Source organism: Odocoileus virginianus, chromosome 28 (genome assembly GCF_023699985.2).
Source record: "Odocoileus virginianus isolate 20LAN1187 ecotype Illinois chromosome 28, Ovbor_1.2, whole genome shotgun sequence".
Lineage (NCBI taxonomy): Eukaryota > Metazoa > Chordata > Mammalia > Artiodactyla > Cervidae > Odocoileus > Odocoileus virginianus.
Window position 1 is genome coordinate 23661567 of NC_069701.1, and position 251576 is coordinate 23913142.

The window sequence follows — 251576 nt, forward strand, 5'->3', positions numbered from 1 at the left end:
AAGGTGAAAGACAAGGACTGGGGCAGAGGCTCACTCACACCCTTCCACTTTCCCCTCCAGGCTCTTCCTACAGAGTCCTAGTGGATAATGAACTCCCCTTGTTCTACTTTCTTTCTAGTCAGAAGCTGTGGGGAAATTCACCTTACCACGATGGGAGACTAGAATTGCTGCCCCTGGCCGCTTTGTCTCACACACAAACACACACACAAACACTCCTACCAAGAGTGCTACCTGGAATGAACACTGGATTAAAAGTTACAAACACCGTACTAGCCCTTCCTCCTCTGTGACTTACTAGTTATATAACTGGGCACATCACTCCACTTTTGTTTTCTTATCGGTAAAATGAAGGAATTGGGCCAGAAGATATGTGCAAATATGTCAGCTTTTGACCTAAACCCTTTAATGTCACCTAAGGGATAATTCTCAGAGAGTGGCCAAGTTAGGGTATTTTTTCATTTCTCTGGATGTTAGTTTCCTATCCATAAAAATGAGAGGACTATTACAGTGGTTCTCAACAAGTAGGGCCTATCAAAATTACTTGGGAAGCTTTTTAAAAACATAGATACCCTTGTCCCACCCCAGACCCACTAATTAGGTGGCACAGATTGTAATAAACTTGAATATATCAACACCTTTGACATCCCTTGATGGCTCAGATGGCAAAGAATCCAGCTGCATGTGCAAGACCTGGGTTCGATCCCTGGGTTGAGAAGATCCCCTGGAAGAGGGCCTGGCAACCCACTCCAGTGTTCTGGCCTGGAGAATCCCCATGGACAGGGGAGCTTGGCAGGCTACAGTCCATGGGGTCGCAAAAAGCCAGACATGACTGAGCAAGTAAGCACAGCAAATAGATAAAACCCTAGACCTAGAATTGCAATCCACAGGGCTGTATCAATGTCTGATTACTGAATAGGCAAGAATCAATCATATAGGTCGTCCACAAAGCAGAGGCATCTCCCCTCCGTGCTAATTATCTTGTTTGTTCCTTCTACCACCCAGATCCTTTCTTGGTCTTTCTCCACCTTGCCCCTGGAGGTTGACCTCTGTGAACTGAATCACCAGGGTTCACTTGTGTTCTGGCTTCTGCGCTCAGCTAATAAGAGGCAGAGGCTGATCTGTGGTTGGAAGAGAACATGGCTGAGGTCCCCCGCCACCCACCACTAGTCTGCTGAGTGAGACTGAATTTCCATTAGTGACTGTGCTCTTCCATGGCCACAACTCCAGGCTTCCACCCTGGACCTCAGGCCTAGGGTTGGCAACAGCTTCCCACTATTGTTAGTCTTCAACCCTGACTGATTTGTGGCTAATTGCTGCTCTTCAGCTCTGACTAGTTTCCTTAACCCTGCCCACATCTCTGCCATCTCATAAGTTATATTCTTGAATGTAAGTTATATTCTTGAATCAGCAACCTGATTGATACAGTCATCAATGAAGCAGAGCACTGCCCCCTTCCCCTAAAGAAAGAGCTTATCTAATTTCATTCCTATGGATCAGATTTCTCAGTTGTTTCAAAAATGCAATTGTATGTACTGTGTAGTGTTTTTATGTTGATTATATAGTATAACAAGCAGAAGATGGGATAGGGCTGCCTGAAATTAGACATCCCTTCCTCTCTGTACCCAAAACTACCTATTTCACACAACTTGGTAGTTTTCTTTTTGCTTACTTGTCTCACCTATCAAAGTTTGAGCATGTTCATCCATTCATTCAACAAATGTTTATTGTGCACCAAGTATGTCCTAGCCACTACGTTAGATGCTGGGGTTTAAAACCTTCTGTAAGATATAGGTTCTAGGAGCTCCCTGGCGGTCCAGTGGTTAGGACTCTGCACGTTCACTGCTGAGGGCCCAGGTTCAATCCCTGTCCCAGGAAATAAGATCCCACATGCCGGGCAACGCAACCAAAAGATAAGTAAATATAGGTTCTGTAATGGAGTTCAGTTCAGGCAGGCAAGTAAACAATAATTACGGAGTGTGGCAGTTGAAATAATTGAGGTATGAAGGTATGTCTCCTATGACATCAAAAAGACATCTAAAAGAATCTTTTAGCATGCCTTGAGGAGTTAAGAAAGCTGAGGCTAAATCTATAGAGATGAGCTGGTCTTCACTGAGTATACACCAGTGTTCTAAGTGCCAACTAAAAATTGTCACTTGCCTTCTACCTCTACAAGGTCACTAGCTACTGCAGTCGCTGACCTTTAGCACACTGTAAAAGGAGATCAGGGAGGAGACCAGGAATGAGGCCCTCTGTGCTCTGGAAAAAACTAGCAGAGCAGGCCTTCAGATAGTTAGATATTTTCAGGAGATTTTATGACCCTAGTTTCTTGCATCTTCTCATATCTAGAAAAGCACTAAACTCATTAACAGAGATATCTGCTCCTCGTGACTAGCAGTAAGTTTCTCATGACTAGCAGCAACCCTCTGCCCAATATATGCATGTATCCCCCTTCACTAAAATCATCTATAATACTGTCCCCTGCCACACATTTTTGGAGCAGTTCCTCAGATCTGTCTCAAACACTGTCTCCCAGGCTATAGTCTTCATTTTCCCTAAATAAGACTTAACTCACAACTCTCATACTGTGCTTTTTTTTTTTTTTTTTTCCGGTCAGCGTAGGACAGAGGGAATTGCATGTGTACCCAGAAGTGCAAGAGACACACGGAATTCAAGGAAATACCTATCATCTTGGGGAGAGCTGGAAAGTGGAAAAGGTGAGCCTGGAGAAGTAAGAAGGAGCCGGGTCAGAAAGGATCTGAATGTTCTGCCAGCCAGTTTGGACTTGACCTAACAGATGACAAGAAGCCAGTTTTCTGTTCCTTAGTTTCTATGGTTGTTTTCTGTTCTCACACACCAGATACATGGAGGATACACAGAAATGGTGACTAATTATTAGTCTGGGCTTGCCTTTCTTCCTCTTGTGGAACTTTTTCTCACCAATAGCCTTCTCTATCTCTGATCACCATAGTTTTGCCCTGGGATATTTTCTGCTCACTTGGTTTGCCCCACTTGGCATTGTAATCCAGCTCTAACCTTTTCAGTTCAGTTCAGTCGCTCAGTCGTGTCTGACTCTTTGCGACCCCGTGAACCACAGCATGCCAGGCCTCCCTCTCCATCACCAACTCCCAGAGTCTACCCAAACCCATGTCCATTGAGTCAGTGATGCCATCCAACCATCTCATCTTCTGTGTCCCTTTCTCCTCCTGCCCTCAATCTTTCCCAGAACCAGAGTCTTTTCAAATGAATCAGCTCTTTGCATCAGGTGGCCAAAGTATTGGAGTTTCAGCTTCAACATCAGTCCTTCCAATGCACACCCAGGACTGATTTCCTTTAGGATGGACTGGTTGGATCTCCTTGCAGTCCAAGGGACTCTGAAGAATCTTCTCCAACACCACAGTTCAAAAGCATCAATTCTTCGACACTCAGCTTTCTTTATAGTCCAACTCTCACATCCATACATGACCATTGGAAAAACCATAGCATTGACTAGATGGACCTTTGTTGACAAAGTGATGTCTCTGCTTTTTAATATGCTGTCTAGGTTGGTCATAATTTCCTTCCAAGGAGGAAGCGTCTTTTAATTTCATGACTGCAATCACCATCTGCCTGTTTACCTGATTCCTCACCTACTGCTGAATCTCAGCTAATTTCTCCATGACTGTTTCAGATCCCCAGAACACTTCTAACCAACTCTCAAAGCCACCCCACCCCATCCCATCCTGGCCCCACTTGGACATCTAGGGAGGAAAATCGGACAATGATGAGTAAGTATTAAGGAGGGTGTAATAAGTTTAGATGTTCCTATAGCAATGCAGGGGGAGTGACTTGGTGCATTGTTAGAAGTGAGCTGAATGTGTGTGCCAAGTGGAGGCGTTTGGGAGGAGTTGGTTACAAATCTGGAGCTCAGAACACAAGGTGAAAAGACAGATAGAGACTTGAAAGCCATCTGAAGACTATATGGAAGCAATTAGCCAGGGAGATCTTGAGGAAGGAGAGAAGGGGGACTAGACCAAGCCCTGAAGGTCATATTTCAGGGTAAAGAAAAAAAAAAAGAGGAGACCTGAGAAGGAGACAAACACGCAGGTCAACAGGCATGTCAAAGATGTTTCTGACACCTCCAGTATACTCACACAGGAAGAGACAGACACACCCAGAGAAGTGTATGTTCACATAGATGATCTATGGTATTTGTGGTTTGGCTCCCTCCTTCCAGAACAGGTGACAGATGGTGGTTCTGCTTCCTTATTGGAGTAGTTCAGAAACTTCGAAGACAGAACACAGTGACACATCTTCATTCCTCACTGTGTGTTCCACTCTCTCAACTCCAGCCCAGGGCATTCCTGAAGGTCTCTCCTGCCCTGTCTGCTTACAGGAGTCAACCTTGGTGGACCAACTCCCAGTGTAAACCATCCTCTGAAGACACTGGTTCCAGAATGCCTCTCTCCTGCTTGACCCCACCTGAGCCATGAGCCCTGGAGTAGCTGATATAGCCCATGATTCATGGTCTGCTCCTGGAGCCTTTAGATTTTTAGCAACACTCACCTTTCCAGACCCTCCATTAGGGCTATTTTTAAAAGATGTCTTGAGATAACTTGTGGGTCAGTATCCCTAAGGACATTCTGGGCTCTTTGTTTGGCTTCTGGGCTTGGGGCCAGACACACCTGGGTTCTTACCCTTCTTTCCTTTCCTTTGTCTATTGACAGGGGCATCACTGACCTTAGACATAAGTGGATTTCTCTAACTGTGAAACTACCAAATCAAGGCTCTCCTGATGGGGTTCAATGCAGGGATGCCTAGGAGGGATACCTAACTTTGGTGAGATATATGGGATTAGATGACCACCAACACCCAAGAGTAGTCTAGCATTCCAAACTTTGTGAAGTCCAAGTGTTTTAGTCACTCCTTGTGTTGAGGTCATCCAAGTTCAGCTGTCTCACCAACAGCCTCAGTCCCTTCCCCGCCCCACCCGACATGCTCCCTCCATCCAGACCCTAAGCTTTCTGGCACGTGCCTTTGGGTGGCTCCTTCCTCAGTGTTGGTAAGTTACTATGAGGAAGCAGAAGCAAGAAAAGAGAAGTGGCTGGGGGTTGAGCAGGAGGATGGTTTTGAGAAACAAACAAAAACCTAGAAGATCCCACTCATCAAGCCTCAGGACACTGAATGAGTAGTTCTGTCCTCAACCTCGGCTCCCTTAGGCTAACCGTCCAGAGCAGACCCTCCAATCTACTCCTTTCAAAGACTGCATCTTCCCAGACAGATGAACTCCTTTCACTGGACTCTTTGTCTAGTTCCTTCGCTGAGATACAGCCATTCATTCATGAATCTGGTATTTATCAACCACTTACAGTGGGCCAGGCTAGATCTGTGTCACAGATATGAACAACAGAACTTTCTGTCCTTGTGGCACTCACGATCCAGCAGGACAAGCCAATGCAATGACCACAGTCTCAGCCTCCCACCTCCACCCCATGCCTCTTCCCTGGGTCTCCAAGACCAGAAAATTGAGCAGGGACAGTAAGGGCTGGTGCGACCTTCCCAAGGTTTCCTCCTAACTGAATGAGAAGTGGAGCAAATTTGTCTATGAGGCCATTAAAAAGAACTTCTTTTGACTGTAATAGTAACATATATTCATTATTAAAAATATGGAAAATATAGAAAAGAATAAATAATAAGAATCACCTATAATGTCACAGTCCAGAGATAATCACAGCTGAATGTTTTGGTATATTTCCTTCCAATTGTTTGACATGCATATTTTAAGTTTTAAACTATAAATTCACTATAATTTAATTTTCCCATATTGCTGAATATGTAGATTTTTCCCTAAGATAAATGGTGCTGTAATGAATCACACAGTACTCCACAGAAATCTTTACCAACATCTTTGATTATTTTCTTAGGAAAATTTCTTTGAAGTAAGATGATTAAGCCAAAGCAAAGTATTATATTTATGATTCATAAACATCTCTCCAGCATTTAGTAATTCCAAAATTACTCCCCAAACAAACCTTTTTCTTTTTTTGATGACTATGAAGCACAGTAGTTCAGCTGGGAAATAAGCATATAAATTCTTCACTTAAGCCTGATATAAAGATCACATTTCTGTTTAATTAATTTCCTAGAAGCTCTACTTCCTGTATTAATAATAAAAAATGAAAAAAAATTTTTTTAATCAATAATAACAAATGTTATCAGTGTCTGCTATATGCCATACACTGTATTGGATACTTTCCCTGTATATATACAGGGGAAAAAAACAATAAATAAATAAACTGAATTATATAATATTTTATATTTATTGTATATATATATAATTGCTTTTGAACTCTGGTGTTGGAGAAGATTCTTGAGAGTCTCTTGGACTGCAAGGAGATCCAACCAGTCCATCCTAAAGGAAATCAGTCCTGAATATTCATTGGAAGGACTGATGCTGAAACTGAAGCTCCAATACTTTGGCCACCTGATGCGAGGACCTGACTCTTTGGAAAAGACCCTGATTCTGGGAAAGACTGAAGGCAGGAGAAGGGGATGACAGGGGATGATATAGTTGGATGGCATCACTGACTCGATGGACTTGAGTTTGAGCAAGCTCCAGGAGTTGGTGAGGGCCAGGGAGGCCTGGCATGTTGCAGTCCATGGGGTCACAAAGAGTTGGACATGACTGAGTGACTGAACTGAACTGAGCTAAGTTATTTATATTTATGTTATATAATAATTCAGTTTATTTGTTTATTTATTGTTGGTTTTCTTTTTTTTTTTGGCTGCCCCATGTAGTTTGTGGGATCTCAGTTCCCTGACCAGGGATTGAACCCATGCCCCTTGCAGTGCAAGTGCAGAGGCCTAACCAGTGAACTGCCAGAAAATTCTCTCCTTATATATTTTTTAATTCTTATAGTATCTTTTTTATATAGACACTATTATTGTCTCCATGAGTAACTTGAGGCTCATAGAGGCTAAGAGACTTGACTTGGGTCACGTACAAGGAAACATAAATTATAAATCTCCCAGAATTCTTTAATTAACGTTGGCCAGAAATTATATCTGAAGCCAGAGGCCACAAACTTTAATTTCCCATTTAATGAGGAATCTTGAAAAGAATAAGATGACTGTTGACACAGCTGCTTGGAGACAAAGTTTTCAGCTGGCCTTACATCTTGGATAGATAATTTAAAGACTACAGAATATTTACTTATCATAAAATTTATGTTAAATCTATGTTGACTTATAGCCTGTCATTATAAAGTTGAGCTTCTAAATTTGCTTGTGTGTGTGTGTGTGTGTGTGTTAGTTGCTCAGTCATGTCCAACTCTTTGCGACCCCATGGACTGCAGCCCACCAGGCTCCTCTGTCCATGAGATTTTCCAGGCAAGGATACTGGAGTGGGCTGCCATTTCCTTCTCCAGCGGATCTTCTCAACCCAGGGATCGAACCCAGGTCTCCTGCACTGCAGGCAGATCCTTTACCAACTGAGCTACAAGGGAAGCCCCTTAAATTTGCTCATACAAAAAACATCTTAATAAAAGTAATTTCTTTAAAAAATATTTATGGGCTAAATGTCATCAGTCAGCAATCCTTGAAACCATGAAAACCAATCTGTCATATTACAAGGAAGTTCTTTGCCTCTTAAATTTGCTTACTAAGAGGCAAAGAAATTTGCTTACTAAGAGGCAAAGAACTTCCTTGTAATATGACAGGCTGGTTTTCGTGTTTCAAGGATTGCTGACTAACGACATTTAGTCTATAAATATTTTTTAAAGAAATTGCTTTTGTTACGATGTTTTTTGTATGAAACTGGGTTGTTTACTCAAGACGATATACTGTGTTTGTCATAAGGTATTGTATTGATCTGTCATAATTAATTCCCTATGACTTCCTTAACTTAATTAAGTAAATTTACTAGTAAAGGAGATTGACCTTATTTGTTGAACAACATGATGACCACTGCCTTTGATATCTGTTCCCATGGTGCCTACATCAATTTGTTCTTTTATAGTTGTCATCTCAATTTATAATTATGGGCACAATTAAATGAGACTATTTGATTAACTTTTCCCCTACCAGATTAGAAGTTTCCTAAGAGATGAGACCATGCCTGTTTCTGGTCATATTGTATCACCAGTGTTTAACATAGAGCCTGGCACATAGTAGCTGCTCAATAAATATTTGGCAAATGAATGAATGAATGTCTGATTAAACATGCCATATAGCCACTGAGGGAGGAGAGCTAAAAATGATGAAGAGGGAGAAATAGAAGGACTGGGTATTGTGGCCACAGTATAAAAGCCTACTGGTAACAAGGCACTTAAGGGGCTGACAAAAATGGAAGCAATTTTACAGTAAAGCAGTCACTCTCAAACTGTTTCTTGATGTTCTGTAAGTTGCCCTAAACATGGTTTTGTACCATTTAAAATAATCCTAGATTTGTTCTCAATTTTAATTTTCTCAACTTAAATTTTTATTTTCATTGTTTTTTTAACTTTTTGATAACTGCTATTCATTATCTATACAAAGACCTAGCATACTGTGGCATGTTATATAACATATAGTCGCTAAAATTTAATGTATCAGTGCTCCATAAAGTTCATGAATACCAATATGATAGCCTGTTTCAAAAAAAATCTGGGAAAGTGGGTTGCAGATGGCAGGATTTGTTTTTAGGTGGCAGGAGCTGGGAGACCCCATACTAAAGCTTCAAAGCACCTTAGAACTGTGTTGTGGGGGATGCCCAGATAGAATGTTGTCCCAGGAATGCCTACATCTGACCAAAGAAGAGTCAGCTTTTTTGACGACAATCTTGTCCCACCAGCTTGAGTTAATCTTCTAGTTAATTACCTAGAAATATTTTTTTCCATCCTTTGACTTTGTAATTTTTTTGTATCTAAATTCAGGACTTGGCATTTTTCCTACTATGTTTAATCCTTGTTGATTCTTGTCCATGGCAGCCTTGTGGATCCAGATTCTGGAGGTAAGTTCCATAGGTTTTATCCATCCTCTTAGCTAGTGACTGAATTGTGCCTCTCCTCAAATTCAAATATTAAAGCCCTGCCCCCCAATATAATGGTATATGGAAATAGGGCGGTAATTGGGGAGGTAATTAGGGTTAAATGAAGTCATGTGGGTGAGACTCTCTTGATGGGATTAGTGCCCCTATAAGAAGAGACATTGCCCTCAGCCTCTCCCTCTCTATCTTTCTGCCCACCACTGATATCACAGCTAGAAGAGGGCAATCAGCAGACCAGGTAGAGAGCCCTTACCAGAACTTGACCATTCTGGCATCCTGATCTCAGACTTTCAACCCCTAGAACTATGAGAAAATAAATGTCTACTCTGTGAGTCACACAGTCTATGGCATTTGGTTACAGTAGTCTAAGCCAATTAAGATACCGTCCTACTCAATTTATCTCATGACTCCATTATCTCCAACTCTGCCCTTCTTTGTTATCTAGTCCCATCATCAGATTACATAGTTACTCAATTCCAGATGCCCTGTTTCTGCTCCACAAGCTACCCTAGGTCCCACCTGGCATCAATCCCTGCCAACTCCAACAAAATTGAATATGCCCGCCTTTGCGGTTCTCACACCTCCATAAATCAAAATATGGATGGCAGAGAGAGCCACCAACATTTAGCAAATCAATTAAAATCATAGGCTCTGAGGCCAGATGTTAGGGTTCAAGTGCCAGTTCTATCATCTGTTAACCTCCTGACCTTGAACAAGTAATTCAACTTACCTGTGCCTGTTTGCACATCTATAAAACAAAGTGATTATATGAGTTAATATATCTATCGTACTTGAAATGGTATCTAGCACATAACAAGGACTCAGTAACTGTTACCATTATTACTACTCCATCCCAGGCACAGTGCTAAGTATTTTGTATACTATATCTTACAGAATTTTTATAACAATCCTGTGAAATAGGGATTACCATCTCCTACATATAAGAAGCATGCCTGGTCACTCTATCCTTTTACTTGTTTTCTTGTCTTTATAGCATCTACTGCCTTTCCCATATGACATTATCTATTAGTTTTCTTGTTTGTTTCTGTCTCCCAAACACCCCTTCATACCTCCTAGAATGAAAGCTCTTGCAGATAAGGGACTTCGTCTTGTTCACCACGAAATTCTAGTGTCTAGTAAGTTCTCAATAAATATTTTTTAACAAATATGCAACTGATTGAATGAATGAATGAATGAAAATAAGCAGCTTAGGCACAGAGAGGTGAAATTACTAGGCCACAGTCACACAACAAGTAAGTGGCAGAGCCTGGCTTAGACATCAGGTCCAGCTGGTTCTAAAAATCTGTTCCGTCTTTGCTGCAGCAGAGATGAGCACTGTTGGAGGAAGAAGTTGTGGGGAGGGAGTTAGCTAACATTCAGCTCGCTAAATCAGAGCTTCCCCTATCGCTTCCCTCAAGTCCAGTCACACTTCATGGCTGGTAAAGTCCATGTTCACATCCAGCGGCCTTCAGGACCTGTGACCCAGTTCTATCTTGCCTCTGTAAGAGGCCTGTGTGGGATTTGGCAGAGAGAAAGCCTCAAGCTATAGGAATGGCGCCAGCTCAGGAATGCAGAGGCCAAGGCTAAATCCCAGCTTACCAACTACCCAGCGTGAGAACATGCTTTTTTTTTTTGGCCCATGTTGAGGCTTGCAGGATCTTTATCACTCATCCCTTCTCTCTTGGCTAAGATGAGTGACTGTTACTTCTCTTGTTTATCAATGACAGGTTTACTATTGTTCTAGTCCACTGTCTCTGAAAATGAGATTTATTGAGATATTCTATCATAGAATTTCTACCATTTAAAAGAAATTATTTATTTATTTATTTGGCCACACCATGCAGCTTTCTGGATCTTAGTTCCCCGACCAGGGATCAAACCAATGCCCTGGGCAATGAATGCTCACTCAGTTAAGTGAGTCTTAATGGCTGGAATCTGGGAATTCCGGAGAACATGCCCCTTAAACTCTCTTAATCTTTCTTTTTCTTTGTTATCATTTCTGCTAATGGCATGATTTTATTGACACAGTTGATAAACTCACCAAAAAGGGAGTACTATTTTACTACCAATTAATTGTCAGAAGGCTGCCTTAGCATTAATTATGCCTTAATTTTAATATGCTGAAACTTGGCAGGAATTCTCCAAAATGTAAGTGAAAAATATTATGTTGAATGGCCAATTAATTTAGCTACCCTGGGTACATTTGGGAGTACATTTTGGGGAAGAAATATAAATGATTTTGTCTGATAATTAAACCAAAGCTCAGTTTTAGTTAAAAAAAATTTTTTATTTGTTGTTAAAGTAACTGAATTGTGTTATCTTCACTTAACATTCTGGTTATTCTATTACAACCTTTGTAAGCAAAATGATGGTATTTTAACACTCTCATTGAACTTTAGTTTTTCCCTTGTAAAAAGGAGACAATAATATCTACCCCACAAAATATGTGGAGAAATTCACATGGAATAATGTGTGTTGAACACTTGGAAGAGAGTGTAATAACATAGTAAGCTTCCCCAAAAAGGTACTTGTATTAGTTTTCTATTGCTGCAGAACACATTACGTCTAAACTTAAACAACAGGCATTTCTTATCTCACGGATTCCGAGGGTCAGGAATGCAGAAGTAGCGCTAGCAGAGATAATTGGAATCAGTCTTGCATGAGGTTGCAGTCAAGCCTGGGGCTGCAGTTATCTCAGGGCTCAAATGGGGCTGAAGAATCCTCTACCAGTGCCATTCACATGGTTGTTCACAAGCTTCAGTTCAGATCAGTCACTCAGTCGTGTCCGACTCTTTGAGACCCCATGGACTACAGCACACCAGGCTTCCCTGTCCTGTCCATCACCAACTCCCAGAGCTTGCTCAAACTCAAGTCCATCGAGTTAGTGATGCCATCCAACTAGCTCATTCTTCGTAGTCCCCTTCTCCTCCTGCCTTCAATCTTTCCCAGCATCAGGGTCTTTTCCAATGAGTCAGTCCTTCTCATCAGGTGGCCAAAGTATTGGAGCTTCAGTTTCAGCATCAGTCCTTCCAATGAATATTTAGGACTGATTTCCTTTAGGATGGACTGGTTTGATCTCCTTGCAGTCCAAGGGACTCTCAGGAGTCTTCTCCAACACCACAGTTCAAAACATCAATTCTTCAGAACTCAGCTTTCTTTATGGTCCAACTCTCACATCCATACATGATGTGGAAAAACCATAGCTTTAACTAGACAGACCTTTGTTGGCAAAGTAATGTCTCTGCTTTGTAATATGCTATCTAGTTTGGTCACAGCTTTTCTTCCAAGGAGCAAGTGTCTCTTAATTTCGTGGCTGCAGTCACCATTTCCAGTGGTTTTTGAGCCCAAGAAAATAAAGGCTGTCACTGTTTCCATTGTTTCCCCAATTATTTGCATGAAGTGATGGGATGGGATGCCACGATCTTAGTTTTTTGAATGTTGAGTTTTAAGCCAGCTTTTTCACTCTCACTCTTACAAGCTTCAGTTCTCAGCTACTCAGAGGCTTCTAGTCCTTGCCTATGTGTGTGTGTGGGCGTGCGTGCATGCTAAGTCGCTTCAGTCATGTCCAACTCTGTGCTACCCTATTACCTATAGTCCACCAGGCTCCTTGCTCCATGGGATTCTCCAGGCAAAAAATACTGGAGTTGGTTGGTATTCCCTCCTCCAGGGGATCTTCCTGACCCAAGTATAGAACCCATGATTCTTATGTCTCCTCCACTGGCAGACAGGTTCTTTACCACTAGCGCCACATGGGAAGCCCCAGTGCTTGCCTTGTAGGCCTCTCCAAAAAATGGTTCACAACGTAGAAGCTTGCTTTTCCAGAGTGACAGATTCCGGAAAGAGATGGAAAGTGGGCACCCAAGGTGGAAGCCAAAAACATTTATAGCCTAATCTTGGAAATGAAATCACTTTGCATCCACCGGATGCTAACCCCAATACCATGTAAGAGGAAACTACACAAGGATGGGACTATCACAGTGCAGGAGTCAGTGAGGCCATCTTAAATGCTGGTTACTATAGTGTTTATTATTATTTCTTCATCTGGTTAAAATTCAATTTCCTGGCCCTTCCTCTAGACCTTCCAATGCAGTAGTGCTGAGGTGGCCATCAAAAAGCCAGGTATTGGTTGTCCAAAAAGTTTGTTGGGGTTTTTCTGTAAGATGGTATGGAAAAGCCCTAACAAACTTTTTGGCCAACCCGATATGTCTGATACTAGTAGTAATTATCCAGTACAGAGATTAAATCACAAGTTCCATGAATTAGCAAATAAGGGAGGCAGAGGATGAGGAAAAGGATTCTGTTTGCTATTTAAAAGATCAAAACAATGGAGAAAATGTCACAATGAGGAAACTCAGAACTTTTTTGGACTTCCATACCTTTTTATTGTTTAACTACAAATGTGATAGGAGGTGGAGTCAGTGTTTTTCAATGTTTAGGGCCATGTCTGTAGTACACACTTTGAGAAACACTGCTCTCGTTCTTAATTCTGGCTCCTGGACTAAACGTCTTCATATTTTCCCATTTAGCACCTTCCGCTACTTCTAGCCTCTCTTTCTCTTCTTGCTATTGTTAATATTCTGTTGTTGTTGTTCAGTCACTAAGCTGTGTCCAACTCTTTGTGACCCTATGAACTGCAGCACACTAGGGTTCTCTGAACTTCACTATCTGCCTGAGTTTGCCCAAATTCATGTCCATTGAATCAGTGATGCCATCCAGCCATCTCATCCTCTGTTGCCCCTTTTTCCTCTTGCCCTCAATCTTTCCCATCATAGGGGTCTTTTCCAATGAGTCAGTTCTTCACATCAGGCGGCCAAAGTATTGGAGCCTCAGCTTCAGCATCAGTCCTTCCAGTGAATGTTTAGGACTGATTTCCTTTAGGATTGACTGGTTTGATCTCCTTGCTGTCCAAAGGACTCTCAAGAGTCTTCTTCAGCACCACAGTTCAAAAGCATCAGCTTTTCGGTGCTCAGTCTTCTTTATGGTCCAACTCTCACATCCATAATATTCTAGGTTCCTCCTGTCAGTAGCATCAAAAACCCCAGTGGCTGGGCTTCCCTGGTGGCTCAATGATAAAGAATCTGCCTGCCAATGCAGGAGACATGGGTTCAATCACTGATCCAGGAAAATTCCACATGCCGCAGATCAACTAAACCAGTGCATAATAAACTATTGAGAACATTCTAGAACCTGGGAGTCGAAATTACCAAGCCCACATGCCACAGGTACTGAAACCTGTTTGCCCAAGAGCCTGTGCTCCAAAACAAGAAAAGCCACGGCAATAAGAAGCTTGTGTACCACAACTGGTGAGTAGCCTGGCTCTCTACAACTAGAGAAAAGCTGGCACAGCAATGAAGACCCAGGACAGCCAAAAACAAATAAATAAACAAAATTGTTTAAAAACAAGAAACAGTCCATTGGCTAACATGATCACAAGCTCTTTATGAAACCAGAAAAGTGATGACTCAGACTGCCTTAATTGACATAAAGTACCCAGGTGAGGAGCGGCTTCAGGCTCTGCCCTGGACTGGCCTCCCTCATCCACAGTTTGTATTAGTCATCTTATCTTCTGGCTGCCCAAGAAGCAACCAAGGGGCAGAGTCCCTCGACAGTAGCCTCTTGAGTACGGGGATTGTGGGCGCTTTTCTAGCTCATCCCAAGGTAGGCCAGGCATCCTAGGAGGCAGAGGTTTTCCATGTGTCCTGGACAGACCTTCCCAGCTTGCTGCTGCCTCGTGACTCACGTGTTCCCCAGGGACTAGACCATTTTTCTTTTCCTATCTTGTTTTTGGACACATTGCCTTCTATCTCTTAGCCTGACTTGGACATTCTATGTTCCTTCAGATTTCTTGTGTTATTGTTTAGCCACTAAGTCCTGTCTGACTCTTTTTGCAACTTCCGTGGACTAGTCCACCAGGCTTCTCTGTTCATGGGATTTCCCAGGCAAGAATAATGGAGTGGTTTGGCATTTCCTCCTCCAGGGTATCTTCCCAAATTTCTACTTTATTTTAAATTGGTAAAGGCTATACCAACATGAGGTTTAAAAAAATGAACAAGTAAAACTGATACAGTGGGTAGTAAATTTCCTTCCCATCCCAGACCTCCTGCTTCCCTTTCCCACAGAACTACTGTGGCTGGTTTCTTGGATATCCTTTCAGAAATATTTTATGAGTTTATAAATACCTCTCATTCCCTCTCTGTTACACACAAATTGGAAAAAATCTGTATAATTATGTGCACATTGCTTTGTTCACTTGGCAAAATACCCTGGATTTTTTTAACTTATCGACATATAGATCTACAGCATTCTTTAAATGATTCCATAGTATTACGTTATCTGAATATGTTATCATTTATTAATCATGTTCCTTTGCATGAATGCTTAGGCAGTTTGTTTGCCTTGGTTTTAGCTAATACAACAATGAACATCTTCATATGTTTCCACCTATATGTGAAAGCAGATCTGTCTGATAGATCGCTCAAAGTTAAATCATTGGTTAAAGGCTACAAGTGCTTGGTCACTCAGTTGGGTCCGACTCTTTGCAATCCCAGGGATTGCAGCCCACCAGCCTCCTCAGTCTATGGATTCTCCAGGCAAGAATACTGGAATGGGTTGCATACCCTCCTCCAGGGGATCTTCCTAACCCAGGGACTGAACCCAGGTTTCCAGCATTACAGGCAGACTTTTTACTGACTGAGCCACCAAGGAAGCCCATGCATTTTTAAAGGCATGTAAAGGCTATATGCCTTTAAAAAATCAGATTATATCAATTATATAATTATCAATAATATAATAATATAATAATCAATTATATAATTATCAATTACATCAAGAAATCAGATTGATTATATTCTTTGCAGCCAAAGATGGAGAAACTCTATACAGTGAGCAAAAACAAGACCGGGAGCTGACTGTGGCTCAGATCATGAACTCCTTATTGCCAAATTCAGACTTAAACTGAAGAAGGTAGGGATAACCACTAGACCATTCAGGTATGACCTAAATCAAATCCCTTATGAATATACAGTGGAAGTGAGAAATAGATTTAAGGGACTAGATCTGATAGACAGAGAGCCTGATGAACTATAGACGGAGGTTCGTGACATTGTACAGGAGACAGGGATCAAGACCATCCCATGGAAAAGAAATGCAAAAAGGCAAAATAGTTGTCTGAGGAGGCCTTACAAATAGCTGTGAAATGAAGAGAAGCGAAAAGCAAAGGAGAAAAGGAAAGATATTCCCATTTGAATGCAGAGTACCAAAGAATAGCCAGGAGAGATAAGAAAGCCTTCCTCAGCGATCAATGCAAAGAAATAGAGGAAAACAACAGAATGGGAAAAACTAGAGATCTCTTCAAGAAAATTAGAGATACCAAGGGAACATTTCATGCAAAAATGGGCTCAATAAAGGACAGAGATGGTATGGACCTAACAGAAGCAAAAGATATTAAGAAGAGGTGGCAAGAATACACAGAAGAACTGATACAAAAAAGATCTTCACAACCCAGATAATCACAATGGTGTGATCACTCACCTAGAGCCAGACATCCTGGAGTGCGAAGTCAAGTGGGCCTTAGAAAGCATCACTACGAACAAAGCTAGCGGAGGTGATGAAATTCCAGTTGAGCTATTTCAAATCCTGAAAGATGATGCTGTCAAAGTGCTGCACTCAATATGCCAGCAAATTTGGAAAACTCAGCAGTGGCCACAGGACTGGAAAAGGTCCGTTTTCATTCCAATCCCTAAGAAAGGCAATCCCAAAGAATGCTCAAACTGTCGCACAATTGCACTCATCTCACACGCTAGTAAAGTAATGCTCAAAATTCTTCAAGCCAGGCTTCAGCAATACGTGAACCGAGAACTTCCACATGTTCAAGCTGGATTTAGAAAAGGCAGAGGAACCAGAGATCAAATTGCCAATATCCTCTGGATCATCGAAAAAGCAAGAGAATTCCAGGAAAACATCTATTTCTGCTTTATTGACTACGCCAAAGCCTTCGACTGTGTGGATCACAATAAACTGTGGAAAATTCTGAAGGAGATGGGAATACCAGACCACCTGACCTGCCTCTTGAGAAACCTGTATGCAGGTCAGGAAGCAACAGTTAGAACTGGACATGGGACAACAGACTGGTTCCAAATAGGAAAAGGAGTACATCAAGGCTGTATATTGTCACCCTGCTTATTTAACTTATATGCAGAGTACATCATGAGAAACGCTGGTCTGGAAGAAGCACAAGCTGGAATCAAGATTGTCGGGAGAAATATCAATAACCTCAGATATGCAGATGACACCACCCTTATGGCAGAAAGTGAAGAGGAACTAAAGAGCCTCTTGATGAAAGTGAAAGAGGAGAGTGAAAAAGTTGGCCTAAAACTTAACATTCAGAAAACTAAGATCATGGCATCTGGTCCTATCACCTCATGGGAAATAGATGGGGAGACAGCAGAAACAGTGTCAGACTTTATTTTGGGGGGCTCCAAAATCACTGCAGATGGTGACTGCAGCCATGAAATTAAAAGACGCTTACTCCTTAGAAGGAAAGTTATGACCAACCTAGACAGCGTATTAAAAAGCGGAGATATTACTTTGCCAATAAAAGTCCGTCTGGTCAAGGCTATGGTTTTTCCAGTGGTCATATATGGATGTGAGAGTTGGACTGTGAAGAAAGCTGATCGACAAAAAATTGATGCTTTTGAACTGTGGTATTGGAGAAGACTCTTGAGAGTCACTTGGACTACAGGGAGATCCAACCAGTCCATCTTGAAGGAGATAGGTCCTGGCTGTTCATTGAAAGGACTGATGCTGAGGCTGAAACTCCAATACTTTGCCCATCTAATGCGAAGAGTTTACTCATTGGAAAAGACCCTGATGCTGGGAGGGATTGGGGGCAGGAGGAGAAGGGGACAACAGAGGATGAGATGGTTGGATGGCATCACTGACTCGATGGGCATGAGTTTTTTTTTTTCCAGAAAACATTTACTTTTGCTTTATTGACTATGTCAAAGCCTTTGACTGTGTGGATCACAATAAACCGTTGAAAATTCTTCAAGAGATGGGAATACAAGACCACCTTGCCTGCCTCCTGAGAAATCTGTATGCAGGTCAGAAAGCAACAGTTAGAGCTGGACATGGAACAACAGACTGGTTACAAATAGGCAAATGAGTATGTCAAGGCTGTATATTGTCACCCCGCTTATTTAACTTATATGCAGAGTACATCATGAGAAATGCTGGGCTGGATGAAGCACAAGCTGGAGTCAAGATTTCCAGGAGAAATATCCATAACATCAGATTCATCTAGGGTGTTTTACAAATTGCAGATCAGCAACCACTCACATGAGTAAATTAAAGCTCTCAGGTAGTGAAAAGGCAGCTATTCCCACTTTGCTGGCTGCCATTTTGGAATCACCCCAGGGATTTTATTTTATTTTATTTTTTTCCATTTATTTTTATTAGTTGGAGGCTAATTACAGTATTGTAGTGGTTTTTGCCATACATTGACATGAATCAGCCATGGATTTACATGTGTTCTCCATGCTGATCGCCCCTCCCACCTCCCGGGCATGAGTTTGAGTGAACTCAAGGAGTTTGTGATGGACAGGGAGGCCTGGTGTGCTGCGATTCATGGGGTCGCAAAGAGTGGGACACGACTGAGTGACTGAACTAACTAAAGGCTACATGCATTTTTAATTTTTATATTAATCCAAAGATGACATGCTAGACTCCACTCACATAGTCTTTCCTCATACTTTCACGAAATTGAGTTTTTAATCCTTTTGATATTTTTATTTTTTCCAATTTGAGAGTTGGAAAATACCTCATTTTATTTCAGGCTTATTCATTTAATTATGAATGGGATTGAGCTTCGTTTCATGTTTATTAGTCATGAATAAGCTGTTCTTTTTCTGTGAGCTGCGTGCTCTTTTGTGATTTGATTTATAATTCTAGTCTTGATGGACAGCAGTCCCAAAGCCTTTTCCCAGGCCTGCTTTGCAGACACCCTCAGCTCCCCCAGCCAGTCCTACTCAGCCCTTTACTGCCGCCTAGTGACAGGGGTTGGATTACCACCAACCCCCACCGCTCTAATTGCCTACTCCTCGCTGGGGTCAGTTCCCTGTGCTGGAATAAGACCTTTGGTTCCTAGGTACCTCTTAAAGTAAATTAAAATGCAAGATCTCCAGTTAATATGAATATCAGATAAATGACAAAGAACTTTTTAGCTGGTTCATACTTGTACTAAAAAATTACTCCTGGTTTATCTGAAATCCAAATTTAACTAGGTGTTGGGTAATTTATCCTGCAATCCTATTTCAGAACTTTGAAAAATTTGAGTTCCCAGCCTCACCACGCCTTACCTCCCTTATTCTGAGACAGTTCTACTGTATCACATTCCACCCCAGGGGCTTTCAAGATGGTTGTTTCAGGTGACACGTGAATCACCATGGCTCTGGATTCAGAATCCTAGCTCCAGCCCCTTACAAGGTGTGAAATCTCGTGAAAGTAACATCCACTCTGGTGCCTCCATTTCCTCATCAGAAGAATGTTTTCCTCATTGTGCTGTTTTGAGGACTAATAACATTAAAGCTACAATTTGTTGAGCACTAAACACTTTACATGTGTTGATTTCTATTTTCCAGGCAAGAACACTGGAGCGGGTAGCCATTCCCTTCTCCAGGGGATCTTCCTGACCCAGGGATTGAACCCAAGGGAACTATATCTCAGGAGTGGAAGCTAAAAGGTCACATGCTGCAACTGAAGTTTCCGTATGCTGCAATGACAGTTAAAGCTCCTGTATGATGAAATTAAGACGTGGTACAGCCAAATAAACAAATAGATTTTGTTTCTGTTCAGTCTCTCAGTCGTGTCCGTGACTCTTTGAGACCCCATGGACTGCAACACACCAGGCTTCCCTCTTCTTCACCATCTCCCAGAGCTAGATCAAACTCATGTCCATCGAGTCAGTGATGACATCCAACCATCTCATTCTCTGTAGTCCCCTCCTCCTCCTACCTTCTATCTTTCCCAGCATCAGGGTCTTTTCCAACAAGTTGACTCTTCGCATCAGGTAGCCAAAGTATTGGAGTTTCAGCTTCACCATCAGTCCTTCCAATGAATATTCAGGACTGATTTCCTTTAGGATGGACTCGTTTGATCTCCTTGCAGTCCAAGGGACTTGAAAGAGTTCTCCACCAACTCAGTGGAAAAGCATCAGTTCTTCAGTGCTCAACCTTCTTTATGGTCCAATTCTTGCATCTATACATGACTACTGAAAAAAACAAAGCTTTGACTATAAAGTAATGTCTCAGCTTTTAAATATGCTGTCTAGGTTTGTCATATTCTTTTTCCAAGCAGCAAGCATCTTTTAATTTCATGGCTGCAATCACCATCTACAGTGATTTTGTAGCCCAAGAAAATAAAGTTTGTCACTGTTTCCTTTGTTTCCCCATCTATTTGCCATGAAGTGATGGGAACAGGTGCCGTGATCTTGGTTTTTTGAATGTTGAGTTTTAAGCCAGCTTTTTTCACTCTCCTTTTTAACCTTCATCAAGAGGCTCTTTAGTTCCTCTTCACTTTCTGCCATAAGGGTGGTATCATCTGTGTATCTGAGGTTTGATATTTTTCCCGGCAATCTTGATTCCAACTTGAGCTTCATCCAGCCTGGATTTTGCATGATGTACTCTGCATATAAGCTAAGTAAGCAGGGTGACAATATACAGCCTTAACGTACCCCTTTCCTAATTTTGAACCAGTCTGTTGTTCCATGTCCAGTTCTAACTATTTATTGCTTCTTGACCTGCTTACCAGTTTCTCAAGAGGCAGGTCAGGTGGTCTGGTATTCCCATCTCTTTAAGAACTTTCCAGTTTGTTATGCTCCACACAGTCAAAGGCTTTAGCATAGTCAAAGAAGCAGATGTTTTTTCTGGAATTCTCTCGCTTTATCAATGATCCAACAGATGTTGGCAATTTGATATCTGGTTTCCCTGCCTTTTCTAAATCCAGCTTGAACATCTGTAAATTCTCGGCTCATGAACTATTGAAGCCTAGCTTGGAGAATTTTGAGCATTACTTTGCTAGCATCTGAAATGAGTGCAATTGTAGGATAATTTGAACATTCTTTGGCATTGCCCTTATTTGGGATTGGAATGAAAACTGACCTTTTCCAGTCCCGTGGCCACTGCTGAGTTTTCCAAATTTGCTGGCATATTGAGTGCAACACTTTAACAGTATCATCTTTTAGGATTTGAAATAGCTCAGCTGGAATCCCATCACCTCTACTAGCTTTGTTCATAGTGATGCTTCCTAAGGCCCACTTGACTTCGCACACCAGGATGTCTGGCTCTAGGTGAGTGATCACACCATCATGGTTATCCTAGTCATTGAGATCTTTTTTTGTATAGTTCTTCTGTGTATTCTTGCCACCTCTTCTTAGTATCTTTTGCTTCTGTTAGGTCCATGCCATTTCTGTCCTTTAATATGCCCATCTTTGCATGAAATCTTCCCTTGGTATCTCTAACTTTCTTGAAGAGATCTCTAGTTGTTCCCATTCTATTGTTTTCTTCTATTTCTTTGCATTGTTCACTTAGAAAGGTTTTCATATCTCTCCTTGCTATTCTTTGGAACTTTGAATTCAGATGGCTATATCTTTCCTTTTCTCAAAAAAATACTTTTAAAAAGACAGAAATTATAAAGATATATTTAGACATTTAAAACTTAAATACTAGGGAGGCATCCAGAAGGATAGAGTATGGTTGCTTAGAGGAGGAGGGTGCACTCTGAAGAGTATGGAGAGGAGTAGAATAAAAACTATTCTTACTAAAAATAATCTTAATATTTAATTTTAATATTAATATTTAATAATTTTATGATAAAATTTAAAACCAAATGCATGCATGCATTGTACTCAGTTGCATCCAATTCTTCGTGACCGCATGGACTATAGCCCACCATGGGATCTTCTGTTTACGGGATTTCCCAGGCATGAATACTGGAGTGGGTCGCCATTTCCTTCTGCAGGGAATCTTCCAACCCAGGGATCGAACTTGCATCCCCTGCATCGCCAAGTAGATTCTTTACCACTGAACTGCCTAGGAAACCCTCTTTCCCTACTATCATTCTAAAGGTCTGCACCAAGAGATGTTAGGGCCTAATTTCAGGGCCATATTATGGCTTTCATGGGCTCTAGGCACCTTGGCCTTCATGGTTCCCTTTCTGCACTAAAAATGTTTTTAAATTATATTTCATGACTTCACTGATAGCAAAGATGAATGCATGCTAAGTGGCTTCAGTCGTGTCTGACTCTTGGCACGCTAAGATGGATACACAAATAATACGTATTTTATTCTTCTGTTCAGTGGCCATGGCAAAATACATGGCCTTTCTTCTAAGTAGGCATGGAGACAGAACTCTGTGGTATCTCAATCTCTACTTTAAGGACACAGTCCTATGGGATTAGGATTGCACTCCCGTGACTTCATTTAACCTTAACTACCTCCTTAAAGGCCCTATCACCAAATACAATCATATTGGAGATTTGGGATGAGTTGCGGGGGGGGGGGGGGGGGGGGGGCACACAATTCAGTCCAGAACATTTATTTTTTAAAATATGGATTTATTTGGCTGTCCCCGGGTTTAGTTGCTGCACTCAGAATCTTTTAGTTGCAGCATGTGGACTCAAGCTCCCTGCATGCATGCTGCTCAGTCATGTCTGACTCTTTGTGTCCCCATGGGCTGTAACCCACCAGGCTCCTCTGTCCATGGAATTTTCCAGGCAAGAATATTGGGGTGGGTTGCCATGCCTTCTCCAGGGGATCTTCCTGACCCAGGGATCAAACCCAGGTCTCCTATGTCTCCTGCGTTGCAGGCAGATTCTTTACCACTGAGCCACCTGGGAAGCCTGCCCAGGAATCACACCTGTGCCCCTGCATTAGTCTTAGCCACTGGACTACCAGGAAGTTCCCACAACATTTATTAAAGTGTCTTCTTCAACCTAAAAGTTCTTTTTTTTTCTTTTGATTTTAGAAGAAATTAAGATGTTTTTATGTGCTCATGAAAAGACTGTGGGCCCTAGGCATTGTACTCAGTCTAAGGAATACAGACTCCTGCTTGATCGTGTTAGGTAGTTAGAATAGGAAACAGGAGTCCAGAATGGCAGTGGCTAAAAGACAAGGAAGGGAAAAGCCCACGAAAATAGAACAAAGGAAGGTCCAGGACCGGAGTGAGGACCTCAGGTAGAACAAACAGCACTCCTGGCTAGCCCAATTTACATAGGGCAGGCCCAGTGGGGAGGAAAAAACACACAAAAAGAGGAGCCAAAGGGCCAGGGCCCCCTTCTCTTCTCTGCGTCTTTGGGTAGGCATGCCCTCACGCGTCGAGGACGTATTTTCCTGCTATTTTCTAAATAAAATTGAGCTGCAACATGAAGCTGTAATACTGATCTGTCTAAGAGCTATAACACGGTCTGTCCGAGACCTGAAAGCTATAACACGGTCTATCCGAGAACTATGACACGCCAAAAGGTTCTAATATTTCAAACTTTTGTCGTTCAAGCTTTTGTTGAGACGAGACAGAACGGAGGAGAATGCACTCGCCTGACAATTGGCTCAGGCCTTCTAATTTAATCATTTGGAAAACAAAGGTGAGATTGTGCCTACTGGGTTGTGGCACTCAGTAAAGCTTATAGTAGGGTCACACCCAGATGGAATCTCTGTTAATACTATAGGAGAGTGAGTGGACTGGATGCCAGCAAAATAATCAAAAATATCCATTGCAGATGTGAACAATTTACAGAAGAAAAAGAAAAATGAATGATTGATTAGCATATGAAAAGACCCCCGCTAGTAATGGAAGATAGGAAAAATAAGACAATAAAATATTTTTAACCCATCAAATTGGCAAAAATTTAAGTTTAATACTATTCAGATCTGATGTATAGAGAAAACAGTGCTTCAATATATTGATGGGAATCTAAATTGGTGCGTGCGTGGTTAAGTCCCTTCAGCCATCCAATTCTTTGTAACCCTTTGGGCTGTAGCCTGCCAGGCTCCTCTTTTCCTGGGATTCTCCAAGAGGGAATACTAGCGTTGCCATGCTCTCCTTCAGGGGATCTTCCCTACCCAAGGATTGAACCTTCATCTCCTGTGTCTCCTGCATTGCACCTGCTCCTGCTGAGCCACCGAGGAAGCCCATCTAAATTGGTAGGTAAAATTAAATAGTGGGGAGAACAATTAAATAGCAGCTATCAAACTTTTTATTGTGCATACACTTCATCCCAGCAATCCAGTTTCTAAGTATCTAAACATCTAACAGAGGAAAACATGAAGAATATTTATTTATACATTAAAGCATGTATGGGGATACTCACTGCAGCACTTTTTGTGATAGTAAAAATTTGTTGAGAGCCTTACAGTTCATTGCTGCTGCTCAGTCGCTTCAGTTGTGTCCAACTCTGGTTGACCTTAAGGACTGCGGTCCGCCAGGCTCCTCTGTCCATGGGATTCTCTAGGCAAGAGCACTAGAATGGGTGGCCATACCCTCCTCCAGGGGATCTTCCCGATGCAGGGATCAAACCTGGGTCTCCTGCATTGCAGCCTGAGCCACCAGGGAAGCCCCTACAGTTCATTAAGTGTGGTTTTTAAATAAACTCTACAAAATACATACTATGAAATATGATTTTTTACTATAAAAAATTAAAAGATCAATATGTACTGTTAAGGAGAAAAGCCCCAAATGGCATCATTTGTGCCCATGACACCAAATCTAAATTTAATACCTAACCTAACTGTAGTTTTGACTTTCACCAGAAATGAAATCTTAACCAGTCTTTGGGATTTTTCTGGTTGGCACACAACGGTGACGGTGACCTGTCACCTTTCCGTTTTCATTCCCATCCTCCTCCCGGAAGAAGAGGTAGTTTGCATGATAAAGACCTTGCCCATTCCCCACCTCCCAAAAGAAGACATCCTGGTCTTAATTTTTTTTTTTTTTGCTAAGCACTGCTGTTAATTAAGCTAGTGGATGCAATGAAATTCCAGCAGAACTATTCAAATCCCTAAAGGAGGATGCCATCAAGGTTTTGCATTCATTCTGTCACAAATCTGGAAGACCCAGCAGTGGTCACAGGACTGGAAAAGGTCAATTCTCATCCCAGTTCCCAAGAAGGATAGTAACAAAGAGTGTGCTAACCATTGGACAGTCACACTCATCTCCCAGGCTAGTAAGGTCATGCTTAACATCTTGCGTGCTAGGCTTCAGCATTATGTGAACCAAGAACTTACAGATGTCCAAGTTGGGTTTAGAAAAGGAAGGGAAGCTAGAGATCAAATCGCCAACCTTCACTGGGTTAAAGAGAAAGCAAGGGAATTTCAGGAAAACATCTGCTTCTGTGTCATCGACTACGCTAAAGCCTTTGTGTGGATCATAACAAACTGTGGAAAGCTCTCAGAGAGAAGGGAATACCAAACCATCTTACCTGTCTATTTTTGGGGGCTCCAAAACCACTGCAGATGGTGACTGCAGCCATGAAATTAAGAGACACTCGCTCCTTGGAAGAAAAGCTATGACCAACTTAGACAGCATGCTAAAAAGCAGAGACATTACTTTGCCAACAAAGGTCCATCTAGTCAAGGCTATGGTTTTTCCAGTAGTCATGCATGGATGTGAGAGTTGGACTATAAAGAAAGCTGAGGGCCGAAGAATTGATGCTTTTCAACTGTGGTGTTGGAGAAGATTCTTGAAATCGATTGGGTGACTGAACGACAACAACATAGCTCCCTTGCCCCACCTTTCTTCCTATAAGAACCTTGCAGTTTGTGACAACCCCCCTTAGAGGGCCCATCTATTCATAAGATAGGATTTTGCCTGATGGATGAATTATTGATTGAAACTAACTAGATCTTCAAACCTACTTGGTTAAATATTTTTAACAGTACTGGCATGAAAAAAGCTCTACAGTGTATTTTAAACTGAAAAAAATTTTATATACATAGATTCACACAAAAGATGATCTTATTTCTATAAATATATCAAATCATATGTTTCCAAATATACCTAGTCTAGATCTGTATTGATGTGAAAATATTATATATTCTATGTAGATATCTATTTTGTACCCTAAATACGTGCATTACCCATATATTTTACCTTCAATATAATTGTGCATATAAAAACATATCAAAAAATCTCCAGCAACATGACTCCTCAGGTAAGGGGGAGGGGAATTGAGTAGGGCAGATGGGGGCTTTTATATTATTTGAAATTTTTTCACATCAAGCATTAGATTAAAATACTATGCAAGCAGGGGGTGAGTGGGGAAAGAATGTTGGAAGGGACAGCTAGGGAGTTTGGAATGGGCCTGTACACACTGCTATATTTGAAATGGATAATCAGTAAGGACCTATTACCTACCGGAACTCTGTTAAATGTTATGTGGAAGGGGAGTTTGGAGTGAATGGATACATGTATATGTATGGCTGAGTCCCTTCTCTGTACATCTGAAACTATCACAACATTGTTAATTGGCTATACCCCAATACAAAATAAAAAGGTAAAAATAAAAATCAATTAAAAAAATTTTTCAAACCCCAATACTGTGCAATACATGCATTAAAAAAAAATAGTAAAACAATAACTGGCCTAAGGACATGTTGCTCTTCCAAGGCAGAGCTAAGATGACAGCCTAGACCTGCAACTAGCAAAGACAGTTCATTCCATTATTCCCTGTTCACACAATCTGACTTTCCCTTCTCCCAAACACCCCCACCCTCCTTCTTGCATGTGTCTCACCTTCACTTCATCACCAAATGTCTTCAAATCCCAAAGTCATCCGTTCTTCCTCCCACCTCATTAACCCCTTGTCACTGTTCTCCTCGGGTCACACTGCTGAAACTGCTTATTAAAGCCCTGCCATCAGGTTGGGTTTCTTTAATTACTAGAGGAACTCTGAGTGCTGAGACAGCTAAACACATAGGCCTTCCCTGCTCAGGCCTCTGCCTCTCATGAATGACAATAAAAAGCACCACTGCAATAGTGCAGTGCTCCAGAGAGGCCATTCCAGACAAAGGCTCCTGAAAGAGTTATCTCCTGTTTGTAACAGGACTCTCTGGAAAGGGGTTGATAAGGCTTTCCTGAAGACCATCTGAGCATCAAAGACATTCTTGTGTTTGAGCGCACATTATGAAGTGAAGAATGCTACAAAACTATTGGCTATTTTAATGTTTTGTAAAAATCTGAAAAAAAGATGGTGTATTTTTTAAAAGTAGTACATGTGTAAGGAAAAAGTCAAATGCTACCAAACAGAATGAGTTGGAAAGAAAACCTTCCTTCCATCCTCCCACCAGTGACTGACTTTTCCAGAGAGGCAATCGTCATCTTTCTTTAAAAAAAAAAAATTTATTTATTTTGACTGTGCCAGTCTTAGTTGCACCATGTGGCAAGTGGGATCTAGTTCCCTGATCAGGGATTGAACCCCGGGCTCCCTGAACTGGGAGCACAGAGTCTTAGCCATTGGACCACCAGGGGAGCTGCAAAGCAAACATTTTCTAACTCATCTTCCTGACCTCCATCCCTTCAGAGATAATCTTTATATATACAAGCATACTGCTGCTGCTGCTAAGTCACTTCAGTCGTGTCCGACTCTGTGTGATCCCATAGAAGGCGGCCCACGAGGTTCCTCTGTCCACAGGATTCTCTAGGCAAGAATACTGGAGTGGGTTGCCATTTTCTTCTCCGTATACAAGCATATGTGTGTATAATACCTATATTCACTATTTTTCTTAACCCCAGCAGGGGCACACATTGTTCTAAGTCTTGCTCTTTTCCCCTAACATTTAGCTCAGAGTTCATTCCCTCTATGTACATATATATCTGTCTTACTCTTTGTAAGGGCTGCATAGTTTTCCACTTGAAGGCTATACCAAAATGTGTTTAATTAGTCTCCTACTGTTGGACGTTCAGATTGCTTTTCAAACCATGATACAATGAGTAATGTCATTCAAGTGTCTTTGCACACACATGTGAATATTCTGGTAGAATATTTTCCTAGAAAAGTAATTTTTTGTGTCAGAGTAGTTGCATTTGAGATTTTTGACTGATGGGACTAGGATATTGTAGTAGAGCACAAACTGGAGCCAAATGCTGACTTATCCTCTTGCTAGCTGGATAAACCTGGACAAAGCCCTTAACCACTCCATCTCTAAAACCACAGTTTCTCCAGCTCTAGTAGGACCTCCCCCGTAGGGTTGCTGTGAAAATTCAATGAGTTAATATACCAAAAAAAAACCAAAAAACCAACTGCTTAGAACAGCACCTGGCACATAAAAAATAGCACTAGCCTTCATTATAATTCTTTGTCATATTGCCTTCAAAGAGGTTAAAGTAACATGTTCCCACCATAGTGTCTTATTTCCCTAGCCTTCAAAGAATCTACCTGCAATGCAGGAGACCCTGGTTCAATTCCTGGGTCGGGAAGATCCATCGGAGAAGGGATAGGCTACCCACTCCAGTATTCTTAGGGTTCCCTTGTGGCTCAGCTGGTAAAGAAACCGCCTGCAATGCGAGAAACCTGGGTTCGATCCCTGAGTTGGGAAGATCCCCTGGAGAAGGGAAAGGCTACCCACTCCAATATTCTGGCCTAGAGGATTTCATGGACTGTAAGTCCAAAGAGTCAGACATGACTGAGTGAATTTCACTCACCAACACTGCTCATCTTTAAACTTCTGATATGGTCAATCTGATGGGTGAAAAGGGGATCTCACTGTGATTTTAATTTTCTTTTCATTTATTTTTTGTCCATGTAAAAAACTGAAGTATAGTATGTTGTATTCATGTGTATAGCAAAATGATTCATATATATATATATTAACATATTTTCCCCATAAAAATAGATTATTACAGGATATTGAAGATAGTTCCTTGTGTTATATAGTTGGTCCTTGATGTTTACCTGTTTTATACATAGTAGTGTGTGCATGTTGATCCCAGACTCCTAATTTATCCCCCACGTCTTCGTTTTCTACGTCTGTGAGTTTACTTCTGTAAGTTCATTAGTATCCATTTCTCTCTTTTTTTAAGATTCCATATTTAAGTGATGGCTTCCCTGGCTCAGCTGTAAAGAATCTGCCTGCAATGCAGGAGACGCAGATTAAATCCCTGGGTTGGGAAGATCCTCTAAAGAAGGAAATGGCAACCTATTCTAGTATTTTTGAAAATACTGTGAAATCCCACGGACTGGGGAACCTGGTGAGCTACAGTCTATGAGGTCACAAAAAGAATCAGACATGACCTAGTGACTAAACAACAATATAAATGATATCACATTGATTTAAACTTACATATAAAAATTCAATTATGAATTCAGTGACCTTCAGAGTCTTATTCATACTGAGCTTCCTCACAGCATTTGACATTTGAAGCCTAGACCGACTAGATTGTCCTCTCTTCCCAGGCAAGTTTCTCTAGGGCCTCCTGGAATACTGCACTCTACTGTGGTCCTCCTCCTGCCTCTCTGATTGGTCTTTTTCTAAATTAATTAATTATTATTTGGCTTCACCTGGTCTTAGTTGCAGCATGCGGGATCTAGTTCCCTGACCAGGATTCTAACCCAGGACCCCTGCATTGGGAGTTTGGAGTCTTAGCCACTGAACCACCAGGGAAGTCTTCTGATTGGCCTTTTACTGGCTCCTCTTCCTCCTTCTCTCCTGCCTTGGCTCTCAAGACCTTCTTAACACGGGTTCACCTATTTATCTGACTGTGTGTGTATTAGTCGATCAGCTGTGTCCAACTCTTTGCCACCCCATGGACTGTAGCCCACCCAGCTCCTCCATTCATGGAATTCTCCAGGCAAGAATACTGGAGTGGGTTGCCATTTCCTACTTCAGGGGGTCTTCTTAGCCTTCAGATCCAACCAGGGTCACCTTATATTCTTCTCAATACATCTCCACTACTTGGTCTCTGAATGCTTTTATATGCCTTCCTGCCTCTCTGCCTTTGCTCATGTTCTAGCTGGAACTACATCACCTCTAGAGTTGCCGGATAAAATACAGAACACCTAGTGAAATTTTAATTTCAGATAAACAACAAATTGCTTTTGGTGTTTCAGATAAACATTTTATTTGTTAAATCTGGCAACCCTGCCCCCAGTACCTTGTGCCCCTAATGCAGTAATATTTTGTCTGACTAGGTCATTGTATCTAGTGTTCACACAAGAACGAGAGCCCCGGCCAGGCAAGCGCCGGACCTTTTGTCTCTGCACTGTACATAGGCTGAGCACACAATAGTTTCTCGGGAGATACTTGCTGGATTCAGTGATATAAATTTTCTTTGGGTACAAGAAAACTTCCTTTCCTCTTATTCCTTACCTCATCCCCACATCCAGTAGTTATTTTTGGTGGTTTTGAGTAACCATATATTAATTATCTAATCCAAGCTCTCTTATGAAATAATCTTTAATTTCACATGTATTGGGTTGGATAAAAAGTTCATTTGGGTTCTTACATAAAATGTTCATGGATTAATTGAAATATAAACAAGTCTAGTGGCTTCCCTGGTGATCCAGTGGCTAAGACTTTGCACTCCCAAAGCAGGGGGCCCAGGTCAGGAAACTGGATTCTGCGTGCTGCAACTAACACCCGGCACAGCCTAATTAATTAATTAAAAAAATAAAGAGGCAGTCTAGCATGGTGGCCAGTCTCTCACAGATTTAAATCTTCTCTCTTCTATTGACCAGTCGTACAATATTAGCCCAGTTATTTCATCTCTTCGAACCTCAGTTTTTGCATCTCTAAAATAGGATCAAGTACCTTACCACAGGCACTTATGGTTAAATCAAATATTACCATATTGAATATTGAGAGTTTTCATTAACTTGCCCAAAATGTGATTTTTTAAATGGTAGACATCTTTTCAAATTGTGGCAAATTGACATAAAACATTATATAAATTTCAGGTGTACAACATAATGATTTAGTACTTGTATATATTGTGAAATGATCAGCAGTTAAGTCTAGTTGGCATCCATTGCCATACAATCTTATAAAAAATTTTTTCTTGTGATGAGAACTTTTAAAATATACTCTCAAAATAAAAAAATAAAATATACTCTCTTAGCAACTTTCAACTATGTATTCCAAAGTGTTTATCGCAGCTTTTATGTGCAAGGAACTGTGCTGATGCCACAAATATAATGGATAAAATAGGCTTGGTCCCGGTTCTCATGGATTTTACAATCTAACATGAGAGGCAGTCAGCAGCCAGAAAGGAAAAACACAAACATGTAATTACAAACTGTGAAAGGTTCTACACAGGAAAATACTGGGAGCTGTAAGAATTTACAAAACTGGTCCTGAACTAGTTCACAGAAAGCTTTCTTGAGAAATAATACCTGACATTTATTGAATACTCACCATATGCCAGTGTACTCGCTAGAGCTACCGTAATGAAGAACCATAGGCTGCATGGCATGAACAGCAGAAATTTATTTCCTCACAGTTTTCGAAGCTAGAAGTCTGAGATCAAGGTATCAGCAGGGCTGATTTCTTCTGAGGCCTTTCCCCTTGGCTTATGGATAATCATCTCTCCTTGTGTCTTCTCTCTGAACTTGTGTCCATATTTCCTCTTATGAGGGCAACCATCATATTGGATCAGGGTCCACTCTAATGACCTCATTTTAACTTAGTTATGTCTTTAAAGACTTATCTGCAGGGATTTCCTTGGTTCAGTGGTTAGGATTCCACACTTCCACTGCAGGGGATACAAGTTGGATCCCTCATTAGAGAACTAAGATCCTACAAGCTGTGTGGAGTGGCTAAAGGAAAAAAAATCATTTTAAGGACCCTATCTAAGGGCTTCCCTGGTGGCTCAGTGGTGAAGAACCTGCTTGCCAAAGCAGGAGACATGGGTTCGATCCCTGATCCAGGAAGATCTCACATGCCCCAGAGCAACTAAGCCCATCAGGCGTGCAGAGAGTCGGTCATGACTGAAATGACTTAGCACACTCAAGTCAACTTAAACTTTATTCCAACTAGAATAGCCTGTTTTGTGGCCTATTAAACCTATACTGTACATCTGCTCTAACCAGTCAAGAAAAGGGTACATTGTCCAGAAGCAAAGAATGTCTGTTTTGAAGATAGAGATAAATGCTCCTTTCCTGGGACATCAGTGCTGGTGCTCCTTTAATGATAAGGCTCCCTTCCCAGGCGCCAGAGCCAGGCCGACTTGCTGTATACGTGCTCATCTGCCTTCTTTGAAACTTTGAAGGAATGTGCCCTGTGATGGTTCATGTTCATTGTCCTGACACGATGTAAAACTATGCTAAAAGCCATGTTTCTTTGGAACAGTTCCTCAGAACTACCACGGAGACTGTCCTTGGCTATCAACCTCAGCTTGACTCAAATAAAATTCTTTTCTATTCCCATTATTCAGTTCAGTTCAGTTGCTCAGTCGTGTCCAACTCTTTGCAACCCCATGGACTGCAGCATGCCAGGTCTCCCTGGCCATCACCAACTCCCAGAGCTTGCACAAACTGATGTCCATCGAGCCGATGATGCCATCCAACCATTTCATCCTCTGTCGTCCCCTTCTCCTTCTGCCTTCAATCTTCCCCAGCATCAGGGTCTTTTCCAGTGAGTCAGTTCTTCGCATTAGGTGGGCAAAGTATTGGAGTTTCAGCCTCAGCATCAGTCCTTCCAATGAATATTCAGGACTGATTTCCTTTAGGATGGACTGGTTGGATCTCTTTGCTGTCCAAGGGACTCTCAAGAGTCTCCTCATTCCCATTATAGATTGTTGTTTATTTCTGTCAACAACAATGACATTTTTGGGGGCAGGGGCACACAACATATCCCGTAACAGCCAGGTATTAATCTACAGTCCTTACGTGAATTATTTTACAGCAATCCTATCATTGCTACTTTACTATCATAGATTAAACTGAGGTACAGAGAGAGGTTAAGCACTTGCCTCATACAATACCTAGGAATCAACAAAACTGGCCCTTGAACCCTGATATGCATTACCATCAGCTTATTGAGTGTTGAACGAGTTGGAGTTGGCCCAGCAAATGTTAGAGGTCACATACCAGGCAGATGGGATTGCAGGGAAGGGGCCTGGAATAGAAGAGAGCTTGGTTCTTCTAACAAAATGAAAGAATCTATCTGATGACGTTAAAGATGAGGGTGCAGGTAAATCATAGCAGTCCTTTCAAGCCATGATAGGACTAAGATTTTGTTCTTTATCATAAGAACAATGGGAAACCATTGAAGGATGACTCTGCCTACTGAATAGAGAACCACTTGGAGAAAATTTTAAAATCTGTGTTTTAATTTTTAATGGATGAGGAATCTGACATGTTAGTTTTTTCAATATATTGATATTACACTCAAGCTTCCCTATAAGCCACAATCCCATGAGGCTGAAATACTTGTAGAGTTAGCCTTCTGCAAGTGAACTACTTAAAACAGATTGATATGTATTTGAAAGGAAATATGACGAAGGTCAATATAGTTAAAGGTATGGTTTTTCCAGTAGTCATGTAGAGATGTGAGAGTTGGACCATAAAGAAGGCTGAGCACTGAAGAATTGATTCGTGGTACTGGAGACGACTCGAGAGTCCCTTGGACTGCAAGATCAAACCAGTCAATCCAAAAGGAAATCAGCCATGAACGGTCATTGGAAGGACTGATGGTGAAGTTGCAATACTTTGGCGACCTGATGCAAACAGCCAACTCACTGGAAAAGACCCTGATGCTGGGAAAGATTGACAGCATGAGGAAAAATGGGCAGGGCAGGGGGGACAGAGGATGAGATGGTTGGATGGCATCAGCAACTCGATGGACATGAGTTTGAGCAAGCTCTGGGAGATGGTGAAGGACAAGGAAGTCTGCTGCGCTGCAGTCCATGGGGGTCACACAGAGTTAGACACGACTTATCGACTGAACAAGATGGCATAGGCTACCGTGGGCTATGCTGGACTCCCAGATGGAGTAAAAACGTTGCGAACTACAGTTCTGCCATTGGACAAAGATTTAATCTCCTTCTGTTGTTTGGGCAAACTTAAACAGGGAAATGTAATCAGGGCCACACCTCAGTCTTAAAACTTAGATTGGAAGAGGAAGATAGAGACTCTTTGCCTAATACTTTCAAGCAGCTTTATTCAGATGATTTTTAAAAAGATTTATTTATGGCTATTCTGAGTCTTCATTGCTGCCCACCGGCTTTCAATAGTTGCAGTGAGCAGGGGCTACTCTTCCTTGCAGGTGCGCAGGTTTCTCATTGCTTGTTGCGGAACACAGTTTATAGAGCACAGGCTCAGTTGCTCAGTGGCATGTGGGATCTTCCTAGACCAGGGATCCAACCCCTGTCCCCTGCATTGGCAGTCATACTTTTAACGAATATACCACCACCAGACAAGCCCCTATTGAGATTATTTACACTGTCAAACTGACTTGTTTTCAGAGTACGATGATTAGTAAAAATACAGCCCAGCCATCGGTATAACCAGTTTTGGAGCAATTTCATCGCACCGGATGATCCCTACGGCTTGGCTGCGGTGGATTCCCGCCTATTCTTAACCACAGCCAGTCTGTCTGATTAGTGTACTTTACACTAATTAGAAATGACCTTACAGACCCCAAATAACCCTTAAGAGGAAGCCAGGACTGGACTCCCAACAAATGTGGAATTGGGTCATATATGTACATTTTGATCAGTGCACCAAATATATCCAGGCTGGGTCTGTGAGAAATTTCTCCATTCAGCCACTACACAAAGCACAGCTGCCTGCCCTACGTGGGGCTTATTATCGAAAATGAAGTAAAAGCAGTAAGCGGATGCCTCTGTACATCACACGCGTGCATCTGTGTAGGAGGTGAGCACACACCCTATGCCGGGATGCGAAGAGTCTAGCCTTCCCAGGACAGGGGACCAGTCGGTGTTGTTCGCATCTGCGCAGCCTGGCGAGCGCCTACAAACGCCTAACTGTAACCCCCTGCTCGAGACCTGTCGGTTCTGCTGTTGAGGTACCGCCTTCTCGGACCTGAGCGTCCAACCGTAACACTCAGAGAACCCGTAGATAACGCCTCACCCCCTAGCTCTCGCACCCGAGAGCGCACACGGAGCACGGAAACAGGCCTTGGGTCAACGCCTCCAGCGAAGCGGCTCTTTCCCTTGGCCACGCCCCCCAGTTTACAGATGGAGTCTCCTTGGTCCGGGAAGGGCTTAATCCCGCCCCTTCGAGCCGACGCCAGCAGCCACGTACCACGTTTCTACGTGTCTCGAGCCTGAAAGCGGAAGTTACGCCAAAGACTCGCGAGGGAAGCGGCGGGCCTGAAAGGATACTGGCCTCTGGAGGAAAGTGGGCGGGCAGACGGCATTGGAAAGCGCCGGAAGTGGTCGTGCAGAGGAGGGGTGGGAGAGAGGCTGGCCAGACAGATCATTAGGCTGTTGCTGGTCGCCTCGGTAAGGCGCGCTTTCCCTCCTCTCCGAGAGGCTGGCCCAGTCCTCCTCCTCGACCAGAATGGACTTTAGGGAAATTCTCCTGATAGCTTCCAAAGCGCAGGGTGTCAACAACGTGCCGGTAAGTACCAGCCGGGGGGTGACTTCAGGAGATCCTGGTCTTCAAGTTCCGAGTGTGTGGTCCTCGAAACTTCCAGGAATCAGCACATCGGCTCCAGGAGAAGAAAGATCTGGACTCCGTTTTTTTTTTTTTTTTCTTTTTCCTTTTGGACATGTACTTCTGGGTACTGGGGGTTGAAGTTACTGGGGGCTTGAGATAAGCAAGCGGGAGCGTGCTGACAAGCTGATTTGGTTTGTTTCGGCTTAGTTACCCCTACAACTTGAACTTTGAGTTTAGGGTATTTTAGAGTTGCGTGAAAGCTGGTGAGTAGAGCCGTGCCTGGCACGTAGTGGAGTCTAATGCTCGTAGTTTCTAGTTTCGGCATAAACTTCAACCCAGAGCTTGGGGAGTTCAGGAATATTAGGGGCTTGGCCTGATAGTTTTTGAGCTGATTTTCCGCTGATCTTTGAGTCAAACGTTTTGTGATTTCCCGAACAAGATTTTTTGACTTGTGTCCCCCACCCACTCAGCCAGCCAGGTGATTGAATTATCACCTCCCTAGGAAGGGAGTGTGAGTGGATTCCACGAAATTTTGGCCAACAGGATGAGAGAAATAGTTTCAGCTTCCGTTTACTTGTGGTCTTCCAGATTTGTTGTTTGATATCTAGGTCCCAGTTACTCTGTGAGGTTTGCTAATTCGCTGAGCGGTGTAAAACTTTACTCTCTAAATGCGGTAGTGGTGGTGAGGGCCTCGTTTGCGAGGGTGTAGCTGTTTTGCATAAACTAATCATTTCGAGATCCTCAGATGGTACCACAGCCCCAGCTGTAAACCGATAAATTGCATTGTGATACCTGCGGTTTGAGCGTTGAGGTGTGGAGCTCAAACGGCGCCCTTTTTAAGTCAGTTCAACTAGATCATTTTGAGCTCTCATGATGTGTTCTGCGTTTCTTAGATTTTTGTATATTTGCAATATTTTTTCCCTCTCCTGTGCTCATTCTTTTACTCTTTTGAAGATATTGATGTAAAAATAACTGATTAATAAAACCGATATTGATCAGTTTATTATATGTATTCACATCCCATCTGAAATACTCTGAACGATCTTGAAGTTATGAAACCTTATTTTCTGTCTCTGTAAATTTCCTAGACAAGTCAATATTGGACCTAGTAGCATTCATCTTTGCATAATTAGGTACATATTTCTTTCTACATCCTCCTCAATTTCAGTGGAGGTCAAAGAAGGATAATACTTGCTCTGATGCCCAGGACTATCCTGTGGAAGAATCAAAACCAAGTTAGTTGTTTCTTATTCTAAAAACCAAAGATTGCTGACAGAGAAGTACATATTTCTAGAGTGGGAGATTTCAAAATATGTCTGTATTTCAGAATATATACATTATTGATCTACGATTGGAATAACAAAGATTGGAAGCAAAAAGGAAAATAGGTAAATTGGTGAGGTCATTTAAAATTTAATAGATGAATATAGGCATATACTTCGTGAAAGTATGTTTTTCCCTCCCACTCACCCCAAAAGCTAGTAAGCCTGAAGGTTTCATTTAGTTATCAGCACTATAATCTTATCTTTTTACTTCAGATGAAAGTAAAACACAAAAATTATTTAGGAATAGAGCAAGATTGTATTAAATTTCATCTATGATCTTTAACTCAAGTCATCTGATTATTTTAAGTTGAAACCTTTTAGCTCACACTATGAGTTCTGAAATCTAACATATTGCACAGTGTGAGAGTACTACAAAGCAAGTATCCTTATAAACCAACATCCAAGTCAAACAGCATTACAGTATACACACAACACACACACACCCCACACACACAGACACACACCCCCACACACCCCACACATGCATACACACCACACCACACACACACACACACACCCCACACACACACACACACACACACACACACACACACACCCCAATGCTTCATAAATATTGAGTTATCCATCCTTCTCTAGGGCTTGGTTTGTATTTCTCTTTTAGCCATCTTTGTCCCCACCTTCCATTTGGATCCTATCATAACTGACTTTCAATTTAAGTCACGTTCCTTTGTCACAGCTTTGTTAACAGAAAGGAAATACACTGGCATTGATTAGACTAAAATCCAAGGGAAGCTAAAATCTGAAACACCTGTACAGCCACTTTGAACTCTTTATTTTAAAAAATGTCTACTATATCTGATTTGAAAAGCAGTGAACTGTTCCCATTTGGGACAGCTTTCTTTCATATTGTTTCTTTTTAAGAGAAATAGTTATCTGTAAAAGATTTTGGTTAAAACAAAAGGAGTATTGCATCATTCCTAGAAATACCAGGCATGCTGTCTTTTCCCAGTGGAAAACTGAATACAAAAAAACCCACAGCTGATCAAGGTGATGTAACCAGTCACTGTTATTAGCTCTGTTTATATATAAAGGAGAAAAGATATTTTTGGTAACTTTACCCTTAATATTTTTCTCACTGAGTTCCTCTAGCAAAAGCGGGTTTCAGGTAACTATAATTGATGTCTTGTGGTGCACAAGGCAAGATACATGGTTTTTCTCACAGTCAGACTAAAAACTGTCCCAGGCAAGATACTGTAACTGTGATGTGACCCTCAAATCAAAAAGTAAAGAGGAAACCTTCATACGTATTAGACATAAGGATTTGGGGGGCTATGGACCCTTGAGGTGAACAGTAAAATGAGTCAGTTTTCCATATACACATGTCCACTCTTTTTTAGATTCTTTTCCCATATAGGTAATTACAGAGTGCTGAGGACCGTTCACTCTGCTATACGTGCATGCTTAGTCACTCAGTCATGTTCCACTTTCTTCAACCCCATGGACTGTAGCCTTCCAGGCTCCTCTTTTCATGAGGTTCTCCAGACAGAAATACTGGAGTGGGTTGCCATTCCCTTCTCCAGGGGATCTTCCTGATCTATAGATTGAAGCTGGGTCTCCTGCATTGCAGGTGAATTCTGTAAAATCTGAGCCTCCAGGAAAGCCTGTGCAATACAGTAGGTCCTTATTATCAATTTTATGTGTAGTAGTGTATGTATTTCAGCCCCAATCATCCAGTTTATCCCTCCTCCCTATTTCCTCTGGTAACCATCAGTCTGTTTTCTACATCTGTGACTATTTCTGTTTTGTAAATAAGTTCATTTGTACCGTTTTTTTAGATTCCACATTTATCATATATTCGTCTTTCTCTGTCTTGACTTCACTCAGTATGATAATCTCTAGGTCCATCCATGTTGCTGCAAGTGGCATTATTTCATTCTTTCTATGGCTAAGTAATATTCCATTGTATCCATTCCTCCTTTATCCACTTCTCTGTCAGTGGATACTTAGGTTGCTTCCATATATCTTGGCTGTTGTAAACAGTGCTGCAGTGAACATTGGGTGCATGTATTTTTTTTTTTTTTTGCGTGTTATCTTTTGAATAATGGTTTTCTCTGGATATATGCCCAGGAGTGGGATTGCTGGATCATATGGTAGGTAGTTCTATATTTAGTTTTTTAAGGAACCTCCATACTGTTCTTTATAATGATTTTACCAATTTACTTTCTTCTCAGCAGTATAGCAGGGTTCCCCTTTTTCCATACCCTCTCCAATATTTATTGTTTATAGATTTTTTGATTATGGCTACTCTGACTGCTATGAGGTGATACCTGACTGTAGTTTTGATTTGCATTTCTCTAATAATTAGTGCTGTTGAGCATCTTTTCATCTGCTTTTTGTCCATCTGTAATATTACCACATGGAGATTCTGTTCTCTTTACCATCACTACCTAGGCAATCTCTTTATGAATAGTAAGGATAATAACAACAGCAATTAGCATATATAGTGCTTACTTTGTGCCAGGCACTGTTCTAAGCACTTTCTGTATATTAATTAATTTAATCATCATAATAACCATATAAGGAAGGTTGTTTTACAGATAAGGGAACTGAAGTTCAGGGAGACGAAGAAATGTTTCCAAAGTCACACAGATGATAAGTGGCAGGGCTAGTAATGGCAGAGCAGAGAATCTAGTCCAGGCAAAGTGGCTCCAGAGTTCGTTCTTAATCATGACCCTGTGTTGAATGAGGAGCTGCTGCTGCTGCTGCTGCTAAGTCGCGTCAGTCGTGTCCGACTCTGCGACCCCATAGACGGCAGCCCGCCAGGCTCCCCCGTCCCTGGGAGTCTCCAGGCAAGAACACTGGAGTGGGTTGCCATTTCCTTCTCCAGTGCAGGAAAGTGAAAAGTGAAAGTGAAGACATGTCCAGTCGTGTCCAGCTCTTAGCAACCCCATGGACTGCAGCCTGCCAGGCTCCTCCGTCCATGGGATTGTCCAGGAAAGAGTACTGGCGTGGGATGCCATTGCCTTCTCTGTGAATGAGGAGAGGCTTTTGGAAATGGGGTGCTGAGGAAGGTTGTCATCTATAAAGCCTGAATCCATCTAGTTCCCTACCCCCAACTCCAACCTAATAGAGCCTTAGGCAGTAACCCTGTTGTTTTTTTGATGACACTTCTCACTGTACAGTAAAGTCTGATGGGGGAGAAATCTAAAGGCTAAACCAACAGCATTTGAAAACTGGTGAATAGAGATTTACAGGCTGTTTGGGAGAGTGCCAGCATGGTTAACAGAAATAGAGTCTGAGGTTGGGGGAAGGTTCGGTGATGGACTTGTTTGGTGCAATGGCATTGTCTAGGAAGCAGGTGGAAGTTAAGAAGGGCATTTAAGAATGAGGTTAGAGCTAGAGATGAAAGTGTTGGGATTAAGTTAGAAGTGAGGCACACTGTAATGGGAAAACTTTAGACCCAGAGTCAAGAGATCTAGATTCTAATTCAGTCTTTGCTACAAATGGTATGAGTGATAGCCAGTAAATATACAGTTGTCCTTTTTGGGCCATTTCTAACATGAGGTTGAACTAGAGACTCTGAGGTATCTATCTGATACTGTACTTTATAATCAGGTATAGTTTTATAAACAGTAAGATTTATATTTGACCTCTTATCAGTCTTGAATAGCATGTTTTTTGGTAGTTTTATTTTCACTCTCAGCCACCCAGCTAAGCAAGCCTAATGCATATCAGTGGTTTTCCAGGCTTGCATTCATTGCTTGACTATGATGTATTGAGAGGATTATAGAAGTTGCATAGTCAGTCATTAAAGTTAAGGATATATCCTTTGAATATTTCTAACTCTGATTTCTAACCAGTGATAAATCTCTAATTTATATAAAATCATCAGAATATTTATTTTCTACAGTTACAACAATATATTATCTCTTGAGTAAAGAACTTTCAAGAAGGAATTGCTGTTGATTCCTATGTATTAATAACATATTTGGTGAATATGTATTTCCACACTGAAAGCTCCTGATTTTCTTAATCTGACTGTGACAGTATGGTTTCAGTGCAAGGAACACATATGTTTAAAGTGACTTAATGTTTTCTAGGTCTCTTGGCTTCAGAATTACAAATCTTGGCAAAATCTCTGATACTGTATTTAGATGGCATAAGCTTCTCTGTTGTGGATCATTCACTGGGGCCCAGCAGAATGACTGAGTTGGCCTGCAGGGTAATAAAATGGATACACTTAGGATAAAAGAAACTCTTGTCCAGCTGCTTTTCATGAAGCTCAAACAATGAAGCAGCCTGGTGCCTTGAATCAGATTCAGAATTGATGGGTACATCTTGATGTGTTGCCGCTAGAGCTAAATGTGACCATCTGATGTGAGAGAAAGTGCCAAATAGTTCTCCTGCCTTATTAAATGGCATACAGTGTAATCCCAGCCTGAAGCTTTCTTTTAAAAACGTGGTTCTCTGCTGGGTGCCCCCTGAGGGGGAAAGGAACTGTCTAATAAAATGTTCTATTACAGCAAATCTTCTAATACCAGGGTCTGACTGCAACCCCTTTTTCAAAAGTCTAGCCAGTTCAATGTTAAGAAGGTCTATAGTGATAGACCCAAGAGAAAGGAAAACATTCATTCACAGAAAACTTTGTATACTTATGTTCACAGAGCATTATTCATAATAGCCAAAAAGTAGAAACAGTCTACATATCCATTAACTGATGGTTAGATAAATGTGGTATAATCCATATAATGAAACATTCATCCAGAAAAGGTGTGAAGTACTGACATGTTACAGCATGAACCTTTAAAACATTAAGTGAAAGTGGTAAGATATTAGTACAGAAGACCACTGCAGCAGTTAGGGTTCCCCAGAAAGACAGAACCAGTAGGATCTGTTTTAGGAAATTGGCTCACATAATTGTGGGGACTGGCCTGTCTGAAATTTGTAGGACAGGCTGGAAACTCAGGCTGGAGTTAATACTGTAGTCTGTCAGGAATGGGATGTGAATAAGGTTTGCCATCTATAAAACCTGAATCCATTTCTCTACTCTAGCCCAATAAAGCCTTGGGCAGTAACTCTATTGGTTTTTTGATGACACTTCTCAGTGTCCAGTAAAGTCTGATGGGATAGAGTTTCTCATAGAAATTCCAGAGCAGATGGAGAAAAAAAAGTTTTTTGAATTGGAAAATCTTAGCTACTTTGAATAATCGCTTATCTATATAGTATCTGTGTCTTCTCGATTTTATTTTATGATGCATTATCAATCACTGTGTGTGTACACTGGGTGCATGGTTTCATTTATATGAAATGTCAGAATTGGCAAATCCACAGAAGCAGAAAGGTTAGTGGCTGCCAGGGCCATAAGTGAGGGGAATGGGGAATGACTGCTGGAGGGTAAGGGATTTCTTTTGGGGAAGATGAAAATGCTCTGGAAATAGTGTGATGGTTGTACAACTCTGGGAATATACTATTACACACTAAATGGGTGGATTTTATGGTTTGTGAATTATATCTCATTAAAAATGTTTTTAAAAAGATCACTATCTCTGGAGGCCTAGCCCCCCTTTTTGTTCCTGCCCCAAATTTCTACGTTTTGATCTAAATTTTGCCTAAGAGAATATTTTAATATTCTTCTGGTATCTGCCTTTGAGTGCATCAAGCTACAGAGGATGTAAGAAACTATTAATTATGACTCAGCTCTAGTCAGTAAATAAGATCAGGCCTCATCAAGTAGGACCTTGTCCTACTTAAATTGTTTCCCAGCAGACCCACAAAATAAGACATTTTATGGATTTGTTGAATTCATTCTCCATCATAGGGATGGGACAAGGACAGCAAAATTGTTGAGTTAAACGTGAGGCCGGCTCAGTAAGTATCCTTAAGGATTGGAGGTCTTTTTTTTAAACAAAGCTGAATTTGAAATCGGCATGTGAATTGATGAAAATAGGTGTATGCTTTGAAAAGTGCTCAGTGTAGCCTTTTCGATTCTTTTCTGAGTGAGTCGAGTTCCCGAGCCCTCCCTTGTTTCTTGTGTTCCGCCCTCCCTGTGCTTATGCCCCTCAGTTGGTGTTTCCCAGAGCGCAGCACACGTAGCTCTGGCTCTCCCCATGACTTTAGATGCTTTATAAATGCTTTTTATTCACATAGATGCATATTTTTAAAATTATATATTTGTATAGAATTTGGGAAAATATAACTAGCCTTTCAGGCCTGTCATTTCATGACTATTATTGCTTGAGCTAAAGGTGCAATAATAAGTCATGGTGTTAAGCTACATATTTTCTTAAATTTAGTAAATAGTATTACAGTTGGCATACTAAAAGGGCAAAAATCGTGACAGTGGTATGGGAGTGACTGAAGCTTACTAAACATGGTATTAAACTATATCCCATTGACACTATTTTTCTCTTTTGGTGTCTGTATTTAGTCAAGAATACATAACCCATTAGCTACCTATTTAAGTGCCAGGTTAGGAGGGAAGATATCGACCCTGAAATCAAATTAGGAAGTGCTCACTTGCTGTTGTAATACCTAGATAACAAACTGATCCTATTTTAAATAATAAAGATTGGTATTTTGGGGCAGGGGAGCCCTGTATTAAGCTTCGATTTGGCAGGTGAATCTGGGCTATATAATTGGCAGGGAGAGAAATATTTGGAGCTTTGGCAGCACAAATGCACCCTTCTCATATATTTACCTGATGGGAGTGTGTGCCTCTGCTTACGAGTTTATGTGTCTTATACAACTTGAATCATCTTCACAGTAGCCATTCTGTTAAGAACATGTGCATTTCCTATGGATAAGACCTATGTTTGAGGTTCTTGTAACCACGACAGATTTTATGTCTATATAATTAGGTAAGCAGTATTCTCTTTCTCCTATCTTCCTTTCCCTCTCTGTTTTCTCCTTTAAACATTGGGCCCCAATCCACTATGGAAAGGGCCTGCAACTACATTTACAAAGATAGGGACTTGTTAAAGTATTTCACTGTGGCAGCCAGGTTGACTGGGAAAGGAATCTGGATGCTCTGTTGGGATTTCTCTGTGTGAGGGACGTGTCAGATCTCAAGCATTGCCATCACACAGGATTTTCAGGTTGGATTAGGGCCAGCTTTCTTGGCCAGCTGCTTCATGGGTAGACTAACTTAGCTGGAACTTCCAGCCTGTTTCAAGATGCCTTCTGTTTGGCAGCTGTATAGTAAGCAGGAGTCCTTTGGCTTTCCTCCAGGAATTTCATACACATTTTGAGAGTCACTTTTTTGGTTCCTTAGTAGCTCAATTTGTTCTCATAGGTTAACGTTTCTTTCTAAACTAGTACAGCAACAAGGTTGAGTGGATAAAAATGTCATCATGTCATCTGCCTAAGATGAAAGAAGGGCATTAAAAAATTCTTATTTCCTAGCCTGTAAGTTTAACGTGAAATGGTCCTAGAGATTAATCATCCTGGTCTGAGTTATTAGCTCTGTTTAATTACACTTCTCTAATCATAGTTATAAAATGAAAATATTTTTCCTTTTATGGTTTAAATTAGCGTTATTCTAGTTTTAGTCATTTCCTAGTGCAATTGCATAAAAATCAAAGACCAGAGAAATACCATCCGTTCCAGGATGATGTTAGTACTTTTTGGGTGATCTGGAAACTTGTCTGAAAGGATTTGTGTGGTGAATTAATATTTAATGAACATAGAGCTACACTTAAAGGTTACAGAGACTAGGACCCTTCTTGCTGCTTCAGTTTCTTTGAAATGCCTTTTAGCTATGGTTTGCTATCTACTTTGCCTGAGACCAAAGTAGGATCTCGGGATTTAACGTTGTAGACAAAATAACCAACGTAGCAGCTATGAAAACCACCTGGAGTTGGGTACTCAGGAGGAAAATAGTTGTGATAGTATTTTCTGCCATGGACTTGGAAAGTTCTGAAGAAGGATACTCTTTTAAATCAGAATTCTAGAACAGTCTGTTTTAGTGGTGATTTTTTTTCAATTCCCCCAGTCCAGGTACCTTTTTGGGAAAATAACTTGAAAATTGTGTTTCTATGAGTTGTTCATTTATGTATTGTTGGAGATGTTTAAAGAAACTCTATACCTGGAAACAGGCATATATAATCATTTTTAGCCTGAAATTTCATAGCTGAGCTTTCATGGGGGTTATGTGGTCTCTTAATTATTCAGAATAGGTTTTTTAATTCAACACTTAGACCTCTCTATTGTTTCAAAATTAATTGTGTGTAACTTTTACTCTGTTTTTGTTTTCAGAAAAGATACAGTTTGGCAGTGGGACCTCCCAAAAAAGACCCAAAAGTTAAGGGTGTCCAGTCAGCAGCTGTCCAGGCTTTTCTCAGAAGGAAAGAAGAGGAGCTCAGACGAAAAGGTATGACTCTATAGCCTTATTCTCAGTTTTAAAGTCTTCTGTCTTCACAACTGGCTTGTAACTAACCAAGGGATGCTTGTAGTATCGTTAAGAGGCTAATGGATTTGTTGTGTATGTGTCTGAGTCAGCTGTATTTGTAGCATTACGTGTTTTCTTCTGTTGGTCATTTGTATAGATATTATCTTTTATTTCCTCTTAAAACCTTTTTGGGAATAGTGACCGTATCTTCTAATTGATGATATGAGCAACTCCAGTAAGAATTCCATTCTTTTACCTTGGTGGTTTTTCTGGTACTTGTAATGGAGGTGTCGTTGATTGACAGTGTTGTATCAATCGCTGCAGGACAGCAAAGTGACTCAGTTATACACATACAGACATTTAAAACATTCTTTCCCATGACGGTTGTTTTTTGTTTGTTTATTTTTGTGAGGTTTTTCCTTTCTTTTTTTTTTTTTTTTTGCCTGTACTGTACAGCCTGTGGGATCTTAGTTTCCCAACCAGGAATTAAACCTGGGACCCCAGCAGTCAAAGTGCTGAGTCCTAACCACCGGACCACAGGAGACACCCTCTTAACCTTAGTTTTGAACCTGTTTCTACCTACTTTGTATTTTAATTTTTAAAAATATACAGAGTACTATCTAAAAGGTTAAAATAGGGATTGAAAACCAGTAAACTCAAGCAGTAGTTTTGCTTCATGCAAATGACAAGGAAACTGATTTGGTAAGTTTGAGTATCCATTGATTCATAATTAATAACAACTACTAAGTGGGTACTAATATTCTCTTAACTTGGTATATTTATTTAGTATGAACTATTTTCTGTATTTAAAGCTAAAAGCGAAGACTCTCCCTTGCTTAGTCATATAGAAAAACCCATATGTGACCCACTCATTGTGTATAGATGACTCACTGATACTTGTTTGAATGACTTCCTCATTTGATTCTTAGAAGTTTTCAAATTTCTACAAACCGTAACTTGAATGTTGCTTGGTTTCGGCCACCTACTGATTTCAGATAAACATAGTTTTATCAAGACCTTGAAATAATGTGTTGTTTTGTCTTTTTCAGCCTTAGAAGAGAAGAGGAGAAAAGAAGAACTAGTGAAAAAGCGAATTGAGCTGAAACATGACAAGAAGGCAAGAGCTATGGCCAAGAGGACAAAGGATAATTTCCACGGTTACAATGGAATTCCTGTTGAGGAAAAGTCAAAGAAGAGGCAGGCAATGCAAAGTCACACTCGCCAGGGAGCAGACCAAGAGTACGAGGTGGAAGAAGAGGATGAGTTCTTAGAATACAATCAAGCAGAGTCAGAGCAGGAGTACGAGGAAGAGCAGGAACCTCCCAAAGTTGAAAGCAAACCAAAGGTCCCCCTCAAAAGTGCCCCACCAGTCATGAACTTCAGTGATCTGCTCAGGCTGGCTGAGAAAAAGCAGTACGAGCCGGTGGAGATAAAGGTAGTGAAGAAGACAGAAGAGCGGCCCTTGACTGCAGAAGAACTCAGGGAGCGGGAATTCCTTGAACGAAAGCGGAAGAAAAGGACACCTGAGACAGATGCAAGGCTACCGCCAACCAGAAGAGTACCCTCTCAGAAAGAAAGTGTGGGCACAAAGCTTAGCAGAGGCTCTGGAGACATGCATCCTGCTTCCAAGGGTACTGTCCTTCCTCATCCTGAGAAGAGACCCAGACCCAGCACAGCTGATGAAAAGCGCTTGCATTTGTCTTCGTCCAAATCCGTGCCGGGGGAGAGGACCAAAGTAGCCCCTGGCAGTTGCTCCCAACCCTCGCTTCATGAGGGCCGTGATAGACCTGTTTTCAATGGGGCTGGAAAGCCCCACCCCAGCACCTATTCACCAAGTGTCCCAAAGACTTCTGCTAAAGGGCCTCAGAAATCTGCCCCCGAGCACAAAGCCAAAAAATCTCCTCCCCATCCTAGCCATTCCAGGCCTGGACCCATGGCCACCCCACACAATAAGGCCAAGAGTCCGGGTGTCCGGCCGCCAGGCAGCAGCTCCAGCCCAGCCCCTGGGCGGCCTAGCACAGGGCCTGCCCGGCCCATGGTTAGTCCTGGCCCCGTGCCCAAGCGGCAGAATGGCAGCTCCAACTCAGGACCCGAGCGATCAGTCAGTGGGAACAGGAAGCCAACCAGTGACTTCAGTCCCCCAAGACGGACAGTCAGTGGTACAAGTGGCCTTGGTCGACCTGCAAGCAGCTCAGGGGCCCCTGGGCGGCCTGTCAGTGGCTCCGGTGGTTCTGGGCGACCCGTGGGCAGCTCTGGGGCCCCTGGGCGGCCTGTAAGCAGTCCACATGAACTTCGACGACCAGTGAGTGGCTCAGGCCCCCCTGGGCGATTGGTCAGTGGCCCTGGCCGGTCGGTCAGTGGCCCAGCTCCAGCTGGACGACCTGTCAGCAGTTCAGGCCCTGGTAGACCAGGGAGCAGCTTGGGACCTGGGCGAACAGTTAATACCTCAGGTCCCCCTCTGAAGCCCAAATGCACTGTTGTCTCAGAAACAATTTCTTCCAAGAATATAATCAGCCGGCCCAGCAATGGACAGATGAATGGAATGAAGCCATCCTTAGCTGGCTACAGATCTGCCCATGGTAAGATTTCCCCTTATCCTGAAAGTATTTATTTGTCACTAGGAAATTGGAAAGAATGCATTGTTTTATAGAACCAGATGCTGGGAACTCTTCTATGTGCTTTTAAGTGTATTCTTGTGTTGATGGAATCCTGATGTTTTGTCTGTCCTGTGCCAGAGAGTTCCTTTAGTAACTATGGCTTGGAAAAGTCTTTAGGAAGAGATTTATCCGGGGCCCTGTTTGTCCACCTCTGTAATGTCTCCAAGTGCAATAAGCTTAGCTATGGAATTTATACGATAGGAGACGTATATATATATTGTATATGCCTTTTGTGGTTCAGTGAATGAATTCATCTTTACCTCTTCATGAAGACTATAAGTGCCTATCTTCAGGGACTAGAGTGTATTTATAAGCTTGAAGCCTCTTGGTACATAACTGATTCCATCAAATATTGTTGGGCACCCATGATATGCCAGAAATGATTTCAGACTGTCCTTGTGTTTCTGCTCCTCATAGTGGCCCTAGCTACCAGTCCTTTAGGAATCTACTATTCCAAGGTACGGGATCATTGTTGGCACCTATTAACTCTTCATCGTTAATGACGAGTTATCATTTCTCATCATTTCTACATGGTAGTCATCGTTTCTACATGGTAGTAAGGATTTGTTGAAGCACCTGTTAGACACCATGGAGAATATAAAAAGAAACAAAAGATGATATTCCATGTGTTAAACTTTCTGCTTTCGTCAAAACATTGGTTCTCAACCAAGGACAGTTTTGATCCCCGGTGAACATTTGGCAACATCTGGAGACATTTTTGATTGACATAAGTGGGGATGGGATGCTATTGCCATCTAGTAGATGAAGGCTGTGGATGCTGTTACCTTTCATTGTACGGGACAGCTTCACAACCAACAAACAGCTGGCCCAAAATGTCAGAGTGCTGAAGTTAAGGAACTCTGAGCTAAGGAGACAAGCCATGCATATAAAAAACAACTGTGGAACAACGAGTGTCTATAATCAAGGACTAGAAAGCATTTGTTCCCAGATACTAGTCTATTGATCAGTGCTTGTCTTTTGCAAAATTTTTAATCAGTCTTTTGGCAAAATGACAAAAATATGTTGGTATGGTGAGTTTTTCCTATTAGTCAGACTTGCTCAGTTCGAACAATGATCCATTTCTGAGAATCTTTCATACTTCACTGGACTTTTAAAAATCCTAATGGAATTATGATAATAAATAGTAGACTGTTACCTTTGGTGTCTTTTTTTGGCAAGATTAAAATTTGTGTTCCTTCATTGATTTGTAACTTTTTTTTTCTTTTTAAGAAATTTTACTAGTCTTTTAAATCCAAAAGAATAGAAACTATTAAGCTAGAAAAAATGTAACAGTTCTGGTAAGCCTTGGGACAGACAGAAATTCTATTCCTTGTTGAGTACCATGAAGCAGCAGAGAGGATTGTAGTAGTGAGCTCACACTGGGGGCCAGCTTGCTGGCTCTGGGTTTTGAGGCTGCCATCCTAGTGAGTTCTTAGTATCTCAGCTTGCATAGGATTTTGTTGGGACTATTAAATTTTAATACTCTTTAAAATAATGGCCTTTCTATTCTTAGGTCCTCAAAGGCTTCCCTTTCCTAGTGGTTACAAAAGGCAGCGAGAATATGAAGAGGAGGAAGATGATGATGAAGAATATGACTCTGAAATGGAAGACTTTATTGAAGATGAAGGAGAACCTCAGGAAGAAATATCCAAGCACATTCGAGAAATCTTTGGCTATGACCGAAAAAAGTAAGCATAAAGAAGATTTATACACACACACACACACACTTTTATTTTGAATAATCCATTCTAAGGGGGGAAAAATAAACATTAATAGTAGAGGCATTGAATGCAGTTCTTAATTAGGAATTCTTCAATTGTTTAGATTTACTTTTTTGGCACTTAGTATTTAAGAATTAATGCAAAATTATGTAGTTACTTGTATAAGGGCCAATAAGTATCCCTATTTAACTGTTGTCCTTATAAGATGTATATTTGATAAGAGTGTAGCTTGGTGTAGTAGAAATGGATTGGCTTTGAAATCAGAAAACCATCCACAGAACCGTGTTGAAAGCCTGATCTGACACCTGGTTTTCTTTGGTGTAAAAGCTACACAGAAGTGTGCCTGAACAGCACCATGGAACCAACAGCATTGATATCACTTGGGAACTTGTTAGAAATGCAGGCTTGCAGACCCTAGCTTAGATCTAAATCCAGTCTAGCTTTATAACATTCCCCAGTGGTTCACGGCAACCTTGAAGATTGAGAAGCACTGATGGAGCAGAAAAATCGGGGTTTAGATCAAAGTTCCACAGCTTACTAGCTGGGTAAACTTGAGTTAGTTATTTTTTAAATGACTTATGGGAGGACTCAATGAGGTAACATACAGTTGACCCGCACCAGTGTGAGGGCTGGGGGAAATCCACGTGTAACTTGGAGTCAGCCCTCAGTATAAATGATTCCTCTATATACAGGTTCCTCCCTCTTTGCGGTTCCATGGGAACAGAGGCAGCCAGTTATGGACTGTGTCCTATTGTAGCACGAAAAAGAAATCTTTGTGTAAGAGGACCCGTGTAGTTCACACCCATGTTGTTCGAGGGCTCTTGCTTTCTCCTTTGATATCACAGATATACAATGCAGCAGACTGAGTTTGGTCCCTGGGTTGGGAAGATCCCCTGGAGTAGGAAATAGCCACCCACTCCAGTATTCTTGCCTGGGAAGTCCCATGGACAGAGGAGCCTGGTGGACTATAGTCCACGGGGTCTCAGAGTTGGACATGACTGAGTCACTGAGCACAACAGTAAAAAAAGGTCTTTAAAAAAATTCAGTAGAAGAACTAGATTAAAAATCAGATTTAAAAACCTGATCTTAGTTACGGCATAAGATAGCAATATGTTTTTGGTCAAGCCGTTATCCTGTCTGTTTCAGTCTCTGTTCTGAATCCATGAAGCTCAAATGATATTAATTGTGCTTTTGTGATTTTAATATATAAACTTTCATGTAAATAGAGGTGAGTGGGTTGAGCAAACATTATTGGATTGGTACTTTCATTTGATTCAGGAATAGTTGCCTTCTGGAAGTATTAAAGGGCTCATATAATTTACTTCAGAAACTCCCTTTTACCCAACCTCTGCCCACCCCACTCCCTGCAAACAAGGAGGAATAATCCTAAATGTATGTTTGATTTAGTTACAAAAATGCTGGTTTTAAAAACAAGAAGATGCAAGTTCTTTTAGAAAATTGGTTTTTTTAATTTTTTCCTAACAACTTCAATTTTTTCTTACCAGATACAAAGATGAAAGCGATTATGCCTTACGTTACATGGAGAGTAGTTGGAAGGAGCAGCAGAAAGAAGAAGCAAAGAGGTACGTAAGCACAAGCTATACCCGTGTGGAAATTCCTGAAAAAGTTTCTGTTCTCTGCTTCAGGTGCATCCTTGGGAGCCGGGGCTTTGGGCCACTCAGCTTAAATTCCAATCCTGCTTACTTGCTGTGGGCTTCAGACAAATTAGCCTTCTAAATCTGTTTTCCCATTTGTAAACTGGGAATGTACATGATTCAGATCATGTGTGCATGTTGCGCATGGAACACCTCACCCGTGTAGGCACACAGTAAATGCTAGAGAGCTCCCCAGATCCCGCTATTGCATGTTTTTATTTTTCTTTTCCCATTCTTAATTCCCTGTCCACATGAGATACATCTCAGTCTTGCTGACCTGTACTGCCACTGAACTCAAGGACCTGATGAGGGACATTATATTCCTGATGTTGGATTCCTGTTTGGCTATCAAACAAATAATCATTTCTTGTGTAGGGGTAACAAGTGATTACTTAGTTTATAGTGTTAACTTGGTGAAATAATTCACCTCATTCTCAACCCAAATATTAAACCTCTCTTTCCCTCTTGCCTTCTGTCCTCTAACTAGATAAAATAGCAAACTAGAGTATTGGGAAGAGACAAGAATAGAATCTTATTTATTGCATAAATGTTTCTTGTTCTTTATTTTTTAAAGCTGATGAGATCATTTATATTTATTAGTGTAATGGGAATATTCAGATGTTTTCTGTTGAGTTGTATGTAAGATCTTTTTTCTTTATTTTTGTTTGAGTCTTTTTAAATTTAAAAAAATTTTTTTTTCATTTATTTATATTAGTTGGAGGCTAGTTACTTTACAATATTGTAGTGGTTTTTGCCATACATTAGTATGAATCAGCCATGGATTTACATGTGTTCCCCATCCTGAACCCCCCTCCCACCTCCCTCCCCATCCCATCCCTTTGGGTCATCCTAGTGCACCAGCCCTGAACACTTGTCTCATGCATCAAACCTGGACTGGCAATCTATTTCACAATTGATAATATACATGTTTCAATGCTATTCTCTGAGATCATCCCACCCTCGCCTTCTCCCACAGAGTCCTCAAGTCTGTTCTTTACATTTCTCTTTTGCTGTCTCGCATATAGGGTCATTGTTATCATCTTTCTAAATTCCATATATATGCATTAGTATACTGTATTGATGTTTTTCTTTCTGGTTTACTTCACTCTCTATAATGGGCTCCAGTTTCATCCACCTCATTAGAACTGATTCAAATGTATTCTTTATAATGGCTGAGTAATAGGTCTTTTTTCCACTATAACTTGAGGCAGTGGCTCCTAGTAAAAAAATATTCCTGCTTAGTCTTGTTTTCACTGGTAAAGCCTTGAGGCCTTTTTAGTGCATCAGTGCATTCCATGTAAGCTCCCAGTTGAAATTTCAGTCTTGCTTTTTAAAGAATGTGATAATTTCATGTATATTGACAAATACCTGCTTTTTTTCCTGACAGCTTAAGATTAGGTATGCAAGAAGATTTAGAGGAAATGAGACGTGAAGAAGAAGAAATGAGACGTCGAAAGGCCAAGAAGCTGAAGAAGCGTTAGCTGCTGCTTTTATTTTTGTGAACTTCTGAAGACTGCTGCAAGGAAGTCCTGCCTTCAGACTGAAGAAGCCCCTTATCATTTTAGAATTCTAGTTGGGTACTCAAGGAGAAGGAATGCATACTATCATCTATCTGCAGGCTGTCGTTAGAGCATAAAGTATTTTCACATACTTTGCAGGGTGAAATCGTAATGCAGATGACGTAACGCCCAGTGAGTGCTCTTACGAAGCTAACTATTCACAGGAGCCAGCCTTGATCCTCATGAGCTATGCACTCTCATGTGGGGCCGCTCACAATTCAGCCAATCTTGTATTCCTTTGCTACTCTAAAAAGGAAAAGAAAGGATTGCTCCTTTACTTCCATAATTCTGATGCGTGAGTATAGCGCTGCCTGGCTCCCAATCAAATGTGTCTTTTGATGAGGAACCTAGCCCTTCCAGGAATGCTGCCAGCAATAAAGTGACCAGTCCTAATCTCTATGTTTGGATTGAGAACTTGAAAATGTAGAGTAGGTGTTACAATTATATGGATGTCATTTCTGTGACTTTGAAGTAAAAAGTAGAATAAATTGTATTCTGCATTATTCATGGATTGGATGCTGAGCATTCTTATTCACTAAGTTAGGTGATTAGGCAATTAACAGAATTTTCCAAGTTAAAATACAAGTTATGCCATTTTTGTTTAAGAATATTCTCTTCCAGATTTTACTTTCAGATTTACTTTTTTGTTGGTGTAAAATAGACAAGGTCACTGTGCTGTTTGATTTTTATCTAAAAGTTTCATTTTTATATTGAAGAAAAAACACTTATTTTATTCAAACATTAGATTTGGAAGAGTAATAGTTTCAAACGTAAGGAAGTGACATGTGAGGCTCCCCTCCGCCTCATTCCACTCCGCATTGTAAGGATATTTGGAATTCAAGGTGCCCTTTACCTTTTTGTGTCGATAACTATATTTTTATCTTAAATTCTTTAGCAATTAATGGTAAAAAACCAAAAACTAAATTCATGTGTATCAAGGCCACCACTTTCTCTTTTTGCCCATATTGCACTTTTATTTCAAACTATGCACTGTGAAGAGATTTTTTCCCAGGTAGGAGAGGATGTTCCCTGTTACCGTGCTTACTAGGCTGTGGAATGTCTTCATTCTTACCTTTCTTCAAGTCATATCAGTAGACTTGTTATCTCTCTTAAGCTCAAGTCCAAGCAATTCCAATCAGGCTGACCTAGGTTCCAGCTGGAGAGAAGCCAAGTCTCAAGGAAGGTCAGCAATAGAAAATGAGGTGTGATGATGCCAGAGAGCATGTGTCCCTGACTCTGAGTGGAGGACTGGGGACAATGAGACATAAGCTTGCAGAAAATTCTACAATAAACCTTGTGGCTGTCCTAAGCCATCCGTCAGTGGGGATCAGGAAGTAGGAGAGGTTATCCTACAAGAAGATTTACTCTTCAAAAGATCTGCAATTGTTTTTGTGTATTTTTTTTATCTATAGAGCTTGCTTTTTCTCTACAATGGAGTGTTATAGATAACCACTATTAATGATCACATATAACTGTTAAAACACTGGTGGCAGAATAGCCTGTAGACTGCCTCTCACCTATCTTAAATACTTTTACTGACTCAAGAGTAGTGTGATATTCCATGTAATAAAACAGGTTTGGAACATTATTTCCTTTGCTGTCCCTTATGTGATTTATTTTTTTCCCCTTCCCAAGTTTGCTTGAATATATATATATATATTTTAATATTCAGACTCTGAAATATGTAATTACAATCAAGTGCTTGTCATAGCTGAAAGATTTCTGGTGGCTTAAAGCTTACTAGCACTTTACTCAATGATATTGTGCAGTTACTTGTACAGAAAGGCACCATTGTGCTAGAGAAAATTACAGAACTTGGTAGAAGAAGTCCTTACATGTAATCACTCTGGTTGCATTCTGCTATGATACAGATGTTGATTTCAGTTTTCTTTAGCATCAACATTATAAAACAGCACTTCTGTATGTAGCTCATGAAAAAAAAAAAAAGGTCCTGAATCTTTTAATCTTAGCCTTGTTCCAAATCCTGTCTTCCACTTTGTTCTGCAACTCCTGACCACTCTTAAACAGCTCACAAATCTTTAAAGGAACTGGAATAGGCTGTTATTTTATCAAGGTTTACAAATTAAGTGCTTGATTTTTAATGTATCCTCTGTTTTGATTTTCAGATTTTATTAATATTTGAAGATGTGCCTTTTATTGGGTAATGTTAAGTCATGAATGTAGTAATGTTATTTCACTATTGTAATAATGTTACATGATCATGGATGCAGCATTCTCAAACACGATGTGAAGGGAAAGTAGTTTTCATAAAACTCAATAGAGCTCTGATTGCACAGTCCTACTTGCTTTAGATGTTGCTATATTAAAGCAGGGGGCACTTTTTCTTTAAAAGCTACTTTCAGAACTTGTCTTTGTATTTTCTCTGAACTACAAATGCAGTTATGTCCATTTGGAGGCCAGGGTACCACATGTCACAGGCAGCCTTACATGTGTGCCGTGAGAAGGTTCAAACACTGTTATCAAGAAAGTCTATGGGAACTCCAAATTTCATTTTTTAAATGTAATCCCCAAGATCTTCTCCAAGAAATAAATTACTGTTTTGTATTTTATAATTTAAAAGCAGCTATTAGTACATTTCTGAGGTATAACAGGAGACCAAAACATGTTTGGAAAGAGAATAAATATATAGAGAGAGACTGGTTGTTTTATTTTCAATGTGCTGAATATATTAGACTACTATTTATTTTGTGAGTGGATGTGATGACATAAATATTCAGGTGTTAGTGTATGATTAAGAGTGGGATATAGATTTCTTTGAAGTTATTAAATCCATGTCTTTTACATAATGGACAAATCAAGTTTAAAGAAACGTTTACCCAGCATAGCTTGTTTTCTGGTGCTGTTGACCTGCAAGAGAATCTACTTTTGCATTTACAGATAAAAGTTTTGCAATTATGTATAAAAGAAATTGTAGGCATTAAAAATATTTTATTGATATTTTCACTGGTTTGCATTTATTTAACAAAACTCATATTCCTTATTTCATCACCCCGAATATTATTCCAGCTAGAAACCCCAGCAGACTCATCAGACTTAGAGAAGGGTTTACCTCCTTACACACACACCCCCCACACACACCTCTGTTCCTTCTCCCTTACACATTCTTGTCTGCTCAGCCCCTGCCACTGACACCTCTTCCCTCTCGCCCCACCAGCTTAGAGAACTATTCTGGTATCACACATACAAGTTTGGAGATACAGTCAGGGAACAAGGGAAGAAGAACCGGGTATATAGCACTTCTTTTCAAGAAATTGAGCAGTTCCGATCCCCTATAATAAAAAGAGCCTGAGATAGCTGGGAGGATGAGTCCTTAGGAATATATGAGGCAAGTGGGTGCAGCCATGCAGCCAAAGAATGTATGCACTCAGTGTAATGTATTGACTAGGTCATACAAGTATAAAATATACTAGTATCCTATTTCTGCATATAAATTTTGAATTCACTTGTTCTGTTAAAAAGGGTAAGCCGTGCAGTGTGTAGAGGCACTTAAAAATACTTTAGCAAGCATATACTATAGTCATTAACAAAATGCTGTCTGTATAAGCAAAAGGTACTTTGTTGGAAACGGTGCACTTTTGAACAACGAAACTGTTAGTCATACCCAAACAACCATAGAATGGGAGCAGTTCCATGTAATTTAAAAGTATTTGCTCCTTTTAGATTTTCTTTCTCTTTAAGGGTCAGAAAGCTCAAACCACTTTTAGAGGGCTTATTACGAATATCCTAGGGCTCAGACACCCAGATTAATAGCATGCGTCTTATATACAAGAATGGGAACCTCTTCTGGGTCGCATGAACTCAAAACTGCATCCAGTCGAGGGCTGGGCAGTTAGCTTTTGTTTCTACCCATGCTGCCGGGCTCAGTAGCGGTCACTGCTAAAAGCAAAGGCAACTGCTGGGCTATTCAGGTGAGGAAGACATTTGAACCAAGGTGGTCAAGATTTTGGAAAACCCAGTCTGTCTTGCTCAGCTCTTTTCCTTGGCATGTAAGAGCATGCCAAGGAGAGGGCCTGGATCTTAATCTCTGCTACACAGAACTGTGTGGGTTGGTAAAGTACTTAAGCCTCCCAACTTCATTTTTGCCACTTTGTAAAAAGTGGCTAAGAAGGTTACTATAAGGATTAAAATACCAACTAGTATCTAGTACCCAATGTTAAAATCCCCTTTCCCCATATGGTGTAAACTTTGGGTTCTTAATGATAGCTGTGCCAAGGCCACAGACAAATAGCCCCACCCAGAGTACAGGCTTAAAGTTGCTGCAGTCTCTTAACTTTTTTTCACCTCTGCCTGGACCCTAGTCCTTGGACCCAGGAGAAAGGTACTATGTGGGAAACAGATCTAAAGAGCTCTACAGAATTTCCTCAAGGGTACTGAATTACTAAGGATCTCAGTCTTAATGCCAGTCTTATGGATTATTAAACAGGGGACCCAATCCCTCCCATTCCCCCCAACTACCTCCCCACCCTCCATCTCCCTGTTTTGAGCTAACAATACCAAGTCTTCATTCATCTGTAAAAGTGTGGTAACTTGTTACATAAAATGTGACAAAATAATGTGCAATTACTTTATATGGGACACCATCAGGAACTGTACAGCTGGGTGGGAAAGCTTCAGAGCTGCATCACTTCACCAGGATCATCTTTGCTTATTTCCACTGGGGTCTAGGGGGAGAAAAGGAGGTCAGGTGGGTCTTGACTAGTGTTGGCTAGGGTGTGGGGCTGAGGGAACTGCCCTCCTTCCCAAGGGCAGGCAGGACTAGCTGTGTCCCATTCTGTCTCACCTAATGCCTCCAAGCCCAGCTGCCACTGGGACTTAGCAGTGTGGGAGCAGACAAGTGGTAGAGAAAACACAAATATCCAAGGTCTAAGAAGAGAGGAAAGACATCTGCCAACAGGACAGTTTTACAACCCAGTGTTTATGTGATGAGGGACAGTTAAGCCTGGGTTGCTGATGTGGGCTAATTTAAGAAGGGAAATTGAAGGCACAGCATATGAAGTGTCCCATAAGTATGAAAAGAGGTCATGCCTGTCAGACAGCTTTGATGCTGGGCCTGAAATATCTTTACCTCTGTATCTCCAGTTTTTTGTTTTTGGAAAGACACTAAAGAACTTAAGAGTAAAGACTCAGGAAAAGATGTATAAAAGATCATATGAAAGACACAGGGAACTCTCTCAACTCTAAACAGATAACTGAATAACAATAGAAGTAGGTATGCTACAGTAACTTTTTAAAATAAAGAGAGTGTCTCTAAAGCTGGATTTTTGTGCTTGGTTCATGTATCCCAGGGAACACATTTTCAAAGTAGGAATAGAGAACAAAACTCAAGGCACACTTACCCCTCCTGGGGGATATCTGTAGCCCTTCCACATTGTTCCTGCAATGAGAAGCATCCATAAGACAACAATCATTGCAGGGCTTCTTAGCTGGTGGTGTGTGCAGAGCGCAACAGGTGGTTCTGAAAGGTGTGGTGTTCTATTCCGAGCCCTGGAAACTGGGCTGTCTTCATGCAAGACCAGATAGTGGATGGTCCAGCATGGTAGCTCCTGGCTGGGGAGCTTCGTGGTCTAGTTTGACCTGAAGTGGCTCACCATGGCTATCTGGTAGGCAGAGCTCGGACACCAATTGTGACATCAACTCTTGTGACCTTGAGGACCAGTCAGAGTGAGAAGGTGTGGGACAGCTGGCCAGGGTGTCAGGTGTGTAGGGGCTAAAGAACTCTGAGTAGGAGGGCCCTGTTCTTTGGTGACTGTGTGGTTAGGATCTAGCTGGCATCTTATCAACTCATCACCTGCCAAAAGTTTGGCTACCTGTTTTATGCAATCAGATGCACAAGGCATTGCTGTGAACAAAACACACACTATGGATTAATGGGGAGAAGTGACTAGCTATGTACACTATAAGCAAATACTTAAATAATTTGAATAGACTTCCCTGGTGGCTCAAGTGGTAAAGCGTCTGCCTACAATGCGGGAGACCTGGGTTCAATTCCTGGGTTGGGAAGATCTCCTGGAGAAGGGAATGGCAACTCACTCCTGTATTCTTGCCCCCCCCAATAAAAAATAAATAACTTGAATAACTGTTAGGCTACTCAAAGAAGAAAAGTCTTGCATTTCGAGAAATGGTACAGTTAAACCCTCATCATGCAGGGAAAGCCTCCTCTTGACTTTCCTGAGAAGGGAAGAGGAGGAAGATGGGCCATTCTTCTCATTTCATAGCTGGAGAAACTGAGGCACCCACAATGTCAGTGGTTTGGTCAGGATCGCACTGTGGCAGCGGTTCAAGCTAAATAGGTGCCCAGTGATTCCACCTGCAACCCCACCCCGCACAGGTCTGACTGTTGGGCTGATACTTTCATAAAAATTCTGGAGCATAGGCGAAAAACAAGAACCCCATCATGGCCTGCTCCTAGGATACCTAGGGCTGGGACTTGCCTGACACCCTTCTGGAGCCCTGGATACCCTTCTTGAAGCCTTCTGGAGAAGCTTCTCAGAAAACCTGCTCCTGTAATTGCATATTATAATATTAAGACTCTTAAGTTTCTTTAACAATAGGAACATCTTTGAAAAAACCAGTCTGAATGAAATGGGGGTGGGATTCAAGAAACCCAGGAGATGGTTTGCTAAAAGGACACTGTTACTAATGTTTCCTATAGACAGGCTGGTCAAGTGGAATGTATGAGAGAGGTATTAAGTCCAGAGATCTATGTTTCAGCTTCACAAATGGGTTGGTTTTTGTGGCCCTAGGTAAGTAGGTAAGGTCATAGTCACCAGTAAGTCTGTTGACCAGTTCATTATTTGGCCTAGTTGTTAAGTTAGCATTTACTACTTAAAGTTAGCATTTACTAACTTGTCAAGTTTTGCATTAAATGCTTCACATGAATTTCCAAGTGTAATTCTCACAAAAACAGAAAGAGACTGGAATATCTCCATCCTATGGATGAAGAAACTGAGGTTCAGAGAGATTAAACTTTCCTAAGGTCATACAGCCAGGAAGTTGCAAAGTTAGAACCTGAACTCAAATTTACATTAACTCAAGTTTCAGAATCTGCCAAAAGGGGCATTTAAAAATGCTGGTCTACAATCAAAAGATGGGCCAAAGAACTAAACAGACATTTCTCCAAAGAAGATATATAGATGGCTAACAAACATATGAAAAGATGCTCAACATCACTCATTATCAGAGAAATGCAAATCAAAACCACAATGAGGTACCATTACACGCCAGTCAGGATGGCTGCTATCCAAAAGTCTACAAGCAATAAATGCTGGAGAGGGTGTGGAGAAAAGGGAACCCTCTTACACTGTTGGTGGGAATGCAAACTAGTACAGCCGCTATGAAAAACAGTGTGGAGATTTCTTAAAAAACTGGAAATAGAACTGCCATATGACCCAGCAATCCCACTTCTGGGCATACACACTGAGGAAACCAGATCTGAAAGAGACATGTGCACCCCAAAGTTCATCGCAGCACTGTTTATAATAGCCAGGACATGGAAGCAACCTAGATGCCCGTCAGCAGACGAATGGATAAGGAAGCTGTGGTACATAGACACCATGGAATATTACTCAGCCATTAAAAAGAATTCATTTGAATCAGTTCTAATGAGATGGATGAAACTGGAACCCATTATACAGAGTGAAGTAAGCCAGAAAGATAAAGAACATTACAGCATACTAACACATATATATGGAATTTAGAAAGATGGTAACGATAACCCTATATGCAAAACAGAAAAAGAGACACAGATGTACAGAACAGACTTTTGGACTCTGTGGGAGAAGGCGAGGGTGGGATGTTTCGAGAGAACAGCATCGAAACATGTATATTATCTAGGGTGAAACAGATCACCAGTCCAGGTTGGGTGCATGAGACAAGTGCTCAGGCCTGGTGCACTGGGAAGACCCAGAGGGATCAGGTGGAGAGGGAGGTGGGAGGGGGGATCGGGATGGGGAATACATGTGAAGCCATGGCTAATTCATGTCAATGTATGACAAAATCCACTACAATGCTGTAAAGTAATTAGCCTCCAACTAATAAAAATAAATGAAAAAAAATGCTGGTCTAATTTATTATAGAGTCTGCATGGAAAAAATAATAGGTGGAACAGTCATTGAAAAGAATACCCAGGAGGTATAGTTATTAACAAATCTTTGAACAAGGGCTTGCTGTCCTCAGCAGTGCTCCTCAAATTCTTTCCCATTTCACAGTTCATTTTATTTTCCAGAGGAAAGTAAACTTTCCATTGACATTTCCGAGTGCCATCAAGTTGTCTTGAAAGGGAGGAATCCAGCTCAAGAGACCGTCACAGTCACTCACAGTTGCAGATCTTCATTCAAAGTCTGGCTCCTCAGGCGTGTCTTGCTCTCCTGAACAACCCATCTCTCTTTCCACTTCAGAGTTGGAGGCTGAGGCAAAAAGAAACTTAAAGGCAGAGTTGGCCCTATTCATTGTCCCAGTAGGTAACTGCCCCTGTATGTGACTGGAAGGGCTGCTGAAACGTCCACCAATACCCACATTCCCTTTCCTCCCAGCAATCACTGATTCACTTGGCCTGAAATCCAGAAGTCAGGCAATGCCTCTAGCAGAGCCCTTACAGACTCCATCATGCTTTGAAATAAGTGGTATTAAGTAACCAAGGGGAGGGGTAAAGGCTTAAAGATGTCCCAGTGGGATGGGAAGTAGCCTGGGAAACTAACTTTGTTCCCACCACATCCTGACCTCTTATTAGTGGTGAGACCTCAACCATCTTTCCTGTTTTGTCAGAAATCCCAGCTGACAAATCTGGGAGGGTGAGCCAGAGCCAAGACTGACTATGAAGAATTAACAGGCAAGGTCATTACTTACCATGAACTCTGGAAATGTGCCCAAGTAACATGCAAATCCAACAAAAAGCATCCAGCCAAGCACGATCATGATAACAAGTAAAACAATTTCTAAGACACGATTGCACAGTCAAAGACTATTCACCAAGATCTTGACAAAGGAGTGTGCTCATGAAACCCTCAGTTGGTAGAGGTCTCTCATGTCAGTTCCAGTCCTTAGCTCCAAAGCATCCACAACTCTCTAGTGGAGAAGTTGGAGTCTAGTAGGGCATTGTGACATCATGATGACATGGGCCGGACCATAGAAGGTCAGAGAGACTGCCCCCAGATAAGCAGTGAGTGGCAATGTAAGCTCTCTGAATGCATTATCTCACAGCAACAATATGAGGTAGGTACTATTACTTACCCCACTTTACCAATGAGAAAATGGAGGCTTACAAAGCCTAGTCAGTTCAGTCAGTCATGTCCGACTCTTTGCGACCCCATGGATTGCAGCACTCCAGGCTTCCCTGTCCATCAGCAACTCCTGAAGCCTGCTCAAATTCATGTCCATCAAGTCGGTGATGCCATCCAACCATCTCATCCTCTGTCGTCCCCTTCTCCTCCTGCCTTCAATCTTTCCCAGCATCAGGGTCTTTTCCAATGAGTTGGCTCTTCGCATCAGGTGGCCAAAGTATTGGAGCTTCAGCTTCAGAATCAGTATTTCCAATAAATATTCAGGACTGATTTCCTTTAGGATGGACTGGTTTGATCTCCTTGCAGTCCAAGGGACTCTCACGAGTCTTTTCCAACATCACAGTTCAGAAGCATCAATTCTTCAGCGCTCAGCTTTCTGTATGGTCCCAAGTGATCTGCATTAGGTCACATAGGTGATGCTCCAGATCAGGGCCCAGTTTCCTGTTAGGAAGTTGAGCTCTTTAGACTAAGACAGGGGTTGGGAAAGGTGCGTTCCTAGGTCTATGACAACTGTGAATGAAACATAACTGAATTCTAGGGAAATGAGAAGTATTTATTCTGTCCCTGCAACCCTTTCCCTCCCACCTCCCCTCATCATCATTTTATAGCATTCTTTAACACTTTTGGTCAGTTCCTGTCCACTGGTTCTCTTTTCTTGGCCTTCAAGAAGCTACAAGCATTCTTTTCCTCTTCTCACAAAAAACTCCAGTTAATGCTGTGGCTCCCTTAACTGTCTTGTTAAATTGCCTTGTATGACCAAACTTACTTAACAAGTGGTTCATAAAGCCTTTCTTTCCGGTCCATGCTTTGCTTCCACACTTCACACCCTGACTTCTGCCCCAACCCCACTAATCAGATGCTCTCTCAGAGGTTACCAAAGATCTCCTTTTCTGTCAACTTTAATGACCACCCCTGCACTGACATGGTGGGTTCCTCCCCCACCAGAGTTCTTCCTACATGCACATCCCCCTATTAGTTTGATATCCTCTCCCTTATTTTCATCATGAAAATAACGGTGTTCATTGTAAAACATGAAATCATCCAAAGATGTGTAAAGAAAACTGTAATATTCTTCCTCTTCTTAGCCCCATGATGTAACAAGTGTTACAGTTCAGTGTGTATTCTTCTGCCAAAGACTATCCAGGAGCTTGTGAACATCACTAGACACAAAGAGGGATATACATATAGAGCTACACAGGGATAAATAGCGATACATATAGAGGGGTTTTTAGTGTTGTTTCATTAAAGGTGATCATACCACATATGCTACTATATATTGGGTTGTCCAAAAAGTTTGTTCAGATTTTTTTCTCTAAATTGTTACTGGAAAACCTGAACGAACTTTTTGCTAACTCATAACTGGCTTTTCTCCTATAACAATACATCTTGGGTCAATTGAGAAAAAAAAAATCTAAACACATTCCTTTATCCATTTCTAACAAGAAGCTTTATTGATGTATAAATTACATAGGATAAAACACATTCATTTTCAGTGTATAACTGATACAATTTTAAAACTGTATTAATCTTGTAACTACCACCACAATTAGGACAGAGAAAATTGTGATCATCTCAAAAAACTCCCCATTCCCCTCTGAAGTCAATCCCGTCTTCCTAAATCCCTTGATCCCTGACAACCACTGAACTTCATGTAAATGGAATCATAACCTTCTTCCACTGGCTTCTCCACTAGCTTCTCTCACTTAGCATTAATGCTTTTGAGATTCATTCATATTATACAATAGTCAGTTCTTTCTCACTGAATATTATTTCATTGTATGTTTGTATCAGTTTGTCAATTTCCCTGTCAAATAGCACTGGGGTTGTTTTCAGTTTTGCGCTGTTTTGAATAGAGATGTTATAAATACTTGCATATAATTTTTAAAGAGAACATGTTTTAATTTTTCTAGGGTAAATCCCAGGAGGAGGATTGCAGGATCATAGGGAAAGTGCCTATTTAAAAATTTCTCTATCACTAATTTTCAGCAATTTGACTTTGCTTTGTGTAAATTTCTGCATGTTTTTTCTATCTGGGGTTTGGCGAACTTCTTGGATTCAGTAGGTTTATGGTTTTCATAAAATTGGAGACATGTTTGGCTACTGTTTCCTCAAACATTTCTTCTGTCTCCCCAGTTCCTCTTCTGTGACCCCCATTACACGTGGATTTTGTCCCACCACTTGCTGGCACCCTGTTCATTTTTCTTCTCTTTGTGTTCTTTGGATATTTTCTTTTTCACGTTCAATCATCTTTCCTGCTAATCTTTTAGGCTTCCATTAATCCCATACAGTACATTTTAAATTTGATGCTGTACTTTTCATCTCTTAGAAGTTCAGTTTCTTTTTTTTTTTTAATGCTATCTTTCAGTTTTCTCCATATCATGTTCATGTTTTCCTTTACATCATGGAGCATATTTATGAGATTGATAATAAACATTTTAAGGGCCCATTTCTGTTACTTCTGGGGCTGTTTCGGTGGTTGTTTTTTCTCTTTGCTGTGAATGATATTTTCCTGCTTCTTTGAATGACTGGCAACTTTGGTTAGATGTTCAACATCGGGAATTTTACACTTGAGTGCAGGAATTTTTTGTATTCTGTTCAGTAGTGTTGGGTTTTCTTCTGGGATTCAGTTATGCTCTCTGAGTCAGCCTGGTTCTCTGAGGTGTGTTTTAAGCTCTGTGATGGTGGATCAAGAGCAGTCTTTACTCTAAGAATAATCACCACTATTACTGAACTATAGCCCTTCTGAACACTCTCCCTGATGCCTATGGTGTTAGGTCTCCCATTCTGGGGAATTTTCCACATCCCCAGCCCCTTTGGGAGCTCCCAGAAGTGTTCAGCCTACTGTTTCTGGGTGGTTCTTGTTCCCAGCCTCATGGAATCTTTACCCTACATATACACAGATAGAACTCAGCCAAAGACTCACAGAGGTCCCTGTGGAGATCTCCAGAGTGCTTCCTCTGTGGAATCGCCTCTTTGCAGGACTCCATCCTGCAAGTTCCTGGCACGCTGGTTTCCTTGGCACACCACTATCTTTCTTTTTGACTGGGCTTGGTTCAGGTAACCCATGTCTGTGCTGCAGGCTGAAAGCTGCCTCGAGGCAGTAGGCTGGGGCAACTGGAAGGCTCAACTCTCTTGTTTCCTGTCTTTCAAAATTCACGGACTGGTTGCTGGCCCTTGTGCAAGACCTGAAAATAATTATTTCATATATTTTGTGCAATTTTCTATTTGTTTATGGAGAGAAGGCAACTCCTGTAGAGGTTGATCATTCATAGACAGAAGCAGAAGCCTAACTTATTTTTCATTCCTATATAGTATTCCACATGTTTGTCCACCTCCTCCCTCTCTTGCTCTTTCTTTTTTCTTGTCTGTGCTGTGCAGCTTCCCCAACCAGGGATGAAACATGGGCCCCAACAGTGAAGATGCCACTCCTAACCACTGCGCTGCCACAGAGTTCCCGCATCTTTATCCCAATAATAGATATATCAGGCAAGATTGAGTCAGGAGATAGAAACCACAATAATTTGGACAGAGGAAGTTCAACAAAAAGAATTAGTAACTAGGAACAGGAAATTGATGGAAGAGGTTGAAAGCTGTACATATCATAGGACTAGCATATACAGACAGCAGTCACCACCACTAGAACTGAGGCAAAGTATCCAAGGTAGGAATCAACTAGAAAGAGTGCCTTCCCCTCCAGGGCGGAGATCTAAAGCTTGTTGGAGAAGTGATGGTCAGGACCAGCTGGACGGTAGGGGAAATCCAATGAGCTGCTGTAGGCTGGAGCTGGTACGTAAGGGAACCACGGACTGAGATGCTGGTGGAGTCTGCTGGAAGTCTCTGGTGGCGGGAGGTTGTGGGGGAATGGTTTGTCAGGTTTACTGATCTTCACTGAGAATCCACCTTCCTGGGATATGCCAGTAGAATGGACTAGAAAGCCATCTCATTGCAGGGGGAGGGGGGCGGGTAGAACTGGTTGACTACCAGGGATGCCACCGAAATTCAATGAGGAGGAGTTTACAGGGGGCCACTGAAGCTGCATAGAGTGAGCACCACCACCCACTTGTACCACTGGCAGTCACACAGTAGGGCCAAAAAAGCGCCCTGGAGGGAGGAAGTCTCTTCCTCCTTAATATCACCCTAGGCCCTCTATTGACAGAACTTGATATCAAGCCCACTAGCAAAGGAAAAGTGCTTTTTTAAGTTCCACTATAGCAGGGCAAGCAATGAATGGTGGACTTGGAACTGAAAGGTAATAAGCAAGCAACAGGCAAAATGTGCATTTAGTCTTCTTTTCTCCCCCAACTTTTTACCACCATAAACATTGCTGTGATTGTGAAACACAAACTTTCTTGGACAAATTTCTCCTGAGTATTGTGTTTCTTACTTCACCGGAGAAGGCAAAGTGACTCTCAGAAAGTTATGCTGGTTCAGACAGAGCATGAGAGGTTATATACAATCCGTACAAAAAAAGAACCTGTTTAAAAAAGAGAGATTACAGTTTCATTTCACAAGGTCAAAGGACATTTGTGGCAGGACTCCCTGAGATGCAGCATATGCTGTCAGTGAACAACAATACAATCTTCACACATCTAAGAAGTAAATGATACTGTCCTCTGGTGAACAAAATTTCTAAATTTTTATGAGGTCCAATTTGTCTATTTTTTTCTTTTGTTGCCTATGTCTTTCATGTCATATCCAAGAAATCACTGCCAAATCTAACTTTAGGAAGTTTTTTTTCTATATTTTCTCCTAAGAGTTTTATTGTTTTAGGTCTTAAGATTTAGGTCTTTGATCCATTTTGAGTTAATATTTGTATATGGTATTGCATAAGGATCTAACTTCATTTTTGCATATGGATACTCAGTTTTCCCAACGCCATTTGCTGAAAAGGCTATTCTTTTCCCATTGAATGGTCTTGACACTTTTGTCAAAAATAATTGACTATAAATGTAAGGGTCTGTTTCTGGACTCTACTACATTGGTGGCATACTTAGTAAAAATTATAGAGGCGGAAAGCAGAATGGTGGTTTCCAGGGGTTGGAGGAGGGGAAGAATGGGAAGTTATTGTTTAATGGGTATGGCCTTTGTTTCGTAAGATAAAATGACTTATGGGGACATATGGTAGTGATGGCTATAAAACATTATGGATGTATTTATTACCACCGAACTGTATACTTAAAATGGTTAAGATAGTAAATTGTACATTATGTGTATTTTACAATTAAAAACAGTTTTTTAAGAAGTAAATGATAAGGATACATTTGTCTGATAGACAGAATACCAAGGTTTTATCCCTAAACAATGTGTCTGGTAGGACCCATAACTATGAAAGCAGAATATAAACAGAGATCAGAAGCACAGCACCAATAAAAAAATATTATAACTTTAAACAACCCATTCTTGTGATTTTTCTCAAGCTATAAACAAAGGAGCAGAATATACACTTTACCCATTTCTTAGCCTGGGGATTTTTTTCCCCTTTTAATATAACAAACATCTTTGCACAAACATCCTGGGTACTTTTATTTCTGTAAGACAAGTTCCCCAAAGTGGGGTTAAAACTAGTACATATTTAATTTTGTAATCTTTTCTCCCTCCAAACACTGTCAGTGATATGTCTCTTATTCAACAGGATCTCAGAAACAAGTAAATAGATAATAAATAGTTCACTAAACCTCAGTTTGCTCATCAGTAAAAGAGATAATAATTAATAATTATTGGAATAATATCAATAATTGATAAAAATCATTGGAATAATAATAATATCAATAATTGATAAAAATCCTATCTAGGTGAACTCATGCAATAGAGTGCATAAAACTCTGAGCAATGTATCTTCCAAGTGGGAAATGCCAGCACGCGTGCACACACAAACAAGCACAGTGTTCCTAGTGCCTGTGATCCATCCACAGTGATCAAACCAGAAGAGAATTTCTGGTTTGAATGGAAGGCCTCTTTCATAAAAGGTTTTCACAAAAGACTGAAGAACCTTGCTCAGGCCTTCTAACTAGATAGATTTTCCTTGATCAATGGCTTTGTGACGGGATCTATAAGACCTCAGAATCCCTGGAAGTTCCATAGTTCCTGAGGTGTGTTAGATCTGGTTGATGTGCTCTTAAGAGGCCTCATCCTTCAACCTTCTTACCTCCTACCTGTCTCCTGGCTTCCACTCCCCACCTCCTCTCTTCACAGTGAAGCAGTCAGACTTCTTTTACAACTCAGGTCATGTTGATCCTCTGTTCAAAACCCTGCCGTGCCGTCCTCTTTCTCTCAGGGCAAAAGTTTAAGGAAGAAAAAAGCAGCCCCTGACATCTGAGAACTGGCCCAACCCAGACAGGCCTCAGTGTTGCTAGAAGATGACCTGGACTTACAGCCAGGCTTCTGTTATCTCTTGTTGGATATAAACAATCTCTCCGAACACTGACATCAGGGAGCACAGACCACGATAAGATGAGACAAAACGAGTCCTCATCATAATTTCATCTAAGCAGAGACACAAACAAGGTTACTGTGCAGCCCAGGAAACATCAAACATCCTCTTCTCTCTGCTGATGTGACTACTGCTGCTTTACCAAATACAGCCTCAGCCCCGCTCCAGTCTGGCCATCTGCGAGATAATATTTATTGAGATACCCAATCTCAGAATTGTCCCTGGCTTCTGAAAACACCCAATCCAAAGTAAAGCTTTGATTCCTTAAGTCCTCTCCCAAATTACCCAGAGTCCCAATCCTGAAATAGGTTCTTTCCACGCTCTTACTCAGCCGATCTGACGGTTCTCCTGACGGTTCTCCTGCTCCCTCACCACAAGGAGGGATCGACCCTACTTGAGTATGGGTATGCTCCTGACGGTCTCTAGCGGGAGGGCACTAACAAGCCACAGTCACAGTTGTCCACAAAATCCCTTTAGTGGTTCTGACTTTATCATGACTTAGAATCACCCGGGCTTGTAAAGACCGCTTTACAGCAGAAACTAACAACACTGTAAAGCAGTTACAAAAAGTGAAAGTGAAGTCGCTCAGTCGTGTCCGACTCTGCGACCCCGTGGACTGTAGCCTACCATGCTCCTCCATCCATGGGATTTTCCAGGCAAGAGTACTGGAGTGGGTTGCCATTTCCTTCTCCAAAAGCAGTTCTACTCCAATTAAAAACAAAACAAAAAGACCACAAAGAAACAAAAGACTGCTTGATCCAATCCCCAGAGTTTCAAGTTAAGTCTGGGGTGGGGCCTTAGAATGCATACTTCTGTCAAGATCCAAGTGATGCTGAGGAAGTCTGGGGACCACACTGGAAGAATCATTGCCCTAAACCATCTGTGGCTCCCCCTTGTTTCTGTGAATTGCCTACTGCTTCCTCACCTCTTCATTTGGCTCCCTGCGGTTTTCAGTTTCCCCAGGCATACACCTGTCTAAAGGCCCTGGATGTTCTCTAACACAGAATGCTCAGGGAGACCTACCCTTATCTTCTTACCCTGCCTTTTAAAAATTTATTCCTCACAACATGTAATCACTTCTAACATATGGTCTCATTTACTTAGTATATTTATTGTTTTGCTCTTACTAATAAAAGAATGACATCCTGAGGACTGCCAACACTTTTGTCTATTTTGTTTACTTCTCCACTGTCAGACCTAGAAAAACACGGTAGGGGAGCAAAATTTACCACCCTAAAATGTGCCCCTTTGGGAGGAGGATTAATTTACAATGATTACTTTTTTTTTTTCGATGATTACTTTTAAAGCCCAAAAGACTCAGGAAGAATCTTTGACCTTCCCCTAGTTGCCTCAAAGGTTTCAGATAGAGGGTCTGTTCCCCAGTTAAGCTATCACCTACAAGGAATATGAGCTAGGCGTGGTGGGGGTAACTGGGCAGAGCCTAGAACTCACAGTCTCCTAGGCTCTGCAAGGCTCAGCAAATATTTGTTTACCAAACATTTACTTTTGATCTCCATGTAAACTGACTTTCTCCCCTTTGAGGTTTCAAACCACAACCCCCAACATCCTCTTTTGCCTTTAGCTGAAGATGGTATTTAAGGCGGGGGCTTCAGCCATTATGGTTACTCACAGTTCTCCTGGGTCTCTCCCAGGTATAAGGGTTATTAATTTTAGTCTGATTTTCTCCTGTTTTTCTGTCTGGTGTCAGTTTACTCTTTAGACCAGCCAGAAGAAGCTACAAGAATAGAGGAAGATTTCTTCCTCCCCCAAAATATCTAGCAAACAGCCAATGCTCAACAAAAGTTTGTTGAATAAACAAATAAGTGCTCCTTCCAGCCTTTCATCTTCTTGTACTAATAGAGTCACAGTATTCCTACCTTTGGCTCTTCCTAGAAATACAATCACCCTCCTGCCCACACAACCTCTTGAGAGTTACAATAGCAAGCTCTGGAGACTGGCTCAAACCAGGGATGCAAAGTAGGTAAGTAACTTATTCAAGCAGACCAAACAAGGCCAGCAAATTGCATCTCTTCGTCTTACTGCTCCAGATGACCTTATCCACGAATCTTCTATTTTTGTCTTCAAAATCTTTTTGTCACCTGACTTTTTCCTCTTTCTACCACCAGCGTGATTATGTTCTGCCCCGCCCCGCCTCGCAAAGCCAACCCTTTCCCCCGCGTTGCACAACCCTCACTTAGCTGTCTTATCTCCCAGTTTCAACAAGGTTCCAGACCTGCTCCGTTTTTCTGTCTAGCCCCCCGAGGATTTGAAGTTCCATTATCTCTTCCTCTCTAAATGCAACTACAACTCGGGGGTCTTGATCTTGATACTCGGCCGAATTTAACACATCCTTCTCGAAACTCTCTCCCCAGAACAGTGCCAATATCTTCTACCTCCTTTACTGCCTCTCCTCGGGTCCTTCCTATTCCTTTCTTCACAGATGTCCCCGAGTTTCCCTCCAGCAAGCCGGGTCACGGTTCCCTGGGCGCTCACACGGTTCTCAGCGGAACGATGATCAGACAACGGGCGGAGCCTGGGGAGCTCCGGGCTTTGGACGCGGGTGGACTTTTCGAGCTTGGGAAGGGGCGGAGTCTAGGACGGCTCGGGAAGTTTGGTCCTCGGCAGCCTCCGTCCAGGGAAAGTGCGGAAGGAGATCCCGGGGCTGGGGTCGTGGAACCGGCCTCGCGGTCCTGGCTGGAGATGGAGTTCGATAGCGAGGCTCTCAGGCGACTCCTTGGCAAGGTGCGGGCAGCCGGCCGGGCAGGGTCTGGGGCGTCGGGGTCTCGGGGCGTCCGCCCGTGGCCGGCCTACCGCCTCGGGGCCTCCACCGGCTTTTCTCGGGCCTCGGAGCCAGGGTGGGCTGGCCTGAAGCCGGCTGCGGGGAATGGGTGCGGTGCGGCCCCGGCTCTGGCTCCGCCCGTAGTTCGGAGATCCCCGCAACCTCCACCCGCTCTTAGACCTTCACACGCCACCAGCTTCTGTCTCAGCTTCCAGCACTCGCCTATCCCTTTAACCACGCCTTTCTCTCAGCAGAAATGGCCTACCCCCACCCCCACCCCTGTGTTTTTGACTTGCAGTGTTCATCCTTTGTAAGACTCAGATGTTACTCCCTAGGAGATAGAATCACTCCCTCCTCTCTCCTTGCTTTCGGGTATATAGATTATCACATCGTGGAGTAATTATTTCTATACAGACCTTATTCTTTGAAGGTGAACTTCATGGCGGCACATTCCCTCATCTAGCCCTGTGCCTGACAACGACGGGGTTAAGTAATTGCGGTAAATGAAAGACTCGTGTGTATTTGGGAATGAAAATAGGGTTGGAAGGCCCAGAAGAGATCCTCATAACGTTGAAAGGTTGACTGGGAGGGCTGACCCAGAAGCCTGACCTGCAGTTCTAGGGCGTGACTAAGGTCAGTTTCCATGTTACACCAGGCTCTTAGACCAGGCTGTCTGATTCCCCGCCAGTGTACAGTCTGAGGCAAACTTTTCCACCAGTTTCTTAGTTCAGTGATTAATAACACATTTTAAGATTTCCCTATGCGGAAAGCGTACATTTGTGACGTTTTTGTTGGGTTCGTGTCTTTTTGATTGAAATTGTTTATATGCCTGATTTGAATGATTTTATCTATTGTGACAGATGTGTAGGTCTTGTAGGGAAAGAAGTATCATACCTAGGGTTACAGGTTTTCTGGCTCCTTTTCAGAGAATATTAAATTAAAAGAACCACGCTATCAAGTTTTTCAATGAGGGGAGCATGATGTATTGTCCAGGGGGAAGAATTGCTTAAGTTGAGACGAGAAAAAAAAAAAACTTCATAATTTTGGTGGGACTGGAATGCAGGAAAAAGATAAAAGAAAGACGGTGATTTTCTCAAGGGTTGGAGCAGAATAGTTGAGGAAGGTTTTTATCAGTGCATAGGATAGAGTCTGGCACATTGGTGCTTAATAAATGTCTGTTGGATAGGTAAATTAAGGAAACCAGTTAGAAACAAGTCAGTCTAGCAGATATTTCCAAAGTTCCTTAGTCCTTGAAGGAGCAAATAATATAACAACTTAATATTTAGAAGTAATTTTAGTGTTGCAAGTTTTGTGAACAGTATATTAAAATCAAGCAACTGTATGGAGAACGTGAAAAATCTTCTTGAAAACAAAAGAAACCTTATAAATATTCCTGCCTAGATAAATATTCCAACTTCATGGATATGAAGATATCTGCTTTCTCCAGATCTATAGAGTCAATGCAATTCCAATCAAAATTCTAACAGGGTATCTTGGGAATTTTTCAAACTGATTCTGTAATTCATTTGGAAGGACAAAAGGCCAAGAATAATCTTGACCTTCCTACAAAGAATAGGTGTGAGGCTTTCTCTACTGGATATCAAGACTAGTAATTGAGACAGTGTGGTATTGGTATAGGATAGACTGATTAACCAAAGGAACAGACTAGAGGGCTTAGAATCATGTTCACATATGTTTTGAAAATGCTATATAAAGCAGAAGAGGCATTGCAGAAAACTACAGAAAGGAGAATACAGGGACAAATGATTATCCATGTTGGAGAAAATGAAATTGGACCTTACTAACTAACTAAAAATTCCCCATGGATTAAAGATTTAAAGGTAAGAGATGAGGTTTAAAACATAGAGATAGAATGGAGGGAAGAATCTTCATGATCTCAAGAGTATACAAGCATTTTTTAAACAAGATGTAAAATACTCAAGAGACTGATAAATTTGACTGCATTCAAAGTGAGAACTTTTATTTATAAAAAGACACATGAAGAGAGTGAAGAGGCAAAGTACAAACTTGGCGAATAATATTGTAATGCATAATTGAGAATGTATTGGTTTCAAGGCTATATAAATTAGCCTACATATCAATATTAAAACCAAGACAAAATTGTACAAAAGACATGAATAATCATTTTTTGAAAAATAGAAGAAGACAGCAGGGAAATGAGTGTTTTCCCAGTCCATTAGTAACCATGGAAAAGCAAATTGAGACCATGGTAAAACACCATTTTCTCTCACTGTGTGGGTGACTTAGTTGCTCAGTCTTATCTGACTCTTTGCGACCCCATGGACTGTAGCCCACCAGACTCCTCTGTCAATGGAATTTTCCCAGCGAGAATACTAGAGTGGGTTGCCATTTTCTGCTGAAGGGGATATTCCTGACCCAGGGGTCTCTTGCATTGTCAGGTTGATTCTTTACCACTGTGTCACCTGGGATGCCCCCCTGTTGGTGGTTAAATGGTTATTTAACCATTTGGAGAAACAGCTTGGGCTTTTTAAATTAATTTGATTATGTGTATTTTATGTCCTTCTACATCTAAGTAGATACCATAGATGATTCATAATATATGAAGCAAGAGACATTTGCAGAATTATTCATAATTCAAAATTAGAAACAACCCAGATGTTCATTGATGAAAAGATAATGTGTTCTATACTCATTCACACAATGGAAAACACTACTCTGCAGCAGTAAAAATGAATGAAATATTACAACATGCAGCAATAGGAGTGAATCTTAGAAACAGTATGTTCAGGGAAAAAATTGGAGATTACATACAAAATTATATTTTAATTAAACCAAGAAGCAGCTAAGCAGTAGAGAGTGGAATTTAGGATGCACACAAATATGATAAAAACTATGGAGGGGGAAAGGCAAAGGAATATGACTATACAATTTAAGGTAGGCATTTGAATGGTTGAGAGAAGAAAAACCCGGACAGATGTAATGGGATTGGAAAGCTCTGTGCTGTCCAGCAGTATGGTAGCCACTCACCACATGTGAATTTTTACATTCATCAAAATTAGATAAAATTAAAAATTGATTTTCTCAGTCACACCAACCACAAGTGTCGGTAGCCACATGTGGCTGCTGTGTTCAACAGCACACACATGATCTTTTCCATTATGGCAGAAAGTTTTGCTGGACGGCGCTAGAGGGTAGGTTGGTTTATAAGTTTATTTTTCAAAATGTGTATATATGTACATATATGTTTACGTGTGTGTGTGTGTGTGTGTGTATTCTTTAGTATATATTAAATACTAGGTTTAGAAAGATTTTCTGGTTCCCCAATTTCTATTTATACCATCTCTGGCTGAGTTACTTTGAACAGGTAACTTAACCTAGATTTGCTCACTCATAAAATAATAGGATTGGACTTAATTTGTAAGATTCCTTACTGCTTAATTTGTTTAAAAAAATGGAATGATGCCATAAAATACTCCTCAGTGTCCAACATTTGAGCAGTGTCGCACAGGAGTATTGTGATGTTCATAAATATCAGTCTACCACATAAACATACTGCAGTGGAGCAGATTCAGATTGAATTTTAGTAGCTTCTCAATTTTTCAGCCTTTGTCATTTTTTTAATATATAATTTTATTTATTTATTTGTTTTTGGCTGTGCTGGGTCTTCATTGCTGCACAGGCTTTTCTCTAGTTGCGGTGAGCAGGGGCTGCTCTCTTGTTTCGGTGCATGGGCTTCTCGTTGAGGTGGCTTCTCTTGCTGTGGAGCACAGCTCTAGGGCGCATGGGCTTCAGTAGTTGCAGCACGTGGGTTCAATAGTTGTGGCTCGCACGCTCCAGAGCATAGGCTCAATAGTGTGGCACGTGGGCTTAGTTGCTCATGGCATGTGGAAACCTCCCGGATCAGGGATCAGACCCTTGTCTCCTGCATTGGCAGGCAGATTTTTACCACTGAGCCACCAGGGAAACCCCAGTCATAATGATTTTTATGATAGTTTAATTGTTTTAGTTTTAGGATTTCATGGGCCAGTTTTCCTCTTTAGTTTGCTGCTTGCACCCTTTAAGCAAATGGCATTGTCTGAGGTATATCTTTAGAGAATGTTACACAGACTTTTCTTAGGTGGTGTAGGAATAGTAATGGATTATATGTTAATAGTCATGGATTATATTAAATATTACACTAAGAAGATACTCTTTCATATAGATTAAAAGTGACATGACTTTTTTTTTTCTTTTTTGGCTGTGTTGCAAGGCATGCAGGATCTTAGTTCTCTAACAGGGGATTGAACCTGGGCTGATGGCAGTGAGAGCATGGAGTCCTAACCAGTGGACCTCTAGGGATTTTTCCATAATATATATATATTTTTAACAGATAAAATAGATCTTTTTCATCAAGAATGAAAATCACCTACTTGACTAGTAGTGATATTTGGGTTTTCAAGCCCTAACAAAGATTGCTTTTGCCCTTTTTCAACAGACTTTCATATTACTTTGCAATTAGATCAATTCTAGTATATATCCCTATATGGCCATTAATTATTATATTTTCATAGGATGTTAAGAATGTAGAATACAGCATATAATATCAAATAGAAAACAAGAAAACTGATATGATTCATAATAAATGTGTAATCCAAGTGACATCAGCTCAGCTTTTTGTACATTTGTTTAGTGTTTAGAGTTGGGATGATTTCATTCACTTTTGATTTCACTGAATCAGGAACACTGAATCTGGGATTCATGTTTACCCTGCTGTAGTTAATACTGGTCAGCCCTTTATTTTAGTGATCTTAGTGATTAATGCTCCTGTGGATCATAATTGCATTCTATATCCACTCTACTTGTATGACTCTGTCTCTTTGCTGGGTGCCATCCAGTTAGCCTACATTTATTGAAGGCATGCCCTGTGCAGATTGCTGTGGGGAAATACAAAGATGAGTAAGAGTTTTCTGTTTTCAAGTTGTTAATAAATTATATGCTTTTTCTTTTGCCAAAGTTTTTCCCCATAACAAAATGACCTTCTGCTAAAATGACCTTCCTCCTTCCCTCTATTTTTCTATACCATTCTAGGCTCTAATGTGAATTGTAGACAGCTCTGTTCAGACACCTTTCTGTAACTTAGATATGCTGTCAATTCATCATTTCCTGTCTGCACTTACTGTTGTACACACGTTTCATTTAATACCTCACTTTTACAAATGTTAATCATGAGATTTTCATACTTTCATGCTGAAGTTGCCAGGTGGTAGAGCTATATCTCTTGCACATGAAAAATTGATCTTGTACATGGAAAAAAAAAAAAAGATTCACAGAGAGGAAACAGGATCTGTTAGAAGTTATTCTTGATTTTCTCCTAGTCACCTCCAGCCCTCAGTTCAGTCGCTCAGTCGTTTCTGACTCTTTGCAACTACATGAACCGCAGCACGCCAGGCCTCCCTGTCCATCACCAACTCCTGGAGTCTACTCAGACTCATGTCCATCTAGTCGGTGATGCCATCCAGCCATCTCATCCTCTGTCGTCCCCTTCTCCTCCTTCCCCCAATCCCTCCCAGCATCAGGGTCTTTTCCAGTGAGTCAACTCTTTGCATGAGGTGACCAAAGTATTGGAGTTTCAGCTTCAGCATCAGTCCTTCCAATGAACACCTAGGACTGATCTCCTTTAGGATGGACTGGTTGGATCTCCTTGCAGTCCAAGGGACTCTCAAGAGTCTTCTCCAACACCACAGTTTAAAAGCATCAATTCTTCGGTGCTCAGCTTTCTTCACAGTCCAGCTCTCACATCCATACATGAAAATGTTTTTCCATACCACTGGAAAAACCATAGCCTTGACTAGACGGACCTTTGTTGGCAAAGTAACGCCTCTGCTTTTTAATATGCTATCTAGGTTGGTCATAACTTTGTTCCAAGGAGTAAGCGTCTTTTAATTTCATGGCTGCAGTCACCATCTGCAGTGATTTTGGGCCTCCAGCCCTAGGCACTCACTAATCTACTTTTTGTTTCTATGGATTTGCCTTTTTTTGTACTTTATATGCAAGTCATTTAATATGTGGCTTTTTGTCTGTTTTCTTTCACTTAGTATAATGTTTTCGTATTTTATCCATGTATATATCAGTTCTTTATTCATTTTTATGGGTGAATTCCATTTTATGGATATATCATACTGGACATACGGATTGCTTTCCTAATTGACTGTTATAGATTATGCTGCTATGAGCAGTTGTGCACAAGTTTTTGTGTGGACATGTCTTCATTTTTCTCGGGTGTACGCCTCAGAGTGGAATTGCTGGGTCATATGGTAACTCTAACAGGCTTCCCAGGTGGCTCAGTTGTAGTGAATCCGCCTGCCAGTGCAGGAGCTGTGGATTTGGTCCCTGTGTTGGGAGGATCCCCCGGAGAAGGAAATGGCAACCCACTCCAGTATGCTGGCCTGGGACATCCCACGGACAAAGGAGCCTGGTGGGCTACAGCCCATAGGGGTCCAAAGAGTCAGACACAACATAGCCACTAAGCAACAACAATGTAACTCTTTAATCTTCTGAAGAACTGCCAGACTCTTCCACAGCAGCTGCACCATTTTACCACCAGCAGTGGTGTGTGTGTAGAGGGTTCTGATTTCTCCTCATCCTCCCCCACATTTGTTATTGTCTATCTTTCTTATTGTAGCCTGTCTTTTGATTATAGTATGACTCTTCTGATTTTTTTGTTCTTTTTTAGGATTGTTTTGGCTGTGTTCTTTGAATTTCCATATGAATTTTAAGACCGCTTTGTGAATTTTTGCAAATGAGCAAAAAAAAGTCAGCTGGATTTTAATGTGGATTGTTGATCATTGAATCTGTTGGGGACTATTGCCATCTTAACAATATGAAGTTTTCTGATCTGTCAACAAGGGATGTCTTTCTGTTTACTTAGACCCACTTTAATTTCTTTCAACAATGTTTTCTAGTTTTAAGAGTCTGTTTTGCATCTTGTTAAATGTATTCCTGAGTTTTTATTCTTTTTGATTGTTTTCTCAGTTTCATTTTCAGAATGGTAATAGACTCTTAACGTACTTTAAAAAAAAATTTTATTTAATTCCCAGCACAAATTTAAGAGGTAGAGTCTAGGAGTCTCCTTCTCTTTGCCAATGAGAAAAGATCAAAGAAATTAAATGATTTTGCCCACAGGGCAACCAAGGTAGTGTTTCTGAGACTACAGCTGGATGAATGAGGAGGCAATTCTCTCAGCCTGACTGCAAACCCTTGCATGCTTTCTGTTCTTTCTTTGAAACCCAGTTGTAGTACCAGGAAGGGAAATTCTAGGTATCTCAAGTGAATGAGGTATTCAGGCATGAGAGGCGGATCTTTAACCATGATGTCAAGTGTGTAATTTCATGTAGATATGAAACGCCCAGGCGTTGGGTTTGAGCTCTGGTTTCATTTACTATCTAACTCAGCAAATTATTTTGATTCTCTAAGTTTCATTTTCTATAAAGTCGAGCAGTTATAAGCCCTACCTACTTCACAGGGTTGTTATTAATGGGATTAAATCAAATACCATTCATGGTTGTAAAACTCAGAGCCCAGGGCCTAGTCCATAGTAAGTGTTCAGTTAAATGTTAATTTGTAATTGTTCCGTTGCCTATAGTTTTATTATTCTGTGTTCATTTTTCTCTTTTCAGTACAAGTTCAGGGATCTAACTGTGGAAGAACTGAAGAATGTAAACATGTTTTTCCCACATTTCAGATATTCCATGGATACCTATGGTAAGAATCATTTCTCTAGTTTTTAAACTATTAATTATTTGTTCTTAGAGAGCTATAACTGTATTATAATTTCTCATTTCTCTCTTTTATCCCCTGATTCTGAACTGTACTTTATGACCTGTGGTTTTTAAGGAAACTTGAAGTTAATAAAATTTGTATTATATTAGTTTCCTATTGCTGCTGTAACAAATTAGCACACAGTTAGTGTCTTGAAACAAATTTACTATCTTATGGTTCCGTATGCTAGAAGCCCAGCATAAGTCTCTGTAGGTTGGAAGTGTTGGTAGGTCTTAGTTCCTTTCTGGAGGCTCTGGGAGATTTAAAAAAAAAAAAAAGGCAAAAAAGACTCTACCTTTTTTAGTTTCTAAAGGTCACCCATATTCTTTGGCTCAGAGTCACCTTCCTCCATCTTTAAAGCTCGCAATTTGCATCTCTCTGACCATCCTTCACAAATCTCCACAGAAAGGTTTTCTGCTCTAAAAAAATTTTTTTAAATCTACTTTATTCGGCTGTGTTGGGTCTTCCTGCTGCGTGGGCCTTCTCTACTGGCGCCAAGCAGGGGCTCCTTCCTAGCTCCGGTGGTTGGGCTTTTCTGTGTGGCGGTGCTCTTGTTGTGGCGCACGGGCTCCGGAGTTTTCAGGCTTCAGTAGTTGGGGCATGTGGGCTTAGCTGCCCCGCGTCATGTGGGGTCTTCCCAGACCAGGGATTGAACTGGTATCCCCTGTTGCAAGGCAGATTCGTGACCTCTGGACTACTGGGGAAACCCGGGTGCTCTGCTTTTAAGAACCAAATGTGGGGCTTCCCTGGTGGCTCACTAGTAAAGAATCTGCCTGCCAATGCAGGGGGCATGGGTTCACGCACCAAATTATTGAGACTGTACTCTGGAGCCCTGGAGCCACAATTACTGAGCCCGTGTGCTACAACTAGTGAGGTCCATATGCCTTAGAGCCTGTGCTCCGGAGGAAGAGAAACCACTGCAGTGAGGAGCCCACGCACTGCTGCTAGAGAGCAGCCCCCACTGGCCACAACTGGAGAAGATGCTGTGCAGCACTGAAGATCCAGCACAGTGAAAAATAAATAAGTAATAAACAGGAAGAACGAAATGTGATTAGCTTAGGCCCACTCTAATCATACAGGATAACTTCCTCAGGGAAATTGTCAGGGTCCTTAACTTAATTGCATCTAAAAAAGTTTCTTTGCCAAGCAAGGTAATATATATATATATTGTTCCAAGGATTAGAGTTTTGGACATCTTCAGAGGCCATTATTTTGCCTATCACATATATGATTGACAATAAATTAATAATGTTTTAGTTATCTTTTAGCTTAATATAGAGAGTCTGGTTACCTGAGAAAGATTTTACTTCTTCATCTTTTCAAAATTTCTTACCCCAGGCCACACTTGGAAATACATTTTATATCATGACCCCATGTATACATAACTAAAATATTATGTACACTCTGGCATTTTCTATTCCATCCCATTTAAAAACAGATGGCGATTAAGACTGACTAAGTTGATTTCAGGACTTATGAATTAGTCAAAGAATACAGTTTTGAAAACTTTATATGAGAATGTTTTGTATTTGAATTAACTTGAGTTAATATATCTAATTCAGCTTCATATATTAACTGAAGTATTTCTTAGGAATGGCTAATTTTTGTTTTGTTTTTAATTTATTTATTTTTAATTGAAGGACAATTGCTTCACAGTATGGTGCTGGTTTCTACCAGACATCAGCGTGAAGCAGCCACAGGTTTACCCAGGCCCCCTCCCACCTCCCCCATCACACCCTCTAGGTTGTTGCCGAGCCCAGCTTGAGTTCCCAGAGCCATTCAGCAGATTCCCTTTGGCTGTCTATTTTACGTATCAGTTCAGTTCAGTCGCTTAGTCTTGTCTGACTCTTTGTGACCCCATGGACTGCAGCACACCCGGCCTCCCTGTCCATCACCAACTCCCAGAGTTAACTCAAATTCATGTCCATTGTGTCAGTGATGCCATCTAACCACCTCATTCTCTGTCGTGCCCTTCTCATCCCGCCTTCAATCGTTCCCAGCATCAAGGTCTTTTCCAGTGAGTCAGCGCTTCACATCAGGTGGCCAAAGTATTGGAATTTCAGCTTCAGCATCAGTCCTTCCAATAAACACCCAGGACTGATCTCCTTTAGGATGGACTGGTTGGATCTCCTTGCAGTCCAAGGGACTCTCAAGAGTCTTCTTTAACACCACAGTTCAAAAGCATCAATTCTTTGGCACTCAGCTTTTTTTACAGCCCAACTTTCACATCCATGCATGATCACTGGAAAAACCATAGCCTTGACTAGATGAACCTTTGTTGGCAGAGTAATATCTCTGCTTTTTAATATGCTATCTAGGTTGGTCATAACTTTCCTTCCAAGGAGTAAGCGTCTTTTAATTTTATGGCTGCAGTCACCATCTGCAGTGATTTTGGAGCCCCCAAAAATAAAGTCTGACAGTGTTTCCACTGTTTCCCCATCTGTTTCCCATGAAGTGATGGGACCAGATGCCATGATCTTAGTTTTCTGAATGTTGAGCTTTAAGCCAACTTTTTCACTCTCCTCTTTCACTTTCATCAAGAGGCTCTTTAGTTCTTCACTTTCTGCCATAAGGGTGGTGTCTTCTGCATATTTGAGGTTATTGATATTTCTCCCGGTAATCTTGATTCCAGCTTGTGCTTCTTCCAGCCCAGCATTTCTCATGATGTATTCTGCATTTAAGTTAAATAAGCAGGGTGACAATATACAGCCTTGATGTACTCCTTTTCCTATTTGGAACCAGTCTGTTGTTCCATGTCCAGTTCTAACTATTGCTTCCTGACCTGCATACAGGTTTCTCAAGAGGCAGGTCGGGTGGTCTGGTATTCCCATCTCTTTCAGAATTTTCCACAGTTTATTGTGATCCACACAGTCAAAGGCTTTGGCATAGTCAATAAAGCAGAAATAGATGTTTTGTGGAACTTTCTTGCTTTTTCGATGATCCAGCGGATGTTGGCAATTTGATCTCTGGTTCCTCTGCCTTTTCTAAAACCAGCTTGACCATTTGGAAGTTCACGGTTCATGTATTGCTGAAGCCTGGCTTGAAGAATTTTGAGCATCACTTTACTAGCATGTGAGATGAGTGCAATTGTGGGGTAGTTTGAGCATTCTTTGGGATTGCCTTTCTTAGGGATTGGAATGAAAACTGACCTTTTCCAGTCCTGTGGCCACTGCTGAGTTTTCCAAATTTGCTGACATTTGCTGAAAGTGCAGCACTTTCACAGCATCGTCTTTTAGGATTTGAAATAGCTCAACTGGAATTCCATCACTTCCACTAGCTTTCCATTACTGCTCTGCAAATAGGTTCATCAGTACCGTCTTTCTAGTTTCCATATATATGTGTGAATATACGATAATTGTTTTTCTGACTTACTTTACCTGTATAATAGACTCTAGGTTCATCCACCTCATTAGAATTGACTCAAATGTGTTCCTTTCTATGGCTGAGTAAATATTCCTTTGTATATATATGTACCATAGCTTCTTTATCCATTCATCTGTCGATGGCATCTAGGTTGCTCCCATATCCTAGCTATTGTAAATAGAGCTACAGTGAACATTGGGGTGCATGTGTCTTTTTCAATTTTGATTTCCTCAGGGTATATGCCTAGTAGTGGGATTGCTGGGTCATATGGTAGTTTTATTCCTAGCTTTTAAAGAATCTCCATACCATCTTCCATAGTGGCTGTTTCAATTTGCATTCCCATGAACAGTGCAAGAGGGTTCACTTTTATCCACACCCTCTCCAACATTTATTGTTTGTACATTTTTTCATGATAGCCAAAGAATAGCTAATTTTATGTGTGGAGGAAATGATTAGATTCTGGTCCATCTGTTTTTTGCCTTTCTTGAATAACGCCTGGCATCTGGTACGTAAATGCTTGGGATGGGGGATTTAACAGCTACTATTTGTTGAACACCAAATATGTTTCCAAATGTTTTATCTATATTATTTTACATACTCTTTTTACAACCAGAACTGTGAGATGAGTATTATCATCTTCAGTTTTCAGAGATTTTAAAATAACTTGCTGAAGATTACACGGCTAGTTAGGCATGGGGTTAGAGCTTGTACTCATGTTTATCTTCTCCTCTGCTTAAATAATGCATGTTCTTTTATGATGTCTTCCTTCATCTTATGGATTTAAAGCTTTGTTGTACCAGTTAATTCTTTATCTCTTTTCTCTCATCTAGAGAAGTGAGCTATGGTGCCATTAAACCCTCAAGCTATAGGATTATTATTGCCAATGTACATTTTGTTATTGAAGACAGTGTTGGTCATGTGTTATAATCATTTCTCTTTTGGCTTTTTAAATAATTTGCTTGGACAATGACTGTAGTTTCTGTACCACATTTCCAGATTGTTCCGTGTCCCTGAGAAACAATCTCTGTTCTACTCCTCTGTCCATTTTAGTTTTTACCTGAGAGTGACCCCTTCACCCATTGTTATCTTTCACTCATATCAGTTCAGTTCAGTCATTCAGTCGTGTCTGACTCTTTGCAACTACATGAACCGCAGCACGCCAGGCCTCCCTGTCCATCACGAACTCCTGGAGTCCACCCAGACCCATGTCCATTGTGTCGGTGATGCCATCCAGCATCTCATCCTCTGTCATAGCTTCTCCTTCTGTCCTCAATCCTTCCCAGCATCAGGGTCTTTCCAAATGAGTCAGCTCTCCACATCAGGTGGCTAAAGTATTGGAGTTTCAGCTTCAACTTCAGTCCCTCCAGTGAATACCGAGGACTGATCTCCTTTAGAATGGACTGGTTGGATCTCCTTGCAGTGCAAGGGACTCTCAAGAGTCTTCTCCAACACCACAGTTCAAAAGCATCAATTTTTCTGTGCTCAGCTTTCTTTATAGTCCAACTCTCACATTCATACATGACTACTGGAAAAACCATATAGTTCAAGGTAAATATATGTACTTATGTACACTCTTGGCCTTGAGTTTTCTGTTATCCTAGCTTTTTCTCTTCTCCCTTTCTGATAAGTCATCAAATCTATTTAGACTTTTTTCTTGCACTGCCCAAGTAGTATAGTTAGCTACTGAGGTCTTAAAAGGACCATGTTCTAAGGCAGTTTGACAGTTTGAAACCACATATAGTGTTTGCTGTATCCAGTTCAGAAATTAGGGCATTAGCTCTCCATCAGTGTGTTCCAATTATTGATGGACAAGTTGAAATTTCAGGAAAGTGAAGACTGAAAAAAGGTTGAGAATAATGGAGTTTGAGAAGTCAAAGATTATTAGTAATCTTTCTGGAAGGTCACTTTCAAAAATAAAACATTTTTTCTGATTATAAAATTTATAATCTGATATCTGAAAGTGATTATTAACATCAGTTACTTAGATGTGACGATTATTTGATAGTGTGTACACATTTTATAATCCTTAACTTCTTATAATGGGTTTTCACATGATCTCTTTGATCCTTGTGACAGCTTTGTGATGTAGTCTTTATTTTACAGATGATGAGACTGAAGGTCAAAGTGATTAAAGTAACCAAAAGTCAGATGCCTCTGTTGATGGAAGTAATCAATAAACAATCTGTAATAGGAATAGAAAAGAGGTTTTTTAAAAAATTTTTATTTGTTTATGGCTGTGCTGGGTCTTCATTGCTTTGTGTGGGCTTTCTCTGGTTGCGGTGAGTGGAGGCTATTCATTGTGATGCACGGGCTTCTCACTGTGGTCGCTTCTCTTGTTGCAGAGCACGGACTCTAGGCACGCAGGCTTCAGTAGCTGCAGCACTCAGGCTTGGTGGTTGTGGCTCGAGGGTTCTGGCGCACACGCTCCGCAGTTGTGGTGTGGTGCACAAGCTTAGTTGCAGTGCGCCACGTGGTATCTTCTTGGACCAGGGATCGAACCCATGTCCTCTGCATTGGCAGATGGATTCTTAGCTACTGAGCCACTAGGGAAGTTCAGAAAGGAGTTTTATTCAAGCCAAGCTGAGGCTCATAGCTTAGGAGACAGCCTCTCATAAAGTTCTGAAGGGCTAGTCTGAAGAAGCATGGTTGTTAGCACAGTTTTATATGTCAGAACAAAGAGCATCAAACGTGACAGGGGTTCCTTCCTTTAAGGTTTCAAAAAAAAAGACACATGAGCATGTGCACCATGAGTCAACATGGCCTTGACACCTGTGAAGGGAACTTGATCATTGAAGGAGTACTAACATTGATGTTTTAGGAAAGAGAAGCATTTATCTGTCTTCAAAACATTCTTTGCTTCTGGAGAGTGTATCCTTTTCTTTCACTGTTAAAACAAATTTAGCACAATGTATGTTTAAGGGGCCACAAAACTGGCTATTCTAGTTAGCATAAAGCTTAAGTTAAATAATGTATGAGCCAGGATGACTTCCCCATATCTCAATATGTAAAAGTTTCTTCCATCACCTCTAAGTAGGAAAGCAGGCCAAGAATTGGGATTTAATACCAAAGTCCTGAGTTCTTTCAGCTACCTGCTCTGCATTCTATGATAACATCATTTAGTACTTTGCCCTTGTCAGTATATTTACTGATTCCTAGATTATGGTATTTACAAATTGTGTGTTTTTGTATGTGTGTGTGTGTACATGCATGCATATTAATAATACAGTTCTTCCTACTTCTGATTGCACTTTTTGGGACTTTTTTCTTCTTCTAGTTTTCAAAGATAGTTCCCAGAAAGACCTACTGAATTTTACTGGTACTATTCCTGTGATATATCAGGGTAAGTATGGAAGTTGAGAAAATGTGGGAATTTTCTAAAAGAGCAATTTAATTAGAACTTGTATTTGTTTCTTTCCATAACATTCTCAAAGTGCTTTTTAAAGAACGTTTTAAAAAGCTGGTTGATTTTTAATTAAGTAATTATTTATGTTTTAATTAACTTATTTTTTTGGCCACACCACGTGGCTTGTGGAATCTTCATTCCCCAGACCAGGAATCAAATCCTGGCCCCCAGCAATGGAAGCTTGGAGTCCTAACCACTGGACTGTCAGGGAATTCCCTCACTTAAAATGTATATGACCTATACTGAACCTTACTGAATATAGCAGAATGCTGTCCCAGAGAAGGAAGGCCTTGGTGTTAATATCAGCAAATTCATTTCAGTTCAGTGGATATTTATTTATTGAATGTCAGCTGTCTGCCCACTGCCCTGCTGGGTTTTGAGGCACACAAGTGATCCAGACAGACACGAGCATGTGCTGTGGAGACTTTACTCTGCTTTCCATAGCGAACTTCAGAGGCTCCACCTTTTTTTCCCATAGCATGTTTTGTTCCCCTTCCTTCCCCTCTGTATGATGTAGCATTATCCCCACTCTATAGGTGAAACTGAATCCCGATCACGTGGTTTACCTGAGCCCACACAGCTGGTTATCAGACTGGAACTTAGAACTCCAATAGGAAATTTTTAAAACACAGAGCCCACAACATCACTCATTATCAGAGAAATGCAAATCAAAACCACAATGAGGTACCATTATACGCCAGTCAGGATGGCTGCTATCCAAAAGTCTACAAGCAATAAATGCTGGAGAGGGTGTGGAGAAAAGGGAACCCTCTTACACTGTTGGTGGGAATGCAAATTAGTACAGCCACTATGGAAAACAGTGTGGAGATTTCTTAAAAAGCTGGAAATAGAACTGCCATATGACCCAGCAATCCCACTTCTGGGCATACACACCAAGGAAACCAGATCTGAAAGAGACACGTGCACCCCAATGTTCATTGCAGCACTGTTTATAATAGCCAGGACATGGAAGCAACCTAGATGCCCATCAGCAGACCAATGGATGAGGAAGCTGTGGTACATAGACACCATGGAATATTACTCAGCCATTAAAAAGAATTCATTTGAATCAATTCTAATGAGATGGATGAAACTGGAGCCCATTATACAGAGCGAAGTAAGCCAGAAAGATAAAGACCATTACAGTATACTAACACATATATATGGAATTTAGAAAGATGGTAACGATAACCCTATATGCAAAACAGAAAAAGAGACTCAGATGTATAGAACAGACTTGTGGACTCTGGGAGGAGGCGAGGGTGGGATGTTTCAAGAGAACAGCATCGAAACATGTATATTATCTAGGGTGAAACAGATCACCAGCCCAGGTTGGGTGCATGAGACAAGTGCTCGGGCCTGGTGCACTGGGAAGACCCAGAGGAATCGGGTGGAGAGGGAGGTGGGAGGGGGGACCGGGATGGGGAATACATGTAAATCCATGACTAATTCATTTCAATGTATGACAAAACCCACTGCAGTGATGTAAAGTAATTAGCCTCCAACTAATAAAAATAAATGAAAAAAAAAAAAAAACCACAGAGCCCATTAAAACTCAAAAAGAGCAACATATTTTCAGATGTCCAGAGAGGTTAAAATAGTGAAGTATTGGCCCAAAAAGAAAAAAAAAATCACGAACTTTCCTGTAATTAATTCTTAATTATGATGGATTGATTGACTGATTTCATAGTTCTTAGCATCCCCTGTGATTTCAAGGGTAGTTGCATATCGACAGAGGAACTTACGGATTTAAATGAATCATTGCTTGTTAAATCATGTAGGGAGGTAACAAGAGGGCATAAAAGTTATCTTAAGATGTCACTCATTGACCCTCTGCATCTTCCTGGAGCTGTGGAGTCATTGATTGTTATGCTGGTAGTAGTTCCAAGGTAGTAATGCAATACATTTTCATTTTGTAGTACACCCTTTTTTTCCCTTTTGCTTTTGACTAGAATTATATCAACTCCTTGTGATGCACACCAGTTATTTCTAAGCTGATAGGAGGAGGTCAGAGTGTATTATCTTTCTCGTCTGTAAAGTGGGCCAAGGGAAGAGCCTAACTAGAATTTTGAGGATTAAATGCACTACTCTTAAGTAAAGCTCTTGGCTTTTACAGTTCCTGGCACGTAGTAAGTGCCCAGTTAAATGTTGCCCATTATTATTTCTTTGCCTTTGTTGCTGTCTTCTGGTTACTAGTTTTGTTAGTGTTATAATACATACTGGGCTTCCCTGGCAGCTCAGTGGTCAAGAATCCACCTGCCAATGCAGGAGACACAGGTTTGATGCCTCATCAGGGAAGATCCCACATGTTGAGGACAGCTAAGCCCATGCCCTGCAACTGTTGAGCCTGTGTTCTAGGGTCTGGGAACTAGTGAGCCCGTGTGCCACAGCTATTGAAGACCACGCGCCCTAGAGCCCGTGCTCTAGGAGAAGCCTCCTCAATGAGAAGCCTGTGCACTGCAGCCGCTCACAGCAATTAGAGGAAAGCTGTGCAGCAAGAGAGACCCAGCACAGCCAAAAATAAATAAAAACGTTAAAAATAGAGGCCAAGTCTCGTCAAAATAATATATAATTAAAAAAATACAAATGTTCATGCTAAAAAAATTCAAACAGTTGAGAAAAGATGAGGTTAAGATTATATCTAACCTCCCATTACCCAGTCCTATTCCCCAGGTGAATCTTCTGTTGATATTTCCTAATACATACCTGTAGAATTTTTTTTGATTATTTCTTATCCCTCCAGATTGTGTCAAGGTTGTGATACAGTTTTTCTTCATGCACCCATTCTTTAGAGATGTGTATCATACCCATCTGAACTTTATTTACAGCTAACTCAAATTATTTTCTTATGATATAATTACTTTAAATCTGAGGACTTTACCAGGAGTTCTGAATCTTGGGTAATGAATTACTGAAAGTAAATGGGCAGGCTAGGAGGCAGGGCATTTGCTGACACAAAGGAATGAGAAAGAAGGAAGAAGGGCACAGAGAATACCAGTAGTGAAATCTTACAAGTTCAGTTCAGTTCAGTCGTTAAGTCCTGTCCGACTCTGCAACCCCATGGACTGCAGCACGCCAGGCCTCCCTGTCCATCACCAACTCCCAGAGTTTACTCAAACTCATGTCCATTGAGTCAGTGATGCCCTCCAGCCATCATCCCCTGTTGTCCCCTTCTCCTCCCGCCTTCAATCTTTCTCAGCATCAGGATCTTGTCAAATGAGTCAGCTCTTCGCATCAGGTGGCCAAAGTATTGGAGTTTCAGCTTCAGCATCAGTCCTTCCAATGAATATTCAGGACTGATTTCCTTTAGGATGGACTGGTTGGATCTCCTTGCAGACCAAGGGACTCTCCAGAGTCTTCTCCAACACCACAGTTCAAAAGCATCAATTCTTTGGTGCTCAGCTTTCTTTATAGTACAGCTCTCACATCCACGCATGACTACTGGAAAATCCAAAACTGACTAGACCGACCTTTGTTGGCAGAGTAATGTCTCTGCTTTTTCATATGCTTTCTAGGTTGGTCATAACTTTTCTTCCAAGGAGCAAGTATCTTTTAATTTTGTGGCTGCAGTCACCATCTGCAGGGATTTTGGAGCCCCAAAATAATAAAGTCAGCCACTGTTTCCCCATCTATTTGCCATGAAGTGATGGGACCAGATGCCATGGAAATCAGGCTCACACATGCTTTGTCATGCATGTGATATTAAAATGCATAAATGCGGCTGGGGAGGGGCATTGATGGAGGCAGCAGAACCTTGATCAACTAGGAAGATAACTTCAGTAGATATTAGTTTCCTTTTCTTTAAAGGGTAGTGATTAACATTAGAAAACAGCTCCATTGAGATTGGGATTACCACTCCAAAACAAAAAAGTTGCATGGCCTAAAGAGTGGCTTTTAAATGTTTGATTGTGACCCACAGTGAGAAATACTTGCATATGTTAACTTCAGTTAAACACTTGCATATAACTGAAATTCCATACTACCTGCCATTGTATTTTTCTGTTTGATTCCATTTAAAAATTTTATTGTTTGTAGTCCACTAAATGAATTTCACAAGCTATTGATTGTGACCAGCATTTGAAAAACACTGGTCTGGAGTATATAATGTTAGAGTGAATTCTGGAGGAATGTGACGATGTGTCTCAGTACTTGTCAGTCATTTTATGGTGCTGTGATCACATGACTTTATAATCATAAAGTTAACTTTGGACCAACAGCTATGTCTGTTCCCATACTCTAAGTACTTAGATACTGTGTATGCTGACTGGTGTAACTAGACTTATTGTGGTGATTATTTTGCAGTATATACAAATGTTGAGTCATTATGTTGTATACCTGAAACAAATATGTTATATTCAGTTATACCCAAATAAAAACAAAATTTTAAAATACTTTGATAAAGTTAGAAGAGGAATATAGTTCTGAGAACTGCTGATATAAAATAGTAAAAATCATACCATGACATTTCTATTATATACTGACTTTCAGTCCTTTAGAATTACATGGGAAGCTTTTGAAAAATGTTGTCCAGACCTGATCCCATTGAATCATAAACTTGGGGGGGCAAGGATTGGGTATTGGTATATTTCAGAGTTCCTAAAGAGTTTCTAATACACAGGCAGAGCTGAGTATCATTGTGCTTAGGGGAGAAGGAAGCAAGATGAAAAAAATAGAGGATTTCCTTAGTGAGAAAAGATTTCTTCAGTAGAGGAGAAAACTTTTTATTTATACCTTGCTTATTTCCAAAATGGGTTTGAAGAAAATTTTAAAAATTGCCAAACCATCATGGTACTTACTGTGCTTCCAGGTGGCTTAGTGGTAAAGAATCCTGCCAATGCAGGAATGGCAGGTTCAGTCTCTGGGTTGGGAGGATCTCCTGGAGAAGGAAATGGTAACCCACTTCAGTATTCTTACCTGGCATCCCATGGACAGAAAAGCCTGGCGGACTGTAGTCCATGTGGTCGCAGAGTCAGACATAACTTAGCAACTGAGCACAGCACGGTACTTACCATGTCATGTACTATTCTAAGCATTTTATGTACCTTAACTGATTTTATCCTTACAACAATCCTATGAAGTAGGAGCTTTTATTACTCTTTTTTGTAGAGGAAGGAATTGAGGCACAGAGAAGTAACTTGCCTAAAATCCTATAGCTAGTAATGTGTGGAACTAGGATTTGAACCTAGGCATTCTTGCTCCTGAGCAGCCATGTTTGAAATACATAGAAAAAACATATGCAGTAAGACTGTAAAAGCAGGAACAAATATTGGGAGATCCAATAGAAGGGTTAAGGTAATTGATCAGGTTTCTAGTTTAAGGTTAGTTTTTGCACTTGGGTTTAGCTTTGGGCTTCCTCTGAACCAAAGCAATCAGAGATTTTGGCTCTCTCACCTGATGCGAAGAACTGACTCACTAGAAAAGATGCTGATGCTGGCAAAGGCAGGAGGAGAAGGGGACGACAGAGGATGAGATGGTTGGATGGCGTCACTGACTCAATGGACATGAGTTTGAGTAAGCTCTGGGAGTTGGGGATGGACAGGGAGACCTGGTGTCCTGGAGTCCATGGGGTCGCAAAGAGTAGGACATGACTGAGCAACTGAACTGAACTGAAATGAGGCATGAGGTACATGGTTATGTAGCACATTACATGGTACATGTACATGGAAGATCTTTCACTTGGGTTCCTATCTCAGTGCACTAAAGTTTAAGAGCCACTGAACACGGTGGCTGTTAAGGTTATTTTCAGCTCTTGAGTTCTGTGTATCTAACCCAGCTTGTATGTTACAGTATCTTTAATTAATGAGCAACTTGAGGGCTAGTCTCAAATTCATCTTTCATTTGTTCATTCATTCATTCATTATTTATATAAGAAACTTTTATTGAGCATCCAATATGTTAGACACTGTAGTAGGGAACATGGAAATGAATAATATATAATCGCCTCTAGACGTTTATAGTGTTAAAGGGGAAATAGACTTGTAGACAAATAACTTGGGTGGAGCAAAGAATGTTACATAGAGAAAAGTTGTATCCCATACTCCTAGTACGGTAGGTCCTATAGATATTTACTGAATTGAATTGAATAAGCTGGCCATTGTCTTGATTAATTTTCCTCAAATATTATACTGATGCTTTAATGGAAACATATTTCCAATGTGAATGTGGATGAATATAGGGAAATAGGCCTCAGTTTACATAAATCCTTTACCTGTAAGTTTGACTAGACTTGTGTCTTGAAATGTCACGTAGCTATACCATAAATATGTGTGCTTTTCATTATTGTTTGAAGATGTGTTTGTTTTGTCTCAAATAGGTAATACATATAACATACCTATTCGTTTGTGGATTTTGGATTCTCACCCTTTTGCTCCCCCCATTTGCTTCTTAAAGCCAACTGCAAATATGGGAATCTTAGTTGGAAAGCATGTGGATGCTCAAGGCAGAATATACTTGCCCTATCTCCAGAACTGGAGCCATGTAAGATCAATCTGGATTTTCTTTTGAAAATTTCTATTTTTCTGAATGTTTTTCTTTGATACTAATGGTACAAATAAGTTACTGAATTTTCTTTCAATGATACTCTTCTTATGGTCTTTAAACATAATTTGAAATTGAACTCCCTGGGGGTCACCCACGTTCCAGAACCCTGCTGACAGCAGCCTGCTTGGATCTGCTCTCTCCAGGTCTGGGAGCCAACCATTGTTTACTCCCTGTCTTTTTACAGTCGTTTGCTCTTTGATAAAGCAAATGACGAGCTACTAGCAACATATTGAGGCATTATTTCCTAGTCATCCCCAGTAAAGATTCTTGTGTAATAGGTGTATTTATATGTAGCTTTGCCTGTTTTTAACCTTTATGTAAATTTAATCATATTGTATATAATCTTCTATTACATGCTTTGTTTTAACTGAGTGTTGTTTTAAAAATTCACCCCAATGATGCATGAAACTAGTTTATATATTTTATAAGCCCTCACAAGGACTTCCCTGGTGGTCCAGTGGATAAGACACCAAGCTTCCACTGCAGGGAGCACAGTTTCAGGGCACTAATCCTGCGTGCCATGAGACATGGCCAAATAAATAGATAAATAAAAGTAGAAAAATAAAAAGAATATGTCCCAGATTTAAAACACAAAACAAAAAGAGACCCTCAGATTATGCATTCTACATATTTCATCTATCACTATAATGAGCGTTTTTCCATATTAGACAGTATTTTCAAAACACATGGTTTTTAAATGGTTGCCTGATGATCCAGCATTAGGATATTGCATGATATATTTGTAAATTGCTTTGTTAGAAATTTAATGATGAGCATCCTTAAATATAAATATTTGTAAATAATGTTTGTGCATCTTATAAATCTTTAATAATTTTCTAATGATAAATCTCTAGGAATGGAATTATTGGATCAAAGTTTTAAAATGTTTTGAAGGCTATTCTTATATTTTCCCAAATTGGCTTCCAAGAAGTAGACACAATCTTATGATTCTGCCATTAATAGAAATCAGTGGAGGAGGGTATCTGGTTTATAGAACCCTTGCTCTAAAGGGTGCTATAAAAGAAGATATTATCTTTAAAACAAGCTTTGGCTTATCCCTATGGTTCATTTATTATTATTATTGTTACTTATTATGAATATAGAATATGCTCTCATTTTTGTAAGTAAAACTTTTATGACAAGATAATTTATAATATATTTGTATATACTGAGAAAGTTGTAGGACAGGGATGATAGAGAGGAGTGAGGTTGAAGTATAGGGTGGTATTAGAATTATCACTTCTTATTTTATATATGTACTGTAAAAGGCTGTGCAACTGTGGATGCATTTCACTTTGTTTTACAGTTTTCTATATTTTTCATATAAAGAAAACTTGTAAAAAGAAGAAAAAGAATAAGAAAAGGAAAAGATGCGCACCAAATTGTCAGTAGTGGAGTTTAGGTGGGGAGTTTACCTGATGAACTTATAGATTTTTTGCATTGCTTGTTGATTTAAATAATAAAATTACCAGTTAAATGTGATGAATTCAGTTCGGTTCAGTTGCTCAGTTGTGTCTGCCTCTTTGCGACCCCATGGACTGCAACATGCCAGGCTTCCCTGTCTATCACCAGCTCCTGGAGCTTGCTCAAACTCATATCCATCAAGTCAGTGATGCCATCCAAACCATCTTATCCTCTATCGGCCCCTTCTCCTCTTGCCTTCAGTCTTTCCCAGCATCAGGGTCTTTTCCAGTGAGTCAGTTCTTCGCATCAGGTGGCCAAAGTATTGGAGTTTCAGCTTCAACATCAGTCCTTCCAATGAATATTCAGGACTGATTTCCTATAGGATGGACTGGTTGGATCTCCTTGCAGTCCAAAGGACTCTCAAGAGTCCTCTAACACCATAGTTCAAAAGCGTCAATTGTTCAGCACTCAAGCTTTCTTTATGGTCCAACTCTCATATCCATACATGACTACTGGAAAAACCTTAGCTAAGCTTGACTAGACGTACCTTTGTTGGCAAAGTAATGTCTCTGCTTTATAATATGCTGTCTAGGTTGGTCATAGCTTTTCTTCCAAGCAGCAAGCGTCTTTTAATTTCTTGGCTTCATTCACCATCTGGAGTGATTTTGGAGCCCCCCAAAGTAAAGTCTCTCACTGTTTCCATTGTTTCCCCATCTATTTGCCATGAAGTGATGGGACCGGATGCCATTATCTTAGTTTTCTGTATGTTGAGTTTTAGGCCAGCTTTTTCACTCTCCTTTTTTACATTCATCAAGAGGCTCTTTAGTTCTTCTTCACTTACTGCCATAAGGGTGGTGTCATCTGCGTATCTGAAGTTACTGATATTTCTTCCAGTAATCTTGGTTCCAGATTGTGCTTCATCCAGCCTGGCATTTCTCATGATGTACTCTGTATATAAGTTAAATAAGCAATGTGACAATATATAGCCTTGACATACTCCTTTCCTGATTTGGAACCAGTCTGTTTTTCCATGTCCAGTTCTAACTTGCTTCTTGACTGGCATACAAATTTCTTTGGAGGTAGGTAAGGTGGTCTGGTAGTCCCATCTCTTTAAGAATTTTTCAGTTTGTTTTGATCCACACAATCAAAGGCTTTAGTCAATAAAAATAAAGGCATAGTCAATAAAGCAAAAATAGATGTTTTCCCGGAACGCTCTTGCTTTTTCGATGATCCAGTGGATGTTGGTAATCTGATCCCTGGTTCCTCTGCCTTTTCTAAATCCAGCTTGAATGTCTGGAAGTTCTCGTTTCATGTACTGTTGAAGCCTGGCTTGGAGGATTTTGGACATTACTTTGCTAGTGTGTGAGATGAGTACAGTTGTGCGGTAGTTTGAGCATTCTTTGGCATTGCCTTTCTTTGGGATTGGAATGAAAACTGACCTTTTCCAGTCCTGTGGCTACTACTGAGTTTTCCAAATTTGCTGGCATATTAAGTGCAGTACCTTAACAGCATCATCTTTTTGGATTTGAAATAGCTCAACTGGAATTGCATGACTTCCACTAGCTTTGTTCATAGTGATGCTTCCTAAGGCTCACTTGACTTTGCGTTCCGGGTTGTCTGGCTGGCTCTAGGTGAGGGATCACACCATCGTGGCATTGTGGGTCATGGAGATCTTTTTTGTACAGTTCTTCTGTGTATTCTTGCCACCTCTTCTTAATATCTTCTGCTTCTGTTAGGTCCATATCATTTCTGTCCTTTATTGTGCCCATCTTTGCATGAAATATTCTCTTGTTATCTCTCATTTTCTTGAAGAGATAGTCTTTCTTTAGTCTTTCCCGTTCTATTGTTTTGCTTTTTTTCTTTGCATTGATCATTGAGGAAGGCTTTCTTTTCTCCCCTTGCTATTCTGCATTCAGATGCTTGTATCTTTCCTTTTCTTCTTTGCCTTTCGCTTCTCTTCTTTTCCCAGCTATTTGTAAGGCCTCCTCAGAGAACCATTTTGCCTTTTTGGGTTTCTTTTTCTTGGGGATGATCTTGATCACTGCCTCCTGTGCAGTGTCACCGACCTCTATCCATAGTTCTTCAGGCACTCTATCAGATCTAATCCCTTGAATCTGTTTGTCACTTCCACTGTATAATCGTAAGGGATTTGACTTAGGTCATACCTGAATGGTCTAGTGGTTTTCTCTAGGGCATGATAAAAATTTGTTAGTTGGAAGGACAAAATTGATGTCTTAACCTTAATACTTAGTTTTTTGGTTACTTGAAAAATTGAAATCTTATCATGTATTTATTTATCATGTATATTTCTTCATTTTTGAATTGTCTATCTCCTTCATCCATTTTTACTCTCTTTTAAACGAAAAACTTATTTTTTTTTACATCTGTGCCCTGTTGTGTGAACTTACCTTCCTTATTTCTTCTTTCTGGTTTACTCTGGCATCTCTTTTCATAGTTAGTTTAATAAATACTCAGAGGTAGTCCTATAATCTAGTCGAGGTTGTGCTTGGTTTCAGTTCAGAGAGTGTTGATTTCACTTTACTATTCTGAACCTCTGTTATAAGCCAAAACTAGTCTTAAAGAAGATACATTATTTAAATGGCCCTGTTTAGAAGAATCACATTTAGGGGGAGTGGAGGGATAAATTAGGGGTTTGGGATGAACAGATTCACGCTACTAGATATAAAATACGTAGAGGCTTCCCTGGTGGTCCAATGGTTAAGACTCTGTGCTTCCAATGCACGGTATGTGGTTCAGGGAATTGAGATCCCACATGTAGCGCCATGTGGCCAAAAAATAAAAATACATAAATAAAATAGATTAAAAAGGTCTACGGGATAGCACAGAGAACTATATTCAGTATCCTTTTTTTAATGTTTATTTGTTCATCTTTGGCTGTGCTGGGTCTGCATTAATACAGTGGCTACTCTCTAGCTGCAGGGCACGAGCTTCTCATTGTGGTGTCTTCTCTTGTTGTGCGCACAGGCTCGAGAGCGTATGGACTTCAATAGTTGTGTCATGTGGTCAGTAGTTGCAGCTCCCGAGCTCTAGAGCACAGCTCAGTAGTTGTGACATGTGCTCAGTTGCTCCCCGGCATGTGGGCCTTACCGGATCAGGGATCGAACCCGTGTCTCCTGCATTGGCAGGCAGATTGTTTACCACTGAGCCACCAGGAAAGCCCTGTATTTCAGTATGTTGTAATAGGCTATAATGAAAGGCATCTGGAAGAGACTAGATAGATAGCTATACTTATGTCTATAATCTGTGTATCTATATCTGATTCACTCTGCTGTATTCCTGAAATTAACACCACATTGTAAATCAGCTTATTTCACTTCAAAAAAGTATGAGTTATGATTTAAAAAGTACTGCATTAAGACCCACATGCAGCTGAAATTGTATAGTATTATGATTATACAGTGTTTTGGAGCTAGAAGGAATCTGGAGGTCACCTAGGCTGCAGGTGTTTTCCCCAAGAGAGTCAGTGTGCAGCATTAGGCCTACCGAATTTTGTTTGGACAGCAAAGTGGTTTTGTTTTGCTTTGTTTTGTTATGTTCTTATATAAGTTTGAGTGACCGTACATGTACTCTTTCCAATTTGCTACAATGACCATCTCCCCAAATTTTCTTACACTTGACAACTTCACATATTATATTATCTGCTTTGTCTTTAAAAGTATTTGAGTATTTTTATTCTAATGGCATCTTTGTCTTTATAAAGAGTAAAACTCAAATTGAAGAAGTAAGCAATTTTTAAAATGAGCAAGCCACTTTAAGTATTCCTTATAATAATAATAAACATATATTTTACACTCACAACATAATTTGCATACATTAGCTCATTTGTTTCTCATATTTATTGGAATTTATTATTAATATTATATTGCTAATAATACTGAAGCTCAGAGAGTTCTTATTAAGGTTGTTTTACCAATTCAAATAAGCAATAATGGATTAGATAAATATTTTATGAGCATTAATTTTCTAATTTGATTGTGGCTGTATAGGACAGTGTTTTGTTTTTTCTTTTAGGAAATATATGCTCAAGTATTTGGGGTGAAGGGGTATCTTAGCTTCAGTTTATTCTCCGTTGGTTCAGAAAATAGAGGAAAAGGCACTGAGGAAGCACATGTGATAAAACGTTAAAATTTGAGCAATCTAAGTGAAGAACATATGAAAATTCTTTGTACTATTTTTTTGCCAGCTTTTCTGTAAATCTGCAGTTATTTAAAAATAAAAAAATTTTTAAAAGGCAGATAGACAAGACTTCCCACATATAGGTACTCTACTAGTAAACACATTTATGCTGTTGTTGCCCTTTTTGGAGATGTAGTTTTAGCATTTCTCCCTGTATTTTTTAATTAAAAGAATTAAGTTTTTCAGTTAAAAGTACTATCTAATTTTTGTATAGGTTTTTATGGGTTTTCAAAAAATGAGAGCATTATTCGGTATTCTTTGGGCTACCTCTAACAATGTATAGATTAATAAGGTAGTATTCCTTAGCAAAAATTTTGTATAACTTTTCCCTTTGTGCATTCTGTAGCCTAAATCTGTCATTGTTGGATTAATTAAAGAAATGATTGCCAAATTTCAAGAGGAACTTCCCCTGTATTCTCTGTCATCATCTGACGAGGCACGGCAGGTAGACTTGCTAGCCTATATTGCAAAAATTACTGAAGGTTTGTATTTTTGTTAATAGCGTTATGAGTTTACAGTTTCTCACTAATATCCTTTATTCTCTGCTACTTGATTTCTGTAAATAAATACATGCTTATATATATATACATAATTGTGTTGGATTAAAAAATTCCTATGTATTTATCATAGGGTATTACCATATAGTTCCAATGAATATGTTTTCTTAAAATGTAAAGATTAATTTTATCCTGACAGATAAAATAATTTGTTTTGTTCAAAACCACTTGATAAATATTAATGATCCCAAACCTTTTTCATTATATGTGTATGTAGCTTTTTGCCTCGTTCAGTATATTGGACCAGAGAATCTGTGATTCTCATTGTTTTTCATTGAGGACAAAGGAAAATAACCATGCTTGCAACAATTTAGTAATTTTTAAATATTTTTTTCCTTTTTAGACTAGAGCAGTAAGAGTCACAATTTTTTTCAAAATTATGGAAATCCTATTTTCTTAAAGCTTAAAAAGACATTTTCTTTTAAAAGTGGTAGCTTCTAGCAAAGTATTTAATATGAGATTCCTGTCTTCCTTGCATTTCATTTGTTCAAAAATATTTTTGAATGCTTGTATGGAGTGCCTAGTACCATCTTTTCTGTCCAAGTTATTAAAGTTTGGTATTTTTTTTAATGCTAAAAAGACTTTTGATATTATTTTTAAATTATGATAATCTGCTTTTCTTTTTAGGTGTCTCAGATATAAATTCAAAGAACTGGGCAAATCGTGAGAATAAAACAGTTAATAAAATTACCGTGGTTGGAGGTGGAGAATTGGGAATTGCCTGCACGTTAGCAATTTCAGCCAAAGTACGTAAGCATAGTGGTTATAAATACACGTCATATTGCTACACTTTTAGGCAGTTTCTGTTTTAACACACAGGAAATAATGGCTTCATTTTGTCATGTGGGAAAACCTCATTTTGCCTTAAAATATATTTAGTAAGTTGACAAAAAAATAGCTGAAATCTCTTATTAGTAATGTTGTTTCATAATTAGTAGTTAGACATGGACTAGGCTTTGAAAACCTGGTTTGAACAATGGGCTCATCATCCTCATCCAAGGGAACCTCAGGTTGACACTCATCTGACTTAGTCACAAATGCTTTTGTGTTTTCTGAGTCATGCTGCTTTAATTAAACTCTTATTTAATATAATACTTAATTTAGCTGTTTCTAAAATTAACATTTTTTTAAATTGCTTTTTCTTATGTAATTACTCCACTTTCTGTTAGGATCATAGTTCCTGATTTGATATTTTACAGTGGTCTGAGATATGTCTATTTTTTCATCAATCCTTTTTTACTGGATCTTTTCTATATAAATTATTTTTAGGAAGGCTTAAATCTCCCTCCAGGGAAGAAGGCAATGGCAACCCTGTCCAGTACTCTTGCCTGGAAAATCCCATGGACGGAAGAGCCTGGTAGGCTGCAGTCCATGGGGTCGCTATGAGTCGGACACGACTGAGCGACTTCACTCCCCTTTTCACTTTCATGCATTGGAGGAGGAAATGGCAACCCACTCCAGTATTCTTGCCTGGAGAATCCCAGGGACGGCCGAGCCTGGTGGGCTGCTGTCTATGGGGTTGCACAGAGCCGGACACGACTGAAGCGACTTGGCAGTGGCAGCAGCAGGGAAGTTGAGAAGACCCTCCTGGGCCCAGTGTCGTGGTAATAGCATGTCTGTGTCATTTGAGCAATGTAGCCCAAAATAGACTGGCTCTCCCTTGATATATTTGTTTGGTAGCTGGTATTTGAGTTTCTGTTCTATTAAAATTTGATTGATTGACGTGTAAATTTGTCTCTTTCTATTTAAGATTTACTTATGTCTTGGAGGTAGGTTCTACTTTAGCAAAGAGTGAAATTGTATCCAGGGAACTACAAGATTTTAAAAGCTGACTATTCAGGACAATATATGCTAACTTGTAGCACATTATAGTTTCATTTCCTCCATCCTCCATCTGAATGCACTCTTCCTTCTTAATTGGAATTTGAAATGTTTGCAGATCTTTTGTTACTAAATAGAGTATTTCTATAAACATTGCCTTAGAAGTTGCTTATTTTCTTGTCTGAATTTTTTTTTAGGTGTACAGAATCTCAGAAATAGTACTGTGAGAGAGGGCATGAATAGTTTTTATGGTACTTATTATGTATTGCTAGATTGCTCTTCAGACAGGCAGAAGTAATTTATGCTGCTAATAACAATGTACACATCAACCTCGTTTTGGAATCCCTAACAGAACTGAGTTTTATCGATTTTACTTGCTTTTGGTAAGTGTAGTAAGTGGGCTTCTCTGGTAGCTCAGTTGATAAAGAATCCTCCTGCAATGCAGGAGACCCTGGTTCTATTCCTGGGTCAGGAAGATCCCCTGGAGAAGGGATAGGCTACCTTGTTCTTGAGCTTACCTGGTGGCTCAGATGGTAAAGAATCCACCTGCAATGCGAGAGACCTGGGTCTGAGCCCTGGGTTGGGAAGATCCCCTGGAGGAGGGCATGGCAACCCACTCCAGTATTCTTGCCTGGAGAATCCCCATGGACAGAGGAGCCTGGTGGGCTGCAATCCATGGGATCACAAAGAATTGGACACGACTGAGCGACCCAGCACAGCACAGCACAGCACAGGAAGGCCCCTTAAAGTCATATTTAATGGTTAGAAGTCTCAGTATCAGTATTTGTCTGTGAACTGTCTAGATGGAAAGTTTTTTTCTGTTTTTCCTTTTAAACATTAGTATTCTGAGGAATTCCCTTGCATTCCAGTAGTTAAGACTCTGCACTTCCAATGTAGAGGTACGAGTTTGATCCTTGGCTGGGGAACAAAGATCCCACATGCCCATGCGGCCCAAAAAAAAGCAAAACAAAAGGAAAAAAGTTAATATTTTGATACGAGGTAGAGTATTAAAATAGTGCAACAGTATGCAACTAGTGCAGTAGTAGTCATAATAATGGCAATAACTAACGTTTACTAAATGTCTGCTAGGTACCAGGCACTCATCTAAACACTTGATTCATTTTTATAACAACCTTATGGCTTAGGTACTGTCATTACTGTCGTTTGACAAGTGGAGAAACCAGAGCATAGGGAGGTTACCCAATTTGCCCCAAATCATATTATTAATAAAAGGAGCCAGGGTTTGAGGCTGGGCAGTCTGTTTATGGATCCCGTATTCTAGATCCTTACTCCCCAGTGTGTGGCATTGGCATCATCTGAGATCTTATTAGAAATGCCTAATCTCAGGCCCTCTTCCAGATCTGTGGTTTAAAAATATCCCTCGTGATCAGTGTGCCTCACTGATCTTTTAAATGGTGACCTCTTAAAGGCTGAGAAGCTCTAAGTTAGGAGAGATGCTCAGGTCCTTTACTTTTTGGAAAAAGGACTCTCACAAAGGTAAATTGACTCTCAGGAATTTCTATGCCATCATGTACAGTCAACCCACCATGGCACCCAGGGAGCTGTCTACCGGCATGTGGAGTATTTTCCATGAGATCTCTGGGAGAGAGAACTGCATGATAATTGGTTTTGTTTTAGCTCTATGTCTGTTACCTTTTTTGTTTTCTTTAGAGAATCTTGGCATTAATATTGACTTTCATGCTAGGAATGACCAAATGGTGCTAAAATAACCAAATGCTAAATGACCAATGGTGCTAAAATAGACCAAAAAATCACTCTAGATTCTTTAGAATGGAAGTTATGACAAAACAAACTCAAAAACAACAGCAAACGTATTGAGTGCACCATGTCATCTTTATTACTCATTATCCCATCAAAAGAAACCTGCAATTTGTGACTTTCTGTTTAAACCCTGGTCAGTTTAGTTCAGTCGCTCAGTCGTGTCTGACTCTTCGCAACCCCATGAACCACAGCGCGCCAGGCCTCCCTGTCCATCACCAATTCCCAGAGTCCACCCAAACCCATGTTCATTGAATCGGTGATGCCGTCCAACCACCTCATCCTCTGTCATCCCCTTCTCCTCCTGCCCTCAATCTTTCCCAGGATTAGGGTCTTTTCAAATGAGTCAGCTCTTCGCATCAGGTGGCTAAAGTATTGGAGCTTCAGCTTCAGCATCAGTACACCCAGGAACTGTTCTCCTTTAGGATGGACTGGTTGGATCTCCTTGCAGACCAAGGGACTCTCAAGAGTCTTCTCCAACACCACAGTTCAAAAGCATCAATTCTTCTGTGCTCAGCTTTCTTTATAGCCCAGCTCTCGCATCCATACATGACCACTGGAAAAACCATAGCCTTGAGTAGATGGACCTTTGTTGACAAGTAATGTCTCTGCTTTTTATTTATTTATTTTTTTGTCTCTGCTTTTTAATATGCTGTTTAGGTTGGTCATGATTTTCCTTCCAAGGAGTAAGCGTCTTTTAATTTCATGGCTGCAGTTACCATCTGCAGTGACTTTGGAGCCCAGAAAAATAAAGTCAGCTACTGTTTCCCCATCTATTTGCCATGAAGTGATGGGACCAGATGCCATGATCTTAGTTTTCTGAATGTTGAGCTTTAAGTGGGCTTTTTCACTCTCTTCTTTCACTTTCATCAAAAGGGTTAGACACAGTTTTTAATTAAACCAAAGGATCACATCATTCAAGTGCATGATATTGTTTTCTCGCTTGCATATACCTTTTATCGCTGTTGTGTTACTTCCTTCATAAGAGTACATAAGGCCTATGTATGTTCTTCTTTGGGCTTCTCAGGTGGTGCAGTGGTAAAGAATCCGCCTGCCAATGCAGGAGATGTAACCGATGTAGGTTGGGAAGATCCCCTAGAGTAGGAAATGACAACTTGCTCCAGTATCCTTACCTGAAAAATTCCATGGACAGAGAAGCCTGATGGGCTACAGTCTATGGTGTCACAAAGAGTTGGAGGCCCTGAGCAGACACACACACACACACACACAAACACATTCTTTAGCTCTCATCTCTGAATAAGTTTCAACTGAATAACTGGTCATGTTCAGTGTAATACTGTTCTCTTTCTTTTTGCACTGTCCAGGGCATTGCAGACAAACTGGTCCTTTTAGACTTCTCAGAAGGGACCAAAGGAGGGATGATGGACCTTGACATCTTCAACCTGCCTAATGTGGAGATCAGCAAAGGTCTGGCTGTTCTGCTTCAAAGATTTGTGCCTTGTTTGCCTCTGTATTTGAGTCAGTTTTTTTGTAGACTATATTTTTTAGGGCAGTTTCAGGTTCAGGGTACTGTTGGGCAGAAGGTACAGAGGTTTTCTGTACACCTCCTGCCCTATACATGCACAGGCTCTACGTGGTCAACATCCCCTACCTGAGTCGTACAATTGACAAACGTCCCTGGACACATCATTATCATCCAAAGTCCATAGTTTACGTTAGGATTCACTCTTGTCTGTGTATTCTATGAATGTGGACAAATCAAAGATGTATTACCATTATAGTATCAAACAGTATTTCACTGCCCTAAAAATTCTCTTTGTTTTGCCTGGAGTCCTAGAATTTTAATGCTGAAAGCATCTTAAAGATCACCTAGTCCAAGTCCCTCAGTTTACATATTGGGAAACTAAGATTCATATAAATTAAGGGACTTACCTTAAGTCATAGAGTGATTACAACTAATGATGTTAATAAGAGATAAGCAGATAACATTCATATTGTTTGGAAGGATTTATTCTTGGTATCTGACTCACACCTTAATATAAATTATTTTCTCTAAATGCTTCCTTTTTCATAATATATTGGTTAATAACACTGTTTTTATTTTATTTATTTTTTAGCACTGTTTTTAGGGTTAGACAGATTGGGGTTTGCATACTAGTTTTGCCATTTGCCAGATTATATAATCTCTTGAAGTTCAATCTTATTATCTGTAAAATGGGAATTAATATATACCTCTTGGTATATAGCAAAGTGCTAACCCAAGACTTTTAAAAAAAAAAAATTGAATTCAATAAAAATATATTGTTAAAGTGAATTTAAACAGGAACAAAATGAGAGCTTATATCATTAATAAATGAAATTTAAAATGTTAAAAAGTAGCATTTATTTCCTCTTTTTAATTCAGAAGATTTGCATCTATTTAACTATGTAGTATAGACACATATATATGTAGGTGAATATAAATATGATTGGGGATTAAAATTACTTTATTACTAGGGATGCATGATCAAAAAAATTGGAAGACCATTGAACTAGAGAATTAGTCTCAGAAAACAGATTATAGGTAGAGTCAGGTTATAATATGTTATAATTGCTTAGCTTTCCTTTGCCTTTCCTTAGGCAGGTCTCCAGTCTTCTTAACCATATTTTCCAAGTGAAATATCAAGGCATGTGATTTCACAAGCCTGAATGTACTAAGAACCACAGTGGATCAGAAAAGTTAAAATTGAACCTATAGGTTATAAACATTGGATATAGTAGTTGTGGCAAGTCTCTTGATCCCTGTAAGATACAGTGGATTTATTTTCCTTCTCTGGGAAGAGTACAATAGTTGCCTTAATGATCCTTTTGTAGGATCCTTTGGGGAGCTGAGTGCTGTCTTGTGCCTGCCGTTTCCAGGTCCTGAAGTTCTTAAGGGACCTCTTAACCCTTCCCCATCTCTCCAGGAGAGACTGCTTAGTACATGGACCCTCAAGGTTGTGAGCCCATTTAGGACCTGAGGAAACTGTTTCTTCCTGTGTGTCTCATTAACCATCAGTAACTGTTGTTTCAGGTAATTGAAAGACCACAATCCTTGGAGTAGATATATATAGGATTTGGTGCCTGCCACCAAGTAAGGAGTTTGAATGAACGAGTACCATTTTGGGGTAACTTTCATGTTCCCCTTGTTAATTTTGATTGTATATTCCTGATAACAGTTTAATTACTTTCATATGAAATGATTTAATGTTACTAACATCTCAGATATGTTCTATGATATGGAAAAGCGCATTAATAATTACTGCAAAGTAAACTCATTTTGACATTTTACTAATGCCCCATCATGACAGACATTGATGATCATCCTAGTGTTGTACTTTGCTCTGTTTGGATTTTTTAAGATAGCTGCTAAAATACTTTGGAGAAGGATATACATGTGTGTATATGACCCTGCAAATGTACATACTGTATATACATAAACAAACAGTGTGTGCATAGACTAAATCTGGAGAAATAGTGAGGAACTGTTAAAAGAGTAGTTGCTTTAGGAGTCAGATTGGGGAAACTGGTTCTGCACTTGTTTTTTGCACGTAATATTTTTATCCCCTTTTTTTCTATTGTGCTAAAATACATATGCGTAAACTTACATTAGTGACAGTGGGCACTTTCATGGTGTTGTGCAACCATCACCACTATCTAGTTCCAGAACATTTTTCTCACCCCCGAAGGAAACCCTCCATACCTTAAGCAAGCACTCCCCTATTTTCCCTCTCCCCAAGGCCTGGGCAATCACTGACCTGTTCTGTGGATTTGCCTTTTCTGGATATTTCATATGAATGGAATTATATAGCATGTGACCTTTTGTGCCCGGCTTTTTTCACTTAGGATGATGTTTTCAGGATTCGTCCATATTGTAGCGTGTATCAGTGCATCTCGCCTTTTTGTGGCTGAATAATATTCTGTGGTGTGGACGTGCCGCATTTTATTTGTTTATCAGTTGCTATACATTTGGGTTGTATCGTTTTGCTATTGTGAGTAGTGCTGCTATGAGCATGTATGTACAAGTATTTGTTTGAACACCTCTTTTCAGTTCCTTTAGGGATGTCCCCAGAAGTGGAATTACTGGGTCATACGGCAATTCTGTGTTAAAGTTATTGATGAATTTATAGTATCATTTTGAAGATCATTATTAACAGCACATAGAGATCTAAATACCTGTATTTCTTTGAACAGCTTCTTAATAATACTCCATCATATGGATGAGTATCTCCTCTTGGTAGACATTTAATTTTTTTGTTTGTTTGTTTGGTTTTTGGTGATTACAAATGAAGCTACAGAGAACACTGTAATGTAAAAATCTTTGTGTATTTCTCTACCCAATAGGATAAAGTAGAACTACTGGGTCAAAAGTTGTTTCTATTTATGTTAAGTAAAATTTTTCTTTAATTTTGGCTATGCCTTGAGGCATGTAGGATATTAGTTCCCAGACCAGGGATTCAGTGCTTACCCCCTGCAGTGGAAGCACAGAGAGTCCTAACCACTGGTCTGCCAGGGAATTCACAAAAGGTGTTTTTTAAAATATATATTTTTGAGTTGTACTAATTTATACTCTCGCCAGCAGTTTAAGAAGGTTCCTGTTTCCTTCTTGCTGATTTCTTTTATATTAAACAGAGCTAATAGAATAATTATCCTATGATATTATTTTGATCATGTCATTTCCTGGCTGCAAACACTATTATGTTGGTCTCTTATCTCTTAATAATAATTATAGATGCCATGTTTTTTCAGGGAATCAGTAATGTATTCTAGCTAATTTACATGTATTCATATCCCATTACTGCTCTTAGTTTATTTTATAGATTGCTCAGAGAGATTGTGGCTTTAGTCACACTGGCATTTCAAATAAGTTTGTTACCAATTTTTTATGATTCATTCCAGAAATAGTCTCTGCATACATGAGCAAAAATGTGTGTAAGGGTAATTCTGTGCCTGGAGAAAAAAATGTTCAGTAGTTGAATATTGTAAGTTGTTGCTGACATACAGAACAAAGTAAAATTTGTTCAGTATTCAGTGGGTTATAGGTTGATCACTTGTATGAAAATCACCTGTGTGCTTTTTAAACTTACAGAAGCCTGGAGTCCACCCCAGGCCTATGGAGAGAGTAAAAGGCTTTGAAGCAGGAAGCCTTTCTTGCACTTGGTATTGCTCTGTTTACTTCAGAGTCATCCTTGACGGTGAGGGCATTTCCATCATTTGAAGTAGAGGAAGCTACAGGAGGAAAAGAAAAGAAAAATGCTGGCAAGATAGGTTGGGGCCTGTCTTGGTTGTAGGGTCATAGTTCAACTGTTCACTGATATTCAATAATATGGACAGGCACCCTCATCCTTCCAAATATAAATTTCCTTCCATTTTATGAGAGTATAGGACTGAGTTTCTAAATATAGCATAATGTTTAACAGCAATCTGAAGCCAGATTGCCTGGGCTTGAATTCTGACTCTGCTATTTACTAGCTTTATAACTTTGAGCAAGTTACTAAACTTCTCTATGCCTCAGACTCCTCATCTATAAAATGGGGATGATATGGACCCCACAGTGTGTTGTGGATTACATTAAATGAGTATGTACATGTCAAGGTCTTAGAGCAGTACCTGGCACATAGAAGTGGTATGGAAGTGTTAACTATATGCCTTTCACTTCTCATGTCTTCCAGTACTGAGATTTAGACTCATCACCAGGTTTTTCCTCTGAGCATTAGAACATAGGAATTAAGAGTACTCATGAAGAAACATAATTAAAATCTAGGACTTCAGTTTTTTGGATCTCTACCCCCACGATTATGTCAGAATATGAACTAAAATTGGATAATGCATCTCACAGACACATTGCACACAGGTTCCCTTCTTCAACTTGTTTAGAAAAATGGCCTTAAGAGGTTTAAGTAAGACTGTAAACCCTGGAATCTACTCATTGTCTCACTCGGATGCTAATAAAGATTTATACGTGTTGACTGAACTGGTATCTCTCTAGCTAGTTTATTATTTTTCTGCTGTTTCTGATGCTGACAATTCTGGCCACTGTTTTGGCATGTACTTACTGCAAGACAATGCTTCCCTGGTGGCCCAGAGAGTAAAGCGCTGCCTGCAGTGCGGGAGACCTGGGTTTGATCCCTAGGTCGGGAAAATCCCCTGGAGAAGGAAATGGCAACCCACTCCAGTACGCTTGCCTGGGAAATCCCATGGACAGAGGAGCCTGGTGGGCTACAGTCCATGGGGTTGCAAAGAGTTGGACAAGACTGAGTGACTTCAGTTTCAGTTTACTGCAAGACATACTGTGTAATAGAAAGTAATGCAGTTGTAAAATAGCTTAAGTGTGCATAAGGATCAGAGGCATGAATTCTGAACTGCTTTTCCTACATCATAACAGTTGCTTATATGTAAGTCCCATTAGAAGAACCTAAAACCAAGATACTGGGCTTCAAAGTAAGAAAAAGTAGCAAATGAGCCAACACTATTTAAAGATTTTCAAATCATTTTTTTCCTCTTTGGAGTAGAATCCTTAATAAATAAAGCAGATAGAAGCAGCACTGCACTGCTTGCAGAGGTCAAAGTAAATAGCATGAAGCTGTGCCTGCCAGCCATCTTTCCACTTTTTACTCTTCCTGCATGGTCTCTGAGTCACTTTCAAGGAACTCTAGGACTCCCAAACTTAACAGTTTAAAAATCAGTGATGTAAGTGATTATAGGTGCATTCTGCCTATAGCATATATTAATTTTTTCTAAGAAAATTGTGAATTATATAAAAACCCAAATTCCTGCTTGTAAAGTCTGGATCCTGTCATTTATTTTATCTTTTCTGCTCTTTCCTCCCTTGGGATACACTGTTGCTTCTAATTCTCTTTCTGGAACAGATCTCAGCATTTTCATCCTTCCTACCGAGATGGGGTTGATCTGGAAGCAACTGCTAAAAGCTGTGTGATTGCAGAAAAGAAAAACCTGATCATCATGAACAAGAACTTGGTTAAAACCTTTATCTTGAGCTCAGACTGTTTCTTTTTATTCATTAGATTTGTCTGCCTCTGCTCATTCCAAGGTGGTGATCTTCACAGTCAACTCTCTGGGTAGTTCTCAGTCCTACCTTGATGTGGTACAGAGCAATGTGGACATGTTCAGAGCCCTTGTCCCAGCTCTGGGACATTATAGTCAGCACGGTATCCTGCTCGTTGCATCTCAACCAGGTATAAGGGTTTATTCTAAATGAATTTGATGGCCCAGTGCCTCAGTAGAATTGCCATTTCTGATAAAAGTCATAATACAGGGTTATAAAGGGACAGCTGGAGTATTCAGTTAAGTTGCTCTTTTGATGAACAAGGCAGCACTTTCCACATCCTGTCAGCCAGTTACTACTACTGACTGGCATTAACTAGAAGGTTACAACTTACAATTTTTTATGCAGTACTGCTTTTAATATGTTAGCCATGCCTCTCACAGTGAGAAAACAAATGCCCAAGATGCAATATCTTATAGGAAAGATCTTTTATTAACTCAGAAGTGTCATAAGATGCTAGTGAGCATGCCAGAGTGATTTTTTAACATTTTTTATTTTAAATTGTTTCTCAAATTACTTGAGAAATTTTTTCAAAGGATTAGATGGTACTGGACTCAAATAGGTGAACAGATTTTTTTTTTTTTAATGTTCCCAATAGAGGAGTATGATAGGCATTTCATTTGTTTTCTTACAGTAATTGATTGAAAGACGTTGGTCTTAAATTTCTGACATCTTTTTGGCACAGAATAAAAAAATAGTTGTTTTTGTTGATAATGCTGTACTACATGGTAGTGGTGTATGAATCAGTATTTTAATTTCAAGGAAGAAATTCACCTTAAGCTAGATGTAAAAGAGAACTTGATCAATGAAAAAAATTATCTTCTGGTTTTCTATACCCAGTCTTCATCTTTCATCCTTAACTGCTCTAGGACACGATCTGTTTTCCACTCTTAAAAATTTATATTTAATACAAAATTATATAAAATGATGCTGAATACTGGTTAGTTGTTTTTAATTGTTAATCAAAATAAATTTATATGCTATATGATAAAAATAAATAATGCTTCATACTGCATTTAAGACCTAAGAAGAATATATACAAGTTTTGATAGACTTATTAAAATATTTTGTTTAGGAACTAGGCTAGAAGTATATTTTAAAAAATAATTTATATTTTCACCTTGCATGTAATATTTAGTGGAAATCATGACCTATGTGACTTGGAAACTGAGTGCATTTCCTGCAAACCGAGTGATTGGAATTGGGTGCAATCTGGATTCACAGAGATTACAATATATTATTACAAATGTCTTGAAGGCACAGACTTCAGGAAAAGAAGTATGGGTTATTGGTGAACAGGGAGAAGACAAAGGTAAGAAATACATGTTTATTAGTTACGTATATTGATAATCTACATCACCAGAGGCCATGGTATGCATATATGCACAGATCTGGGGACTCCAGTTGTGGAGCCTAGTTGGTTTTCCTTCCACATTTGAGTGCCTTTTGTGTGTGGGGCCCTGTATTGTGAATAAACTCTACAAATGTGTCATTCTAATTGTATTTACTTTTCTGTAAATAAAAGGCAAGATTCCTTAGGTTATATATTTTTATATTTTGTATTTGAATTTCAGCATCCAGGATGAATTTAAAAGTTTAATTTTCTGGAGAGCAACATTTAAATAAACCCTAAAGCATACATAGGTCTTCCTTGGTGGCTCAGACAGTAAAGAATCTGCCTGCAATGCAGGAGACCCAGGTTCAATCGCTGGATCTGAAAGATCCCCTGGAAGAGGGCATGGCAACCCACTCTAGCATTCTTTCCTGGAAAATCCCATGGATAGAAGAGCCTGGCGGGCTACAGTCCATGGTGTCACAAAGAGTCAGACATGACTGAGCGACTGTTACACACACACACAGCATGTACAGAACTCTTTCCTTTACTTTCCCATCCTAACAGTCTTGCTTACCTTTCCTAAGTCCAGACTTTCTCCCTAGGTGCATACCTCTTTCTCTTTCTCACCTTTTAAACAGAATATCACTCTATTTACCCTTCAGGCCCCTCTTTTTTTTCTTTTAACCAGCTACTTGCTTTATTCTCTGTCCCTACCATAGAAACCATTCATAAAATCGAGTCCCCCTGGATTTGAAAGCCCTTTTTCCTGTCCCATAAAATTGCTTTCCCTATTTAATTCAGTAACCTCTTTTTTCTTTATTATTTCTCTCATGAAGTAAAGTCAGGTTGGTCTCGTGATAAAAGTGCTTTTTCCTGAGTTTGCTCATTTTTACTCATTTTAAACAAGTATATTTGGTCACTACTGTAAGATGTCAGTGTGATTCAGAAGAGGCACAGAGCAAAGCCTCTTCCTTCACCTTTCTTAAAAATTATTCCAGGGACTTCCCTGGTGGTCCAGTGGTGAAGACTTTGCCTTCTAGTGCAGAGAGTTGGGTTCAGTCCCTCGTCGGGGAGCTGAGATCCCACGTGCCTGGGGCCAGAAAACCAAAACATGAAATAGAAGCAATCTTGTAAGAAATTAAATAAAGATTTTTTGATTGGTCCACATCAAAAAATCTTTTAAAAAATGATTTTAGAGCAATAAGAAAAATTTTTTAATAAAGCTATTTTGGCTGATGTTAAAAGTATAGGATACTCTCTTGATTAAGGGCCAGAATGAATATATTTTAGACTTACAGTGCTTAGACACTTATGAGTGAACATTTAACATGGGTTGAAATGACTGGAGAAAATTCTATGCAGGCCATCATTGAACTGCACTTTGGAAGAATGAATAGAATTCAAATAAATAGGCAAAGAGTGAAAGAGACATTCCAGGAATGGGAAAACATTCAAAGGCACACACTTAGGTATGGCATATTCATGGGATAAAAAAATATAGACTGGTTGTTGCAGAGTTTCAACCAGATGAGCTTGGTTGATAACTCATTGGTAACTCCTTTTGGAGGTATTTTTTTCTTGAATACCTGATAAAGGGTTGGAAAGATTATCAGGCAGAGGGGAACTATTAAAGGTATTTGAGCATGCGAGTGATATGTTGAAAAGGTAATCTGGAGGGAATTAATCATTACTTCCTCATTTAAAGTGTGTTGTTGTTATTGTTGTTCCAGTTGCTAAGTCGTGGCTGACTCTTAAAGTGTATCATTACTACTTTATTCATCCTATAGGTGCTGAGGGGTAGAGCACAATGTAGAAAAGAACTTCTCTGCCTGTGAGGAAGTGATCTTTTAACTCAAGAACTGGAGGAAGATTTAAAATCTGTATAAATGTGCACTGGCTACCTAGAAAGTTCAATGCTAGAAAGACTCAGGCAATAGAATAAACCTTTATAAAACCTGACTGCGTGATTCAAGCAGACATAGCTTTTCGGGCTCAAAATGCTTACTGACACTAAAGACTAATCAATAGAATGAGAAAAGGGGAGCAAACAAGAACTTGGAGCAGATGTATTTGAGTAACATGTCTAGGGATTCAAATAAACCCAGGACCCCAAATGTTACTATTGCCATTTGAGTTCTGGTCCATGTTAATCTCTTGCTTGTCTGATAATTGTGAATCTCCCAGTTAAGTTGCTCTTTTCCCTTCAGTGTACCCTGTAAATGATGCCAAATTAATAATGACATTAGCTAAAACTTACAGGGTTTGCAGTATGTTTCATGTATTAATTCAGTCTTCCTAAATCACATTCCTCTTTTCAAAAACTTTCACAGGCTTCCTCTGACCAAATCATTAAATTCTTTTACTTGCCATTCAAGTAGTCCTGAAATACAGCCCTAATCTTCTTTCCCAGTTATAGTTGTGGAGGCAGTCATGTTGTTAGAGAGCTGAAAGCCACTCAAAGGGTCATCAATTACAGTTTGTGGTAGGGAGTCAGCAATGAATGCGGGAATAGTAGGAGTGACTGCTCCAAGAGCCTTTTCAGGTCAAAGGACTAAAACCAGGTCTTGTGCATCTCGGCCCTGCCCCACAGCTTTGCTTCAGCCATAGGGATCTTTGCCCATTGTGTTTACTTTTATCATAATCTCTTCTCCTTCTCACTCAGCATATTCAAATCTTATTCTTCAAGGTCTCAGTTAAGTCCCTCTTACTTAACGCTTTGAAGTTTTTCCTGATCACATCATGGCACAGATTCCTTCATTCCTTTGAGTTAAAAGCTTTTGCTAAAAAAAAAAAAGCTTTTGCTAGCTAAATGTAATTAACCATATATTGTCTCAATATATTTATTCTTTTGTAAAGTTGCTGTTTATTCTGATCCAATTTGAATTTTGTCTGTGTACCTCCTCCTTATTGAAAGTGTAAATTATTAAGCTGTTCTTTTGTTGAAAAAGTTGTACATTCACATAGCAAAACAATTAAATAGTACAAAAAGATAATGTAGTGAAAAATGTCTCCCTTCTATGCCAGACACCTAGTCCCTCTCTCTAGAAGCAATGCCACCTTTTAGAAATGTTCTGTGTAAGGACAAGCATATGAAATATATATCATACGTCATTCTTCACCTTGCCTTCTTTCTAATTGTTATGACTTGGGAATGACTGCATAATAACATATATAGATATGATTCATTCTTTTTAAGTACTGGAATACCAAAATGTTACCAGTCCCCTAAATTATAATTTTTGAATTGATAAGAACATTTTACATTATGGTTATATGAATATCTGAAATTGTAAAGAGAAGATAAAGGATGGTGTGACTCGATGAGTAAACCTAAGGCACTTTGCTGACTGCTGTTGGAGCTACATAAGTGAATAAAGACCCTGTCTTTAGGCGGGTTAGAGACTGATACAGAAAGTGACCAAAATAGGCAGTATTGATGAGCCATAAGAGAGGTCCAAGAGAAGTAGGGTTAAAAAAAAGCACAAGGAACTGGGCTTCCCTGGTGGTCTAGTGGTTAAGAATCTGCCTTGCAATGCAAGGCACCCCAGTTCCATCCCTGGTCCAGGAAGATTCCACATTCCTTGGAGCAACTGAGCCTGAGAACTGCAACTACTGAAGCCCTTGCGCCTAGAGCCCATGCACCGCAGGAAGAGTAGCCCCCACTCCCTGCAACTAGAGAAGGCCTCCATGCAGCAGCCAAGACCCACCACAGCCAGAAAATAAAGACATCAATCTTTTTTTTTTTAAAGTACAAGGAATGGAACTCTCAAGTAGGAACTAGAAATAGATGTAGATGGATGTGAATTGAGATTACTTAAGTATAATTGAGAATTTATATATATTGTATATATTTGTTTTAAAACATAGTTGACCAAACATTCATGAATCCATACTCAATTAAGAACATTATGAATGCCAGTGAAGCTACTTATGTACTCCACAACCCATCTCCCTATGTCTAGTCTTGTCTCATGTTCATGCCCAGTCGTGTCTGAGTCTTTGTGAGCCCATGGACTGTAGCCCACCAGGCTCCTCTGTCCATGGAATTTTCCAGGAGACTGGAATGGGTTGCCATTTTCTCCTTCAGGGGATCTTCCCAATCCAGGGATTGAACCTGCATCTCCTGCATTACAGGCGGATTCTTTACCACTGAGCCTTGGACTGCTGTCAGAGCACTTCTTATCATGTCTTCTACTTTGTTTCAGAAATAATTACATCCACTGATTGGTGGGTTTCCCTGGTGGCTCAGATGGTAAAGAATCTGCCTGCGATGCAGGAGATCAGGGTTCCATCCCTGAGTTGGGAAGATCCTCTCTGGAGTAGGGAATGGCTACTCCCTCTAGTATTCTTGGGTTTCCCAGGTGGTGCTAGCAGTAAAGAACCTGCATCTGCCAATGCAGGAGACAAGAGATGCTGGTTCAATCCCTGGGTTGGGAAGATCTCCTGGAGAAGGGCATGGCTTACTCACTCCAGTGTTCCTGCCTGGAGAATCTAATGGACAGAGGAGCCTGGTGGGCTCCAGCCCATATGGCTGCAAAGAGTTGGACACTGAAGTGACTTAGCAGGCATGAATGCACTGATAGGCAGTCTTCCCTTGGGTTAGAGGCTCCCTCTGCTGGTTTTCCTCTGCGGGGCTTCCCTGGTGGCTTAGACACCAGGGAATCCACCTGCAATGTGGGAGAACCTGGGTTCCACTCCTGGGTTGGGAAGACCTGCTGGAGAAGGGAATGGCTACCCACTCCACTGTTTTTGGTCTGGAGAATTCCATGGACAGAGGAGTCTGGCAGGCTATAGTCCATGGGGTCACAAAGAGTCAGACATGACTGAGCGACTCACTTTCTGCTGGTTTCATGTGTAGACACCAGTTGGTTATGTCTTTGTATTGGTGACACCATAGCAAAATTAGAATTATTTTTTTATTGAGTGCTTAGTGTGTGTATTAAATGTTTTGTAATCTCATTTAAAATTTAAAAACACCCCAAAAAGGAGGTGGTGGTTTTTTCCAAATCAATATACAAGGAAGCTTAAGACTCAGTGAGTTTAACAACTTGTCCAAGGTTACACATATAGTAAGGGCAGAACTGAGATTTGAACCCTGGGTCTGACTGCAAAACTGTACTTTTTCTTGTGGTGACTTAATTAGATAATTTCTCTTAAGCCGTTAGTATAGTGTCTGGCACAGATAAACACTCAGTAAATGGTAGCTGTTATGACAGTGATCAAGATGGAAAGATGGTGAGGAAGAGAAAATTGGCAAAGGGACATGGAAAACTACACTTTGAAATAGGCAACATTAAGATTTAGAAACAGTTATAAGAATAACATGTGTAAGTAAAATTATTCTCTTTAGTTATTTCCTCTACAAATGACAATTACAGCATGACATGGGGAAGAATTCCCTGACATGTAAGACCCTTCAGGATCTGTTTCCTGCTTCCTTCCCGAGCCTCATCTTCTGCCGTCCTGACAAGCAGTTTATGCTAGTCACATGATCAGCTTGCAGCTTCCTGAGGGGCTCATGCGCTCTCAAGCTTCCTTGCCTTTGCACCTGATACTTCCTTTCCCTGAACATTCATTCATTTGGCTAAGTCCTGCTCATCCTTCAGGACTGGGCTTGAGTGCCACCTCTCCCAGGAAGCCTTCCTTATTTCTCCAGGTTAAGTAAGTTCATGCCTCTATTATACTCCTTATCACAGGTGTTACAATTGCATGTTCACCTATCTTCACCCCACCAGACTGTAAACTCCTTGAACTTGGAATGGCCTCAGTAAATATGTTTTGAAGTGAATGAATGATCTTGATACCAACTTTTTGTAACCATAGGCCATTGCTATGCTCCACCAAGTTAATTACAACATGTGATTTGGAGCTGCTGTTTTTAGCTGTGATAGTGAAATCATGTAAAGTGCAGGTAACTCCTTCAAGTGGTGTTTTAGAAATCCAGGGACTGGACCTCAAAACAGTGTTAGCTCTTCTGCTGTGTGCATCAGTCTTACCTAAGGGGTAGGTGTTATGTGTAATGGAAAAAAAAATATCCCATGGTCATTTTTTATTAAAATTTTTGGGACCAGAGGATTACTATTCTTAAGGAATAGAACCAGAAAGATAAGGATTGATTAGATGCAATATTTGAAAGGGATCCTTAAACTAGGATAAATATACACTTAGGAAGTGTGAACGGTTGGGCAATAAGTGAACAAAAAATGAAATAATTAAGTCTATCTAAACTTAACTGAAAATCCTAATGACTGTGTCAGAAGCAAATTTGAATATAGTGAAGCTTTCTCCATCTCTCTGAACATTGTTTTCTCATGGCTCTTAAAAGTCTAAATTCAGAGAGGAAAGATGAAACATGTGATTATGTTTGTAATAATAGCAATAATACTCATAATTAAATTCCAGACTTCTTGGTGTCCTTTCTTTTCCCATACCTACCTTTCCCTTTTTATTTATTTTCCTAAAGTCTGTAAATGCTTGTTCATCTAGCAGACATTTCCCTGCAATTTTCTATTGTGAATATACTAATAATCTACCAAAGTTGTTTTTAGAAAATATTTCATGTATAGTCCTATTCAAGTGAAACATTAAAAAAAAGACTGTTATTAATTTCTCCACATGCATTTGTATTGTTCATGTAACAATTTTTGATTTTGCTTTTTTTACTTAGTATAAGAACTTCTATGACCTTCAGTGGTTGTCATTGACATAGACATTGATGCTGAGGTTTTTGTTTTTGTTTTAATCTTACTTAATCGAACCAGAGATGCTCAAGTGTCTGCCTGGAAGCTGCTACATTCCTTGAGGACTTTTGAGGATCTGCCACAAATCATCCAGTCTGTTACAGTGAAAGGGGTAGTCCTCAAGAGTTTGCCGTGGTACTGCTGTGAACTTCATTTCTATCAGGGAATAATGATTTCCCCTTCACTTCAGCCTTCCAAATGTCCTGAATTCTTCTCATAGGAAAATCTTTGTAAAGTCAAAGCCGTAATCATCTTCTCCCAAAAAGGGGAGATACAAAATCCCATATGCCATTCTATTCATCTCAATAGTGTTCATTTCTTTTCTAGCTCAATCATTCTCTGTCTTGGGGAAACTTAAAGATCTAAACTGCAATCTCTAGTGACCCCATTAACATTAAATAATAAGGGAACCATAGAGAAAGATGAAAACTGATTTTTAATATCTATAAATATATATGTGTATAAAAGCAAAAAAAACTTCTAAAACTTTTCCATGTTTTCCAATTTAACCGTTCCAAGTATGTTTTCCTCTTTGTTTAATATAATTACGGATTGAGTGTGAGGTCGATTCTGTATTACCGCTTGTGCATTCTTTCATTTGGTAGAGAATCGGTGCCAGAGGACAGACACAGAAGGACACATGATCCCTGCCCCCCGGAATCTTACAGTCAGTTTGAGGAAGGAGGGTGTCCTTTGTTGTTGATGCTGAGAAATCACTAATTGGCCTCATTTTTAATGCAGTTTAGAAGAGCTGTGGGAATTCTCTGGCAGTCCAGTGGTTAGGGCTTGACACTTTACTGCCGGGGCCTGGTTTCAGTCCCTGGTCAGGGAACTAAGATCCTACAAGCTGCACGGTGCAGCAAAAAAAATAAAACAAGAAAAAGAAGACTTGTTAAGTGTAAAATATGTCTTACATATCTGAATGTATTTCTATTTTGCCTACCCAAAGATTTGTATCAAAGAATGTCTTCACAGTGATGAGAAATCAATGACTATTAAAAAGGTTTCAGAGTGTTACTTTAAATTTTGTATTAAAGTATGGTATAAATATCTATTTCACATGTATAGCTTTGAGTTTTTAAATTGATTTGATAAATGGTGTAGTGAGAGGAAATGGAAAACCCAGATATACTCTTAGAAAACAGGACCCTGCTCTCTAACAGTCGTGGAGTCTCGTCCAGAGTGTGTGCGCTTAGTTGCTCAATCGTATCTGGCTCTCTGCGATCCCGTGGACTGTAGCCCACCAGGCTCTTCTGTCCATGGAGATTCTCCAGGCAAGAACACTAGAGTGGGTTGCCATGCCCTCCTCCAGGGGATCTTCCCAACCCAGGGAGCGAACCTAGGTCTCGCGCATTGCAGGCAGATTCTTGACCACCTGAGTCACCAGAGAAGCCCAGGAATACTGGAGTGTGTAGCCTATTCCTTTTCCAGGGGATCGTCCCGACCCAGGAATCAAACAGGGATCTCCTGCACTGCAGGCAAATTCTTTACCAGCTGAGCTACCAGGGAAGCTGTAGGAGACCAAATTATTCGTCATCTGGTGATAGAAATTAGTCTGTGTGGTTCCCAGGGGAGCAAATGCCAAGGGCTTACAGCATGTGGGAGCCTATTCTACACTGCCTGCTGAGAAAGTCTTTCTACTCAGTCAGTAAAATGGCCCAGTGTTGTTGAGAGAGAACAGGTAACGGGCTGCAAGTAGACTCTGGGATCATGTTTTGAGGGAACTACGGCTCCATGTCTTCTCACCCCAGGCAGTCAGTACAGCACAGTTAGTGCCGCCAGTGGAAGTATGTAACTATCCAGAAGGGGGGAAATATTCATGAAGTTTGATATAGGTACCCTTGACTGCAAATGATCCTTTATCACATTACTCCTAAGAGAGTTATTGACAAGATAATAATCAATTTTTCATTTAATTTTTAGTGCCCATATGGAGTGGCCAAGAGGAAGTAACAAATCATGACTCTCAGATGCAGCTGTCCAATAGGTAACGCTGAATGTAGATTTGCATGTATCCAACTAAAAACCATATAATTCATAGCTAACATAATGGCTGTTTGCATGGCATGTACTTACCAGGCTTCTGCAAACAAAACTAACTAGTATGGACAAATCCAGAATGCATGGGAGCAGTATTTGCTATTCTTTGATTTCTTACCTCAAAGTAGACCCAAGAGTGTTTTGCAAGCCTAATATTTAGATATGCAGTGACTTTTTAAAGGGTGGAATAGCCTCCTTATTTGTAGGCAGTGATTTACCACTTCTATATTTAGGATATAGGATCCTGTATCTGAGGATATTGGCTATTTTCTTAAAGGTAGAGAATTGGTCCATACCACTTAAAAATCAATATGTATTTATTAATCATAGTTAAAATATATTTGGAAATTAGTCTAATGTGAATGGATAACCCCCATTATAATTTCAAGCAGCAACCAAGTGTAATGCACAGATCCTTGAATCTTTTGTGTTTGTTCAGAGGCCTTCTAGGGGTCTTGACCCCATAGGTTGGACTCTACATACTATGTATTTTCATGCCATTTGTTGTTTTACTGTCTCTTAATATAACATCCTTTCCTGAATTCTGATTTAGATGATTTTAGGTTTTTAAACCTTCAGTTTATGGTTTTTAGACTGTAACAACTGGAAAGAATAGTCTCATATTGAGAATAGTAGTATGTTGTATAATCCATTCTAATCTGCTTCTCTATATAATCCTGCATTTATAGCTTTCAAGAGGAATGAATTCAAACATGTTTGTTTGATTTGTATAATTTTTAATTAGTTACAAAAAGAATGTATGCGATCACAAAACTTTGTGTTTTAATTGAAGTATAGTTGATCTACAGTGTTGTGTCAGTTTCTGGTGTACAGCAAAGATAAGCTTTAGCTACTGCAGAGATCTGTAAAGTCAAAAGTGAAAATCAGGGGTAATTCCATTCTCCAGAAACAACCGCTGTTAACAATTTAGCGTCCATGTATCCAAACGTTGGTTTCTCATGCTTCTGCAAGGATTATCATCATTATTGTTGTTTTTATAATAAATCTATGCTATTCATATTATCTTGCAACTTGCTTTATTTCCTTAATAATAAATGTTGGATATTTCCCCATATTGTACACATAAATGTACTTTATGTTCTTGTCAAGAGCTATATGGTGCTACATTTGGTAGTGATCTATTTAACAAGTCCTCTTTGGATGAATTGTTTCCAAAATTTTTTCTGTATTCAACAAAGCAAACATACTTACATGTATATCTTTGCACAGTTGAGCATATTGCTATAGGACAAATTCCTAGAAGAGTAATTTCTAGATCAGGTGTTGCCAAATCTTCCTCTTAAAAACTTGAATAATTTTGCACTCTGAACAGCAGTTTCGGAAATGCCAGTTTCTCTGTAGCTTCTGCAAAAGTAGTTATCAGTCTTTTTGTGAAAGTCACTCAGTCATGTCCGACTCTTTGCAACCCCATGGACTATACAGTCCATGGAATTCTCCAGGCCAGAATACTGGAATGGGTAGCCTTTCCCTCCTCCAGGGGATCTTCCCAACCCAGGGGTATTGAACCCAGTTCTCCTGAATTGCAGGCAGATTTACCAGCTGAGCCACCAGGGAAGCCTATTAGTCTTTTTATTCTTTGCCAATTTTGATGGGCAAAATTGATGTATTTATTGTTTTAGCTCATATTTAGTAAGTATTAGTGGTGGTAAGCATCTTTTTATATTATTAGGCCATCTGTATTGACTCACTGTGGACTGCCTAATATTTTAAGAAAAGCTTAATTACTGGGCTATCTGCTGGTTTTTCTCACAATTACATAACTCTTCTGTGGCATAAAAATATCTAATTAATACCTTATACATAAGCTAAAACTAAACATACATATGTTGTACATTTTCTGAAATCATGATTTGTCTGTTTTGTTTTTTATAACCTAGGGCCATGGAACTATTAAGGGTAAAAGGTCAAAGATCATGGTCTGTTGGACTATCAGTAGCTGACCTGCTTGACAGTATTGTGAATGATAAAAAGAAAGTACATTCTGTATCAGTTTTAGCAAAGGTAATTGCTATTCTCTCATCATAGTTTTAAGTATTTATAGTATTAATATAACAAAAAAAGTGCTGTTCACACTGTAATCTGGTGTCTTCAGTATCACCAGCTTTTAGAGTAACACATGGGAGAAGATAGTTTGGTCTAACCCCTATCTTGCTTGGCTATGGGAAGTCTGGACTTCTACCAGGTTGCCCTTCACCCCCATTAATTTTTGGAATTCCCAAAAAGCATTTATATTCCATAAACTTCTGGTTGTCATTTATCTCCTCAGCCAGCCAGGTCACCCCAGGCTGACATGCCAACTGGTCTTAGCTGGTCATCAGTCTGTTTCTCCAGTTCAGTTTGTCCTTTACTGCTTTATTCCAAGTATAAAGTCTCTAAAGCACAGCTAAGATGAGGCACAAATGCTTAACCAAATATTCGCAAAAACTTAGGAATACTGGAAGGGAAATAAAACATGGAAGGGAAAACTGAAAATAGGTTACCAAATTTTACTGCACTCAGAGCCCATGTTAAGCCCTTCCCATGGGAATCCACTCTAACAATCTTTTTTTTGAGAGTTTGCTTTATTATTATTATTGTTTTACAATAAAAACAAATAGCTATGCTCTCAGGAAAACAAATTTAAAAAGAAAAAAAAAATCACAGAAATTTATTAACAGCATTTTAAAATAAGGCTTTTGAAAGATTTATTGAAATAAATTATCTCAGCCTAAACATTTACTCATCACTCTTTTTTCAGTTACTTCTCAACATTCTAAAAACTTTCTTATGTAAAATACATTTAACTTTGCCAATAATTTTAGATAATACTGGGTTCTTCCCAAAAAGGACTACCATAAAACTATGATTTCAGACATTAAAGAAAAACTTACTCCAGTAGAACATAAATCTGAACTATGTAACCTATGCTTGCATGTTTCAGATCCTTCAAGTTAAATGCCTCAAGGATTTGAAAAAGTTCAGACATGGGTCTGCTCCAAGGCAGGTGGACACAACATCTTGACTTTCCATGTTTAACTAAACCAACAGGAACAAAGTTATGAAAGTGAGGGTCTCCAGGAAGAAAGATAGAAAAAACATCTTTCATTTCTTCAATAAAACTCTTCAGAATTTACTCTCCCATTTTGTAAGGCCCACATTTCCTCCAAGGATCAAATCCACAACCTTTGGCATTGCCTAATTTAGTTTACCAAGGAGTTAAAACCATGAACCAAAGCCTGCTGCTTAACCCTTTCAGTGCTGACCTTCCCCATGTCCAGGAGGGGGAATGGGGACAGTGAAATACAGAGAGGGGAGGACAGACACACAGGGTATACCTGTGCGATGCAGGAGCAGCAGCGTTAATGGAATAAAGCCAGCTTTGAATAGGGAGCTCAGAAAGTTAGTCCCTGGGACACAACAGGTCACCTGCTTCCACTACGTCCCTGGGCTTTCCCCTCTGTGCTCAAGGCAACAAACCAGTGACAGTCTTTTTTCTTTACCTCCAGCTTGTTACCCATATTGCAGGGTGCTAGCTTACTTCCCCATAAAGGGAGTATCTTTGACCAAATTCTTCCCATCTCATAAAAATTTTCTGGAACAGTAACTGGAGTTTAGAAAATAAATGAACAAATTTTTTTAAAAATTCAGCTTGTATCACTTTGTAGTGCTAGGACCAGAAAAGGAAGAAAATACCCATATTTATGGTATTAACTTTTTTGCAATGATTCAGCTCTAATCCCAATTTTTTTCTTTTCAGGGATATTATGATATAAATAGTGAAGTGTTTTTAAGTTTGCCTTGCATCCTTGGAACGAGTGGAGTGTCTGAAGTCATCAAGACCACAGTGAAGGAAGAAACAGTTACTGGGAAACTCCAAAGCAGTGCATCCTCCATCCATGGTCTCCAGCAACAGTTAAAACTTTGATTCTAAAGCTCAGAGTTACCTGAAAGGAAAGGTGGTTTAATTTTACCAACACATATATAGAGGGTGGAGAACTTCTGTATCTTATTATTTATCTTTACAAACTGCTTGGTTAAGGTCAGTGGTTCTTGGTTGGCTTTTTAATTTAAATCCTTAGGTAGTTAGATGAGAAGGAAGAAAATCTAATTTTCTCTGTTCTTGAGATCATCTGTACTGTTCTTTAAACCTAAGCAGAGATAAACATTCATCTGTGATATACATAATTTAAAAATTACATATCCTCAATTAGCACATTCAGCACTTTGGGAATATTTTAAAAATCATACCTTTTTACAAGAAAATTACCCTTTAACAGTTAATAAACATCATAAGCTGAAGGCCCAGTATGTGTTTCAAAATCTGTGCTAGCTCTACATTAAAGCATCCAGTTTACGCTATTTACAATTCTTCTTTAAAATAATGTTGGTAAAAAGCATAATAATAAACAATAAAGCATTTTGTTTTCCCTCTTCAAATTAGCTACCAAAAAATGGAAAAGAACTGTATACATACTTTTTTTTTCTTGTACACATACTTTAATATAGTAAAAAGGAAAATGAAAATTTTAAATATATGAACAAGAAGTGTAGTTTAATATCCAGCAGGACTGTCCTTTCTGCAGTTTTCTATCATCTCTTCTGGGCTATATAAGATTTCCAGCATCTCAAGAACACACTGTGCCATAAGTAGAGCCATAGAGACATGCATATTTTTAGTGGAAATAGGTTATGAATGAAAGCCAAGCCTTTACATTAAAGCTAATATATGAGGCTTTTGTAAAGGCATTGGTCTTATTGGGAAGAGGTTGAATGGGCTGATTGTTCTGAGCATATGCTTTAACTACTCCTGAAGAAATGATTCATGGTGCATCCTTTAACTACTCCTGAAGAAATGATTCAGGGTGCATCTTTTAACTACTGAAGAAATGATTCAGGGTGCATACACTTTGGTGATGGGTAAATAACATCTTCATACGTGAAAGACAGCATATTAGGAATGTGACACATAACTAATAGCAGCTAGCATCAACACTTCCAATATTTCAGGCAATGTGATAAGCACTTTATTGCTTTACTCCTCAGGATTATTTATTAATCCTCACAGTAACGCACTGGGGTAGGGACTATTACCATAATTTTGTAGAGGAGGAAATTGAGGTTTAATGGCCAAAATCTCATGACTAAGGGACACTTATCCATACAACCTCTACTTTTTCTAAACTCTAGAAGAGGAAAAAAGCCTAAGAGTCAAAATAGTTAAAACAAGACCCTAAAGCTGGGGTCTGTACTGTTATACTCTTCATGTAGGGGCTTTTTTCTTCAACATTATTTTTTAGAAACACTGATTCTTTGACTTCCCTTAGCAAATAGCTTGGGAGGCGAGCTGTATGCACTGAAGTAAGTGTTTAGTTATTTAGTCATTCAGATAGTCTAGACTTGGAGCCTGCTATGCACCAGGTGCCGTATTAGGCACTGCAGATACAATGGTGAGCAAACCCTGGACTAGGTACAGACCCCCATGGTGCTTATAATCTAGTACAGGGACAAATCTCACAAATAAATGTACAATTCCAAGTGTGGTACTGTAATATGAAGATGTCCTAGGTGCTTTGAAAGCATATTATAGGTGAACCTAAACCTGGTCAGTGAGATTTAAGCCAATGGATTATAAGAGCAGACATTTTAGGCAGAGAGGAAGTAGTTAAACTAATGCTGATTTAGCATAATAATGGATGCTTATAATGATGAGCTTAAATCATAAAGGAAAGGTGAAATTTATTCAATGTTCCATGTTTAAGAAAAAAGAAAAGTATTTAATATGCTTGGGAAGGTGTAAAAACATTGGACATTTGAAGAAATGAGCATTAGTTCTGTGTAATTTCACTACATGAATAGGTTATTTTGGTGTTAACTGTAACAGTGTATCCTCACTGTCATTTTGTATGAAATAGGAAAGTAAAACTAAAAGGACCATTACTTGTGTTTTTATACTAGCCTTTTCTAATACCAGATACCTAATTATGCTCTTGAACAATAACCTAATTACAAGATACTATATAAATAGAGGAATTGCTAAGAATTAACTGCATTATAAAAAGAGCATGTCAGTACAATATTTACTGACTGTACTGTTACTCCAAGAACTGTGTTAGAATGAGTAGTCAAAGGTGAATAATAAAAAATTGGGGGGGTGGGTGGGGGGAGGGAATAAAAAAGCAAAAAAGAAAAAGAAAAAAAGATGAATAGTTATAGTCCTTGCCCTGCAGAAACCCACAACATAGGAGTAATTCTATCACATATTTTCTTGAGTGTTGAGTATTATAAATCACATATAAGTTAAGTAGTACCACCACCATCTCAGTGTGACTTGGTGATAATTTGACATTCATGATGTTTCTGTTAACCTTCATTTTTTTTTTTCATCTTTCCAAAATCATGCATTCTCTCTACTTGTTATGGTTTTTAATGGGGCTTGGATTAAAATACTTCTTTGATATTGTAACACATAAATATTTTATTTTCCAACTTATATTGTATCAAATAATTATTCTTAAATATCAAGAATAATGAATAAAATAAATTTTGACTTGAAAATTACCAGGAGATTCCTAATTTATTGAGTGGAAGGAAATTTATTCAGATTGAAGAGAAAGATTCTTTCATATGATTCATAAGTCCCCAGGATATTTAGTTACTTCATTTTAAGTGGCTTAATTGCAAAATGAACAGAATGGATTTTGTTGTTTTCAAACTTTTAAAAATTATTTTTAACAAAGCCTTTTGAAAAACATATAATCTACATTCTTCCAATTGATAAAAGCAGAGTTGCTCTAATTGAAGGTGCTTCTGGCTAATAAGCTGTGTCTTTAAGAATAGCTTGAAAACCATATTTTTAAGTGACAAAGAAGAGGTACAGGGAAGGACAGACTGTCCTATAGTTTGATTTGACTGAAGCTGTATGCTTAACTAGTATATAGTGTCCAAAGAAAGATACCTATTAGAAAAGAATATTTTATGTGTGTGTGTTCGCAACAATATGTCATGATGCTTTCACGTATCTTCAGTTAGGCCCTCTTTGTTTATGTGACCTTCATTTAGGTAACAATTTAGAAGAAAATTAATACTACATCCTGTTCCTCAGTACCACGATGCTAAAATTATCCAAATAATCATACTTCACACCCCCTCAAACCCAAGTGCCCTGAATGGCATTGTACTTACAAAACCGGTAGTGAGGTGCAATAATGACTAATATAAATGACCATGAGGAACTTCTATGGGTAGTAGAAATTCAGAGTACCTACTCTTGCCGACCGCTCAGGACCGCGCCCAGTGAGGCCCAAAGGCCAGCAGTTGGGCCAGCCGCGGCGCCCACTGGGGAAGACAAGAAATTTGCCTGAGACAGCTGTTGAGAATGGAGCTGGAGGAGGCTTATTTGTGCACAGAGATACTCCTGAGAATAACCCAGCAACTCCATTTGATTTCACACCAGAAAACTGTAAGAGGATAGAGGCCATTTTGAAAAACTTCCCAGAAGGGCATAAGGGAGCAGCTGTGCTTCCAGTTCTGATTTAGCCCAGAGACAGAATGGATGGCTGCCCATCTCTGCTATGAACAAGGTTGCAGAAATTTTACAAGCACCTCCAATGAGAGTGTATGAAGTAGCAACTTTTTATATAATGTATAATTGAAAGCCAGTTATATCACATTCAAGTCTTCTCTACTACTCCTTGCATGCTCCGAAACTCCAACAGGATACTGGAGGCCATTCAGAAAAAACTTGGAATAAAGGTTGGAGACTACACCTGACAAACTTTTCACTCTTATGTAAGTGGAATGTTTAGGGGCCTGTGTAAATGCACCAATGGTTCAAATAAATGACTACTATGAGGATCTGACACCTAAGGATATTGAAGAAATTATTGATGAACTCAAGGCTGGCAAAATCCCAAAACCTGGGCCAAGGAGTGGACGCTTCTCCTGTGAGCCAGCTGGAGGTCTTACCTCTTTGAACCACCTAAAGGACCTGGGTTTGGTGTGCAAGCAGGCCTTTAATTTATATTCAACTGTAAATATGTCAGTGGAGAAATAAAATATGAATCTATCTACCTAAATTTTTTTTTGCAGTGTTAAGTATTTTTTTTCCATTTATTTTTATTAGTTGGAGGCTAATTACTTTACATCATTGCAGTGGTTTTTGTCATACATTGAAATGAATTAGCCATGGATTTACATGTATTCCCCATCCCTAAATTTTTTATATTACTTGTTCATTTCCATCTGTGTACACCTTGCTTGTAACCTAGCAACTTAGAGCTGTTAAGTATCATGTCAGAACTTCAGAGCACCATTTTCAACTGCCTGTTCACTTTCATCAATATTAGGGTGCTGTGAAATAAAAATTCTGTCAAATTAAAAAAAAAAAAAAAAGTACCTACTCTTGCACTGTACAAGACCATGAGGATCTGAAGCTGAGCCTGATTTCAAAGACTTGGATTTTGATAGTGGACAGGCTGGTACACACACCAAGTCTAAGGAAGAAGTTAGCCTGTATTATCATCCATGTCGGGCACAGTGGAGTTCTGACCTAACTGAATGGTCTCTTATAAAGAAATTACTGCCTGACTTCCTGTGAAATGAGATCTCTGCACTTTGCCCTTGTGAATATAATACGAAGCTTAAAAACGAAAAACAACCTGACAACCAGAGAGACCCTGGGCATCGCCTAATGCAAGCCTTTCCTCTCGGAGTTGGAAAAACAAGCCCGAGCCAGGCGTGCACTTGCCTGCAATTATCAGAAAGGCTAAGTCAGTGGCAGAACAGTTTTCTGACTCCCGTCCAGTCTTCCCACTTGACGCATCAGTCATTAAAGCTCACCGGAAAGGCGATCCTACTTCTTACCCTCCCTGCACCTGCTCTTTTAGTGTGAGGGCAACTGTGAAAGAGCTGCCGATCTTATTATCCCGGCTCAGCAACTCCACCCTCGGAACGGGTTTCCCCGGACCTGACCTAGGCCGTCAACCCCTAACCACGGCCGACCTCGGAAGTGACGTAAGGGAAGCGGAAGCGCTGGCGTGGAGGCAGACTTCCTGTTGCTAGAGGCGGGGGGGTGGGGGGCTGGCTCGTCTGTGTGCGGTTGTGTGGGGTGGCCTCGGGCGGCCCCGGAGCGGCTGACCCTCTGCCAGCAGGGACCGGAGTCGCGAGGCGGCGGCCATGGCGGGGTCGGAGAGCCAGCTCAAGAAAATGGTGTCCAAGGTGAGGCTGCGGCGCGCTGTCCTCTCGGCGCACACCCACCACTCCCCCCGCGCCGCCAGGGCCTGCCCGACCAGCCCAACGAGCCCCCCAGGCCGGCCCGAAGTCCCGGGCCTCCCCTTGGCCACCTCTGCTGCCGCCCGCGCCAGGATGCCTGTCGCCCGGGGCCGGAGTCCCAGGGCCGGGGCCGGCGGGGGGCGGCGACGGTCAACAATGGAGCGGAGCCGAGGCCTGCTGCCTGCCACCTGCCGCCTGCCCTCCTCTTTTCGGGGAGAGAGAGTTTGGAGCAGTCTGTGGGGCAGCATAGTTTTCATCAACAGAAGGAGGGGGTTGTACTTAAAACTCGGTCTTGGGCACCCCTTCCTTCATGTCCCAATGCAGGGCTCTTCATTCTTATTCGCCCTTCCCTCCCGGCTTCATGAGGTGGTGTCCTTTTCAGTTTGTATTCTTCACGCAGCTCAATAGCCCACCCCGCGGTTGGTTGAATTGGCTCAATTATAAATGGAAACGTCCTGAGAAGCTCATTACCTCGGGTGAAATAGAATTCCATTGCCATTCCAGGGTCTTTGATTTGCTCAGAGTGACTCCCTTTTAATTTTATGTTGCTTATAAAGCCAGTTTATTTACTTTGAAATTTTTAATCTAAACATTTTAAGACTGGTGTGGCTTTGTTTTTTGGTTTTTTCCCTTTTTTAAAAAAGCCTGTAGGCATTTTGTATTTAAAGCTGTGAATTAGTTTAACAACTAAAAATATGGCACCTGATACCAGAGTGAATTGGGTGCTTTTTGGTTTGTTGCTTTGTCTTTTTTTTCAATTTATCAAAGCTAATTAATGGGAATAAGATGTATGTGAAATGGTTGAGAGTTGAATATTCTCCAGTTAAACAGGTTTAGCTTTAGATACTTTTGTCAAAATAAGAGTGGTAGAAAGTGAAATAGTTTAAAACAACTTTCAGTATTATTAAAACACATTATTATGTGTAAACTTATTTCTCTGAAAATATACTTTTTCACCCAGTATAATCATCCCTATAGTCTTTGATTGAAAAGCAAATAATCTCTAAGGAGAAATTGATGGTTTTTGAAATAAAGCTACTCTTTGATTTTTCTAATCATATCTTCTAGGCTTCTGATTTTCTTTCTTTTTTTCTAATTAAAATATAGTTGATTTTCTTTTGATAGAGTAAACGTATCTTTAATTGCAGAGGAAGTTTTAGGGAGCCTTAGAAAACTGTGGCCTGGATCTCTGTTGCAGCATTTAATTTTTCGAAGTATGTTATTTTATATACTATGTAACTGAAGGGTGTCTGTTCCATACCATTTTAAAACTTAATTGATTACATTGCCCTTCAAGTTTATTCCTTCATGTATGTGTATCAAAGTACCTATATAAGGACAAGAGTATTCAAATATTGGTTTGGAATTTTAGAAACCGTAATTAAGTTTCCTAAACTTTCTCTTGAGGAACCCGCCTTCGAAGACAGAGGCAAGACATCTTTAGAAGATATTCTATACCTACACCTGCCGTCTCCTCCCTCCATCTTTATATCCTCAGAGCAAAAAAGGACATAGTTTGGTGGAAGCCAGCACAATACTGTAAAGCAGTTATCCTTCAATTAAAAATAAATAATTTTTTATAAGAAAGGACATAGAGCAGAGGTGGGAGAGAACATTTGTCTCTCATCTGGTTCTTGACCCAATACCTGAAAAACTGAGTCTCTTACAAGTGGTGATGTCACTTCTTTTTACTGGCATTTTTTCTGTCCAGCTTGTTCATAGATAGATATGTAGATATGTAGGAGTAGTAAGTAGGATAATAGAAGCTCTTTGTGGAGTTTTTTCCTTCTGGTGGAGGATTAGCTTCAGTTGTTATCCTTTCAGTTGGATGTGGCCCAATGAAGGAATTGGTCGCCACGACCTGGGACGCATTGCTAGGGTGATGGTCCTTTTATCTGATGTGGGACTTCATCACCCATCATATTACTTTGGGCTACCTGCTTTGACTTACATATTTTTTGAAGTATAATTGACATACAACATTATATTATCTTTTTATATATTACTACTGTTATTTTTTTCCTTGGAGCAACTTTTAGCTTCCAACTTAAATATAGCTTTTAGTTTAACATCCTCCTCTGTCATCATCTTTGTAATTAAGAGCGGTATATCTATACTGTTGGTCCATCTTGCTTTACACAAATTATTTAGATTTTTCATACAGACAACTATCTGTATTCTTTCATGCAGTATGTAACAGCATTCCTGTCGGTAGAGTCACTACCAACTAGTTAGGAGAGAGCTGATACATTAACGATTGTAATGCACTTCACATTGTTTTATTAGATTCTAGGGATACAATAGTGAACAGATAGAAAACTCTATACCTGTGGAACTTAAATTCTCATAGAAGGAATGAACAACTCAGTAAGTTCATTAAGTAACATGTTGGAGGATGTTAAGTGCTTTGGAGAAAAGTAAAGCAAGAAAGGGCGATAGTTCTCAAATGTGAGGATAAGATAGGTTGCAGTTTTATAGACAGTAAAGGAAGGCCTTCCTGAGGTCTGTTTGATCAGAGACCCTGAAAGCAGTGAGGAAGCAAACTGGAGCAGTCTGGAGTAAGAACATTCCAGGAAGAAGGAAAAACAAGCTCAAGGGCCCTCTCGTCATGCATGATAGAGAAACAGCAAAGGAACCTAAAAGGGCTGGACTGGAGTGAGGAAAGGGAAACAGTGCTGCTAAATAAAGGAGTGGTAGATTTTGGAGGGTCTTGCAGGCCGCCGTCAGCGTTTTGGCATGTCCTTGCAGTGTGGTGGGGCTGTTTTAACAGTATAACTCAAGCTGCTGTACTGAGGCTAGACCATAGGGGGTTCAGTAGAGTGGAGGGATAGCCATCTCTAAAAAGGCTGTTGTATAATAATAACCTAAGTGTGGCAATGAAGGTAGTGAGAAGTGATCAGATGCTGGAGATTTTTGAAAGGTAGATTTTGAAGGTAGAACTAAGAATTTTCTGACAGACTAACTCACTGTGGATGTGTAGGAAACCAAAGCATCCAGGATAATGTCGAAGTTTTTTTGCTGAGCATCTAGAAGGATATGTATGTGGAAGAATGTAAGAGTTGTAGATGGAGAAGGCTATGGCAACCCACTCCAGTACTCTTGCCTGGAAAATCCCATGGACGGAGGAGCCTGTTAGGCTGCAGTCCCTGGGTTCTTGAAGAGTCGGATACGACTGAGTGACTTCACTTTCACTTTTCACTTTCATGCATTGGAGAAGGAAATGGCAACCCACTCCAGTGTTCTTGCCTGGAGAATCTCAGGGATGGGGGAGCCTGATGGGCTGCTGTCTATGGGGTCGCACAGAGTTGGACATGACTGAAGCGACTTAGCAGCAGCAGCAAGGGGTATAGAATTGGGGGGAAGACAGGGTTCAATTTGATCACGTTATGTTTGACTTTCATTAGATATCAAAGTAGAGATATCAAATTGGATATACATGTCTGGAATTCAGGAAAGTGGAATTTTTAAATTTGGAAGTTATCAGTGTATAAATGGTATTTTAAGCCATGCATGGAGGTCAGCACCTGAGTAAGAAGAGGACCAAGGACTGAGCGCTGGGGCTCAGTGATATTAAGATCAAAGGTTAGGAGAAGAGAAAGAACCAGCAAAAACGCTGAGAAGGGGCAGACACAGAGAAGAGGAAAGAAAATGTTTTGTTTCTCCTTTTTTTTTTTTTAATGTCTTAAGAGTCCTTTCTTTTCTGAGAGTTCTTATTTCATTGCTACGATATAATTTCTTCTTTCTTTGAAATTTTTAATGCTGATTGTTTTTGAAGTTTTCTTCTGTTCCTTGCATTTTTATTCTTAAAAGTGAAAGTTGCTCAGTCCTGTCCAACTCTGCGACATACGTCGACTATATATTCCATGGAATTCTCCAGGCCAGGATACTGGAGTGAGCAGCCTTTCCCTTCTCCAGGGGATCTTCCTAACCCAGGGATCGAACCCAGGTCTCCTGCATTGCAGGGGGAATTCTTTGCCAGATGAGCCACAAGGGAAGGCCAAGAATACTGGAGTGGGTAGCCTATTCCTTCTCCAGCGGATCTTCCTGACCCAGGAATCAAACCGGGGTCTCCTGCATTGCAGGCAGATTCTTTACCAACAAAACTATCAGGGAGCACCCATTTTTATTTTTAGTTCCTTCTTTTCTGTTTGTTTAGGTCTGTGACATGCTTCTTGGAGACTTTGTTTTTGGGATAGCTGACTGTTCTTTTTAAGAGAGAAGCACTAAAAGCTGATAGAAAGCTTTGTGTGCATGAGTGGAGCTTCAGGGTGTTGTGAACACATGGGGATTTCCATTTCCTGGTTTCCTAGTTTGCTCAGAGCTGAAAGCAAGGTTCCTAGGTTTCCTGGACTTGAGTGGTACAAGGCAGGGTATGAGAATATAATACAGCACATGATAAATTGTGAAAGAGTTGATATTGACAGTAAATGCTGGAGCGGGAGCGATCCATATGGGCTAAAGGGAAGTCTGGAAAAGAATTCATTGATAGGGAAAGAGATGTGAGGTAGGTCTTTGACAATGAGATTTGATTTGGTGGAGACCATATTTTAAATTGGGAAAAGAGCTAAAATGAAGGTAAAGGTTTGAAGAGGTGACAGAGAAAGCTACTGAGATTCTTTTAGTCTTTCTTTAATTGTTATTGATTAGTCAGAACCATTATACTTTAAAGGAAAGTGCTGTTAAGAAAACAGTTTTAAAAAAATTAAACTAGCAGTATAATTTGTGTATTGGTTTTAAACTAAATTTTTTATTTTCCTTTTCAGTACAAATACAGAGACCTAACTGTACGTGAAACTGTTAACGTTATTACTTTATACAAAGATCTCAAACCTGTATTGGATTCATATGGTGAGTTTATGTATAAAAATATCAAGTCAGATTTTACTCTTTTTGTTAATAATTGTAGGTTTTCTGTTTTCCTTTTAAGTCTGTTGGTTTTTCCCATTATAGGACTGAGCCTTCACCTAAAAATGGTGTTGGGGGGATAGGAAATTACAAGATTTAATAACATCTTATATTTGTTTAGTAATTTTAAGTTTTAAAATACTATAACAAAAACAGTGCTAATTTAGACCAAATGTTACAGATAGTTTAGTCCATCATTTCCAGAAATAGTATCAGTAGTTGTGAAGAATGTTGCTTTGTGGGTGGGGAGATGGAGGGGATTCTGTGGTTAAGTTTGAATACTTACAGGTTAAACAAAATTAAATGAATTTCTTTGAAGCAAGATTTCTCAGAACCTGTAATATGTTTATGTATTTTGTCTCACCAAGAGGGGAGAGAAGATAATACATTGTTCAGTATATTCTAGAGTTAATTAGTGAACCGTTTTTTTCTCTCTAGAGCATCTCTTTATATTCTTAGGAACACATTTTGTAAAATTATATTCTAGACTATTCTTTTCATTTTATAGATGAAGAAAACACTTAAAAACTGTTGTCCTTAATTCTGTAGAGTGTGTTAGGTGACGGTTTGTGTCCACCCTCTATTGAGATGAAGTTGTGATTTAAGTAAGAAATGACAATGAAAACACTTTCTCCAGGTGTTTTTTAATAGTCTTTTTGGCCCCACCAATCCTAACATAATCTCTCCTACCCTGTCTCCTTGGGGACAATGTGCCAGGGCTAAGGGAAACCATGCTGCCGTGTGCCTGTTGTGAGGCCCCTGCAGTGAGTGCAAAGAGCCGAAATTTGTAGCTGAGACTCTCGCTCTGAACTCCACTCACCCCAAGGGCTTTGTCAACAGGAGCCTGGTGGAGAGGTGGGAGGCAGCAGAGGGGGAATCAGTCCTGAATTTCCTGAACAACAGTCATGAACCAGAAGTCCTCTCCCACATTAGGACACAGTTCTCCCTCCTGTCCACATACTGCACTGTGGTATTTAGATCTGCAAGAAAACTCATCTTTCCAAAGTTAGAGTTACTTTTAAAATGGCTTCTCTGGGGGAATTAAGTGACTAAGGCTAGAAAGTTATGGTAAGTGTGTAGTTTTTATTGAATACTGAAAGAAGAAATGATCAAAATTGACAAAGACTGCAGCCTCATTGAACACATCTTATATAGCTTTGTGTGACTGGACCAAGTCTAAACCATTGTCATCAACATGCTTTTAGAGTAAATATAAACCTAGAATTTAATGTAGTCTTTTTAAAACACAAAATCAGAGTAAATTACATCACAGGCTGTAAGTGTCAATAGTAGATAAAGGAACTGAGGTCAACAGTATAGTTCTGTATTCTTGTACTGTATATTATAGCCTTTTCCCATATAGTACAGTGTTAATTCCAAATTGTTGCAAATAATAGCTATTCATGGAATACAGATTATGTGCCCTAGTTATTCAGTCAATTACAGATAGGAAAACTTGTGTGATGTGAGAAATACTTGTATTAAAAGAAGATGTCCATATTTCTTAAAATCTTTTTTCCTTTTTATTACTGTGGGATGCTACATTGAGATTGAAAATGACAGTGAGTGGGAGTGAACATCTGAGAAATCTAAAATTTAATGCTATTAGGTTAATATTTGTGGAAGTGAAAGCATCAGTTGCTCAGTCGTGTCCCACTCTGCAACCCCATGGACTGTAGTCCACCAGGCTCCTCTGTCCATGGAATTCTCCAGGCAAGAATACTGAAATGGGTAGCCATTCCCTTTTCCAGGCAATCTTCCTGACCCAGGGATTGAATCCAGGTCTCCTGCATTGCAGGTAGATTCTTTATCATCTGAGCCAGCAGGGCAGCAATTAATAGTGATTTTTAAGTAATCTTATAATCATGTTGGTTGAAGACCCAGAGCTCTTATTTATTGATACTATAGCATTCACATATATTTTCCTAAGTAATTCATAGTGTCTTTACTCATTCAAAAGCTGATCCCATTAAGTAAATTAACAAAGGATAATTTGTAATTGGACAGAATGTTTGAACATTAGCAAGTTTGTCCCTTTAAAGAGTAATAGTGCATTGTAGCCATTGTTTCTGAAAGAATAACTTATATAAGAGTATCTGTCAAAATGCTTATTGATTAACTCAATATTCTCACCTTTCAGTTTTTAATGATGGCAGTTCCAGGGAACTAATGAACCTTACTGGAACAATTCCTGTGCCTTATAGAGGTAAATGTCTTATGTGATTTATTTTTCATAGATGCATTTTAATTCATACTTAGTTGCCAAAGAATTGTAAGTAAATTAAGCTTGCTTTCTCATGACTTTCATGATAATATAGAAATTTTAACTTCTAATTGAAGTTCATTTGGCAGCAGCACCTAATATTTTCAGCTTCCTTACAAAGCTTCCTTCCACCACCACCTTCCTTACAAAGGTATATCAACAAGTAAGTACCTAGAAGCACTGGGAGAGTTTTGTTTCAGAGAATCTTAGTACTAGAAAGGGATCTTGGCTGCCTCCTAGTTCAGTCTCCCATCCTATTCAAACTTATCTGACAATGGGAAGCTGTGTAATGTAGTGACTAAGATAAAGGTTTTACAGTCAGGGCAGAGTAGGGTTTTAGTTCTTGCTTTGTAATCGATTAGCTTTGTGGTGCGTGCTTAGTCACTTCAGTCGTGTCCGACTCTGACCCCATGGACCATGGCCCACCAGGCTCCTCTGTCCATGGGATTCTCCAGGCAAGAACACTGGTGTGGGTGGCCATTTCCTTCTCCAGTGATAAAGTATGAAGTGAGTGAAGTCGCTCAGTCGTGTCCGACTCTGCGACCCCATGGACTAGCCTACCAGGCTCCTCCGTCCATGGGATTTTCCAGGCAAGAGTACTGGAGTGGGGTGCTGTTTCCTTCTTCAAGCTTTGTGGTAGTGGGCATCTATAGCATTTGTATAATGGTCCTAACTCAAGGAATAATTAATTTGTAATAACATATATTGTAAAGGATTTAGCTCAGAGACTGGTATATAATAAAGAGGTACCAAAATTAGCTATTATCTATGGTTGTAATGCTGATGAAGGATAATTACATCTTTTAGCCAGTCAGCCACCCTCTAGTGGAATACTTAAAGCGATAATGGAGCATTCAGCTTCATAAGCAGCTGTTCTGTTTTTGTTGGTTAATTGTTTCTTGTGATTAGCTAAGGCCTGTGTCTCTGTAACCTACCCACTGATCTTTTTTTTTTTATTTCCACTGATCTTATATAGTACCTGCTATGCATAGGGGTTAAGGACTAGGGATACAAAGGTGAATAAAAGATGTACTGTCTCTGGAAGAACATACAGAAATAGAGGAAATGGGGAATAAATAGATATTTATACTATTCTATACCTGCTATAGAATAATAAAATACGTGCTGTTAGATTATAGAGGAGAACAGGAACATATAGGAAGGTCATCCAAGAAATGATGTTCAAACTTATTATTAAGGGATGAGTCAACCATTCAGAGGGAGAAAACACTTGCGCATCAGCATTTCATAGAGCAAGTATGAGTAAAATGCAGAATAGCTGACTTTGCCTTTACCAGGAAGTAAGCTCTGATATGAGTGAATAGGTATGAATGAAAGTAGGAGGCAGAAAACTCTTGCAGACATAATTAAAAGCATTATTTTTTTTCCAGTTTTATTGAGATGTAATTGATTATAGCATTGATAAGTTTAAAGTATACAGTGTAATGATTTGATTTCATACATCAAGAAACACATTACCACAGTAAGTTTAATGAACATCCATCATCCCTTATAGATAGAATTAGAGAAATAGAAAAAAAAATTTTTTCCTTTGTGATGTGTACTCTCTTAACTTTCATATATAACAAAAGCAGTGTTCATGGCATTTATCATGTGGTACATTACTTTCCTAGTACTTATTTTATAATCTGGAAGTTTGTACCTTTTGATACCTTCCTATAATTCACCCTTCCCCCCAGCCGTCACTTCTGATAACCACAAATCTGATCTCTTTTTCTATGTTTGCTTATTTGTGCATGTTTGAAGGATAATTCACCTCTAACACTGTGTTTTTGTTACACAGCATAGTGATCTGATATTTCTATGCATTTCAAAGTGATCATCATGATAAGTCTAGTTACCATCTGTCACCATACAAATCATTACATAATTATTGACTTTCCCCTAACTATACATTTCATACCCGTGATTCATTTATTCTGCAGCTGGAAGTTTGAGCCTCTTGATCTCCTTCACTTCCTTGTCTCCCCACACCTTTCTCCCCTCTGGCAGCTGCCTGTTTGTTTTATGAATCTATGAATCTGTTTCTGTCTAGTTTTATTCATTTGTTTTGTCTTTTCAATTCCACTTATAACTGAAATCATACTTTGTCTTTCTCTGTTTGACTTATTTCAGTTAACGTAACACCCTCTGGGCCCATCCATGTTGTCACAAATGGCAAGATTTCATTCTTTTTTTATGGCTCAGTACTACTTCATTGTGTATCTGTATACCACATCTTTATCCGTTCATCTATCAGTAGGTACTTAGGGTGCTTCCATATCTTGGCTATTGTAACTAATGTTGCAGCTTTCCAAATTAGTATTTTAACTTTCTTCAGATAAATACTCAGAAGTAGAATTGCCAAATCGTATTTTGTTCTGTTTTTCATTTTTAAGGAATCTCTATACTGTTTTCCACAGTGGCTGCACCAGTTTATATTCCCACCAACAGTGCACAAGGATTTCCTTTTTTATGTACATTTTATCTAAACTAAACCTCTGTTCCCTCACCATTTTTTTATATGGCATAGTTCTTAAGCCTGAGTAATTCTGGAGAAAGCATCATTTTCACAAAGCAAAGAATTCTGGGTGGTGGAAATAAAGTTATGTTTTGTGTATTAAGATGTATCCTTTGTGTGTGTGTGGCGGCGGGGGGGTTCATTGTAGAAGTACTTTTGAGTAAAAAAATAAATCCAAAGTCCCATTACTGATTTTTTTCAAGTGAAATGTATGTATATATACTTTAATGAAGTAACACTTTCTCAGAAGGGGACATGTATCTGAATTGCTAGGTGATTCAGATAATTGCTTGGGACATTGGGCTTTGAACTTAGTAAAAAAAGTCTTTGATTTATGTTCAGTATATTAACTCTATTGGATCCTTTGAAACACTTCATTTTGATTTACATGTAGGCAAATTTCTCAGCTAAGAGAGATTCTGTTTCATAAAGAGAAGGAGATGACATCATTGATTTTGAAACCACCTCTGAAAAGCCATTCATTGGTCAGACATTTGGGTTAGATCTTACACAGTCTTGACTTTTGGCACGGGAGTTTCAAGTCCAGTGTATATCCCTTTCTGGTAGAACGCCATTGTCTCCGGTCTTCCCAGGAAATTTTAGTAACTGAAGTGACAGAAGTCAAATAATAAAGTATGGCTTGAACCAAAAGATAATATGTGAATAATCTGTTTACAGCAGTAAGCTCACACTGGTAGAGTAGTGATCAGTTACCTCCTTAATCCTGCTCTTGTATTTTACAAACTGAAAATTTGAGAAGCTGATCTTAAACAGACTTTGAAACATAAAATATTTGTTGTGATTTTTTTTTTTAAGTGTTGCTTAGTTGTAACTCTTTCTTGCTTACCTACTAAACCATTATTGAAAAATAATAAAAATAGAGTAACTGAAGTTTCTCTTTCTCTCTTAGGTAATACATACAATATTCCAATCTGCCTGTGGCTGCTGGACACATATCCGTATAATCCCCCTATCTGTTTCGTTAAGCCTACTAGCTCAATGACTATTAAAACAGGAAAGCATGTGGATGCTAATGGGAAGATATATCTTCCTTATCTACATGAATGGAAGCACGTAAGTATTAATGGTATTCTGTGAGTTTGTTGTATTATATATTTTGTTCACTAGCATCTACTTTATGTTAACACTCAAGGAGTATTAAAGGAGGATAAATTCATGTAAGATCACTAATCACTGAGCTGGGTAATTGAAAAAGGCTTTTGAAAGAAACATTTTTTATATTTTTATAGAGCTTGGTAGTTTACAGAATACATGCAGTCACTGTTATGTTTGCTTGAGTTGAACCTTTAAGAATAGATAGAATTCACATGTGGGGAATACACTTTAAAAAGTAGTATTCTTTGGCATATATTTATGAAACTGTTCAAATCTCATTACTCAAAGTGTTCCAATCAAGAAGTAATAGGAATAAACTTTTGATGGTTTAGCTCTGACAATTTCTATCCAAAATATTGCTAGAAAAGCCAAACAAAGTAGAACCAACATCTGTGGAACACTTTGCAGAACAATGAGGCAGTTAGGACTTGAAGGGCCAAGATCCTATGAAGAAGGAAACTGTAAAAAGATGAATCAACTTCTGTCAGTTTTCCCTAAGAGTATTTACTGATTGTTGGTACAAGGTGAGACGCTGAGAATCTGAGCAGAAGGCCTTAGCTAAAGGCAAAGAAGACTGCAAAGTTTCTAACAGTCTCCTAGAGCCCAAAAGACAACATTTGTTCTGTCTGCTAGCTACTCAGTATTTTAGGAGCCAAGAATTTAGGAGAAAAGGAAGCTACAAAGAAGGGAGCCAGATATAATCTGAGTTTCCCCCTCAAGACATATGCTGAATTCCTAAATTTCAAAGACACAATGTTATAAAAAGCTAAGCAGAGAGCCTCTGAAAAACACAGCCAACTTCTCAGCAGTCTTAGGTTGTGGAAGCAGTAAGAGTTCGAAACCTCATCAAGGAGGATGGGTAGAAGTAAATACCCTGGATTCTTCATTGGCATGCTGGAGGAACACACCCTGTGAGTGAGAACTCAGGCAGAATGAGCCCTGTAAAACTCCAACCTTGAATCAGCTCAGCCCCTGCTTATATTAAGATGATTTTCCACACTTACCTGCCAGTGATAAGATAGAGTGAACTTTGGTTGGGGGAAGATAGTATATAGAATCTGTGTAATTATTCATGAACAGTGTCAAGCATACAATTTAAAATTATCAAGTATATCAAGAGATAGGGCATAGAGTAGGGGAAAAAGACACTAGAAACAGGCACCACCCTCAGGTAACCCAGTTATCAGACAGAGACTTGAAAATGATTATGATTAATGTGTTCAAGGTGGAGAATTATGTTAGGTATATGATTATATTAAAAATGAACCAAATAGAAATCTTAGAACTGAAAAATAGAATAATAGAAGTTTAAAAACTCAATAGGTGGGTTAGTAGCAGATTGGACTCAGCAGAAGAGAGAATCACTGAACTGCCATATGAATACTTTATATTTTTAATGCTAGTGACCTAGAAATAAACCTTACAAAAGATGTACACATCCATTACAGAGAAAGAAAGAGAACCTTATTCATGGATTGGAAGACTCAGTATTATATAGACTCTTCAGTTTATAGTGTATCTACAAACTGAACTATTTCCTAAGAGAAGCTTTTGTTTCTTTGTGTATTTATTTCTTAATTTTTTGAACTTGATAAGCTGAATCTAAAATTTATACGGAAATTCAAAAGATTAAGAATAGCCAAGAAGAATAAGATGGAAGGGTTGCCCTGTAGGCATCAAAATGTTTTTTAAAAAACTAGTAATTAAGATGGCTTGGAATTGTCAGAGAAGTATTCAGATGGATAGATGGAACATAATAAATAACCCAGAAAAAAGATCCACTATGCAGGCATATGTTGGAGACATTGCAAACCTTATTCCAGACCATAGCAATAAAGCGAAATATTGCAATAAAATGAGTCACATGAATTGCATGGTTTCCCAATGCATATAAAAGTTAGGTTTACACTGTACTGTAGTCTGTTAAATGTGCAATACTGTTAGGTCTAAAAAAAAAATGTTTATACCTTAATTTAAAAAAAATCTTTATTGTATACTGTAACAAACCATAATAGAATATGAGAAAGAATATGTATAATTGAATCACACTGCTGTACAGTGGAAATTACAAGAACAATGTAAATCAAGTATACTTCAAGAAAATTTTTAAAAAATATTTTATTGTTAAAAAATGTTAACTATTATCTGACATAACAGGGTTGCCACAAACCTTCAATTTGTAAAAATTGCAGTATCTGCAAAACACAGGAAAGCTAAGCACAGTAAGAAAAAAAAATTACGCCTAAGTATAAACACTTACTGTATAACAGTTATGGCATAGAAGATCAGTGGGAATAAGATTAAGAACTTCAGTAGTGGAGTTGGGACAGATTCCTATTTGTATCGTATACAAAAATTAATTTCAGATAAATTGTGAAAAGCAAAAAAATAAAACAACATAGGAGACTACCTTCATGATCTTGTAATAGGTGAGGATTTTTTTTTTTAAGAAGATGCAAAACTTTTACTGTAAAAGAAAAAAGACTAAATTGAGCTTATGCAAATTAAGAACTTCTGTTCATTAAACACACATTAAAAGGTGTGAAAAAACTAACCATAAACTGAAAGAATATACTCACCACCTACAGTATAATATCCAGAACATAGAAATAACTTTGGGGAATCATAAAAAGAAGCCCAATAGAAAAATAGATGAAACTCTTGGATAAGTATTTCACAAAAAATCCTAATGGCCAATAAATACATGGAAAGATTTTAATCCTGCTAATGGAGAGGGAAATATATAATAATTTAAGATTCATGAGATGCCATTACATGTCCATTAAATTTTCACTCCCGGTTGACCGTACCAAGAGTTAGGGAGGATGTGGAACAAAGGGAACTCTTAGACATTGCTGATGGAGGTTTACACAGCTACTCGAAATTAGTTTGGCATTACCTAGTAAAGTTGTAAGTGCCCATGCCCTGTGTCCTCGCAGTTCTACTCCTTGGTTCTACTTTACACTAGAGCAGGGTTTCTCAACCTTAGTGCTACTGGCATTGTGGGTTGGGGGTTGGATAATTCTTCACTGTAGAAAGGCTGTCCTGTTCATTACAGGATATAATCCCTGCCCTTATCCACAAGATGCCAGTAGATGCCACATGACTCACAGTTGTGACAACTATAAATGTCTCTAGATGTTTCTAAATATTCACTAGGAGGCTAAAATAGCACCCCCAGTTGAAAACCACTGCCCAAGAGTAAACCTTGCACATGTATACTAGGAAACATAGCAAAAATGTTCATGACAACATAAATAATCAATCCATATGACTGTTAGCAGTATAGAAGCATGAATAAAGAAGTTGTATATTCACTCAGTAGAATACCATACAATCATCAAAATGAATTTATAATTATATTCTTGAACAAGAATGTATCTTAAAAACATTGCTGAAATAAGTCTGAATAGAATACATTTTGATTTAATTCATATGAAGTTCAGAAATAGGAAAAATTAAACATACTGTTTAGAGAATTGTTAATGAGATATAGTATGTTTAAAGAAAGGAATGATTATCCACTAAGTCAGAGAAGTGGGTAACTCTAAATAGATGGGGATGCAGTCTGGAACTTCTAAGTTACTGTCAATCTTCTTTTTTTTTTTTTTTTCCATTTATTTTTATTAGTTGGAGGCTAATTACTTTACATCATTGCAGTGGTTTTTGTCATACATTGAAATGAATTCGCCATGGAGTTACATGTATTCCCCATCCCGGTCCCCCCTCCCACCTCCCTCTCCACCCGATCCCTCTGGGTCTTCCCAGTGCACCAGGCACGAGCACTTGTCTCATGCATCCAACCTGGGCTGGTGATCTGTTTCACACTAGATAATATACATGTTTCGATGCTGTTCTCTTGAAACATCCCACCCTCGAATCTTCTTCTTAAGTTGGGTGATGGCTACCTTTATGGTTACTCTTTAAAGTTACATTTGTTTTATACATTTATCTATCTATGTATGATATATTCCACAGATCTAATAAGACATAATGGTAGCTAATTTTGGCGTGGTTTTCAAGGTTATATCATGGAAGATCTGATTTTTAGCTACAGATTTTGTCCTTTAGTAAGCAGTTGGGAGTCATTTTAGATGTTTGAACAAGAGTAGGGTATTAAATGCAGTGATCATCAGGTATAATATCTGAAGTATACTAGATAAATACATTAATTAGCTTTCTGACTGAAAAATCACTGGCTGCTCTAAAACATTCTAGAGACTTAACACTAGAAATTTCTTGCCCACATAATAGCCCACTGGGAGTCTTCCTTGCTGGCAGGCAACTTTTCTTCATTAGAGCTTCAGGCACCAGGCTCTTTCCAGTTTGTGGTGCCACCATCTGCCAGGGCTTCAGAGTCCTCTGTCAAGGAAGACAAGCAAAGAGGGACTAGTGGAAGATTGCATTCATTATGCACCTTGGCTTAGAAGTTAAATCTCTTCTGCTTATGGTCCGTTAGTAAAATCTAGTTGCAAGAGAGACTGGAAAATGTAGTTACTGCATAAGCAACTGATTCTCAGCAACAACTCTGTATTAGGTGTGGGGAGCATGAACTTCTATAGAAAATCCTCTTAATCATAGCAAATAAGGAAAACTAGAAGCCACACAGAAGGCTATTGCAGTAATCTAGCATGATGCAGAATATGAGTGAGGGCTGTTGTCATTTATCTTGATCTTACCAATTAAATTGCTTATTAATTTTAATTCTGAACATACATACTGCTTGGAATGTAAAATTAACATTTTTATTGCTTTGTGGAAAAGCAAACAAAAGGGATAGGGAAGGAAGCAATTTTGCTCTTACCAGGGTTTTCAATAGGGAAGCAGTTTTATAAAGATATGTTTCAGTTGACCTTTAGGCATTTGAGCTAAAATAAACTAATATTCTTGCTATTTTTTTGGTATCCTTCCCATATTATTCTGAATTAGTAATTTTTCATTCTGAAATATTAATGTCCTATTGCTTTATAATAGGCCTGGAAGTAGATATAAACAATTCATTTCCCTTCCTTCAAAAACTAACATGAAAGGAATGGTATGATAAAGAATTAAAGTAAAACTTGTCTTGACAAAATGATGGTTATGAGATTGTATAAACGAAGTACTTATTCATACTACATGAGTGAGCCTTTGAAAATAATATGCTAAGTGAAAAAAGCCAGACACGTATTATATTATTCCATTTACATGAAATGTTCAGAGTAGGCAATCCATTGACAAAATAGATTAGTGGTTACTAGGGGCTGGAGGGAGGGGGAAATTGGAAAGGATCACTAATAGATACAGATTTCTTTTGAGGATGATGGCAGTGTTCTGAATTAGATAGTGATGATGGGGGGAAAGCCCCACTGAACTGTATACCTTTAGATGGTAAAATTTATGCTATAATCTCAGTTTTTAAATTGCATGATTTTAAAATCACTTTATGAGTGAGTTTGGGAGTTTTCTTGGACTAAAGATAAGAGATTAAATTTTGTGGTTCCCAATAGCAGCCCCCACACACCAGCCATGATCTCCAGCCCCCTCTTCAGTGCTGCGCAGAGGCTTTACATGCTTGCTCCCAGCCTCAGCCTGTCAGTTCATAGACACACATGAGAAATACTGGAGTAGGTGAGAATCACTGTTTTCATAAGAACCTTTCTGAAATGTTATCTGTTGTCATCGACCATACTTTGGGACAGAAGTAAACAAAATGGTGCTTAGGAAAGTTGAAAACAGCTAGTAAATTCTTCTGTCAGGAGAAGGGAAGTTATGAAGACAGCAGATCAAGATCATTGAGTAACCCTTCAGAACTTGATGAACTCATGAATAAAGTATATGAGATGAGCTATACACAAAATATAGTAATGGGTATAGAAACGGGATCATCAGATAAGTCAGTTTGAACAACTTTGCCTAGCATAGTTTGTCTTAAACTAGTGATCAGTTAGATATTTGAGAAAAAAATTTAGCAGCCTTTATGGGATACAGCACTCTCTTTGTAACTGATATTAGAAGGAAAGATCCTTTAACAATTTGTGTCTTTTGTACAACAATCTAGTAATTTCTAAAATGGAGTCTACCTATAATTTAAGAAGTTACAGTATTATCTTTAATAAAAATTAGTTGAGGAACATGTGTTTTCAAGGTAACATTGTTATCTTTTTAAAGGCCTTAAATAATACTTGTGACTAGTGCTTACATCTGTCCCTAAATTTGTACCAGAATCCTTAACTTGTCCTCTGGAAATACGGTAAGTTTTGGTGAGCTGTACGGAGTCACGTGAAGAACAGTACTGTCTGAAGTTTCGCAGTGTGGTGCTTTCGCTCGTGCTGGTTTTCTATACAGGAAACAGCAGCCTTGCTACACAAAAATAATAGGACATCACATAGCTCTGTTAATTAAATGTAAGTTTCACATTTGGAGTCCTACAAAGAAAACTATGGAGCTAAGTTGAAAACAGATAAGAAGTGGCCAGACATTTCCTGTTTACCAAAAATTAAATCTGTAACTGCCTTAAATTTGTTTTCCATTTTTAGCCACAGTCAGACTTGTTGGGGCTTATTCAAGTCATGATTGTGGTGTTTGGAGATGAACCTCCTGTCTTCTCTCGTCCTACTGTTTCAGCATCCTATCCACCATACCAGGCAACAGGGCCACCAAATAGTAAGTAGAATTGAGATTTGATTTTTAAACTCGTATAAACAAAAGAAAACAGAAAATCTTATAAAATAACTTTTTTTAATGACTTCCCTTTGCTTTTTAGCTTATCAAGTTAGTGGATTTTTTGGAGGTATTCTGAGGCCCCACATCTGCATGTACAGATTCCCAACAAAGACTGGCATTTGGGCTTTCGTTTGTGGGTAGAAATCTTAACTATGGATGTGCTGGATTCCAAAATGGAGGAGAAAGAATGCTGGAATAGAGCTGGAATTTTTTTTTTTAATTATGCATGCCATGGAATAGCTTTATTGATCAATTTGGAGGCAGATACAACCTGAAAGGCAATCTGACCTCTCCTTTTCTTTGCAACTCCAGGATCAGCGTTGTAGATAATAATCAATTACAAAATCAACTATATCATTCATGTTCAGCTATTCTGGGTATACACAATGACCTAGCTCTCAGCTTTCTTCTCTTGAGTACAGCCAATTCATTTTACTTTGAGTCCAGGGGGTGGGGCATGGAGTCGGTATAAATTCTCCCCTAATTGGTGTACATTATCTCTATTATTTCTGGATTTTTTTTTTTAATAATTCTTACTGATACTTTAAAATCACCATAGATAATTGAGAGTTGGTTGTACTTTTTTTGACTTTACTAAACCTGTTTATTGTGTTTTGAGTTGTGGTTTGTTTTTTTTTTTAACAGATTTTGTTTGATATTATAATTAACCAAATTTATTTATCTTATAAGTTAGATTACATGAGCTTTCATTTTCCTTCTGCTGAAAATTATCCTCTTCCTCTTTTATTCATTCTATCTTGAGTAGCATCTTGACTCACAAGCTGAATGGAAATCTAACAGAATTTCCTGAATCCTTTTCCTTCCCTGCTTTCCCAGAAAAGGTTTGGATGTAGCATTTTGTAGCTCTTTTAATAAAGTAGATTCTAGGGATTTTTTTGGTCCAGAAATTTGTTTTCATTTTAATAAATTCTGTTGACTTTAATACACAAGATTAATCCTGCCCATCTTAGTTTGAAATGCCAAATATTTCCTAGCTCATCATTCATATTTATTTGCTCAAATAACACAGCCAGTGACCACTTACAATAAAGGTAAGCAAGTTAGTCTCCTAAGCAACATATTTTTCCTAAATTTCTTCTAGTTTTATATTAACATGGGAAGTGCAGCGTTCTCGAAAGAGATCTCACCAAACAGATTACTGTTACAATTCCATTTTGTACTCATTCATTGTAAATCACTAAACAGTCTAGAGCTAATATATGTAAATTAGTAAAAGAGACCAACTTACTGTCTACCCAATACTTTTTTTTCAATACTTTTTATACACTTAAACAATATTCTTTATTATTAGGTATGACTGCAAAGAAATGAAGGTTTGAATTCTGTCCTACACATAAACATCAAGGAATAGCCGACAAATTTGGATCCATACTTAAACAAATACGATCTTCTAGTTGAAAAATTATGTACTTTTATTATTAGCATCATTATCTTTAAATATTTTTGATCTTTGGTTTTAGGATGACTTTTGAGTTAGGTAGAAGTCACACCAAAAAAGTGTGCTATGGCCAAACCTCATTTTTTGACAGTAATAGTCAACACTTAATCAGTGGTAACTGTGAGACACAGACAAACACTTCATATTCTTATTTAATCCTTATGTCTGTTATGCTTATTTGTATTCCATTTTATTCTAGCTCTGAAATTATTTCACCTCATTATCTGCTTCCTTATCAGTCTTGGACTCAGATAACTTTTGTTGTTTCCCAAAATCAAAATTTAAAGAGTTTGGTCAAATTACTTGCTTTGCAGAACCTTAGAAAAGGAAAAGTACTTATAATTATGAGAAAATTGCTTATAATGGTGAAATGTCATTTATATGTGTGCGAGAGAAACTAACATGGGAAGAGAAACTAGTAAGTGACTGTACATGTTGCTGATACCTAATAGTGGCCGGCCTCATCTTTTGGTATTCATAAAGATCAACCGTGTTTTGACCCAGGAAGAAGAAATGTTTTATGAGACTTAGCAGTTGTGACATTTTGGAAAGTGTTTTCCCTTTCTGAAATAGCATTAAACATCATCCTTAGCTTCATTTTTCTTAAGAAAAAATTTACTTATGATACCTATAGATATATCTTAACAGGAAGACTATGAACACTGATACTTGGGGATGTAAGCTCAGCAACTCTGATAAAGACTTTTAAGGTCTGTAGTCAGAGCCCAGCAAGCTTCTGCCATCTACTTGCATTATGTCCTCCAAAAATTTATTTCTCGAAGGTTCCACCTCTCTTCAAGCCTTTGTGTACTATTCATCTGTTCGATCACTCTTGTTTACCACTACATCCTGTGTTGAAATTAGCTACCTCCTGTACGATCCCATCAGAGAAGGCAGTGGCACCCCACTTCAGTACTCTTGCCTGGAAAATCCCATGGATGGAGGAGCCTGGTGGATTGCAGTCCATGGGGTTACTAAGAGTTGGACATGACTGAGCTACTTCGCTTTCACTTTTCACTTTCATGCATTGGAGAGGGAAAGGGCAACCCATTCCAGTGTTCTTGCCTGTGAATCCCAGGGACGGGGGAACCTGGTGAGCTGCCATCTGTGGGGTCGCACAGAGTCAGACACGACTGAAGCGACTTAGCAGCAGCAACAGTACGATCCCATATAACACTCTGTATTCATCCTGTCATAACACTTGTCCCTCTGTATTGATACTCCTTTGTTTATCTCCTCGTAAGACTATAAGCAGCTTGAGGCTAGGAAGTCTTTTTTTTTTTTTGTCCAATCTGGTACCTTTCATAGGAAGGCACTAAAATATTTATTGATTGAATTAATAGCTAATTCATCATTATATTCAGTGAAAAAAATTTCACTGAGGATAATTTGATTCTCAGACAAGTCATTTCTAGTTAAGGCTGAAATTCTCTTTTTCTTCCTGTGTTGGTTAGCTTCTTGGCACCACTGACTAGCTTCTATATCATTAGTGTTCTCTTTAAAATATATATAAAACATTCTTTTAAGCATGCTAGCTTTGAACCCCTTAGTATTCCCCCTTAGTATTTCCAAGCTTTTGTTTGGTTTTAACTAATCTAGGTGAATATAAGTTCTGTGTAGGACTTCTTAATAGTAATCTGAAGTCCTTTAAAATCTTCACTGAAGCCAACAAAACCAACTGTGCTAATTGGTCAACGTAATCTTATAATAAATATCAAAAGATATCTTAGATATAATAAAGAGGTCACTTTGTAAGAAGCTGACCTTGACCCCTTCCTCCAAATTCCAAACTGAATTGACTCCTGTCTCAGATTGTAGATTCCTTTAGGCTTGAAGAGCTAACCAAGTTGACCTGTTGGCCAGTTATTCCTTGTTGGGATTGTCATGTGTGTTGTCATAAGTCATGTTTAATGCTTTTAGAATTAATGTGATTTGAAGATACTTATTAGCTGTAGTAAAGAACTAATATGGATGGAGTGTTTTGTTGGCAAGATTTGAATTCTTTACCTGTATGAAATATTGCTGTGGTTTGATGGTGATGTAAGTCTTATTTAATAACCTGTATATCCAGGACTATGTGCATATTTTAAAATGTTAAAAATTATTTTTAGCTTCCTACATGCCAGGCATGCCAAGTGGGATTTCTGCATACCCATCTGGGTACCCTCCCAATCCCAGGTAATGAAAAAATATCTTTTGAATAATTGTTTTAGAAATTCTGTTAGATCTAGAATGAAATAATGGGTGCTAACTAGGGCATTAAAGTAAATTTGGTTGTAATTTAATGGAAGGTAAAGCTCAGTATATTGGTGAAATTTTATCATATGTACATAGTTGAACAGGAGTTTTTTCCATTCTAAGGAAATGCAGCTCTGTTCTATTTACAGAGAGGAAAGGGGTGGGAAATGACGATGATCTTGATTAGTTTTAGACCTTGAAATCCTTGCTTCTTTCCTTTTGAGAACTCTGTATATCCATTGTAATTAGGTGAAAGATTAATGGAATACTAATTATGATTTCAGTCATGGAGAAAAATATTTTAATATTTTAAAAAACTTTTAAAAAACTGACCTTTTCTGTAAACTATAGGGAATGAATTAATAGTTCATATGATGGGGTCACTCTTGTCCACATGATATTTACTTATTCAGTTCATGGACTATTATTTATTCAGTTTTTTGCCAACCTTTATTATCCATGTGATAATATTATAGAAGTAAATTAATAATAAAATCATTGTGTGAATAATACATGTGAGAAAAATCAGTAAGAAATAATTATTAACCCATGTTTTAAATGTGTGCCTGTTTTAGTGGTAATCTAGGAGTAGTTTCCACTCTTTGGGGTTAACTTAGAATCCAAGGTGGTCTTGGGACTGGCTTAGAATGCAAGACAGGCCTATACTTGGTGCCCAGATGAAATATACAGCTACTCGAAATTAATAAGAATTAACAAAATTTTAACCCTCAATTCTCAGCTTCAAAAAACCCTCACAAATATATGCAGCTAAATTTCCTCAACACCTGCCATAAGTAAACATATGTATGTACATATATAATATGCTGACTCTTATAAGTTAAATTTAGCAAGGATATTTATTTGGGGGCCTTTCTTAGTTTCAGGGACTAGCTTAATAAGGTAGTAAATATTCTTTTACATTTAGATGAGTAAGCAGAGACTAGATGAACACCCATCAGAGACAAGAGAGACAGATTCCTATGGTGGCTATATGCAGTAACAGGTTATCAGTTTTAGATTTCTTAAGGCTGTTAATTTTCTGATTAAGTTACAGAAATGGAATTCTGTCTGAAGCCTTGAAATTATAAGCCTTTATAGTCAACAGTTGCTAGTAAACTAGAATGAACTTCAGGTACATAGGGAATGATTATTAGAAGCACAATAAGGAAATGGACTTCTGAACAATAAAGCCACTTCAAAAAAGACTCGTAGATAAAAATGAAGGCTGAAAATATTGACAGAAATGTGAATCATATTCATTTAATCTTACATAACCTTTAAAGTGTCTTTTGTAAGGTTATTTGTAAGAAGTTGCTTTTTGAGGCATCTATTTTTCAGAGATTTAATGGGGTTGTGTGTGTGATGTAACTTTTAATCTCATGACATGCTGATGAGTTGTTAAAGGTAACTATTCAAATTGCTGTCTGTATCTTTCGGCCTGTGAAAGGTCTTGGCAGAAGAGAACCTCTTTCCCTTCTTCCTTTATCCTAAAGGATAGTTAATAAGTCAGTGACTCAAGAATCTGTATTTTTAAAACAATGAATATGAGATTATTTATTCTTGTTATAGAAAGTTGGACTAGATAACCTCTAAGGTCTCTTTCAAATTTTAAGATCTTTTGAAAGTTTTATTTAGCACCTGCAGCATGTATACAAGGAAATTAAAAAGTATGTCAAGAATAGTGTGAGTATGGGTATATATCCTAGCAAGCATGTATTATTAGAAAGAGTTTCTGATAGCAGAAAAGACAGAAAGTGGTAAATGCTGTGATAAAGTGAGCTTTAAAGGAGAGGCCACATCTGACTTGGAGGTGGGTGATCAGAGGCAGCTTCGTAAATGAGGGAACTGATTTATGAGGATGACCTTAAGAAGAAAAGAAGGCATTTAGAGGTGGAGGGAGTGGCAAACAGTAATAACATTTTACAGCTGAGAGGAAACTTATTAGTCATCAAGTTCTGCAACTCATTTTATGTAGTCACAGGTATGATATGGAAACCAGAAAAAAAAAAAAAAAGAAATCCCAGCAAAGATTAAGGAAACACCCTAATATGGCAGGAAAATACAGGATTATGAGTAGGAGAATTGAAAAGAATAAAGGTGCAACTTTCATGGAATATGAGTACTACATGCTAGGAAATTAGAATGGAAAAGTTCTCACAAAATATCTGTTGCTTTCAGTTCTGATATTGTTGGATTGCCTTTAGAAAAACTCAGGTTGCTTTCTGCTACTGTGAGGGTGGCCCTCAAATAACCAGGGCCAAGGGGCTTCCCTGGCAGTTCAGTGGTTAAGACTCTGTGCTTCCACTGTAAGGGGCATAGTTGATTGGGGAGCTAAGATCCCGCATGCTGTGGGCCAAGAAAAAGCAAACAGAAACCACGGCCAAGCAAGAAGTTTCATTAAATAAAGTGTCATTAATGGAATTTCTTTAGAACTTCACTTAAATAGGCAACTGTAGCTCTAAAACTGGAAAGTCATGAACTCGTAAAACAATGGAATATCCAGCTTAGCTTCCTGGGCTTCTTAAAGACACTGTAAAGTTTGGCCATCGCAGTATTTAATGCTTTCTGTCCTTGTCTTTAGTGGTTACACAGGCTGTCCCTACCCACCTGGTGGGCAGTATCCTGCAACAACAAGTTCCCAGTACCCTTCCCAGCCTCCTGTGACCACTGTTGGTGAGTACCCTTCAAAACTGTGTTTCTACTCAGAAGGAAATTCAGTCTCCTGTTGTGAAAAGTGCATTTCACTTTTCTTTTTATTGATAAGTTTGACATGTAACATTGTGTAAGTTTAAGGAGTGCAGTGTGTTGTTTTGATAGATTTATGTGTTACAATGTGATTGCATTATAGCAGCACTAATTACATAATTACTGTGCACTGTTATACTCCGTATCCATTATACAGTGTGTTAGAGCGCTGTGGTTTACTGCTGCTGCTGTTGCTGGTTAGCCACTCAGTCGTGTCTGACTCTTTTGTGACCCCTTGGACTGAAGCCCACCAGGCTCCTCTGTCCACGGGCTTTCCCAGACAAGAATACTGGAGTGGGTTGCCATTTCCCTGGGGCATCTTCCCAACCCAGGGATTGAATCCACATCTCCTGCATTGTCAGGCAGATTCTTTACCACTGAGCCACCAGGGAAACCCCTATGGTTTATTACTTGTTACAGATTTGTACCCTTAAATGCCATCAATTTTATCACCCTCCTCCCATTTCACTTTTACATATGAATTGTTAGAGTACTCTTTCTTTTTAGAGCTAAAACTCTTAATGGTCAGTGCCCTATATTCTAAATCTTAGAAGTGATTTATCATCATATAAATGAGCCTTCTACCAGAGGATGCAAATAAATTTGATTGATTCTTAATCACTTTTTCCTGCGTTTTTATTGGTGAACCTTGTATGTGTTGAACTATTAACAGATTCTTAGGTTTTCCAGCCTGGTTATATGTAAAGATAGATTTGCATTTTTAATCAAAACCACAATGAGGTACCATTACATGCCAGTCAGGATGGCTGCTATCCAAAAGTCTACAAGCAATAAATGCTGGAGAGGGTGTGGAGAAAAGGGAACCCTCTTACACTGTTGGTGGGAATGCAAATTAGTACAGCCACTATGGAAAACAGTGTGGAGATTTCTTAAAAAGCTGGAAATAGAACTGCCATATGACTCAGCAATCCCACTTCTGGGCATACACACCAAGGAAACCAGATCTGAAAGAGACACGTGCACCCCAATGTTCATCGCAGCACTGTTTATAATAGCCAGGACATGGAAGCAACCTAGATGCCCGTCAGCAGACGAATGGATGAGGAAGCTGTGGTACATATACACCATGGAATATTACTCAGCCATTAAAAAGAATTCATTTGAATCACTTCTAATGAGATGGATGAAACTGGAGCCCATTATACAGAGCGAAGTAAGCCAGAAAGATAAAGACCATTACAGTATACTAACACATATATATGGAATTTAGAAAGATGGTAGTGATAACCCTATATGCAAAACAGAAAAAGAGACTCAGATGTATAAAACAGACTTGTGGACTCTGGGAGGAGGCGAGGGTGGGATGTTTCAAGAGAACAGCGTCGAAACATGTATATTATCTAGGGTGAAACAGATCACCAGCCCAGGTTGGGTGCATGAGACAAGTGCTCGGGCCTGGTGCACTGGGAAGACCCAGAGGGATTGGGTGGAGAGGGAGGTGGGAGGGGGGACCGGGATGGGGAATACATGTAACTCCATGGCTAATTCATTTCAATGTATGACAAAAACCACTGCAATGATGTAAAGTAATTAGCCTCCAACTAATAAAAATAAATGGAAAAAATTTAAAAAAAAGATCTGCATTTTTAGGAGAAGAAAGCACCATTGGGAAATATGAGTGGGTCAGGTAAGACCTGTTATTTCTGACCAGTAGTTCTTGGTTTTTTATGTTGCTTATTAGTAGAGTTACCTGAAATGTAATTTTCTTCAACTGAGAAAATGAAGGTGATACAGGAACTTCTGCAGACTCCCACCACCCTTCGTGACTGTCTACCACCACCTGTACCACCGTATTTGCCTTTTCCCTGTTCTTAAAGAGAGTGGGTCTTTCCCATTCTATTGTTTTCCTCTCTTTCTTTGCATTGTTCATTTAAGAAGGTCTTTTTATCTCTCTTTGCTATTCTTGAGAACCCTGTTAAATATTTTTCCCTTTCTCCCTTGCCTTTCACTTCTCTTCTTTCCTCAGCTATTTGTAAAGCCTTCTCAGATAGTCACTTTGCCTTCTTGCTTTTCTTTTTCTTTGGGATGATTTTGGTCACTGTCTCCTGTACAACAATGTTAGGAATCTCCGTCTGTAGTTTTTCAGGCACTCTCTCTGCCAACTATCTTTGGCACAGTGGTTGGGACACAGACTTGGATTACTGTCCAACATTAAACCATTAATGTTGAATGGTTGCCTTGGAAACAAACCAAGATCATTTTGTTGTTTTTGAGATTGCACTTAAGTACTGCATTTTGGACTCTTTTGTTGATCATGAAGGCTACTCCATTTCTTCTAAGGGATTCTTTCCTACAGTAGTAGATATAATGGTCATCTAAATTCGCCAATTCTCATCCATTTTAGTTCACTGATTCCTGTTAACTCTTGCCATCTCCGGCTTGACCACCTCCCATTTACCTTGATTCGTGGACCTAACATTCCAGGTTCCTACGCAGTATTATTCTTTACAGCTTTGGACTTTATTTTCACCACCAGACACATCCACAACTGAGCGTTGTTTCCGCTTTGGCCCATCTGCTTCATTCTTTCATGGAGCTAATAATTGCCCTCTTCTCTATCCCAGAAGCATATTGGACACCTTCCAACCTGGGGGGCTCATCTTCTGGTGTCATATATTTTTTGTCTTTTCATACCGTTCATGGGGTTCTCATGTCAAGACACTTAAGTGGGCTGCCATGTCTTCCTCGAGTGGACCAGGTTTGTCAGAACTCTTTACTGTGACCCGTCTCTCTTAGGTGGCCCTGCACAGCACGGCTCATAGCGTCAGTGAGTTATACAGGCCCCTTTGCCACAAGGCTGTGACCCTTGAAGCTATCACCTCCATGATGCCTACTTAATACTCTGATTTTGGCATCATCCTTGATTTTTCATCAGGAACCTGTTATTTTCAAAATATATCTAGAATCTGATCATATCCAGTGCTGATACGAGTCACCATTCTCTCTGATTTACTTCAAAAGCCTTCTTCTATCCTTAGCCCCTACATCTGTTTTTAGCATAACAGCTAGAATGATCCTATTAAAAGATAAATAAATTATATCACTTCTCTGCTCAAAACCTTCCAAGGTTTCCTGTTTCACTGAGAATTCATTCCACATTTCTGAGGCTTAGAAGGCCCTTTATGATCCTGCTTTCCTCCCCATTACTTCTGACCTCATCTCCTACTCATCTCCTTCTACTCTTGTGTTTTAGGATTTGTCCACTGCCTGTTTCCTTTGCAAGGAGTAGTCAGGCCTACCCTGACCAGTCTATTCTCACCACCACCCCATACATGTATACAAAATGTGGAACATCTAGCAAGTTCATACAGGTTTTTCTGTAAAATGGGAAAATCCAAACGACGTTTTTGGCCAACCCAGTAGATTCTTGTGAAGTTTACTTTTCTGTTACATTTTCTGATAGATTGTAACCATCCTGATATCTGTTGTAAATATCCCTCCCTCCCAGCAAAAGTGTTTTCTTCAGTTGTTTTTGTCATTGATACATTCTAATTGAGATTCTAGTGGCATTGGTTTTGTTTTTTAAAAATATTCTCATCTGTCTGCCTCATCCTTCTGTAATACAGGTCCTTTTTTTTCCAGTGTAATTTTATCTATCTGTTTTTGACTGTGCTGGGTCTTCATTGCTGTGTGCGGGTGTTGCTGGCTGCTCTTCGTTGTGGCGCGCTGGCTTCTCACTGCGGTGGCTTCTTGTGGGGTACAGTCTTCAGCACACGGGCTTCAGAAGTTGCAGCTCACAGGCCCTAGAGCACAGGTGCAATAGTTGTGACGCACTGGCTTAGTTGCTGTGCAGCATGTGGAATGTTCCTGGACCAGGGATCAAACCTGTATCCTGTGCATTGGCAGGCAGAGTCTTAACCCTTTAGCAGCAGGGAAGTCCTACAATGTAATTTAAATGCTTGGGTTAGAAACCTGATGATGGGAGATCTTTAATCCAATAAGCAAAATGTACTAATTCTTATTAAGTTCTCCGTTTTGGCTCAGGCATCATCAATTAATAGTGCTGTTTGTTAACCCTATATTTCTCATTGAGATGATGGTATCTGATTTGTAGAGAACCTCAGTTTCCAAAGATCTTTTATGTTAACCTATTTCAATGCAATAGGTATGAAGCATTTTATAGCTTAGAATAAATGACATCCATATAACAAGAAATAGGAATATGGGGAAAATGGTATATTTTGAATCAAATCTAATGTTTGTTTTTAGAACAAGTTATCAAAGCAATATTTTATTGTATTTCTAAGAGTACTTTCTTAGAAAGTCTGGAAACAACTTATCATTCTATGATTATCTATAATATCCTTCATGTTGCTTTTCTACCCTTTGTTGCTTGTCTACTTGATTTTTTTCATCATATTTTAGTAGTACATTGTGAAAAACACTCTTGAACTTCAAAATTGTCATAAAGGAAAGCAGAAACATTAAAGTATCATTTGAATATTAGAGTTCACAAGTAGTTAACATTTTCTCAGTCTGCCAGGGGTCATCAGGATTTGCACTATTATTTTTGTACTGTTGAGGCATGAGAAAGAATTGATGTGTTTCTTTATCCTTTGTGGAACTTGGTAGTGGAAAGATTTTGATCTTACGATGTAAAGCACGACTTGTTTCAAGGCATTGTTCATTAACTCGTACCTTATCAGCGTGGGTGCCGTGCAGTATTGAACAGTGTTGAAGTAAAAGAACCACTTAAAAGGAATTGATAGAGATCACTTTTTTTTTTTTAAGGAACCAACACTTTCATTTGCATTTATTTTTTGCGACATTATTCCCAGACTGTAAGTTTTGTTTCTCCGTTTCTTCTGGGATCTTTCTCTTCCGGGCAGCCTCCTCTTCTGGTTTAGGAGCAGTCTGTTCTTTCTCAGTTAGGAGCATCAGTGAGGCAGGGAGAGCTCGGAGACTGCCCGATCCCACTGTGAGCTCTGTAAGGCCTGCCCTGCGTTCTGGGGACTTTGTTCACCTGAATGTGCTCAGTGAGCAGAGAATCTAAGCCTTTAGATTCTCTTTAGGTGTATTCTAAATTTAGGTGTAAGATTCTCTCTTAGGTGTATCTTTAGATACACCTAAGCTCTTCAGTTCAGCTTTACTCTTTGCATTTTTGAGCATGTGCAGTAAAAATTCAGTATTCTGTCTGGGCCGTCAATCCTGCATCCAGCCCCAGTGTTTGGCCTGTGCACACCTACTAGCTCCATCGCTGTGACGACGGAACGGCACATGTCGTTTCTGTAGAGTGATATCCTTCAGATACTTGTGGCTTTTTGGATATGCATACCCGTAATGGCCTGGGCAGTTTCACCAGTGTTCTTAAACTGAATGTGAAGATTTGAACTTTTGGTTTGCTTGATTTTGTGGGGTTTTCTGGGTCAAGTGAATAGCACATCATTTTTAGAGGTCATCTTAGGCTGCTTACCAGAAGAGCGAGATTACGTTCTGTATAGCAGTCTCTTCTGAAATAATGCAAAAGACTGAGGATTGATGCAGATCTTGGGGCTTAAAACAGCTTTTTCTGACTCTATTCCATGTAGATTTTGAACAACATTTAAAAGAAAATAAAATTTGTTTTGTCATTTCATTTTATACCTTTTTGGTTACCTCTCAGACAGCTTCTGGCCTAACCTGACCTTTAAAATTACATTCATGAGATTGATGCTCACTGAGGGCATTGACTAAGCAGTGACAGCAGCTGTTGAATAATGAAAAGCCTTTTGATAGTGCTTTTCTATCAGGTCTGGGCAACTGTAGTGATATTTTAATAACATTTATATTATTTAATGAGGGAAAAAATCATGATCTGTAACTTAAATTCTTCCTTGAAGTTCTTATAAGATCAGGTTTATTTTTTTGATGTCATCTTTGCACTTCACTATCAAAAACATTTTCTCCTAGAAGATCAGTGGGGAAAGATGAGGAATTTGGATGGTTTTCCTGAGATTTCCTGCCCATTATTTATTAACAAAGCATCAGAAGGAAGGTGAACTTTCCTTGATATCTAAAAAAGATTAAAATTTTTAATTTGTTTTTTCAGATTCAAGTATATATTCCTTAAGACTGAAACATTTTTGTTAGGACTAGGCATATAACTTTTACCAGTTTTGGTATTGCCAAAACTATAAGAGAACTTGAACTCTGATCTTAAAGGCTTAAAACTACTGGACCATCACCAGATTATAAAGAATTAAGTTTAGGAGACAGCATTAGTATATGTTCTAATAGCAGATCCCAGAAGAAAGCAGAAGCAGGTATGAAGATGTGGTCATTTGTATGTTTCCAGGGCTGAAAAACAGGCACCTTGAAAAGCTTTGGTCCCCAGCAGGGAATTCCCATGGAGAAGGCCAAACTCTTTTGGGTAGCAAAGAGTGGCGTGATGTGGGACCAGTGACTTCCACCTTGATTCATGTTTAGCCCTCTCTGTCAGACTTCGGTGTCCTGGTGGTGCACTCAGGTGGCAGTCTAGGAGTGATGAAGTTGTTGGATATTACGGTCCAAAGTAAGAAAGACTTAAGATTTATCAAGCAGATGTTCAGGAATGTTACTGAAGTGTGGTGCCACTCAGAGGAACCTCCGCGTGTTTTGAATATACGTGTGGAGAAAGTCAGCCACCATACCGGCTCCTTTGTGAAGTTCATTAGAGGACGTACTGTCAGTACATCAAACACATGCATACATACACATGCCACCTACCACCTTTTCTTTATCTACTCATCTGTTCTTTTAGTTGAAGTGAAATGAAAGTTGCTCAGCTGTGTCCAGCTCTTTGCGACCCCGTGGACTATACAGTCCATGGAATTCTCCAGACCAGAACACTGGAGTGGGTAGCCTTTCCCTTCTCCAGGGGATCTTCCCAACCCAGGGATCAAACCCAGGTCTCCTGCATTGCAGGCGGATTCTTTACCAGCTGAGCATTGCATTGCAGGCGGATTCTTTACTAGCTGAGCCACGAGGGAAGCCCTTGTTTTTTCAGTTGTTTGTTTATTAATTTGGTCATTTAGTGTATAATTACTGAGTGCTTGCTACATACCAGGAGTAAGAACCCCACTGGGAACAACACAAAGTAACTTACTGCCTTCATGGAGTTTGCATTCCAGTGAGGGAAGACAGGAAACAAACTTACAGAAAATATACCGTGTGCCAGGTGGAGATACATGCCATCTAGGAACATTCAGGTTGAAGAGGGGCACAGGAAGACCGGGAGGCCGAGGACCGCCTCCTTTCCTCACCTCCTTCACGTCCACTCCGCTTACACGCTGGCCTCCTGCAGCCCTTGAGCAGCAGACACGCTGGTTTGCTGTTTCAGCCCCATCTGTGCTCTGCTTGTCTGTATGTGATCTGGAGATCTAGTCACTGCTGTTACCTCTGCTTGAAGAGTTCTCTCCAAGCCTGGAAAAAGGCTTCTATGCCTTATACTTTGAGGTGGGAGTATGTTTCTGGTTCAAGAACAGCAGCGGGGCCAGTGGTGTGAGTTAAGGGTGTGTGAGGAGATGGGGTCTGAAAGCAAATAGAGCTGGCTCAGGTGAGTCCTTGTGGGTCAGGGTGAGGCCTGTGGCTTTTCCTGTGTGTGAGCTGGGGAGCCATGGGCAGGCTTTGAGCAGAGGAGTGATCTGATCTGATTGATGTTCTAACAGATACCTCTGTGCAAGACCCTGGGAGGAAACGGTGGCCTCCTTGAAGAGGCCATTAAAAGAATCCAGGTCTGAGATGGTGGCTTGGACCTGTGTAAGGACAGAGGAGGTGGTCACATGTGTTGAAGAGGGGTATCCATTCATCTGCTGATGGATGCTGAGGTTGCTTCTGTATCTTGACTATTGTAAATAATGCTACAATACATAGGGGTGCATATATGTTTGAATCATTGTTTTTGTTTTCTTCAGAAAAATACCCAGGAGTGGAATTGCTGTATCATGTGGTGGTTTTATTTTTAATTTCTTTGAGGAATCTCCATACTGTTTTCTGTAGTGGATGCACCAATTTGCAATGTATGAGGGTTCCCTTTTCTCCGCATCCTCACCAGCACTTGTTCTCCTTTTGATAATAGCCATTCTGACTCTGTGGTTTTGATTGTAGTGCCGTGATGATTAGTGATGTTAAACTCTTTTCATGGCCATCTGTATGTCCTCTTCAGAGAAATGTCAGTTCAAGTCCTGCCCTGTTTTTTATCAGGTTGTCTTTTTTATCCTGAGTTGTATGAGTTCTTTGTATATTTTGGATCTTAACCCCTTATCCTTTTGCAGGTATCTTCTTCCATTCAGTAGGGTGCCTTTTTGTTTTGTTGATTGTTTCCTTTGCTCATCAAAAGCTTTTTTAGTTTGATGTAGTCCCATTTGGTTTTTTTCTTTTGGGTTTTTTCTGGGGGGGGTTGCTTTTTTTTTCTTTTAGGTTCCCTTACCTGAGGAGGCATATCCAAAAAAATGTTAAGACCAGTGTCAAAAAAGAGTACTGCCTGTGTTTTCTTTTTTTTTTTTAAGTTTCTTTCTTACAGTTGTATTTAGATATAATTGACATATAGTACTGTATAAGTTTAAAATGTACAGCATAATGATTTGACTTACTTACACCATGAAATGATTACCACAGTGAGTTTAATGAACATCTGCATCTCCTGTAGATACAAAAGGAAAAAAATACAAAAAAAAACAAGAACTCTTTAGGATTTACTCCTAACAGCTTTCCTATATAGCAACATTAATTACATTAATCATGTTGTATGTTTCATCCCTAGTATTGCCTGTGTTTTCTTCTAGGAGTCTTATGTTTCAGGTCTTACAAACATTTAAGTTTAATTCATTTTGAGTTTATTTTTGTATAGAGTGTGAGAAAGTAGTTCAGTTTGATTCTTTTACATGAAGCTGTCCAGTCTTTCCAAAACCACTTACTGAAGAGGCTGTCTTTCCCGTTCTGTATTCTTGCCTCTTTTGTCAGAGATCAGTTGACCATGTGAGTGTGGGTTTATTTCTGGGCTGTCTGTTGTGTCCCATTAATATGTCTGTCTGTTTTTATCCAAGCACCATAGTGTTTGGATTACTGAAAAGCTCTGTAGTATAGTTTGAAATCATGGAGCACGATACCTCTGGTTTTGTTCTTTAGTATTATAGATTTTTAAATTGTGCTCTTTCACAAAATAATCTAAAGGAATGACTGATTCTGACCCATTTTTTTAAGGATGGAATCTGTCCCTCAAATTAATTGGCCTTTGTGCTTAAACCTTGCTAGTAGCGTCTTTCATTATTATGATAGTAGCACCATTTTTTTTTTAAAATAGTTACTGCTTTGGTATCCTATTTTAATAAGGTCTGTACTTAACCTTCACTTTGAATACTTGAACTATTATGTAAATTAATTTAAGTCTTTTTTCTGCTATATGTTTATTTTCAAGAAGTGTTAACCTGCTCATGTTTTCCTTTTTTCTCATTGGTTGTGGTTATAGAAACTTTAGAGTATTTCTCTAATAGTATTTAAAAGATTTTTTAAAAAAATTAAGGTCCCCTGATTTCTTTGGAAGAAAGTTCCATGACCTGCCCAGAGCCTGGCCAGTAGTATTAACAGCTTACTTGTTCATAGACTATAAATAAAAAGCCCTTTGTAAGCAGCTTAAGGAATTTGCTTGATTTGTGTTTAATAGCATAAATCAGAATGACTTTGCTCATACAGTTGTTTGAAATGTTTCTGTTTCAGAGTGACCTGTTTTTTTGTTTTTATTATAAAAGGAACTAATATGGGCTTGATCCGGTGATCACTAGGGGCTTGACCTAGTTTCTGAGTAGATGGTCAATAAGCTTCTGTTTCAGATTGCTTAGGCACCGTAATTTGCTCTGTAGCACAAATGCCATTATTACTGAAGATGATTATGTGAGTCTTGAGCAGGTAACATCAGAAGTAAAAATGCTGGGGGGCAAATGACTCACTTTTGCTGGTTAGATGTGAGGTCAGGAAAGTTACTAGTTATTATGTATTTTTCTTTGGGGTTACCATTCTTTCCCTAATGAGCTTCTTTTTGAATTGTAGGAAGTAGTGATCATCAGTAGGTATTGTTAGGAGATAAATAAAACTGATTATCTTAAACTGTTTAAAAAATGGTTCTAAATCAGGAAGTGTACTTTATTGGCCCAGATTATTCATTGAATTATCAGATTGACTGAGTAGAGTATTGGTTTCCTAATAGTAGGAAAATTATCTCACTTCTTAAGGATTAAGGTTACTGATTGAATCCTATCTGACATTTAAATGAAGTTTTGTTTAGGATTGTTTCTCAAAATCTGTTACCTTTCCAATTGCTGCTAATCTGGAGTTGTAGAAGGGCCCTTCTGAAATCTGATTCTGCGTGAGTAAAGGTCAGTGTGCAGGGACTTGGGTTTGGCAGTTTGCCACAAACTCATTAATCCAAGGCTCATTATAACAAAAACTAAGATTTCTCTTAAGACATTTGAGAAGAAAAAAGGCTTTTTGAAACGTGATCAGGAAGAAGAAGAAAATTTTCTACCAAACTTTTTTCTTACTTGTTTACATAAACAATCTCTTTTTAAATGTATTATTTTTTCTTTTTAATAGGATAATTGCTTTGCATTGTGCTGGTTTCTGCTATACATCGTGTATCAGTCATTGCTGTGTGTGTGTATATATATACATATCCCCTCCCTCTAGAACCTCCCTCCCACCCCCCATAAACAGTCTCTTTAAGTGTCATGGTTCATTTAACTTTGAGCTTTAATCTGGGCTTTTCTCTTGGTGTTCACTTTTGATAACTTAATTACAATTCATTTCTTCTATTTAGAAAGTAGATGGGTGTCAAAATGTTCAGATATACTGTACATGTCTGTGTGTGATCAGGGAGAGGACTCGGTCTAGCCTTGGCATTTCTAGGCTCCTCAGGTGAACTGTGACCTTTATTGAAAGCCAAGTGACTGCTGCCTCAGCTTCCTTCCCCTTCTGAATGTTACTGGCTTTAGCTGGAGACTTATTTGGAAGGACTTATTTGGTCCTGTATGGTAGCATTTCATTTGCCCTAATTATTTTATAAGAGAAACAATATAAATTCCAGGACTTAAATTTTTTTAATTGGGATTTGAAAATTTAGCATCAGTATAACTTGATCCATTTTAATGTAATAATTTTAACAGTTTGTTGATGTGTTTGTGTGTAAAACATCCAGACTAGTTATAAAAAGACCCTTCAGTTTGCATTAGTTAAGATCATTTCTGCACAGATGAATGGGACACTTTCACGGCATGTGACTGACTGCACATTTGAATGCCTAACCATATTCATATCACTTGGGTTCCTAATCTCTGGGAATAGTTTTGTTGTATCTCACAGGAATCATAGTAACATTTCAGATGGGCGTAATAAGAAAGTTCTTTCAGAAAAAAGTTTTAAAATTCCTATTGTTAATGCATCTATCATAAAATGAGGACTTAGTGAAATGCCATCTCTACTAGTCATTATTTTGTAAATCACCTTTTCAGCACAAAATTCTAAACTGTTGTACCCTTTTTTGCTGTCACTTAGGACTTAAATAAATTAATGCAATATAAAAAACTAGAGATTTTGATTTGACAAATTCTGTCCAAATAAAGTCTTTTTAGTCTTTTTAAAAAATTGAAGTATAGTTGATTTATAATGTTAATTGCTACTGTACAGCAAAATGACTCTGTCATACATGTGTATACACACATTGTTTTTCATATTCTTTTCCATTATGCTTTATCACAGGATATTGAATATAATTCCCTATGCTGTACAGTAGGATCTCCCCAGTTTGTGTCTGCTAACCCCAAACTCTCAACCCATCTCTCTCCAACCCGCCTCCTTGGCAGCCACTAGTCTACTCTCTGTGTCACTGATTCTGTTTCATAGTAGGTTCATTGGTCATATTTTAGATATAAGTACTACATGTGGTATTTTTCTCTTTCTGACTTCACTTCATATGAATCTCTCATTGCATCCATGTTGCTGCAGATGGCATTATTTAGTTCTTTTATGGCCGAGTAGTATTCTGTTGTATATATATACCATATCTTCTTTATCCACTCACATTGATGGACATTTAGGCTATTTCCAGATCTTGACTGTTGTGAGTAGTGCTCCTGTGAGCATTGGGGTACATGTCTTCTTGTAAGTATAATTTTTTTCCAGGTATATGCCCAGGAGTGGAATTGCTGGATCATATGGTAATTCTAGTTTTAGTTTTCTGAGGAACCTCCAAGCTGTTTTCCACAGTGGTTACACCAAGTTACACTCCCACCGACTGTGTAGGAGGGTTCCATTTTCTGCATACCCTCTCTAGCATTTGTAATTTGTAGACTTTTTAATGTGACTGGTGTGGGGTGATACCTCATTGTAGTTTTTTCATTTCTCTATAATAATTAGCAATGTTGAGCATCTTTTCATGTGCCTATTGACCATCTGTATTCTTCTTTGGAGAAATGTCTACTTAGGTCTTCTGCCCATTTTTCAATTGGATTGTTTTTTTGTTGTCAAGGTGGATGAGCTGTTTGTATATTTTGGAAATTTAAGCCCTCATCACTCGCGTCATTTGCAAATATTTTCTCTAATTCTGTAGGTTGTCTTTTCATTTGGTTTATGATTTCCATTGCTGTGCAAAAGCTTGTAAGTTTGATTAGGTCCCATTTGCTTATTTTCATTTTTATTTCTATTGTCTTGGGAGATTGACCTAAGAAAACATCGGTTCAATTTATGTCAAAAATGTCTTGTCTAAAACAGCTAAGTCTTTAAGTCATACTGAGAGGAAAGCCGGTTGTCTTCCTGAGAAAGGGAAGTGAGTGCTTTTGAATAGTCAGGAGTTAGGATTAATCCTTTAATCCTAATTAAAGGATTAGGATTTTTGTTCCAAAGCAGAATGGGAGAAGAGAGTGGAAAACTCCCATCTGGTAGTTTCAGTCTTTGAACATGTTCTGAGGACTTTTGTTTTTGTTTTTTCTTTTACGAAAAGATGGTAAAAGAGGGCTTAGGGCTTTAGGAAAGAAACCAAAGGATCAAGGTTTTGGTTTAGGTTATGGCAGACAAGGCCTTTGGAAGATGCCTGGTAATCTGAAAACAGTGAGAGAGAGGCTGTCGTGACAGGCAGCCTGTGTTCAGGACTAAAAGATGGGCAAGGAGTTAGGACTGAGGGGAGATACTCAAGGAAAACAGGAGTGGAAGAAGCAAGAGGTCAAAGGTACGAGAAGGAATGAGTGGAAATATGAATTGGTGAATTCGGGGAGGTTGCTAAGAGTCATCCCGGTGTCTATACAAGAGGATATGACTAGAGAGGTGGTCACTGAAGAAGATTATGGGAAAACTTGAGGGGAATGAGCCCAGAGATGTTACAGTAACTGGCAAATTGATGAGAACTCTTTGGAAAAGTCAGGTATTAAGAGGTCAGGGATGTGAAAAATAAGACCTCAAGTTACCCTCTGGCTTTACAACTCTGAATTCCAAAGCACACATCTGAAAGTTAATAGTTTTGCTTTTCAGAAATGTGAAATAATAAGCTGACATACTTTTGTAAAATTGGAAGTAAATTCTGAAATTAATTGCCTCTTTGTAAATGCTGGAGTTTGGGTGCTGTTTGGGTGCTTCTTAGCAGGAGGTTCCTCACAGGAAAGAGGGAGACTTAGCAGGAGAGTCTGATGGTGGGCTTTTCTTTTTACTGTGTACATGCAGTGTCCTTAGCTCAGATGGACGAAGGACGCTCCTCAGGGAAACCTGGCCATGGGAGATACTGTTTTTGCTCATTTTCACTTGCAAGAAGAATAGAACCCAAGTCACAAAAAAAACAGTTCTTCTGTGGTAGAAAGAAAAAAAAGGGGGGGGGGCACAGAACTGTAGACTTAGACTCTATTTTTGAAACCAGTAACATCTGAGGACGCCGAAGTCTCCCAAGTCATTTACAAAAGCCCAGAAAAGCATTCAGGGTATCCTGGGTATGTATGGACCAGCTTTTGGGAGAAAACAGCTTTACTAATTAAAATCTAAAAAGTGGAGTAACCAGATCAGCATATGGAATAGCAAGAGTTGTGATCAGATGGAGCAGTGGAGGGCACAGGTGGTGCTGGTTGCGATGTCGTTTGAACAGTGCAGTTTGCTTTTAGAAACAGCGCACTTTGCATGGGACCAGGAGGGGGCCTGTAATGGATGAGAACACGAGTGGTGAGATTCTGGGTACATTTTTACAAACTGACTTAAAGGTCCCTACCCCCCTGGTAAGTAGAACTCAGCGTCAAGGTGATAAAAATTTTTAGCTCAGAGTGGAAGTGATACTGTTGGTCTGTAATCATTCTTTATTCATTGTAAGCAGTAAAGGTAAGTATAATTCCCCACATGGTATTCTGTCATCAGACATAACTGAAAATCAGAATACCGTTTATCATTTGCTGATTTATGACCCTAACTGAAGAACACTGATAGTCATAAAAAGTATCTATACTTAAAGGGAGGACCTTTTTGAAGAAAATATCTGAGGGGTAAGTTTTATATAAGACACTGATTAGGAAGGTAAAGAGTAAAGAATCTGAGAACAGAAGTTTATCAGCTGAATTTTTTGGATGGCATTCTCTTTTGCACATCTGTTCTTTCCTGTTCTTTTGGTAAAGGAATAAACATCTTACATAAGGGAAGCCGTATTGACTTGTACATTAGTTTAAGGAAACTCTGCCCGTTCTCAATCTTAATGGCCTCTAGAGTGGGTGGTACCTTTCTCCTTCAGCTTAGCAGTAAAGCCTAAGAATGGACTTGACCTGAATCAGATGTTTTTCCTTGGTATAAATTTGTTGTTCCATTTATTGGAGATTTAGGGATCTTTGTAATCGGTAGATATCTGTAGAGGCTCTCAGTGAGCCTCTGCCTCATTGAGAAAATAGCTAATTGTTTGGGCTGTAAGCCAAGAAAGTAGGTAAATATGGATAAACAGTAATCTCAAATTGTAGTACTGAGGAGACTCTTCAGAGTCCCTTGGACTGCAGGGAGATCAAACCAGTCAATCCTAAAGGAAATCAACCCTGAATATTCATTGGAGGGACTGATGCTGAATCTCCAATACTTTAAGCCACCTTTTGTGAAGAACCAACTCATTGGAAAAGACCCTAATGCTGGGAAAGATTGAGACAAAAGGAGAAGCGGGCAGCAGTGGATAAGATGGTTAGCATCACCATCTCAGTGGACATGAATTTGAGCAAACGCTGGGAGATAGTGGAGGACAGAGGAGCCTGCATGCTGCAGTTCCATGGGATTGCAAAGAGTTGGACACAACCTAATGACTGAACAAGAAGCAACCTCTCATGGGGAGAGTATTTCTGAATCAACTCCTGTTTTAATGTTATGTTTAATAAAGTTATGGCATACAGTATTTTCTTTCCTCACACTTTGAAAATGTTGACTCATATTTTGTCCTGTTTTGTGATGATTCCCGTGAAAGGAATACAGAGAGATTGGGAAATAAGCAAGTGTTTTGTCCTTTCCTCCCACAGGTCCCAGTAGGGATGGCACAATCAGCGAGGACACTATCCGAGCCTCTCTCATCTCAGCAGTCAGTGACAAACTCAGATGGCGGATGAAGGAGGAGATGGATCGCGCCCAAGCAGAGCTCAACGCCTTGAAACGGACAGAGGAAGACCTGAAAAAAGGGCACCAGAAACTTGAAGAGATGGTTACCCGTTTAGATCAAGAAGTAGTAAGTAACTCGTTGCATAATGGCACTGTTCTAACTGTAGCTACGGCAAAGTTTGCTGTATGTACTATGGCTACCCTGAGTACTGTGGGTATGAGAGTTCAAACGATTGTATACACTCTTTAAGCACTTGAACATAGCTTCTCTACAGCTTGTTAAAAAACAGAGCCTATGGTTGAAATACTAGGAAGTGTGGATGTATTTAGAGGATTTTTTGCTTGCACCTTCATCCTGGGGGATAATGTTTTGACCCATAGGAGGACTGTTTGAGTGTTAATGTTACCAGACAGTTACCCAGAAATAAGAATTTGAGAGAGTTCTAAGCCTTGATAAAGATCTGCAGACCTGGGGTGCAGACTTAAGGATCAGTTTTCTGTTTTGTTTCCAAACATTGTTTGAACTATAGTTAAAGTATCTTTGGTATGCAATCTTTAGCTCTTCAGCTTTCTCACATTTTTATCAGACTGCTTTGCCCTGAAGAGTCAGTATAAGTCAGCCCTGTGACTTTTGTTTAAAGATGTAGAGTTGAGTACCAGCTTCACTCTTCACTTTGATTCTTGTGAGGGAGAATCTGTTTCAGTAAGTATGCATTTTTGATGAAAGGATAGAGAGTTTACTGAGTATTTGAAGAAAGCAATTTGTATGTACACATTAGTCTAATAAATGGTCCTAGTGTGTAAAATGAGCTTCTCGATAGTCAGCTATTTTCAAACATTGAGGAAAATGGCACCAGTACAATTCAGAGCCCACAGCCACCACCTGCTGTTATCTTGGGACTAAAATTCAAGTGTTTGTGGAGTTCTGTGTGTTGAATCATCTGTATAGACTGGGGGAAGTTGTTCCTCTGAGGCAGATGTTCACTTGTTTTGAAAGAAGGGCCTCTTTTATGATATTAATGTAAGAAACCTCCTGCAGGAAAGTGTCTTATCTGATGGCTTAGTTTGCAATATTTATTACTGGTAAGTGACAGGCTTATCACTGCCACCAAAAGTGCTCAGCTTAGCATCTCCTGTTTGTACTTAGCATGTTAGAGCACACCTTTTCCTCTAACTTTGAAATGTGTATTTGAAACGTGAATCTTATCCATGAGTTGTTGAAGCATTGTTTTATTAGCAAGTCTGCTTCTGTGAAGTTGAGTTGCAGATGTCTGACAAACAAGATAATTACAATTAGTGTAAAATCATCATGCTTGTTCTGTTTTCAGGCTGAGGTTGATAAAAACATAGAACTTTTGAGAAAGAAGGATGAAGAACTCAGTTCTGCTCTGGAGAAAATGGAAAATCAGTCTGAAAACAATGATATTGATGAAGTTATCATTCCCACAGCCCCACTATACAAACAGATCCTAAATCTGTATGCAGAGGAAAATGCTATTGAAGACACTATTTTTTACCTGGGAGAAGCCTTGAGGCGGGGAGTAATAGACCTAGATGTCTTCCTAAAGGTATGTCTTCTTCACTCTGCTTTCCAGAGTTTTGGAACTTGTTTTAGAACCACTGTTGCTGAAAACCACAAATCAAGAGGGTTTGTCTGTAGGGGATGAGTTAAAATTCTTTTTCTTTCCAAAAGTGAGCAGGTGGGGTAAATGGCTGTAAGCAGTGTCTTCCCACCTACAGAGAGGACTGAGGATAATCTGAGTATGGGAAGAAAAGTGGGTTTAGTAGCTGCAGGTCCTACCCCAAGGCGGCATCAAGCTGAATGTAATTCTTCTTACTACTGCACCCGGGTGGATCAGCAGGCACAGTCAGATTTCCATTCTTTCAGGTCACACCATCTAAATTAAGATCATTGACTGCCCCATCCTTGTTGCTTTTTTCCCCCTCTGTTAATTTTCTTAGACTTGCATACTTTTATCCCTGTTTCCCCTTGTAGAGTATTGGACTTGCCCTGCTAGCAATAGAGGCCTTTTAAATGAAGATTATTCCAGGCTTAATGCTACTGTACAAACATGGAAGATCTGTAAGCCAAGTTTGGCTACTGTTCTCTGTTGGGTCATGAAGAGCGTGGCTTTAGGGATAACAGCCACCCTTTGGATATTCAGTACAGCTGCTTCTGATGCTTCAGTGTACCTGCGAGGCTGGTCAGGTTGCTTGCTGATCCTGCCTATCTCACTGTGAGTGTGTGACTAAACCACTCTTGGACCTGGTATAAGCATATGAATAGCTGGGACCTGAGAGAGGGCTCCCTTTCTGTATGCTGCTCTCTGCTTGGGTGGCATAACTTAGGCAAGATAAACGTGGAGTGGTGAGAAAAGGATGCTGTTTGCTAGGCACTGGACCAAAGGTGGCCTTGTGCTACTCATCCCTGCCCTTCCCTTTTTTAGCTAAGTAGGGACATTCAGTTCTAAAAGGTTTGTGTTAACTTTTGTTAGGATCGCAGTACATGTTTCCCTGGCATCTTGGTTGTCTCAAGATGTAGCTTGAACTCCTCTGAGCCAGATCCTGCATGGGGGTGCTTTCCCTGTGACACATTGTAGGGTCTCAGAAGACTGCTTTCCTGAATACAAGTGTATTAGTTGCTCAGTTGTGTCCAACTCTTTGCGACCTCGTGGGCTGTAGCCCGTCAGGCTCCTCTGTCCATGGAATTCTCCAGGCAAGGGTATTGGAGTGGGTAGCCATTCTCTTCTCTAGGAGATCTTCCTGACCCAGGGATTGAATCCGTTTCTCCTGGATTGCAGGCAAATTCTTTACCATCTGAGTCACCAGGAAAGCCTCCACGGGCTCCTTAACACAGCCTGCCAGCATCAATCCAGTGAGTTTAAACAGCCACATAAGATGTAGTATTGGGCTCCAAAGGACGGTTGATGAGTTTAGGGTTCCTAACTCCCATGTGGGTCACAAACGTCTGCTCGTTGATGCCTGGACCTGGGTAAGGGCTGGCCTAAACTGTCTGACCTCTTCCCCTCACAGCATGTGCGTCTTCTGTCCCGTAAACAGTTCCAGCTGAGGGCACTAATGCAGAAAGCAAGGAAGACCGCCGGCCTCAGTGACCTCTACTGACGGCCCTGGCCCGCGTGGAGACCGGGCTCTTCTCGAGCATCCTCTTCTTCTCTTCCTTTCTCTTGTATCAGTAGGTGCCCAAATAAGTTATTGCAGTTTATCATTCAAGTGTAAAATATTTTGAATCAATAATATATTTTCTGTTTTCTTTTGGTAAAGACTGGCTTTTATTAATGCACTTTCTATCCTCTGTAAACTTTTTGTGCTGAATGTTGGGACTGACTATGCTAAATAAAATTTGTTGCATAATTTTTCTCTTCTTTACTGAACACATGAAACAAAATATGTGAAACTTAATAAGCTCAGCTTCTAATTTATCCATCATGAGTTGAAATTTACCATTATTCTCTAGCATATAAAGTGGATTCTACTCAATATGGGATATAATACATAGAAATCTAAATGTTCAAATATTTAAATTTTAATGACTTTCTGTGAAAGGTCCTCGTATCCTCCTGCCAATTCTGTGTAGATTTTATTCTTTCCCAGACCTGACAGAACCATAACTGTTTTCGTCATGAAAGCAGCAGAGTGGCCAGTGCCAAGCAACACATCTGAGAGTTTATTAACTCGGCAGGATGACCTGGCCACAACTGAGGAGGAAGGTACAGTGGCCACTGCCTGTCTGCACTTACTGTCGTTTGCAGCCAGTCTCCCTGGTGAGTGACTCCGGGTAAGACTATGGTCACCCACCCAGTGACCCATATGTCCCATAGAGCTAACCCAGCAGAACTGAGTGTTCTCTGTCAGATGAGAGCTGGAAGGTTCTAAAGAAATGAACATTCTAATTTAAGATACCTTAAGGTATGTAGCGTGTGAGGCAGTCTTTCCCAAGAGAAGAAAGACCAATTTGGTCTCACCACTAAAGAATTTATAATCTTAAAAAATTAAAATCCACTTGTAAAAATTATCAGAATAAAATCTAACAAGGTTTAATTTAGTGTTAGGATTACATGAGTTATTTTTGTGTATATATACTTTTATTTTTACATGGTAGAGGAAATTACAGCTTTTTTATAGCATATAAATGAACACAGATATATCAGCCAGCCAGAACAAAAGAATTAGCATATACTTGATGGAAAGCATCAATTTCTAAACACAGTAAACATACATCATAAATCCTTTTGGACCAAATGGCTACTACATATATACAAGGCAAGTACTGGTACATCAGAGGCATCAGAACACCTTCTTTGACCAGAATGACTTCTTTGCAGTCATTTAGGAATTTCATCCAAATGTTGGATGATAACTAAAAGAGCTGAAGGGCTAAATAAAGGACTCACTCTGCCCCCCCCCCCCTTTTTCCAACTTATAGGAATTCAGGTTTATTCAGAAGTTTGACATGTAATCCTGTAACTACCCTCTTTTTCGATAACTTCTTCTGAGGTAGTTGTAAGTAACTTTAAAGCTTGAGCTCCTTGTGAGTTTCCCAAAGAGTTTCTGCACTCTTTCTCAAATGGGCCTCCTCTTCAGGGGTCAGCTTTACCTTTACGAGGTCTGTAATACCATTCACTCCCAGGACACATGGAACACTAGTATAGTCTTTATTTATTCAATAATGGCCCTGAAAGTAAAGACTTAAAAATTATTTCTTTTTCTTTTTTCCTAACAGAAGTCTGCAATAGGAGAAACAACAGTTGCTGGGTGAATAAGTATTTAACAGATTTGTAGTATGAATTGTGGCAGAAAAAAAAACCACCAGGAAAAAGTTTAAAACACATGACTAGACATTTATTGTTCAAATTCATCTGCCATCTTTCCACACAAGCCCCCAGCCTCTTGCCATGTTTGCTGGGACCTACCCTTCTTTTCCTGTCTCCTTGCCCACAATCCACTTACTATAAGGAACTACTTTAAAACTTCCTATTACTTTATTCCCAGTGATTTAATTCTATTTTACTTTACCCTCTCCCATTCAAACTAGCAGAGGCTTCATACCTGGGCCCCAACTCCCCCCCGCCCCAGGAGACTTGACTGCTAACATCTTTGTGACCAGTGCTTTTCTTAGGTCTCTTCTTGGACCAATTGAAAACGGTTAGAGAACAACTCAAAATGTTACAAGACCTACCCGCACAGTGGTTCCCAATGTTACTAGATGTTTATAGAGCTAGTTCACTTAGTTAAATAACGAAGATGCAATGAGACTTTCATCTGATCAAATACAGTAAGACATACCACACTAGGCCAGGAGAAAGGTCCACAGAGGTAGGTCTCTTCCTCCTCTAGTACCCATCCCTTTGTCTCTCTTCAATAGCAATAAAGAATATACTTTAGGAAGAGGTGCTTCCACAGATTCAACTTCAAAAACTAAATGCCCTTTTATCTCATTTTATGTTGATAAATATTTTTTCAAACATAAACATCCTACCTTCATGTTGCAAGCTGGATGCCCTCCTAAGATTGTTCAAAATACTTGCTGTTACATCAGCACAGATAGGGCAGCACCCCATTTCTTTTTAATCATCTTAGAGCCACTGTGGAATTGGAAGAAATGATGAACATAAGTTACATGATTAGCTGGGACCCAAGAGAGGGCTCCCTTTCTGTACACTATACGTGTCTTTGAACATCCGTATATGGCAGCCTGACAATGCCACGAATCTGAATTGTTTCCATCAGTAATTTCTCCTAGGAATTCCTTACAGGACTTGGTTGTTTAAGGTAGAAAAGAGTTATGAGGATAAGTGAGTTATGAGACCCAGAAATTAGTGTGAAATCAATTTTACTATTAACAGTAAAGAATTTATAGCAACAATTTAAAAATATATCCCTTTAAACAAGAATTTAACAAATAAGTGCCTACAATATGGTAAGATACTGGGTTGGGCTCCGCAAGGAGCAAGAAAGACTTAGTCCCTGACTGCTTAAGAGTTTGTTATCTGGTGAATAGGATCATACAAAAATAAAAAGTGCTAATGAAAGAAAAGTATCAGAGACACAACAACATGTACTTAAGGGACCCAAATCTCATCCCTCTGGCACAATTCAGCCTTACAGCTGACTTCCAAGGTACTGAAGATGCAAAATGAACATATTGCCCTGGCAACCACTTTGTGGACATTTCCCCACTACTCAGATCTTTATCAGTTCCTTTATCTGAGTTTAGATCCTTCAGAGAGACCCCAGCAATGTTCACTCCAACCCACACAGAAACTAAGGAAAAGATAACCCCCAGATCGATTTATTACATAGTGTTATATAACAAGTGTTTTGCTTTTTTAAAAAAAACCTTAGCAAAACTGTTATAATTGCCCTGAGAGGTTTACAACTAGGAATTTTTAGCAAAACTTAACAAATTCAGATGTCTAAGCCCTATCCCACATCAGCTAAATGTAAATCTTTAGGGATGGAGCCCATAATTTGATCTTCTTGGCATAGATACACCAAACAAGAAAAAGACAGTTTGAAATTGCCAACTATAAGTTAAGTTTTACCTTTTATCACTTCAAGTCTTTTTCCATAGCCAGGGTTTGTATTAGATTTCAAGGGTTCTTAGCCAGAAGAAACTAAGATGGTAATAAGGACTGCTATTATATAAGCACCCCTTCCTCCTCTTCCCTTTAATTTTCTCCAGTAAATAGAATTCATGTTAACTGAATTATCATTCTGACCTTTCTGAGCTAGAGTAGCCCAAGTCAACTATAAATTACATTTTATTACTTCATGCTGTGTTAATAAGAAAGCCTTATAATACATACGCAGGATTATAGTAACATTCTCATTTTTTTCAAACCTGTATTTCTGGTAAGTTATTATAAAAATAATTTGCTAAAATTTTAAATACTACTAAAAGGGCCTAAAGTAGAACAGAAGTCCTTTTTCCCCCACTCAAGAGGTATTTTGTGATTAAATATATGATCAATATAGTCTAAATATATTTCAGTGTGTGTGCATGGCTCAGGGGCATTTTTGGGCTTACCACTCCAGTCTCTGTGCTCTAAAAGGTCAAAGACCACAACGGCTTTCAGACGACACCAAGCCTCTGCCCAGTCGAGAAACAGAAAGGAGCAGGAAGATTACTACTGGTCAGTGACAAGCTGCTCCCAATAGCAACAGTTTTGGGTGAAATGCTCTTAACTTCATGCTACAAAGTTAAGATAGCCACTGACAGAAAAAAATTCAAGTCAGAAAAAGTTCTCATCTTAAATGATAAACTTTTTTACACATATGTAAATTAAAACTGATAAGTCTGATGTTTCATGGAGGAAAAAACATAGTTCTCTGTCCAGCTCCAGCTGTGTACCCATAGTTTCAATAATATTTACCCAATAAGAATAAATTATGAAAAACTTTTGTTGCTACTCCACCTAGACTATTGTGCAAAAACATATTGATTCATTCCATAAAACATTTAAGAAATAATATTCCTTTATCAAGTCTTTGAAATAATTTTTCTCAGAGAATAATCCATTTAGATCAAAAGCTTAGCTAAAAGGGAAACAGAAACAACTAAATATGGAATATAACTGTCAGGTAAAACATAAATCAGGCCTTAGTCCCACTACACAAGGAAAAAAATTGGACATAGTCTGATGTTTTAAACTATTTTATCAGAATTTTTTTCTTCTTGAGTTTAAAAAGTGGTAATTATTAGAAGGTTAGTGGAGATATAGTAATGGAAAACAGAATTTTCAACAATAAAAAAGTATTAATAAGGAAGGGTACTATATAAAAATATATGAAACAATCCAACAGTATATAATAATAATGAACCAAGACACAACTCATGAAATGCCCTCAAAATATATTGGAAAAAAAAACTAGGAAATGCTAAGTGGATTTGTTTAACTACTTTTATTAGAGGTTGATAGATCATTAAAACTTAGTAATTTAGTAATACTAAATAGTAAAGTCAGTAAGTGTGAATGGATACAGAAAGATCATCCAATTAAGTCCATCCCCCTCCCCAAATACATAAGGAACATTTATAAAGATTGTCAAAATGTAAGTAAGCCTTAACAGATTTCAGAGGTTGAATGTTAACTCACATTTCTGTGATCTCAATTCAGCTAAGTTAGAATCAACCACAACGTAACACATTTAAAAATGTTTCAAGGCTAAAAGCATACTCAAATGACTCACTGAATTAAAGAGAAAATAAAACTAGGAATTACAAAATATTTATAATTGACAGTAAAAGTATCACAAAACAAAATGTGGTACTGTTAAAGTTTGTATTCTTAAATGCATTATTTAAACAAGAAAGATCAAGGATAAGAGTATTAATCATAAAGTAAAAGGAAGCTTTTAAAAATGAGCAGAAAGTGGTAAAATTAAAAACACCAGTATCAATAAAATAGCTAATTCTTGGGGAGAGGAGGACTAATAAATTAGAAAAACAACTAGCAAAACTAGGGCACAACATCCCCAACAAATAGGAAACAGAAGAGGTAAGCACAGATACAGTAGAGGTTTAAAAACTCATAAAACACATGCCAATATATTTTAAACCTTGGATGAAAGGGACAACTCAAAAAATAACCTCAAATGACTTAAGAATAGAAAATCTGAACAAATTACCTTGATGAAGTTTTATCAAAAATCTAGCCCCCTGCCCTTTGAAATGTTTTATCAAAATTTCAAGAACAGTTCATGCTTATCTCAGGCAACCTATCTGATTAGATAATAGGAAAAAATTTTGGTGGGGACATAGTAAAACCTTGCTACCAAAACCAAAGAGCACATGAAAAATAGTAAATCTTATTTACACAGATACACACATACTAAATAAAATATTACAAATAAGTAGGGTTTTTGAAAAATAGTTCATGATGAAGAAAGTTTTACCCAGAAATGCAAAGATGGTTCAATATCAGAAAGTCTATTAATATATCACACCATGTGAGATTTAAAGAAAAAGATCATTTGAGTTGTAGAAAAACCTGATTAAATTCCAAATGAATTAAGAGTTTAATAAAAGTAAAATTCAACAATCTAGGAAGAAAAAGAAACAACCTGAAAAGGTATCAAAAATCCAAAACAAACATCACAAATAAGAAAAATTAGAAGGATTTCCATTGCAGCCAAAACAAAACAAAGATACCCACTATCACTGTTTCTATTTAACATTTTACTGGAGTTCCTACAGCCAGTGCAATAGTACAGGAAAAAGATAAAGGTCTTATAAAATACAGAAAAAAGGCCTTATTTGGAGGTGGTAGATGTGTCTAGTAGAAAATGTATACACACACCTCTTTTATTTAAAACATACACTGCATAAAATTATAAAATTTATTTTTGGACCTACAAGATACAGAAGGTATCTGACAACAGCAGTCCAAAGGAGGACAGGAAAGACACTAGTGGAGCATGGAAGTGACACCAGACAGTAACTTATATCTAGACAAAGAAATGAACACCAAAAAATGAAAAATAAGAAGGTTAATATAAAAAAAACTTTATATTTTTTCTATTAGCTTCTACCAAAGACTTATGATTATATAAAGCAATTATAACACTTTATTATTATATTTTTAATACATATAGACATATAAAACAACACATAAGTGGTGAGAGACTGCAGCTATAATGGAGCAAAGTTTCTGTATTTTATTAGAATTAAGTGTGCAAAATTACGAAGTATGTCCTGGAACTTTAAGCTGATATTATAACCACAACAGAAAACCCTAAAGAAAAAAGACCCTCAAAAAACATAATTTAAAATGTGTTAAATATATTGTCACTCTGCTTATTTAACTTTGCATATATGCAGAGTACATCATGTGAAATGCTGGGCTGGATGAATCACAAGCTGGAATTAAGATTGCCAGGAGAAATATCAACAACCTCAGATATGCAAATAATAACCACTCTAATCGCAGAAAGCAAAGAGGAACTAAAAAGCTTTTTTATGAAGGTGAAAGAGGAGAGTGAAAAAGCTGGCTTAAAACTCAACATTCAAAAAATTAAGATTTTGGCACCCAGTCCCATCAATTCATGGCAAATAGAAGGGGAAAAGTAGAAACAGTAACAGATTTTATTTTCTTGGGCTCCAAAGTCACTGTGGATGGTGACTACAGCCATGAAATTAAAAGATGCTTGCTCCTTGGAAGGAAAGCTGTGACAAGCCTAGACAGCACATTAAAAAGCAGAGACATTAATTTGCCAACAAAGGTCTGTCTAGTCAAAGCTATGGTTTTTCCAGTGGTCATGTATGGATGTGAGAGTCTGAGCACTGAGGAACTGATGCTTTTGAACTGTGGTGTTGGAGAAGACTCTTGAGAGTCCCTTGGACTGCAAGGAGATCAAACCAGTCCATCCTCAAAGAAATCAGTCCTGAATATTCATTGGAAGGACTGATGCTGAAGCTAAAACTCCAATACTTTGGCCACCTGATAAGAAGGGACGACTCACTGGAAAAGATCCTGATGCTAGGAAAGATAGGGCAAGAGGAGAAGGGGGCAACAGGATGAGATGGCTGGATGGCATCACCAACTCAATGGACATGAGTTTGAGCAAACTCTGGGAGATAGGGAAGACAGGGAAGCCTAATGCACTGCAGTCCACGGAGTCGCAGTCAGACACAACTTAGCATCTAAACAACAACAAATAATTAAAATGGAACTTTAGAAACTATCCACTTAAGGCAAAAAAAGAAGTAAAGGACAAACCAAGAAACAGAAGACACAAGACATAGAAAAATAGCAAAATGGCAGGCATAAATCCAAACATAACATTAAATGTGAATAAACAAGCCATTCAAAACGCAGAGATTTTCACACTGCATAAAATGAGATCTATGTTGCTTTCTAGAAGAGACACCTTTCTTTGAGTACTATTTTCCAAAGCCTTTGAAAAGCACTAAACCCATCTTTACTTGTTTGCATCCAATTATGAGTCTCTATATGTCAAATAGGTGGAGGACCTCTGAGTTGAACACCAAAGCAACCTAATTTGATGAAAACAAGAAACTGGGTAACAGCCTCTATAAAATTAATAGAGAAGAAAAAAGTCTATAAAGAGCTTTGTTGAAGTTGTGATGGTTAAGAACTGTGGTAAAGAATCTCAGGCCAAGGATGTCGTCAAGGAGTATTTCAAATTTAAGAAATGACAAATAAAAAACTTAATCCTGTTCCTCAAAAAAGAAATTGTAAGATAAATTTAGAAATGTCCCAAACAAATGAAAACAAAAACACAACATACCAGAATTTATAGGGTGCAACTTACACAGTGCTTAAAGGGAAAAAATCAATGCCTGCTGGGACTTCACTGGCAGTCCAGTGGCTAAGACTGCGCTCCAGTGCAAGGGGCCCAGGTTTGATCCCTGCTTGGAGAACTAGATCCCAGGTGCTGCAGCTAAGAGTTGCTTGCCATAGCAAAGATTGAAGATTCTGCACGCCACAACTAAGACCTGGCGCAGCCAAATAAATTAATTTTAGAAATGCCTGCAAATGCCTAACAGAAAACAGGAAAGATCTTAATAACTATCTTAAGAAACAAGAAAAAGAAGAGCAGCCTAAATGCAAGGAAAACAAGAAATAGAAAAGGCTAGAATGGAAGTAAAAAATAGAAAGTCAATAGAGAAAATTAATGACATCTTCCTAGAGAAGAGGAAGTCACTCGTTTTCACTCATCTGGTGCTTAGCGTTTCCCTGGCACAGAAGCTCAGTAAGTTTTCTGAATAAGTAGATTAAAATATAGGGCCTTTCCTACTTTAAAACTTTACAGTTCTTCAATCAGGCAATGTCACTTGCAAAAAGGAATCAGTACTATATATTTCTAGCATGCTACAGTGTATGTAATAAAGGTGGGAAATTATATATTTGTATTTGCAGAAGAAACTCTAGAAGATCTACAGGAAATTGACAAATGGTTTCCTAAAGTGGAATTTAGGGGAAAGGTTAGATGGAAACAATGAAAGTATGACATATGTATATCTTTTTATATTAGTTTTATTTTTTAACCTTGTGAATGTATTACCTTTTGAAAAATAATGTTGTAGATAACTACATATTATCTTTAACATACATCATTAAAATTTGTGCTGAAAAAAAAAAACTAATGATTTGAGCTAGTTCTTAGAAATTAATGATCAAATATCCATAATTAAAGTACATGTCCAACTTATACTGTTGGGATCTTTTTCCTGTATCCTAATTAGTGGAACTTCAAAGTCAAGCACTTTAAACTAGACTATAACTTACTAGCCTAGAAGTTGAAGCTGTATCACAAGGAAAAGGTTGTTGCTTAATGAGATGCCGGTGCTTTCTAGATACTCTTGAATTAATACAGAGATTATAGTAGCATGGAGCAGAATTGAAAAAACTACCTTTGAAACATAGTTTTTAAAATGCTCTGTGTAGAAATGAGCACAGTTAGCACTCAGATTATAATATCATACTCTTAAGAAAAGCAATCAGGCTCCCTGAAAAAAGGCTGATTTATGATTGAGGCAGGAAATATATGAGATGAAGAAGCTGAGACATCTTACATGCCAAAAACTAAGGAAGTGCTCAAAACAAAAATTCTATGTTGACTGGAGGTATGTCAAAAGGACACAGTGGTCAACTGACAGTTTGCACACTTTTTCTGCTACCTGTTTCTCCAGTTGTTCTAGAGAGCTGAGTTTCCTGGTCAAGCAGAGGGGTGCCTCATACTATTACTACATGATTGAAAGTGAAATATCAACATGCTCTCACATAGAAATGTTTCTAACACAGAGGATACCATCATAAGAACTAGAAAAAGCAGCCCCCCCCCCCCCCCCCCCGGATGGAACAATTAGCAAACAGCACCTGTTCCTCTGGGGTAAGCCAACAGGGGCTGGATAGGCCCCCACTCACCTCTTGAACTAGACACAACCTGCACAACCACATGCAGTGGACTTGCCTCCACGTGAGGAGTCTGCTTAACCCAACGTCACGGAATGAATGAAAAAAAGTTGCTTAGTCCTGTCCAACTCTGCAACTCCATGGACTGTAGCCTGACAGGCTCCTCTGTCCATGGAATTCTCCAGGCCAGATTACTGGAGTGGGTAGCCTTTCCCTTCTCAAGGGGACCTTCCCAACCCAGGGATCGAACCCAGGTCTCCTGCATTGCCATGGATTCTTTACCGTCTGACCCGCCAGAGCTCAGAGCACATAACTTATCTGGAGAAGGGGGAGGGGAGGCAGACTTTTAATAACTGCTTTTATCACTAGGTTAAGTCATGTAATTACAAAGTAGTTCGAAATTTCTGAAAGGATATTACTGTTATTTTTTTTCATTTATTTTTTATTAGTTGAAGGCTAATTACTTTACAATATCATAGTGGTTTTTGCCATACATTGACATGAATCAGTTATGGATTTACATGTGTTCCCCATCCTGAACCCCCTTCCCACCTCCCTCCCCATCCCATCCCTCTAGGTCATCCCAGTGCACCAGCCCTGAGCACTTGTCTCATGCATCCAACCTGGACTGGCATGGAAGCAACCTAGATGTCCATCAGCAGATGAATGGATAAGAAAGCTGTGGTACATATACACAATGGAATATTACTCAGCCATTAAAAAGAATAAATTTGAATCAGTTCTAATGAGATGGATGAAACTGGAGCCCATTATACAGAGTGAAGCAAGCCAGAAAGATAAACACCAATATAGTATACTAATGCATATATATGGAATTTAGAAAGATGGTAACAATAACCCTATATGCAAGACAGAAAAAGAGACACAGATGTATAGAACAGACTTTTGGACTCTATGGGAGAAGGCAAGGGTGGGATGATCTGAGAGAATAGCATTGAAACATATATATATATATATATATTTTTTTTTTAAACACCTCATTCTTACATAAATAAGTATCCAGTACTTCATTGGAACACTACTGTTCTAAAGGCCCTGGCCAAAAAAATACAACCCCAGGTTGTTTCCAGCCCACTGGGAAGGAACACGTCCTCTGAAAGAGGACACAAATCAGGGCAAGTCAGGGCCTTTGGTAATCTCAGAGCCACCAGCCAGATTCCAAAGAGGGAGCTCAAGTGGTTTTTCTGGGATACTCTACTTGAATTATTGTTCAATTAGTCAACACAATAGATCTTCAAAAGAGAACAATTAATTAACAAGATAAGGAGGTGACTTCATTCTTTGGACTGTATGTCCATAATTGTGTTGGACAGCCTTAACAAAAACAGCCTCCATCATTTGCAAGTGTGAGGATAACAATTCTCCACCAGGCTGTTTATTTTTGCTGGAAGACAGTAAGAGATTGACAGGCTATAAATGACACTGTTTTTTATTTTTCACTTATTATGTTTACAGGCTTCACTGCTTGAGTCAAGGTTAGGCTTGTTAAGTGATAAAAGAAAATTTTCGGCATGTATTCACTTTAAGAATAAAGTGCATGAAGAGTCTTCTGGTTTGTTCATATCTGTCAAAAATTGAGTTATTTTCCTGATGTAATTAACTCACTTGAGGACCTTACCACTTCTGAAAATGCCATATACCTACCTGCTTCTTGAATGTGTCCAAGCACCTGACAAACTTATCCAGAGCTGAAGCAGCAAGCAACTGACTGCTCTTGAACAACAGCTGCTTTCCTGGGGCTGCAGCTGACTGTGCTAGGAAGCAGCCACGGAGCAAGGCTGCACAGGCAGGTGAAAAGACTTTCTCTTTAAAGGCAACATACTCAAATGGCTCTCTGGCATAGCTAATTTCTACTATCACGTATTAGCTTATAGATGATCCCCTAAGCTTAATTTTTTTCTTCTTAAGAAAAAAATTGCAACTGACTTGTTGAGAACGGTATACAACTGACTTTTAGTAAGATGCTGACTGCACAGGCCGTGGCAACCAATCCACTTCCTATAGCGAAGCTCTTCCTCTTCTGAAGTTCACACTTGATGGTGGCCATCCTGAGGAAAAACTGCAAAGCCTCTTCTGATTTGGAATTGGTCTGTAGTGAGAGGGGCCATATACAGAACTCCTGGGCGCTAGTGGGGAAGGAGGTGCTGCAGACACTTAGGGAATGATCCAGAAGACAAACCAAGTGGAGGAGGAGGGAAAAGGTGCAGTAAAGAGGAGTTAAGAGGGAGTGAAGGAAGGAAAAGGGGCTGCTCCACCAAAAATGAGACTTACCACTGGGAAAGCGCTTCCTCCCATTTGCCCTCCCCAGCTCTTAGCTCCAGGCTGGAGCCCAGCACCTATGGGGAGTCCACAGGCCCCAGGCCAGAAGGTCCAGGGGCACGGTACCTCGGCCCACCTTCAGATAGATGCAGAGATGAGTGGCAGACACACCAACAGCCCGCAGGGAACACGGAGGCAACGCCAGGAAACAGAAATTCACTCCCACAGCCTCCCACAGGTGCGCAAGACTCCCTCCCGCAGCCCAACTCAGGCTGCCCATGCAAGAGGACCAGGAAGATGGAGGAAGCTGGCTGAAGCTCTAAGGAAGACAGCCGCTGGCTACTGAGGCTGCGTGAGGCGGCGCCCAGCCCGTGCACACCTCACGGGGCCGAGGACAACTGGAGCAGGCGCTGAGACACTCAGCTCTGAGGCAGCGCGCCAGCTGCCCGTCACCTGCGCGCCCGCTGCAGGTTGCTGTTTCTGGCTGGCGGGTTTCAGAAGCTCACTGGGCAAGCGCACAGGGTGAAGCAGGCACGCTGAACTAAAAGGCCTCAGCCATCAGACAGATTACTCCTCGCCCAGAATCCATCTACATGGGAGCCCAGGTAAATTTATTTTTAACAAACCCTGTCTAAATATATAGGATAAGGGCTTTTTGATTCTTGATTCAGAAAGTCCCCCTGGGGAATGGAATGGCTACCCACTCCAGTATCCTTGCCTGGAGAATCCCATGGACAGAGGAGCCTGGCGGGCTGCAGTCCGTGGGGTCACAAAGGGTCACAACTGAGAGACTGTTGTCACTTTCACTTTTTCACTGGGAATTTTTCACCAGGGCTGTGGGAGAATCTCAGGGCTACTTTTTACCACCCACAAATATGAGCTGAAGTGGAGTAGAAAAAAATTTTCAACCCTCTATGCAAGAGATTTTTTAAATGAGATGCAAAGCTAAGACTTTGATCAGGGCAGTGTTAAATGATAACCATAGACACAACTGATAACCATTTCTACAACTCATTATTTATGAAGTCCGTTAAATGTAGAATCTAATAAAATCCCCCTCTCATTCCTTACTTCTCCCACCACATTCTACTCGACTGTTTTCTAAGTCACTTATGAATCCTAAACATAATACACATCTGACAAATTCTTTTACAAAATGTAGAGCAGTGTTTCTCAACTTTTTCATTATCTTTCCTTCAAAAGCTTTTTCAGACATTATCCCTAATTGTTCAGCTCCCTCACCCGTCCCCACATCATCAAATTAAATATTACAGAATGAGGTTTTTGTCTGGTAGGACTGAGCTTTGGCGATTCAAACCTTTGCAATATCAAAGATTTTTTTCACCAACCTCCCACCCAAGAACCAATTTACACCCCTTGGGACAATAATGGTCCAGTTGAGAATACACAATGTAGAGTAATTTTATTCCCTAGAATATTCCCTGTAGAAAGTACATTGCAGCCTTTTTGATCTCTGCAAGGTTTTCCTAAAATGAAGTTTTAATTTGGTATATAAGAGGAACTTTAAAAAAAGACAAAAGCCACATCAGACTCCCCTCCTCCCCATCGTAATGAAACTCTCACTCATGACCATATTTTGTACATTCAAGGGAAGAGATGGAAAAAAAAGGAAAGAGAACAAAATAATGGCAAACTAACCATATTCAGTAGTAGATGACTGAAAGCTATTAAATAGCAAGAATAACAAGAGAGTGAACCATAACTCTCTGACCAAATGGGTTTGCCTCCACTAGAGCCATGTAAGTCCTCAGGGCCTGTATATATGCTTTCTGGTTTTCCCACTGGCCCTGTCCTAGTCTAATTTATAAATTACCTTGGCCCTAATTTATCAGTTTTTGTTTGACTGTCTATTTCCTATAGCTGCCTTAAATTCTTTTTGGAAATCAAGGAAATATACATTTTTGTATGAAGCACATGTACTCCTAACACTGGACACCAAGAAGGAGCTACCAATTGACTGTTTGAAGCATCCATCAATAACCAGTTAGATGGTGGTGGTGGTTTAATCGCTCAGCCGTGTCCGACTCTGCGACCCACAGACTGTAGCCCCCCAGGCTCCTCCATCCATGGGATTCTCCAGGCAAGAACGCTGGAGTGGGCTGCCATTTCCTTCTCCAAGCAGTTAGATGAGGTACCCTAAATACTCACTGTGAGATACTTGAAGGTGGAAATCATGTCATACTGACCTCATAACCATAATACAGCAAGCAGAGTAGTAGTTTGCTAAATTAATAACCTGGTCTAAACTCCCTGTGTGGTATTTCAACAGTGGGACCAAATCAACTATTTGAGTTTATATTAATTGGTATAATACTTGCAGAGTGAAGATACTTAATTTTTTTATGCCATAAAGTTTTATTTCTATTTTCCTTCTTATATACAATGATATTAATTGTAATGATTATATGTAAATGCATGAAGTTACTGAAGCAATATAAAGTAAATAGGCTGATGCCCTAATGGAAGAAAGCACAAGATGAAATTTCAATACTAGAAATCCCATTGTTTTATCAGAAGAATCATAAGGTCTGTATTAAATGGATTATTATACATATTCTAATAAACCCGAAGCCAACTTTTACATATATGACATAAGTTGGAAGTATAAGTTACATTTGTACAGGTTGAGCCTATTAGAATAGAGCTATAAGAGATTCCTAAAGGGGAGAAATTCCTTTACCATTTCCTTTTTCTAGTCTTGAGAGAGTGGAGTTATGTCATAGGTCCAATGTTCTTTTTATTTTTTAGAGATCAGGTGAGAATACTTTCAAAATATAAAACATACAGTCTACTATCTTCTGTTCTCAAAAACATGGAACATTAAAAAGTTTTAAAATCTCAGGTCTTTTTGGACATTCCAAAGTGTGCTTGCACTCTTCTTTAAAAGGGCCTCCTCCTCAGAATTCAAGTTAACTTTCACAACATCTGAGACACCATTTCGTCCCAAGACACAAGGGATACTGAGAAAGATTTCTTCTTTTATTCCATATGAGCCCTAAAAGGCAAAATTAGGTTATTATTCAGTAATATGATATGGAAAAGCTGCTATGCAAGAGAGCTTCAGAATTAGCATATACAGAGAGAATATGGAACTCACGAAGAATCACTGAGGGCAGTGGAGAGACCACCACCAAAAGCATCCTAATGTCTAATGACCATGTATGAACTTGTGTTTAATGACACGAAGAACATTACAGAGGACTTCAAAGGAACCAAGAAAGGCATTGTCTACCTTACCCCAACCTTTGTCTTATTTCTGTCTAAGGGAAAGGATGTCATGCAGTCTGATGAAGGACTATGCAGCCTGTGAGATCAAGCAGCCTGTGTTTATTTTTTGGTGTAAAATAAGAGAACAGTGAAGTAGGAAGCAGCTAGAAAGGCTCTGCTCTGCATAATCTCTACACCAGGGGATACCATTAAGTTTGGACAACAGGTGCTAACAGGTGGCTTCTCAAGTTTTCAGAGGTAGAGCCTAAGGTTACAAGGTCCTCTCACACGCCCAGCAGGGTTTATGTAATTTCCCTGCCAGTCACTAACGAAAGGCACCCCTGCCCTCTTGGCTGGCACTGGACTTCTATCCATGTCTTTCCATGATGGACAGGGCCAGGGAATAGGTGCAGCCATGGCCACCACCCTATCCTGGGGCCATGGAACCTTCCATCAGCAACCCTGATGTTCGCTCCAACCCTGGAGCTAAAGCCAAGGCCATAGAGGCAGCTGCCGGAGCCTGCTACAACCTGGTAACTCATACAATGCCTACATGACCACACACCAGCCTCCACCTCCTCCCTGGAAGATAAGAAGACTCAGTAGATCTCTCACACCTCTCTGCCTCCCACTACCCATTGCATTTTCCTACCTCACCCCTTGGGGTTGAACGTGGCGTTGGAGGCGGCAATGGGCAAGTCTTGTTCTTCCTCCAGATCTGACTGTAAAGTTGCCAGGAACTAGCACAGAGCAAGGGAAAGGCTCCTTGACTCTGGAGTGGTGCCTCCCAGCTTCCCCTGATAGTTCACAGTCCACTGGCACTACTCAACCAAGTCTCCCTCTCACCATCTCTGGGGCTCTCCTCAGGAGCTCAGTGTCCTGTTTTATTCCAGTGGTCCACAGAAGGACTTCCTATCCATCACCTCCACTGCAGTCCAACTGCCTCACTTTGGTAGCCACTTGATACTCAACCTCATGATTTCCTCAGACTAGTTACATGTCTTCTCCTGGCAGGGTTCCCGCAGGCTCTACTGACATTCACTTCCACTCTGGTGAAGTGGCCACGGAAGGCCACTGACCCACCAGACTATCAGCGCACATTCCCTTCCCAGTCACATTCCAGCTCCAGTGACACTTACCTCCTCCCACTCCCCTCTCCTGTCCTTGGTCCTTGTGGGGCTACCTCTGTGTAGCACAATGCCTTTTGGAGCTTGAACATGGGCTGCAGGGGTTGGTTGAGTGGCATCAGGAACAAGGCTAGTGTGGCTGGAGCAGAAGCCACTCTCCTTCCCTGCTAGTGATTCAGGACTTTGTTCCCTCTACTTTCACTGTATCTCTTCCTACTAGAAGGGGCTTCTTAGAACCGGAAATGCACGTCCATCCCACTTAGGGGCTGCTGGATGGACTGGAAACAAGGGCCCTACCGTGACCTATCCCTGCTTGCTGACCATGACCTGCTGCCCGCCCCTCAGCCTACCCTCTTTCCCTTTAAGCGTCATGCCTGGCTGGCAATATGACCTCTGGATGCACTGAAATTTCCTTCCTTTTCTCCTAGACTGGCCATGAAATGAGGAAATGGCTATTTAAAGAGAATTCTCTATTTATTGACAAAAAATCAAGTTAATATAGTAATATTAAATAAACTCTATTGCCAACTTTATTTGCTGAAAATGTGAAGTAATAAAAATGAACTGGGAAAAAAGAATAACAGCATACAAATGATTCTGTTCTTAATGTCAAATGTTTAAGTATTTCCTACAAAATATAACTCATCTATTGATTTGTTCAGTAATGACTAAGAAATTCCCATATTACTCAATCTCTTTTTGAGAAGCCTTCATTTGATACCTAACTCTTCTTCAGGAACCCTCTAGAGGTAATAGCTTAGTCAGGAACAGTATGTGAAATCCACTGAATACTCCTCACTGTCTCTTCCAAATTATTAATCCCTTGCCCTCTTAAAAAAATTCCCCCTATTTTTTGAGACTCATCTTATTTAGCTCTTTCTTTCTAATCACCATCTCCAAACCTATTGAGTATTCCATGTTATTCATAAAAGACTCTAACACCTAATAATCTTCCCTCTCAGCTTCTGCCCTTATCCTTGGTGATGTCATTGTCCATGTGGGTAAATCAACCAATTCCCTTTCTTTCCAATTTCTTGTATTCTTTCTTTAGTTCACGAGACCTTCTCCAACTTAAGATTCATTTCTTGGGTCCATTCTGTAACCCTTTTGCCATACTCTAAGACCCTTTGCCTATTTTAATTTTTAGCTTTTATAAATATTTCTTAAATCTTTATTAATAATTTTCTTTTGTAATTTATTCATTTGTATGTATATAACATGTAAGGGCAAAGGTCTTGAATTGGACTGTGACCCTTTAGTAGAAGGTTAAACTCATTTTTAACATGTGTAGAAACCAAAACTATTTATATCTCTGTCTTCCTCTCTCTCCCTCTTTTAATACTCCTGAAATAAAACCCAAACCCCAATGACTTCAGCTATCTATTTCTCCATTCCCGCACTCAGATCCCTAGAGAAAATGACATAACAAAGTTGTTAACATGTTAAAATTAATGCTTATCAATTTCAAATGAGTCCACTTGACAGTAATTCTGCCTTGATTCTATTTACTTCTATTTTTTATTATCTACAACAGTAATTTCAAATCTTCTCAAACATCTGACTTTTCTCTATCTCCCTTGACTTTCAGCAGATGATTTTGTCTCCTTTCATTAAGAAGATAGACATCATCAGATGCTTCCAATGCCAAACTTACAAATCTATGATTCACTATCTGTTTTCTTTGTTACCCCCTATTAAAACAAGTATCTGTCCCTCCTCCTTCCTAGGGCTAATATCTTCACAAATGCTCTGCTTATTAACCAACCCTCTCTGCTTGTTATTTCTATCTCCAATATCTTCTTTACATCTTACCTTTTAAAAGAAAAAAACTTGCCTTGCCTTGATTTTCCTCCCCAATTACTGCTCTATTTTCACAGTCACTTACCTCAAAAGAGCTGTTTACACTGGCTTTTGGGCTTCCCTAGTAGCTCAGATGGTAAAGAACCTGCCTGCAGCGCAGGAGATCTGGGTTCAGTCCCTGGGTCAGGAAGATCCCCTGAAGAAAGGAATGGCTACCCATTCCAGTATTCTTGCCTAGAGAATTTCATGGACAGAGGAGCCTGGCGGGCTACAGTCTATGGGGTCGCAAAGAGTTGGACACGACTGAACGACTTTCACACTGGCTTTAACTTCCCCAGCTACTTAAGAGGTTCTGTCAGGTGGAAATGATTTTGCCTCTCAAGGGACATTTGATAATGTCTGGAGACATTTTTGATTGTCAAAATTGGTATGTACTGGCCAGGGATTCTGCTAACATACCACAACACAAAGGTCATCCCCAACAATGAAGAATTACCTGGTCTGAAAGTCAATACTGCTGAAGTTAAGATGACCCTGGTGTTCTCCAATTAGACTTTTTCATTCCTATTACTTTATTAAACATCTCCTGCTAAGGCTTTCAATGACATATGTCACTTTATCCTCCTGGTATTTTCAAACCCTCATTTTACATGACTTCACATCAATCAACAACAGAAAACCAATCCTTCATCTTTAAGGCACCCTCCTTTCACCTGGTTACCATGATTTTGTGTTCTCTTGGTTTCTCTTTTAACTCTGGCCACCACTTAGTCACCTCGTGGACTCACACTATAAACTCAGCTTTCAAAACTGAAATTCCTCAAGACTCAATCTGTCTTGTCACTTTATACTCTCTCCTCAGGCAAGCTCATTGAAATTCATGATTTCAGTTAATATGTGTAAGGGATATCTATTGTCTTTGCCTGTCAAGTATCTCTTTCTCTTTTTTTTGACAGAACATCTTTTTTCCTTTCAGTAACTTCCTCTCCCCGACTGACAAGTATCATGGGAATGGACAAGTGATCCCAAAAAGGCCAATTATCAAGAAATTAATATGGGTAATGGAGAGGCAGGGTACTGATACTATCGGCTCTAAGCATGCAGCTGATGGGAACCATCTTTGTTGCTCCATGAAAAATGTCCACAGGATATTAACGCCAACAAGAGTCAAAAGATGAGCAAAGATTGTGGAGAGAAAAAAATAGCTCTAATGATACAATTTGAGCATGTGGTTCAGGCCTCCTTGGCATTTCAGTTACATGAGTCAAAATATCTTCTTTTGCCTAAGCTAGTTTGAGTTGGCTTCTGTGGCTTACTGTTTTCATGCTGATGATGCTCTCACATTTATAACTGCAACCCAAAACTCTTTTATGAATTCCAGAAGCTTGTACCCAACTGCCTATTTTCTCTCAGACATTACAAAGGCACCTCAAATTCAATTTCTCCCTAATTGCAAACATGATCTTCAAATCTGATTCTCTTTGAATATGCCCTCCCTCAGTGGATTATACTACCGTTTAACTGTGCAAAACAAAAACCTAACAATGACCTTTGTCTCCCTCATTTTCAACCTCACTCCATTACCAAGACCTATGAATTTTACCTCTTAAATACAATGTATCTCAAATTTGTCCCTATCTCTTCATCTCTACTACTACTTTTTTCTGTAATACACAGCCTTTTCCCAAGTTTACTCACCTATACTCTTGTCCCCTTCAAATCTATTCTGTCCATCACAACCCCAGGAATCTTTTTAACAACAAAAACAAAGATTGTAAAACCAGTCCCTTTCTTAAGCTCTTTGGTGGCTTTCCATAGCTCTTATGGTAAGGACCCAAATCCCTTTAATAAGATTTATAAGACTTTCAGTGGCCCAACCCTGCCTACTTCCCCCAGCCTTATCACACACCTCCCTTTTTTCCCTTTGCTCTGTGCATTTCAATAACTGACCTTTTTTCCCTTCCAGATTCTCAAGTGCCCTCTTTTTATATCTACCTCAGGTCCCCTTCACATGTGTTCCTCCCTCTGCTTGGAATATTAGTCCAGCCTTCCAAATTAACTCCTACTCATTATTCAGATTAGGTCACATTTTACTTCCTTAGAAAATCTTGCCTGCCTGTACCAAGAATGCCCCCTCCCCAGAGCAGTTAAATTCTTTTCTTTACAACTCATAGTTTAGAACTTCGTAGCTTGTCATCATGGCACTTAATAAAATGTGTTATTATTTGCTTTTGTAACTGTTTTATTAAGTTGCTATCTTTCATTAAACTCTGTAAGGTCAGAGTCTCTATTTTGTTCACCAATATATTCTCAACATTTTGTGTAATGCCTGGCACATAGTAAGGACTCAGCGTTATTAAAAGAATGATAAGTGAAGATTCTATTTAAGCCTACCTTCACCATAGTGGAAACTGGATGCACTCTCCTAAGATTTTTCAAAATTGATTTTACCAGATCTGTCACAGACAGTCCAATACCCCAAGAGGTATACCCCTTCAGCTTGATAATCTCATAGGCACTACAGTTGTGGAAATAAGAAAATCAAATTCATGAGAATTGATTCAGAGAGAACATATTTTTCAAGCATCCATTCTAAAGCAACCTACATGTCAATAACACTCTTAAAATTTTCTTAGAGATCTCTTCTTGAAATTATCTCTGAATAGGCAATAAAAATTTCTATGTTATTCTCATAAACTTCATTATTCACCATAAGTAGTAATTTACCTTTTGTTTACCATAAAGGTAGAGTACTAGGTCATTTATGACACTTGAAATGAAACTTAGCTTCAAATTTTTGTATTTTTGCTTAAATATCCAAACATAGAATCTGATCACCTTGAAAGTTAGCATATATATCTTGCTGACCACATAAAATTGTTAAGATGTCAATGTAAGTTTAAGCTGTATATAATTATAAGTTACATATTTTCCCTAAGGATATATTATTAAATCAATAATACATTAAAGCATGGGGAAATGTTTTGATATTTTTTCAAAGGAAAATAGCATAATCCTAAATATTATATAATTTCTTATCTCAGGCTTGTAAAAAACATAATTTATTTTTATAGGAACTTTAGAATTATATCAATCTAGCAAATTCTTATGTGACTATTTTTGAGTAACAGGCTTACAGGTGACCTCTTCTTTATGCTTATGAATTTTCTTATTTTCTGTAATAATATGTATTTTATTTTTGCATTGCCACCAATAGCAATCTTGAGTTTGGACTGACAGTAAAACTTAAAGGACAAAGAAGTTTTAACTTAGCTCGGATTTTATATATTTTTGAGAAAAGGATCCAGGACAAGAAACGCAGAATGTCCAGCATCATTATTTGTATCAGGGGTTCTTGCAACCACCTAGGCACAGTTTCAAGGCTCCAGGACTGCACACAACACACTCAGTAGCAAATGGATCAGCTCAACATGGACTATACTCATTGTGCTGTCCTGTGATTTGACTATCAATCCAAAACCAGGGCACTATTAGAGGCCATGAAGATTGGTATCAAAACTAAGATTAACTTTCAGACTCTCAATATAACCAAGACTCTGTGGGGTAAGTAAAAAAAAAGAAAAGAAAGGAAGTTTAGCCTAGTGACTGACTGACTGGTGGTGTTTAGAGTTGAAGAAACCTATGCATTAGGTAACTGAGAACAAATCTTAATAGTGGAATCTGGAGAAGAGGGTTGAGAAGAAAATGGCTAAGAACATAATCCTTTAGTTGTTGTTAACCATCCTAATGAAATTAAAACTGCTGATATAGAAGGGAGAATCAAGAAAAAGCCGTTTTAAGGCAGGTATTTTAAGACAAAAACTGACCCACATTGTAAAGTAAATGCTCCATTCAGAAACTGGAAGGACATCCTATTGAATCATGTTGTCACTTCCCTGCAATTGTTAGTTAGGCACTGAAAAATTAGAGGCTATTAAGAGTTGAGTTGTTTTTAAGGAAAGTACTAGCAGTATCCTGAGGAGTCTTTATAACTATAGATCCTCTGCTAAATGAAAAAGTGGTAAATAATTTAATTTTGGACACTGCATTGTTAAGGACTAACTGGAATGAGTACTGATCTGTAATGTGTTGCAGTATTTGGTATTCAAATCACACAGGACTTCAGTGGAAAATGTGATCTTAATCGCTATTCCCTTAGACCAACAGTGTTTCAAATGAAAAAGAAACTAACAGTCCCTGTAGTACAATTATCAGGGACTGGACAGACAAAAGTCCAACAACGTGACATCCCTATAAAGACCGGCTACTCCATGACATCTGGAAACCAATCTTGGCTAAGACACCTTCCTTAGTATCTGGGTTATAGTTGTCCTGCCAGATCAGATAGATTCCTGCATTTACTGGGAAACAGCTCCCAATAGCCCCTATAATGGGAAATATATAATAGATGGGGGAAACGGACATTTTTGCTGAGAATAATGTGAAATGATTCTGTTAATATTAACATAGGTTTAATTTGGTAGGCATTAATTTAATCTCTTATCCAAAGCTATATGGTATAACAAATGTTTGTAGGTCCTCTTAAGAAAATTTAAGAAAATGAAACATACCACTAATTACCATCAGAGAAAAGATATTTTGGGATATTAACCTGAAATTTCCAATTGATGTGGGAATAGTTTGACCAGAAGAGGAAATAAGGTTGGTTCAGAGAAACTGAACACACACAAATGCAGCTATCAAAACTTTAATAAGGTACAAATGATGGTAAACAAAAGGGAAAAATAAGATAGTCCAATTAATTAAGAATTATAAAAACCATCTGGTGAGGGATTTTGGTTACATATTTGCTCTTATACATTCTGGTGATTATAGGTATACAAAGCTTATTTTTTTCTATGTATAAAATATTAGGACATGTTTGTCATAAGAATTATGAGCAATATATAACACAAAGATAACCACCTAGGTCATGACAAGCTATCAAGGTAAAGGGTTAACTGTAGGTATGAATCTTTTCCAAAAAGGTAGGAGTATCTGGAAAGATGACTTTTGAGTATGCTTTTTCACAAAACAGTTGTCTAAGTTTAAAAACCTAGGTGGCTCAGATATTAAAGATTCTGCCTGCAGTGTGGGAGACCTGGGTTTGATCCCTGGGTTGGGAAGATACCCTGGAGAAGGGAATGACTACCTACTCCAGTATTGTTGCCTGGAGAATTCCATGGACAGAGGAGCCAGGAGGGCTACAGTCCACAGGGTCACAAAGAGTTGGACATGACTGAGCAACTTCCACCTTCAAGTACTGGAGGGTTCTAGGAAGATGGAGAGTAGGAAGCACCAGGAATCTATCTCTCCACATAGACAATAAATGCAATGCCAGACTCTGTCTGATATAACTTTTGGGGAAACTCTGGAGTCTTCTGCAAGCTTGAAACTATCAAGGGAAGGCTTGTATATTAAATTGTGGTTAATTTCAGCTCTTAGCACAGTAGCGGCTGTTCACATGTACCCAAAGCAACTTGTGCACAGCCTGTGAAAAGAACTCTTTTCTTCAAATATCAGAGATAACAGAGGTGGAAACAAAGAAGGCAAAGCCATTACTGTTTCATTTCCCCACAACTGTTGCAGGCTTCTCCCCTTTTGACTAAGGTGGCCTCTAAGGAATGTAAAGAGCAAGTAAGTACCCTTTTCCTCTTCCCTTAATATTTCTTTTTTCCCATTGGGAGCCAGACACTGAAGACCAGAATATACAAAAGCAATTGCATATTTTGAGGAGATTAGAAAGTAACCACCTATGTGCACAGGCTTAGAAACAACATCAAAGGCCATAAGATTACAACTCAGGCTGGTCCTTGGCACAGAAACAGCTTTCAACAATCAAAAAACAAAAGCAACAACAACAAGAACAAAAACTCAGTAAACCCTGGGGACTAGATACATTCTGATTTCTAAAGTTGCCACATTATTAGATTCAAACATCTGGTTTTCAACAACAAAAAAATCACAAGGTATACAAAGATACATCAAAGTACAGCCCATTCAAAGGAAAAAATGAATCAACAGAAACTGTCCCTGGTGGGGGTGGGGGGGGGAGGGGACTGATGGCAGATATACTGGACAAAGACTTTAAAACAGCTGTCTTAAAGATGCTCAAAAATCTAAAGGAAGCTATAGTGAAAGTCAAGAAAATGATGAGTGAACAACATGGAAATACCAATAAAGAAACATAAAACCTAAAAATAACCCCCAGGCCCCAAATCCTAGAGCCGAAAAGTACAAAAAGTGAAATGAAAAAAAGAAATCACTAGATGGATTAAACAACAGATTTGAGCAGGCAGAAGACAGAATCAGCAAACGTAAAGATAGGACAATGCAAACAACAGCCTGAGACACAGAAAGAAAAAAGATTGAGGAAAAGTGAAAAATAAGATCATCAGCTGATTTCTCACCAGAAACTTTGGAAGCCAGAAAGTAGTGGGTAGATATATTTAAACTGATAAAAAAGAAAACAAATGTCAACTGAGAATCTTTTATCTGGCAAAACTATTTTTTAAAAGTGAGGGAAAAATTAAGATATTGTGAAAGAAACAAAAGCTAAGAGAGATCATTGCCACTAAACCTGCCCTGCAAGAATTACTCAAGGCAGTCCTTGCAGGGTGAAATAAACAGTAACTTTAAGTCATGTGAAAAAATAAAGATCTCAATAAAGGTAAATGCATGGATGTTTATAAAAGCTAGTAATATGGTAACAATAGTTTCTACTTCCACTTTTTGTTTTCTGCATAATTTTAGAGACTAATACATTTAAAAGAACAACTGGTCAAAAAGGTAGTATCACTGTGACTTTGGTATGCAACTCTCATTTTCAAATTTAAGAAACTGCATTTAAAAGAATAATTAATGAATTATTAATTAATTAATTATTAATAATTATTAATTATTTGGGGTCAAACAGTGTATAAAGATGCAATTTTATGACATTAACAATCAAAAGGGGTGAGGATGGAACTATGAAGAAGCAGAGGTTTTGTACATTACTGAAGTTAAGCTGGTAGAAATTCAACTAAAAGTATTATAACTTTAGGGTGCTAAAGGTACTCCCCCATGGCAACCAGAATAAAAACAGCTATAATAAATAGCTGTAGGATATATACAAAAGAAAATAAGAAAGAAATTTAAATATTCCACTATGAAAAATAAACACGAAACAGTAATATAGGAAATGAGGAACAAAAAGCTCTAAGGCATATAGAAAACAAACAGCATAATGACAGAAGCCACTCCTTATCAGTAACTGCTTTAAATGTAAATGAATTAAACTCTCCAAGCAAAAAGAGATTGACAGAATGGATAAAAACACATGAACCAAGTACAAGCTATCACATGAAACTTACTTAAAAGTAAGTAAAACCAAAGAAACAAATAGATTAAAAGATATTTTATACAAATAGTAACCAAAAGAGGGCGGTGGCTATACTAAGGTCAGACAAAACAGACTTTAAATCAAAGAGTTTACAATAGACAAATGACATTATATACTAACCAGAGGTTCAAGAAAATAAAACAATTATATAAACATGTATGCATCTAATAGCAGACCATCAAAATACATGAAGCAAATAGTGAAAATATTGAAGGAAGAAATAGACAGTTCTACAATAATAACTGAAGACTTCATTACCCCACTCTCAATCAGAAAGCAAGGAAAGAAACTGAGAATTCAACACAACAGACCAACTAGATCTAGCAGAACACTTTACTCAACAGCAGCAGCATCTATGTTCTCCTCAAGTATACATGGGATATTTTCTAGAGTAGACTAAATGTTATGCCACAGATTATGTCTCAATAGATTTAGTTCTTTTCATTTTTAAAGAATATTTATTTATTTGGCTGCACTGGGTCTTAGTTGTGGCACGTGGATCTTCAATCTTCATTGTGGCATGCAGGACCTTTAATTACAGCACATGACCTCTTAGTGGCAGCATGAGGGATCTAGTTCCCTGGTCAGGGATCAAACCTGAGTGCCCAGCATTGGGAGCATGGAGTCTTAGACACTGGACCACTAGGGAAATCACTAGTCTCAACAGATTTAATAAGACAGGCATCATACTATATTCTCTGACACAACAAGGGGAATTTAGAAATCAATAATACAAGTAAAACTGAAAAATTCACAAATTTGCAGAAATTAAAAAGCACATTCTACAACAACCCAATGGATCAAAAAGATATCACAATAGAAATTAGGAAATACTTAAGAGATGAATGGAAATGAAAACATAAGATAAAACTTATTAGACAAAGAAAGCAGTACTAAAGGGAAACTTATAGCCAGCCATACATGCTTACATTAAAAAGCAAGAAAGATGTCAAATCAACAATCTAACATTCCAACTTAAGGAACTAGCAAAGGAAGAAGAAATTAAGCCCAAATCTAGCAGATGGAAGTAAATGATACAGATTAGAGTGAAAATAACAAAATAGAAAATGGAAAAACGAAAGAAAGAAAATCAACAGTTTTTTGAAAAGGTCAACAAAATTGACAACTTTTAGTTAGATGAATTAAGAAGAGAGAAGTCTCAAATTACTAAAATCAGAAATGAAAGTGAAGACATTATTACTGATTCTAAACATTACACAGATACCAAAGAAAGACAGTCACTATTTTTTTAAAATTAATATAATTTAAAAAGGGGGGGGGGGGAGAAAAAACTACAGACCATTATCCCTTACAAACACTGAGGCAAAATCCTTAACAAAATACTAGCAAACTGAATTCAACAGTATTTAATGGATTATATACCATGATTCAGTCCTAGGAAGCAAAGATGTTTCAATATACCAAAATCCACCAAGGTAATATATCACAGTAAGAGAATAAAAGAGGAAAACCACACTGTCATTACAACTGACACAGAGAAATTATTTGATAAAATTTATAATACTTTTTCATGATAAAAACACCTTAGAAATTAGGAATAGAAAGAAATTACCTCAACAATATAAAAGCCATATATGAAAAGCCCATAGTGAAGGTCATACCCAATGGTGAAAAACTAAAAGCTTTTAAGATCAAGAATAAGGCAAAGATGCTCACTTTTTCCAGTTCCATTTATCACAACACTGAAAGTTCTAACCAGAGCAATTAGATAAGAAAGACAAATAAAAGGCATTCAACTTGGAAAGGAAGCAATAAAAGTATCTGTACTTACAGATGACATGATCTTACATGCAGAAAACCATGAGGATTCCATACACACAACAACAACAACAACAAAACGTTTAACTAATAAGTGAATTCAGGAAAGTAGCAGGTAGAAAGTCAACATTAAAATACTGCATTCCTATTTAACGACAATGAACAATCTGAAAGGAAATTAGTAAAACAATGCCATTTACAATAGCACCAAAAAAAAAGTACTTCAGAATTAACCAAGGAGGTGAAAGACTTGTACAATGAAAACCACAAAACACTGATGAAAGAAATTAAATAAAACATAAATAAATGGAAACACAACCTATGTTTATGAATTGGAGACTTAATATTATTAAGATGCTAATACTACCCTAAACCATCTACAGATTTAGTGAAATTCCCAAAAATTCCTAAGGATAGATTTTGCAGAAGTTGAAAAACTCACCCTGAAATTCATATGGAATCTCAAGAGATTCGGAATAGCTAAAACAATCTTGAAAGCTTAAGGACTCACACTTTCTCACCTCAAAACTTACCAACTATAAAGCTACAGTAATCAAAATTGTATGGTACTGGCATCAAGATAAACATATAGACCAGTGAGATAGAATAGAAAGCTCAGAAGTAAACCTCCATATCTGAAAATCTGTTCAACTGATTTTCAAAAATTGTGCCAACATCACTGAATGGGAAAAGGGCAGTCATTTCAACCAACGATTCTGGGGAAACTGGATATCCACATGCAAAAGATTAAAATTGGACCCTTTCCTAAAACCATTTACAAAAACGAAACAGATCGCCAGCCTAGGTTGGATGCATGAGACAAGTGCTCAGGGCTGGTGCACTGGGAAGACCCAGAGGGATGGGATGGGGAGGGAGGTGGGTGGGGGATTGGGATGGAGAACACATGTAAATCCATGGCTGATTCATGTCAATGTATGGCAAAAAACACTACAATATTATAAAGTAATTAGCCTCCAACGAATACAAATAAATGAAAGAAAAAAAAAAGAATCAAAGATCTGAATATAAGACCTAAAACTAAGATACTCTTACATGAAAACACAGGGCAAGACTTCATAACATTGCACCTGGCAATAATTTCTTGGAATAGAACACAAAAGGCAACAAAAGAAAAAAATAGACAAATGGACTTTATGAAAATTTCTAAGTTTTGTACATCAAAAGACAATATGAAAAGGGTTTAAAAAAAGAACCTATGGAATGGAAGAAAATATTTGTAAATTATCTGATGAGAGATTAATATCCAGAATATAGTAAGGACTCTTAAAACTCAACAACCAACAAAAAATTCAATTCAAATCTGGGCAAAAGACTTGAATAGACACTTTCTCCAAATAAGATATACAGTGGCCTAATAGCACAGGACAAAATGCTCAGCATCACTAATCAAGGAAATGCAAATCAAAACTACAATAAGATTACCACCTCACATCCATTAGGATGGCCACTGTCAAAGAGAAAGTAAGTGTTGGTGAGGATGTGGAGAAACTGGAACTTCTCTACAGTATTGGTGGGAATGTAAAATGGTATAGCCACTGTGGAAAACAGTAGGGTGGTTCCTCAAAACAAAGGGCAGAGGGAGAAGAAGACATCAGAGGATGAGACGGCTGGATGGTTCACCGATGCAATGGACATGAACTTGGGCAAACTCCAGGAGATGGTGAGGGACAGGGAGGCCTGGCCTGCTGCAGTTCACGGGGTTGCAAAGAGTCGGACACGACTAGGCAACTGAATAACAACAGCAGCAATTTCACTGATGGGTATTTACCCAAAAGAACTGAAAACAGAGTCTCAAAGAGATATGTATATAGATATTCATAGCAGCATTATTCACAATAGCTAAAGCATGGAAGCAAACCAAGAATCCATCAAGAGATGAATGAATAAGCAATATGTGGTATATTTACATACAACAGAATATTATTCAGTCTTAAAATGTAAGGAAACTCTGACATATACTATAATATGGATGAACCTTAAGGACATTATGCTAAGCAAAATAAACTAGTCACAGAGACAAATACTGAATGATTCCACCTATATGATATACTTAGTCAAAATCATGGAAACAGAAAGTACTCACTGTGTTCTTTTCTGTTTGAAAAATTCCCCCAAAAGAAAGCTATGCATTATGTGAATCCAACTTTGGGAATTTTCAGAATGTTATTTACCTCACAAAAAGCAAAAATCAACTTTTATACTTTTTCTCTGTAAAATACGTTGTTACAACTGATTATTAAGGTACTAAGAAAGTGAATAACTAATGTTACCTTCCAACAACTTCCTTATGAATATTTTTCCAGTGGTCCTTGTCTGAATCAGTTCCTATGTTAGGATCTAGACTCTTCAGAGAAACACCAGCAACATTTACTCCACTCCATAAAGGCACTAAAAGAAATAAATCTCAGAATGAACTTTTCTTCCCAATACTTCAGTTGTTTAAATGCAGTGGATTTCTTTTTACCCAGGTGTTGGCTTTATCATATTTTATTAACTTGCCATACATATATGGTAAGTTCAGTGGGGTTTTAAAGAATAAAGTTAGGTTACTTACCTTACACCATATATAAAAATAAGTTTCAAATAGACAAAAGAGAGAAATGTAAAAATTAAAATTATAAAGTATCATAAAATATGCAGTAGAATTTATGTGTAATTTGTGATAAGGAATCATGTTAAAGCAAGATATAAATACAGAATCTACAAAGAAAATAACCTATAAGAAATAACAAAATATTATGAAGGCAAAGAGCAATAAATTAATATCATACTATTAAACCATACAGAGTTTTTTTTTTAAATAAAATCATGGAATATTAAATGGGAGAAATTAAAACATATCTGGGAAAATTATTTTTAATGATTGTTGTCTTTTAAGCTAAGACAATAATACAAGCCAACAGAATCAAATTAAGGCACAGGTCAAAAAAATTTGTTTAAATCAAATAAAAAATAGTTATTATACTATGACCATTGAAGTATTTATTAAATGTTTTGAACAAACGGATGATTGAATAAAGGAATAAACGGTGCCTATTCTCAATGGACCAGTTGGCATTACGGAAAGAAGACTGATACACATCACAGAATTAGAGAGCATTATAAGCATGAGGTTCTAAATGTGTAGTTTCGTGGTGGTAGTTTAGTCACTAAGCCGTGTCTGACTCTTGCAACCCCATGGACTGTAGCCCACCAGGTTCCTCTGTCCATGGGATTTTCCAGGCAAGAATACTGGAGTGAACTGCCATTTCCTTCTCCAAAGGATTTTCCTGATCCAGGAATTGAACCCAGGTCTCCTGCATTGCAGGCAAATTCTTTACTGACTGAGCTATGAAGGAACCCAAAATATCTAAATGTGTAGCAGAGATTAAATGTTTAAGTTAGGAAAAGAGCCAAGACATATGACCTAAGTAATAGTTTAAATCACACATTAAAAATTTTATTTCTGTGAAAAGTCAGGGAAAAACAAATCTCAAGAGTCACAAAGTAGATTAATGGTTGCCTGTGGCTAGGGCAGGGGGTGAGTACAGGAATTGGAGTTCTTGGGGGTGATGCAAATTTTCTACTATTAGACTGTGGTGATGGTTGCACAACTTTGTGAATAAAAATCCAATGAATTATACACTTTAAATGGGTAAAATTTATGGGATGTGTATTATATCTTAATAATTCTGTCGTTAAAACCACAATGAAAGTGCTCCAGACCAAAAAAAAAAAAAAAAAAACCAAACACACACACACTCATTGAATTTTAAAATAGCTATATGCTCTATGCACTATTTTGTGTGAGGTAGCTAAATCCAATGACACAAAAGACTGAAAGTTAAGGAAAACAAACAGTAAAATGCCAACACTTTAAGGAAAAGAAGCATTATTAAAGAAAAGAAGTGCGATTATATAATGGTAATGAGTTTACACTTACCACTAGAATCACCATGTTCACCAATAATCCAACCATGGCAGCTTGAGGGATGTACACCTAACTTCTGTCCAATTAGGTAACGGAAACGGGCAGAGTCTAGATTACAACCACTTCCAATTACACGAGTTGCAGGTAAGCCACTTAACTTCCAGACAACGTATGTCAAAATATCCACTAGGAAAAAAAATTTCTTGTTAGAGAAAGATTCATAGTAACTTCTTACAATTTGATATTCTGAATAGACAGATCAATTGTCTTAGAGTCAAATATAGATTCATTAGAGTTCAAAATGAAGCAAGTCAACAAAGAAAAAATAATCTCTCAGATGGGTTTTAAAAGATTAAATGATCACCATCAGAATTTTAAAATGAAAGATTCTTTTTTGAAATAGCCTATGTGCTTATCTGTATATTTAATGATTGGTGAATTATACCTCTTTAAGATCACCTAGCTTTTTCCTCTCCATCATCACCGCCTCATGTAAACTATCAGAGTCTCCTACCTAGAATAAAGCCACATGCATGCTTAGGACTGTATGCAGGTGTGTGCATGCTCAGGAAAAACATGATAAGATTGTAAACTTTAGCTCTGTCTAACCATGAGGTTCTATGAAAGCAGGAAGTAAAGGCTAAGGCACAGTTACAAACTGCCTGGCTGAGTGTTGAAGGCATGCCCCAACTTGTACACAGAGCACTGCAGCAAAGACTGGGAGGTATCTTTTGGTTCCAAGCATTTAAGGAAAGTTTTGTCCAATCAGTGGCGGATCACTGAACAGATAGAACATAGACCTCTGTGTCCACATATAATAAAAATACAGACTTGACAGAATTAACTCATAAAAGTCACAAACTACAACAAGCTGATGCAAAGCAAACGCCGAGAAGAAAGAATTTCATTCACAGAGTTTTTCTACTGTGCTTTTTAAATGTTTGTTTCAACAAATTATGAGGCATGAAACAAAATAAGGAAATACATATCATAGAAAGAGGAAAAAACATCAACAGAGACTGCCCCTGAGAAAGCCCAGGCATTAAACAACTACCCTGTCTTCAAGTCCACTGATTCTTCCTTCTGCCTTCTCACTCTGCTATTGAGTCCCTCTAGTTAATATTCATTTAACTTTTTAACTTCAGAATTTCTATTCTTTTTTAAAAAATAGCATTTATTTATTTAGTAATATTCACCATTTGGTGAGAGATCAACCTCATTATTTCCTTTAGTTCTTTAGACATGTTTTGTTTTAGTTCTTTAAACATAGTTAAAGTAGTTCATTTAAAATATCTGATAAATCTCTATCCAGTTACTCTGGCTAGAATTTCTAGCATGATGCTAAACAGAAGTGGCAAAAGCAAGTCTCACTGCCTCATTCCTGGTCTCAGAAGTAAAATCATTCAGTCTAGTACCATCAAGTATAAGGCTAGCTGGGGTTTTTTCATAAATTTTTTTTTATGAGGTTGAAGAAAATTCCTTGCATTCATGGGTTAGTAAATTATTTTTTAAAATCATAATTCAGTGTGGAATTTTGTTTACTGCCTTATCTGCATCTATTAGCCTTTTATCATTATATAATATTCTTGTCTGCAACAATAATTTTTATATTAAAGTCTAATTTCTGTGATATCAGTATAGTAACTCCAGCTCTCTTTTAGCTCCTGTTTGTATGTGGTACCTTTTTCCACCTTTTTATTTTCACTTTACTGTGTCTTTTTATTCTCTTTTGAATTAAAATATTTTTTCAATTTTTATTAGAGTATTCTGTGTGTGGTCAGTCCTATCCAACTCTTTGCAACCCCACGGACTATAGCCTACGCCAGGTTCCTTCTGTCTATGGAATTTTCCAGGCAATAACACTGGAGTGGGTTGCGATTTCCTTCTCTAGGGGATCTTCCTGACCCAGGGATTGAATCTGTGTCTCTTACATTGGCAGGCAGATTCTTTACTACTCCACCACCTGGGAAGCCCCTTTTTGAAGCATAGCTGATTTACAACGCTGTGTCAGTTTCAGGTATACAGCAAAGTGAGTCAGTTATACATATATCCACTCTTGGTAGATTACTGAACGGATGAAACACAGACTTCTGTGTCCACGTATAATAAAGAATACAGACTTGACAGAATTAACTCATAAAAGTCACAAAACAACATATATATGTACATATATCCACTCTTTTTTAGATTCTTTTCCTATATAGGCCATTATGGAGTATTGATTAGAGCTCCCTGTGCTATACATTAGTGCTTATTAGTTGCCTATTTTATGTGTAGTAGTGTGTATACGTAAATGCCAATCTCCCAATTTATCCTTCCCTCCCCCTACTCTGGTAAACCATAAGTGTGTTTTCTTCACATCCGTGACTCTACCTGTTTTGTAAATAAGTTCATCTGTACCTTTTTTTTTAGATTCCACACATAAATATGATAAATAACATATGATAGGCTTCCCTGGTGGCTCAGTGGTAAAAGAGTCCAGCTGCCAATGCAGGAGACACAGGTTTGATCCCTAGAGAAGGAAATAGCAACCCACTCCTTTATTCTTACCTGGGAAATCCCATGGACAGAGAAGCCTGGCAGGCTACAGTCCAAGAGGTCACACAAGAGTTGGACACAACTTACTGACTAAACAACAATGCATAAAACTTACACATCAATTATATATCAATAATGCTGAGAAAAAAAAAGTATTGTGTACTTGGATTGGTGTGGTTTATCGTTATAAATTTGCTAAGCGATATTGTTTTAAAAAGAAAAAAAAAAAGAAATGGTGTGGAAAGGTCAGTTTTCATTCCAATCTCAAAGAAAGGCAATGCCAAAGAATGTTCATACTACTGCACAATTGCACTCATCTCACACGCTAACAAAATACTCAAAATTCTCCAAGCCAGGTTTCAACAGTATGTGAACTGTGAACTTCCAGATGTTCAAGTTGGATTTAGAAAAGGCAGAGGAACCAGGGATCAAACTGCCAACATCCGCTGGATTGTTGAAAAATCAAGAGTTCCAGAAAAACATCTACTTTTGATTTATTGACTATGCCAAAGCCTTTTAACTATGTGGATCACAACAAACTCTGGAAAATTATTAAAGAGATGGGAATATCAGACTACCTGACCTGCCTCCTGAGAAATCTGTATGCAGGTCAAGAAGCAACAGTTAGAACTGGATATGGAACAACAGACAGGTTTCAAATTGGGAAAGGAGTACGTCAAGGCTGTATATTGTCACCCTGCTTATTTAACTTACATGCAGAGTATATCATGCGAAATGCCGGGTTAGATGAAGCACAAGCTGGAATCAAGATTGCCAGGAGAAATATCAATAACCTCAGATACGCAGATGACACCACCCTTAAGGCAGGAAAGGAAGAACTAAAGAGCCTCTTGATGAAAATGAAAGAGGAGAGGGAAAAAGTTGGCTTAAAACTCAACATTCAGAAAACTAAGATCATGGCATCCAGTCCCATCACTTCATGCAAATAGATGGGGAAACAATGGAATCAGCGAGAGACCTTATTTTTTGGGGCTCCAAAATCACTGCAGATGGTGACTGCAGCCATGAAATTAAAAGATGCTTGCTCCTTAGAAGAAAAGTTATGACCAACCTAGAAAGCATATTAAAAAGCAGAGACATTACTTTGCCAACAAAAGTCCGTCTAGTCAAAGCTATGGTTTTTCCAGTAGTCATGTATGGATGTGAGAGTTGGATTATAAAGTTGAGCACTAAAGAATTGATGCTTTTGAACTGTGGTGTTGGAGAAGACTCTTGAGAGTTCCCTGGACTGCAAGGAGATCCAACCAGTCCATCCTAAAGGAAATCAGTCCTGAATATTCTTTGGAAGGACTGATGCTGAAGCTGAACCTCCAATACTTTGGCCACCTGATACAAAGAACCAACTCATTGGAAAAGACCCTTGATGCTGGGAAAGATTGAAGGCAGGAGGAGAAGGGGACGACAGAAGATGAGATGGTTTTAAAAAACCATTTAAAAAAGTCCATCACTGATGCGATGGAAGTGAGTTTGAGTAAGCTCTGGGAGCTGGTGACGGATAGGAAGGTCTGGCGTGCTACAGTCCATGGGGTCACAAAGAATCGGACATGACTGAGTGACTGAACTGAACTGAATGGAAATATCATCCTTATGCAGTTAAAGGTAATAGAAAAGACTCACCTGGGTTTGAAACAATAAGCATCTTACAGTCAGGACTATTTTGGACTATGGCAGGAATGATTGACTTCATGATATCCACATTACGTTGGACCAGGTTAAGGCGACTTTCTCCCTCTTGCTGCCGTGCACCTGCTGTAATAATAACTAATCTGGAATTTGCAGATACACTGTAATCTAAAGAAGGAAACAAAAGAAAATATTTGGATCAAGACTGCCATGATCTCTGTGCTTTAATTCTTTAAAAGTCTATTGTATGGTGATAGTATTAAAGTACTCCATTATTATCATGGCTTGCACTTGCAAATGAACAGATTTTCCACACAGTAATGTTATCTTAGTCATGTCTGACTTTTTGGGATCCTCTGGACTATAGCCTGCCAGGCTCCTTTGTTCATGGAATCCTCCAGGCAAGAATACTAGAGATGGTAGCCATTCCCTTCTCCAGGAGATCTTTCTGACCCAGGGATCAAACCTGCGTATCTTGAATTGTAGGCGGATTCTTTACTGTTTGAGCCACCAGGGAAGCCATGAAATTAAAAGACGCTTGCTTCGTGGAGAAGGAATGGCAACCCATCCCAGTATTCTTGCCTGGAAAAGTCCGTGGACAGAGGAGTCTGGCGGGCTGAAGTCCATGGGGTTACATGACTGAGCATGTGTGCACGAGGGTGGAGGGAGATGGGTTGGTAGCAATAAAGTGGTAGAACTAAAAAAAAAAAAAGACACTTGCCCCGTGGAAGAAAAGTTATGACAAACCAAGACAGTGTATTAAAAAGCAGACACATCACTTTGCCAACAAAGTTGGACCATGAAGGCTGAATCTTGACGAATTGATGCTTTAGAACTGTGGTGTTGGAGTAGACTCTTGACAGTCCTTTTGAAAGCAAGGAGATCAAAGGAGTCAATCCTAGAGGAAATCAACCCTGAATATTCATTGGAAGGACTGATGCTGAAGCTGAAGCTCCAATACACTGGTCACCTGATATTAAGAGCTGACTCATTGGAAGAGACCCTGATGCTCAGAAAAATTGAGGGCAGGAGAAGAGGGTGACAGAGGATGAGACAGCTGGATGGCATCACTGACTCAATGGACATGGGTTTGAGTAAACTCAGAGAAATGGTGAAGAACAGGGAAGCCTGGCATGCTTGAGCCTGCTCATGGTGTCCATGAGGTTGCAAAGAGTGGGTCACAACTGAGCGACTGAACAACAGTGTTACCTAGTATAACCTGAAGGAAATCTTGTCACTAATGATTTACCAATGTTCACACCGATTTAAAAAAGTAAAATAATAGAACCTACCATCCCTTTTAGCCCACATTTCCATTTTTTATTAAAGCCTGAGGCAATGCAACTCAACTCTCTGGATTCTTAGAAATGCCATATGAATCAAAAGCTTAGAATTCTGAGAATTTATGTGTGTTTGAGGATTTGAAGAGTGAGAATGTATTACAATTATTGTGAGGGGCTATGCTTAAGATCATAAAAACGTTCTTCATTCACATAAGAAAATTAACCTTCTAAATTTGATGACCAGTTGTAAAGTATTTCACTTATTAAGCCCAACAACATGATGTTCAGTATCCCACAGTGGACTTTTAAAAAAGTATTATAGGGCTTCCTTGGTGGTCTACTGGTCAAGAATCTGCATTCCTTGGGCTGCCATCCACATCCCTTGGGGCTGTGCACCCACCACATAGGGACCAGAGTCCGGTGCAGAGAGTGCTTCGTCCTGGAACTCGGCGTACAGCCCAGAAAGGAGGTTGCCCCCTCCCCTGACAGGCATGGCATGGTTCCTGGGAACCTGGTGCTAAACCATTCCTAGAAGACCTGCTTCTGGGTCTGGGTTTCATACGTAACAGAATGGCTCCCTTACAGCAATCTACTGAACATCAGACCTCCACAAAAGGGTTTAAAAAAAAAAGAATCCGTGGTCCCATGCAGAAGAGTCAGGTTCCATCCCTGGTGTGGGAACTAAAACCCCATATGCCTGGGGCAACTAAGTCCGGGCACACATTAAAGATATCATTCCACTGTTTTCAGCTTTCACCACTACTATTGATAAGTCAGTCTGCCTCCCCCTCCCTTTTCTGTAGGTAATTTGTTTTCTGATCATTTTAAAATTCTCTTTGTTTTTAAAGTTTTCTAATTTCACAAGACTGTGTCTAGATGGGGATTTTTATTTATCCGTCTTGAGGTTATTTGGGTTGAATCCATGTTCTCCAAAATGCTGAATCAAAATCTTCTCAAGTATTTTCTCTGCCTCATTCACTCTTCTAAGTAGAAGTATTTTACACTGTCTCACTCTATCCTCCATGATTCTTAACCTGTCATATTTTCTACTTCTTGCCATCTTCTGGGTAATTGCCTTAGATTCACCACTTGTTTCTTCAAATATGTCTGCTGTATTATCAAATCTATTAATTTTTTGTTTCATTCCATTTCATATTCAGAAGTTATATTAATATTTGGTTATGTCTAAAAATCTGTTCTTTTTCTTACAGTTTTCTATCTTATACTGATATTTTCAAGCTTGTGCTTTATTCTTTAAATAATCACAGTTAAATTATAATTTGTTTTATAACTTCTTTATCAGAAACCTACTGTGGCCTCTGTCGGTTCTTGCTCATTTTTTCTTGTAGATTTAATTATTCATACTGTGACATGTTTACCTTTCATGAAACTTTATTTGGGGAAGTTCTTTGAGGTCTTAAATAAAATGTATTTCCTCCAGAGACTATCTTAAGATTGCTAAGCTTTTATTGGAATTTAATTAAGGGCCAACTTGTGGCTCCAAATCCTTAGCAGCCATTTCCCTCTTTTACTAAAGCTTTTCTGAGACAGTCAATTTTACTTGCAGTTCCCAGAGATAGGGAGAAGGGAATTATTTCTAGGTCATTCTTACATTAGGAAATTGGCAAATTAAGGCCAGCAAGTCAAATCTGTTCTACTACCTGTTTTTGTAAATAAAGTCTCTTTGGAACATAGCCACATCCACATGCTTATGTATTGTCAATGGATGCTTTAATACAACAGGAGGGCTGCAAGTTTTGACAGAGACTATGTTGCTCACAAAGCCTGAAATACTATGTGACCCTTTACAGAAAAAAGTTTACTGATCCCTGGTGTAGTCCATTGGGGTCTGCTTTATGGGGTTATTTCCTACGCACCTCTCAAATTAGGCTGTCTCCAGTCTGCTAAGTCCTGTGAGGCAGGGAAAACCAAAATTCAAGTTCTAGGTTTGGCTAATGCTAGCTAGTGAAAACTAGCAACAGTGCTGTTTAACTCTATAATTTCCTGTCTTCATTCAGCACCTGTTCTGAAAATGTCTTAATTTTATTAAGAGCATATCAATTCTTTAAGTATTGATATTTACTCTTTCATATTTTTTGCAGAAGTTTTGTTATTTATAGCAAAGGGATTGATTCAGGTACTTATCCTGCCATATTACTAGAAATTAAAAGCTGAATGATTTTTAAAAGTATTTTAATACAGGAGTAGCTTTTTAACTTGACTCTGCTCAACAAATTCAATAGATTAACTGATGTAAAACATACTGATACCCAAGGTACACTGAACACTCTCAACTATTAATAGTAGACTTCTAATATGTATGTCTGTATACTTCTGTGCTTGTGAGTTGCTGCATATCAAGAATTTGTCGTGTTTCTACCCAAACATATTTATGCCAGATATATTAATTACATAATACGACGTAAACCACTAAAATATGAGGGTGAAAGAAATACATAGTAAACATGACATTCAGGATTGAGATGTGAATAGATTTAACACACACAATGTGTCAAGTGAATTGGTAATGTTTTACTTCTTTTGCTATGTGCTGGCTACATTGATGTTTGTTATACTTAAGCTCTAGCTCTTTTTTACATCTCAGGTATTTCACAGTTAATTTTTTAATGACTGTTACTATGAAAATTAAGTTGAATGCTTTAGAAAGACATGTTAAAATAAAAATCTTTAAAAATCTTCCTTTTAGTTATAAGAGAAATAAAAATGAAGAAAAACCATAAAAATTTATTAGCGTTTTGTGATTAGACTGCTTCATGAGTATCTTAATTATGGTACTTTAAAGAAATAGAAATGATTATTACTGGTTTGCTATTAAAAAAAAAAAATACTGCAAAAACTCCAATCAGTTGAGCCATGCTGAAAGGTCTTACCCTCCAATCAGAAAATTAGCAAATGAAGTTCTTGTACATTTTACATGTTTCAGGTCAATATAAAATTTTATGATGATTCTAACAGGTACTTTAAAAGTAAGTAACTATTTTCAGTTCCAATTATGTTAGACAAGAGGGCTTCTAGTAACAAGTACATCTGTTGAATCACATTACCAAAAAGCACACTATATATAATACTTTATGATAAAATAATTATTTTTCCTAATTCTCTAAGCATTCTTAGTTGGCCAAAACATAACGCTAATGCTGATGGGGCTAAGCTCTCCATTTCCTCTTCTACAGCTTCAAACTATACCCTGAAACCTGGTTGTCTAAAAAACAAGTTAAAACATATAGATACACACATCTAAAAAAACAAGAATATAGATAAATGTATCAATAATATCACAAAAACTATTTAAGACTGCATATCTTTGGGAAAATATATACAACTGAATGACAAGTTTAAAAAGCATTTATATAATACAATGTCAGTTGTGTAAAAAAACAAATGAATAGAAAAAAGTAAAGACATACACAAAACCATTAACAAGAGAGATTCAAAAAATTTAATACTGTTTTTATATTTATCAAATATTCTCCAATCAGAATGGAATGTTCTTTTTTTAAAAATTAACCTTCTAAATTATATGTCCTAATTACAAAGGGGCTATTTTAAATTTTACACTTATTGACAACAATTTGATAGACTTCACTATTTTTTTTTAAGTTTTGAAAATAATTTTATAAAACTAACCTTTTCCAGAGACAATCTTTGAAGTATTAAAGAAAAGACTGCCATGCTGAAGATCCATTGTTTCTCCCTTCAGTTTGTCTGATACAACATCAACAAGGGCAAGCTCATCAGCCAAATCCTAAAATACATGAAAGATCTGAATAAAATGTTCCCATTTCAATTTTAAGAGAAAAAGAAAAAATTTTATGTGGTTATTTTATAATCAGACTTCCCTATAGCTCAGATGGTAAAGAATCTGCAAAGAAGTGCTACATTTTTAGTAGAAAAAGTGATATAAAAATAATAATTCTTTACAGGAGTTCTTTGGTGGCCTAGTGGTTAGGATTTTGGACTTTCACTGCCATGGCTTGGGTTCAATCTCTAAATCCCTGGTCAGGGAACTGAGATCCTGCAAGCTGCAAGGCTTGGCCAAAAAGAAAAAAAGTCTTTTAATGTGCCTATACTTTGGCCACCTGATGCAAAGAGCTGACTCATTTGAAAAGATCCTGATGCTGGTAAAGATTGAAGGCAGAAGGAGAAAGGGACGACAGAGGATGAGATGATTGGATGGCACCACCGATCAATGGACATGAATTTGAGTAAACTCCGGGAGTTGGTGATGGACAGGGAGGCCTGACGTGCTGCAGTCCATGGGGTTGCAAAGAATCAAGACATGACTGAGCAACTGAACTGAACTGAATGTACCTAAAGACACCAGAAGTTAAGGTAAACAACAGAATGCAGCAAAAAGTATTAATTGTTTTGCCTTCATGTAATTGTTAAGTTTTTCAGAATTGTTTTTTTTCCGACTTCAGATAACAGCTTTAAAACAAACGAAAACGTATGAAATCCTTCCAAAGGATTTTATTATATTTAACCCTTATGCCTAATTTCTGAATTGGTTGAAGCTGTTTTTAGTATGAATCCTTATGGCCAAAAATGAAAGGTAGGCACCTCTGGGAAACCACTTCATGTGGACTTGGTATATTATAATTAACATTGGCCCTCCAACTTAGGGGTAGGTAAGTAACCATACACCCAGACCCAACCAGTTGTTTCATCCTTCCTTCTGGACTCAGCAGTTACTTCACAAGTGGGCATATGGCCCAGGCATAATAAATGAGCACAGTGTCTGTGAGCTTAGAAAATGGAAGTGAATTCTGGCCCTTTCACCTCCTAGGCATTTGACCATGAGCAAGCTCTTTAACATATATGCTTCAGTATTTTCATCTATAAATGGAGATGATAACAGTACCTACCTCCTAAGGTTGTTATAAAGATTAAAAAATACCTTTAAAATAAAAATTACCTTTAAAACATTTAGAGAAGTGAAAAACTTAGCAATGAAAACTACAAAACTGCTGAAATAAAGAAGAAATAAATAAACAGACATCCTATGTTCATGAACTGGAAAATAAAGTATTATTAAGACATCAATACTACTCCAAGCAATCTTCAGATTTAATGCAACCACTACAAAAATTCCAATGGCATTTGTTTCAAGAATTAGAAAATTCCATTCTAAAATTCTTATGGAATCTCAAGAGACTCTGTATAAGCAAAACAATCTTTAAAAGGAATACAGAAGGTGTCAAGCTTCCTGATTTCAATATTTATGACAAAGCTACAGTAATTAAAACAGTGTGGTACTGACATAAAGAGACATATAGACCAATGGAACAGAAGAGAGTCCAGGGGGGGAAACTCCCACATATATGGTCAGGTATTTTTTGAAGAGTGCCAGGATCATTCAATAGGGAAAGGACAGCATTTTCAACAAATGGTATTAGGATAACTGGACATTTACATGCAAACGAATAAGGTTGGACTGTTTACATTATATCATAGATAAAATTAACCAAAAATGGATCAAAGAGCTAAATGTAAGACCCAAAACTATAAAACCCTTAGAAGAAAAGATAGAGGGAAAACTTCATGACATTGGGTTTGGCAGTGATTTTTGGATAAAACACCAAAAGTACAATAACAAAAGTAAAAAGATAAACTGAACTACAAAGTAAGTCAGAAAAACAAATATTGCATGTTAATGCATATATATGGAATCTAGAAAAATGGTACATATGGTACATAAGAACTCTTATTTGCAAAGCAGAAATAAGAGACACAGATGTAGAGAACATATGGATGGACACCAAGGGGGAGAAGGAGGTGGGTTGAATTGGGAACCTGAGATTGATATATACATACTATTGGTACTATGCATAAAGTAGATAACTGATGAGAACCTACTGTACAGCACAGGGAACTCTATACTCAGTGCTCTGTGGTGACCTAAACGGAAGGAAGTCTGAAAAAGAGGGGCTAGGAATGACAGTCAGGTAGGAAGGCTAGGGATCCCTAAGGGGCAGGAGGAAACAAACTGCAAGCGGCAGACACGTTTTTCTCTCTCTCTTCTAATCCTGTGTTGTTGGGACACTCCATTACACCTGAACTGAACTTTGAGCTGCTAATGGCTCCGCGAACCAATGCGTTTTTCTTATGGAAATGTTTTTCTTAAGATATGTTAATGAAACTATGTATTTGCTTTGGAATCTGCCTTTCTTCAAATGGGTTTTGCTTAAGAAGTCAAGTGGGCTTTAGGTAGAAGTACTGCAAACAAAGCTAGTAGAGGTGATGGAATTCCAGCTGAGCTATTTCAAATCCTAAAAGATGATGCTGTTCAAAGTGCTGCACTCAATATGCCAGCAAATTTGGAAAACTCAGCAGGGGCCACAGGACTGGAAAAGGTCAGCTTTCATTCCAATCCCAAAGAAAGGCAATGCCAAAGACTGTTCAAATCACCACACAATTGCACTCATTTCACAAGCTAGCAAACTAATGCTCAAAATTCTCCAAGCTAGGCTTCAACAGTACGTGAACCGAGAACTTCCAGATGTTCAAGCTGGATTTAGAAAAGGCAGAGGAGCCAGAGATCAAATTGCCAACATACATTGGATCATAGAAAAGAGCAAGAGAATTCTAGAAAAACATCTACTTCTGTTTCATTGACTATGCTAAAGCCTTTGTCTGTGTGAATCACAACAAACTGTGGAAAATTCTTAAAGAGATGGGAATATCAGACCACCTTACCTGCCTCCTGAGAAATCTGTATGCAGATCAAGAAGTAACAGTTAGAATGGGACATGGAATAATAGGAACTGATTCAAAATTGGGAAAGGAGTACGTCAAGGCTGTATGTTGTCACCCTGCTTAACTTATATGCAGAACACATCATGGGAAATGCCAGGCTAGATGAAGCTCAAGCTGGAATCAAGACTGTCAGGAGAAATATTAATAACCCAGATATGCACATGACACCATCCTTATGGTGGAACTAAAGAGCCTCTTGATGAAGGTGAAAGAAGAGAGTGAAAAAGCTGGCTTAAACTTCAACATTCAAAAAACTAAGATCATGGCATCCAGTCCCATCACTTCATGGCAAACAGTTGGGGAAACAATGGAGACAGTGACAGACTATTTTCTTGGGCTCCAAAATCACTGCAGAATATGACTGCAGGCATGAAATTAAAAGACACTTGCTCCTTGGAAGAAAAGTTATGACAAACCTAGACAGCAAATTAAAAAACAAAGACATTACTTTGCCCACAAAGTAGTCAAAGGTCTGGAAGGTTTTTCTCACATCCAGTCATGTATGGATGTGAGAGCTGGATCAAAAGAGTTGATCACCAAAGAATTGATGCTTTAGAACTGTGATGTTGGAGAAGACTCTTGAGAGTCCCTTTGACTGCAAGGAGATCAAACCAGTCAATCCTAAAGGAAATCAGCCCTGAATATCCACTGGAAGCTGAAGCTCCAATACTTTGGCCACCTGATGTGAAGAGCCAACTCATTAGAAGAGACCCTGATGCTGTGAAAGATTGAAGGCAGGAGGAGAAGAGGATGACATATGACGAGATGGTTGGATGGCATCACTGATTCAATGGACACGAGCCTGAGCAAGCTCTGGGAGATGGTAAAGGACAGGGAAGTCTGGTGTACTGTAATCCATGGAGTGGCAAAGAATCAGACACGACTGAGCAACTGAACAACAAAAATGTATACATATAGCTGATTCATTCCACTGTACAGCAGAAACACAACATTGTAAAGCAACTATAGTCCAATAAATTTTTAAATTTAAAACTTATGTGTATCAAAGGACACAACCAACAGAACAAAAAGGAAACCCAAGGAATGGGTGAAAATTTTTGAAAGTGAAATGAAAATCACTCAGTCATGTCCAACTCTTTGCAATCCCATGGACTATACAGTCCATGGAATTCTCTAGGCCAGAATACTGGAGTGGGCAGCCTTTGCCTTCTCCAGGGGATCTCTCCAACCCAGGGATCAAACCCAGGTCACCAGCATTGCAGGTGTATTCTTTACCAGCTGAGCCACAAGAGAAACCCAATATTTGTAAATTATTTACCTAATAAGCAGTTAGTATTTAGAATATACAAAGTACTCCTACAACTCAACAACAAACTCAATTTAAAAATGGGCAAAAGATTTGAAACAGACACTTCTTCAAAGCTATATAAATAGCCAACAGCCACATGGAAAGATATTCTGGAAATAGTAAGGAAAATTAAGGGACTTCCATTGTTATTTTATCAAATTTGTTTTATAATGAGCACGTAATGCTTATATAATTTAAAAATGTAAGTATAAGCCACTGGGAAATATGATTTTCACACATCACTCTTCAAGAAAGGCAAAGTGATGAATCACTTTAACAGAAAATGTTATATAATATTAACAAAATAATGTAGTCAATGTTTCTATGAATAAGTTTAAATAGTCTGACTAAACACGTATGTGTGTTTAGTCACTCAGTTATGTCCAATTCTTTGCCACCCTTTGAACTGCAGCCTGCCAGGATCCTCTGTTCATGGATTTTTTTCAGGCAAGAATAGCGAAGTGAGTTGCCATTTCCTCCTCCAGGGGACCTTTTATCCATGGATTGAACCCTGGTCTCCTGTGTCTCCTGCATTACAAGTGGATTCTTTAACAGCTAAGCCATCGGGGAAGCCCATAAACTTCACAAAATTATTTTGCTACGGTTACATTTTAATCTTAACAAAACAATATAATCAATGTGTCTCCTATGAATAAATTTAAACAGCCTGACAATGCTTCACACATGGTAAACTCTACATAAATGTTTCTTAAGTAAAAAATCAGGTGATACTTCTTTGCTGTCAAGGGGTTAACCCTGCAACCCTGCGCTCAACATCTACAAGACCTATCAGTGCTCACTTATTTTCAGTCACAGTACAAGCTTATCACTTACCGTCAGCAAGATACAAATCGCACAGGCCATGCCTACAGCACCAGTTCCAACAATGGTGATCTTACTCTGGGAGACTTTATCTTCCTCAGTTAGATTCTCAATAAGCTGCTCCTTGACAGATGACATTTTGAGAACCTGATAGAGATAATGTAATTTCAGAGGAAGCAATCTCCCTGAACTAATCACTCCCATAACTATGGAAGTACTTCATGAATTTGCAGAATGTCAGAAGCCAAAGGGAAAAAAATACCTGCTCGCGAGGTGTGAGAGGTCGAAAACCGACGAGTGTATCTATCAGTGTTAGGGATTGGGAAACCAAGAGGTTTTTAAAACTTTTCCCTGCCCCAAGTCACCACTTTCACTCCAGTCCCAGTCATTCACAAACGCTTATCGTGTGGCCCAAGTCAGTACAGACAGCCAGAACGCACAACGCACGACCTTTAAGTCGCTTTTTAAGCTACACCACCAAAAGACACACAGCGACGTCAGTAGAAGCGGGAAGCGCAGCGACCGTTACAGTCTGGACCGTTACAGTCTGAACCGTTAGGCAAGCACGCTCCTACGCACGCACGCAAGCTCCGCCCCACGGCCGCCTCGGGCGCAGGCGCGTTAGGAGGGGCTTGTCTTCTGGTGTGAGTGGGGTCGTGGGTACCTGCTGTTGTGTTGTCGTAATCTCCGTGTGAGGAATTTTAGTTGGTCTCGAAGAGTGTGCAAGAGAGGGATATTGGTATGTCGTTTCATTTCCTTCGGCTGGTCTAGGCCTCAGACTGATTTAAAAGCCGAAACTTTGGAGACCAGACCCACCTGGTGGGCAAGGGGGCAAGCTCGAAGCCTTCATGGGAAAGAACTCTCAGGCGAGCACCTGCTGTTCACCAGTGGGCCAGCTAAAACCAGCATCCTGAGGATGATGCTTCGAAATGCTGAACTGAGAGAACAAGGTGGTAATGAAAAGGAAAGGGCATGGTTAAGGTGATTTTAATTTACGCAGGGAATTTATAACTCACAGGTTGGGACACAACCTCACCTGTCAGCTTTTGTCATCACTTGCATCTGAATCCTTTTCAAAATATAAAGAGTAATCCATTTTCTGTATAAAAGCCAGTAGTTTGTTGTTGTTGTTTTAATGTAGTTTAGATCATGCAATAAGTCTGCTTAAAATCCTTCAATGGCTTTCCAATGCACTTAACTAATTTTTACTGTGATCTAAGAAATGGTCATTGGAAGGACTGATGCTGAAGCTGAAACTCCAATACTTCGGCCACCTCATGCGAAGAGTTGACTAATTGAAAAAGACCCTGATGCTGGGAGGGATTGGGGGCAGGAGGAGAAGGGGACGGCAGAGGATGAGATGGCTGGATGGCATCACCGACTCAATGGACATGAGTTTGAGTAAACTCCGGGAGTTGGTGATGGACAGGGAGGCCTGGCGTGCTGCGATTCATGGGTTCACAAAGAGTCGGACATGACTGAGCGACTGAACTGAACTGAAGAAATGGTCAATATGTGGCCTCCTTTCATCCCTCCAACTTCTTCTCAAGACACCAGCTTTTGGACAGCTTTTTCCCATTTCAGAACTTTTTCTGTTGTGTATGTCTGCAAAGTTCTTCCCCAGCCCTTGTCAAAAGTTGATTCCTCATTTTCAGTTTTGAACAAAAATGGCACTTCCTCTAACTTTTTTTGACAAATGTATCAACTACCATCCCCTCCCAACATCTCACCTGTTTCTCTTATGGCACTTTTCACAACTTATTACTAGCCCCAGGCAAGGGCTTCTCAGGTGTGGCAGTGGCTATTGAATCTGTACTACCACTTGGCTTGTTTACTTCCTTCCACATCTTATGGCCCTTGTACACCTCATTTACTAGAGACTGAGTATGAGATAGTGCTGACGTGGATGACCTCCAGATCCAAGCTTTACACCTGCATGCCGAAAGTGTCATTTTCATAGTGATCAAACTCCTGCTGTAGGTGAAGAAAGAGGCTCTTCATACCTGCCCAAGGCACATATTCTGAACATCCCCTTTGCTTCTTCCACTAAATGGCAACTTGTTTTAAGATGGGGCTAAGCCCTGCTTTGTCCACTTCCCAAGGTTATAAAAATGAGATCATATTCCATTAAAAACAATCAGGGCGCCTTGCAGAGTTGGCCTACCCTTACCTAGGGCAGAAAGATATGTGGTGAACATGGAACATACAGTGTGCCCGAAACTAAGGAAGCTTTGAGAGTAAATCTGAAAATTCACGAAATATTTAATGTTAAGCGTTTTGTCATGTTGATATTAGCTAATTTATTGTGTCAACACTAAATAAGGGTAAATATGTTTTTTAAAAGACTGCATCAGAGTCTACAAAAGGGTATAGGAATAACTTCCTATTTCTTTGGGGGGAATAATTAACAGTTCTTAGTGGTAATAGTTGGAGAAGGAAATGGCAACCCACTCCAGTGTTTTTGCCTGGAGAATCCCAGGGATGGGGGAGCCTGGTGGGCTGCCGTCTATGGGATCACAGAGTCGGACATGACTGAAGTGACTTAGCAGTAGCAGCAGTGGTAATAGTTGCATAACTATGTGAATTCATAGAACTATACACTTTAAAAGGGTGAATTTTGTGCTATGTAACATATCTTAAGGCTACTGAAGTCTGTAGGAAAGCAAATCCTATTATAACAGCTAATTGTAAGGCCTATGTAGGCTAGTCTTATCCTTCTACTTTTGAGACCCATTAAAAAACATAGTTGTCTTAACTGTCTCTCAAGTAGGAAAGTTTGGGGAAAAATCCTGGAAGTGATGACCGTAAAGTTGTTCTAGTTAACCTCTGGAAGTATGGTTTTTAGGCCTGAAGAAGGTCATAGTTATAGAAATATTTTGAGGGAGATCTAAAGAAAATTTTTGAATAGATAACCACCAGGACTATTTGGTTTAAAATTAAGTACCACGAGATGGTTGGATGGCATCACTGACTCAGTGGACGAGTTTGAGCAAACTCCCAAGACTTACTGAAGGACAAGGAAGTCTGGTATGCTGCAGACCAGACCATGGTGTCACAGAATCGGACACAGCTTAGCGACTGAAAAACAATTGTTACTGGCCTCCAGAGTGAAGGTTCTTAAAAATCTCCCCTCTGTAGTGGCACAGAACCACTACTTATGTTCAGTCGGCAAATAATGTTTTTTACATCTGTGTATAGGGTGTTACCTATGTGAATTGTAGAGTACCAGTTATGATTAGCACTATAATCAAATTATCATAATATTTGAGGGCTTAGTATATTAAAATGATTACAATGGAAATGGTAACAAAACAGTCTAGCCAATCTAATCACACCCTTAATTCTTAATAAAGTCTGGTCATTAGTAAAGAGCACCCCTTAAAAAATTCATTTCAGTGCAGCCCAAAAACCCAATGGCTCCCATTTATGTAATGAACAAATAACAGCTTTATGACTTTGTATCTTAATTACCAGAGTAGTCACTGTTCAAGCTTTATTTATTTAGTTGGTGTAACACTTAGTTGGCGGCATTATTTATGTAATTTTTCCCTTTTACATTACAAGGCAGTGTACACTATTCTGATTCATACAGTACGTAAGATTCTTTAGAACAGTTATGCACGTGGCATGCAATACTGGATTTATACATTGGATCCCAGGATGTGATTCACTGGAGGGAAAAAGTTGGACTAGGCACCTTGGCTAAAGGAACCAGAGGTTATATAACACAGTAAATACACGTCTGGTTTGAAGGGCAACTGCAGCATCTGCAACATGGGCAGTGGCACCTCTTGAGGAAGCTGAATTATCTGACAAACCAGTTTAGGACACACAAGGTAAGTGCCATCCAGCATCAGGATACAGCTGCAAGGTTTTATGGACCATTCCTATTTCTAACATTAGGAAATTGATTTTTCCCTAGGCTGTCTTAACATTACTGTTTTAATCACAGATCAGATATAAAGGACAGTATGAGTTACAACCTCCAACTAAAATCCTGTGTAGCCTAGACAGTGAAGTGATACATTAGAAGACTTTAAAACTGCAGTTCTTTCTGGATCCCCCAAAGTGTATCTGCACTCTTCTTCAAACAGGCCTCTTCCTCATGAGTCAGAGTCACTTTCACAACGTCTGAGATTCCATTCTGTCCCAAGACGCAAGGAACACTAAGGAAGACATCCTCTTTTATTCCATAGAGACCCTGAGGATGAAATGAAAAATATTTTATGTTTTTTCTATGCATTCTGGCATCTCCCAAGACTTTCTATTCTCTACAATCATGAAGCTTACTTAATACAACTTGGCAAGTAGAATTTCTTCCTAGATTTTCAGTTAGGATGTAATGAAAAGGGTAAAAGAAAGTCATTAAAATAGCAGCAAGACTTCCATTCTAAAAGAAAATCTACATTATTGCTATCATCCCTCATACTTTCCAATTTTTATTGTCTGACACTTCGGTGACTTTGAGTGTGATTTCTATTTTTCTCCAAAGGAGAAAAATTTGTGTCTTTTATAGTCTTCCACTCATCTCAACAAAATTGAATCAAGTTTTTCAGTCAACAGGTTATTATTAAGTATCTATGTGCTAATAACCACAGTACTAACCACATTAATCCTAAAGTTCAACCATGTCTTTTCAAAAAAGAAAGCTGCAGGTGCACTAATTTTATTTCACTCAAATCAATGATTGAGGACTTAATCTAATTGCTTTCTGAAATGAGTTTAAAAAAAAAAAAAAAACAGGAAATAATAGCATTCAAGTACATTTTACTACATGGACCTACCTTAATCATGGTGGAAATCGGATGCACCCGCCTAAGATTCTTCATTATACTTTCGGCCAAGTCGGCCACTGACAGTCCAATGGCCCAGGATGTGTAGCCTTTCAGTTTGATCACCTCATAAGCACTGTAGGATAGCGAAGGACAGGAAAAGGTAGGGTAGGAGGAACGAAGAAAAAGCTTTCACTGAACATATGCTTTATGAGAAATCACTGATATAATAAGTAATACTATATAAATACTAGAGTTGCATTATATACCTAAGTGTAACCTGTGCACATGTATGCCAGGATATTATGTATGGGGATGTTCAAGAACCTGGCAACAACACCAGTGTCCTTCAACAGGAGGATGGATAAATTATACACAGTTGTCAAAACAAACAACTATGGCTCAGGCAACAAAACAGATGATTCTTATAAATGCAATACTAGATTTAAAAAAGCTGATCCGAGATTACATATTGCATGCTTGATTTGGGATTATCTCGAGTGTGTATGTGGGGGTGGGGGGTTAGGGGTAAGTGGGAAGAGCACAGAATCCACTCATTTCCAAGCACCAGCAGACTAATAATTCCAACTCAACAAACACTACAGCAACCGTCAACATTTCTTGGGTTGGATGATGGGTTCACAGGTTTTAACAAATAGAAATCAGAGGGCCTTGCTTAGACTAATCATGATTCATTCTTCAATTCCAAAGACCTGAGGTCTACACATGGCTACCTTATTTAAAGTAAATAATGCCAGTAAGTTGCAAGTTTCCCTATTTGAACAATTTCTAACAGTTAATTATTTTGTGTACCATGATGAATTTGTATCTTGCTTAAAACTTTATAATCATCTGTGTTAACAAGCAGCTAGTTGTGTTTCTATTCATAGATTATTATAAGAACTTAGATTAAAAAATTCTTATTCCTAATTAAATCAATGATACATGCTTTTGAAGTAAAGACTGAATCTCAAATCAAGTAGACTTGTTTTATATCTGAGTTTACAAACACAGGAAGAGTTATTATACTATAAATTGAGAATTATGGCAAATAAAAGTAGACTGTAACATTAATACATGCCTGCAATATCTAATACCTTTACCTGTTTTATAGTACGAGTTTTAACAAGCTTTAGAAAAAACAAGTTTTCTGACAGTTACCAAATGCAAAGGTTATTAAACTTTTAATCTTTTTTCTTTCTGGCCACGTGCAAGGCTTGCCAGATCTCAGTTCCTCAACCAGGGATGAACTCACAAGCTCGGCAGTGAAAGCTCAAGTCTGAACCACTGGACAACCAGGGAATTGCCAAAACTTTAAATTTCTTAAATAAAAATAATAAATTTTAACCTTCTGTGTTACAAACTATGAGAGCTATTACCTGTCAACCACCTGTTTGTGAACCGCTTTCCACTGTTCCTTATCTGCATCAGTGCCTAATTCAGGGTGTAAATTCTTCAGGGAGACACCAGCAACATTCATTCCACTCCATACAGGCACTAAAAATACAGGTACAGAATATATTTACTCCCAAGCACTACCTAGCTGACCAGTAATTCTGACCCATTCTCCAGAAATTGTGTTTTCTTATCTGAGGAAGATTATCCCCTTTTGGTAGGTGGTCAAGACTACCAATACTCTTAGATTTTCACTGATTAAATTATGTAAAGCTAAGAATTTTCATTGTATGCTAATCTGCTTTATTCTAATGTGAAATATAGAGATGGGATATTATGAGATCATAAGAGGAATTTTCTTGCCATAAGGAACGGAGAACTCTGCACAAATTATAACATCTTTCAACGGTGATAATAGATTTTTCTCATATACTCCATTTGGATTAGCTGTCCTTTTCAGGGACAAGCAGCTTGCCCATAAACAGCTGTGATATTAAGAACTATCATCTTATTTAATATGTTCATTATAATAAATTCCATTCTTCATCCCTTATACCAAAATATGTCACACAAAAATGACTAAAATCTTAACAATTCTAGCATATAATTATACCAAGAGATAAGATTTCTGGAAACCATCTACCCTAATAAATGGATATCTGATTTAGGCTCTGATTCAGTAACTATATTCCTGTCAATTTTTTTACACAATCTTTGCAAACAATAAAGAAGTCATACTTACCACTAGAGTCGCCATGCTCCCCAAGGATCCACCCATGGCAGCTTAATGGGTGAACTCCCAGCCTCTCCCCCATGAGATAACGGAACCGAGCTGAATCCAGATTGCAACCACTTCCAATAACACGATTTTTGGGAAAGCCGCTTATCTTCCAAGCCACATAGGTCAAAATATCGACTGTGGAGAAAATATTTAGGCAGAGGTATTATGTGAATTGGGCTTCCCTGGTGACTCAAAAAGTAAAGAATCTGCCGGCAATGCAGAAGACCTGGGTTCGATCCCTGGCTCGGGAAGATCCCCTGGAAAACAGAACGGCTACCCGCTCCAGTATTTTTGCCTGCAGAATTCCATGGACAGAGGAATCTGGCAGGCCCCAGTCCATGGAGCCGCAAAGAGTTGGTCATGACTGAGAGACTAACATTTTCACTATGTGAATCATGAGCTAATGACTGACTTCAAGATTCATGGCTCTGTATAGATCTTGCTATTTATCATGACCAATCAATATTTCTGTTAATATTTTTAAGCCTCTATATTGTGTATAACAAATACATTAAGTTTTCAAGAAGTGTAGTTTAATGAAAATAAGTTGTGCATCAATAACACATTATTCATAATTATTCCTTAGCCAAGATCTTAGCCAAGTTACAAATTTTAAAGTGCCAACTATGTTAAAGCCATTGTTTCCCCTTGATGTTTTAAATTTAACTATTTTACAAAAACACAAATTTACTCTCAGGAGGAAAATGAGAAATATGAGACATATATATAGATTATGATACATACTATCAGTTTTACTCTAGCTCATCTATTTTTATGCCATTAAAAGTCTCACCTGGATTGGAAACAACAAGCAACTTGCAATTTGGGCTGTATTTTACAATATTAGGAATGATGAATTTAAAGATGTTCACGTTACGCTGGACCAAATTAAGACGGCTCTCTCCCTCTTGCTGACGTGCCCCAGCTGTGATAATAACCAGCTTGGAGTGTGCTGTCACATTATAGTCTAGACAAGAGAGAAACAATAACTAGATTAAGGCTTTTAAGAAAACTCCAGCAAAAATCTGTTCCATTAACCTTTTAAACAGACAGTTCTATCAGTGCTTTGTGTATGTGGCATACACATATATGCTCAGACTCCTTTACTTTTGGGGTTTTATCACTGTGGCCACTTACATGGAGGAAGACTACATCAATACCTTCCTTGTATTATGTAGTTATATTGTGGCTTTATATAACTATGACTGGGGGGAGCTGAAAGGAATAAAATTTATTTCACACTCATATCAAATGAGACACCCCCCCCAATTTTTTGCCACTTGAGCTTAATGTTCACACTTTTCCATACTCCTATTTCTACTTAATTGTGGTCATATCAGCTCAGGGATGGTTGTTTTTTTTTTTTTAAAGCAGAGGCAACTTCACACTTATCAAGCATGTCTTGCTTCTATATATCCTATGGCACAGGATGGTTACTCCTGGGTTGAAGACAATGAAAAGAGTAATCTATCAGATCAATGGTCAATGGTTTCCAAGTGTCAAAACTGTTACTTAGGCCCATGTCTGTTTCCTGGCTGATGCTTGTAAAGTGTGACAGGGTCAAGCCAAGAATATCTGTTCAACAGGCTCATTTACCCTAGTCTCAACCTTGTGTTAGTCTATGAAAGGAAGTAATGGAAGTAAGTGCATTTAAATATTTGAAGCAATGTGGTAAACTATGAACCTAAGAAGTTTTGCTAGTTATAATTCAGATGTTTTCCACATCATGGACAAACTGGATTTTCATTTAAAAACACTTTTGGAAATTCAAACATTGATATCTATAAATATCAATGCAAAATTGTTTAAAAGGCTTTTATCCTGTATAAAGAGGAAATCTTTGAAGAACTGATAGGTTTAATTCTTTATCAGGCTTGAAAATCCTAACACAGAATGTAATATAAATTTGCCAAAATTAACCTTTGCCAGAGACAATTTTTGGTGTTCTAAGGAAAAGGCTGCCATGTTGGAGATCCATCATCTCTCCCTTGAGTTTATCTTCCATGACATCAACAAGAGCAATTTCATCTGCCAAGTCCTGAAAGACATAAAATTTTAGTTCAATGGAAAATAATCATTTCCAAATTTTTAGACAACCATGCAAAATTTCCATATTTCTAGTATAGGAGAATTCTGCTACTTTATTATTAGTACATACCTCAAAGTAGAGGTAGGCTCCCATTAAAAGCTGACTCATAGATGACATATACATAGGAAAAAGAACTGACCCCCTCTCTCATCGGAGCAACCCTTGGCAGGAGCTCCACCACCACTGCACAGAAGCAGAACACTGAATTTGCAGTGAGTACCACCCAGTTATGTAAAACTGCTCTATTTAGTCTCTCAAATTCAGTTTTACACGTTGATTTTAGGTTGTTAGTCATTAAATAGATGATACAGACTAGTATTAAGGCCTAAAAAGTGGTATTCTAGATCATTCCCTGGTTACATGTTTTCCATATGTTAACCAACATAAAGTTTTACTTATCGACAGATTTGTGCATTACAAAACGTTGGTGAAAAATATCCTTTCAGGTGAACCTACAGAAGTTCATAGGTGCATCTCAGACAAGGAGCACCAATAACAGCTTTAATACAAATGGAATGTGGACCATCATAACCAAAGAGATTATAAAAGCTGAGGTGCAGATCTATCCCTAATCAGCTACAGTGTAATAAGTGGTCTGCCAGTTACTTTTAGCCACACCTCAGTTAGGGGGCATCACAGAAAACGACCACAGGTGGTTCTCTGGTTTGGGAAAAATAAATGGTATCAATGTCTGATCCAGTGGGGAAGGAATAAAGACTTTGAATAACAAGTGGTCTCTTTTAAGAACACACAGAGCAACCTGCGTGGTTACAAGACCTTTGCAGAGCTCATTTCCGCCTTTAGTCCCTTCTCATTTCAGTCCTTTTTGTTCGGAATCCAGAATTCATCACTTCACTCTCTTACTAGTAACTCCAAATCTGAACTTTAAGCTCTTTCAATTTCTTTTTAATATAAACCAGGCTTGAATGCTATAAAGTGTTTTTTATTCATTCACAAATTTTTTTCTAATTAAATGTTAGTTCCATAATTGATACCAAAACTGCTATCCAAGGAGCGGGGCAGAGGGGATTACTACCATGGGCAAAAGACTTCCCACATTCAGTTTAATTTTACCATGTATATGTGTCGATTTCAATTCAAAAATTACTTGTAAATAATTTTAGCTTGCTTAAAGGCATAGACTCTACTTTTCCATTTGTAGGCAACTAACGAGGTTAATAAAGCACAGTGAATTTAAGGAACTGGGTCTCCAACCTAGAAACCTTTAATTTTTGTAGTTTAGACACCCTTTTGGAATAGCATCAGGTTTTAAAAGTTTGTTTCACATAAAGTTCTTTCAATGAGTGCATGAGCATATATATTTGTATATACGATGTGATAATGCAATTCTTGGAGAGCAAACAGTAGATGGATGGAGTCAAGGTATCCTTAAGAGACTTGCAAAGTGAAAGGCTCTCACTTACCTTCATTAAGATACTGATGGCACAGGCCATGCCAACAGCACCAACCCCAACAACTGTAATCTTATTCTGGGGGACATGTTCTTCCTTAAGAAGATTCTGAATCAGTTGATCCTTAAGAGTTGCCATCTTGGACTTAGAACCTAAAGGAATCTATAAGGGAAAAAACATGCACTGTCACTTGCATCCTTCCGAAAACTGTTCTGAAAAAGTTTCTTTCGCTTTCTTTTGGGATACCTGCCCCTAAAAATCACAAGAAATGACTAAAAGGGGGGAGAAGGGAAGAAACCTACCGACAAAGAAACGAAAGGCCTAATGCCGGGCTCTGGTCTGACTAGGGTCTTGGTGTAAAGTTCCTCACCTTGGCGTGGAAAAATAATATTGAAGTTTGGGTATAAGTATAGCCTCCTGAAGGCTCACTCATCTTGACTTATTAACTCCAAGCGGAGCTAGCCTTTCTACAAACAAGATCACTATGAGCCGCCGGCCCAACACTTCTGCAGGCACCAGGCCTCCTGCCGAGCCCTTTAGGACCACGAGTACTCTACTCCAAGCCCCGCAAGGACCACAGGTACGTGCGTAAAGCGGCTCTAACGTCCTCACAGCACTAGCCAGAACTCGTGGGAGCTCTGCTCATGCGCAGCTCTAGCTTTCGCCTCCCTGTCCCCAACCCCCGCCCTCGAAGAAGCAGTGGCCATCCAGTGGCCAGTGTGCAGGGGCCCCGCCCAGACCCGGAAGATTAGCGGCCGCCCCTCCCCAGCCCAGGCCCCGCGCCTCATCTTGTGCGCAAGCGCACTTCACAGCCCTGGGGGGAGGCAGAAGTCATGCGCCTAGGCAACGCAGGCTACAGAGAGGTGAGCGCTAGCCCCGACAGCCCAGCGCTGGCTAGCGGAGCTCCGCGCGTAAGCGGACCTGATGAGGAGGAAGTCTACTGCTCTGTGGGTCTGAACGAGCTAGGAATCAAGACTTTTTCAGACTGAACTCGTGCTCTGAAGCACACTTGTTCATGAAGCCCGGCTGGCTGCCTCCCCGGCCTGGCGCGCTGCCAGAACCAGAGTTTAAATCTTGATACCAGGCACCAGGAACTGTTAGCCAACTCACAGGGACGCACCTCGCGTGGCTTCCGCCGTGATCTTTGTTGCAAAGGCGCGAGGCCTGGTATGAGGAAATTTTGTTACTGCAGGGATAGCTGCAGAGACCTGAAGCCTGGACTCCTAAAGTTCATCAATAAAGTTCCTCTTGGTGGAAGCCTCGATTTCCAGAGCCGGGGAGGTGGGGGGAGGGGGGCGGTGGAGAGTGGGGGGTAGGGTGGGGTAGGGGCGGTTCTGCGTTCACTGGAGAGATTTTCATAGACTGCATCCCGAAAGCACTACGTCTAATCTTGACACTGCTCCAAAGGGCAAAAATATCTGAGAGGACTTGCAGGCAGGCAGCCCAGAGTCACCAAGCTGGAATCGAGTCTCTCTCCTGACAAATCACTGCTATTTCTAGACAGCCCTGAAAGGTTTCTGCAGCCTGGCAGGGGGAAGGGAGTGCTTTCTGCAGACATCTCCTGGTTTCACCAAAACCGGAGCTCTGGGCTCCAGCGCTCCCTTCAGTGTGGGGATACGGGTGGGAGTGGAGCCCTGGAGAAAGAGGGTCTGTCTACCTTCCCCCAACGCTGCCAGGCACTCACTGTGACCTTAGAGATGCCCTAATCGGCCTTAGGTTCCCCGTTTGTTAAAAGGAGATGAAGGTACCAGATGATCCTCCTCTGATTCTACTGAGAGGCGGAAGAGCTGGTACCCTTTCTCCTTCGTATTTGCATGCATCACGTCTAGTTCAGCGACTGATACAGCGGCAGCTGCTTAACAAAAGTAACTTGCGCCAAGAGCTCCCTCTCCTCTGCAGGCAGCGGCTGCCCCAAGGAGCCCACCTCCCGAGAGTGCCAGGATTAAAATGCGATCCGAGCGCACCCCGCGGCTTTCCGGCTTCCGGGAACCCGCCCCAGACTGCTGAGGCTTTTTCGGTTCCGTGGACTCCGGCAACCTGACTTCGAGCTCCGTGCGGCTTGCTCATTTCAAGCCCGGAGGTGTACTCCACCCGCCTCCCCAACCAGTCGTCTCCCATTCCGTCTGCATCTACCCGGACCATCGACCCCAGGTTGGGTGCGCGACCACCTCCTTGGTTCCAGTCCGGCCAGAGGCCACTGTGCCCACTTAGAGCAGCAGCAGGGTTGGGCCGGCCCCCGAGACCATTTGGTAGTGTGGGGCCACCGCCCAGGTCTCAGGACTATGCCCTTTGGAAGCAGCGCCTACACCTGCCAAGAGCGGGGACCCCCCCACCCCCATGGGCAACGCCTGGGCCAGTGAAGCCTAAAGCGATCGCCCTTGCCTTCGGGCGCAGAGCGCGCCCGGCCGGACCGTACCGGGAGTGACCGTCGAACGGGCGGGCGTCGGAGGAGCGCGGCGTGGGATCCGGACTTGGCGGCAGCGGCTCCGGTACTCAGTGGGGCGCGGGAGGGGCCTTAAATGGAACCGCGAGGCTGACGTCAAGGGGGAGCCGGGCGGACGTGCAAGAACCCACGTGTGCGCTGGGCTGGGGGCGGGCTCCCAGCCGGGCGGGGCGGTGAAGATGCCCCGGCGGCGCGCGCAGGCGGAGGACCCGCAGGCGTTCCGACCCACGTGCGCCGAGACTTCAGAAAGAGTGCGCAGAGGCATGTTACTTCTGGCACAAAACACAGAGCCTTAAGCCGGGGTCAAGCCGACCCTCCATTTCCTCTTTCATAAAATGTGGAAGTTACTTTCAAGGAAGGCTCAACTGAATTTTTGCCGTTGTTGCCCACTGCCCAATTTCTAGCACGTAACCGACACACGACAGAGTATTTGTTGAAAAAAAGAAAATTCTTAGCACAGTGTCAGTCTACTTAACCCAAGTCGAGTGATTTCCAAAACATGACCCTGCCCGTCCCCCTACGGCTAAAAGTTGCAAGTCTCACACAGCTCAAAGTAAAACTTCAGCCTCTTGATTGCATTCCCTGCTGCCCTACCGGTCAAGTACCTGGGTCCCAGCCACGCCCCAGAACAGCCTAGGTTTTATGTTTTTAACATATGTTATTTTTACCTCCAGGCCTTGGTTCACGTTGGTTCCTGGCCGGGCTTCCTCTGCTGTCTCTTTCAACTGTACCCATCTTCTCCCCCTCTCCCCTCCCCCCAACCTCACACACCCACAGATTTGGTATCCCCCTCCTGTCTGCTTGCACCTCACCAGTCTGTACATCCTGCCAACCGCCTTGCAGTAGAAGTGCGTGTGTGTGACTCAGCTGCCCTACCTGCCCATGAAGGTTTTAAGGGTATAGGTGAATCCACTTCCTCCATGCACCTGGGGCACCGATTAATAGCCGCCAGCTGTGAAAAATATCCCTACTGGTGAGTTCCTTGGTTTTGAAGGGAAAACTCTAACCTCAGCTCCAGAAGAAAACAGGGAAGCTTTCTAGCACATCCTAACAGTTTTCCCGGGCTTCCTAGGGGGCTTAGTGGTAAAGAACCCACCTACCAGTGCAGGAGACCAAGTTTGATCCCTGGGTCAGGAAGATTCCCCAGAGAAGGGAATGGCAACCCACTCCAGTATTCTTGCCTGGGAAATCCCATGGACAGAGGAGCCTGGCCAGCTACAATCCAAGGGGTTGCAAGAATCAGAGATGACTTAACAACTAAACAACAAAAAACAGTTTTCCCATCACTCCAGGACACTCAGAAATCTAGGCTGTCTCCCCAAACACACCGCTGGAGGGACTGAGGGCCAGCCACAGGTTCTCCAGGGTTCATCAGGGCAGGGCGCGAATTGCAACAGTGTCTGTGGTTCCTCAGACTTTGCAACAATGGCCCCTGCCTTTCTATCAGCCGCAACCAAGCGGTCAGTAAGAGCAGGGCAGAGCCCAGAGAGCAGAGGTTAGGCTGGGGAGACAGGTAGGAACCTTCAACAACTGGGCTTTGTGACCATCTCTGAAGATAATCTAGGCAGAGAGTTTGCAGTCCTCTAAATTAAGGCACCTAACAACAGCTCATTCCAAGCACAGCTTCCCTCTGTTTATGTAGAACTTGAGCTTCTATTTAACTCTACAAATATGAAAGAAGTACTGTTTACTCAGCACCTCTTGTGTGTCAGATAGCAAGCTAGACAGTCCCCATCCTCATCTTCACTTTAATTCTTTGGAGTAGGCATAATTATCCCCATTTTTTAAAGAGAAAACTGAGGCACAAAGAGATAACTGGTTTTGCCAAAGTTCTACAGCTAATAATTGATTTCAGCTGGTACTTTAATCCAGGCTGAGGACTCCAAACTGTGAGTTTTTCCTCTATAGGATGTTGTCCACCTCCTACCCCTCACCCCCCGCCAATTCCACAAAGGCCAAGAAATAGGGCGCCCAAGCCAGTCCCAGGTTCAGAAAGTTCAGTTTCCAATGAGAGGCAGTGGGTGTCAGTGGGTATCTCTGCCCATCTGCTTGAGCCGAGACATGGGTCTCTGATCCTCATGGGACTTACACTGCTGACACTCCTGCTTCTCAGGCCTTTGGCTGGGACTGGAATGCATACCACCTGCTTTCCTGGATCTCCAGCTTGCAGACAGCAGATCGTGGAACTTCTCAGCCTCCATAATCGCATGAGCCAATTCTTTATAATACATCTCATTTTATATATAAATATTCGTTCTCTGGAGAACCCTGACTAATACAGAATCCTGACTAATGCAATCCAAACACAAGAACTTCTGTACTATAAAGTCAAAGCTGAGGGTGGGGCAGGAAACTGTTTCAGAAGGCAGAACAGATTTTTCACCCTGACGAAGTGGTTTTTTTTGGGGGGGCGGGGGCAGTTTTTTTAAAAGGGGAAATCTCACAAAGAGGTGATTTGATCAGGGGACAGGCTGGCTGTTCAGCGGAGAATGGGTGCTGTTCCGCATCCAACCTAAGAGTTTCCTAAAGTGACCCTGGCCAGAGAATGGTGTCTACCCAAAACACACGTCATTCCTTCATCCAGTAAGTATATATTATCTTCCTCTTCAAGAGCATTCAGTAGCCCCTCAGTCAATGGCCTCCAAAATAAAATCCAAATTCCTTGAAAAGGCTCAGTAGACTTTTTATGATCCAAAGCCCATATCCCTTCTCTGGCCTTATCTCCTATTTTCCTGCATACCATTCCCAAGGGTACTTACCACATTCCCCAAATATGCCACTCACTTCCACCAAGGCAGTTCCTTCAACCCGCATGATCCCCCTTGCCACCATCCCTGCCCACCCAAACCCCATATCTCCGTAGGTCAAGTGCTGTTCCTTTGGCTTTATATTGAATTAGTTCTTATTGCTGTGCATCTCTTTCTCTGATTAGATCGTAAGCAGAAACTTTCTCATTCATCTATCTCCATATCACCAACATTTAGTTTAATAAATATATTTCAAATTACATGCCTGCTATGTAAAGAGTATCATTATAGGTGCTGGGGATACAAAAATGAATAAGACAAATTTCTAAGGCTTCTCCACAAATTTAATGGAGAAAACCAGCAGTATCCCCCTCAATAGATAAAATGTAGCACTGATACAGAAGAGGTAGAAAGTACTGCTCTAGCATTCAGATGAGAGAGAGGTCCTTTGCCCAGGGATCCCTGCGAGGGCTTCCTGGAAAAGGTAGGATCTGAACTCAGCCTTAAAAAGAGAGAGAGAAAGAGAGGGAGATTTGAACCGATACTCAGCTGTTGAGAAAGCGGAAAACGAAATGCTTGGAGTCAGGAAATTCAAGGTATATCTGGTGAATCTTTAGCTTTAAATGTCAGGCTAAGAGATTTGGCAGTTTGCTTTTTTGGGTTTTGGTGGTCACTGGAAGTCACCGAAGTTTGGGGGGAATGGGAGAGAAGGGGTGAAAGCAAGATGGTTGAGAGGTGATGGTTGAGGGTTCTGAATAAGGATATTGGTGCATATATACAACAGAAAGTATAGGACATACACAGCTCCAACCAACTCTGGACGGAACAGTCACTTCTCTGATACACTGTGCATGCCCCCACAGTCCCTCTGAAGCTCACTGACAGCCTGGCTTTTTTTTTTCCCCACCTTTTCCATGGCTACAAAGCTGATGACTGGAGTTGCAGGGTCCGAGATGCAGATGGCTTTATTGGTCTCCATCTCGGACAGGCCAGGGCCTGCTGTGTATGTGCCCAAGTGGAAGCTCCTCTCTCTGGGAATACAGCAGGTGCCTCCCTGCTCATGAAGTGGGAGACCACTTCATGTCACCCTCCCAGCCCTATCTACTTCTCTCATGATGGGAGTGGAAGATGAAGCCTCTGCCCTTACTCCTCAAGTTCTCCTGGGTGCCATCTCTTCTGGAACCCTGATGGCTCCCTACCCCCAACTCCTTCTCCCCTCCTTCAAGCTGGGCTCACCCTGAGGTGCTGGATGCTGCCTCTGTTTCCCTTTTTGAATTAGACTGTCATTCCCTCCAGAGTTCATTCCTTACTTGACCCCCTAACAGAATCCCCTCAGAAACCCCTGATTCTCTTTGCTGTATACAAAACGCCTGTGTCTCCCCAAAATCCATATGTTGAAACCTAATTCCGAAGATACTAGCATTTAGAAGTGGGGCTGTTAGGAGGTGATTAGGTCATGAAGGTAGAGACTTCATGAATGGAGTTAGTGCCCTTATAAAGGAGACGCTAGAGAGGTTCCCTGTCCCTTCTGCCATGTGAAGACACAGTGAAAAGATTGCCATCTATGAATTTGAAAGCAGACTCGCTTGCCAGTACCTTGCTCTTGAACTTCCAAGCCTCCAGAACTGTGAGAAATGTTTTTTGTTTATAAGCCATTTAGTCTATGGTCTTTTGTTATAGCAGCCTGAACCAGCTAAAGCATTACCCTTCTCGCCACTTTCTACCCCAGGAAAGAGATTAGACCTGTGTCCTTTTATCTTCATTCTCCCCTGGCAGGGAGTTAGTTGTTCAACCCCATGGACTGTAGCACACCAGGTTCCTCTGTCCTCTACCATCTCCTAGAGTTTGCTCAGATTTGTGTCAGTTGAGTTGATGGTGCTATTTAACCTTTGCACCCTCTTGCCTGGTGAACCCCATGGACAGTAGGAAGAGGCAGGGAATTAGGCCTCAAGTCTTCCATCCCATTGATGGATTCCAAGGCAAAGACTGTCACCAGAATGTAAGTGGCTTCCAACCTGAGACCTTCAGTAATCGGTGCCGCAGAGGGAGTCCCAGGACCTCTCCAAGCCAAACAATCTTCATTGTGACGGAACGTGCCCCTTATCTAATCACAGCAGGGAGAACTGTGGGAACCTTTGATAGCCTTTCCCTCTGACAGGTTGGGTGGCAAGGACCGTGACAATCATGGCTTAGCAAAGATGAGTGAGTGGCCTGGTAGAAAGGCAACACTGACCTGGGGTTCTCACTCCAGCTTTTCATGAAGATATCGTGGCAATCAGATTCCCTCTGTAGTCCCAGCATCCCTCACTGTAAACAGAAGAGGGTCTGTCTCTTTCAGGTCAAACATCCAGGGAGGCTCAGAGCTAGAGAGTTGAGCCTCCACACACACCTTCATTTTTACAGTTTTGCTCAGGACTCAGTGACAAGGCCACCTCCTATTTTGGAAAGTGATTGGGGCTGCTCTGGGACTAGAGGCAGATATTCAAGGCTCCTGGCTCCACTTGGGGCAATAGGAAATCCTTGCCTGGCACTCTCTCCTCCCCATGATAGTTCCAGAATGGGCTCCAACATTCCTAAGGTTCTGGTGGCTACTGGATTTGTTAATAAAAACAGTCTCACAGGGCTTTGAAAGTGAATCACAGATAACAGGAGCCCATCTCTCTTTGATTCCTGGGTAGATGTTTCAAACCTTTAAACCTTACCAAATGGAGAATTACATTCCAAAGCCTACCTCAAAGAAGAAGAACAATTTCCTCTAAAATTCCAAGAGGATCAAGCCAATTGTAAATAGGAATACAGCCAGGGAAGTTTATTGGTAATTTCCCTGGGGCAGGGTGTGGGAAATGAACAGAGGGCTTCTTGACTGTGCAGCTGCTGACTGCAGGGCACCCTCACTGAAATTTTGGCTCTAGGATTTTGTTTAGGCGCTCATCTAGCTACACCTCACAAAGCAGGGTCTGCTGGAGAAGGAGCCCCTCTGCCCTGTCACTTGAGCCCGCTCAGAGGACCCTGAGCTGAAAAGGTAGACCCACCTCATTTTTCAAGGGTACAAGAAGGGAGCCTGAGATTGTGTTCAAGGCTTCCCTGGTGGCTCAGATGGTGAAGAATCCACCTGCAAGGCAGGAGACCCAGGTTTGATCCCTAGGTCAGGAAGATTCCCCTGGAGAAGGAAATGGCTACCCACCCCAATGTTCTTGCCTGGAGAATCCCATGGACAGAGGAGCCTGGCGGGCTACAATCCGTGGGGTCGCAGAGTCGGACATAATGAGTGACTAACACACATACTTTTGTTAGGAAGAACAGAAGAGAGCTCCTTTGAAACCCAGGAGGGACCAGAGGCCACAGTGGGTCCAGATGTGGAGAAGGCCTCCCTGCAGCTGGATAAACTTGTTGGGTCCTCCTTTTATGTGTAGCTTGTGGGAAGGGGGCAGGCTTTCATGTCCATTCTCTCAAGGTTTTCACCTCAACCAAGACAGGAGAGCAGAACAAGAATTTTTACCTCTGTGTAAAAAGGTGACATTGCCCAACCTCAAAAGTGTAACCGCTTCAGGCCTCAGAGATGGAAGGCAGGCAGGTGGATCTCAAACTCCTGCCCTAGTCTTCCTTCTCCTCCACTACTCTGTGCCTCAGTCTTTCCTGGGGTGGCTTACAGACTGGAGAGCAGTTGACCCTTTGCTCCCTGAATATCAAAGGGTGACTCTGATAAATCCTCTGCAAGGTACCCCATCCAGGGCTGCCGGAAGGTCCATATGGCTCACCTGTCCCCAGAGCTGCTTCAGGGCCCTTTCTAATAAAGTCTCCCTCTTCCTGGGGCTCCATTAGCCCTGCACAGTCCACGTGTGTGCAGGGTTAAGCCGTGCCCTTTGCACAAACACACTTGCAGCGTCAGGCATCTTAAAGGACATGTTAACTGAGCTCATCTACCAATTTTAGCCACAGAAGGGATGAAAGCTTAGGAGAGGCCCTCGCAGTCTCGGCCCTCCTTAAACCCCTGAATCAGAGGGAGGTCAGCCCCTCACACGCACACACTCTTTGCTTACACTCTCAATAGGATCGACCTATAGGAAAGCCATCATTGCCTGTTGGGGAAGTAGGGCTGGGAGAAGGGGAGGGCAGTGTCATGCTCTTGACACTGCCTTCGTGTTTCAGGGTGTTGACTAAGAAACAGGAACCTCTCAACCAGTCTATCGCTCTCTCCTCTGCACCAGACACCACAGGCTCTTTCCCAGCACTGTGGGTGTGGCTCCACTCCCAGCTCGACTTCTGGGGTTTTTCCACTGTACTAGAGCCTCTTCCAACAGCCCTGGCTTGGGATTGGCAGCTTGATAGAGAGACCTCACTCTGCAGGAGGCCACACCCCAGCCATTAAAGTCAGAGGACTGGCAGGAGGCCATCTGAGTGAGGAACGGTTCTCGCAGAGCTCCCAGACTCAGCCTCCTCTGCAGCTCGCTCAGCTGCAGGCTCATGATGTCACAGACCCTTCCCCTCAGCTGAGCTAGTTCTCAAGCAACCAAATTTCTCCTCCTCATTTCCTAAGGGAGGCTGCCTGTCAGCCACAGATGGGCACAGGCTGTGCCAAGATCTCCATGGCAACCAGGGGCCATTGTTTCCTGCCTTGGGCAATAATCCAGAGCCAACACCCTTGGAGGGCTCCCTTGCAGACCCTAGTGGGGCTGACTGTTGCTGCGGGCCCATCACACCCTGCTGTCATTCCTGGAATTTAGGAACAGCCTAGGGAGGAAGCCCAGCTGAGTTTCCCTGGAAGACTTCAGACCCACTGGGAGTTCTCTGAGAAAAGTCCTGGAATGGGGCAGGCTGGGAAGGCTCTTCACTGGAGTCTGTGCTCTCTCTCCCACATGAAATTGATTTCTCAGGGCAGACTGTGGGGCTTCTGGTGGTAAACCTTCTTTAGGGTAATGGGTGAAAGTTGACAGTTTCACAGCATGCTAGTTGGCTTTAGACTTTGCTCTCCCTGGCAGAGGGGGTGGGGGTGGGCAGGAGACAGTTTGCAATGGATTAGGCAATAATCCCAGATCCTTGCTACCCCCACCCGATAAATGACCTCCGAGGCATTTGAGGACCTGGCAGGATCTTAACCAGGTGGGTGTTTATCCATGTGGAGTCAAAGACTCCAGAGTGAAAGGGATGGTGGGGTGGGCACCCTGGGAGCAGAGATGGAGCTGAAACTCACCGCCACAATGTCAAGAACTGGGGAGGCCTCTTCCTAGAGATTCCATCTCCAGGAGAAAACCAAATCAGAATGCAAAGTAGAACTACGCCTAGTTCGACCTGCTTCTCTCTGCCCTCTGCAAATCTCCGGGAGGGAACCTGAAATCCAGTTGTGTGGATACTGTATAGGCATGGTTCATAGCCTTCTCTGCTCCCTGGGGGGTTCCTTCTCCTCATCAACTTCTTTTCCCAGTCTTGGGGGAGGGGAGTTTGGTTTTTGCTCATCTTGTTCGCTGGGCGTTTATAATGCAGAATCAATACCCAGTTGGGGAAGTTTCTGTGGTTGGACTGGCAATGGAGAGAAGGATTTGGGTCTACAGGATATTAGTCTCTATAATAAAGAAAAAAATAGAAAATATCTCAAGGAAATTTTGGAGGCAGTGGAGGCGGGAGATTGGAAGAGAGTTGCCCTAACTTCTGCTGACTGATGGGAGGAGATTTGACAGGACAGAGAATTCATGATCAGTGCTGCCGTGGACATCACTATCATCTCCCCTCTCACTTTGCCAAAGGGCAAGTCTCAGGTTTGAGCTATTTTGAAATTACTTGTGATTGCTGAAGGGTGCTTCCTAGTCAGTGCTAGGACACCAAACCTCGTGGATCCAGACTTTGTGAAGATTGTAATAATAATCACTCTCATGTTTATGGAATACGTCCCTGGTGGCTCAGAGGTTAGAGCATCTGCCTCCAATGCGGGAGACCTGGGTTCGATCCCTGGGTTGGGAAGATGCCCTGGAGAAGGAAATGGTAACCCACTCCAGTATTCTGGCCTGGAGAATCCCATGGACGTAGGAGCCTGGTAGGCTACAGTCCATGGGGTCGCAAAGAGTCAGACATGACTGAGCGACTTCACTCACTTTAGTATGTATGTACCCAGCAGTCCTTTATGTTGCTGTTGGTCAGCCTCAGTCGTGTCTGACTCTTCTGTGACCCCGTGGGCTGTAGCCCTCCAGGCTCTTCTGTCCATGGGATTCTCCAGGCAAGAATACTGCAGTGGGTTGCCATGCCCTGCTCCAGGGGATCTTCTGGACCCAGAGATGGAACGAACGTGTGTCTCCTGCATCGGCAGGTGGATTCTTTACCGTCTGAGCTACTTAGGGAAGCCCCCCAGCACTCCTACTAAAACCTTTGAAGGCATTGTTTGATTGAATCTTCCCAACTGCCCTGTGGAGAAGGGAACGTCATTATTCCTATTTTCCAGAAACAGAATGGAGTCACAGGAGGTAACGACACTTGCCCAAAGTCACACAGCCAGATGTGCTGTTGCCTGGCCTCAGAGGCATGAAATCCAGGTGGTGTCCGGGCAAGTTTTCTGCAGGGAGGCCAGGTGCAGCAAGGATGATGGAGAGTTCCTCTCAAGAAATTGCTAGGCCGCGCTGAAGAGGGCTCTCTGTGGAAGCCACTGCCTCTCACTGACCCAGCAAAGCAGAAAATCAAGCTGACACAAGGCATGGCTCCGTGGAGGCTGCCCCTCCTCGGCTCTGAGCGTCAGGAATGTGCTGGGAGTTAATGTAATCATCTGGGACAGCTCCTGTCAGCCTATTTGTTCTCCTGCCATCTTGTGAGTCCTGGGACTGACGCGTGGGGGACCGCATGGCCCAGATTAACCCCCTCTGAGGAGAGCCCTGTCTACCTTTCTATCCAGGCTTTTCTGAACGCAGACGTCCCCCTGCAAGCTCCCAGCACTAGGAGAGATGCTCGTCACTTCTCCTGCGGGACAGTGAGGGGCAGATGGCAGAGCCTGCGCCGTCCTCTGTGGCGCCAGACTTACTGTCCCTCATGAAGAGGGTCTCTGTGGGAACCTCAGGTTTGGGAGTCAGTGGGTTCGAACCACCCCAACATGATTCCATCTGGACTAGTCACTTTCTAGACCTCATGCCTTGGTGAAATAGGAAAAACAGTGGTACCCACCAAATAGGTTTAAGGCAAACAAAATTACTTGGCATAAGGAAATTGCTCAATAGCCTGTATTCCTATCTCAGGAAATGAGCTGAGGAGAGAGTTGAGTTTGTGGTCACTGGTCTGACAGTGTGTTTTATCTATTTTGGACTCTAATTGGTTCTGAGCATTCTTCTTGGTCCTGCAGCCAGGCACAGCTTCCAGAGCTTCTGGAAGGTGAAGCTCTTCCAGAACCTGTGCATACCTGCTTTTTCCAACCTTTTTGTTTTGTTTTTTTTTAGTATACTTTATTACCTAGTACTACAGTTGGTTGTATATACAAGTCTGGGCTGGTCAGGGAGGGGCTACAGTTTTCGTAATTTTTCTATGCATAATCCTTAGCTTATGATGCAATGCACATGACTGTTTCTGGCCACCCTACACTGGTCGTGTTTCCTGGTCATTGCCACACACCGGCTGGTCTCTGCCCTTTGCATGGATCCAGAAAGGCAGCCCCTGCCCATGAGACCCTGGCCTCCCTCACTGGTGTTTTTCTCAGTTTGGAAAGGCACTCAGCCAAGCAATGTCCAGACAGAGCAGCAGGGTAAGACCCTTGTCTCCAGGGGACATTCCTGTTGGTGTCTCTCCCTCAGGGAGGCTCTTTCCTTTGGCCTCTCATCGCCCTGGGTTTCAGTCCTGGCTCCACCACTCACTGTGAGAACTTGAGCAAATTACCTCCTCTCATGGAGCCTCTGCAAAGTGGGGGTAATATTGTTTTCATAGGTTGTGAGGTTTAAATGTAAAGCTCCCATCACCCGGTAGGTCCCCAGTACACATGAGCTCCCTTTTCAGTTCCTCTGGGGGCAATCAGGAATGTTGAACTGAAGACACTTCCTTAGGGGCGTCCCTGGGGCTCAGATGGTAATGAATCTGCCTGCTTTGCAGGAGACCCTGGTTTGATCCCTGGGTTGAGAAGATCCCCCAGAGAAAGGAAAAGGCAACTCACTCCAGGTTTCTTGCCTGGGAAATTCCAGGGACAGAGGAGCCTGGTGGGCTACAGTCCATGGGGTGGCAGAGAGTCAGGCACCACTGAGAGACTAACACCAGGAAGCTCTCGAGAGCCCCGGGCTAAGAAGAGGAAGGTGGCCGGGAGCTGGGGGAGACCATTGATACCACCTGCCTCCCCACCTGCACTGGCTCCTCTGAGCAGGAGCTGGGCCAGAGCCGTTCTGAGCCAAGTGAGCAGCGTCACCGAGGCTAAGAACCAGACACTCCATGTGCTCAGGCTGCATCTCAGAGCTACAGGAGCAAAGGTGCCAAGGAGCGGAGGTCTCTGGGGACAGAAGCACAGCTCTAAGAGGAAGGCCGTCTCCACAGGCCTGCTTTGCTCTTCTAGTTCCCACACTCTGCAGACACCCTCTTGCAATGCACAACTGGCCAACTCCAGTCAGGCTGGAAGGATTTCTGCACCCATTCCACAACAACAAACTGTGAGATGCCCACATTGGACAATCCTTAGTTTCCACTCCAGCTGAAGGAAGAACACGGGCCCTAGGGCATTTTTGGGAAAGAAATGTGTTTCTTAAGTCTTCTTTCTGAATCATGTAGCACTAGCCAGCTGCAACTGAGCAGCACGGGTGTTCAGCAAATATCAGTCATTGTCCTGGTGTTTGCCATTCCCAAATAGCACTTATACTACTTTGTTCAACGCACTTCTCTAAACTCACTGGATTTTACACAGTTTCACCCTTAACAAATATGTGCCTGATAAACCAGTTTCATTTACTTTACAAAAAAGTATATCACTGGTTTTAGAAAAGGCAGAGGAACCAGAGATCATATTGCCAACATCTGCTGAATCATTGAAAAAGCAAGAGAGTTCCAGAAAAACATCTATTTCTGCTTTATTGACTATGCCAAAGTCTTTGACTCTGTGGATAACAATAAACTCTGAAAACACAATAAACTCAGAGCAGAAAACTCTGAAAGAGATGGGAATACCAGACCACCTGACCTGCCTCTTGAGAAACCTGTATGCAGGTCAGGAAACAACAGTTAGAGCTGGTCATGAAACAACAGACTGGTTCCACATAGGAAAAGGAGTACGTCAAGGCTGTATATTGTCACCTTGCTTATTTAACTTATATGCAGAGTACATCATGACAAACGCTGGGCTGGAGGAAGCACAGGCTGGAATCAAGATTGCTGGGAGAAATATTAATAACCTCAGATATGCAGATGACACCACCCTTATGGCAGAAAGTGAAGAACTAAAGAGCCTCATGATGAAAGTGAAAGAGGAGAGTGAAAAAGTTGGCTTAAAGCTCAACATTCAGAAAACTAAGATCATGGCATCCGGTCCCATCACTTCATGGCAAATAAATGGGTAAACAGTGGAAACAGTGGGTGACTTTATTTTTTTTGGGGGGGGGCTCCAAAATCACTGCAGAAGGTGATTGCAGCCATGAAATTAAAAGACACTTACTCCTTGGAAGGAAAGTTATGACCGACCTAGATAGCATATTAAAAAGCAGAGACATTATTTTGCCAACAAAGGTCTGTCTAGTCAAGGCTATGGTTTTTCCAGTGGTCATGTATGGATGTGAGAGTTGGACTATAAAGAAAGCTGAGTGCCGAAGAATTGATACTTTTGAACTGTGTTTTTGGAAAAGACTCTTGAGAGTCCTTTGGACTGCAAGAAGATCCAACCAGTCCATCCTAAAGGAGATCAATCCTGGGTGTTCATTGGAAGGACTGATGTTGAAGCTGAAACTCCAGTACTTTGGCCACCTGATTCGAAGAGCTGATTCATTTGAAAAAACCCTGATGATGGGAAAGATTGAGGGCAGGAGGAGAAGGGGACGACAGAGGATGAGATGGCTGGATGGCATCACCGACTCAACGGACATGGGTTTGGGTGAACTCCAGGAGTTGGTGATGGACACGGAGGCCTGGCATGCTGCGGTTCATGGGGTTGCAAAGAGTCGGACATGACTGAGTAACTGAACTGAACTGAATTGATATCACTATCCAATCAGAATTTTGAAATGCTGTTATCTGATCCTTACTCAACCCCCTGGGGGGTGCTAACCACACTGTAGAAAACACTGGGGCTAGTGAACAACCGCAGTGGGATCGTGTGACAAGGTCGCACACACATCAGGGGTAAAAGCACGAACTCAGTAACTTTGCTGCCCTATCACAAGGACCTGAAGATAGCTACAAGGGGTTTGGGTTGTGGACAGAGCATTCCACTGGCCAAATTGGTAAACAAAGGATGTCGTGACCATCCAGTCATCAGCCAATGTAGCCACTGCCAACAGTGCACCCTGAGCAGATGAAAAAGAATAGGAAGCTGACACCAGACAGCTGAGGTGCATGTCAAAGGAGTAATTTCATTAAGCCCAGACAAAGTGAATCTTCCCATCCAAAGTGCTAAATTCATTAACTTTCAGATATTTGTTTTTTTCTTTAATTAGCAGAAATCTTTTCATGTTCAACTACCTGGTTTGTTTTTTGCAACACTCCTATATATCCTGCCTCCTCCCTGACCTCTTCAGGACAGTCCTTCAGAGCTGAGAGTCTGTCTCTTGGGCCTAAGTCCTCAGTATGTCTGCTAAATACAATGTAATTCTCAAGCTCTTGGTTGTGCTTCCCCTCCCCCCGCTCCAGTTTAAAGCAATCATCTTATGGGGCCTCTAGTCATGAAATGGTGAGCATTTATCTTGATTCTAAAACCAAACCATCAAAATTCAATAATGACTCTCTGGTTAAACATGGTGGGTTGAACTCACGTGTTTATCTTAGCTACTTCCCTAGATCCCACTAAAGTAACAGGAAAATAACAGACAAAAGTATAATTATACAAAGACCTAGAGACTGGTAGAGGAGACAACCTCAGATGAGGTCTGTTGACAATCGTTTAGAAAGTCGCTATTAGTGTGACCAGAACCAGATGAAATTCAAGTGCCCATGGAGGGGCATGGTGAAGAGATGGAAGCTGATTTGCCCTGCAAAACACTAAATGGGCTTGGGAATTGGAGGGAGTGCAGTGTGGGGCTGAAACAATGGATACGAGACACCCAGATTCCTATCCCTATATGTGCAGCAAAATGACTTCCTCCTGCCTCCACCCTCACTGAAAATAGGGGGTCTATTTTCTGGGGAAATGCAATCAGGATGAAGCACAGTGGTGAGGTACTGGCTAAAGACAGGGGCACAAGAGCATGTCTGCATACAAACAGAGAAGCCCCTTCTTGAGGCAGTTCCCAGAGAGTTAGCATCGGGATTATACTCCCAAGTAGAGACATGGAGCTACTTCTCTGGAGAGATGAATGGCCTCAAAGAAAAGTTCCCCAAATACTGACTTTTGAGAGACTCAGGTGGCAAAGCCACCTCCCCTGTCACCCTCATGGAAGCCCTTTATAGCCCTTTGACAGACCTGCCTGTGTACATTGAGCTTCTAACCCACTTTAAAACAACTTGCTCACATGTAAGTGCCAGCTGAGGGGTTTTACAGTCCGTCCAGAGTTTGGAGTTAAGTAGCCATAGGAATGTTAGAAGATGGTGCCAACTGAAATCTGCATGCCTGCTACCTCACTTCAGTCGTATCCGACTCTTCTGACCCCATGGACTGTAGCCCACCAGGCTCCAGTATTCTGGAACTGGAGTGGGTTGCCATACCGTCCTCCAGGGGATCTTCCTGACCCAAGGAGCAAACCTGCTTCTCTTACGTCTCCTTCATTGGTAGACGGGTTTTTTTTTTTTTTTTTTTTAAACCGCTAGCACCACCTGAAAAGCCCAGTGAAATCTGTGGTGAAAGACAAAAGGTTGCTCAAGAACGGTACCCTGGTTGGCTGTGGTGCAGGACATCTTTTTTTTTTGACATCTATTTGGTCTGCAGGCTCACTGTCTTCTCCATCCTGCTCTGGGCTCTGAGGGGCTGACCTGAAGGAAACACACAGTAATGGTGCCTCCATCCCTCTGCCATCCCTGGAGCCTGGGGGAAAGGGCGAGTGAGACGGAACCCTCCATGGGGGACTGAATTGTCTGTGTCCCTAAACTCCTGTTTTTCCTGGTAACTACTTCTTTCTGTCGCCCCATCAGGCCTAGGGCTGGTAGCTAGGATATGACGCTATAACTGACAGTTTCTCTGTACTCTGCCTGCACCTTGGGAAACCGTTCCTTTATTAATCTCTTCAAATTACCCAGTTTGAGGGTGCCATTTATTTCCTGCCAGGACCCTGACTTGAAGCACCAAACAATATTTACATTATCAAAGTGTAAAAACTGACTGTTGATTACCAGAGAAACCTGTGAAATAACTATATTGGGAAGCTGGAGAAAGGGAAATGGGAACAATGGTATAAGAACACCAAATCCTTAACTGCCGTAATAGTAGTGAATAACAAACTTGATAAACTGAGAATGATATAATATAAGCTAAAGGAGCTGAAAGTGATGAATTCTGTGAAGAGGGAAGTTGATGGACATGATGTTTTGGTATGTAGCTTTTAGTGCTACTGATTTTTTAAATTATGAGCATGTATAAATTTGCAAAAAATTTAATTATTTTAAAAGTAAAATGTCAGGAGAAAACAGGACAGTGAATTCTTCTGAGGACCTAGTGCATAATGGATGCTTAGGTACCGATAGCAGAGTTGAACCCTAGGAGACTCTCCCTTAGGGCTTCAGGTCCAAGAATCTGGGTCTGTCACTGCTCTTCAGGAAAATGAAGCCATCTGTGCTTGACAGTGTGTGTGGCCTGACAGCAGGGTGGGGAGACAATAAGGTGATTAGGGAGAGGTGAATAGTTCGCAGCTGCATAGGTTTGCTTTGAGGAGCAGAGCCTGAATCTTAGCTCTCCACTCTCAAGAAGGAGTCAGGGTCTTTAGGCAAGTTATTTCACCTCTCCAATCCTCAGTTTATTAAGTTCCATGAGGGCACAGTCTATTATAACCATCACCTTTTCCTGACCAGAGACTTTTATATAGTGGGGGCTGTAGATTGATGCATAGTAGGAGATTGATAAATAATTGAGTGAATCCTTAACTATAAAGAGGAACACATTTGAGTCAGTTCTAATGAGGTGGATGAACCTGGAGTCTATTATTCAAAGTGAGATAAGTCAGAAAGAGAAAGACATATCGTATAATAATGCATATATATGGAATCTAGAAAGATAGTACTGATGACCCTACTTGCAGGGTAGCAAAGGAGACACAGATGTTTTGGACACAGTGGTGGAAGAATGGATGGGAAGATATGCAAGAATACATTGAAACGTATTTATTACCATATGTAAAATCGATAGCTGGTGAGTTTGATAGATGACTCAGGGGAGACAAAGCCAGTGCTCTGTGACAACCTAGAGGGGTGGGATGGGGAGGGAGGTGGAAGTGGGGGTTCAAGAGGGATGGGACATATGTACACCTAATGCTGATTCATGTTGATGTGTGGCAAAAACCATCAGAATATTGTCAAGTAATAATCCTGTAATTAAAAAACTAAAAAAAAACTGAGTGAATCATAAGAATTAAGAATGTACATATAGCATGGCAAATGTTTGGTAAATAGATCAAATAAACATTAATTTTTTTTCCCTCTTACTTTCTGCCTCAGTTCCCTGTCAATGTTGATATCAGCTTTGAGCTGAAGTCTGATAGAGGTATATCATGTATAAATGGTACAAAGAACAACTATTGAGTCCTTGATTTGTGCCTTGCAAGCTTATATTAGCTTATTCAATTTTCATTCCATAAGTACTCTTATTATGCCCACTTTACAAGTGAGGATGCTGAGCAGTGAAGGCTGAGTGCAGAAGAATTGATGCTTTTTAACCGTGGTGTTGGAGAAGACTCTTGAGAGTCCCTTGGAGAGCAGGGAGATCAAACCAGGAAATTTCCTAAAGGAAATCCATCCTGAAGGACTGATGCTGAAGCTGAAACTCCAATATTTTGGCCACCTGATGCAAAGAGCTGACTCACTGGAAAGGATCCTGATGGTGAGAAAGATTGAAGGCAGAAGGGGGACGACAGAAGATGAGATGGTTGGATGGCATCACAGACTCAATGGACATGAATTTGAGCAAGCTCTGGGAGTTGGTGATGGACAGGGAAGCCTGGTGTGCTGCAGTTCATGGGGTCGCAAAGGGTCGGACACGACTGAGCAACTGAACTGAATGGCATAGCAAGTAAGCAGTGGGCTGGGATTTGAACACAGGCAGCTCAGCTTTCGAGCCGAAGCACTTACTCATTTACTAGATTGTTAACAACCTATTCATGTAACCCAGAAAATCGATCACTATCAGGTTTTTCAGGAAATTTCCTCTTCTAAGCAATACTTGTGATATGCTACCGTCCAGACAACAAAGTCACCACTTTTGGGTCTGAGGATGTGTTCACTGAAGCCTGTTAGCGACCTTGTTTTGAAGAGAAACCCATTCAGGTATTTTATCAAGCTTTAAGGTTGCTCTCTTGCTGACTCAGCTTATCTTTCTTTGACCCCAACTTCTTTAAAAAAAAAATAATTTTATTTTTGGCTGTGCTGGGTCTAGTTGTGGAGGGCGGAGGCTACTCTCTAGTTGCGGTTTGAGGGCTTCTCCTTGCGGTGGCTTCTCTTGTTGCGGAGCGCAGGCTCTAGAGTGCGGGCTCAGTAGTTGTGATGCATGGGGCTTAGTTGTTCTGTGGCATATGGGATCTTTCCCATCATGGATTGAACCCGTGTCTCCTGCATTGGCAGGCCAGTTCTTTACCACTGAGCCACCAGGCAAGCCCCCAACCTCCTTTATCAAAATATTTTTTTAGTGAAATATAGTTGATTTACAATGTTGTGTTAGTTTCAGGTGTATACCAAAGTGAATCAGTTATACATATACATATACCCACTCTTTTAGATTCTTTTCCCATATATGCCATTATGGAGTATTGAGCAGAGTACCCTGTGCTACACAACAGGTCCTTATTAGTTATCTATCTTATATATAGTAATGTGTATATGTCAACCCCAACCATCCATTAATCCCTCCTTCTGCTTACCCCCTGGGAACCATAAGTTTGTTTTCTACATAGATTCCAACTTCTGTCTTTAAGGAAAAAATCTTAGCAAGTAGTTAAAATATAATAAGATGTGCTTTTTTCCCCATTCCTACTAATTAAAAAAAAAAAGGAAAGCTTTCTTCCCTAAATATAAAACACAAGATAGGAAATGAAACATTCATTTCAAACAGATTTTGGATTCTAATTTATAGTTTCTTTTAACTTACAGTTGTCCTTTAATCTAAATTTTAAATTTTACACCCCAGGGAAGAATACAGAAACGTTTTTTTCAGGTTCTCAAAAGAGTGGAAAGAGTGTATTTCATACATACAGCAACTGAAGTGTGCAATTAGTTATAAGCAATTTCATGTATGTAATTTGGAGGATGCAGGGCACCACTAATAAGCAACTATTAATAAATAAGCCATGAAAATTAGTTTTGAGGGGCAATTTTGGGTGGGGTAAATGTACAAAACTAAGCACCTTTACTGTTCTTTGAGGGAATTTTCTTCCATTCAGGTTTCTAAACAAGGAACTCAAGAAGATGCTACTGTTTACTGTATGGCTCAGCAAAAACCTGTATCAGCCTTAAGGAGAGCAGACACTCACCTGACACATATCAAGTGTTGGACTCTGTCCCAAGTGCCCTGTATACTCTTATCCTCACGGTAATCTTATCGGCTAAGTGCTACTATAACACTCAATTAATAGATGAAGAAGAAACCAATGCACAGATTAAGTCACATAGCTAGTGAGCTTCGCAGCTGGAACTTGAGTCCAACAGTGTAGGTTCAAAGTTTGGGCTCTAATGAGTCTGTTACACCATGTGTCTGCCACTGCTGAGGCAGCAGTCCATCCTGGGAGGGCCTGATACAGCACCCCTTTTTCTCTGCTTCTTACATCTGTGGGTCTTGGGTGACAACAATCTGATCGTACAAGTAAAATTCCAAGGAATTTTTGTATTCAGTCCAGACATAGCCTGTTCTTATGGATAACTGGGTACCAGAAGTAGCACACTAATGGTTCAAGACCAAAATTCACAAAATTTAGCTTACATAAAGGGGACCATGAGTGGCTTCTCTTAAGGAGATAAGCCCCATTGTCAGGGTTTATCTTAAAGGGTATAAATGTGTTCACAGGTGTTTCTTTGCTAGAAAAATCTCTGTAGGTTAGAAAAATAATTTTAAGTGCATGGAAAAAATGTTTGGGAGAAGATGCACTAAGCACTACCTCAAGAGAATGAGATTTGGGGTAAGGATACAGAAACATTTTCTATTTTATATATATCAGTCCTATTCAAACCTTAAAATATTACACTTTTGTAGCTAAAAAATGGACATTAATGGTCAGTGATCTTGTCATCCCCTTTTCACTTTTCAGTTCACCACTCAGCTACTTGAACCAGAAAGATATACATTTGAGTAAAGGAGGTCTGTGAATTCTAACACCTAGTGAACCTGAATTTGACATGAGGGGAGGGCAAATCCAGTGAGGAAAGTAGACATTTCTGTCATTGCAACTAGCGTATAGTTGAGTCTTGCTTTTCAATCTAATCTGACCACCTTTATCTTTTAGAGTGTTGAGTCTGTTTTAATTGCAAAAGTGCATGCTAGGCCTCTTTGGTGTCTCAGATGGTAAAGAATCTGCCTGCAATTCAGGAGACCTGGGTTCAATCGCTGGGTCGGGAAGATCCCCTGGAGAAGGGAATGGCAACCCACTCCAGTATTCTTGCCTGTAGAAGTCCATGGACAGAGTATCCATGGGGTCAGAGAGTCAGACATGACTTACCAACTGAACAAGAAGGTGGGTTTAAGCCTACCATCTTGCTAATTTGTTTCTATGACTACAGATGAGTAAAATTTAAAGATTAAGCCAGTTTTACCTTATGCTTCAGCTTAAGCCTACTTTAAGAGAATTTTTATTTTCTGGTCACACACGGGGCTTATGGCATCTCAGTTCCCTGACCAGAGATCAAACCTGGGCCCATGGCATTGAGTGCCAAGATTTAACCACTAGGCCGCCAAGGAATTCCCTTCAGCCTACTTCTGTTATCCATCCCAACAAACACAGCAGGTTACTAGGTGGCCAGATAGGGTATAGGTTTTTCAAGCTGTATTGTTAGGGGAAATGGGAACACCTGGACCTCTGGCTCCACCTCAAAAGGTGCAATTAATTCCATGTTTGCCATATTAGGGGTTCTGGGAAAGACTTATGAAAACCAGACTCTGTGGTTAGTTTCCAGTCTTTTCTGTGACTTAAATACACACCCAATCAAGGATATGGACTACAAACCAAGTCTGATCATCCCTGAACCAAGTTCTAGGAACTGCTCCAGCTCTGGATAATTAAAGAGCTGAAAATAACTAAGATTCCCCTGGCCTCAGGAACTGGGAGAACAGCTGAGTCTTGAAGAAGCTAAACTGGGAAAGGGCAGAGGTAATGCACTAAGGAATCCCATGCAAGTTCTGACACTGGAAACGGCAACCCTAAGTTTAAAACGGGCAGCTTTCCATCCCAAGGCCACTGTGGCTCCAGATGACATATGCACCAATAGGAAATCACTTTCTGGATTAAACCCTCGGCCTGGATGAGCGGGTTGCCTAAGTTCCGGATGTTTAAGCAATCTTGGTTTTTTCAGATTGAAGCAGGCAACACAAGGTATCCTACTCATTTTGTAGTGTAAGTCCAAAGTAAACTAGACTACTGATTTTATGCTTTTTTCCAGGAGAAACTCATTCTTCTGGGGCATGGCATGCTTTCCCTATGCTATGACATTTTGTAGCCTTCCAGGCTAATGGGCCCTGCTAAGCAGACTAACCCCATAATGTGATTTGCCTTAAAAGCAGCACACAGTAGAACTGGAGGCAGGAATGACTGACAGGGTAAAGGAAAAACTGGGCAAGAAAAGCCTGGGCTAGGGAGTAAAAGCTTCCAACTTCACCAGTATCTTACCTAAGCGACTACTGGAATTTAGCAGTCTAGCCTAAGCCCTGCCGCTTACTGGGGTAAATTACTTATCAAAGCCTTTTCTAAGGGTGCTTGGCACAGTGCTGGTTTATCACAGCTCTCATATCACCAGTAGCTGCTATCATTTTACACAATGGGAAGGTGGGGTCATGGTAGGCCTGAACAGCTGCCAAAGTTCAATTTGAAAGGACTCCAAGGATCAAGTATATTAGATGTTAGCTGGACTTGAAACTGAGAACTACCTTTGGTGAAATCTCCTGTTAAGTCCTTCATTCCTTATTAAGACTTCATCTCATCTCTTATTAAAGTCTTTATTTCCCTTCTTTCTATTTATCAGAATTCCACTTACTTTGGACCTAGTTTTCCAGTCTGGATTGTTCCAAAGCCTTATGTAGGTTTTGGCATTTCTAATTGCTGGACTTTTTATCTACAAGTCAACCAACCGTAATTCCCTCACAAAAACAACTTATGCTTAAAATTTTCTCCAAGATTCACCCACACCTAATGGGTAAGGTCTGAATTTTTAAAGATAGCTCTTATTTGGAAAAAAAAATCTTTTTTATTTACTTGACTGCACTCGGTCTTTGTTGAAGCATTCAGGATTTTTTTTTTTTTTTTTGTGGCATGCAGGATCTTTAGGTGTGGCCTGGGAACTCTTAGTTGCAGCATGTGGGATCAAGTTCCCTGATCAAGGATGGAACCTGAGTTCCCTGTACTAGGCTTGCAGTTTTAGCCACTGAACCACCAGGGAAGTCCCAAGACCTGAATTCCTTACCTTGGCATACAAAGCCATTTGCATCTTGAATTAAACTGATTTTCTTCAGCCTCTTATCACTTTCAACTTTCCAACACTATTGCCCCAAA

The 251576-nt window shown here is 39.9% G+C and overlaps 6 protein-coding genes, 1 long non-coding RNA gene, 1 other non-coding gene and 1 pseudogene across 14 annotated transcripts; 5 read left to right on the forward strand and 4 right to left on the reverse strand.

Annotated features, from left to right (window-relative positions):
* The first annotated feature begins 35310 nt into the window (after positions 1 to 35310).
* SPTY2D1 (SPT2 chromatin protein domain containing 1) lies at positions 35311 to 54458 on the forward strand. The gene is made up of 6 exons (XM_020893550.2): positions 35311 to 35567; positions 45146 to 45260; positions 46328 to 47857; positions 49449 to 49623; positions 51162 to 51239; positions 52699 to 54458. Exons 1-6 carry the CDS (start codon positions 35508 to 35510, stop codon positions 52790 to 52792), a joined length of 2052 nt encoding a protein of 683 aa, XP_020749209.2. The 5' UTR covers positions 35311 to 35507; the 3' UTR covers positions 52793 to 54458.
* A 2983-nt stretch (positions 54459 to 57441) lies between these two features.
* MISFA (mitochondrial sheath formation associated) lies at positions 57442 to 71081 on the reverse strand. The gene is made up of 5 exons (XM_070457309.1): positions 70993 to 71081; positions 61736 to 62610; positions 61208 to 61296; positions 58228 to 58265; positions 57442 to 57552 (listed from the first exon to the last, which is right to left on the reverse strand). The coding sequence occupies exons 2-5, from the start codon at positions 61802 to 61804 to the stop codon at positions 57527 to 57529; spliced, it is 222 nt and encodes a 73-aa protein (XP_070313410.1). The 5' UTR covers positions 61805 to 62610; positions 70993 to 71081; the 3' UTR covers positions 57442 to 57526.
* Positions 62014 to 125940, forward strand: UEVLD (UEV and lactate/malate dehyrogenase domains). 5 transcript variants are annotated; one of them, XM_020893546.2, is made up of 12 exons: positions 62014 to 62101; positions 79016 to 79100; positions 85795 to 85860; positions 92237 to 92400; positions 98411 to 98546; positions 99249 to 99367; positions 103547 to 103649; positions 109226 to 109396; positions 110405 to 110578; positions 119266 to 119329; positions 121281 to 121404; positions 123140 to 125940. In XM_020893546.2, the coding sequence occupies exons 2-12, from the start codon at positions 79061 to 79063 to the stop codon at positions 123305 to 123307; spliced, it is 1329 nt and encodes a 442-aa protein (XP_020749205.2). In that variant the 5' UTR covers positions 62014 to 62101; positions 79016 to 79060; the 3' UTR covers positions 123308 to 125940. The 5 variants fall into 5 exon arrangements, with proteins under 5 accessions (XP_020749205.2, XP_020749206.2, XP_070313408.1 ...); XM_020893547.2 differs by lacking the exon at positions 62014 to 62101 and adding an exon at positions 71111 to 71341; XM_020893548.2 differs by lacking the exon at positions 62014 to 62101 and having other exon boundaries at positions 79084 to 79100; positions 92314 to 92400.
* Positions 119984 to 128371, reverse strand: LOC139031815 (uncharacterized). The gene is made up of 2 exons (XR_011484333.1): positions 128129 to 128371; positions 119984 to 123326 (listed from the first exon to the last, which is right to left on the reverse strand). It is a non-coding gene; the product is annotated as an uncharacterized lncRNA (long non-coding RNA).
* LOC110137272 (NADH dehydrogenase [ubiquinone] flavoprotein 2, mitochondrial pseudogene) lies at positions 125088 to 127446 on the forward strand (annotated as a pseudogene).
* A 71-nt stretch (positions 128372 to 128442) lies between the features above and the next one.
* TSG101 (tumor susceptibility 101) lies at positions 128443 to 171534 on the forward strand. 2 transcript variants are annotated; one of them, XM_070457310.1, is made up of 11 exons: positions 128443 to 128598; positions 133416 to 133500; positions 135698 to 135763; positions 139252 to 139415; positions 145976 to 146102; positions 146203 to 146295; positions 149733 to 149799; positions 152441 to 152532; positions 168087 to 168289; positions 169491 to 169730; positions 171196 to 171534. In XM_070457310.1, the coding sequence occupies exons 1-11, from the start codon at positions 128557 to 128559 to the stop codon at positions 171283 to 171285; spliced, it is 1269 nt and encodes a 422-aa protein (XP_070313411.1). In that variant the 5' UTR covers positions 128443 to 128556; the 3' UTR covers positions 171286 to 171534. The 2 variants fall into 2 exon arrangements, with proteins under 2 accessions (XP_070313411.1, XP_070313412.1); XM_070457311.1 differs by lacking the exon at positions 146203 to 146295 and having other exon boundaries at positions 128444 to 128598.
* Positions 171535 to 185850: 14316 nt separating this feature from the next.
* LOC110146773 (L-lactate dehydrogenase C chain) lies at positions 185851 to 217520 on the reverse strand. Its single transcript, XM_070457312.1, has 8 exons — positions 217226 to 217520; positions 216976 to 217110; positions 211704 to 211821; positions 206767 to 206940; positions 202603 to 202776; positions 200951 to 201068; positions 191891 to 192014; positions 185851 to 186357 (listed from the first exon to the last, which is right to left on the reverse strand). The coding sequence occupies exons 2-8, from the start codon at positions 217099 to 217101 to the stop codon at positions 186193 to 186195; spliced, it is 999 nt and encodes a 332-aa protein (XP_070313413.1). The 5' UTR covers positions 217102 to 217110; positions 217226 to 217520; the 3' UTR covers positions 185851 to 186192.
* A 2898-nt stretch (positions 217521 to 220418) lies between these two features.
* On the reverse strand, positions 220419 to 229938 carry LOC110146750 (L-lactate dehydrogenase A chain). 2 transcript variants are annotated; one of them, XM_020907719.2, is made up of 8 exons: positions 229829 to 229938; positions 227425 to 227574; positions 225832 to 225949; positions 224705 to 224878; positions 223873 to 224046; positions 223115 to 223232; positions 221748 to 221871; positions 220419 to 221164 (listed from the first exon to the last, which is right to left on the reverse strand). In XM_020907719.2, exons 2-8 carry the CDS (start codon positions 227548 to 227550, stop codon positions 221000 to 221002), a joined length of 999 nt encoding a protein of 332 aa, XP_020763378.2. In that variant the 5' UTR covers positions 227551 to 227574; positions 229829 to 229938; the 3' UTR covers positions 220419 to 220999. The 2 variants fall into 2 exon arrangements, with proteins under 2 accessions (XP_020763378.2, XP_020763377.2); XM_020907718.2 differs by lacking the exon at positions 229829 to 229938 and adding an exon at positions 227783 to 228032.
* Positions 229939 to 238485: 8547 nt separating this feature from the next.
* Positions 238486 to 238557, forward strand: TRNAW-CCA (transfer RNA tryptophan (anticodon CCA)). Its single transcript has one exon. It is a non-coding gene; the product is annotated as a tRNA-Trp (tRNA).
* Positions 238558 to 251576: the final 13019 nt, after the last annotated feature.

What these genes read in the sequence shown, in the direction of transcription:
- SPTY2D1 (XM_020893550.2), top strand. Translation starts at nt 35,508, where the DNA reads ATGGACTTTAGGGAAATTCTCCTGATAGCTTCCAAAGCGCAGGGTGTC. An exon ending in TGGCTACAGATCTGCCCATG is followed by an intron (nt 47,858 to 49,448) that starts GTAAGATTTCCC and finishes TTCTATTCTTAG; the next exon opens with GTCCTCAAAGGCTTCCCTTT. An exon ending in TTTGGCTATGACCGAAAAAA is followed by an intron (nt 49,624 to 51,161) that starts GTAAGCATAAAG and finishes TTTTCTTACCAG; the next exon opens with ATACAAAGATGAAAGCGATT.
- MISFA (XM_070457309.1), bottom strand. Translation starts at nt 61,804, where the DNA reads ATGATCGTGCTTGGCTGGATGCTTTTTGTTGGATTTGCATGTTACTTG. An exon ending in TTGAATGAAGATCTGCAACT is followed by an intron (nt 58,266 to 61,207) that starts GTGAGTGACTGT and finishes TTCTCATTGCAG; the next exon opens with GAACAATGTGGAAGGGCTAC. An exon ending in ACAGATATCCCCCAGGAGGG is followed by an intron (nt 57,553 to 58,227) that starts GTAAGTGTGCCT and finishes TTCTCCCCCTAG; the next exon opens with ACCCCAGTGGAAATAAGCAA.
- UEVLD (XM_020893547.2), top strand. Translation starts at nt 71,111, where the DNA reads ATGATCAGACAACGGGCGGAGCCTGGGGAGCTCCGGGCTTTGGACGCG. An exon ending in ATCTCCAGAACTGGAGCCAT is followed by an intron (nt 92,401 to 98,410) that starts GTAAGATCAATC and finishes TGCATTCTGTAG; the next exon opens with CCTAAATCTGTCATTGTTGG. An exon ending in TAATGTGGAGATCAGCAAAG is followed by an intron (nt 103,650 to 109,225) that starts GTCTGGCTGTTC and finishes TTTATTCATTAG; the next exon opens with ATTTGTCTGCCTCTGCTCAT.
- TSG101 (XM_070457310.1), top strand. Translation starts at nt 128,557, where the DNA reads ATGGCGGGGTCGGAGAGCCAGCTCAAGAAAATGGTGTCCAAG. An exon ending in AATTCCTGTGCCTTATAGAG is followed by an intron (nt 135,764 to 139,251) that starts GTAAATGTCTTA and finishes TTTCTCTCTTAG; the next exon opens with GTAATACATACAATATTCCA. An exon ending in ACCTAGATGTCTTCCTAAAG is followed by an intron (nt 169,731 to 171,195) that starts GTATGTCTTCTT and finishes TTCCCCTCACAG; the next exon opens with CATGTGCGTCTTCTGTCCCG.
- LOC110146773 (XM_070457312.1), bottom strand. Translation starts at nt 217,101, where the DNA reads ATGTCATCTGTCAAGGAGCAGCTTATTGAGAATCTAACTGAGGAAGAT. An exon ending in CGATTTGTATCTTGCTGACG is followed by an intron (nt 211,822 to 216,975) that starts GTAAGTGATAAG and finishes CATGTATTTTAG; the next exon opens with GATTTGGCTGATGAGCTTGC. An exon ending in AAAGATTGTCTCTGGAAAAG is followed by an intron (nt 206,941 to 211,703) that starts GTTAGTTTTATA and finishes TTCCTTCTTTAG; the next exon opens with ATTACAGTGTATCTGCAAAT.
- LOC110146750 (XM_020907718.2), bottom strand. Translation starts at nt 227,845, where the DNA reads ATGAGTGAGCCTTCAGGAGGCTATACTTATACCCAAACTTCAATATTA. An exon ending in CCATCAGTATCTTAATGAAG is followed by an intron (nt 225,950 to 227,424) that starts GTAAGTGAGAGC and finishes TATGTCTTTCAG; the next exon opens with GACTTGGCAGATGAAATTGC. An exon ending in GGAGCATGGCGACTCTAGTG is followed by an intron (nt 223,233 to 223,872) that starts GTAAGTATGACT and finishes CTGTATTTTTAG; the next exon opens with TGCCTGTATGGAGTGGAATG.